At 36.4% G+C, this 286,154-nt stretch overlaps 24 protein-coding genes and 1 long non-coding RNA gene across 57 annotated transcripts in view; 11 read left to right on the top strand and 14 right to left on the bottom strand.

Annotated features, from left to right (window-relative positions):
- LOC124298242 (F-actin-monooxygenase Mical) overlaps positions 1–35,167 on the bottom strand; it is a 40,617-nt gene extending 5,450 nt beyond the window's left edge. Inside the window, exons 1-27 of one of the 10 annotated variants that reach the window (XM_046749989.1) lie at positions 34,940–35,167; positions 34,643–34,810; positions 27,336–27,688; positions 26,604–26,928; positions 24,811–25,169; positions 24,471–24,728; positions 23,915–24,114; positions 22,986–23,119; positions 22,386–22,633; positions 22,018–22,140; positions 21,002–21,235; positions 19,592–19,831; positions 18,955–19,096; positions 18,519–18,640; positions 18,248–18,451; positions 17,645–17,804; positions 17,385–17,548; positions 16,895–17,097; positions 14,570–14,739; positions 12,481–12,605; positions 4,938–8,561; positions 4,830–4,859; positions 2,595–2,748; positions 2,116–2,263; positions 1,797–1,906; positions 1,301–1,474; positions 733–909 (exon numbers count right to left, since the gene is read on the bottom strand). In XM_046749989.1, coding sequence (XP_046605945.1) covers positions 733–909; positions 1,301–1,474; positions 1,797–1,906; positions 2,116–2,263; positions 2,595–2,748; positions 4,830–4,859; positions 4,938–8,561; positions 12,481–12,605; positions 14,570–14,739; positions 16,895–17,097; positions 17,385–17,548; positions 17,645–17,804; positions 18,248–18,451; positions 18,519–18,640; positions 18,955–19,096; positions 19,592–19,831; positions 21,002–21,235; positions 22,018–22,140; positions 22,386–22,633; positions 22,986–23,119; positions 23,915–24,114; positions 24,471–24,728; positions 24,811–25,169; positions 26,604–26,928; positions 27,336–27,617 — 8,110 coding nt within the window. In that variant the 5' untranslated portion in view covers positions 27,618–27,688; positions 34,643–34,810; positions 34,940–35,167. Of the gene's footprint in view, positions 1–732; positions 910–1,300; positions 1,475–1,796; positions 1,907–2,115; positions 2,264–2,594; positions 2,749–4,829; positions 4,860–4,937; positions 8,562–12,480; positions 12,606–14,569; positions 14,740–16,894; positions 17,098–17,384; positions 17,549–17,644; positions 17,805–18,247; positions 18,452–18,518; positions 18,641–18,954; positions 19,097–19,591; positions 19,832–21,001; positions 21,236–22,017; positions 22,141–22,385; positions 22,634–22,985; positions 23,120–23,914; positions 24,115–24,470; positions 24,729–24,810; positions 25,170–26,603; positions 26,929–27,335; positions 27,689–34,196; positions 34,288–34,313; positions 34,553–34,642; positions 34,811–34,939 lie in introns of those variants that run through there. The other 9 variants (XM_046749988.1, XM_046749994.1, XM_046749996.1 and 6 more) reach the window with 9 other exon arrangements.
- Positions 35,168–36,268: 1,101 nt separating this feature from the next.
- Positions 36,269–82,961, top strand: LOC124298243 (protein phosphatase 1 regulatory subunit 12A). 6 transcript variants are annotated; one of them, XM_046750000.1, is made up of 22 exons: positions 36,269–36,671; positions 48,309–48,439; positions 50,079–50,197; positions 50,536–50,695; positions 51,796–51,940; positions 52,211–52,326; positions 52,662–52,807; positions 53,781–53,921; positions 55,072–55,154; positions 55,629–55,755; positions 55,944–56,055; positions 59,041–59,178; positions 59,578–59,742; positions 61,684–61,812; positions 63,076–63,265; positions 66,376–66,525; positions 70,527–70,713; positions 71,014–71,123; positions 71,692–71,763; positions 76,207–76,533; positions 78,796–78,891; positions 82,782–82,961. In XM_046750000.1, exons 1-21 carry the CDS (start codon positions 36,423–36,425, stop codon positions 78,889–78,891), a joined length of 3,093 nt encoding a protein of 1,030 aa, XP_046605956.1. In that variant the 5' UTR covers positions 36,269–36,422; the 3' UTR covers positions 82,782–82,961. The 6 variants fall into 6 exon arrangements, with proteins under 6 accessions (XP_046605956.1, XP_046605960.1, XP_046605959.1 ...); XM_046750004.1 differs by lacking the exon at positions 53,781–53,921; XM_046750003.1 differs by lacking the exon at positions 59,041–59,178.
- A 575-nt stretch (positions 82,962–83,536) lies between these two features.
- LOC124298246 (glutamyl-tRNA(Gln) amidotransferase subunit B, mitochondrial) lies at positions 83,537–90,427 on the bottom strand. The gene is made up of 10 exons (XM_046750007.1): positions 89,774–90,427; positions 89,371–89,518; positions 89,168–89,281; positions 88,810–88,982; positions 87,960–88,108; positions 87,653–87,888; positions 86,918–87,106; positions 86,427–86,563; positions 86,230–86,353; positions 83,537–86,127 (listed from the first exon to the last, which is right to left on the bottom strand). Exons 1-10 carry the CDS (start codon positions 89,983–89,985, stop codon positions 85,909–85,911), a joined length of 1,701 nt encoding a protein of 566 aa, XP_046605963.1. The 5' UTR covers positions 89,986–90,427; the 3' UTR covers positions 83,537–85,908.
- A 16-nt stretch (positions 90,428–90,443) lies between these two features.
- On the bottom strand, positions 90,444–92,262 carry LOC124298248 (protein lin-7 homolog C-like). Its single transcript, XM_046750009.1, has 5 exons — positions 92,004–92,262; positions 91,669–91,710; positions 91,376–91,488; positions 90,918–91,163; positions 90,444–90,790 (listed from the first exon to the last, which is right to left on the bottom strand). The coding sequence occupies exons 1-5, from the start codon at positions 92,038–92,040 to the stop codon at positions 90,626–90,628; spliced, it is 603 nt and encodes a 200-aa protein (XP_046605965.1). The 5' UTR covers positions 92,041–92,262; the 3' UTR covers positions 90,444–90,625.
- A 231-nt stretch (positions 92,263–92,493) lies between these two features.
- LOC124298247 (ataxin-3-like) lies at positions 92,494–96,650 on the top strand. The gene is made up of 5 exons (XM_046750008.1): positions 92,494–92,990; positions 93,070–93,234; positions 93,851–93,987; positions 94,216–94,370; positions 94,458–96,650. Exons 1-5 carry the CDS (start codon positions 92,967–92,969, stop codon positions 95,117–95,119), a joined length of 1,143 nt encoding a protein of 380 aa, XP_046605964.1. The 5' UTR covers positions 92,494–92,966; the 3' UTR covers positions 95,120–96,650.
- LOC124298244 (sulfhydryl oxidase 2) lies at positions 96,131–102,625 on the bottom strand. The gene is made up of 3 exons (XM_046750006.1): positions 101,626–102,625; positions 100,872–101,124; positions 96,131–98,059 (listed from the first exon to the last, which is right to left on the bottom strand). Exons 1-3 carry the CDS (start codon positions 101,930–101,932, stop codon positions 96,646–96,648), a joined length of 1,974 nt encoding a protein of 657 aa, XP_046605962.1. The 5' UTR covers positions 101,933–102,625; the 3' UTR covers positions 96,131–96,645.
- Positions 102,626–103,933: 1,308 nt separating this feature from the next.
- LOC124298100 (EGF-like repeat and discoidin I-like domain-containing protein 3) lies at positions 103,934–106,680 on the bottom strand. Its single transcript, XM_046749700.1, has 4 exons — positions 106,385–106,680; positions 104,435–104,569; positions 104,215–104,343; positions 103,934–104,060 (listed from the first exon to the last, which is right to left on the bottom strand). The coding sequence occupies exons 1-4, from the start codon at positions 106,434–106,436 to the stop codon at positions 103,996–103,998; spliced, it is 381 nt and encodes a 126-aa protein (XP_046605656.1). The 5' UTR covers positions 106,437–106,680; the 3' UTR covers positions 103,934–103,995.
- Positions 106,681–110,068: 3,388 nt separating this feature from the next.
- Positions 110,069–111,396, top strand: LOC124299219 (uncharacterized). Its single transcript, XM_046752266.1, has 3 exons — positions 110,069–110,545; positions 110,665–110,874; positions 111,334–111,396. Exons 1-3 carry the CDS (start codon positions 110,081–110,083, stop codon positions 111,394–111,396), a joined length of 738 nt encoding a protein of 245 aa, XP_046608222.1. The 5' UTR covers positions 110,069–110,080.
- Positions 111,397–111,854: 458 nt separating this feature from the next.
- Positions 111,855–115,102, top strand: LOC124299377 (suppressor APC domain-containing protein 2). 4 transcript variants are annotated; one of them, XR_006906984.1, is made up of 6 exons: positions 111,855–112,947; positions 113,010–113,156; positions 113,759–113,971; positions 114,401–114,543; positions 114,665–115,043; positions 115,076–115,102. XR_006906984.1 is itself a non-coding variant. In XM_046752578.1 (6 exons), the coding sequence occupies exons 1-6, from the start codon at positions 112,093–112,095 to the stop codon at positions 114,669–114,671; spliced, it is 1,293 nt and encodes a 430-aa protein (XP_046608534.1). In that variant the 5' UTR covers positions 111,855–112,092; the 3' UTR covers positions 114,672–115,102. The 4 variants fall into 4 exon arrangements, 3 of the variants coding, with proteins under 3 accessions (XP_046608534.1, XP_046608531.1, XP_046608532.1); XM_046752578.1 differs by having other exon boundaries at positions 111,855–112,806; positions 112,879–112,947; positions 114,665–115,102; XM_046752575.1 differs by having other exon boundaries at positions 114,665–115,102.
- A 1,163-nt stretch (positions 115,103–116,265) lies between these two features.
- On the bottom strand, positions 116,266–130,290 carry LOC124299376 (cold shock domain-containing protein E1). 3 transcript variants are annotated; one of them, XM_046752572.1, is made up of 11 exons: positions 130,181–130,290; positions 125,443–126,908; positions 124,577–124,756; positions 123,760–123,950; positions 122,997–123,207; positions 122,084–122,313; positions 121,713–121,974; positions 120,825–121,061; positions 120,412–120,614; positions 118,909–119,493; positions 116,266–118,571 (listed from the first exon to the last, which is right to left on the bottom strand). In XM_046752572.1, the coding sequence occupies exons 2-11, from the start codon at positions 125,833–125,835 to the stop codon at positions 118,403–118,405; spliced, it is 2,661 nt and encodes an 886-aa protein (XP_046608528.1). In that variant the 5' UTR covers positions 125,836–126,908; positions 130,181–130,290; the 3' UTR covers positions 116,266–118,402. The 3 variants fall into 3 exon arrangements, with proteins under 3 accessions (XP_046608528.1, XP_046608530.1, XP_046608529.1); XM_046752574.1 differs by lacking the exon at positions 130,181–130,290 and adding an exon at positions 130,058–130,154; XM_046752573.1 differs by lacking the exon at positions 130,181–130,290 and adding an exon at positions 129,976–129,995.
- A 346-nt stretch (positions 130,291–130,636) lies between these two features.
- LOC124299379 (selenoprotein K-like) lies at positions 130,637–132,862 on the top strand. The gene is made up of 4 exons (XM_046752580.1): positions 130,637–130,883; positions 130,972–131,053; positions 131,840–131,938; positions 132,506–132,862. The coding sequence occupies exons 1-4, from the start codon at positions 130,865–130,867 to the stop codon at positions 132,600–132,602; spliced, it is 297 nt and encodes a 98-aa protein (XP_046608536.1). The 5' UTR covers positions 130,637–130,864; the 3' UTR covers positions 132,603–132,862.
- Positions 132,828–134,941, bottom strand: LOC124299378 (probable palmitoyltransferase ZDHHC24). Its single transcript, XM_046752579.1, has 2 exons — positions 134,894–134,941; positions 132,828–134,704 (listed from the first exon to the last, which is right to left on the bottom strand). Exon 2 carries the CDS (start codon positions 134,415–134,417, stop codon positions 133,536–133,538), a length of 882 nt encoding a protein of 293 aa, XP_046608535.1. The 5' UTR covers positions 134,418–134,704; positions 134,894–134,941; the 3' UTR covers positions 132,828–133,535.
- Positions 134,942–135,335: 394 nt separating this feature from the next.
- Positions 135,336–137,525, bottom strand: LOC124297447 (trypsin-1-like). The gene has a single exon (XM_046748492.1). It carries the CDS (start codon positions 136,537–136,539, stop codon positions 135,541–135,543), a length of 999 nt encoding a protein of 332 aa, XP_046604448.1. The 5' UTR covers positions 136,540–137,525; the 3' UTR covers positions 135,336–135,540.
- Positions 137,526–137,623: 98 nt separating this feature from the next.
- Positions 137,624–139,567, bottom strand: LOC124297449 (hemolymph lipopolysaccharide-binding protein-like). The gene is made up of 3 exons (XM_046748496.1): positions 139,333–139,567; positions 138,281–138,362; positions 137,624–138,158 (listed from the first exon to the last, which is right to left on the bottom strand). The coding sequence occupies exons 1-3, from the start codon at positions 139,448–139,450 to the stop codon at positions 137,759–137,761; spliced, it is 600 nt and encodes a 199-aa protein (XP_046604452.1). The 5' UTR covers positions 139,451–139,567; the 3' UTR covers positions 137,624–137,758.
- A 1,114-nt stretch (positions 139,568–140,681) lies between these two features.
- On the bottom strand, positions 140,682–146,212 carry LOC124297448 (tetraspanin-33-like). Of its 3 annotated transcripts, XM_046748494.1 has the most exons (7): positions 145,824–146,212; positions 145,075–145,278; positions 144,265–144,438; positions 143,943–144,074; positions 143,080–143,406; positions 142,784–142,843; positions 140,682–142,682 (listed from the first exon to the last, which is right to left on the bottom strand). In XM_046748494.1, exons 1-5 carry the CDS (start codon positions 145,908–145,910, stop codon positions 143,170–143,172), a joined length of 834 nt encoding a protein of 277 aa, XP_046604450.1. In that variant the 5' UTR covers positions 145,911–146,212; the 3' UTR covers positions 140,682–142,682; positions 142,784–142,843; positions 143,080–143,169. The 3 variants fall into 3 exon arrangements, with proteins under 3 accessions (XP_046604450.1, XP_046604449.1, XP_046604451.1); XM_046748493.1 differs by having other exon boundaries at positions 140,682–142,843; XM_046748495.1 differs by lacking the exon at positions 142,784–142,843.
- Positions 146,213–149,725: 3,513 nt separating this feature from the next.
- Positions 149,726–154,526, top strand: LOC124297867 (protein scabrous-like). The gene is made up of 3 exons (XM_046749210.1): positions 149,726–150,037; positions 150,898–151,237; positions 152,935–154,526. Exons 1-3 carry the CDS (start codon positions 149,808–149,810, stop codon positions 154,240–154,242), a joined length of 1,878 nt encoding a protein of 625 aa, XP_046605166.1. The 5' UTR covers positions 149,726–149,807; the 3' UTR covers positions 154,243–154,526.
- Positions 154,527–154,634: 108 nt separating this feature from the next.
- Positions 154,635–157,331, bottom strand: LOC124297868 (zinc finger protein 778-like). Its single transcript, XM_046749211.1, has 3 exons — positions 157,041–157,331; positions 156,784–156,954; positions 154,635–156,253 (listed from the first exon to the last, which is right to left on the bottom strand). The coding sequence occupies exons 1-3, from the start codon at positions 157,155–157,157 to the stop codon at positions 155,186–155,188; spliced, it is 1,356 nt and encodes a 451-aa protein (XP_046605167.1). The 5' UTR covers positions 157,158–157,331; the 3' UTR covers positions 154,635–155,185.
- Positions 157,332–157,787: 456 nt separating this feature from the next.
- On the top strand, positions 157,788–161,764 carry LOC124297869 (exopolyphosphatase PRUNE1). Its single transcript, XM_046749213.1, has 6 exons — positions 157,788–158,001; positions 158,989–159,227; positions 160,053–160,318; positions 160,418–160,659; positions 161,244–161,402; positions 161,498–161,764. The coding sequence occupies exons 1-6, from the start codon at positions 157,966–157,968 to the stop codon at positions 161,672–161,674; spliced, it is 1,119 nt and encodes a 372-aa protein (XP_046605169.1). The 5' UTR covers positions 157,788–157,965; the 3' UTR covers positions 161,675–161,764.
- Positions 161,765–162,498: 734 nt separating this feature from the next.
- On the top strand, positions 162,499–175,715 carry LOC124297035 (discoidin domain-containing receptor 2-like). Of its 3 annotated transcripts, none has more exons than XM_046747616.1 (15): positions 162,499–162,731; positions 168,330–168,509; positions 168,697–168,802; positions 169,260–169,485; positions 169,591–169,738; positions 169,842–170,134; positions 170,758–170,962; positions 171,048–171,629; positions 171,810–171,955; positions 172,055–172,216; positions 172,726–172,835; positions 172,944–173,120; positions 173,197–173,289; positions 173,375–173,516; positions 173,628–175,715. In XM_046747616.1, exons 2-15 carry the CDS (start codon positions 168,431–168,433, stop codon positions 173,922–173,924), a joined length of 2,766 nt encoding a protein of 921 aa, XP_046603572.1. In that variant the 5' UTR covers positions 162,499–162,731; positions 168,330–168,430; the 3' UTR covers positions 173,925–175,715. The 3 variants fall into 3 exon arrangements, with proteins under 3 accessions (XP_046603572.1, XP_046603573.1, XP_046603574.1); XM_046747617.1 differs by having other exon boundaries at positions 162,499–162,955; XM_046747618.1 differs by lacking the exon at positions 162,499–162,731 and having other exon boundaries at positions 167,533–168,509.
- Positions 175,716–178,203: 2,488 nt separating this feature from the next.
- On the bottom strand, positions 178,204–181,694 carry LOC124297038 (ubiquinone biosynthesis protein COQ4 homolog, mitochondrial). The gene is made up of 4 exons (XM_046747621.1): positions 181,511–181,694; positions 179,696–180,039; positions 178,590–178,813; positions 178,204–178,386 (listed from the first exon to the last, which is right to left on the bottom strand). Exons 1-4 carry the CDS (start codon positions 181,533–181,535, stop codon positions 178,233–178,235), a joined length of 747 nt encoding a protein of 248 aa, XP_046603577.1. The 5' UTR covers positions 181,536–181,694; the 3' UTR covers positions 178,204–178,232.
- Positions 180,078–181,517, bottom strand: LOC124297037 (UDP-sugar transporter UST74c-like). Its single transcript, XM_046747619.1, has one exon. The coding sequence runs from the start codon at positions 181,403–181,405 to the stop codon at positions 180,404–180,406; it is 1,002 nt and encodes a 333-aa protein (XP_046603575.1). The 5' UTR covers positions 181,406–181,517; the 3' UTR covers positions 180,078–180,403.
- A 435-nt stretch (positions 181,695–182,129) lies between the features above and the next one.
- On the top strand, positions 182,130–196,492 carry LOC124297034 (inositol polyphosphate-4-phosphatase type I A). 9 transcript variants are annotated; one of them, XM_046747608.1, is made up of 19 exons: positions 182,131–182,359; positions 182,575–182,627; positions 183,739–183,921; positions 186,901–186,993; positions 189,341–189,496; positions 189,755–189,955; positions 190,046–190,200; positions 190,378–190,550; positions 190,851–190,986; positions 191,333–191,448; positions 191,532–191,618; positions 191,675–191,835; positions 191,930–192,113; positions 192,420–193,474; positions 193,608–193,873; positions 194,076–194,293; positions 194,402–194,724; positions 194,826–195,093; positions 195,297–196,492. In XM_046747608.1, the coding sequence occupies exons 3-19, from the start codon at positions 183,804–183,806 to the stop codon at positions 195,427–195,429; spliced, it is 3,843 nt and encodes a 1,280-aa protein (XP_046603564.1). In that variant the 5' UTR covers positions 182,131–182,359; positions 182,575–182,627; positions 183,739–183,803; the 3' UTR covers positions 195,430–196,492. The 9 variants fall into 9 exon arrangements, with proteins under 9 accessions (XP_046603568.1, XP_046603564.1, XP_046603565.1 ...); XM_046747612.1 differs by having other exon boundaries at positions 182,130–182,627; positions 193,620–193,873; XM_046747609.1 differs by lacking the exon at positions 182,575–182,627.
- Positions 196,493–198,644: 2,152 nt separating this feature from the next.
- Positions 198,645–200,737, top strand: LOC124297039 (L-lactate dehydrogenase A chain-like). The gene is made up of 5 exons (XM_046747622.1): positions 198,645–198,704; positions 198,788–199,206; positions 199,517–199,634; positions 199,736–199,859; positions 200,499–200,737. The coding sequence occupies exons 2-5, from the start codon at positions 199,041–199,043 to the stop codon at positions 200,661–200,663; spliced, it is 573 nt and encodes a 190-aa protein (XP_046603578.1). The 5' UTR covers positions 198,645–198,704; positions 198,788–199,040; the 3' UTR covers positions 200,664–200,737.
- A 2,090-nt stretch (positions 200,738–202,827) lies between these two features.
- LOC124297309 (uncharacterized) lies at positions 202,828–274,022 on the top strand. Of its 2 annotated transcripts, none has more exons than XM_046748210.1 (11): positions 202,828–202,934; positions 204,434–204,894; positions 236,859–236,969; positions 240,595–240,766; positions 244,710–244,839; positions 262,027–262,265; positions 267,813–267,944; positions 268,100–268,207; positions 270,179–270,439; positions 270,778–271,036; positions 272,068–274,022. In XM_046748210.1, the coding sequence occupies exons 2-11, from the start codon at positions 204,824–204,826 to the stop codon at positions 273,042–273,044; spliced, it is 2,460 nt and encodes an 819-aa protein (XP_046604166.1). In that variant the 5' UTR covers positions 202,828–202,934; positions 204,434–204,823; the 3' UTR covers positions 273,045–274,022. The 2 variants fall into 2 exon arrangements, with proteins under 2 accessions (XP_046604166.1, XP_046604165.1); XM_046748209.1 differs by having other exon boundaries at positions 272,038–274,022.
- On the bottom strand, positions 262,155–263,157 carry LOC124297310 (uncharacterized). The gene is made up of 3 exons (XR_006906573.1): positions 262,712–263,157; positions 262,470–262,607; positions 262,155–262,287 (listed from the first exon to the last, which is right to left on the bottom strand). It is a non-coding gene; the product is annotated as an uncharacterized LOC124297310 (long non-coding RNA).
- Positions 274,023–286,154: the final 12,132 nt, after the last annotated feature.

Raw genomic sequence — 286,154 nt, 5'->3', positions numbered from 1 at the left:
AAAAAAAATTAAAAAAATTAAACGAAAAATATCTACATTATTAATCTCCATATAAAAACGTGTCAGATAAAAAATTATTTCCAATCACAACTTTAGTTGGATAAAAACCTCAAACCCTTTAGTAAGTCACAACTAAAAACTAGAATGCTCATACAAACTAATGCATCAAGCACTTTGGATCGTCTGAAAGATAACATTCATACATTCGTTCAGTGCGTTTGCTACTACTACACTTCTACAGCAAGTATGGAGAGTAAGAAGATATGTCACTACTCAGCCAGGTGATTTTTTACCTTCAAACTGCCAAGATGATCCTAAAATATGGTTCTGCTAAATTAACCTCAACTGTGATGTTTAAGATCAAACTAGGTAAAATTTTTATAATGATTTTAACAATTTATGCTCATGATGGAGAGTAAAATTCATGAATGCGAAAGCATTTAGAAATATAACTCGACCTTCTCTAAGGTGATTTCTAACTATCTAGAGCCTGGTGCAGTAGCGAAAAATTTTCTTTCTTTACCGAAACGTTACTACGGTGTTCATGTGAACAGTAGAAAAATATAAGCAATACGAATTGCATTCACGTGAGAAACAGTAATGATTCTCTGTGAGAACCAACAAGAAATTCTACAATGTTAAACGAAAGCAGGTAAGCGACAAGGATAGCCAAGAGGATGAAGGTATATGAAATTGAGGCAGTAGGAGTTATCAAAGAAATATTAGTCATGCCGTTAGAGGTGACAGTGGCTGTGGCAGGTGCAGTGAGTGTTGGGCACGAGGGTCTACGCCACCTTTGTCGCTCTTCTTCCAGTAGAACAATTAGAGAATCTCTTTTCGCTACAATTTCCAGCATCTCGGTGAGAATTTCTCCTTCTTTTTTCACATCGTCGCTTGTCTTTCCTCCATCTACAAACAGGTAATCATTATTCAAGTTAGAACTGATCAATTCTGCAATTTACTTCATCATTGTAAAATTATTGCGTCCTATTTTTTCACACTCAGGAAAAACAATCCTACAAATTTATGCAAACTTCTTGAAAAAGATATCAATATTTAACATCGGTTTAAACAATTGAATGTAATAGATAAGTATTAGACTGTCAGTAGCACCCAAATGATTTTCGTGCTATTGTGATATACATATACTTTTTTCATGAGATAGAATGAGAACATTAGCTAATAAATTTTATATTGCTAGAATTTGTTCAGGAAATTCACATATTTTCGTGGATTACTGTTTGTCAAATGTTGGACACCTTTTGATGTAATTCTGGGAGAGAAATGAAGGAATACTAACCATCGTCAGCTAAGCGTTCACGCAATTCCTGTTCAAGACGTTCATGTCGATCTTCTAATTGCAATTCTTGAGCTCGTACCAGTAATTCTTTCTCGTATCTTCTTAATTCCGTTCGTTCTCTCATCAAGTCGAACCATTCACGCAATAAATCAACCTCCTCTCGATCCATACATTCTACAATATAAATATTACTATCAACCTCTACAACAGTTGATTAATTATTATAATTAGTGAATCAGCTATGAAGCAACTATATCACAATTTGAGGGAGCTATCAAATGTCAACTGTACTGATAGAATTCCTGCATGTTTTACAACGAGCCGTATCTCCTTAACAGTCTATAACTTAATTAAATCTGGACTTTCATTCTTTTAGCGATATAATATATATGTGATATAGATCTTGAATATAGAAAACCAATTAATGTTACAGATAAACAACAAATACTATGTTCATTTCTGTTGAACACGCCAATAAAGAACTTGTACACTATACCTCCTTCCCCACGTAGAGCTTTTTCTACACTGACACCTCTGCTCTCCAGTTCTCGTTGCTTTACCTCAGTTTCTTCCAATTTTCGTTGGATTTCTTGTGCCATTCGTAATCTGTAGCACAAAAATTTTTTAACAATTGACTAAATGTCCTAAATTATGATGAATAACAAACTTTGAAGCCATTGAAATTATTAGCAATATAATAAATAATTATGCGACTAATGCACTTCTTCTGTCATGTTTCATATCAACTGTGGCACATGCATGTTCAACCTTACATACGTAATTAGTCTGTATATCCATGAAGAGCAGTTACGAACCTTTTTAGTTGTGTCTGCCTGGCTTGTCTCTTAGCAGTTTTTTCCTTACGTGGCATACTGTGACATGAATCTTCAGGTAATGACACTCGATGGGTTTGCGACATCGACCGAGCCGTAGTTTTCGAGTCTTCCTCAGACAAAGTATCATCTGTTTGGAGTACACATGTATTACAATCTGATGTCGGCCAAAAGCATTTACCACTGATATAGCAATGGCTTTGAATAATAAACTGATGAACTCCGTTTCCTTTACGGTAGAAGATTTTTGCAAAATGATCACATTAATTAGAAACATACGTTAGTTGCCAAAAAATTGATGGATATAGAGAGCTATAATGATTATTTTATCCGCTATTACATACCACCAATAGAACTATATTTCACTTGGACAACGTATTTTCTGCTGTTTGTTTTTTAATGATTACATAATAGAATTTTTAATGGTGTAAATAAAATTAATAAATATTGTTAGCTCTTACTAATCGTACCTGACAACTGTGAGGTAGAGAGAGCATAATGCACTGGCGGGGGTGGAACCAATGGCGGACTTCCATCAAGAAAACTCCCCATCAACATTCCTTCGCAAACACTTTTAGGTCTGTTATCCAACTTATGAAATGATTCTTTGTCAAGCTGGAATACATTAACATCGTTTTAATTAGCGAATGAACGGAAACATTATTTTACATTGAAGTGTTAGAAAATGATACAGATTTTTAGAAATCACTCGAATGTGAATTAACATTCATGCAATAGAAAAATCTCATTACACTCAGTGTTTAAAAATGAATTTTTATATCAATCAAACCCATATCTTAATAATCTGTTTATGATTTATTTTCAATAAGCTCAATTTCTTTTAGTCTCCTGTGCAAGTATCCTGCAATTGAAAATAAATGTCTATTTCAGAAAATCTAGTCAATTTACGAAATCAGATTAGCGATGCACAATTCTGTGTTATGAAATTATTGTTGTGAAATTTATGCGGCAAAATTCAAAAGAAGAATATGAAGATCTTACATTCTTTTTTATAGATGACAATTATTAAAAAATTTTCAAGTAAGCAAAGAAAAGAGTAAAAAAACTGACTCAATATTACATCGAATGATATCAGAGATGTTTCAGCATTTGATGCGACTGGTCCAAATTTTTTACCTCAAAACACTGAAAAATTTTTCACTACATTCACTGGGATCAAATTTGCAGTGTATGACAGCAGGTTAATAATGTACAACAGTGCATTCGGTTAGCCACAGAAGTACATCGTGGTGCATTCTATACTGTCCTAAAAGCCATATGAACTTGTTCTGTATGATGTGCTGCGTACACACTACAGAAAATGTAGCGAATTAAAGTTCTCCTTTTACCGATTGTTGCAATTTCTTTAGTTGTTTTCAAGATTCGTCTTGCGGAACAATATTTGGACTTGGATAATTAAATATAACTTGCGTTTTACGTCTTAGAGTGGTATATTATCTATTTTTATAAAACTCCCGGTATGTTTTATCGCAATACAGCATGCAGATTAAGAATAATTATTGTTGCGATCATTCCGTTGGAAATGAAATGGCTCAGCATAAATGATGAATTGACAAAATATGATATGGCTTGAAATATGTGACGAATCATATGAAATACGACTGAAGTGAGACCCTGAATAATTATATTTTCATTGTAGAATAACTATCTGAAACATCTACATACACAGCTTTGACATAGTAGTTAAAATTTTACATATGAAAGATGACCAGCTCAAAAAATCAAAAATTTTCCTTTCATGTGTCACAGCTGTATAATACAATAGGAGCTGAATAACAAAATAATTTACTATCTACTTTTCATGATTTCGATCCAAGAATAGTGAATTCAACACAGCAAAGTACTTAACTGTTGGCAAATAATGTATATTAATTAGAATCCGAATACGTGGTGAAATGATTAACTGGCGCTACGGATTTGTATGACACAAAGCGAGAACAATATTACATAAATGGCTTTGAAGTTGATATTGTATTATTCTAAAATTTGTCAAATTTATGATAAGTGGCATTTTCCATCAACTGATTCGTTGCATAAAATTCTAAAACATTTTCTGTCCAATACCTTATTTTTTGTTTTTTAGAACTGTACATTTTTAAAGGTACTTGTATTACGATTCTATTTTTAATCACAAAGAAGTTAGACTCATCATAGAAAATTGGTATATGTGTAACTTAAAAATCATGCCAGTAACACAGATCGAACTAGATAATAGACTGTACACTGTTTCTGGTAAAATACAACTCGAACAGCTGATAGCGTTAGTTTCGACTTCTTTTGGAAAACATTTTGGATTATTTAATTCATTAGTGATATATGATAAACAGTTTCGTGGATAACTACTGAAAAAAAATCCAATATCTTACATAAATATAAAAAAAGTAGATGAGTAATTGATAGGATGGAATTTAAAAATAAATAACAATTAATTAAATTAATTAAATATATGAAATAGTGAATGCAACTGATCTAGATCGAGAAAGATTTATCAATGTTTATTCCAATTTGGAAAATTTTGAAGATTGTATACAGTCTGTTATCTATTGAACAACGAAGCACAAGTGTCATAATTTGCAACGAAAATCAAATCAGTACCTGGCGTTAAAATATAATATACAGGTACATGTGGACAAAGAGATTATAATACGAATGACTAGTCATTATATATTGCTTACATCTGACCCATCCGAATATGATTTATACAACTGAAACATGTAAACAACCCATAATATATCATTCAAGGTAGACAAGTATATGCTATATTGCAAGTTTGTTTCGTTTACCTTCCCTTTATCCCTAAGCTTCGAAGGAAGTCTGAACCTTGAAAATTTATCCCTCTGGTTTGGCGGTGATACTGAAGTTTCTTTTTTTTTGAAGAAATCCGATACTGCTTGAATAATACTTTTCCTTCTTTCGGGATCCTTTGATTTTTTCTTGTCTCTCTTGCTTACGATTGCATCATTTTCGCATTTAGCTTCTGAGGACTGCAACAGTTCATCCATAGACTTGGCATTTCCAGATACTTTAGTCTCAGTGTTCACCTTCTTAGTAAACACCTTCACATTGTCAGTACTTTTGCTAGTTTGCAATTTTTTCCCTGGACTTAGTGAACCAAAGCTATAATGCCGCGTTCTCACTTCAGGCATCACTTCTTCATTAGCTCCCCTGTTGTCCTCCACGGAAAGCTGTCTTCTTGGCACTTTCATTCTTAGCTGTTTTATTCTATCTTCAGGACTCAATCCTAAGTCTTCATCACTCTTGAGTCTGGCCCGAGCACGAGCATCTTGTCTTGCTTTTTCGGCAGTCCGTTTAGCTTCTTCGTGTTTGATTCTTGGTGGAGCTGTAGGAGTGACGAATTCACTACTATATACATTGCTTGTCGTCTGAGGAGCTTCTGATACTCCACTTTCTGATCTTTGGGCAACAGATTTTTCTGAATTTAGGAACTTCTGAGTAAAAGCTTCGCGACCTGTCTGCTTTTCCAGCGTTTCAAAATTCAGTTGTTCAACAGTGCTTTTCGGTGTAATACACATTACTGGTGTTTCTAAATCTAGTGCTTTTTTCGCTTCAGCAAAAGTAGTATGAACCGGGCTGTTCGTCGGAGTTGTCGTAGATGTCGGCATAAATTTCAGTGGCACAGGAGACGATTCAAGAACATTCAATGGTTTTGCAGGAGATACAATGGTACCAGGACTAAATGAGAATGTTCTGGCAGCTCTTTTCGCTTTTTTCTCAGCTGACTTCAACTTCTGAGCCTGTAATTTATCCATTAATATATCCTGTATAAGATATTTCTGCTTAGATCGTTCTCTTGTGATTTCTTCAAGTTTACGAGATGTTGCTGGTGAATTAAAACTGTTATTACCTTGAGCTTCTTGAATTTTCACCTCTTCTGCAATCATCTCCTGCGAGCGTAAATGTCCCGAACACTTTGAATTTTTTCTTCTACCTTTTCTCACATCTATAGAATCTTTTACATTGCTGAACTCTGCAATTCTGGACTGTAAACGTTTCACATATTCCAGATAATCAGGATTATTTCCATCATGCGAAGGAGAAACTTGTTTCAGCGGTTCGTTATCATTACTTTCTGTCTTCATTAAAGCTGTCGAAGGATGCGGATTTATAGGACTGGCGAGTACAGTTATGATTTCACTAGTTGTAGTATCTTCAGCAGGTTCAGCTACTAACAAACTATCGTCTTCCATTGATTGAAAAACTTCTTTCTTTACACATTCTTCAGGAGTCTCAGTCTGTTCACTCGCAGGACTGTGATAGGTTTCGAGTTTCACGTTCTTGTTAATGGTACTGTTTAATCTGTCCTTAATGTCGTTCATAGTGATGGGATTTATTTCTATGACATTTTCGTCCTTGTACTGGTCATCATCTGAACCCAATTCATGGTCATACTCTGTCTCTGCGATTGGGGCTTCAGACGAACATATGTGTGAAATTTGAATGGGAGTTGTTTCTTTGATATTCACGAATTCGATGTACCCTCTATTTTTCAATAATGTTGTATTGGTAGCATCTTGCAAACTGTCATCCAGAAAGGACTCATTATCAGTATCCATAAAATCTATATTCTCACCGTTGGCAAGAAGTTCTGAAGTTTGATTAATGGGAAGCTCAATTTCTGTGCTTTTTCTGTTACAATCAGAATCTAAATCAGTTAGATCTTCTTCTCTAGCTATTCTAGCTGAAACAGTATCGTGAGGCACACTCACATGTTTGTGTATTCTATTACTGCGTGTGGTTATGAATTCTGGATTTATGTTAAACTCAACATCACGTAAATCCTCAGAAACCAATCCTTCGCCATCTCGAGCCCATTCCGAAAATTCAGTTTCTGTAAGAGCTGCTGTTGTGATATCATTTTCCTCGGAATCGTCATGCTCACTAGATGCACCTGATCTGGCAGATGTTGGACTACTACAATTACTCAAAGTGTTTTTACCTCCATCCTTCGGATCCAAGTAACTTAAATTATTATTCAGCCCTTCATCTCTTTCAGGAATTTTTACATTTCTGAATGAATGAGTCTCAAACAATTTACTTACAAGTGGATTAACCGCTCCCCTCTCATCTGTTCGAACACATTCAATTGAATCTGGTTCAAATGATACACCAGCTTCAAGTTGCTTCTCCTTACCAGTTTCTTCATCAAGCAGTAACTCACCGCTAGTGCTATGTATTTGTAATCTGGGAGGTGACAAATTAGTTGCGGCGTGCTCCACTGCTCCAAGTAATTCTTCAAATTCCGTTCCACTGCAAGATAAAGAATCACTATCCATTTCTGAGTCGTCAGATGTCTCAGTTTCTTTACAATCTTCCTTATTGTTTTGTCTCCAATCTACATTCGGTACAATGATTGAAGTTTCATGTAATGGGCTTCGAGGTCGGCACTCAATATTTTCATATGCTGGGTCACCATCTTCAATATTTCTGTCTAATTTCTTACACAAGTTTGTCATCAAATCTTCATTGGCATGTACTATAGTTTTAGGAACCTCAGTCATGACTATTTGTTCGATTATTTTTCGATCAGGTATATTCTGAGAATCTTTGCGGACTATATTCGGGTCTGTTTTAGACTTCATGATATTTGTTTCTTTTATTAAGTCTGGCAGAGGTACTTTAGATACATCGGATGTATCTGCTGATTTATTCAATTCAATATCCGAGAGTATTTTTGGAGATTGAACAGGTGAAGCCCCTTTGAAAGGTGAATTTGTTAACACAGTAGATGGTGAAAGAGGGGAAAGCTGAATATTGCTAGATCGCAACTTATTTGTGCCTTGTAAAAATGCTTGCATTGTTGGACTGGGTTCAGGAGCTGGATTCAATAGTTTTTGGTGTTGGGATATGATGTCTGTGAAGCTTCTCAATTTTGTGTCAACATTCGACGTCGAACCTGACTTCATGACCGATCCAGTCAGCGCAGAACTGCCAAGTAAATACCGTTTCTTAAGTTCCAAAGAGAGTTTTGACGCAATACCTTCTGTAGAATGTGTGCGATTCAGGAGATAGTCACCCTTTCTGGGATTGACAAGTGGGCTAGGTGAAGCTATTTTAGGACTTGATTGGACTATGTGTGACTTGGCTTGATTTGCACCAACACCAAATTCCTTATTGGCATTAATCTTAGAGAATTCCAATTGCACACCTGTACCTTTGTTCTCTTTCAAGTTACCATTAACTGGAGATATGACGTGGCTCCTCACTTGAACTGTTATTGGTTCCACGTAGTTTCCTCTAGTTTTTCGGACAAATGCATCGTTTATAGTGATCTCTGGTATCTCGTGTTGTGTAGGAGTTGTACCATCATGCTCGAATTCAGAGTCTGTTGAAATTTCTGTTGCCGAGTTTTCATCACTCTCTTCAGCCGAGTCGTCATCTGAAGCCACCTGGAGACAATTATTTATTAATACAACATCCTCATCAAATATGGAGTTTCAAAATAGGAGAAATAGACACAGTTTAATTTGTTATGAGGTACTCTTATCATACAGGGGATCTTAGTTTCATCATTCAACGGCAGTCACTTGGTGAGTATAGAAGATTATTTAGTACATTTATTAATGGCAGAAGGCCATGGTGTAAAAGGAGTATCAAAGATCCATAAAATTTTTAACCACAAAAGATATACATGGTTTTGCAGAGGTCATGTGTATAGTAAAAAGTTTCTGCAGGTAAAAACTGCTTGCGAAACCAGATTTAAAGTTTTCGAAAAATTTCAGAAGAATCGAAAGGCATTGCAGAAACTTGGGTAACCAAAATAAATATTAGTTGTTGGTATCACAAGAAACATAGTTATTTCGTTAGGGTAAACAATTTGAAATTCATGAAACTGGATCATGTTGATTACATGGAAATTTCATAGCATTGTTATACATTGTTGGATTTGTTTAAACTATACTCCGGTAACAAAAAATAATAAACATGCAAATTTATTTGAAAGCCGTCGTGTGTGAAATCTTGGAAACACTGTCATCTAGAAAAATTTGATTTCATGTGTAAGATACTCGGCTCGAAATTCAAGAACTTTTACATGAAACGTAAATGTTTGGTATTATCATCAATTCCGCAGATACTGCAGTTGATTGATTAAAATGGGAGACACTGTAGAATTAGTATATATATACATTTCAGATCAATTTAACCACTCTCCAGTATTCGTTTTGAAGTCTTTTGAATGTATGTCACAATACTATGAAAAAAAGGGTGTATCATTTACCTTTCAAATTAGAAATTTACAAGGGTGTAATATTTTGAAATTCCTTGTCACAATATTTAAAAATTTGAAGACTAAAAATAGATGTTCCAGAGATTGATTGATTGACTGAACTGACATATCTTGCTGTACTGTACAGATATTAATAAAATATGGACTGGTGGTAATGGTTCAGTTACTATACAGTCTATAGAGACCAATAAGTATCAATGCTGGTGTGAGCAGAAGCACTACTAGTCCAAACAAACGCATACAATTAATAAATCAGTGTTAATGCATTATTAGTCTTGACAACACTCCATTCTTATAGCAAACTTTTCTTTTTACCTTATTTTATCAGCCTTTGGGTTGTCTGAAAAAGTCTCTCATCACCATCAGCCATATTTTACGTAATATACTTTATTTAAATCTTCCAAACAATGTTACTAATCGAAAATTAGATATTAAAACTCAAAATCGTAATTTACGAAAAATCACAGAAAACTTTTGTAAATACTTTTCATCATGTACATCAACTATGAGTATTCAACTTGATTCTTAAACCTCTAACACAAATTATACTACGATATTATACATTTATCTTTTTTACGGAGTTCAGAGTTTGAGGCACTTAGGGATTTGGCAGAACCACGTGGATCGGACTTATGAGTTAACGCTACAGACATTGCATCTAACGCTTTTGGACCTGGTGATGAATTTTTTGGCTGTCGTTGATCATTATTAAAGAGATTATTACAGTCAGGAAGTTGAGAATCAGACTTGTCTAATGCCATTTTTTTAAGCGAATTTGTTTCACCGATGTTAGAAGATGATCTTATGTCACTCGTAGCTGTACTCACGTCTACAATCCCCGGTGTATAGTTTTTAGCATTAGATTTCTTTCTCAGAGGTATTTCTGGCAGTACTGGGATTTGGACTATATTTTTCAAATCAACTTCACTAGAAGCAGGAGAATTTTGTGATAAACGCTTACGCTCAGGTCTCTTTGGAGTTTCAAGCAACTGGGTAGATGTATTTTTATTTATTTTTTCAGGACTGTTTGACTTCATTAATATGTGATGAACAATACTCCTTCCATCCTCAGGATCTTTTTCAATTTCCGTCACTCGGACATCACGCTGAATAATTTCTTTTTCACTTCTGTTATTGCTAGTATTTTCATTTGATTCTATGCTCTGAGGTGATGTGTTAGGGATTTTGCTTTCACTAATATTGTTGACATTTGTTGAAGTTTTATCAAGTGTTGAACTAGAGGGTATATTAATGTGGGGTTGATTTGCTTTTGTATCTAATTCTTTCCCAGTTGTCATGATTACTGCGTTCTCTAATTTGAATTCGTCATTTTTAGAGTTAGGCTTATGTAGTATGTTACGGTCAAAGCTTGTGATTGTATTGCTATTTCTAAGTTTACCTAAAGTCAAATTTTCCAGTTTTTCAACATTTGAATTCATTGTATCTACAGCTTCACGATTTTGATTTTGCTGGTCTATTTCATCAAATTGTTTGTCAATTGTATCTGAGGCCTCACACTGAACAATATTAATAGTTTCACTATCAGCATTCAATTTCGCTAAAAATTCAACCTTTGGAGAATTTATCTCTACCTCATCAGTTTCAACGTTATCTTCATGGTCTTGACTGACTGATTTCTGAAAATATTTTCTCAAATCTTTGCTATCAACCTTATCAGATAATTTTGGTGTTACTCTTAACTCAATTATTTCAATGTCTGGATGGTGAATTTCTTGCTGTAACTTGTCACTTTTTTTAGCAACATCAGATTCTGTTGATTGATTTTTTCCTAGATCGAAATACTTGTTTATTTTCAACTGGGCACATTCTCTTGATAAGGGTCGTAGCATAATATGGCTGCTGTCGTTTGATTTCTTTGGTTTTTTGAATTTAGTTAGAAATACTGTCTCATTTTCAACACTATCTATTTTGGGATCAGCTTCTTCAGGAACTGCAAGTTTTGAAGTTTCTCGACATTCTATTTTATTCTGTGGATTTTCCATCGTTGGTGTTGGTGCTGTTACTGTGACAATTGGACTTTCACTCAAAGATATTTTCAATGAATTATTTTCTTTATCAATTAGACTTTCTACATCCACACTTGTAGATTCCACATTTACTGTTTTCTCACGCAAATCATCTTCAACTTCAAAAACTTCTTTGTCACTTCGTTCAATTTCAATTATCTCTGGAATAATTTTGTTTGAATGATTATTCGCTAGCGTATCGTCAGAAGCACTTGCGAGTGAAATTATTTGTTCATCTTGTGTAGTTTTAGGTAATGAATTAACCAAATCCGACAAATTATTATAACTATCAGTATAGCTATTTACGTTTCCTACACCGTCATCTTTCATCTGAGTGACAAGAACAATATCTGGTTGCACTTCTTTCTTACTTACAAGTTGTGTTCGATCATCTTCCAATTCTTTGATTTTCAATTCACTTTGCGAGTTGGCCGTAGTGGTAGTTAAATTTAATGCTTGTTCAACATCTTCAGTTTGTGAAAATAATTTTACTTGTTTATCAAATTCAGGTGTCTCCGTCTTTACGGTTTCACGATTACATTCATCACACTCCGTATATCTAGACTGTTTATGATCTGTACTATACAAATCCTCTGAAACCGGAGTTGTATCGTTTATAACTAACTCAGCCACACTGGCAGTCAGACCTATTTCATCAGTTATTTTGCCAAACAGGTCATTGGGTTCCAACTTTATTTCACCTACTTCATTCAACAAACTCTCTGTAGATGAACCAATAATCGAATTTTTTGATAACTCGGGATGAGTTAGTAAATTCTGTGACCCATCAATATTCGCGTCAATTAAAGGATTTTCAATACTTGGCATGGCCACCTGCGCTTCTATTGCACTAACATTTGTTGATTCATTGATGTTTGATTCGTTTACTTGATCGAGTACCTCTCTACCACATAAATTTTTACTATTATCTACATTTGGCGTTAAATCTAGATTCAACTTAAGATTAACATCGGTAAATGTGTCATTATTTGAACAAAGCGGTTCTTCAGGCAAATTATCTAACAAGTTTTGAGAGAATTTAAGACGCTTCACCTCTGTATCAGAACCTGTATCAGTTTCAGATCCATGGGGTCGATCTTCCAGCCAAACTTCTTGTTTTCTTAATTTTCTGGCACGTTCGTCATCCTCATCTTCTGTGGCTGTACCGCTTTCATCATCTAAGTAACACAACAATGAAGAAGAAAAAAACTCGGTTATACTTGAATCAGCATTGAGGCATTCTCAATCTGCTGGGTACCATCTGTGTCCAGCCACCCAGTGCCACTTTATAAACTAAATTTTTGAAAGAAGAATGTAACAAAGCGCATAGCTATTACTCTGTAAAGTAGAGGACAAATAGTATGTATAGCAGGCTTGAAAGCTTAGGCTATTGTCTAAGTAATCAAAGTCTGAGAAATGCAAAGTGAATAAACATTGTGCCAAGAACGTAAGAACTACTAATATAATATATTCTGTAGTTGAAAATCTGCAGTTTGAAAAATGTAATTTTTTTATTTTTTTTATTTTTTATTTTATGCAGTATCGAAGAAAAAGCATTACAATTCAAAAACTATAATTTTTGTTCATTATCTCGATATCGTTGGCATTAATTTTCACTGTGTTTCATAAAATTGAGATATTGGTGGCGGACTTTCGTAATCATATTACCGACACTCTCATAATTTTATCGCACCAGTTTAGAGATAGAAAAGGAGAATTTAAACAAGTTTTGTGGACAGGAAAATTTGTGGGTAGCTGGACATTCAAGGTGGTCCACATTCGGATATCAGAAAATGATGATCCTCAGCGATGTGCCTGTATCAACCACAAATAAACAGTCATACACCGACAAACATGTATATTATATATATATAGATGGATCTTTTCGAACTTGACACACTTTTGGTTTTCACTGTGCCAGTATCTTTATGACGTCCAGGTACATTAATGAGCTGAGAAATCAAACTTGCACCATTTGTTTACATTTTAAAATCATCTCTGATTAACAGTGGCACTCTTATCAACTAACATAGTGAGAAAACAGTGAGCATATATTACGATGTTCGTACCTTTCATTGTCTAACTGCGTAAGTCGCGTAAATGAGAGGATACGAATAAATTTTGTATATCAAAATTTGACAGTTTCAAAGAGACATTTACTGGTGATGTTACAAAACGATTTTATCGATACCACTACAAAATCTCACGATAACTCAAGATTCGAAATAAAAACTTCTCCCATGGCTAGCTAATTTTGAAATAAAATTAATGAGCGAAAAAAAGAACACTCTAATTTTAATTTAACGTGGAAGTTATTACACTTTAACTTTTTAAAAATAGTGCAAGTACACAAACAGATTCTGTAGTTAAGAGGGACAAATGCACCTAAAATTAAATTGATAACAAAATCCAATATCCCTCACTAAAAACTTATCATTAAGTTATATTGCTTCGCAATTTTGTGGATCTGGTCATTCCACGTGACGGGAGACTCTATTAAAACTTTGAAATTCTCGACCTTTTACAATTTAGATATTACTTGGATAATCTTTCCATATATTGGGGCTGGTAAGAAAGTTGGACGAAAGTTATTGGTTAAATATATTCTTATCTTTGATTGCATGTGCGGAATTTTGCCTTATTCATCATTTTTTTTAATAAGCATGTCCGCTTTCATAAAAGTAAATATCCGATTATGTGGTTGGTACTAATATCTGTTATTAGGTCACAGAAAATGACGTTATACCAGAAATAAATTCAGAACAGCGTAATTGGTATGCAAAAATAGCAACCTAGTAACAAAAGTGTTGAGATCGATCTTTTTAGTGTAATATTGTGAAGTCGAAATTATCCATAATTCCTCTTAATTCTAACAGTCGCTGTATGCTTCAACTCAGAAAACGAAGAAGGTAGCTGATTTTCAAAGCTATCAACACTGCTAATCAATTTAACAACCGACCTCTAGTCTATTATGGTCTGGATAGGTAGATGCGGTTAACGATTCTGCAACTGGCAAGATGATACCGCGCTATGTTATAGTGCTGTATGGGTCAGGCTACGGAGCCTGAAGCATAACAGTGGCTCAAAATTTTATTTTTGTCGAGTAACAAATAGCGCCGTATATTAGACAACAAGACAGTACCTTCAGTTGTGTAATCTTCGTACTCGTTACTTCCTGAATCTGAATGCTGTCCTGAGGCATGTGGGTGAGAATAGCGTAGAGTCCATTTTTTTGCCAGTTCTAAAGTTCCTTCAGTAGTGAGTGGTTGATCTAAGGCCTCTTCGTACACCTCATTATCGTCATCAGAATCACTAAAATAAACAAAAAAAAAATTAATATACTCATATCGTTATACGAGCTGAACACTTAAGAGCATTATAGTTGCAAAATTAATAACGTAATTTTTCGACAGTTACATTATTTTGAGGGCACAACATAATCAGTCTTTCCACTAATATTATAAGCAAAAACAAATGTCGATAAAGTCTGAGTTATACAGTTGAATATACAGGAGACATATACAAACTATATTTAAATGATACTTTAGTTGCAATATTTCATCTCAAGTAACAAGCGTGTAATGTATTAGGGTAGAGTCACGATAAATAAATTCTAATCCGTTTGTGATTGCTACTCTTATAATAATGGTTTTGAAGATCTGCGCCTATCTATGCCATGCCTAGCAGCTGGAGAAGACCCTCTTCAGAAACTTTGTCAGTAGAAATACGAACATAAAAATTAATGCATAATAGGATAAAACTCATCAATGGTGTAAGCTAGAGTAGAGACTTTTCAGTACATTTTCTGCTTGAACATTTTCTTCCGTTATGCAACAGAATTTTAAAGTCTGGGCTAGTCTCTATATATAAGAACCTATAAGAACCTCTATAAAATAGTTGCACTTGTAAAACATTTGGTTACACATCTTCCGCAATTATGCCCCATTTATTTGATTCCAGGGTAGTGTTCTATACCTATTAGACGTTGATGTGAACAGTGCCACGTCAGAAGAATTGGTCAAATCGCGGATATTTTTCAAATTTTGCATACCGAAAGTCTGTAGCGGTAAGGGTTTTCCTCCTAAATAGCAATGCAGATTATTAATTTCAGATATTTTGTTAAAAAAGGTTCAACTATTTGCAATGCAAACTTAGAACGCGCATACTTTGGTAAATCATCAGTAAGTCAATACTGATGCTACATGAAGGATTTTTTTCTTCAGCTGGAAATAACGAGTTACTCTTAAAGATAAACAGCATTTTATGTCAATATTATTCAATTGTTTATTTAAAAAACTGCAAAATAAGGCACTTAATTGCAACGAAACTCTAGCTGATTTTCGATCATTAAAAATGCAAAAATAATTCATCTTTAGTTAATTATTTACTCCTTTTCACATACTCAAACGAACTATGAAAGTTATCTGAAGCTGAACGTCCTCCATTGATGCAAAAAAGTGTGTCTGATGCGCAGAAAGTAACGATCTGTTTCATATAATTGATTACTGCCTCGTGTATTGTAACGAAAGAACAATTTTTCTGTGATAGGATGCAGAGACGACTGACCTCCCTATTCGAACTTTAATTAATCATTCAAGTAACTCAAATACAAAGAGAGTTACGAAATTAATATTATATTAACGCTATATTTAAATGTATCAAAACAGCATTCCAATAGCCTGATTTAAGAAAATTAAATCCACAAATACGATAACCCAAACACAGCTAAGTAGCGTTAATCGTAGCCATATCTAGAAATAATCTCAGTACAATTTTGTACCTGTTCGTAACTGAAACTCACTTGTACATTTCTGTAATAAATAAGCAAATAAACATCATTAATATTATTTTCGAGAGGGGTAATGCAAAATTTCACTTAATTGTCCAAAGATTTTCTAAAAATGAACCGATTTTTATTATTGACGGCTCTAACATTATCATTTGAAAACTATGTCGTCTTCTGCAAATAACCAAGGGAAGAAACAGCTTTCTATCAATGATTGTAAAAGAGTTAAGAATTAAAAAAAATGGGCATGAAGTTGTTGCGGAATGAATTAACTTTGAAAACGTTTGAAATTTCACCTTAATGTTCTGCTGAAAAAATGAAGTTTTTTAAGAACTACAAGATATTAAAAAATGTAAAAAAATCTGTTACTTTGTTAATTCACCTCAAGTTCAATGATCCTGAGACATTACTTCAAATAAAACTGAAGCTTTGATTGAACATAAATGCTAAGTATTACCAAAGAGCTTTGCAGAAACTTTAAAAATTTATAAAACTGGGTAGCAAATTCTTCCATTTTCTAGCAATCACCAGCTGGTGTTACCATTATCATAGACTTCATATTTTTATTATCGCTGATAGTTTTTCATTTTTAATGGGGAGGACTGAACATGTGATGTTGGTTTCACGTTAACTGTATAGTGTAGATTGGTAAGGGTAGGTATGAATAATTAAAGTGTTTACCTTATGCAGGACATTTCATCACTGGATCCCATTTCTGCGGTAGACGCACCAAAATTGCGATCCGTCCATTCATCTTCGTCCATTTGACTCTGAGCTTCTTCCGCATCTGACAAGCCAGCCAGATTTTCAAATTCTATTCTTTCAGGTGTTTGGCCACGATCTAACAAATCAAGTCCGACTACTCCTTCTAAAGGTGTTTTAGGCTGAAACAGGAATTTAAAGAATGTTAGTTTAAACGGTCTCATCAATTTTGTACTGAAGGTGATAAAAATTGAATAGCTTTGTTGAAAATTGAGATGTCTTATATTGTTGATAATTTTAGGTTCGCGATGCTCAATTTCGCAATTGAGAGAATATATTTTGCCTAACTAATTCTGTGAACGACCGCAAATCTATATTTTTATAAATCGTACTACTTTTCTTTGACAAATAAGGTGTACCCCTTTAGGCATAGAAAGTCTAGGTTTGGTTATTGCATTTAAATACATACTTTTTCTGGTGTCTTCATAGAGGGAGAAAGATTAGGAATATTTTCCTTATCGATGAGTGATATCTTCTTCTTCTCCACTCTAGCTTTCATCGTTCCAGACAATCCGAAGTGTTGTGTACAGTAAAATCTACCACCAGCTTTTTCTCGATCAAACATGTGACTTCCTGAAAGTTTATTACATTAGAACAATAAATTATATGGAAATTTGAAATTAATAGAATGACCAATTACATTGTCGAAAAAAAGTGGCAAACGCATACCGATCCTAAGAGATGTTGAACAATATTCACAACGGAAACAGCCACGATGGAAAAATTTGCCCTCAGCACTAAGCCTTTCCATAAGATAAACTCGCTTGTTGCAAAAATGACACATCTCTGATCCTCCTTGCGCAGGTAATACTAGCGCCGCCTTAGAATTCTGTAAAAGAAATTCAATCGGCTTTAAATCTAGCCAGCAATGCCATTTTACACAGGAAACTAAGAGGCTAAAGTCAGCACATGACAATTTATTCCATATTATTTACAGTAAAACACAATTAACATCATGACTTACATATCGTTACAAGACAAACAAAAACATTACTTCACAAAAAATAATGTGTGGAAGATATAGTGTAAAGAGGGACAAACGTGATTGAAATGATCACGTTATTCGACATCTACCGGACATCGTTTTGGGTATGACGATGTGTGTCACATAACATAAAGTTTGACTAATTGTTTTGAATGTTTTTTTACCTGCTCCGATTACTAAATTATTGAATTCCAATTTTTAATAGTTCTACAGAAAATTAGATGATAAACTTCTTGCTGACTTCTAGCCCGTGTTTACCGTATGATCTACAGTGTTGTGATATTTACCGATCTTTGCACTTTTTGTTCAGCTTCTTGATTTTTATTGGAAAATTGTTCGGCCATGGCAGAGACTTTATTGTGACCAAGAACGTTACCCTCTTTAATCTTCTTGTCGATAAACTTGAGGGTATTGTCTAAATCAGCGTACTTACTATCCGAATCATTTGGGTCTCGTCCTTTTTTCTCCATCTTGATTTGTCGAGCTAAAAACTGAACGAAACATATAGACACCTGAACAGGATTTTTTAAACAGAATGAAATCAATTCACAAACAAACCTGCTCTCTGCTCCATTTTGGGACTCGTTCAACTTTTTGCTGACGAGCTCCGCGACCCATTTTATTTTCTTCAATTTTTTTCTCTATTTCCTTGACATTCCAATCACTTCTTTCTATTTTTCCTATGCATAGCAGAAAATACAGAGAAAAACTATATTGCTAATATTCAACATTTTGCGAGTGCTATTTGCCATTGAGAAACGCTCTAATTGACCAACGTGACAAGCTTAATTATCCAAAACTTGTTTTGAATGTGTTTCTCAGAGCATTCATTTCACTACAATTTTACGATTGTCGCTGTGAAACGTTGCACATATGAGAATTTATTACCGGCATTGGTCACTTTTAGTTGTTAGCTTGCAAATGATGTTAACAGACAGAAAAAATAAATTGCATCATTCTTTTCAATGTAACAAAACGAAATATAACAACTTACCAATGGCGCGTAGAAGATCTCTAGGCTTTTTCTCGGTTGGTGCCGTACCTTTCAATTTGTCTTCAATATTTTTTATTCGACCAGAAAATTCTTCGTCAGCGGCACCTCGTTGTGGTCCACCTCCAACCTTTGGATCCCTATCCTAAGAATTATAATTTTCAATAAATATTACTATGTGACAAAATGTTTATAAAAATTTCATTGTTAAACACAAATTAGCATAAAAACAATGTTAAAATGCAAAATGTACGATAATGCACGTCAAAGGTTACAGAATACATTCAGCACAACAATTCATGGATCACATATGTACATTTGTTACGAATCCAGGTTTTCTCCAACTATACTAACTTTGCGATCAAATGGTGATAAATTAGACATTTCAAACTCTAAGGTTTCACTCTGATAATGATCTTCAACATTTTTAACAAAATTAATCCGAAACTTTTTAGTCAACATACAAGTCACTTGTCAAGTCTTGTTCAGTGCCGCATATTCAATATTATATGTTAATTTTAATTATCTTCAAGCGAAAATTGCAAGAAGGTAAATGTTCAAGTCAGCTAATAATGCAAAAGGTTAAAACTCTAACAACATCAACTGTTAAAACGCTTTTTTCACACGCTCTAAGGCTTACTGGATAAAGTATTTTCTGTTCTAGCTCTTTCACCCTATCTTTGAAATCGGGCGCTGTTTGTCGATAGAGAAATATAGAATAATCTTCAAACGGTTCATCCTTGTCTCGTTTAGCATTTGCCTGCAGCATCTGCATACTTTTATAGAACTGCTGATTCGCCATTTTTCTTAGGTATTGACGTTTCATCATACGCTCACTTCGATTCTTTTCTATATCTTCGAGTCTCTTCAATCTTTCCTCCTTTTCGTTCAAATATAAAAATGTATACTTAGATTTAGATTGCAAGTGTGTGGGTACAAAAATGTCTTCAAGTACACCTATGAAACTATAGTTTAAACCGATAGCTTCAGAATGATCAGTAAGGTTGGTAAAAACTGGAATTAGAACTTGGAAAATTAAACTGCCAAATCATAGACTATTTTTTTTCAGTTTGAGAAATTATCTACATAAGATATGGATAGTTTACCGTATTGCCATATACTTTTGTATGCAGAAAACTTGAAATGTCGAAGGAGGAAAAACCTCTTTGCATAGCATAGCAAAAAATGTTATCCCTACAAACCACTTACTGGATGAAGTTGAAATTTCAGACGATTCGTCTTAGTTGCACAGTGAATAAATCTCCAAAGGGGATTTTTAATTTGAACAGTAGTTTTTGATTTTAAAATTCAAGTATTTTATAGAATTACAGAACATACACCTTAATGTTACGGTGCAGTAAATTTGTAAGATTGTTTAAAACTAAATGGAGCTTCAAATGACGAATTTTTTTTCGTATTCAATGACACATTTTTTTTTACCTTGTTTAATTTCTCAAAGTATTATTTTTAAAGTGGAGGAGCTCCGCCCCCCCTAACCCAATCGGTGGGGGTTTCGCACCCTACACCTTGTCCAGGGTCTGTAGCCCTGGTCCCACACCCACACCCTAACTTCCGCCTACCTACATCCATGTACTACTAGTATGCGTTTCTTAGATATTCTCTTTGTTTCTTTTCTGTTCAAGTTAATAATGTGGATAGAGTTTGAGTTGGAAATAAAGTCCTATATGCAACACAGGAATAAAAGTCGATTATTCCCTTGTTGCATGACGTACTATTAAAAACTGGATATTTCCCTAATTTGCCACTGTAAACTATAATTGTTACCCCTGAAGTTTAAGAATATGTTTGGTAAAGAATCAAGTATGCACGTCAATCTAGGAAATTGATCACTTAACAGAGTCTTACTGCACTTGAATAAATTATCATGTTTGTGGGTTCCGAAAAGACGCGTATAGTTTTACGCAAGTTTCAAAAATTACTGCAAAGATATGTTGCGCACACTAAATGAGAAACTATTGACCCTACATGTTGTATGTGTGTGAAGCAGCACATTGTTGATACGATTAATTAGTATATAATGTCATCTCACCGTTGTTGCACCCATTTTGTCGGTACTTCGCCGTTTTCTGGATCGGCGACTTAGTGAGTCAACTTTCTTTTCTGTTGTTGACTGTCCATACTCGTTGCCATGCCGAGAACGTGAATGTCTTGTACGAGAAGTACCATCTTGTTTAGTAATACGACCCAATAGTTGTGCTCTTTGTTCCGGAGTTAGTTGTTTCAATTGTTTTGTGAAAGTTGGCCTATCCTCGGTTTCAGGTTCCTGAAGAAAACGACGTTCACAATTTTGATTACGCTATTACAACTCACGATATTGTAAATAATGCATATATATGTGGGATCGGAAGTCTGAACTTGTTGACTAGTGCAAGTGACGGAATCATATGTGAGGTACGTAGCTAAAACAGTAGTTCAGTTACACTCTGGTCACACCTGAAAACATGTAGCTGGTAAAGGAGGGTTCAGAGTTGTATATTAGACCGTAGACTATTCGATTTGGCCGCAACGGTTATAGTAGTTTTTGTGTAATTTTATAGTTCTCAATATACTGGCGAAAATATTGGGTTCGACTCTTGATTCAGTCAAATAAACAGCAAATCCATACGGTATTTTTCGGTACAGATTTATTCTCTGTAATATAGGATGCAAATGAATCAAATTGATAGACTGTTTCTCAATTGCTATCAGTTGTTATGGTCCAATGTATATTCTAAGACAATCTTATAAATTGTGCGTGTAAGGTTCAGTTTGAAAAGGACAGAATCTCAGTCAAGAGTGCAAGTATGACACGGTGATCACGTCTTAACAAGGCTTATATTTAGACCTAACTGTATGCATATAAGAGTTTTGAATATGGGAACTCTTATTGTTAGAAAAAAAATTAACTTTTCTCACAGACCAACTAGTAACTAATATTACTAAAACTTATAGTTGCTTATCCAAAATGTCTTGCATATTTGAAGGAAATAGCAATATAAAGAAAAAAACGGACAATAACACATAAACAAAAAACAGAGGCAATTGAGAATCAGTGTATAAACTTACCAACTTTGGATGCTTAATGTGTGGAATTTCACCCCGAAATGTTTCATATATTTGAGTGAGATATGAAAACATATCTAATTTGTCAGGCACATCGCAGGAGGCAATTTCGTCCGCAGTCATTACCTGCATGAGGAAGATAATATTCATATAACATATAGCAAAAAAAGAAAAATTAATGAATCGTCACTTTTGTAAAAGGTATGTCATTTATTCAAAGAAAAATCAACAAATTTTGCAACTAAAGAGGTAGAGATCCGAAAAAAACGAGATCTAGGCAAAGGAAGACAAAATTCTTTATATTTTAGTTCTCGAAAACGGATTAAACGACTCTTGAATGTATGTACAATCTGCAATTGTTTACTACTTACCGGCGAAATGCCCAGCTCCTTTTCCAGTATATCGAATGCGAGTTGATTATTTTTTTCAACATCTTCAGATTTTAAAGAATGAAAATCTATCAGATCAGGCCTGTATCTATGAATTATTGCACAGATAGCCAAACCATCTTTGAACGACGAACTCATATCAGCTATGTGCACCGTGTTATAGAGAGCCACTTGTTTGCGCAACCAATGAAGAAGTACGTCTGGATGGACCTGAGAGTCTGTTCCAAGATCTACGTTAGAAATGTAATTTCTATTTCTTTGAGATGATAATCAAAGAGATATTAGAAAAAACGATTCACACTCAAATTGTATACTTGTTAAAATTTGGTTCATTTTAGCCACATTGTTATTGGAACTATTCATGCAGTCACTTGACATTTGTTTAAAAAGGAAAAAAAAAACCAAATATACTCAGAACACAAGAAATCTTATGCTCTGACGATCGCAGGCAGATGCGTTTCCAGTTAATTCATTAAAAAATTCATAATTCATAATCATTCATTGCGAAACTGAAATTTCATCAATGTAGGCATACTGCGTGCAGGGATATCTTTGTCTGAAGTTGAATATTATTTTCTTTACCCCTACGGCGTCGCTTTTTGGGAATATCTACAGCTGGTTGCATGGAAGGTTGTTCGATGTTATCTGGATCATCCGTATCCAAGAGGCCACGCACTTGAATCGGTGTGACCAGCCGAGGGTTCAAGTTTGGGTACCTTGAAAAACAGAAAGATTATACATTTACAAAATGTGTCATCGTTATACTGTTTAAAGAGTATGTTCACCATATTTTTTGTTCATAGACCAGTCAGAGTAACTACAGTCTCTGATTCTTACAAAATTCGAAAGCAACTTTAAGGTCTTTACTTTTAAAAGTTATATAAAATTGTAGTGTCAAAATATACTTAAAAATATCATCTTATTGTATAGTTATATCAGAAATGAATGAGTGCCTCTCCCAAACTTTTTCAGTCACCTGTTCCGTTATTTTTGAATATCTCAATTACTATTAGTTGAAGTGTTTTGTTTTCTCTTTTTTCAGAATTCTATCCACATTGACGTCAAAAGTTCCTATGGAATTAAAATCTAAAACCGGGCAGCTTGCGAAGCATGCGTTTTATGAGTTTGAAGTTAGTAGCGTTAATATAGTGACACATTATAATATTTATAACAAAAGCTTACAATTTTGCTACATCGGAATATCTTAAGGAGATTTGGGTTTGCAAAATATGGGTAGGTACATTTAGCATTATTACGATTTATTCGATTTTAGACAGTGCTCAAGTTGTGAAATAACGATTTTCACTAAAAATGCACTGTAATATCAACGTGATGAACTTTAACCTCGTATTGTTATCGTTATCTTTTCTTTACTTTGAGCAAACACATTATACTGTACAGATGTTTTAAATCAACACTAACAAGTGTTTGTATTCAATACTGCAAATAAAACATGTTCACTGCTAAGAAATGTAAACTTATGGTTATTACAAACAATGGGACTAGCAGACCTTGTGTGGGGATCCAACGTGTATGCAGCATAATCTCGATTGAGATTTTCTGGTGTCGTTTGCCCAAGAAGTCTGTAAATAGATTCCCGCTCGGCTAACACTTCCAACGGAGTCATGGTACTCCATCCTTTGATGGCCCAGCAAGCATCTAAGGAACTAAGAAATCCTCGAGCACACCCAGATCCTGTTGGCCAAAATGGCTACAAAAAACAAACAAGTAAGTTCATATTTCGATTACAGTTAAAAAACGTTGTCTATGAAAAACAATACATTTTAAGTGAACTTGAAATTAACAGCTTATATTAATTGCAAGTAATTACTAAATATGATACTAATATATATATAAGTCGAAGCAATTGCAAATTCTTAGAAATTGTTCGAGACTAGAGAATTAGATTGTACTCTTATTATTTTCATTTCATTATTGCAGATTTTGCTTGGTAAAAAAAATAGTTTGATAATAGTCAAAGTATGATTTTTCTATGTTCGCCAGACATTTATTTACATATATGTCCTTAATTGTATTTATTGGAATAATGTAGAAAAGTGAACTTACCTCCAACAAGCTGTCCCCGACCAAAATCATGAGCAATCGATGACCTTTTTGCTCCAACACTCTACTCGCATTTTCAGCAGCGTACATTGACGTGAAATCGAACATGGCTACATCTGGCTGGCCGTAATGATTAACAGCAAATTCCATATTAGTCATTTGATACTCAGTCGAAAATTCCGCAGCTTCGGTCGCATACTGCATCAATGCTTCTCGATTAACGTTCTCCATTGCAAGAAGCTTGGCAGTGTCTGCATGATCCTGTCACACAAGATGTCATAAGTGTTTAAAAATATTAATGGAGAAATTGGGGTTCAAAACTACACTTATAAAACAAATGTACCTGAAGGATGACACCTTTGTCAATAAGGCTGTGTTTTTTGGCAGTCATAACAAAATAATGGGTGTCGTCTTTGTAGTAAACAATATTTTCTAGATCAATACCCGTCACTTGATACAATTCCTTGAAAAATTTTTGATTGAAAATAAATGCAACGCCACTAATTTCTTCAACTCGTGCCTCGGCTTCAGTTTTTTTATTTATAAAATTAGCAGTTATTGCAATAGCTAGCTTTCCCCTAAATTCCTTTCTCTTGAAACCTTCTAAAGTGTTCCTTTTACCATCTGCACCCAGTAAAACGTTAAACTCATACTGAGATACTGGATGGTCGGCTGGTGAAGTCTTTGCTCTCCAACCGATTTCTGTAATCAAATACACAAATTAGAGAGTATTAAATATAAAAAGAACATATTTATTGTTTCAATCACGTATTGCGCAAGCCTGTTCAATTTTAACTGACTAAACATTCATTAAAAATTCGTAAGGTATCTAAATCAACTCATTACATACATTTTTGTTTCTACATTCGAATATTTTTATAATAATAACTCATTCTGAATGTAAGTTGTGAATTCATATCAAGTCTCACAAGTGGGAGAAAGATTTCTATTACAAAATGATATATTCATGCGCTCGCTTTTCATTCACAATGTATTAAGAATCTCCAAAAGGCCTTTAAGGGCAAGAAATTTGTGCCAAAGAAAATATATTATTGATCTGTAGGAACTATTCAAATCTAAATCTGTTGCAAACTCCATTATAGAATTTGCTCAATTGAAAAATCTGACATCAAATAGTCCTCATGGATACAAAGAAGACATTTTTGTATAGACGTTTTGGAATTTTTGGACATAAATCTACGATTCTTGTAAGTTATTTGCCGCTTTGCTGCAATTGATAAACTTTTTATATTTTGGGTTTTTTTTTTCTTTTGATGTAGAAATTACATTGGTCTTGTAGAAAAATTTTATCCCATCAAATACTTGTGGGCCAGCGTGTTTGCTACCATGAATAATTTATGCAAGCAAACTAGAAAGTAACATTCCCGCATGTGCTATTTCTAAAATTATCAAATATTTTTTCAGTAAGATTTATGAGTTTTAAAATTGGGAATAAATCGAGCCAATGTGTCCTAAGAAATATGCAACAGAAGTTGATTTTTTCAATACTAATTCATGTCAACAAGAATCTTTCCGTTCGCAGTTATTTCTGTTAAGCCCACGTGTGATGAATCATATTTGCCAGCCATATTTGGTCACTCTCCTTCAAACTGGCTCTCAAATTTTGATTCCGCGATTTGGTAGATATTTTATTGAAATATCAAGGATTCATAATATTTGGATAATCGTTCATCGAACAGAAGGAGCAAAATTTTCTTTTACTAAAACGCGCGTTGGCGCCTCACTCTAATCAGCTTGAAAATTAAATCCGTTATTTCTATCCGGAAATTCAAGGCAGCATGAAACACGGACTGAAGCCTACGTGGGAAGACACTGAGTCATTAAAATAAAAATCGCATGTAAATCTGTCCAGTAGTTTTGGAGCCTTATTAAAGCAGGCAGAGATGGAAAGATAATATAAAAAGGCTTGTAACTTTTTTTTTCAGTCATACACCAGTAAGTGAACTCTACTAGTAAATGGCCAATCTAATACAATAATTGAAGCAAATTGTGTCGATTGGTGAAAATTCTGTGACTCTTGAAGCTTTCATCCACTCATGTGTTTTACCATAGAAAAACGGTCGTCGGTTCAAATATGTATTAAAATTTTTCAATCTATCGAAAATCATTACTTACTGCTTTCCTCCTGATTCTCAGGAGGCGGCACCAATGCATCAAAGCTGACATTTTCATGGAATTCAACCCCAAGTACTAAGGCAACTTTAAGCAGAATACATTGTAGTTGTCTAATACTTATATGATCTATGGCTCCGGCACAAAATTTTCCAAAAAATTTCTTTGCGCCTAAACTGCGAAGATCTTGAATGACAAATGGCCAGAGATGAAGAACGTTATTTCTGGTTACTCGATCTCGTTTCTCCACAACAACTACTTTTGCTCCTAACAGTTGTGCCTCTATGGCTGACCGCAAGCCGCACGGGCCACCTCCAATAATCAAAACCTGTAATAAAAAAGAAAACGTTCTAATTTTATAAGATAAGAACAACGAAAAGATTGTATTAACTTATGAGGATTTCCTTTACTACTTCAGGATGTACTCGTACATAAAAACTCGTCAATATTCTAGAGGTCAACAGTCAAATACTATCGATGAGAGATGGTGGGAGTTGCCAACTGAATTTTGGAAAGAGACTTTACGTGGCTGTATTTCAGTAGTGCGAATGTAAACAAAATGATAACTGTACAATAAATTAAGCAGGTTTGTCACTAACAATGAAGTGAGATATGGTTACTATTAATGGAAACATTTGAAACATAATCCAACTTAGAAATATCATCTTAGTCAGGGATATTCACAACTAGTGCCATTGTTATTTAACAATTGTTATAAATGATTAAATAACTTACCCTTGTATTCGGACATGCCTTTCCTCTGTTGTAGCATTTGTGGCTGGCACGTTGATCGAACTTCTTCCATAAAGCCTGCGCTTTCCATGATCTTAACTTAGACTTTAACTTTGGATAGAATTGATTGAAAGTATTTGGTTTAAGTTTTAATAAATCGCAGAGATGACGAAAATGGCCAAGAATTGATTTTAAGGTAGAAGCATTACAGAATTGATCAAACACTTCACTAGCTAAAGCAACTTCAGGCGAGGCTATTTGCTTTCGACCCAATTGATGCTCCATTATCTATCCATCCAGTTTCCTTATTTCTTGAGTGGTTTATGTGAAACCTGAAGTTGCTACTTCGTCATCGCCTGTAACAAAAAAGAACCGAGTTAAAAAATATAATAAAAGGTAAAGATTATATTGCTTTGTCAAGCTTATCTACAAACATTTTAAACTGTCTGAAGCTTAACAGCACTTCAAATTGTTACATAGTACGTATCTTCCAACCAACTAAGTTCTAGAGTGAAAATAGCATGAAAAAAAACTGCAGTTGATAGAAATGTCACGGCAGGCTGAACCCTATTGGCATCTACGGCATTTATTTCCTCATTACATATGGAGCGTAAATATACGGATTGACAGTGAACGTGGTATGTTGTTCTACGCAGGTAAGATTGCAGACGATATATTTGGAGCAAGAGTAGCAACGATGCCTAGCTTTTTTTTTTAATCCAACCAACATAAATAGAGAATTTGATCTTTTTTCTTGGTGACACCAGTTACAGCTATTTACGGCTACTCAAAAGGGTAGCTCAAAATACACGTGCACCGTTCAATTATAGAATTTTCATTCTGTGTTAAGACAACAAGTATCTCATTCGAAAAGTATTTTATTTCATACATGTCACACTTTGGCAATTTTTTCTTACATTTTCACCACGAGCTCTACTCATTATATTATTTTTTTATAATGTTTTTGCCAAGTTTGGCCAGCCACAAGTCTATTCTCTTGTAAATTTATCGGAACGTATCTTCAATGTTTAAAAAAACGGGTAATATATTTTAGTTTGGTCAACGTGGAATTTCGAAACACTTTTAAATGGTAGTGAATCCTCACCCATCTCGATTTTTTTAAGCAAATTTTGTTTCTTGTAATCCTAGAGCTCTTTAGATTTTTCGAACCCAGGATTTTTCAAAAATTTCGAATAAAAAAATCACTTTACTTCTTCGTAAAATGTTTAATCGGTACCAAAATGTCGTAGATAAAAAAAAATTGTTCTCAATCAATCAGTATATGAACGTTCTTTGAAATGAAAATATTAAAATTTTTCACATGTGCTGGAAATATGGTGAACATTCGCTCGAACAAGTCGAAACCTTATATTTAAAAAAAAAAGAAAGAAATACGCCGGTATCAATTTTGATCCGATCTTTTATTCGCGATTTCGCATCGGTACACAAAAATATCACGATCACGCTAAAGGTTTACATGAAATGCATCGTATTAACATATGTTATAAATATCGAACTACCCTACTATTCTTACGATTAATATATTTCTGTAAATATTTCTTTCTATCCAAGCATTGACATGTTTCCAATTTTAAGCATCGTTTCATAAAGAATTTCTTTGCTATACTTCGTAACTACACCACACTCCCAAAGGTAATGGAAAAACTAGAATAACCCAAGTGTGGTGTGGGATATTAGTTCAGCTATTCTAGACGGAGCGTGACGTGAATTCATTAACGAAGAGATCTGCAGCGTCAGTAAGAATGAAAATATAAAAAAAAGGTAGAGTTGCGCGTGCTGATTACTAATAAAGAATTATCATCGTAGGCGAGTAAAGCCGAATGGAATATGCCGAATGAAATTTAAAATTTGAACGGTACATGTCTTCAGGAATTGTGCCATCGTGCGCAAAGAATATCGGTCAACGTATTTCCGTCACGAAGTGTTTCAATCCAACAAAGAGGGTTGCGGGACAACTTCACGTCGGTCACGGACTAGAACCTAGACTCGATGTTGTATCGATTTGCATCATGAAATTTTACAAAAAATTATCAATTCATTGCATAGACGTTGTTTTATTAATTACCCTTATATCGCAATCAGGTTATTTTATGTAGCTGATCAATTTATTCGATTGATTGGAACTAGTCCGTCAATCTAAATCTATAGTCCGGTATTGAAGAGCTACTCGGATCCAAGCGCCGAAAATAGTATTTCGCGCAATTGGCCAATTATCCAATTAGTCACGGTGCAATCTTGGATGGTCTTTTATTTCAAATCGAAACCGTTCCGTGAACAATTTGTTGACGTAAAACTACAATTAAATTCTTATACGCTTCAGATTTTGACGCATGGGAAGAAGCGATAAAATTTTTCTCCAATTATGATCAGACTGTATAATAGCAGCTGCCAAAAAATGTGCCATTGACCACTATAATCACCCTAAAATATATAGTTATCTATGCTTGTACCACACTCCCTTGTAAATAAAACAGTATTTATGCGGTCAGTTACTGTAACAACATCCCATTGGACTATGACGTCGTAGTAACGATAACAAAATAAAATTTAACATCAGTTTCAAAAGCCGTGAATAACCGTGTTAAGAAAAACTAAACATACCGTGCAACTCGTAGCGATTGCAACAAAACTTGCACGGGTATGAAAATCAAGTGTAAATGTATCCAATCGAAACACCGAGTCCGTCTATAAAATTAACCCCCGGAGTTTGTCTGTACAATTTTTGTTTTTGTGTGTTATAGATAAAGATATCAATATTCAATTGTACATAGGGTACATAAGAGTAATAAATAATTTGAAGTGGTTGTCTTGCAATTGAACGTGTGATTATTCATCCTTCGTATGCGGGGGGATTAAGCCTGTGACGCGATGCCAACTTCGCAGCATTGAATTGCTCAACACATATTATTCGTTAAACATGTTTTGCACTGTATTTTGGGCCTCACTTGTCACATCCCTTCCTCCTTTGTTCCTCTGTAATTTTTCATTCTTTATTGAGTAATTAAATTTTCATCTATAGGTGGGCAAATTTTTTGAAGATTTCAATCGGAGACCTGAATGCGGCAAAACAATTCTCAAACCTAATACATCGTACAATTTGAATAACTTTTACATCGGAGACATTTCAGACATTTCAGTCAGTTTCTTGACATGATCGAAACTCTTGTAGATATATTTCGTTTTTGATTTTCCGTTATGACGGTGCCAATTTAAGTAACGGAGCTGGATTCCCACGCTATGAAACACATCCAGGCGCGAAATTTTGCTACTCGCGTCATTCAATCGAGCCGGAAACATTCTAGATTTTTTTCATCGGAAAAGCGAGTGAACGCAACTTTTAAATGAATTTAAGCATGTATGTGCCTTAATTTAGAATTTTTTCAAGCGTATTCTAGTCGGCGTATCCTTGAAAAATCACCATGTTGAATTTAGTAACGTTATCTTAACGATTCAAGGTAAGGAAAAGCCATTACTTCGCGATTTGAGAATTATTTGAAATTCAATAAACCGTAACAAAACAAAACATAGTCAGATATAAAAATACGAAAATAGTGATTTCTTCCAATGTTTCGTAACGATGACGTTACTAACTCCAATCTCGTGAAAAATCAGTCGTTATCTGAACAATTAAAAAACAAACTAATCCATCTCAAAAGACCTTTATGTGCAATTGCAAAGTTCTTTCCTAATCCATTATGAGCTTCAAAATTTTTAAAAGATTTTTATTTGTTTTGAAGGAATTTGCAAATTCCGAAGCAGTCCAGAAATCTCGTTGATGCATTTTTTCAATTAAATATAAATCGCGCATTCTCAGCTGGGATATTCACAATATACAGATTGGCTAAAAATTCAAGAATTGAATTTAGAGTTGAACCATCGAACAGGAACTCAAGATTTCGTATTTTTGCGATACGTTCCTTCAATTTTATCTACAAAAATTCAAGAGACATGTGTAGAAAATATTTGAATATTTACAAGCAAAAGATGGAGATGAAAATCTAGAAAAACCCTTGAATTGAGGGAACGGAAAAATGAGAGAAAATAATTGGACAAATTTTATATGATCGGGGTCAGTCAGAGATTCGGTGATTTGGCATGGAATGCCCCATCGGTATACAAACATACAGAGACATGGGATGACTGTGTTTCTATAAATACGGATAAGTGTGGGCGATGAGATGCAACGCGCAAGAATTAGAGCAGTTCTCACACAACCAATCCGTTCGCCGGTGTGGGCGGCAAATAACGGATCTGAAATGTTCTCAGTTTAACAGAAGATAATCGTAAAAATGATGTACGAAAACCGTCGATTCGGCAAAGGAATTCAACGAAATATAAAAACAGATAAGATATCGAGAGCTAAGCATAACAAACATTTTCTACACATGATGAAGCTGATATAAAATAATTTATTCGAGGCGAACGATTGAATTCGTCGTCATGTTTCACACCGTATATATAATTTACGCCCTAATTCAGTCCATAACGGTTATGACAAATTGTAGAAATACGCATGTATGTATGTACAATTCATGACAGGTTTTTATGCGCAGGTTACACCGTAAGTAGAAAATCTCTAAAACTTTCCCGATTCTTCCATCTCACTCACAATCAGAGAAAAGAATTAGAGGCAACTTTTTCACGTGGCTGAAGTTAGTAACGTTAGCGCAAGAAAACATTGGGGGGAAAAATCACTATTTTGCAATTTTGTAGTGATTTTGAAGTGGCTAAATTTAGAAAATATCAATAACTTTTGCCTTGTTATAATTTATTGTATTTCAGAGATTCCTAAAATTACGAAATAACGGAATTCCCGAAATACGAATTATTATAATAAAGTTACTACCTTCAGTCTCATACTTTTTCCCCGATTCAAAACTGATCAGATTTTCAGCGAAATCGCTGAAAAATTCTTGACGAGTTCTTTAGTAAAGTAAAAAATCTATTCTCCGAAAATGGGTTGTACAATTGAGATGTAATTTGGTATGTTAGTCTGGCCCCATTTATCTTAGAACAACCGCGATTTCGAGTAAAATCAGCTCTCTCTGTGTTATTGGTAAAAATAAATTCGCCCGCGATTTTCATTTGAAAATAACGAGACCAGCGGAAAGTTCCACGAATGATTTTCTTAAGTCTGCATGGAACTAGTAGATAAAATGACCTTAAAAAATAATAATTATCACATAACTCACGACATTCTTTGAATTCGCACTAAATTCTTCACAAAGATTTTTGTTTCTTTCTACTATGCATTCGATCGATGGTTTGACAAATAATTTGTGAACAATGTGATTTCTCAGAATTACGATTGTATAAACAGGATGTCGCAATGAATAAAAAGTCTCGAATATTATCATAGTTCTTGGACTCTACCGCCATGTAAAGGATCAGGTGCACATGTTGCAAGGGAGATTGTTTTGTAACGGGTTAAACTTTATTTGATCTGTATATTATATCGTCTTGCATTGCAGCAAATATTGGGAATAATACTTCTTTGTTCATTCTCTTGTGTTCGTTTGTGATACATGTATAAAACCAATGTGGGCCTTTGTTGTAAATTAACGTACGATAAACCATTCTTGCACTTCCTATTAATATAGTTTTATTTACAGTTTTTTATAGAGGATACTACTCATAAGAATTATAAAAGTCATGTGGATCATGTGTCTTGCAATAGTAGTATAGTTGAAACAATCTTTCGATTTATTCAATGTACTTGAAGTTTGATCAATACAATAACGAGCCATGATTTCAAAATTTTGTTCTCTCAAAAAGAGGATCTTGATAGTTTTCTGAGTTGTAGATATTTTACATGGTGTTGTAAATACGATGTACTCCTACACAGTTAATTTCGTTGAGAAAAAGATTTTGAGCTATCAGACGATGGCCTACAAATACAAAATTTGCTATCTAAATCTTGTTTAGCATTGTGATTATTAAAAGAATAATTATATACAAAATAGTGATGTTAAAAAGATTCTATCTTTGATTATTCGTACAAGGAAATGTTTTTTCTACTGTTGGAAGCAATGAGGCAAACACAGATTTTCTGAAATTGCTGATAATGAAGTGAAGAGTATTTTATCAATAAACAAACATTTATTTCTACAAATCTACTTTCATTGGTCATCATTTTTGTCTTTCAAACTTGTCCGATAACATTTATTCATGTTTGAACTTTGTTAACTATAAACATTGTGATCTTCCCTACACTTTACCAACCGACGTTGGTAACAATGAAAAACCAAATGCAAACAGACTCCAATTCCAGTGATATGAAAATAACGAGTGTTGTAAAACTGAGCAAATTTTTTCACGGTTCACAGCAAAAGTCAGGACCTGTGAATCTGTACTTTGAATTATTTTCATTTTGAATTTTTAGGTGAGTAATAAATGAACTGTATTTGAATTTCTTACTCATCTACCTGTATAATTTATCATTTACTTTTAGTCACTTTGTATCTCTATCAAAGTAGATGGTATTTGCGTTGTTGCCATTATGAAGGTAAGTAAATAAACCTTATCAATCCGAACGTTATCTCTCTGTGAAAGTAAGCTACGTAACCGGATTATCACTGCTAGCAACTATCGTTTTTGTCTTGAAAAATAAATGAACAATTATACAAAATGATATGACCTGTCAATGTTTACATAAACTTACAAGCCTGTCGGAGAAAATATGACACTACGCGAATCTAGTGTTATTGGTAAATATGCATTTAAGTAATTAGTGTACACTGGTACCTGCATGCGTTCTTTGCGAATTACACAACAAAGTACAAGACACGTGATGATTCATCATCCATTAAAATTATTTCGTACTGATTGCAGGAGAGATAATACCTGTAGTCATTTATCGCACCATGTATCAGCCAATTGACAAGGTTCACGCAATCGGGGTAAGTAAAGAGTGAAAAAACGTAAGACTACCCGAAATAGCCAACTGGAACTGTCAATTACCACATAAATGTTGAAAAGAACAGCCCCCGTCGCCCACTGAGGACCTACCACCGTGATAACGGTATTTATCGTGGCGAAAATCTCCGTGTGTAAAAACATGCGGAATATTATAGGTGAATGAAATTCCTGTCAGATTAAAAATCATGTATATGACGACGCGATATTTGACGTGACAGAGCTTTCTAAACAGTTTTTTCTCCACAAAATCCAAACGTTCACCGAGGCGACGAACGAGATGAAGACCAATGAAGACTGAGGCATGCAAGGAGCAGGGCAGAGGAATAAAGAGTATATGTATCAGGTGTGTATGAATGTGTGTGTATACATACGTTTGATTAAAGCCTTTGGACTAGATCCAAGTAGCTTCAGAGCGCTATGTGAAAGGCTTCGGACCAATCAAACTCGTGGTTTGAGAAGAAAGCAGGCTGATAGTAGTCTGCTAGTTAGCTCGGAATCTGAATCGAGCAAGCCTTATGCGCTCGGATGTATCCAACGAACTACACGCGATACGTGTAAGAATGCAACCGTCGTGGGGGAACAAACGTCGGTCAAAAGCAGAGAAAAATAAAAGGAGAGTTTAAAAAAAATTATAGTAATGGACAATGTAATCGTAAATGTAAACTCACATTCCATTAAAGGGAAACGATAGTATCCGGTGTTGTAAAGTACTTAACAGGTTTCTATTTACGAACACACTACAACTCACTCCGGATCACTAATCACATAATTTCAATGACACTGTGCCGCCCGATCCACCACCCGTCTACCATTAGGTTTCTACTCGACTGAAGAGAGCAGAGACGTCCAGTGAGACGTCTACCAAAACGTCCAGCTGAAACTGAGCTCTTTAGGTGAGCTGAAGTTGGTTACTGGTGGTGTGCTGGGTTGAGTTCCCTAACCCTACACCAGAGGTACGTAATTCAACTCGCTATCTCTCTCGCACGCACTGTATTCCATCAGTTATGTTTACACCCACGGTTTAGACCAGTGGTTCACAAAGAACGTATTTCGCAATGCTGGCATGGTCATTGGGCAACTGACATACCGACGTCAATTTCTTATTCTTTTCTATCTGGCGCCTTAAATAAACCCCGTAGATACGGTAATGCAGGGTATGAACACTTGGTACTCACCTCCACTCGTTATTCGTGAGATCGGGACCAAAGCGATATCGCAACAATGGGGCAAAAGTATAGAGCATAACATTTTTTTTCGTGCCATTCTTGATTTGACAGAGGTCGTCACCACAAATACTGTATTACCAGCTACTTCCGTGATAATATAAAACTAGTTTTAAAACACTCGCTCGCTGAATCTTGTTCGGGGTCGGACGCCTAGTGTAACTAGTTTTTGTGCTTGACATAGTTGTAGGGGAGACTGGGCACGATGACTCTCAAAAACTTCCGGTTTTTGCTTCACAAGCCGTGTTCGAAAATTGACCGACAGTATTGTCAGCAATCTTTCATCTCTTTTACGCTTCCAAGTTCGTGAATAGCTCTGACTCTGTCCTAGGGAATTTTCGGTACTGACAGTCAATTTTCGAACACGGCCTTTATGAACAGCGCTGCTGCTGCGTCAATTACTAGACAAATGTTAGTAATATCTAGTAAGTTACTAAACTGCTGCTGCTTTTTGCTGCCCATGAAATCCCAGCTTTACCGAAAGCACTTGGGGACTCGAGGAGTGTGTTCGAAAATTGACTGACAGTACTGTCAGTACTGAAAATATTATAGTCCAAGTGACCTATACTGTAGATTTTCAGTACTGACAGTACCTTCAGTCAATTTCCGAACACGCCCAATATGTGTGTAAAACCACCGCACGGTAGGCAACTCAACTGACAGAAAAGAGTCACGAATGTTAAGCTAGACAAGTCTGCCGTGGATAGTTTGTGTTTTGACCACGAATTTGAGGTAGCGCGTGGGTTGTGCGGCCGAGTCATTCCGAGTCGGCCGAGCGATTCCGAGCAGTTCCAAGAATAGCCTAGCACGAGTTTAGAGGTGCCTCGGCGTCGGGCGACCGCTCCCTCCATCTACAGTGGACAGAAATCGTATGGGGGCTGGTAGCGAGCAAGTGAAGTGAGTGTGAGTCGAGAGTGTGGATCAAATAATGTCTCTAGAGACTCGATCAAGTTCGGCTCTTTTCAAGAGGGCCGAACAGTTAAAGCGTTGGGAAACGTCGGAAACAAATCGCGAACCACCCCACCCAAGGCAGATTGATCGTAAGATTAAATTCTCCGCGGACTGTGTGTATTTAGCAGCATGTGCAGCGGGCGACAAGGAGGAGGTGATTCGTTTGTTGCAGAAGGGGGCCGACATCAACACCGGGAACGTAGATGGATTGACAGCCCTCCACCAGGTAATCCGAACCCTGCTCGCCTCCCTTCTTTTCGTCTCCCGTCGCCGTTTCTCAGATTCGGTTCCTGCGGCACAGGAGAATCGTCTATTTAAACCCGGTCAGTCGAGATACTGACGGGTTGGTATATCGTCCCGAGAAAGACGTATGTGTGTCTAAGATGGCCGCGGTTTACTCCAGCTGTCTCCTTAATCGCAAACAACGGCGTTCCGCTTACGTGGATTTCCCTCAATGGAGCCAGATTTCATTCCTCCCTCGACCATCGTTCGTATAACTCAACGATTACCTCGTCCGCTCCGATACTGAGCCTGTTAAATTTAGGAATTCCTTCGAGTGGTCGCCACTGGCACGGTTCGCACACTGAATCCCCCTCCCCCCACCCACCCGCAATCCCTCACTTGCTGTTCACATGTGTGTCTCTCGGTTTGCTCCTGACGTGCGTCAAGTCGGCCGCTCCTCCGTCTCCTCCTCTTCTCTGTACATGCGCTTCTTCATTCCTATTCAATTTTTCGTTTCTGCCAGCTGCACACCTGTGAGGTGTATCGATTGTGCGTTCTGTCACCTGGCCAGTTCCATCGCTTATCGCTTGAAATCGGTGTTACACCTTCTCGTAGCTGACTGTCAACTCTCGTATTGCTAACCATGGCGTACGAAGTTTCTGAGACGATGACCCTTTCCCAGGGCTGCAAAAGCACCGAGTAACCTTACCTAAGGTGTCGACGATAGTTTTAGGCACCTGTTCTTGTCCCAATTCTTTTTTTACTTTGAAAACAGCACACGTCACATTGACTTTTTGACAATATCGCTGACAACAAGTTGAAAAACATTAAAATTCAAAACAACAACGATACAGTGTTTTTAGAAAAGATAATTATCATCTTATCGCTTAAGACGTAGTTCCTATAAGTAAGATAACCGAAATTCTCAACACAGCTAGTAAGCTGAGACGTAATGTGGCAATGAACGAAATTCATTCTTCGAAATTCTAAATGGAAATCATCAGAAGTTACTGATTCTTAATATCAAGTAATTTTCTCTTTGGAAGTCAGTGAAAATATCTGGATTCATTGGTAATCGTTCATCAGACTTCCAGTATATGGTAATCTGGTATAATTGAATTTCTTCCGTTTTAGATTTTCAGAAAAAAACTCAAATGCATCCACTGTTTCATCAGTTACTGTAATTTACTTCTATGCTGGGTGCTAGTATGCAACAACGTAGTTTGTTTCGTTAATAATTAGAATTTGAAATTGAATTTTCTTCAGTGTTATCCCATTTTACCCACCGAACGATAAGCTGAATGCATTACATCGGCTTGTGCCAGTTGGCTATGGGCATGTCAAATCACTCGAATAGTAAGGAACAGAGTAGTTTATACTGTATATATGGCTTAATGCAATATCTGATGGTATCCAGTAATTAAATTTCTACCGCAGAATATGTTCAATGTTTCTCTTCGACATTTGGTTTCATGAATTTTCTCTTTTATACGAAAGAAATTTTATCCCTGAAAGAACAGAAATGTAAATAAATATCAACGAACGCATGGCCAAGGATAAATTCTTCCTAATTTGATTTTCATGTTTTTCGTTATCCAGAACAGTTGAAGTGAAATTTTCTTTTTACCTTACTAATATTACACTAAACGTAAAAACTGAGAGATAAAAGACTCATGAACTTGAGCCAGGAATGAACTCGCTGACGTATGCAAAATTGGCCATTCATCATTTATCTTTATAGTTTGGATAATGTATTAGTCGACCTATTCATCGAGTCATTTGCGAGTCGACCTGAAAATAATATATGCCAACTACCGTATCTCGTAATAATGGTAACGAAACATTTGCTGGCGTGATAGAAATATTGATTGATATTCATGCATATAGATAAATTTGAGTTGGAGCGACTTATGTCCATGATATATACATGCACGATATCATACAGACTAAGAACAGCGAATTAGTTATTCCGTCAAACTTTGTAATGGCCAGTTGAAGAACATGCCAAATAACATAATATATTAATGATATATTGTAATTCAAAGTAAAAACATGCTTGTTTCTCTAACACAATACACTATCCATTGGAGAAGATACATTACCGAAAGTGCAAACTCCTTGTAATTGTACCAGGTCTCAACCAATACCCTTGTGGGAAGTACCTGGTAAATCGAATTGATTGTGAGATGTTAAACCGAATGATATTGAAAAGAGGTTTGTTCTTCAAACATATCTCTACGTCGCAATTCCCTCCAGTGGTACTCAGACAAATTTTACAGTTATCTGAGCATCCAGAATCGAATAAAAGGTGACTGCGCTTATGAAAGAAAAACGTACACGGAGCTGTAAAATCCAAGATATTGCACAGCGAAACAATGATATGAAAATACACTTGTCCCAACCTTGTTAAATTTCTGCTTCCTCAAGGTTAATTATTTTGGAAATTTATTTTTCTAGTTCTAATGGGCATATCAATTCACTTTCTATTGTGTCAGTTAATGGAGCTAAATATCGTCTCAGAGGAGTTAGAAATTAGGGCTCGGTATTTGGTTTCACCAATGCAGAAAACTCAGTAATGTACGCGTACACATTTTTCAAAGTTCATAAATTTCGGGGTCTTTAACTATTATCGGAGTGCCATAGTGACTGACTATTCCGTGTATTAAAGAAACTGATGCAACGCTTTTTCCTATCATTTTCATACAATATCTTGTTCTACTCTCCTGCTATTTAATCATTGTTGTTGCATGCGTTTGCTCGTTATTTTCTCATCAGATTATCGTTAAAATATATGTACGTGAAATTTTCTACGTAATTTTATTTAATCGCTGCCGACCCGCTTTTCTTCATATTAACTGAATTATCAAAACTTTAAAATCCGTAACAAGGCAATATTAGAATCACACCATTTAACTATACTGCGTTTCTTCTTGATAAGAGAATTGCTCGTTTAGCTGTCGATTATTCACGAGGCTGAGGTTAGTAACGTTAATGTAACGAAACATTGGGGGGAAAAAATTACTATTTTGCAAGTTTATGGTGACTTCGAAGTATTTAAGTTTTGAAAATATGAATACATTTTGCCTTACTATGATTTACTAAATTTCAGACATTTCTGCTACTGTGAAATAACGATTATACAAAACCTTTATCATTACAATAACGTTACTAATTTCAGCCTCATGATTATGCGTTTTTCTTTTTATTTCATGTAGTTTCTGAAAATTCTCTCAATTAGAGAAGACAAAATCTGATTGGCTTTACCAAAAATTTTTCGGGTTCCGCTTTTTCGGATAAAGATATAATATTTAGCTAATAAAACTGAGCTTTTCACTGTTGTTGAAAGCAATCTTTCAAATTATATTCTTCTAGTTTCACGATTTCACCATTAAACGGTACATTATTATTTACAATAATATCCTAGTTTAATGTTCGGTCCATAACTTTCACACTGTATAAGTTCCTGCCCTTAATGTTTTATCGCAAATTGAACCATTTAAATATCTATATTCGTCATTCACTTTCTATGGATTGTATTCTAATGCTAGGAGTCGCGTTAGTCTAATTAGGTAATTATATTGAAGTTAGTAAGGTTATAGTAATGATTCATACTGAGGAAAAACCGTTATTTGGCGATTTTTGAATTGCCTGAAATTCAGTAATGCTTAATAACACAAAACACTCTTATATTTTGAGATTTTAGTTCCCTCAAAATCATTTTAAAATGAAGAAAATAGTGATTTTTCCCTCACTGTTTCGTTACTGTAACGTTACTCACTTCAATCTCCTAATTAGATACTCGTAATTCAAATGTTTTATGACACGTTACCCTTGTCTAATAAAATTGCACCAATAATCTTGAAAATTACGGTGATTCCTCCATTTTTTCGCGTTATTAACAAGGAATAAACCAAAGTATCGTCCAACGTCCATGTCCATCAATGTGAAAACACTTGAATTCGACGAGACTGAAGTTAGCAACGTTGACGTATCGAAACGTTGAAACAAAAATCACTATTTGCACCTTTAGATTAGCTGAAGAATTTATTAGGCTGAAGTTTATAACGTTATTCTAATGATGAATCTTTAGAAAAATTCATTATTTTGTTACTTGAGTTATTCGTAAGGTGCAAAACCGTAATTTGCGTTTCAACATTTCGATACGGTAACGTTACAGCCTCGTAAGAATTTGAATTTACAAAATCAGAGTTTGTTCGTACTGTATTGACAGTTTGCTAAATTTCAAGTAATCCTAAATTTGCAAAATAACGACTTTTCCCAAAATGCATCATTACAAATAACGTTACAAACTTCAGCCTGATTAAATTCGTGATATTTCCTTTGCTATACAACGAAGTGTGCAACGGTATCCGTAACTTTCTTTCGCTCTTCATTTATCGCTGGTATAGTCATCGTTCTTTTGTTACTGTGTTCAAGAGCTATCTTGACCTGCATTTCAATGTTCTTATCACCCCAAAGATTTTTGCGGATCAACTTCTTGTTGGCAATGACAGAAAGAGAACAGGAAGAAATAATTTACGAATCCGCTGTTTTGGCACGGTCCAAATCGCAACCTCACTCACTCATCCATTGTTCGCGGTCATTATTATTCATCATCAACAAACCCCTTTCATATTTTTTCTTTTTATCTTCGACTGGCAAGTAATACTCGAACTTGAATTGCAATATGCAAACTATTTCAACGCGCTGCCAATTGGCGCAGCAACGAATATGAACCGTTTACGCTTTCCGTTCAGCGATACGGATACACGTTCAAGCACGAGTATAACTGACAGTAAAGTGTTGGTAGTGACGACCGGCAACCGGCGTAACGTTACACTAAGATTAGACAGAGAGTTTGGCCCTCTTGCGAAACATGTATTATAAAGTACACCGGAATTCGTTCCGAAAACTGCGAACAACTGACTTCAACTAATCGATATTCGCTGGATACTCATTGTTTTCCCTTTATAAAAATTCCCTTAGAAATCGTTTATTTTCACAACATTCTTTCAAAATTAACACTTTCGTGCATACATTTTTCCTTATATGCGATTCACTTGAAATTTTGCATGCATCATGGCCTTTTGGGCTCGCAGATTACGAATCTGAACTCGAAATTCGAAAATTCAAAATGGCGGATCTAATATGGCGGACAAACAAAAACAACAAGAAGAAAGATGTTTTTTCGTGTATATTAAGCATGTGTAAAAATTGGCATTTGGATTTTTGTGCTAAATTAGCAGAAAATTCTTTTTTTCCCGGAAAAGTACGAATTTCGACCATTTGTTTACATGTGCTGTTTTTGCAATAAATAAATAAAGAAAGTTTGTATTTTGTTTTTTTCGTCTTAATAATATTTCTGGTACCACGTGGAACCAAAAAACTCGAGAGTTGTCGGAAAAAAAGTAGGTTAATAAATAAAAAGCTACAAAAAAAAACCGGCCTGAATTAAAGGCTTAATAAATATTCATATAATGATGCTTTTGCGTATGCTTTTACGTATTCCTGAGTTCGTGGATCGTAACTTGAAATGTAGAAAAGTTTAATATGTCTTCATCAACAAATTTCAGGATATCGCGAGTACACATTCGTCTGTTATTATCTGTTGTTAAGATCGATTCATTTTTTCCTTCTCACTTCTTGTGCTTTTATTATACGAGCTATACATTTTTTCATCCATAATTTTGCAAAGAACAACAATTAATGAACAAGGATTTGTTACAACCTGTGATATTACCTTTATTTTCGCAATTTTCAAGTTGGCAGTAGTGAATGCAGAACGTTGCCAAGTTTCACTGCAAGTCTTCATCTAATACAATATTTCACATTCCATATTTACATTGTACTCTCTAAATTTGCACGAGGTTGAAGTTACTAGCGTTACTGCAACGCTGCATGTTTAAAAAAATCGTTATCTTGCAGCTTTAAAATTTTCTAATATTTCGTAAATCGTAATACATTTTGTAAAATTTGAGAGTGACTCTCAAGGATTTGTCTTTACAAAATATGACTACGTTTTGTTTGTTGATGTTGATTAAATTTTATACAATCTGAAAGCTGCGAAGTAACGATTTTTCCTAAACATTCATCGTTACGGTAACGTTACTAACTTCAACCTCATAGGTTGAAAAAAATTTCACTCGTCGCATTTTCCTCCCTATCAGATCGACTACTATAATAAGTAGTGGAAAGAAGTTCTCAATTAGAAATGGTATGCGCGTTTTATTTTTCATTTGAATAACGCTGATAAGTTATTGTCTTTGTCTAAGTATAATTACAAATATGTTTTTTTTTTTTTTTTTTTTATCCAAAATGAATATCAATTCAAGGTATATACAATATTGTCAGTACGAATTGGAAAAAATCTTGAGAATGCCTGACGCGATCTGTTATGCAGCTATGGATCGATGATGTTGATAATGATGATATTCAATAACGAATAATACTGCATATACAGTCATATAAAATATCGCATCAGGAATTCTTAAGATTTTCTACTAATACTACTGAAAATATACCTTGGATTCGTATAAATTGTCGATTTTTTAAATGTTTGTTAGACTTGGCAATTTTCGACGTCCTAGTAATCATCACTCTATAGAGAACATATAATGTTTACCGGTACATCGTCATTTGGTGGCGTTAAATCATAGAGAAGAAAAATTTTCAAACAATTGGGAAAGATTTGGAATGCAGATAACGAAAGCTTGTGTATTGAAAACCCGTTAGAGATAATTTTTTTCAATCTACGGTTTATTTTCACAATTTTTTACACGAACCCTCCAAAATTCTAGGGAATTTTTTTTCCCCCCATTTCGTAGACATGCATACGCGCTCCAATATTATATGCTTAAATTTGATTAATGGTATGGGATAGGAATGTTCGGTTAGTAAGAAATGCTTGTACTTTTTGTAAACGCGGTGAATCAGACGTAGGTACAAACAAAAACGTTTATACAAGTTACGTTGAAAAATAGTCGTACTCTTAATTATTATTTTTTTTTTTTTTGTTCAAGTTTCTCTTTTGGATCATAAATTTGAAATTGAATAATGGAAATTTTTATCAAAAGCATTATACGGTAAGAGGAGTAAGTTGAAAACTAGAGCCTAAAATAGTATCCTAATATAACGTAATATATATATATATATATACACATATGTATGTATAGAATAGACGCAACATGGAGCCTATGTATATAACCATTTAACTTACGCAACAGGCAGTGACGTCAGACTTCAATTTCGAATCGGTGCGTTTGTTTGTTACAAAACTTGCGCCTCACAAAATGACGCGCGAAATCAAAAGGAGGCATTATACGTATAACGGATATATACGATGAGTCTGAAGTTAGTAACGTTGAGCGTAACGAAACATTGGAGAGGAAAATAAAAAGTCGCTATTATGCAATTTTTTAGTGACTTTGAGGTGGCTAAGTTTTGAAAATATGAATTAATTTTGCTTTATTATAATTTATTGCATTCAGAATTTCCGTTAATTACGAAATAACGGGTTTTTCGAAACACGAATCATTAAAATAATCTTATTAACTTCAGCCTCATGATAAACGATCGATTCCTGTGTAATATTTTTTTTACGCGTGTAGGAAATAATTATCTAGATACTTGTAGTATTCTATAATACGTATGCTCGATTAACGTACCGTGCATGTTCAAATAAATAAATAAATAAATAAAAATCAAAACTAAAGTCGTCCAGGTTACTATTGCGATGCGTATCGTTGAAATTTGTAAGCCTGCAAAGTCAGAAAATATATAATTACGTTGAGAATATTTTTGTACCTACTCTTGTATAGTAAATATTATGCTTTGCGTAAATATATACAGGGTGTTGCGTATTAAACATATCGGTAAAATATCTGGTAAATTATGACAGCGCGGCGCTGCTATTTAGACAATTTGTTACATCGTTGTATGTATATTCAGTTTTTTGAAAATCAACGCCTTCAAAGTTGTTACGAAAATTTTGAAATAGCGTTTCTAAATACAATGTTTCGTTACTAACTTCAACATCGTACAGATATTATCCGATTAGGTACACTCGGCGTGTCTGTTGAAAAATTTTCCCGGCATTCATTTTTAAAATTGCAAGTTTTTTTTCTTCATGTTATAACGCAAAAGTTTTTAAACGTGGTTTTTCTTACCGTGAATCCAGAAGTTATTCGCCTTACAAGTGAAAAAATGAACAATTTGAGCTGGAAGAAGTCTAAATGGGATCAAAGTGACAAGATTACGCGTTTTTAATATTGTGATTCAAGTCGAGAAGTAAAGTTTATAGAAAACAATGGCAAGATTGTGAAAAGTACGGAAATTGAACCATGTTGAAGTTAGTAACGTTAACGCAACGAAACATTATGAAATAAACCGTTGTATAATTTTAGACCGAATTCCAAGGAGTTTGGCTTTTAAAAATATGAACATGTTTTCTTTGTTATGATTGACTAGCTGAATGCTGAATTTCATACAATCCTCAGGTTGTGAAGTAACGATTTTCCTAAACATGCATCGCTTAAAGTAACGTTACCAACTTCAACCTCATGAAATTAATTATTTGTTATCTTTCAAGTTGCACTTCTGATTTTGTTCTCTAGCTGAACCCTTTTCTTATGTAAATATTTCTTATGTAGTGCGTCGGAAGGAGAAAAAAAATTGTGGATAACCGGGTCAGCAAGTAATAGAATGTTAGGTACAGCAAAACCGGACCTTTTTTACATTCTGGAGCTACCAAAAGAACGTTAGCAATCTCAGGTTACACAGTGGATCCCTTATTTCCCTAAAGTACCCTTTTTTTTTTAGTCTCCTATAAGCACTCTAAAACTGAAGGTTTCCCCTAAGTATACCCTAAAGCAGTTGCCAGTTACTGTTTTTTTCATGAACCAAAATGGACTGAAAAAATCAATTTGCTGATTAACATAGGAACAAAAAAAAAATACACTGAATCTCAAAACTCTCTTATATTTCACAACAGTATAATTTTTACGGTTTAATTAAGTATCGTTATCCATGAAATACGTTCGTTCATCCCAAATTATTTTGTTCGTACGTTAATTTGGAAATATAAACATTGTTTTCAAGTATCATATTAATTTTTTCAGTCCATTTTAGCTTATTAAAAAAAAAAAACAAATTACAAAAACATCGATGATTTCAATATATATTACATTCAACATTTCAATCGTCCCCCGGCACGTGTTAATATTATCCGAAAATTTTTATATTCATAGGGAATATTTTTTTTTTTTTATCATAACATATCTTATATTTCGGGTAAAATTGATAAAATTCCAAAACGGCCAAAATAATGGACACTTTAGCTGTGGGTATCTAATTTTGCTCTATTTGGTCCGTACTATGAAAAAATATTGGAACCCTAATACCCCATCTATCTTTACAAAGCCCCTATGTTGTAAATCCTAAATCGTAAAAAAAAAATCGAAAACTAGCCTGGGAGAAGGTTACTTTTTCTCACTAGAGCGACCTGTGTTTTTTTCTGTCAACATACTTCCGTTTTTCGTCCGACTTCTAAAATGCACGCACTGATTTCGAATACATGTAACAATTACAGAGGGAAGTTACGGTTTTTTGCTATTAAGGAAAATATGCAATTTAGCATATGTCACTCGATGCGTTCATCATATGATGCACTCTGCATGAAAACCACGTTAGCGGTGGTCGTCATACGGCACTAATTGTAAGTACAGTGTTTGAACTCATGAAATATAACTGATTTCGTCACACCCATGGATTTTATATTAAAAAATACTACGTTCGAAATAAGATTTATTTCTATAGGTACGTCTTTCATGTATGCGTATGTAGGTACATTTATACAGGAAATTAATAACGATTGCTCGGGTTATAAAAATTTAAATATACCGTTCGAAAGTGTTGAAACGTCGTTCTACCGACTTTCTGACTTCCCGACTTGGGTAGTTACTAAAATTGAAGCGATAAAAGAGGAAGGACGAAAGGTATTATGCACCTACATCCATTCTATCAGCAGAGGTACTCCGTTACACAATAACTGTACCGATGCTGCATCTTTAAGGTTTTCATCGTTATAGTTTTGAACTTTTTTGATAAAAAATCATGCCCCGAATTGGTCTAGCATGCATTTGTGCACCGTAGAATCGGTGGTATAAGTAGGTAACGCAGTTGCTCGTAATGCGTTAAATTGCACGTTTCTAACGGAGAGTCTCATCTTGGAGTCGTGTATAACATAACCGCGGGAGTTGTGCTGGCATCGAGGCAAAATTTCTAAGCGGTGCAGACGTTCTTGATGAACGGAGTGTAGCCGACTGAGTAGCTCGAAGCTATTTAAGAACTACGACATTTGACCAATAGGTTAATACGAGCTGAATGTCTCTTTTGGATCGTCTTGCGTAGGATTTTGTATATTATAGACGCGAATTCAGGTATCGTTCAACTCTACGTGGCTGTACAAAGTGTTTTTACAGTTTACTATTTATGCCAAAATTCACACGGAGAATGATAATTTTTTTATCTTATAAATACCTTGACCCGTTTTTACTTTACGGATTTCATTATACATTTTACCTCACAGCTTGGGTTATGTCTTGTGTTTGTACATATATTCGTGTATTACAACATTTGTAGAATTGCTTTTTACCAAAACATTCGCGGTCCACCGATATTGTTGGTGAAAAACCATTTCTCATTTAAGGATTCAAGTAATGATGCAAAATATCATCGTAATGCTGTTTCATAAAATCATGTGCATAACGCATGTACATAAAATCGGCAATGCAAATTACTCTGGAGATATGGAAAGAAAAAAAATAATTTCCGCAGTACCACCGGGTAGTGAAAAGCGCCCTAGAAGCTCCGACTGACAAGACTGATCGGCTTTACGGAATGACCCAACATTTAGATTTAATTTTTTTTTTTAATTTTTTTTATTTTTTTGATTGTTTTCATCTATAACGTACAATTTAAAGGTGCGAAGCGGTTTGAGAGATGCGAGAACTGGCATGGTTCATTAAGTCCTTGAAAAGATCATTTGTAAGAGGTATGCAAATGACGCCGAGTATTTGTTTAACGAGTAATGGAAAGCATAGATACAAGTGAAATAATAGATGACGTTAATTATCCGGTATACATAATAGTTTTCATAGTTGGTAGTATATAAGCAATAAATACCTACCTGTAGGATCTACGCATATTACATATTCCAAATTTATCTAACACGTGTATTGCACAGTTTTATAAATGTGCGGGAAACATGGCTTGGCGGGTCAATCAATAATAATGCAGGTTTTCTTTCTGTATAAAATCGCATAGTTTTCATTCAACGAGAAATACAGAACTTGATGAAGAAATAGATAGCCAAAAAAAAAAAAAAAAACATTAAAAAAATACTTAGCGATGAAAAAAGATGAACGACAACTTATCGCGTTAGTCGAGCCACATTGCTATGGTGGTTAATTATAAAGACAAAACTCATCTAAAGATATAAATAAAAAGATTGGAATGTTCTTGTTATTATCAATGCGCTGTACAATTTTGACTATAAATTCGACTCAAATATGTTGAACAACATTGGGGTAGAACCTTATATTTTATTAAATTTTATTAAAACCGTATGAATTGTCTTTTTTAGGCCTGCATTGACGATGACTTGGATATGGTGGAGTTTTTGGTGGAGCAGGGGGCGGATATCAATCGTGGAGATAACGAAGGATGGACGCCTCTTCATGCCACCGCCTCGTGCGGATTCATATCAATTGCCAAGTACGTCTCTACGCATTTCCATCTTCCCTTAGTCCCATTTGTACTGTTGCTGCACATTAGAATGGCTTTTAACCCTTTCAGTCACAGATTTTTCAACTCAATATTATGGCCTGAATATTGTCACTCGCTGGTTTACGGAGTCGCTGATCACGAATCTGAAGTCGGAATTCGATCATTTCTAATTCCAAAATGGCGGTTCCAATATGGCGGATGCAAAATCGAAAAAACTATGATAATTCGATGATTCTGGCCGAAACTTGTTACTCGGGGGTTTTTGTAGTTATACGAAGTAACAATTATCATTTTAAGTTGTAACTAAACGTTGATAATGCTAGGATATGGAATCCTTGAGGTGGGGCGCCAAGCATCCCATTGTGACTGAAAGGGAAACCAATAACATTTGTATCATCTATCACCCGATAAATCTTGTCGCAATTTAAACACCGGCATACAATCCCAAAGTATACCTGGCCGTCAAGACTACTCGAAACTTTCGTGGTCGATTAATTAATATACAAGACATTGTTGCTGCGAAGATTTGAAGACATTATTGAATGTCGTTTACGAGAACACGCAAAGCTAGAGTTAACTTCTTATGGGTTGATGATACTTATGGTAGGTGTGCCGAAAAGTTGATCTATTATTTTCGAACAAAATTGTTAGGCTTTAATATAAAATTGCTGAGAGCATAGTATAAAATATTACGAAAGTCCGTGCAAAAACTGACTAACTTGTCGATATCCGTTTATGAAAAATAACCGAAAACAGAAATGAAAGCGACGTTTTATCGGCGACTGGAACCGGTCCCCTCTGTCCTGCAGTCGCAGAGCTTTCAAACCCCATTAAGGGCATGTGACAATTCTATCTTACCGACCGAGTCATTTTTGATATCCGAATCATCTGAAACTGATGCAAAAGATTACACCGTAAACTACGTGAAAAGAAAATCCTGGGCTTATTCGCTTACTTGTGTTTGATTGGAATTGTTACACAATATCCAATAGCTTGGAGCCACTTGATTGATTAATAATATGACTAGTACACTGTGATAATTGGAGTCCAACCAAACTAGGAGTGGATACATCGAATTATGTTTAACTAACAGATAAAATTATAATACGATTATTAAACACAATTAATTTTCAATTCGTTTCTTTCGAAATAACCTAGGAATTTTATTTAATTGTCTAGTATAACATGTATCATACAAATAAAGCCAATAAATGTAATATACATATTGGTTTTTACAACAAAGTATTTGTTCATACATAAAGTACGTTTTTGTGAACGTGACTGAGTGTTACATTAATCGTCGATACTTTTTTGAAATATCGAAAGTGTTTCCACATAGAAAGGAATTTTTAGTTTTTTTTTATCAATGTTGCTTGGTAAAAAAAGGTAAAAGACCATTTTCAAAAATTGCCTTAAGATTTATGACTGTGAAAAATGTGGAATAACTACGCAAAGGATAATGTTCCATGTAATATATCATATCCTAGAGTTACAGAGAAATCAGTGACAGTGAATGCATAGATTGTATTCGGTTTCACAGGAATCAATTAGATATGAAAATGTAATGCAATTTACCATTAGTTATCAATGAGGCATGGACATAACAAAATGTATGTGTGGCTTCTAGATACCTGATAGAACAAGGATGCAACCTAGCAGCTGTGAACAATGACGGGCAATTAGCCGTTGATATTGCAGAGAGCACCGAAATGGAAGATATGCTTTACAAGTTCATCAACGAAGCTGGTTCGTAGCACTGTCATACTTTGCTCGCCATATTCTTGTATTTAAATCAATATGCAAACCCATTACAAATAAATAGGGGGGCTTTAGATCGCAAACTTATTTTTGCACACAGTCTGTTGCCTTCATCGAGACTGGAACAATTGAGATTGTGTACACAAAAGACATTTTATACTCATCTTATTAATTTGCTAATGAATAATTATTCGATTAATCAATAAGTAGATTTTACAAAGGATGTCGAAATGAGTAAATTTCATTGCATAGTTCCACTAATGTTATGCTGGATTGCAGTGAATTTAAGTTAGTTGATTTTTGGTACATCCTTGATTGTCCTTTAGGTATAGATATTGATCAAGCTAGGAGCGAAGAGGCAAGGTTAATGATGATCGATGCCAGAGCTTGGTGTAACGGTGCCCCCGGCAAAGACGCAGTCCATCCTAGGACAGGAGCTACCGCACTTCACGTTGCTGCTGCCAAGGGATATGTGAAAGTCATGAGGTAAGATATGACAATTCGATCTCTTCTTTAAAAATTGTATAAATCAGGGTAATAGCGTTATCAGAATTTTCTCCATTTTTTCGTACAAGTGTATCATTACTGTAAGATTTTTCTACAAGATGATTGTGACTCGATACTATGTATTTGACCCTGATGATTCTTACCATATTCTTATTTAATTACATACAACCCATGTTCGTTCAAAACAAATAACTCAGGGATTTTCCTTAAAATCTAACTGGATTTAGGTTCAGTAAATAAATTGAATAAACTAGCATAAGCTGCAACCTGAGGGATCATAATACAAAAACGCTTGTATAGAGTTCAGTTCCAAATCCGTGAATTCTGAATCTTAGGAGGCCATCTTAGAATTGTACTTATATTTGACACGTTTAAGAAGGAATGTTCTGTATCATATCTACCTACGTCCGAAAAGAATGATGGAATACTATTTAAAAGAAATATGACCAATGTTTGTTTAACTTGAACGAAACGTACGAGGCAAACTTGTTTTTTTTTCTTGTCGGAACAATGAGGGAATTTGATTTCAGCTAATTTGCCGGCACCCTGCAGGGTAAGCAAACGACGATCTATGCTTATAGTTATATAGGTAATTCCTAAAATAGATTCGAGATTGCTTACGGTTCCGAATCAGTGCACCATTGTGAACTAGCTATGTATAAAATAATTGACGATGGAAAGATATTAGCTGAATTAAACTTTACTTTTTTTATTTGGAAATCTTCGTTTACGATTCTAAGTAATAAAAGATTGTACAGGGTGTTATGACATGACGGCACACACCGTTGTGTAATAATAAATTCAGTGAAAACACACACAGCATAAATGTTTAATGAAAACACGTTAGCAATTTATAAGGTTGTCTAATCTTTGACAACGGCAACAGAGAAATAGGGTTTCTTTTTATTTTAGTAAAGTCATGTTGCATGATTGGCTGATGGCGACGCGTTTATCATTCCAGCATCGACACAAGAAATAATGGCTTTATTGTATAGTCTTTCACATAAAAATTTGCTAACACGCCATATTCCGGTCAGTTCGCACCATATGCACCCCTATAAGTGTTTTATATTTTCTAGCATCCTTTTACAAGCATCCTGTGATGTGAATGCGCAAGATCTTGATGGATGGACTCCCCTGCATGGTGCAGCGCACTGGGGTCAATTAGAAGCTTGTAAAATGCTTGTTGAAAAATTCTGTGATATGGATATAAAGAATCATTCTGTGAGTATGATAAACTTTGCTCATTCTTATAACAATTGTGCCATCGTATTAATGATATTATATTAGCAGCTCTATTCCTAGCAAACATTGATAATAATTCTTTCTTTTTCTCACATAGTTCTGTGTATTCAACTAACTGTGCGTAACTCATTCACACATCCTATGTGATGGTATCAGAATTACAAAGAAAATTCTCGCACGACTTTTGCGTGACACAAATAGAGCACATGTAAATAGCAATTTTGAATACTTTTACTATTTGTTTATCAGGGACAAACTGCATTCGATGTTGCGGATCCAGATATATTGAACGATTTAGAGGAATTGAAACAGAAACAAAAAACACTGATGAAGGATCACCAAGGAAAGTCGTCTTCAATGAAACGGTAAGTTTTGTTATTTTCTATCTGATTCCCTTCCAAGATCTTGATATTTGATTAAAAGGAATAAAAAACAATCGTTTGTAAAATATCTGATTTCAATCAGTCGTAATCAAGTTGTAATAGTGCTGTAGTAGTTTACACTGTTACAACCTTGGATAACGTGGTTTTGTACACCTGATAAGTCGATGTCTTTTTTTTTGGCATGACAGCAAGTAAAACGAGTAATATCACTCTAACAACCTGACATACAGATTAATATAGGATTAAGCTGTGTTACTGTGGCCAATATCTCAAAAACCCTAACATCAATCTCACACGTATAACTTGATAATCTGCAGAGAATTCACGAATGATGAAAATCCAGTGGTCACTCAAGAAGGCTCGGATATCTTTGACAGAAAAACTCCAGCCAAGGTACTGAGAGTTGAAGTAAAAATTCAATCCGACAAAGAAGATTCTGGTTCCACTACAAACAGTGACGTTGGTGAGTTGATATCTTACATTATATTTATTTTTAGAAATGCCTCGTTAATTCGATTGTTGACAACCGTATTTTACTGACTGCAAAAGTCTAAGGTGAAATTAATATTAGAAGCAAAACCGATTAAACTTATATAATTTTTAATAACTCAAAATTGGCAGAAAGCTTACATCCTATACATGGTATGCCTGGACGTATGATTCTATTATCTAGCTTCAAAGCCGTTTAGGCAACATTCGTTTGACGTAGCCCTTTGTAAGGCACTTACATCTAAAACATTACGTAGTTGATGCCTATTAATGCTTCAAACTTTGGAAAAATGGTAGAAATAGCGATGATAACTCAATTCCATTTAGTGTATCACCTCTATTCCGACAGTTGGAGTGCATGTCTCGTATACACCTTTTTATCACTATTGAAGCAAGTACTATAGCCAGCAACGGCGTATCGGTTTGTTTGAAAGTCATATGCCTTGATTGCAACCAGTCTCCGAGAGACCATTTTTCGAAAATTTATTACTCTCAAACAATTATTGGATATTGTACTGTGATTTTTGCCGCTATCCGCAACAAAAGTACATCAATCACTTTGCTTTCAATAGAGATCATAATTGTGATAATTGTAGAGATGTCTTTCCCCTAGACATTGTGTACATTCAGATACAGGCATTTAATATCTATCATGCAAAGGAACATTACCTCATCAAACTTTTTATTGATTGCGTATCTTAGCTGAACTTACTGAATTTTGGAGATTATTCCAATAGGAAGAAGATGGGGAAATTTTCAGATCAACTTCTTCGTTTCCACTATAATTTTGTTAGTGCTTAACACAATTTTAACCCTCCCAATTTCACTGTATGATATTTCTTTGTTAATTGGAAAATACCTTTAGAAATTTTCCTCAAATTTAAAGTTATAGAAGTTAGCTTTTTAAAAGTAATTTCAATTCCTTTTTAAAATTGCTGCGAGGATAGAAGGTCAAGTCGAAACGGACATGGAAGCGAGTGATGGTGAAGGTGATTCTGAGACTAGCTCTCAAACTCACTCTTCCACCAATTCTGACCACTCTAATAAATCCAACCAATCCGACCACTCTGCATGTTTGACAGATGACGGTGAGTCCCTTGGTCACTGTGAAACCAATCTGTAACTGGATCAGATCATATTATGAATCTTATTAAACATGTGCATGTTGTAAATAGTTAATTCAAGTTTTTTGACAAAATTGATATTTATGTATATTGTTCACGTATTTCAGTTGTTAATAAAAATTCACCAGGCACTACTATTACCGTCATCACAGACAGTTAAGAGTTACTAAAACTTTACAGTTCTCAAACAGTTCTATTACTACAGTGACAAATCGATATTTGTTTATCATTGTCTTCAAAACTTGCTGAATATGACTCTGCGTTAAAAAAAAAAATGAATCTCTTATTTCTCTTGCCTTTACTGACAATGAGTAAGGTTTTCAAATTTCCCATTATCAATTGCGAGTTGGTAATGATCAGCATACTTTTGAAATTTTCCAATATTACATGTTTCATTATTTGCCTCATAATGACTTTTACTCGTACAATTTTACAGGCTCATTAATTCTTTACTGAGTATTGGCGATGTGTTATAAAATATCACACTACTTATTCACTGTAAACTCGAGACTATTTCGCGCCTACAGTCTTCACCTGATCAATCTCTCAACCGTTAGTTAATGCTCAATTCGCTATCCGACTAGCCGCTATTACTGTAAGAACTGGAGATGTGAAAGTGGACCAACACCAGCGAGAATTTGTAGATTTTCCAACAGCAAACACTATTATTTTTCAATGACGCACTGTTTATTGCTAATTGAATAATTTACTATTTATTACCTACCTATGATTATAAATTAAATGGAACGTGCTGTGGTAACACGGAATATCTTTCTGCACTGGAAAAGCATGGCGTGGATCACGTAATAATTGTTACCAGTCAATCGTGACGGAAACTGAGAGCTTGAAGTACAATAAAATGGAACAGCGTACTGCTTATTGATAGTAAAGAATGATCGGCCTCTGTACAGTCTTTCAGTCTTTATATTGTAAATAAGTTTATCAGAAGTTACTAATTGCAAAACTTTTATTGCAATATAATCATCATTTTACCGTGTTTCACAGTGATTGTATGTGTCGCATGATGAACGTGGTTGTACGTAATCCCTCGAATACATTTGTACTTACCTTTGATTCAGGCTTGATAATCTGTAATGTTGAAAAATATTTACAGAGAAGAAGAACAGAGTGAACAGGGATGAAACTGCAGCAGTGCTTCCCTCATCACCAACGGAAACCAATAAAGTTCCTATTCAGGTGAGATTATTTATGTTGTCAAATCGCCTTATTAGGGGTAATTTGATTAACAAAATTGACTACGTGTTCAATTAATTTTAAAAGCTTTGACAGTGGATACTGTACGTCTAGTGATTCGCAACAGTTTGAATCAATCGATGTTTTATGTGATAAAAAGGAAGAAAGTAAAATGAATTAATCGAAGGAAAAAATTCGTGGTAGTAATTTAAAAAATTCACTCATAAAGAATAACAATGACAATATAGCGTTAAAAAGATAACTATGAAGTGGGGCCCAGTTGAAACATCATCTTTTACCAATGAAACTACTCTGTATAAAATAACTAAAGAATCTTTTCAATATATTTGCTCCTGATCAAGAAAATTCCTAATAACATCTTGGTCTAAGGATATGCAGATTATTATAAAAAAATGTCGTATACATGACTGATCAACTGCTTTCAAAGGTGACTGAAAAATTAATTTTTTATTCCAGGCTCCAATATTGCCACCTAAACAACAGACTGATAATAATGAAGATGGAGCCATCCCGTCCTGGCGACGCTCTGGCTCCTTTAGAAGTAGAAATCAAGAATCTGAGACGGCAAATTCCATACCTACCAGTAAGTTATTCGAGAATATTTTTAAGAAGCGCTTCATAAATTTCCCGTAACTTAGTCATCAGTCACGTGCGTCAGCTGGAAAGTGAATTTTGTATAAAGATATTATTTACTGTTTAAATGTTTATTTTGTGCGCGGGATATCAACTGTAAACGTTAATATCAACGGACTTTGATGTTTACATCTACAGGGATGGAGGAGAAAGAAAAACCGTCTACCAAGTCACCCAGTTCACCGAACAAAATAACCCCAGATTCAGAGGTAGTACTTAGAAGAACACACAGCTTTGAAACTGATGAAAAGTGAGTAAAAGCTTTCACATCTGCTTTGATATTTTTTCAGGTCACTCTAGCTGTAGTATTATGCAAATTTAAAAGTTTTTCAACATTCACGGGTTTCTCGGGCTTTGAAATAAAGTACCTAAAGATGTGCATCAGAAATTGTATCAGACTTTAAAATTCAAGCGCCCATGAAATGAGGAATCAAGACACTTGACTTTTTTAATTATACTTCAGTGTTGAGAAATTATTTTTATTGAGTTGATGTACCATACCTATTTTCAAAAATCTTTATTACTACAATAATTGATTATTAATCTATTCGTATGACCTTAACGGGTTTCCGAAACAAAAATATGTGGCATTCTGACTGATAAATGTACTATCGACATCATCTGATGTTTCATATCGATAATACATTGTTTCGTACAACGAACAGAACATTTACTTGGAAATCGAAAGAGATTATATGTTTTTGTGTTCTAACAGTTGTTACTCCCGCATCTTAACATGATGTTTGCAACTAACATAAAAGTTCTGCATTTGAGACAAATAATTTAACTTCAGTGGTGTAAAACTATAGTTTGCTTTAATTGTTCAATAAGTTTCTGCTAGTGCAACTACCTACCATTGCTGCAATGGTATATCGAGAAATCATGTGAAAACTAAACATCCCATCCACCTGTGAGCAGGTAACTGAAATGACAATCGATTAGCAAGTTTAGTACCATGGGTGGATGTTAAAAATGGCAGTAATCCAGCTGTCGCTTATCAGGATTTATTAAAAAGTTTTGGAATAATATCAAGAGATTAACTATATTAAGTGGACGAAAGAAAGTAGGCGGTGAAAAATGTCCTGCTTTTAAAAATAGCTTCTAGTCATGACTGTAGTACCGATTTAGAATTGGATTGATTTGCAAATTTTCAAATTTTCGACGATGCTGGGTTCTTTTATAAGTTTGTCCTTTACGGAGCCCAGAACTTAGTTAGCCAATGTTGAATCAATACAATAACCAATGCTCATTGTTATTTTATCTAAAAATCCTATGTTTCTCACCACCGACGTCTTTTAATTCACTTTAAGATGGCTGCACAACTTAACTGCAGTTCAAAACGTTTTTTGCTAATTGCAAGTGTGACAGCCAACATCATCGATATTGCTAGCATCCATTGGTAGCATTCACCTTACTGATGGACTGTCATTTAAATTGCGCATTTGTAGCTGACTCCGATGTTTTGTTTCCATATTATCTCTCGGTATTTATGAAACTGGTGATATTGATTCATCATAACACAAAGTGGAAAATGCCAAATACTGGCAATTTGTCAAATTGATGTACAGTTATGATTAACTGAATCCAGTCCCAGCTGAACCAGCATCATTCTTTACAACCTCTTCCATATTTCTACGTTTTTTTTTGTGTCTATCGGTTCCACCACATTTGATTTTTTCACTTATTTCCGAAGTTCTGTGCCCGTATTTTAAAATCTTACACCGTTTTCTTCATTCCTAAGTTTCACCTCCTCCACATTACGTGACCTGTTCCCTCTTTGCATAACTGGCAAAATTTAGGAATAGCGACAAAAAGTGTTATTTTTTTTTTCATATTCTCCCTGTTCTATTAAATGAAAGTATACATTATGTTATTACCAGTGTGAATGATAGAAAACTCGTTAAACATTTTATAATATGCCCTGAAATTTTGGTCAGAGGAAAGAATTAGTTAATTATTTTTATCATCTTCCTTAGTCTTTTGTATTTGTTATCGAGACTTTCATGCATGGCAAGTTAGCAACCTCATAAAAAATACTGCTGAATTTCTTCTCACTTTTTTACCCTAGAAGTTAATTAGGAATATTAAATTCAAACCTGTCAATAAGTCTCATCTGTGGTTCGAATTATTGGTTTCTGTAATTCAATTACTGTAGAGTTAACATATGTATATGTAACTTTACATCGAATATTTAAAAGTAATTTCAATTATAGTAACAAATCACAGGTATGCACATTATGCACGCAGTGCCGTATATAATTTATTTTTTCTTGGTCCTTGAAAGTTAGTTTTTTTTTTCGCCATGCTTCACTATGATTAGATAAAATAGAAAAAAGGTAGATCATCACCAGCAAAAATTTCAGTTAATACCAGATTTCTAAAAATCGCGAAGTAAATGAGAATTTTGTTACTCAGATTGAATGTTTGCCCCCAAATTTATTCCCAAGATATTTTGCAATGATAAATACTCATATTCATATTAGGTTTATCTGATTATTGTTTCGATTTTGGTCTAGACGTATAAGTTTGATATGTAGAGTCTAGCTGGATTGAGATGACAAAATTGTTCAACAATCTTTTTGATCAACAGTTGGAACAGAATATTTTTCATCAACAGAAAAAAAAGTAATAAATATTCTAAACTAGAAGCTTGATGAATAAAACTCAAGTTAGTTTTCTTTATGTCTGTAAATATGTAGAGTATGTTAGATAAGGAAGGGCATAAAAATAAGAATTTTTTAATTTTACTGTGATGAAAAAACAAAAATAGCGTGCCCATCGGTACTTGAATACTTTTACAAAAATCTAATGTTTAGCTACTGTAAATATATCATGTTGATTGAAAATATTCTTCTCCAATTGTTGGTCAAAGAGCTTTCACTGGATCATTTTCACATGCTCAAACGGCCCACCCTTTGAGATTCTAAATTAAATTTACACATTCAGATAGTCTAAAATAAGTATGCAATGCTCGATGGATTAACCATACTTGATGGGTACATTTGGTGAAAAAGTCTTTTGTTTTTCAATTCAATTAAACTTTCACACGAAGTCGAAGGAAATTTGACGATGTTATTCAAAGTTACTTTAATTCGTGTGAATTCATAAAGCTGCCGAAAGTCTCCTAAAGTCAGGTGTGCGTTTCATGAAGAATGGTCAACCCTTCGGCAGCGCTTTATGTATGTTAAAATGCAAATAGTATAGAGGTGTGCATGGTGTGGCGCATGTTGTGCAGGTTCTATAAGCAGTATAAGGCACTGCAAGCTCGCATCAAGGCATCTTCTTGCCCCAGTCTCCATCGTTGCAATCCAGCTTCTCCTACTCACACCAATACTACGACTGCTCGTTCTGCGTCTCTACGCGAGACTCACAGGTATATGCGCTTGCTCTAATTTTTCTTCCTTCTTATTTCTAATATTTTTGTTTAATAAGTTAACTTTGCAGATTTAAAAAAAAAATTTTCCCATATAACACGTGCTAAGTTTACGATGGTCTGTAATTTATTGAAATATTGCTTGCGTGTTTGCCGTGTTGACTCATTTATTTTAACATGATTCGCTTTTTATCTTAACCATTGATGTTTTGTATTGACTAATTTTTAATGCTTTGATTATACGTGAAATTTTGTTCAATTTTGAACTGAGCAATTATTAATACGAGTGATAGAATTTATTCTATTCATTGTTCCATGTATCACAGTCAAACCTATAGTACTGAAATCTTGGTTTAAATAAATTTTGAAGCAAAATCTTTATTTTCTGCTACGTCTTAGGCGGAAAGAAGTGAAACTGAACTTGGAACTGACCAGGGTGCAAACTGGATCTATGCCATCTCCTACGTCTCTACCTAACACAGCTACTACGCCGGTAACTAATACCATGTCCGCTGCAACGGGAACCATCACAACAAGTCCGGCTCCAGCCAACCAAATTCGTAGGTGTGTATTGTTTTTGTTTTCTCATGTTAATTGTAAAGATTTTCTTTAATCATCCAACTTTATGTATGCGTTCCATTACGCAATACCAATACCGAGCCTGAAAATACGTGTTTGATCCTACCACTGTATGAGAAAAACATGTGGTAAAACATGCACTGAATTGGTGTGATTATTTTGAGATAGTCGCAATGTAAATACAAGGAGTCCAAGAACGATCGGAGATACTCGTGGCAGTATACACACGCATTGGTAGATGCCCCCGTTAAAGATTGTGCGAGGAACAGCATCATTTAAAATTTGTCCGAGGCTTTGTACAGACCTGGATAAATTGGAACACCGAGAAAAGTCAAGGAGTTACTGAAACATTTGTGAAAAGCGTTGTAAATTTAATTTAAATCTGGAATTCACTATTTAGTAATTATGGTATTGGTATTCCTAGATATTTACCTAGTGTTATTATCGTAGTACATAATATGCAAGCATTCGGTATTCTACAAGTTTTTGATCTAAAATTTTTCCAATTATCGAATCGAATCGTTTGTCATGAATTTTATCATTTTGAAGATTGAGATTTCATAACATATATGATGAAAATTTCATTTTTGCATCTGTAATAGAAAGTATTTCTGATGAGTTTTTTTTAGCAAGTATAAAAAAGTACAAACAACTGAATCGATTTTGATAACTTATAATAGAAACTGTGTATATCTGACTTTGAAAGCAGAAACCATGTGATACCTATTCTGATGCACAGAAGTACTTGGTGAAATCGATTTCAAATCAGACAGGCACGTTTTATTCTCAGTTATTGAATCAATTTCTTATCTTCTATTTAAAGGAAATAAGAGTGCTCGCATCAAACTGATTCGCGAAGAAAAAAAAAAAAAACTTGACAGTCCTATGAAGTTTCTCTTTGTAAAGCTGTGAGTGCTAGTTACAAAGAGAAGCGTCGAAATTTTGTTTTTTAAATCGTTTATTTCTTTTATTATGCTCTAAACTTCAATCGAAAACATTTATAATCCCAATAGTTTCACAATATCACCTGAATTCAGCTGGTAGATGCAAGCGTGTAGTAGAACGGTATGATCTAGTCTGTAGGTCAGGAATTACCAATGGATAAAAATTCAGATGTGCTGATATTTGATTCCTGGAGGAGGTGCATTTGATTTGGTTAAACATTGAGCCTGTATTACCTAGGTTGAAAGTTGAGCCTTTCATTCTGTATTGATACTCAATCGTACTATGGAGCATATTGAGAAATAGTCACAAGGGCTTATTTTTGTACCTTGAAACAATAAGGTTTGTTTAACAAAAAACAAAAAAAAACAAAAAGAAAACTCTCACTCTGAAAATATACCAGACGAGTTGTTGAAATTTATATCAATTAATCATTATCCTATCTTTGATATTATATATTCCATTATGGAGGACATTGATTCACGTAAACGTATAATTGGATCGAAAACGTGAGAGCAATTGTTTGAAGGAGCCTAGGATGTTTATGCATAGATTCGACTTACAGCAAGTCTTTCACTTATATACCAGACGCGTATAGAAGTAGTTCTTTATTTTCCTAAGCATTTCGGAATTTTGGAATCACTGCTGAAATTTATTCTGTAGATTCTTTCTTTTTGCTCCCAGCAATAACCAAGTCGCTCATTCATAACTGCACATTTTTTTTTTTTTTTTGGAAAGCCTTCAATTTATCGGAACATTAATAATATCCGATGATCTGTTGAACTCTGCGACTTTTTGGAACTCTCAATTAATTCTTTGCTGTCGGATGTTGATAGCTGTGCGTAACCTAGGTAAAAGGCTCATGTACGATAATAAATATATTTGTTTTATGGGCTAGGCGCATCAGATGTGTCTATTGGTAACCCCTTTTTGAGACTATAGTCTGTATTGTTTGATGTAATGTTGTTTGGTATCACGGGGTAGCAATCATCCAGTGGACACTGCCCCATCGGGTATATCTACTCCAAATTCAACCACAGCGACTCCAGTTACTCCAACTACTCCTGGAGGAAGCAAGCTTAGTCCTGGAAATATCTTCAAGAATTTCTTCAAGTGCGTAGTAACGACTTGATTCGGAGCTCTTTTGAAATGCGTGGTTTTTTTGTTCATTATACATTCGAGTGTAAAATGCATGATTCTGTAATGCTCTATTTTACTTGTTTCAGTTTCAACGGTTTTACTTAAATACCATTTTGTATTGTACACATTAAAATTAAGTTTGTTGTGTTTTTTTTCATTGAATCAGAAGCAGTTCATCTTGCTTTAGCTGGTTTGCAACAAAAAAAAATTGTTATTTATATTGATTTCCAGTGCAATTGTCTGTTTTTTTGAGCCAAGTGAGTGGTGTTTTCAATGCAAATTGATGAAGATGGGACGATGACAGTCTTCTAAAGAACTATTATTACACGCTGTTCTACTGCCCATGTATATATGATAATGCTTGGTAATACCCAAAATTGTACACCGATTGTACACCCTTCACACAACTTCTGATACTAGATCACCCGCTCCTTACTCTCTCGCTTGTGCTTTTGATATTGTCTTCCACTTTAGTCCAGTGGACAGAGGTTCTTTCCCAAACATAAAGCTAGACTAACTTTTTTTTTCAATAAATAACAGGCACTTGAGTGTTCTATAGCGATAGATTTCGGAAAATCGTGTATAATAATGATTCTTGCAACGCATCTTGTTAACAGTGGATCCTAGAACAAAAGCAGCACCAATTTGAAAGTTGAACAGATTCCCTGTAATCCCTTTTTATTTAAAATTGTCGTACGAATCATAGATTCGTAGATGCAGCTTCCAAAAGTAGGCATCTTTATCTTAATTTAGCTATTATTGATGACTCAATATTATCACTTTAAGTTTGCATAATTTTTAATTGCTTGATATTTTTTTAGTGTAGTGAACTGCCCAATGATTTTAGATGTTTTGCAAATAAGTATGCCATTTAGTTGAAACTTATGACTTATAGCATCGTTGTGGACATATTTTGAAATTTGATTTGTGACTTGAAAATTGCTCAAATTTCATGTTATTTATTACATATATATGGACCAAAACATACAGAATATATGGAATTAAATAGCGTGCCCAATTTTCCCTGAATTATTATTCCTTATTTTATCGTTTTGTACTCTCACTAATTTTGTACATTTTCATATCAGAATTAATTTTTCTTTCAGTGCTCGATATATAATACATATAAGTGTAATAATTTATTTATTCTTTATATAATAAAATAAGATTCTAAAATGTTTCTCAATTCCAAACGCAGCCGCAACACTTTATTGAATTATTCGATTCCTTGTGCAGATCCTTTGTGCCACCAGTTCGCGATGAGGAGAGTGAAACACAAAGAAAAGCGCATGCTAAGAGGGTACGAGAAACGAGGCGTTCCACTCAGGGGGTGACATTAGATGAGATAAAGAGTGCGGAGCAGCTGGTAAAGAAAAAACAGCAGCAAAACAGTGAATCACCCGCTGTAACAGCACCCTCAACACAGGTAGAATTTCCTCTTTTTCACATCACTAACAAATGTATTAAACACTCAATGAATTTTATTCCTTCTTTTAAAACGTATCTCTCGAACGAAACAATCGCCGAGTCTTCGGAAGATGAGTTTCACGATGCACTTAGTAATTTGGATATCAGTGAGACGCAATTCTCAGATATTGGCGAGTTGTCACAAAAAAACTGTGCCCACGTAACACGCAAAGCTGAGCTCTGTAATTGCAATAAATTGCATCCAAAATGGAATTACAAGTCAATTGTTAGGCGCAAATTCAATTCACCGGAGAATATTGATGACATTCTGAAAAGGCAGAATTGGAACTATAACATATCAGCTTTTTCACATAAATCAAATTCATTAGGGAAAATCGATGATAGTTCAAAGAAACAGTACGAGGAAAAACAATTAATTCAAACGGAAGCTAAGATAGGTGAAGAAATTTTAGGGAACGGAAATCGTTGTGTGATCGTCAATAAAATGATCGGGTTATTCGTAGCTCTTGCTATACCCCATGTGGTCTTTCAATCAAATCGAATATAATTAAATTAGGCTGTGATGATATAATTTGAGGGTATAAAGAAGGTGATGAATCGACTGAATAATATGATGATTAATAAATTTAAACGTAGAACTACTTTGTGCTATCTCTATTGGAAAAATCAAATTTCTGTACGTATAAATTGTGATTAAAATAAAGTTTTGCACAATTTAATTGAAGATTAGTTTACATTTTCGGAAAGAGGCTAGAAGAGAAGGTGTAAAGGATGAGCAACGATTTGTCTTCCATTTGTATAAATTTTGGAACATTTATTTTTACTTGGCGTAATACGAGTCTTGCCGCTTCTCAAATTATTATTCCTCTTTACTGGTAAAATAATAAATTAATTATTTCAACTGCATCATTCCAGATCAGTATTATTTCCATTTGATGATGATTACTGTTAGTAACACAGTTCAAAAGAAGTATAATTAATCATGTTGTACTGAGAAAAATTTATATGGTAATTCTAAGTTCTGAAAATGATTTTGTATGAAAGTGAATCTAAGAAGTATAATTCATGTATTTCATGAGTATATAAAAACAGTAAATATAGAAAAACCTTGATATGTCTGTAGTTTTTATTCGATAGCCAATTGACCTTGTAGATCATTCCTTTATTTTTCTTTGATAATTGAATTACATATCCTTAACTTCACCGAATAAACTGAAATTTGGCAGAAATATAGTGACTGGATAGGAAAACCAAGTGGTGACTGGAAAACATGCGCCATAGTATTGTTGAGGAAAAATTGGGGTTGCAGGTTTATTCAGTTTCCACGATGTTCAAATTCGTACATTCAACCTGATGGAACAAAAGGCAATCATTGTTCTGTAACTTCAGAATTACCGACTTTATAAGAATTGCGGTTGAAAGGTACAATACAAAGAATTTTTAACATTGTCTTAGCGCTGAAATAAATTATAGTAACAATAAACACTCTTCCATTTAGCAAACTAAAGATGAGTTGTCCCATCTTGCAGGTAAAATTCACCCTGCAGGCAAGAGCTATATTCGGTACTCTGATTGTTAGGCAAACTTTATTATTGTAACATCCATCTATTGTTTATTGCTTAGAGAACTGAGTTGAACTTCAAACTGCGATTTCTTCGTAACGGTCAAGAGGCGCACGTATGCCACTGTCCACCTGTTCCTTTCATTCAAGTACTAAATGACTGCCAAGTTTCAGTGAAATCGATGACATTGAAATTATATGCTCCCCACGTATGCCTCGATGTAATTCATTAAAAGTCATCAACGCGTTTCATATACTGTTTCTAATAACGTTTAAGATGACCTATAATCGGATATTAGCGTTACATCGTATTACATTATCGCATTACAAAACACTGTTATCTGTATGCCTCTAACTGTTCAAAATATATTGACTTCTTTTTGAGGAAATAATCCCTGAAACGGCGTTTTAAAATCAGCAGATTATTGCCATGCTAGGTCAAGACATATATCTGACGTGTTGCCGTAAGCTCAAAAACGTCGACTTCGCACAAAATAATTCTATACAATAGCAATTGCATTTTTGCCTATGTTCTAGACAACTAACTTGTCAAAACTTCTCTACACTGATTTTCTCGCTAAACTTGAACCTATCAATAAACTAAAATCATATTTCTTAGACTTGCTGCAATCCATACGCTCGATCATATTATTCTTCCAGTATAGTGTTACAGGCAAAACCTTCATCTTTGGTGCTTATTGGAACTCTGAATTGAAATTCTTCAGCTTCTAAAAAATAAAGCTTTGAGAAATTTTCATGCTGGAACTTTACATTCACACGTATCACATTTTTAACTATTTGTATATACATATAAATCTCATAATTTCACAATTTAATGTTAATATTATCACAATACAGTTTGGCTTTTAGATAAAAATAGATGAGGTAATCATTGAAAGTTGGCAGATTTCAGCTGAAATCTTTCAGACTTCACTCCTTATTAGACACTATAACTCGCGTTTGTACATAGCCATTTTTCGCAGTTTCTTTTAACCGCTACTAATGATCTCGTTATTAGTTCACAAACATATTCAGTGTTCTATTACTCTGTACAAAATTCTTATTTTATCTCATCTAACTTTGATGAACCATGTTTAATTTTGTTTTAACCCACATGCAACAAATTTTAGAGTATCTGGTTGATTTTAGAATTATTTCGTGTTCAAAAAATTGGAAAAGTTTAATCCGGCAGTACATGATTACGCACCGCAACGATAATATTGCTATAAATACGAAATAACTAGCAACAGATGTCGATTCTACGTATCAATCCACGGAAGCATATGTTTATGTAACCTGAATTGTAATAGTTGCATACTGAATGTTTTGATTGAAAATATAACCAATAGCCTTTTGTCTGCCTCTGTGAAAATAAGTTTTTCCTCTGCATATCATCAAATACATTAAAATTAATATTTGAAGACAATCGCTTGATTACAATTGTTTCGCTATCGGGGACCCAGCGGTACTTAATACAAATCCGATCCAAACTAAATAAATAAAATTATCAATCATAATTCACATATTTTTTTGGTGAAAATACTCAGCCTCCAGCTTCTGTGAGCAACTCAACCTCAATCACAGCTACGATAACAACAGCTACTCCCACCACAGTATCTGCAAACAAGCCCTTCGAGGAAACCAATTTGCCTGAGAGACGGCCCTCTTGGAGGCTCAGGGTAGATAATGGAAGCAAGGTGTGTGACTCAGATATTGTCCAAGTAGAATCGGTTGTACATTGCCGCCAGCGGAGCAATTTGTGTTCATGGGTATTTCATATTCTTGGCTGGAATTACAATTGAGTATTACTGCTACATATTTTGAAACATTTTATCTTCTTTTTTTTTTTCGTGCATTGTATGCATATTCTACTTGGAATTTATACATATCTACATTGTAGTTAGATTGAAAATTATGTAATGCTTATCGTAATGTTTATTGTATCGTTAATCCTATAATCGTGATTGGACATTACGACCACATTTCACAATCGACGGTAGTTTACATTAATGGCAGTGAAAAATTCTAAAAATATCTTTCCAATGTGAAAAATGTTATGTGAACAATTTTTTCTGCTGGTTCCACAATTTCGTAAGAGACAAAAAAATGGTTGGTACGTATAAAACGAAGTACATGCTGATGTTTGAAGTAAATGCCATCAACTCCTAAAGTTTATTTACCCACGTTTTTTTTTTTTTATAACAGAAGGCAACTTATGTACCAAGAAAGAATTTATTCAATTTAGCAAAATAATGATTTTGAGCATATTTATATAAGTACCATTGTGTTTTTCGTGAGGTACTAAAATTTTATATACACATTGACGATGATTCAATTAATTTGTAAGTCGCTTGTACGTTTTACCTAGTTGACAAAGTTGAAAAGTGACCATCTGTTGTGAGCCTAGATGCCATGCTGTCGAGAAAAAAAATGTCTAACCAAAAATTTACTTACTCTCTTGAAGTACCAGCATTTACTTTGTTTGATACATACCAGCCATCGTGTTGTTTCATTAGATTTGGTTCGAGAAAATTCAGAATTTGTTCGAAGTTGCAAAAAACTTAATAAGGGGTGAATAACTTTTTGAAGAAACAATTTCAAAACAACCTCGGGTAGTTTTAGAGTTCGGACAATGATGTAAAAAAATTTAGATCAAAACTTGAGAACGATAGGATTGCATGGTACTCGAGTTGTGCGCAGTATTTAATACTGAATGGCCATACAAACAGTGTTAGAGTCTATTAATGAACGTCGAATATTCAAGGTTTGTCAAATCTTTGCAACGGTTTACAGTTATTAGTTAGAATATGTGCCTACTAAATGTAGAAAAATCTCTTTTTTTTCTAAACGTGAATTTGTACTTTTCATCTATTATGTGAAAATTATACTAAGTCAAACGTGATTTTTTTTTTATCAATCGAGCCACTTTTGAAAATGTAACCACCAATTTAACGTTCAATTTATTGCGTTCTATTCTATTCTTTGAGAAAACTACACGCTAATTTTTCAAACTTTTATTAGTTGATTGGTAGCCTGATAAATATATAATATAATTTCACATAACCATGGATCATTTTCACTGTTCGCTATCTTATTTTTCTTCTTTTTCTTTTTAATGATTTTCTTGGTAATATTTTTTCGCACTATCAAACCCTTCAAACACGAAAATAATATCAACGGTCTTTTTTTATACAAGTCGAATAACTTTCACTTTGATCATCAAACTATCGAGAATTCAGCTCAACAGAATCATGCAGCTGTTAGAAATGTTAAGGAACAAATAGCAAATGTTTAGCTTCAAAAAACGCATGAGAAACTTTTGGATTATGCATTCATTGGCGGTTAGTCTGTTACGATTATAGATAATTTTCTGATATATTCGAACGATACTTTCAAATATGACAATAATAGAAAGTGCTAACGTTTCAAATTATAAACCTTATTTCAGTTAAGCATTAATAAGACGTCTTCTCATGTGATTTTTTATTCTTGCTTTTTTTCCTTGAACCAGTTATTTAGAAACAAAACATAAGCTATCAATATTTTTACAATATTCGATATACAAAATTCAATTTTTGGAAACGGCTAAAAATTTTTCTGTAAGCCAACAATATAATAAGTATGATAACGCCTAACGTCTGATCTGTCTAGAATGTGAATGAATGTTACGCTGTCTTGATACAAACACTCAATTCTAGAGAAATTTACAAATGATAATCCTGATAATTTTGAGATATGTAAGTTGGAATTTGTTGATTGATTACTTCTTGGTGGAAATTACAATTTTTTTTTTTAAATTTTCCGTCAACAAGCTGTGATTCACACAACAAATTGGAAAGAAGGATGGAATTTCACATGAGCAGGATATTTTATGAGTGTCCAACTGTGAGTGAAGCTCGACACTTATTTTGAGACAGAGTATTGTTTACTTATTTTTAATTTTTTTATGGTAATAACTTTTTCACACACTATGTATTGGCGTAAATATCACACTAACATCATTGTTAATTAATATTATAAAAAAAAAAGATAGCGGATATCTAGTCTATAAAATCATTCGTGTGTTTCTTGATAAGTTTGATGTTCAATTTGCACGTGCAAGAAATTTGATGATAATAATTTTGTATTAATTCTTCCTTTTGGTAAAGTTAATAAGATGATTATTTTTTGATCAAAAATAGATTCAGGGTATGCATGTATCATTAATTGGGTTTTCCATGAGAAAAGGAGACGGAAATTATTATTATTTTTATGAAAACAATGTTTTACATGTTTAAATTGTTATTAAAAATTATGAAGAGTAGCAGTAAAGTCGAGAAAGCTGAAATGCGTTTCTTAATGGGCGTCATTCTTGTGTCATTATTTAGTATTCCAGCATGACAAGGTACCAATATCTAGGTTTCGTAGTTAAGAATAATAGTGCGATGTTAGATTGAGTAGACTGAATAAGGACATTAGTAGAATGACGCTTTAAATAGACCTTTTATATCTTTTAAAATGACTACATTTTATTTAAATGTGACTTTGTCATCTTATGTATTTTTTTAATTGTTATGTGTAAACTTATTTATCAATCGATGAAAGCATAGATAAATTCGTGGTAAACCCAATTACACTTACGCACGTTTAACATTATCACAAAAAAAATTAGTATTATGTTTTAATTCAGTCCAGGCATGCATCGACCATAAGACTTACCCTCTATTTCTTAACTGTGCACTTTAGAAAACTTATTTTTTGACAAGCATCCAGTCCAGTCGTCAAGGTATACTAGACAATATGTGATATAATAAGCATGTGATGTAAATTATGTTTTGATACACTTTTGTACCTGTACCAGATGCTTGGAAAAAAGGCTAAAATGTTTGAAGATGCATGATCTCATTGTTTTAACAAATAATTTATCTAAGTTAGCTTGATGTTGGAAAATGCAACCACCCAGTCGCTGTTATTAATTATTACATCCTAGGTAAGCGTAGTAAAATTCTTGTTATTTAAAAAAAAAGTAATTAACTGTATTTTAATTATAATTCATACCTTCTATTTGGTTATTTGCAATGTTTGAAATGTATTATTAAACTATGGTATTGAATGTTTCTTTAACTTACGTTTTGGAATACCCTAATTACAACTGTATCGCATAAGCTGTTATCTTCGATTTTTTCTCCTACAATTTCATATAGAACTTCCGTTAACATCAGCCTCAGAATGTATTATTTAGCATTATCTGCTCAAATTAACATTCATTAATAATAACTCTTGAATTTTCCCTGTATCTAAATCAATTTTAACTTTACTTATGTTTTTTGAAAACGATCAACTTTTTTTTTTTTTTTTTATGTGCTCGCGAAAATAATGATGAGTATTCACCCTAATTGCATTAAATAATATATTACGATTTTTATTTTTTTATTTGAATATGTTACTATTCTACACTTTATCTATTCGATACTATTCTATACACGCATACACGTTTTGTTTATTGGATGGTTTATATTGTTCAATTGATTTTATTTGTATATTTTATAATTATTTTAGGTATATTAAAGATTATCCTCCAAAACATGGAATTATTTTATTTGACCTGTAATAATAATTATTATTATATTAATCACAATACCGAAGCGGCATGCAATATTTTAGTTGTTGAAGTCGCTGCTAATTCTTAATTCGCTTATATTCGAATTTATTTCCTCAGTTCCAGCTGGAAGATGCAAATAATAGAACGTCAACTGATACTACGACCGCATATATCAGAAGGCCATCCGGTGGAGCTGGTGTCCCTAGACCTAGTTCGGCGCCGGTGGAAACCATAGCAGCCAGTACTACCGATACGACAATCACTTTACCCTTAAGAAGACCTCTTAAGCCTCCGGAAGATAAAGGTGCGTTGAAAAATGATCACGATGGTTGATCAAAATTGTAAAAATAAAGTGATTAATTATTTTTGCAAACGAACTTTTCCATTATATTTTCATAACAAAATTTATATATCTTTGGATGCAAATAAGTTGGTTAAACTTTTGTAAGAATACTCGCCTTTATTGCATTTCATATTCATTCGGTAGCATAATATATTCTGAGTTACGTCGTTTCATCATCTTATTTCAAATATAAATTTTCCCCTTATTGGTGCATGCCGTCAAAAAATAACGTGATTATACTTCTAAATTTTATTTTCACAGAACAAGACAAGGAAAATGATAGTAGAAACGCGCAAGCGACACAAGCCGTAATACAAAGGAGACGGCGGCCTAAGAGAAGATCTACCGGAGTCGTCCATGTGGATATGGATGTTAGTATTCATTTTTCTTAAGATATTACCTCATTGTTTCTAGTATAAGACGAACCCCAGTTCTGCGACAGTATTTCAGGATCTTTTTCTTAGTTACCCGCACATCAAACGAAGATGATTTTGGCAGGTTCTGTCAATGACAAAAAACCCTTAATTCTCTAGATAAATTCATAATTTTTTCACGTTCAACCTGTTTATCGAACTTGACTATGCAATTGTAGTTACGTCATGTGGGGGTTCTTAATTTTTTCAGTTAATGATGTTGTATAACTCAAGGTTTTTATATTTTTAACGCCAATGCAACTATCCTTAGGTAAATATTTATTTTGGGACAAGTCCAGAGTGATCTGGCAGATTTCTGTTAGCTGTTCGTAAATCACTGCTGCTCGTATTTGACGTCAGAGTAAACATACTATTTATAATGATCCGCGTGACTACACGGATTAGGAATAGCGACAATTTTATTATAATATTATTTCCTTACATTTAACCATCATTAGTAAAATAACAGTTTTAAACGTTTCTAATTTTCATTCCTTCGCAATTATTATTTTTTTTTTCTTTATAGGAAATTGATCCGGATCGACAGGACACATCAGCCAGTGGAGATTACGAAGATTCCAAGGTCAACCACAATGAGGTAAGCTGTGTAGTCGCACATATTTTCAACTGTGAATATATTCTCTTGTAACAAAATACAAAAGCTTATTGTAATCACGAATCACATCATATGTGTCACGTAATTTTTCACGTTTCGCACAATAATAGCCTCTTGGACATCAATTGCGTCGATAACTTTGCAATGGTAGTCGGGAAGTGAAACTTTTCTGCCAAAAGAATGTTTCTAATAATGCAAAATTCATCGTGCTATTGATCATAACAAAGTGCCGTAAGATTGACCTGACCAAAACCATGAGCCTCTCAAAATTGGTTCAACTTCAAAACTATTGGTCATGCAAAAAAGAAGAAATCCTAAATCATGGTATGCAAGACACATAACTTCTGGTTAGAGCCGCCAAAGTTGTAACAAAAATGGTATCGATTCATTTCAATCAATCTACAATTGAATGGGTTACGCGCATTTTTTAATGTTCAATCAAATAGTTTTATTCCATCAGTTCTCTTTCGATTGCAATACGATTCAAAAGTATCAATACAACTTTCGATTAAACTTGCATGACACTATTTTTTTATAAAGGGGTGTCAACTTCCCAAAATTTCTTAACGGTCAGCGCAATGAATAATCTAATCTACTTTATTGAAAAAAAATTTTTGTTTACTTAAGCCGAAATTAATAGATTTGTCTTCGACCATAATATTATGTTGATTAAGTCCTCCGATCTTCCATGTCGTGTAATAAGATCGAGTAGCTGAAAGCATGAACAAAAAACATATTGTTATAAATACCTCTAGAAAACAGATGAATCTTATTGAATCGGGCAGTATTTGTCAGTGCTTTTAACAGTGAAACTACATCTAAGTGTTATTGTTAAATACAAAGAAACTGTTAAAATGTTTGCATATGTGGTCTTGCTTCTGAAAATACGTAAATATGTTTAGATCATTCCATGCCAACTCCACAAACATTTGACCCTGACCCTCTGGGATTTAGTTCGTAAGTTTTTTTATTCTTTTACTCAGGTTAAAAGGCATCTCCGATTTTTTTTCTCTTCGTTCCAAGATATTTTCTTTTGAATAGAGAACAGTTTAGGCTCACTCTTTGTAATTGCTTATTCGCAAGCACTTTAGTATCTGAGACAGAATTTTTAAAAGCTATACAGTAATTAAGAACTGGCCTTTTTCACGCAGTCAGGTGTAAAATAGTCTAGTTTAAAAATGTGGGCACCAAAGTATTTTAGCAACTCCATAAAGATAGTGCATTGTTTTCAAATTTTTTAAAATTTCGCCGGTGTGGCTAAATCGACAAAGCGTGGCAACAAAGAAAGAAAACAGTCGTTTAAAAATGCCTATACACAATTATCGGATCTTGTGTGTTGAAACAAAATAAATGACAAATAACGGCTGATGCAGAAAATAACAATAAAATTTCGGGGAAGTCTTTTAATCTGACGATCGGTACAGTGTAGAAAAAGTCTAGAATTAAATCTGAGAGGGTCAGGGTCAAATTGTTTTGGATTTGGCATGGCATGTCCCATATACAGTGTCGTTGATGAAAGTATCTCAGTATGTATGTGTATTAGTTGATGCCACAAAAACCTCGGGAGATTCACACTGCGTTACAGATTTGTGATATTTTTGGGCCAACCTCTCGGAAGATTAACCTGATTCTTGCATGCTTGGGTAAAAATAACGTGAGAACTACACATGCAAGAGAAACATCATATTAAGGACATGCCTGATCATTTTTTCCGTTTACTATGACTTCCTGAATGTTATTGTGTCAAAGTTGATACAGTTCTATTGACATAAAATAAATGAAACTTATATAGTATTTTACTATCGAAACTATCGTCAAAACGTTCTGGAATATGGGGAAAAGTTTGCTAGTACTGCAAGTGTAGACGTTTTAATGGTGAATAATTTTTTCAAGTTGTTTATAATACTTTCTAAGATATTTAATTTGCAGAGAGATTAATTTTCAAATATTTCTTGTACGGGTTTTATTAATGTTTAACTTCCTTCGATGCCAATTTGCCTTTTATATTCATCAATCATTTTAATAAATAACAAAATTTTGTACAATCACACATTTCTCATTTCTGTAACAATAGTAGGATGATAAAATATTGAATAAACATATTCAGAAAAGTGAAGAAAACATCTTGTAGATTAAAAAAAAATGATTTCGTTATTACTGATGCAATTGCATCCAGCTCTACATTGCAGTTTGCCTTGTTTTGTATTAGCTACCTTTGAAGTTGTGTGTTTTTCTGTTCGATCGTTCAAACCTATCGGTCTCCAATATGCATTCAGGATAGCTTGCAAATTGTAACAGTAAAGTTAAAACGTGCAGATGCTGAAAACATTACCTTACATGAATGTCAAAAAATTGAATAACTTTAGGAACTACTTGATGACATGGTTGAAGAATTAGTAGCGAAGTTACTTTCATCGTTAAAATATATATTGAAGCTGCAAACAAATTACAAAATTGTTTAAAGTCAAATCGCAACTATAAAAATTAATTTTTCACTTTAATCTTCTACTTCCTCTATATCCTTTCATAATCTAGATCTTGGCCAAAAGATTTTAAAAAGTGGATATCGAAAGGTAATTCTATAAATAGCCAAAGTATTGCAGAACTCTATGTGTCTATAATAAACTCTCAAATATTGTGAGAAAAGATTATATACTAATTTTAATTCATCCGCCATTATTACTATTTTTATCTTCTGTATTCTTGAATTGAAACGAAATCGACCCTGATGCGGAAAATGCTCAGAATAGGCACTATGCGTTAATTTGTGAAGGTTATTAAGTTAAATTAATATCTGTTTTCATGCACCATGAAAACGTGCGTCTCAGAATTTTCATGGTCTACGCCTAAAAATAATCCTGTGACATTTCAAGCATGATGCTCCTTTGACATTTACTATGAATGTATACTAATGTTGAAAAGCTACGTAGATATATTATTCAAGTTGCCGTATCGTAAATATTTTGAAACTGTTTTCAACCGAAGGTAAAAAATATAGTTGAAAATTTTTCATTATATTTATAATCTTGAATTTCCAACAACGCGGTTTAAAGGCTTATGACTATTTTAACACTTACATGGACTCATCTGTGTATGCCTTGCAGTGGCTGGCAGTTAATTTGTGTGCGTTCTACGTATGTTCCATAAATAGAAACCAGAGCCAAAGCAATGTAGCGACGACCAACCGGCTGATGACTAGTGTTGCCTGCTAGTCGATGCCAGTCAAACGTTTGCTGTCACAGTAATAATTGCCTTACTTTGTCAGTAGTTGAAGAATTTTTTTTTCTGAGGGAAAAAGTCAAATTTTTTTCCAGCAATTTAACATACATGTATTCATGGAGGCGATGATTTTTTTCACAAGTGCACATTGGATAAAGTACATATCGTGGGTTGGAGTTTAGAAGAATTTGTGAAAACTTTTATCTACGCCTAAGTTCAGAATTAAAATGTCTTCGTATAGAAAACGAACTCAATCGAAACCTACAACAGCAGCAGGTTTGAGGGCCCAAGCATCTGCTAATGGAAATTCAATTTTTGGGAATCGCCAGACCAGTCTGGCAGGATTATTTGGTTCAAAGAACAATAGTTACTCTACACTACTAGGCATTAACACGCCAAAATCGTACAGCACACCATCTTTTTTGAATAAAACAAGCAAGAACAATACGCCGAATTCATTTTTTAAAAATTCATATTCGGATTCGACGAATAATCTGAATTATTCAAATCCTTACACAACTTATGGTGGAACATCGTCTGGGTACGGTGGCCTTACGGTACCGTCGCACTCTACAGTTCACTCGTTGAATCTTGCTACACCTATTTCGACTTATAACTACCCCCAAGCTCGATGGTCCGTACATAGAGCTAGTAGTTTCAACCAAGGAAAGTCTAGACCAAACTCGAATTCAAATTTTGGGTCAAGAAGTTCTAGTCTGCAGAGCTTGGCTGCTTCCGAAGGTTACATTGTAAGAATTTAATATTGAAAACAAATCATATAGATTACGGTAAAGAGTAGATCACTTGTTTGATGAGTATACTCTGATAAAAGAAATGGTTGGTTTTCAAATAATTTTTAACTGCACAACTGTTTCGCAACCCTTCAAAGTAAATTCAGGTGAAAAATCACAGTGAGAAAAATTTTGAATTTTTTCCAATTATGCATACATAGCAAAAAAAGGTTTTGGAAGGTACTAGCCTCACATCTATCTGTTGGCATTCTAATTTTTATCTGATCATACTATGGAATATTCATAAAACGTTCTAATGGAACGATGTCATTACAAAAACTTAGAAACTACCAATTTTAATAACATTCCTTTTCTAAGGTGTATGTATGTACCATTCTATAATTTAATTGGTGGTGTCAATATAAATAACGTACTTGTTTTACCCCTCTGACTCATTGATTAATATTATTTACAGAGTGGAAATGAACGCTCTGGTCGTTCTAGTAGACTTGGCTCGGTATCCTCGGTTTCATCTGACACACAAAATCCACCGCCCACCCGAACCAGAACTACAACTTCTGAAAACGGTGAACTTGATTATAAGAAACTGTATGAAGAATCGCAAGCCGAAAATGAAAGGTTAAAGGACAAACTACGACGCTCTGATGAACAATTAAAAGAAGCCAAAAGTTTATTGGATAAGGCACAAACTGCCCAAACTAAAAACTCTCTCTCCGAAGCTGAAAAGCGTGAGAGGCGAGCTATGGAGCGAAAACTTTCGGAAATGGAAGAGGAACTGAAGGTAAATTTCATATTTACAGTATTGAGTCTAATATCTTATTTAACTTTTTATTTAGCTTAAAAAATGATATACGATGTAACGAGTTTTTGGTGAAAAATTTTTACTAGTGCGCGGAAGCAATTCGTTTTTGATTTTGGCATTAGCATGGAACTAGATTCAGGAGCTTCAAAGTTTTTTTCATGAACAAAATACACGCCCGGATTAAGGAATGCTACTGTATTCTTACAACTCGGTCTGTGATTTTTTTTTTAAGCAAAATAATGTGTTCAAATTTTTGCAGTGGTTAAACTAGGCATGTCGTCTTTTGGTTGAAATTGAAATAAGTGAAGGAAAAATCGGGGAGTTTCATGTGATTCTGGTTATGAAATAGCCATTACATATTTAAATTAAAATCTTTTCTCAGCTTCGTCTCGATTACGTATCGTACTTCACTTCGATATTGAAGGTCAATAAAATCAAGTAAAAACCGCTTCGGCAACTAAGTTTAGTCCTCTAGGACTTTTTATTTGTATGTATTGTGTTTTTCATTTCTATAAATGAAATTCCTTATTTTCGTAAATCATATTAGTAAACATCTAAATATGTCCACGAATGGAAATATTTTATTATGAAATGTCAAAGTGCGAGACTAGAGAATTATTAAATCAGGTTCTGTTGAAATCATTTTTACATGAGTTACTGATCTTGATGAACACGGCCGTATTCATAAACAAAAGAAATCATTGGTCTATACTTTTGGACAGACCAAAAAAAATAATACCATGTTACCTTGTTGCGTTATAACAGCTAACATGGTACGAAGCAATGTGTTCAGCTCTCTAAAAACTTGTTTCAACTACAACGAAGAGAAAAGAAGAACCTTTTTTAGAAAAAAGTATCGACATTTTCTTTAAGTAACAACTGGTATTATCGAATAAACTACCTTGCTACTAAACATTGATCCAGTACATGGATAACATGAGCAAAGCCATGTTAATAAATCCATCCATAAGTTATAGTATAATTAAGTGCTCTTCAGTCGCTCATTTAACTGTCTAATCAAAGTTTATGTACTTGATTTTATTATTCGGAAATTTCATTTTGACATTGTCCTGCTAAGGCAGCGTCATTGTAGCAAAGCTCTTTCTGCAAATAACGAAAGAACTACTTTTTTTTTTGCGACCTTTGTACCACTTTTGAATTTTACTTACAGTATTTTCTGATCTTACATTTTCGTGAAATCAACATTTTAAATCATCACGTCTTGTAGAAAAAGTAATTCGTATGGTCAACAAGTATTGTGCTGCAGGAAAATGTTTAATAAGTTTTCATTTTATTTGAAAATTACAGTTTCTTTTTTATTCACATTTGCTCCTTGAATTATTTTCATACATGTGGAAGATTGTTGTCAGATAAGACCATTCAATAAATTTTTGTAGTTTTATTATAAACGTGAACTGTATCAAATTTGCGATGGTTTGTACATACTGGAAATTTTTCATACTAACTCGTGATATTTATTTTTGCCTCAAAATTATCAAAAATATCGCCGAGCGACACGTAAAATACTTTCGCATTAAGATTTTCGCTCGGGTAATTTCACTTGAGGTGGATCAGTCAGTTTTCGAATTTCGATGTGTTTAATACTAACCTATAGTTATTGCGGAACATGATTTTTCGACCAAATGGCTGTCATTTTTAATTTTTTTGAATCGCCCTAATGTCGTTTCCATGCCTTTAGAATGCGTTGTATTTCTCGTGTAGAGTTTTTTTTTTTAACTCCAGCTTTATGAAATGAAGCACACTTTCCTTTATTATTTATGCAGCTGAATAAAATAATTAGTCAGTTGCACGTTGAAATTTTTTATTTTTATCCTGTTTTTGATTATTGTGGATGAGTGCGGCAGAAAAATCCTAGTTTTTTAATATAGAACTATACAGTTTCCCAAAACTTATTGTTGGGCTTCGACGCATTGCTTCTTTCTTTAATTTACCACCTTTTGACGCATCTTATTCTCATCTATTCTTAATATCCATACGTGTATGCTTAATTTTCATTCTCAAAAGAGATACTCTAGTTCCTATAATTTTCTCTGGTATAAGACATCCGAAGGTCTAAACATGCTTCGATTTGTCGAGTAATGGTGATAATAACAATAATAATAACAGCAATAGAAACAACACACACTAAAAATACAATTAATTCTAATTTCTTTATATCATGGTTTGGTTTTGGGGCCTGGACAAACGGAGAATTTGGGCTAACCATTTCACTGTTTACAGCAATTACAAAAGCTCAAAGCTGAAAATGAGAGATTGAAAGCCGAAAATCGGGCACTTACCCGCGTCGTATCCAAACTCACCAATACTACTAAATAGGTAAAGGATATAATGACAGCCTCTGCGTTAACATTATACACATACACATGACATTTATCATATTTATTTATTTCATTTGACATTTTATCGTTGATAAATTTTCAACTTAAAACAAAAGCGCTGCATTTGCTTACCTTAGCTCCAAGCTTTATAATCATTTGGTAAATTTTTCATTTCATTTAATTCGTAATATTGCTAACGCTATATACTTGAATGTAATCTCTACCTTGAAACAAAGTATTCCAATTATTCAAGAGAGAGAATTTCATTTCATTGTACACAGAAAATCACATTTCTTACTTCTATCTACAATGTTGTAAATCGATCCCAATTGTTCACTCTATCTTCATTTTAATTCTGTTAAATATTCAATCTCTACGTTAAGGAGTCTCTTGAACGCTTCTCTAACTTTGAAGAAGATCTTAAACTGTTTTGCCTCGATACTTATGGGAACAGCTTTCAAGTTATGAGGGAGGTCATTGAAATTAGAAAACTTCACAAAATGGAAAAAGTTTTTACAAAAGGAATGAAAAATAATTTAATTTGCTCAAATATGTACGAATTTTCCATAATTCAAGTTTGGACATGCTTTTGCTTCTTCGGATGCTTTTGGTAGATGAATCTTTCAAAATTATGTTAAACTTATTGGAAACTGAGACTAAACTTAGGATCTGACATTTTAAAATATTAGATCATCAGAACTTGTGAAATTTGAGTATTTTATATTATATTATGTTGAGCTGTAAAGTTAAGCCATAAATATCGTTTACTTCAAGGATTATGAAGTGTTAATTCTTGCGCTGCATCAAGAGAAAATTTTTAATGCTATAAACCACTCGTTAGATCCGCTTGAAATTCCACGTACTTATTCTCAGATTCCTAATTGACAAAGCTAAGAAATTAATTTTGAATTCAATCAATACACCTTCATTTGAAGAATCAAATCTTTGACATAACTACAGAAAAAACATTAATTGTTCAGTAAATTTGAACGCTTATGGAAATTACCCGAAGCTTCCAATTCGGTATCACTTTTTTTGAAATTGCGGTTACTATGCATCTATGATGAATTATGCAATAAATTAAGTTCATCCAGTAAGTTTTCATACAAACAATTTTCTGTCAATGCAGCCAAAAATACTTTATACTCAAAAGTAATAGATAATTTATGGATAATCTGTTGATGTTGCTTTATAATATAGACCATTCGAATCCCAAAACCCTGAATCACACCCTGAACAATAGTCTAGGATTTGGATATGTCAGTTTCCAATAATCTTAAGAGAAAAAAAATGGAATTTTCCAAAACAGAGAAACGTGTCAACCTCTTAACATGCATTTTCTAGTTAGCGTTGCTATTTCTCAAAATTTAATTCCACATTAATTTCATATCCGACGTCGGCGATTTTTTTTGCCATCTAGTTATAACTAAATCAATTTTATAACTGAGTTAGTTATCAAGATGCGATTGTTCCCAAATATTTCATAAACTGTAATCAGTGTTATCTTGAATTAAGATTTTGTTGTCTCTTTGCAAGTATTATGGATTTATTCAGATTTGAAGTAAGAAGTGTTTTAAAAATGAAAAACCAAACTTATTGTGCTTCCAATCACGGTTACCCTGTCTCTAGTTTAGAATTTGAAACATCATTCCACGTAAATCAATTGCACGCATGATTCTGCTCGCTGTTGTGTTTTTGCTTTGATCAGTTGCTGGTGCATTAACTATATGTCAAACCTTTCTGTTTTGTCGACAAATACAGCAAACCAGAAATCCCCCCAATTCCTCTTCTGAATGATAAAACCGCCTGAAAGTTTGGATATTGATGAGATTTACAATCATGCTTGTGTAGTAACTAAGAGAAATTTAGAAAGATACCTGTTAATACAATTGTTTCAGTTGAGGGAATAAACCACTGTGATGACCAAAAATATTATATTTTGATGAATTTCTTCAAATATATGCACATTTTTTCCTGCTAATAATTAACAGGATTAATTTGCAAAGGAATTTCTGAAATATCGGACTTTCATTACTTCATTTGTTTATTAGCTTTTGCAAGGACTATTTACTTTTTTCAGAGATTATGTATCAGTGAACCTTTGGCGATTCGCTTTTTCCCGTAAGACTACCATGTATATATATTTTATAACTTACATACAAGTGAATTTCACGAAATAAATTCTTAGGTCACCGAAATCTACTCGTATTTGCATTTATGTATACACATGTGTTGGTGAAAAAATGCAACGAAATTCACCTATGGGTCACTATTTAAATATGGGTTTTACAACGATTATAATCATTTGTAGAGGTATGCACAGTGCGATATGAACAATCTATCAGTAGGAGGGTGAAGTGAACGTATCACAAACTCGGGTGCTTACTTCAGAAACAATATTTTGTTCACAATTAGCTATAAAATTCCCAGCTGCAAAAAAACATGATCGTGCAAACCGTATTGATTTGTGGGTGCTTAACTGCTAATAGAATAATAAGATAATCGAATACTGTTGATTTCATAATCAAAGAAACTAATATCCAGTACTATATTCTGGCCAGTTTATCTTTCGATAATTATTGTCACACGATGAGGATTTTATTATATACTTTACATACATTCTTTCAGTTTAAAATAATAACAATTTAATTTTGAATATGCCTTTTGAACTCATCGAATTCAACGTTATAAAATAATGTACTCAGCTCAAACATTTGAATTTCTCCTTACTGTTGTGAGAGTTTCACTAATTATTCAATGTTGTTTTGAAAGTGCTTCAGTGAAAAGAGGAAAGATAGACAGTTTAACATATAATAGATATCTATATAACGTTTTATCAAGAATATCACATTTAATAGCTGTAGAATTACAAAGAAACGTGAGAATTGCAACACTTTGAATTAAAGTTTACAAAAAATTCCTACGCCCAAGCTGCGTAAATCTCTGGAAACCAAATGATACTCTACTATCGCTAAGATTCATTAAATCACCATTCGCGTTAAGCTTCACATGTAATAATGTGGTGTCTTGAGAAATGAAAATTTTTATTTACAGAGTTTCGTATGTAATTAGCAGATGATTTAAATAGTCGATTTCAATCAGTATCATATCTACCACTGTCAATCTTGTATTTGCCAGAATCACATTCCTATTGTATTATATGGAAAATATCGAAAAATTGATAGGCGCAGAAATGAACTCATCGGAGATGCTACGTCAATTCTTTCATCATAAAAAAAAAAAAACAGGATTGCAATAGTTACCAAGTTGTTGAAATTAATAATGCGAAAAATGCTGTAGCAAAAGTGCATGAATCTTAGTTATTTGTCGGAATGATTGATTCTATTTATATCTTACATATCATTTTTGATTTTCTCAGGTCCTAATTAGTAGGCAAAGGCTCTGAGTAATAGATTCTCAAAAATTTGCACATACAACATTATAAGATAATTGTCAGTTAACTAGTTAGTTACAATATTACATTATTATTTTCAAAAAAAATTACAAATCTACAGAGCAAGCATTATTAATTCACTGTATATTAACTACTAACCGTTGACTGAAAATATATAAAGATGTACTTACTGACTCGTTTGATAAGATTGTAATACAAATTGCGTCAATAATTGCACTTGTTGAAAACTCTCCATACAGGGAGCATGATGGTTGGTCGTACTCTTACCTATATCTTCAGCCAATGTATTAACTATAATTTTCCTGCAAGTTGATTATTTATCTCAAATACACTGCTAGTATATTCTGATATTTGTTAAATAATCATTTAATATTCGCAGTGTTCATGTTGTGTTTTTCAATTTCCTACGTATATCGTGGCCGTGGTTTATATAAATAATAAAGCATATTAATGTTTTCTTCAACGATTTTCAGATGATGGAGTACATGAAATGTGAAAATCAGAGGCTAAAAGACGAAAACGGTGCCTTGATTAGGGTGATCAGTAAGCTGTCCAAGTGAATTCACACACAAAAAAAAAAACCCATAACTTTTTAATATCTAAGTAGCATTATTATACAATTAATAATTACTTCAAGTATACAGCATTATTATGATCTATTATATTGTAATATTAAATACGGATTGATGTTTGTGTTAGTAACTTAATTTATTCAAACAAAATCAGCTAAGTTCGTGGCTTCGGCGGACTTTGACAGAAAAAAAATAACGCTATTTTTTTTTGTTCCTCCGACTGTGAATATTTAAATTAACAGACCCCACGTTCTTTATAAGGTTCAAACTTTTAAGTAAATATCCTACAATAAAGTATATCGACGATGTATTTTTACCAATCTATCTAAACAAGTATTGTAGTTGAATGAAATCGTACAACTGAAATTCATATTTTTCGAATTATTCATATGCGGGATCTTGATTAATCCAATGTTTTTTCCTTGGGAACCATATTTTTTAATATTCCTAAACTTTTCGAACCAATCACTTTCACACATGCAATATGATGTTCAATGTCGTAATAGAGGTACGTGTATATTGCATAAACATTACTGATATATTCTTACAATCCGTATTAAACAAAATATACCGTGCAGGAACTTGTCCATTTTATCAATATTTTGATATTACGTAGTATCTACATCTACTGCCAGTGCACCTTTTTGCTCGTTATATACAAACTTCTGCTGTGTGTTAGGAACATACAATTTTATACAGAAAATGGCTAATCTCAGGCCAATAGTGTGAAGATTTGTTTCGCTAGATTAAGAAAAACTTGATTTTGTGGATGACTTTTTATTGGGTATTTCAAGTATTAAATGAGAATTAACTTCTGTACGAAACCTTTCATAATCGATACAGAATAAAGGAAATGATACTTGACTTGGTAGTTCATCAACATGAGATTCTAATATTACAAATCATAATATTCATTATTTAAAATTACACCTTTCATCGATTTTCATGCAAACTAATGCTAAAAATATATACAGATACTTAGATTCATTTTGATATCATGAAATTTCACGGTAGCTCATCAATTATATCAATATGAACAAGAACCAGACAAGTAACAGAAAACCAATGAAAATTTCTATGCTACTTCTCACGCACGGACTTATAATAATTTATTAGTAGATCTAGAAGTTTTGAGTATGACGATTAACAATCTACGGTTGATATTGGGTCAGTAGTGTGAACCTGACAAAGAAAACTCTATGCGTAGGAGAGAGAACGACTTCAGGTTACTAAAAACGTGTGCGGCGGAACAAGTCAGGGATTGCAACATAAACACAAGAGCAAACTCTATTTTGCCAATGACGTGGCACCAGCTTTTTCCTGCTTGTAAATTGTCAGCCATCCGCTGAAATTTTCGCTCTATCTCACCCATACGGTTTTATATGTCAGGTTCGCATGAATTGGTCCAGTATATCTATCTCTAGTGACATTATTGTAAACAATTGTAAAAATTGAACGAGTGTAGTTGTTTCTAACAAGGTTTGTTATATAATAACGTATTGTAGTATAACCGATTAGGAATTACTAGTTAAAAGTCCAATTACGTCATTGTACTGTATTATAGTAATTAATATGTGCTTATTGTACTATATTGTTTTAAAGTATTCGGGCCGAGTTGTATGCTAGGTTCCTTGTAAATTCGAAGCAGCATAACTTGAGTCCATAACTGTATAGCCTTTATAAAAAAAAATAATAACAGAGTTTACTGTATGCAGATATATCATTTGTCAAAATTTCACAATTTTCAATGACAATTATATATAAATGCTTCGGATATGCGACGCTTGCGTAAATCAGTATACATGGTTTATTTAAAAAAAAAGTAAATGCTGTTTCCAACTAGCACAGTGATTAGTGTTTATTTAATGGTAATGCGAACATCTACATATTTATTTATTTGATTGCAGGTAATTGCACTTGATCTTAATACACAGATACTGGTAAATACTATTCTTGATTAAGTGAACAAATCAAACGTCTCACCAGAGCAAAGCTTATGATTAAATCTTGACAGTGGTTGAACCAACTGAAATCAAATGCAATCCAATTCCCAATGATGATGACTAGTAACTCATGTTTAAAAAAAAAAAGTAACAGGCACGGCAATCGCAGGATTCGAAATGAAATCCTTTTTGTCATATTATGATTATTTGATTAACCTGCGATTTGTTGTGTATTGTTGTGCTTATTCAGAAGTACTTTCAGGACTGTTGTGATTTAATGAAAATGATTATCTGCTTACAATTTACCAAATCTTGTGTAATTTTAGCACACAGCTCCCAGACATGTTTTGTGGAAATATGGACAGACAATCCTGTCCCACCCATCTGTACATATTTTGTTTCGTTTTACTACTTCAACTATTAAAACTACACACGAACGTTTTGCGAGCAACAATATAACTATGCAGGGAGACTGAATTTTCTAGTCTCCAAAATTACCACAATGTACCACAAACATATATTTATTTCCTACATGATTTTGTACTTCTAATGAATAATGCAATTAAAATTTCAACATGTCTTTTATATTTCCGATGTTTCTAACGTGAACACTACTTAAATATATTGCAATAGAAATCAATATTGCTTCCATATTTGTCTTCTAATTCTCCAAATTATTCCTCACGGATACTGTTTCTTAGTCGAGGAATTTAATAGGATAAAATGTTCGATATATTCTTGCTTGTTCAATAGAGCATTAAAAAAGAACAGTTTAAAATTTTTGAACGGCTGCTCCTCTTAAAATTCAGTGTTTCCCAAAAGGACTATCTACAAATATAAGGCCTAAGGTCAAGAAACGAAGGTCGCTCTCTCAATTCACATGTCTCCCCGTGTATTTCTCATTTAGATAACATGTGAAAACTACATTCTCATGTTCAGTCACTCTCTCTCGTTTTTGATTAAAATAAATCAATGAATAAATTCTTACGACTTTTCCTGCATAGCAGAGTAATTATTTTATTTGAAACGTTGTTTAAGAAGATGTAAAATTCAGTAACGACAAGAAAAATTCAACTAACAATGTCTCATTCATCTAACAGTTTTTTCAATATATTTACAACAGTGGCCATATCAGCACGATTTTTAGTTTCCTGGGCTACAGCACCCACCAGAGCTCTGAAAACTTTTGTCTTTCCAGCTTTATACTTTTTTACAACATCAGCTCGCTGCAGCAGTATATTTTTGCATATTTGAGTTAATTGATGTTCATCTGTGATCTGAGTCCAATTATTTTTCTCAACAATCTACAAATAAAAAACATATATTAAAGAAAAGTAAAATCTTACATACATATCCACCCATGTACACAATCTGTCTATGTATGGCTACACTGAAACGAAATTTACTTGTTTGGGAGTCATCGACGATTCAGTTATGTACTCTTCCAGTACGTTTTCGGCAGTAGTTAAATTGATTGTTTTGTTTTGTAGCATGTCCACCAATTCACCAATATGTTGCGCATTCAAAATACTAGAAGATAAATTAGTTGATGAAAGAATTTATTATTATTTCATGTAGTAATAGTTTTACCGTGCTTCCATACCAAGTATCCAGTTCTAATGCTTTTCTGTTGACCACCGTTAGCAACTGGTTGATCAATATGTTTGATACAAGCTTGGGTTTTCGTTTACTGTCTTCTTTGACAACAGCTTCGAAGATATTCAGCAAATTGTTTTCATTCTGAAAAAGTTTCATATTTGCATCAATGTATTCACGGATAAATAATTCATAAGGTTTCCACCAAAAGGGGTTGAGAAGCTATTAGTTGACGACAACGATGACCACTAGCATTGCCTTTGTATCCTAGGGATTCTCTTTTACTTTATATCGCATAACAGCAATTGAAATGTAAATGAATTTGGTTCAGTGTGGCAATATCTTTAACCATTCACTGGCCGTGTGCTTTTTTGTACACATCGCTGTCCAATATATACGAATTCGATCATAATTAAACTAAAATTCAAGGAACAGAAATCGTTTACTTTTGAATATTTGGTGGAATAATTGGAATTTTCTTTAATAATACAAACTCACAGTAAGTATAATGGCGGCAGTTGAGTCGAGTCCAAAATTATTTTTAAGATTGTATCGTGTTTCCTCTGGAAGCTCGGGAAGGCTTTCTTGCAGAAGTGGAACATCAACCAATCCATACTTATTTTTTATTTCTTTAGTGACGTGTACGTGCAATGGCGGAAGATTTGGTTCTGGCATAAAACGATAATCCTGTAATGTAACTTAAATTTTTTTTTACATGAATTTATAAAGAATCTTATTCTATCCTTCAGAACTGCACCACACAAATGTGATCTGATATAGCATGCCTATAAGTAAACTAGAAATTCAAATTAAACTTTCTAGTTGAAGGCACCGTAAAGATTTTAAGGTTTATGTACAGAAATTAATATGAATTTAACCTTGTATGAGGAAAGTACTCTGATTGAAAAGTCACCAGAGAACGTCAAAAATACAATAAAGGTAAAGTGCCACCAATACTGCGATTATTATACTACAAACCAGGAGCTGTGTTTACAATTCGTAATGTATAAAGGTCTTTGAAAGTAGCTTATTAACAATAGCGTCACATATGAATGGAATTCTGACAGTCTGTTTGCAACAGTAAACGCAGATTTTGTAAAAAGTTGAAAGACTTCTCAGTAAAAAACGGAATCGCTATGTCACTTAAATGTGAAAAGATTCTCAACCGCTATAATAGAATTGCGCAACACACTCTTACAGAAATACCATATTTTCGAAGTATGCATTCTATACCTGCTTTTCTTCTTTATCTCGCATTGGAACTGTTTTGCGAATTTCCGTGTCCCATGACCTTGTTTCATTAATAATTGTACCACCATTCTCAATTTCTTTAATCTGTCTGTCAATTTCAAACTTTACAGCAGCTGCCACTGACCTAATACTTCCAATGTTCTTGACTTCTGTTCGCGTGCCCAATTTTTCCCCTGGTCGATTCACAGAGATATTGGCGTCAACTCGAAGGGCACCCTCTGAATTCAGATCATTATGCGTAATGGCCATACTTCTTTGTTGTTAATCTTTTTTTTTCATACCACTTTACCTTCCATTTTACAGGAGCACGTCCCCAATCTTTTCAGAATGAGTACGATCTCTTTGACTAGCGCAGCAGCCTCTTCGCCATCTGATAAGTCCGGCTCGAATACCAATTCCATCAGTGGTATCCCTGCTCGATTAAGATCGACCAAACTTCTGTTATTGTTGATCATAAAATAAAAATTCAATCCGTAAGTGTCTGTTAATATCTTTCAAGTTGATAATGGTCTGAGACAAAGTAAAGAATTTAAGTATTTGACCCAAAAGTGTAAGGCATAATCGAAATTAAAGCTAAACTTCAGAAGGTAACGATTTCGAGTTCTCAAGTTTTGTTTAAGCCAGGGCAAATATAACAAGGACATTCAAGACTTCACGTAGGTATAGATTTTTATAATTTTTACAGAAATTTCACACACATGAAAATTAGAAATGTACTCTGCAGTGCTTTGTGTAAGACACAAATTGATCTGAAACAGCTTAAACTCGTGCGCTTCACGAAATGGGATCAATATATAAGAATGGCTAGCACTTGGTTTCCAAACTCTTCATACATGGTATAGTGAGAAAGCGAAAATTGCAGATAAATCGGTGAAGACATACATAATTAATACTTGACAATACTTTTGGCATAAGCAGGAAACAATTTTTCTCCACATTTGTATAGATGAGTTAGGAGGTTTGTTTTACCTATATTAAAATGATGTACAATCAGAACGCATTACGAGAATATTTATATAAGTCAGTGATTGTTTTACTTCAGCAACAGGTCTACCAGCGAACAAAATATCCACAATAATTAAGAGTAATTTAATTGTAGCAACAGTTACAGCAAATAGGTATTGAATCTCTGACAGCACCTTTTTGCTATTAAATCATGTAAGCTTTTGCCACTGTCTTGTTCCAGTTGCAGCTGCTTGATTTTAGAAACTTTGCTATAGGGTCGTGGATGAATACCCGGTGTATATACTTGGAAATTAAGTTCTCCATCTATAGCCAAGGCTTGGCGTTGCTGAGTTATTTGATATCCTGCCTGTAAATATTATCATTTAGCCTCAAGCAATTTAACACTACCTGTCTAGAAGATTAATTCGTCGTGACAATATGCCCAACCACAGCTCATACAGTAATTGCATCAAATTTAAAAATGAAGTTCGCCATATTCAAACAGTGGGTTTTATAAAGTTCAAAATTTGAATTACTTTCTAGTCAACTTACTGGCAAATCTGCATAGAAATAATGTTTTCTATCAAACAATGATACTTCGTTTACTTTGCAGGATAGCGCCAGAGCAGTTAGTATTCCTGCTTCGACGCATCTTTTATTCAGTACCTAAAAATCATAATATCAAATTCATAAAACAATTCACCTGCAAAAAGCAGATGCAGTACGAAACTTTACTCATCAGTGATTATCCTTACAGGTAGTGTACCCGGTGTAGCACAATCAAAGAATGAAACGTTACTGTTTATCGGGGAACCATACATGGTGCTTGAACCAGAAAATAACTTTGAATTCGATTGAATTTGGGCGTGAATTTCGAGTCCAACGACACTGCGCCATTTTTTCCTAAAACATTTATTGGCATCAAGGAGTATTTCGAAACGAGCTAATGGAAATTTTTCAAAACGTTCCTGATGTGTTCATTGTCACCATAGAAAATTGATTTTTTTTCACATGGATACTACACTTTTATGGAGGTATTTGTTAATCCTTATGAAATCGATTTTGTACCACTTTAAAGTAAGTTTCAAAAATGACACGCATGTCCCCCAATTAAGTAGAAAGAATTAAAATAATTTTATAAATCTTGCTTGTTGTTACTTTGTTTCAGCTCGAGACTTGGCTTCTGTGCCAAAACAATGTTTCAACATCCGGAGATAAGGCTTGTTTTCGCGCCATCGTTTGATGCAAGGGTTAATTTTCCAACAGTTCGTGTAATTCATTGGATATTTCAAATAAATTTTCACTATTTTTACAGGCTCTCCGTCGCTCGCGTTGGCTGTGTCGTATGTATTGTACGTACATACACGCATACATAACCTCGCTCCACAATCAGGTGTGATACGGATTGTCACAGCTGACCACCACTAAATTCTATCTAGATAGACCTATATATTGAACACGTGCGCTTCGTGCAGCGCTAATATACGTTGTTCGCAGCGACCCTAGACGCGTGCAATCGATTCCACTCGCAAAATTACGTCGACGTATATCAGAGTTAAGATCTTTTCGCGTGTTTAGAAGCATAATATTTTTATATCCGAGAATTAATTCAATGGACCCTGTTCAGACTAATCGAACCCTAGGGAAGCCAAACAAGACATGTAGGACATCGTAGAATCAATGACTGAGGATAAACGGATGAATTTTTTCGTTGCTTGAATGTCACTTCTGAGATTTGGATACTATGGGAAATTATAAAAGCTTAGTAATGATGCGTGTAATATTGCTTAAGACAATTACAAAGTGCTTGGTTTTTCAAGACGAGAATGTTCTTACGAGAGATGGTCATACAGAAGTTATTTCTAGGTGATGAATTACAAGATAATTAAGCCAGATATTAATTTGTCGCTTAAAACTATAATAATTAATATAAGTAACATTACATTGTATCTATATCAGTTATTCATAAATTCTATATATATATGTAGTGATAAAAATAATCATTGCAGTCTACTGCACACGTTGACGTCTACGTGCAGTTTGGTGCGCATGTTTATCAAACCGCAATTCCATTTCCTCCAAAAGACGAGGAGTATAGCGAACAACTAACTTCACCGAGTTTTGGGCTTGTTTCAGCGATTCCACAGCTGTCTCATGATTTTCGCCTTCAATACACTAGAGGAAATGAGAAAAATACAATTATTTACACTATCCTGTATCATCGTATAAATTCTTGAATGGCAACGTTCGAGTATGATTAAATCTTAATATTTCATCAATGTAAAAATTTCACATTACGTACCACGCCATTAACAGACAGTAACTGGTCACCACGTTTCAAACCACCATGTCTGTCGGCCACACCTCCTGGAATAATTCGAGATATATATACAGGTGAATTTTGCTCTTTTCCTCCCATCACATTGAATCCAAGACCCTCCTCTGTTTTCGGTAATTCAACAACTCGCGGATGGGCATGTCCTTCACTTGCCGCAAAAGCAGCCACAGTCGCCTTGGCTGTGGCGGAAGCACGCACATCTTGAGAACCCTGTACCAAAAATTCCACATACACTTATATTAGAGTGGTTTTAAACAGGATAGTTCTAATAAACTCAAAGTCTCAAAAACTCATGAATGGTGTATGCCAGGCACCAATTAAAGTATATGTTACGAATCGTTTGGATGTTCTCCAAAACTTTGGCATCAGAGAAAAATTGATTATTTTATGAAAAAGGTATAATTGCTTGTACTTAGTATTACCTGAATATCAACAGTCTCATACACGTGTTCATAGACTTCTCTTACTGCATTGAGAAAGTCGCTTTGTAGTACCTTCTGCAGAGCTGCTAACTTTGTAGCCGGTACTTCACCACCTAAAATAAGTCAGCATCAATCAAATATTCAAGATAAACTTAATTGCAATATAAATACATTACTCGATGATGTTATCTATCAAAACTTTATACAAACCATTTTAATTTGTAATAATCTAACAAATATTTGTTTCGGTAAGGATGTAGGTAATTTAAAAAAAATTTCAATCATCAACTTACTTTTCTGTAGTTTGTCGAGGAGTTCGATCGATCTTTTGACATCTATAAAAACACAAATAAACATAAGCGAGTACCAGAATGAAAAAATAGTAAATGTCCATTCTAGTAACTAATAATTAGATGAGACTACAGACATACAGACAATTGAATGAATTGAAGTACCAAATTATACATTTCTTATTCTGCAATTACTTATTCAATGAATTTAGTTACATGATCAATCTAATTACTAATCACACCCAGAAGCGTATCTACGAATTGAAAACTATCCGGCGTTTGCACGACGAACTGACAGTACTCCAAACTGAGTAAACAAGAGCAATAAGTTAACTTACCCCTGGCTAATGTGAGAGGTTCCCCAATCGTTGCCATGGCTGTTAAGCGAGAGTACAAATATTTCTAATATGATAATTACTATCTTTGTTCTCCGCAATGATCACTCAGTATTTTTTTCTCAACTTTCACCAACAATGTTCTCGCTCCATCAATAACTCTGCTGGGAGTATTCCAAATTCCACAACAATAATTATCGAACACTGTCCCGATTCTGACAATTATGACGCCTTTGACGAGAGCCGATAGGTGGAGCTCCGAGTCAAATCGCGTTATTGTTGGGCTTAGGATCATACAGTGTCGAAGAAATTATTAATTCTAAAAACTCTATAATTCTTAATGCTTTAATTAAATTTATCGACTCTTTAAAAATTAATTTATAATATAATAATATATCTTATGTTAAAATAACCTATAAAATGTTCAAATAATTTACAGTATAAAATGTTCAAATAATTGTAATTTAATCATAATATGAAATAATACAAAACTGTAATATCAAGTGTAAAAATGGTTGTATGGGCTAGTACCCAAACAGAGAGGTGATTCCACATACAGCGCCATTCGTTGCAACTCATTGCGAGCGCGTTCCGAAATCAGCTATCAGCGCCAAAAACCACTCATCAAAAGCGAGTAAATTTGGGAGTCTATTGGGCCTTTTCCATCGGCTAAGACTGTGATTGGCTATTTGTCCTGACTTGACATAGGCATGGAGGAAGGACACTACAAGCTTGAACATTACCATCTTCTCTTTGCATCCACCGCGTTTGAAAAGTGTACATTCCACACAAACGTATGTGCATACATGGATATTAATGTATGACGTTTGATTGCTTGACTTGAAATATATTATTTTACTTTTCCACCGCCTGATATCGCGTGTTATTATCTATTATCCGAGGTCTCATTTTTCGTTTTTTTCACTCGAATCTTATTTCGCTTTTTTGTAAAACCCTGACTTCACAATGGAGAGCATATTTCACGAGAAGGTAATGTAGTTATCCAACCACAGTACTATAATGCTCACTAAAATTTTCATGTCCATTTTGGTTCAAATTTATTTCTTAGCAAGAAGGATACCTTTGTGCGCAGCATTGTCTCAATGCTCTTCTGCAGGGTCCATACTTCAACGCTGTAGATCTTGCAAATTTGGCATGTCAGATGGACGAGGAGGAACGCCTCAGAATGGCTGAATCAGGCATCGACAGCGAGGAGTATCAGTTGTTTCTGGAGGTAACCGTTTGTCTTACTCTTATTATGGCATACACAATCTTTTTTTTCTCTCACTCTACCATCGTGTATGTATATTGCTTCGTGCCTATTCTGTGCGGATCATTAATCAATTGAAATTCCCCATGTTAATAGTATTTTCAATTAGTCAATTCAATGGACATTAGATACATCTCGGACTTATTAGCTGTTTTATTAATAGCATTACGACAACAAGCTACAGAGGATTCTCATATTACTATTGATTTTAAGGGATGGTAACCTTAGACTATAGAAAGTTAGTATTATCTTTTTACTGACGCGACAGAACTGTCAGTATTTATTGAGCTAGAAATAAAACTTACTCAAAGAAGCATTCTGTACTATGAAATGTAGCTGGAAATGGCTGTAAATGAAAATAGTATTACCTTGTTGTTGGCTATCCTTGCTTTGTGCATGTTGTCTGGAACCAGTTGAAAACACTATTGAGTTCAATCTCACAATCCAGATGTTGTATTACAATTTATTGCTTCTATATGAAGCAGTGAAATTCCACTCCACTTTGCAAGCTCTATTGTAAAATTAAAAGCTGATGTTTTTTCATCATTTTAAGCTAATTCAATGGATACCTTTGTTATAGCAACCATCGGGAAACATGGATGACAGTGGGTATTTTTCGGTGCAAGTCATAAGCAGTGCTCTTAAAGTGTGGGGTCTTGAATTAATTCCTTATAACAGCACTGAAGCAACAGCCCTAATGGCCCAGAACGATCCTTCGTAGGTTATTATTTATCATTTTTTGTTCCCATCGAAAGTACTGTGATTAACACTCATCTTGATCATCCTTATTTAAACTTAAGTGCCTCAGCACTGCTGCAGATCACGTCAAATCTAACTCTCACTGACCAAATGCAAACTGTATTAACGAAAATAATTCAATCATCGGGAACAAGCATTTATTAACTTGACAATATACCTACCAGGATTAATAATTGACTTTTTTAGAGACATGAATGCATATATTTGTAACTACAAGGGCCACTGGTTTACTATCAGAAAACTTGGAAAACAATGGTTCAACTTAAATTCAATGTTGAGCGGACCACAACTTATATCGAACACATATTTGGCTATGTACCTAGCACAGCTGATGCAGGAGGGTATGTTGATAATTTCATTTTATATTATTCGATAAATAATCATCATTTTCAATCTTCATTGATCATTTTACCATATATTCCTCACAGGTTACTCAATTTTCATTGTTATCGGTTCTTTACCTGAATGTGTGGCAGAGGATGTAATTACGAAAAATCCAATAACAGCAACACCGAGAGTAAAAGCGAGATCAAATGATTGTGTAGGAACTAGTGGTATGGGGTATCGTTTAGGTTCCAAAGAAGAGGAAGATGCTAAAATTTTGAAAACTGCTTTAGCCTTAGGAGAAGTTAAAGTTCCAAATTCATGCGTGCGTCTAGCTTCAACATCATCAATAGCAACAGCAGTCAGTAGAATGAGCCAAAAAAATCATTCAGATATTGCATCAGAAACTGGAAAACCAAGAGAAAGAATAATACCAATCAGAATTGAGGGACGCGATCAACCTACTGTAGAAGAGGAGGATGATGCTGACTTACAAAAAGCATTAAAGTTGAGTTTACAGGATGCTAATGTAGGTGTTGACGAATCTTCGAATCTTAGATTGGATCCAAGTAATGATAAGGCAGACAAATATTTACCCAATTCCAATGAGGATACGGATGAAGACGAGGATTTGAGAAGGGCCTTGCAATTGAGTCTAGAATGTATGACCACACCATCTACTCCTGATCCTGATGATTTACGCTGGCGTCGATTGGCCTTCTTAGGAATACACAACAGCGATTCTACTCAGAAGTTGAATACGTAACAATAATTCTGTGAATTGTTATTTTTTTTTGCTTTTTTTTTTTATTAAATCTGTTATCGATTGAAATTCAATATGTAAAGTATAATTATCTAATGAACCAAGTGGAGTGATCTTGTCACTTTTTATAACTAATGAACTAATAAAACTAATAAAGTTTACTACATTATAATTTAATCGCGTTTTTTCATTTATTTATTCTAGGTTTGTTAACAATTCTAACTCAAACACGTTTATTGTAATAATGAATAATTCTGAACAGACGTTTAAGACCGAGCCTTGTGCGGACAATAATGCCAGAAGATGATTCATGCAATTAGTTGGATTCTGTAATACATCTTCTGGCATTAATGCTGCGTGAAAAAAAAACTTTGTATCCAGCGTTATATGCAGCATTATGCTATTTGCGGAATTTTCGTGTCAGTGATGCATAGGCATTGATGATATTCATAATGAGTGACATTTCGTGGTTGGTCTGTTGGTAAATACTGAGTATAGCGAGCTCTGAGATAGTACCTTTACATCCCAGTAATATTTATAAAAGCTTAGTGCACACTGCTCTCTCAGTGCGTTGCATACACATAAGTGATATTAAATCATATGTCAGGTATTCACACTGTATAAACTTAATATGGACCATGAGCGATTAACCAATTATATGATGGATTTACAAGAGAAACCCCCTACCTAATTCTGACCATACCACAGAATGAAATCACGGAACAGAATGGTGGAAAGTAACTCGAATCCTCGTCTCGCTCATCTCTTTGACAATTACTTACGACGTTCACTCCGTTCCATCTGCAGAATTGATGTGAGATTTAAATAATTAAATATCAGAACTACACCTGTAATTACATCGATGATTTGTAACATTGAGCCGCACCACCATCGATTCAATAGATGTGTTGACTGACTGTTGAGCTAGTTAGGCGAATCCCAGAAAGTAATACTATCGAACCTGTATTTCGTTTCGTTTTACTTTTCTCTAATTGGTACGGAACAAATCGAAAGTTCGTAATGACTAGTTTGTATTTCATTGCAGCGATATTTACATTCATGAGGTATGTAAGTATGGGAGGTTCTATTTACACTGTTAACGAGTTTAAATAGCTACAATTTATTTTAATTCCGTTTCGTAATTCCATTCAAATTTGCCACATGCAAGAATTCAACTATTGCATAGATTTATTCAACAAAGTATCTATTTAGATGCATTTTTTATGTACAAGACCTTTACAGTTTATCCATTCAATACAGGGCTAAAGTTATGTTCACTGATCTATTGAAATTACAACGGATTTTCGTTTCACCACTCTTATTATTAGGACACTATTTTTTTTTTTGGCAACTAATGTTTTTCATTCTGGATTTATTTTAGATTTGATTATACTCCCTATATTGTAGCGCTGCGCCAACAGTGAACAGACAAACTGAATATACATGATTTCTTCCAGATTTAATGGTAAACTTTATAATGTGATGCAATGTTTCTTTGATAAATCAAATCGCATAAGCGACAAACAAAGTTATACTTTGCCAAAAAGATCATGTATATATGTTTTCTTCCTGTAAGTCCTTTTCATCGCAAACTTTATACAAACAAGGACGAGTATCGTTGCAGACGTTACATACAGGACCACACAGATGCTTATGTCAAATATTGTAAAATCCCATCCCAATTTTCGTTGACCACTATACTTATCTGAAGCAAATCGTTCTTGTCTAATTTTGAGGTGAACGATACTGTTATTCTCGTTTAGTTTTCCACTTGAATTATAGTAACTTATTTCTGAAGAGCTGTACTTGCGATATAAGTAACGTAATATTTCTGCTTCGTTCCAACTCTCGTTATTGTATTTGCAAGTCGAACATTGCTCTTTGGACGGATATTGTACTTTTTTATGCATAGGATCTTCAGTTTTATCACCAGCCAGTCTTTTGTTCACAAGATTGTGCGATTTCCACAGCCACAAAATACTTTCGTTTAAAGTACGTACTTCAGACATTTTATTTTCACCAGCCATTTTGACGAAATGTTCGGAACAATCAGCACATCCAAAAAAGTTTTTGATATATCCAAGCATAGCTTGTAAAACTTCTTGTGGTTTATATTCTAGATTGTTTTTATTACGGATTGCAGAGTTTACGGTGAGCATATGGAACATTGTCCAAAGTCCACATGGGTACCCACGAAAACTACTAACACTCCCCTTGCATCCAATCCATCCCTGTGGCCCAGAGTATATGGGGGATATTTCTTCTTCAGTCGATTTAACAATTTGTCTGAATTCTTTCCCTGTCAGTCTTTCTCGCTGATCAACAAGTTCTCTTAATCTATCTAAAAATAAAATACCATTGCGTCCAAATGGAAAGTACTTTGCCAGTACATTCAAGTAAGCTTTCAGCGCCTGAATCTTGTCCCCCTCTATAACTTTAACCATTGGAATTTCGTGGTCAATCGAATATCTCAATGCTGTCTCTAAATCTAACTGAAAAAGGAGATCTCCGAGTGCTCTGACTTCCTCCTGTTCTTTTTCGTCTCTCCTTTCTTTCATTATGTCCAACACATTTGGTATTTCAACCTTCATCCACTCGCTGGGATGTTTATTAGTATTATCAGGTATATCTACCGTTATTCCTTTCAACACTAAAAATTCCTTAATAGCTTTTCTTATTCCTTCTCTTGTTGGGTACCTCACATTTATAAGTTGCTGCGAACTGTTACGGCCTAGTGCAATTAGAGTAGGAAATTTATTTACTGAAAGCATTATGCTAAGTGGCTCATTCTCAGAGGTCACACCACGAACTTGTATACTGCTGATGTTGTGTAAGTCTAAGGTCACCTCAGTGGCTAGGAATGAATCCACCGTTTCAAATATTAAAAAGTTATATTTTACACTGGCAGGTAAATCTTTCCACAAATTCTTCGTATCCCCACTTCTGTAACATGCAATCAGATGACACATAATTTTTCTGGCTTCATTAAACTTCTGCCTCTAAAATTGTAGATAATTAAAACTAGTAATTAGAACAAGCAGTACTCGAAATTGTCTTGAAATTTAAAAAGGGCTCCTTATGAAAAATTACTACCGCCGTATACTGGAATAGTGGAATTCAACACCAATAGTGTTCCCGGTACGGCTGAAGTATATACTAGTGAAATAATACTTGAAAATAATGATATTTATATAAAATAGTACCTGAAGAATATTTTAATTCATTAATACATTGTGATTAATTATTACAAAGGATATATGAACTCCTTCATCTTGGTGCACTGTATTTGTAGTATCATTACTGCATTGTTTTTGGGAGAAGTATCAATCAATACTGATGCTTTCAATATATTATGCAGATTGTGCGCGATTAACTTTTATCATTTATTGTAATAGCTCTGTTAGAACAGTTGGTTGTAGTCAATTAAAGAAACTCCAAACCCATGCATTATACAAAAGCAAACAGTATTATTGAAATCCGACACAATTCGATACTTTCTAACCCATTCTCATGTTCCCATTCATGCCGTATAATCTGTCGTTACCTTTCTCATTCTATTTCTACTTTTTCTTTCTTTCCATATCACTGAGTGGAGAAGAATAATACCAAGAAGAAGAGGCTACCAGTTGGTCCCATTATCATCATCATCAAAGATTGAAGTGAGGGTGGGAGGACAACATGTACTTTAGAACTAGAGTAGAATTTACACATATTACAGTTGATGTTAAGATAGATGCTGCGTGTAAAACAAAAATTGTATACAAAATTATATAACCTAAGAAGACAATGAGACCTATCGGCAAGGGTGGATGCAAATAATCAATTCAAAAGTTAAGTGTTCAGAATTGATTAATTGGCTCAACAAACAGGAAAATTGATTGGGTTGTAGAGATCAGTCTAAAAAGAACTTTCAACTATTCCTATGTATTTCACAACTAACTAAGGGTTCAGCTTATCCATTTACAAGTTACCCAAAGAATTACATTTTTCAAATAATTAAGGAATAACTTGACTGGTTTTACGAAAAATCTAATCAATTCTAACTTAGGGAGAACAGTATGGATTGAGATGAAAATAATAAAAATCCGTTGTTTTGTTCTTGGGAAGTAGGACGAAAAATTGATAACACACATACATTCACACATACACCTAGAGATTGAGATCCAGTAAGATTCCAAATTTTTGAGTTGATCATAATAACTTCATATCTATTTTGAATATAAAGAAGATCTAGTTCGGCGCCAATCTCTGAAAATGGCGGTAAAAGATCAACGGAAAACAGAAGAGAAGGAGATCACAATATACCAGTAAATCAAGAAACTATTACCGAAATCAGAGAAAATCATGGACTGTATAGGGATTCATTAAAAGGACTAAAAAGCATTTGATAATCTAAAGAAATTGAATCTCAAATATGATAACACAACAATATGTTTAGTACATAAAACCATTGCACATGAAAATGTGATCAGAAAAATAAAGTACAAAAGGAAAATAGTATCTGGATACAGTATAGATATCGTAGAACATTCACGAAATAAAGAACTGTCCATAATAAGTTGAACAGAGAAGGTGAAGATTGTGAAAAAGGAAAAATTTATTGTGAAGCCATTTAACATACAGTTAAGTCAACACAAAACTGTGTAGATATTATGAGATTAGTAATTAGTGTGAGTAACATCAGTAGTAGACAAGACATCAAGGTTATAATTCAGTGTGAAAAAAATTTTGTTTACTAACAAGGAATTCCTAAGAGTTAAAATCGTAACAACAAAAGAATACTTGCAAACATATAGAAAAGTAGAAACGAATAGTGGATCTTTAAAAATCGGCTAAGAAACCTATTCGAAAAAAAAAAGTAGTAAATGGTGAAAAAAGCTAAAAAAGCTAAATCAATCAATCGATCAATCTCTCTCTCCTACGCTCACCTGTCGATCACTCATCTTCAACCTCCTAACATAGCCGCTCATAGTTGATACTATCCAAGTCAAGAGTGTTGAATTATTACTGTGCTGAACTCCATTAATCCACTCATGAATGCCACAACTCCACACTATCAGAGACCAGTAATAATTTTTCATAGCCAGAAGTGGTGAACATGTGCACTTGAGAAATTTAAATGTCATTACTTCAAGCCCGCAATAGGTTTTCCAAATCGTGCATTAGGTTGACGAATGATAATTCAACTGTTAGATGTCACAAATTTTGAATTCAAGTCTTGAATAATATAATTCAATATACGATTCAGGGAATTAAGGAAATTAACTATGGCCTTGAAACGGCTGAGAAAAACCTCGTTGTAGTATATATCAGCAATAACCATCAGAGAGGGCTCACTAAAGTAAACTAAATTTGCAAAAAATAGCCAGTCTAGAAAATTTCTTGGATGTCTATAATTGTAATCCTACAGAAGGAATGAAAAGCACACTCCAATAATCATATATTTTGAAGGGGTTAGATGTAAGAGAATTTTTTTTCTCATATTTTGAGAGTCGGTGCTAGAGACAATTCTTAATAACCTTACGATCAAGCTCAATTAACTGAAACTTCAGTTTTGTGCAAAATCGGCATTGCAATATGCATATAAGTAATTGATTTGAAAAATTATTACTGAATAGTGATCTGTTTTCCAGTCATTTGTTGATGTGTAACCTCTTCATACTATACAGGGTGTGGTAAATTATATGATACAGACTTAAATATGATACTTTTAGCAGGTTGCCTTTAGCAATCCCTAACCATTGTACATACATACCGGTAAGGAGTTATATTCGGCCAAGAATAACCGCGACCTTCTTGCTGTTCCTTTTCAAGGCGGTCAATCAAGTTATGTCTTACGGCATCCATGTCGTTTCCTTTCTCAATTTCTATACCGAGTTGACCTGGTTTAGCGTCAACATGAAAATATTTGAGCATTGGATAATGCATTATTTCATATTCTCGACAAATCGGGTTGTTATCATCATTTGCGCAGTCAATTGCAGCTACCACAACAACATCTTTCCAGTCTGAAAGAAAAAAATCAAAGAAGGGATTTAGTGAAATGTTGTTGATGGCTGGAAAAATTTTTTTCGTATTCATGCAAAAAGCAGTCTTGCAGTACAATCAATTTATAATTTTATGGCGCTAACGCAGATTTCGAAGGAACTGATGTATCTGGAGCAAACGATTGAGTCGAGTACGCATCTACGGATCAAAGATGAATTCACACTAAATTCCAAGTTCCTAACTAATTTATCATAAAAACAGTCATCGAAAGAATGACTTTTCATTTTTATTCTTGTTTTAGGTCTGCTCTACAGAATTTCTGGATTAATGTTTGTAGTATCTAAATGGTGAACAAAGTATGTGCGAGAAATATTTTCTGTTCAAAAATGTAACAACAGATAAATTCTGGTCACTAAATGGACAAAAACAGTAACGCCTTGCAAGTTCAGGATCATCCAGGACACGCTAGTTCCTCCAGAGTAACCTTCTTTAAGGTATATGCAGGACCTATCGATACTTACGTCCGATGTCTTGAGCAAGAGCCTTCCAAGTATCTGCAAATCGAAGACAAAATCCGCACCAGCTGTTGTAAAATTCCACGAACCAGCCTGTCTTGCTTTCGTAAATACTGGGTTTAAAATTAGTTGCGTTTAAAATGTATATTCCATCGTTGCTGCTGTATAATCCTTGACCGGTTAATAAACTGTCGTAATTATCGTTTTTTCCGGCTACAGCCGCACTTGCATCTTGCACCAAAACTGTCACGTGTAGAACAAGCGTTTGGAACACTAGCGTGGCAATATAATACCGCATCACATTGAAATTCATGATGAACCGTTGTTCTTCTGATGAATGTAAATTTTATGAATGAACATTTCAAGAGGGGAGCCAACAAAAAAAAATGTTTAAGAGTTTGAGCGGAATGCTAATCACGCACTACGTAATGAGGAACTGTCAAAGCAGCAGACGACTCATTGAGAATTACGTGTTTCCGAAACCGAACTGCTAGTGCCAAACCAATATGCTATAGTATACTTGACGCCTATTGACGGCAGTTCTTTACAATCAGATGTCATCTGTCTACCAAAGTATTTTTTCAGCATAATTAGAAAATTACTCCACTGTTATCTCGTAGCCATATAGCAGGAAAGGAAGTCGACCACCGTCGTAAATTTATGCGTCAGTGTCGTGAACCAACATCACCACTATGTCAAATCCACTGAAAGTGTTGTATCACGGTGGGAGTCGGTGCAGGCACAGATGTAGGTAAACAGTTCGGCACACTCATGCATAAACTACGTCTCCATCGCACCTTAAAATTCAGGATTTAGATTTTCAAGTTAGATTGTATTCGTGTATGTCTGTATCACTGGAACGTATGTCTGTGTAACACCGCTGCTGTTGGTCAACCTTTTTCGTAAGCTTAGATCGCTTACATTTATCCGTATGATGTGCCTAGCATCATCCTAGCATAGACAATGCTGGTGGTACTCTACTAGGCGTGGATTTTCACGGGTGTCAACTTGACGCGACGGAAAATTAACGCGGCAGCGCCAAGCCGTCGGCGGCAAAACGACGCTCATGAAAATGGGTACCGAAGCAATTGTAAAATGACGCTAGTCTCTACAACTACGTGACATACGTGAACTACGTCGTTCAGTCAGTGGTTCTCAGTTGCGTTTTTATGCTAAGAATTTGATAATCTGCAATTGTTGATTGCAAGTGTGTACAAACGGAAAAAATAAAGTAGCGAGAAGAAAATCGTATAGAACGCAGGCAGTTTTTTGAGATAAGAAATTATTCTAATTTGTTCTCACTATTCCATAAACGTGCACTCATGGATAATTATTTTCATGCGTTTACTACCGCATAGCCCATAATAAAAATGTTGCGGTGTGTCCAGAGCCTTTCTTCTAAACAATGAATGATAATGAGTGAGAGTTGTATTCGAGTGCGAATTATATTATTTTCTTTATTACCTCGAACAGCTACTTACATGGAGCTTAGAGACAAGCTTCATGGAATACGCTGCGAGCATCATATCAGGAGTTATAGGGCCCAAAAACAACATATTCCTTCGATTAATTTCTGTGCTGCTGGTCTCTCCTTCGTAATTTTTCTGCTGTTGGGCCTACGCTCTTTTTGGTGCGGTTTTTTCGTTCCTAGGGGTTTAATTGGTCTAGAAAGAATCATACGAATCAATTGCAAAACAGAAGATTTTTCATAATCAGAGTGATCACGTTCATGGGCTCCTTCTGCCGCTGCGGCGTGCTACTGCCGCGTCAAATTACCGTCGCATCAATTCGACGCCCGTGAAAATTCACCCTGAAGCTGCACGATATTTCTTAGGGTTGGCTCTCTTGAATAGGATATGGTTGCTCGATTAGTAATGTATCGAACCCACTATCATATTAGATTAGTACGCGATCTGTATTACCGGCATGACTAACGAACCTACCTATAGTGACAATCTAATTTCATCTGAGGTTCGATCTCATGAGCTTGAAAGATAGAAAGAAAGCGGGTTTATAAACGAAAATCCCAGCGACGTCTTCGCTCACCGACGAACACTCCAAATTAGAAAACAACAGAGATGCAAAGCAACTAATATGTCTACTACGTATATTTATTTATACTAAATCTTACCACCAAATAATACATGTGATACCAGAGTAACTCAGCTTACTAATCAATTGACGAATGAGATTCCAGTCAAAGCATTCGAGAGTCAAAAAACGGAACTTCAGTAAATCAGTAGACGACACTGGTAGACGAATGCTCGACAATGTATGTGAGATATCAAGATTCAATTGATCACCAACATTTTGATTGGATTCCTAATAATATTTATTCATTGAATATACACACAGGTAAGTAGTAATAGAAAGAAATTAAATCACAACACACTCGTACGGGAAAGGTCCGCGGGTGAGCAAGTTTTGTGGACCCGGGCAAGCTAGAAAACATACAGAATCCTTTTAATTTTGGGATTCACATAGCATCATCTAATATAAGTTGGTCTTAGTGTAATTTTGTTCCATTGGGGTTACACAGAGTAACTGGAATAGTGAACGTGGTTACTCATTTCTATTATCACTTCATATACTAACCCTTGTCACATAGAGCACCAAAGAATCCGGTGCCTTCACACTGACATTTAAAGCCAGGGTGTTGTGATATTTGAAGGCACGAACCTCCGTGTTTGCAAGGTCTTCGATAACATTTATCATTTCGGCGGCCTGAAACAAATTGTTAACCCCGATTAATAATCACGATCTAAATGAATGGGCCAACATATTTTGAAATAACAATATTTTGAAAAGTTTTCACCTCGTAACGCAAGTCTGCAGTCCTCAGCATTGTTGTACCTATATTCGGCTTTGCAACCGTACCCACAGCTACATTGTGCATTCACAATTCGACATCCTTGATGCATTTGGTCCAATTCACAAGCGAGTGATATTCCTTTAAATGTAATTTTTTCTCGTGATTTGCATGTTATGTAAAATATCAACATATTGGTTTATCTATCTCAAGTATTGCTGAGCGTTGGATTCCATAGAAAATTGTAGAGATGAGAAAGAAAAAAAAAATATTGTAATGAAGTAGTTAATAAAATTTGAAATCTAGACAAATGTAAGTAGTTATGCTTTTCGAAGGTGAAATTTTGAATATCAAGGGAGTCTATACCATACATCTTTACCATCATGTTAAAATTTTTCCTGAATTCAATCAGAAGGAAGTAAGCCTCTGAAATCGATAATATATTGTTTACTTTACTACGAGATATGTCACATTACCTCTAACGGGATTTGATGGATTAATTTATTGTAGCCGGATAAAAAAAAATTCGGGGTATGAAAAAAAAAATGCCAGAAATTTTACGTTACAATAAGTTGAAATAGAAAGTTAAAATCTATTTGTAATTAAAGAGACAAGTAGCTGGTCTGTACCGTCACTTCGATCATTTTTCAATATTTCGGGGATCGCGCCGTTCTGTTATATAATGTCAAGTTCACGGTGTTGTGGCGAAAATAAGTTTGGTTTACGCCTTCCTGGCTAAAAGCAATTCAGTGTTTCTCTTACGAAATTTTAACTTTGAAATTGCGGATACACCTTCCTGGCCGTATAATACTCCATGTTTTTGGATTCCATCTCTTACTCTTCGGTTCTAAGCCCTCGATATTTTTCCTCTGATAATTACAACAATTTCCATACTTTGCGTTAAAAGCGTCGCAACGATTTCATAAAACTACTTATCGCGTTGTAACTCGAGACCATCCTCACGTTTATCGTGGAACTGTTATCCGCTTGCATAATTTTGATATGCTCAAAAAGCCGCGAAACTAATATATCTAATAATACATCTTATGCCCACAGTACCTATTGTATGGTATATATATATATATATATATACATATATATATATATAAGGGTATAATTTATGTTGTATCATAAACTAAGTACTGAATAAATTACATGACTTTTATTGTACAAGATGCAGGCCTGATTTACCTATTCCTTCGATTATTTGTTCACGTTACCGATGTATAATATTTATTTCAAAACTGTAATTGTGTAAAATTGTAGTAATGAATCTTCGAGAATGATATTATACAATTATGAATTATATTAGTAAAAATATAGGGACGGAGTTGAAGTTCCGAAAGCACCTAATTGCGAATAATTTGGTGGTGAAACTTGAAGTGAAGAAAGCAAACTTTTACGAAACTACAAAGTTTTAAACCGCTGGAAACTCGACGGCTCAAAGTTCCGAAATACAAGATTCTGAAAATTCAAGTTCCGATAATTCAAAGTTGCGAAAAATAAAGTTTCGATAGAGTAAAATTCCAAAAATAAAAATATAGTCGCCCAGCGTAGTTTACTTATCAAGTGGGTGAAAAATAATTCCGAACGTAAAAATATCGAAAATCCAAAAGAAAGAAAGACCAAAGTGGTGAAATTGCACCAAGCCATAAATTCGCAAAACTGAAAATCTTCGATCATTCAGAATTTCGATGTTTTTGATTTTCAAAGTTTCTCATTTTCGCACTTCCGGAACTTTGACTTGTCGGAGTTATAGCCTTTTGGCATTTTGTCCTTTCGGAACTTTGCACTTTCAGAACTTTGAGCGTCAGGTTTTCGGTTTATTCGAAACTTCATTTCTTTTACTTCAAACTCAGATACCAAAAAAATTCGGAATTTGGTGCTTCCCGAACATTTAAAATTCGGAATTTCAACCCCGCCCCAAAATATATTCATATATTATCACTTATGTACCTATGACAAGAACTAGAACGATGAGAGCGAATACTTTATAGATTTTCATCATGTTCGCAACGGTGGGTGAAAGATGCAATGAATATACAAATCCTTCGACGGGCCCTATTTCTGGTACTGTTATAAAGTTAATCACAACACAAAGGCCAAAGGCCGACACCCGAGCCAGTCTCTTGAAAGTCTGGACTGGAACTGACGGCAGCAAAACGAAGTATAAACCACCACGACTGTCGCATACGGGGTCGTAAACAGTCAAGCACTTGTCAGGCTCCTCTGCTGAGGCCAGTGAAGTCTGTATATATACTGCTTGTGAGTGGAGGAAAGATAAATTTATAGCGACCGACTATAATCTGTACCGAAGCTGAGAAGCCGTTGCACTTGCGACCCCACTGGCGTGGCATTTCCCTCTTGTCGTTCACTGCCCACGCAGAGCTAAACTTTATCAGTGGCTCGTCAGTTATATTTCTATGCATGTGTAATACCATACGTTCAACGTGCAGAGAAATAAGGATAGAATTTCAAACCGCCATCGCATTGAGGTCAACCCTTTTGCTAAATCCTATTTATTCAGGGGAACATCTGCAGAACATATGCGTAGGTATCGTAGTTTGCGAATGCCCAACCATTCGTACTTTGTCAGCTGCAGACTTGACCGAGCTTTTTTGTTAAATGCAATGTACCATAAGCATCACGAGAATAATATACCACAGTATAGCGTACTGTATGATAAAACCATTCTCCACCAATTCAATCACTTTTTACCCCACAGATATGACCGAAGAATCTGTAAATTTTGCAGCAATGTACAAAGCAATGTACGTAACTGTTCAAGAAACGAACATTTTTCAATCAATTCTACGAGGACGTTTGAAACACAGAAAAAACTTCGCCGTAAGTTGTTGAAAACTGGTTTATATATATTTTTTTTTCCTTAAGTTACACGTTTACTGGAAAAAACTAAAACATTTTCTAAAGGTTGGATCGAAAAATCTGAAATAATTCACGAAAAGTCTCTCCAGCTAGTGCGGCGAACTGACTAAATTTCATAAAATTGTACGTCGGGTGGTAGAAGAAAAGGCCTGTCAACGAACGCCCGCAGAATGTTTCATACAGATATAATGAATTATACGTATATATCTTTGTTTACCACACACATCTCGTATATGGAATACCATTAGAGTACAGATCACACAGTTAACTATTTGTGAGCGTATAAAGGAATTGATAATGTATGTATGATAATTGTAATCTGTATACGAAGAATAAATTGGCGTAATTTAACTATCTAAAAGTGATGCGAATTTCTGAGTTCGAACCCGACGCGTTCGTGCCTTTTGTATAGTTTTCTATTACACATAATAAAATTATTTGCGTATAATTTAATAATTCTTCAATACAGCTTCATAATCTATAATAAACTTATCTTTAAATTATATTCAGAATTTTTGGTTAAAGTTTCTCATGCTCATAATTCGGTTTCTCATCTCCAGTTCAACGTGCTACAGCTGTATTACGATTACCGGAAATTGCGTGAGATGTACTTTAAATGTGCTTGAGGGTATGTAAAATAATGTTGAAAATTTGTAAGCGCGTTACAAATGAAAAAATTATGGTCTGAAAAACAAAATAAAAAAATAGGATGAGAATCGTGTCGAAATTAACTGCGCTGATCCGATATGCAGATACATATATAGCAGAATACATGTATATATGTATAGTCTCATCGATCAAAGTTAATATAATGTGATCAAATTATTTATCAAAGATTTCAAATTAGATGCTTGATAGATAATCTCGACTCTGCTGCGCAAATTTCCTAATGCAAATTCACTCGTCGGCATTTATATGAATGCAAATCTGTAGAGAGCTTTGAGAACGAATATTTTTGCAGAGAAAGTGCAGATAGTTTGCATCTATCAAAGCATTTTATCTAGTGTAAGACTAAGCAGATATGTAGTGTGGTTTCTTGCAGATGCTAGTGGTGAAGTGTTTTACAGGATTTTGTCAAATCAGTATACCGTGGTACAGTAAAAATAATAATCAATAAGAGCTGTTCTGCGACAGGAACTGATGGCCCTGATGCTTTTTAACGTCAACTAGCGATAAGTATTTTTCCATATGTCACTCAATCTTCTATATCACATGTATTTATGTACATAAAGGCGACAAAAGTGACTTTCTTGCGCCGCATCGCTTTAATACGAACCGGATGAACACTTGAGTTTCCTACACGCTTGCAAACATCATCACGCCATTGTACAGGCTGATTCCGTTGAACCAGCAAAAAGTGGTTCGGTATTTCAAGTATTTAAGTTGTAGAAAGTAGCTTGTTGCTATGTGCCGCATGTGTTTTGTATTTTTATTAGCCCGAGTGAATTCTAAAAAAGATGTTTACGCCATCAGGCGTCCCCTTTAAAAAGATTAAGGAAATTTTATCTCATATGTACACTCTTTTGATTTGATTCGCTTTGAGAATTATCGCGATACTAATTATAGAGATACCAAATGAAACTGACGAGATTTATTTTAAACTATAGTTTGAAAAATTATAACATGTTTGATATTCCAGTCGCGACTTACTTGTAAAGATTTAATTCTCACTCGTTACTTTATTTTAATGCAAATTATATACTTTTATCGTACGGTTTTTCAAAGACCTACTAAAGCAACGCTGAAACTCCGCAACACACTATAAATTTAATATTGACTTAAAAGACGCAGAGAATCGAGTAAACCAATATTTGCATTCAATTGAAAATATAAGTATTCATCCAGTACACGTACCTTATACACACAGTAATCGAAAAAATTGAGTTAGTCGTCGAAGAATGACTGTACCGTAATATACCATATATATAAGTATAAACTCATTCCTAACGTTTTCGAAAAACCGATTTTTTCCGCAATAGATTTTGAAGAATTGTACACGGTCTTGAGTTCATCAAATTCAGCGCCATCATAAAATTATATCTATACGGCCAAGTCTTAATCTGATTGTGAGTAAAATTAAATTTCAAGCAAAATTATATTCATATATTATAACTGTCAAATGAGTTAAAGTTAACTCTACAGTTCGGAGTCTGAAGCCGAAGTGGAACAAATTTGCACCGTATCACTATTGCTTAAAATTCTGATAACACTTGACATTTCATTAGAAAAAAAGATCTGTGCCGCGTTCGGAGTTCAATGGGGCATTCCATTTCATAGTTTATACAAACGGCATAATGAATGTTTTAAGAAGATTGCAGTAGTATTAGTTTCTCAATATTTCACGTTCTATATGAATAAATGTTTTATCGAGTACAAAGGGGGCCGTTGTACTTAGGTATGTAATAACGAGGAATAGTCAGGGTAAGGTGAAATACTGAGTAAATGGGACTGGGTGCAGAGCCTATAAATAAAGCGCGAAAATATTAAAGTGGAGTATTTTTGAAATATAATGATATACTAGCTGTGTATGTGTAGGTCGGATGTTTACTGTGTAGCTGGTTTTTGTTCTCGTGCGTTCGCTTACTCGTTGTCAGTATTTTACCAGATGATACGAGATTAATGATATACCTCACGCCCTCACTGCACCGCGCAAAAACTACGGAGCGTTGGTCTTGGAAGTCGAAATTCACCAGGTAAAGGACCTGGAGCGCAGAACTACGGAGCGCTGTTCCTGGAGATCGAAATTCAACAGGTAAAGGATCTGGAATGCAGGAACTACGGAGCACTGGTCCTGGAGGTGAAAATTCAACAGATAAAGGACCTGAAGCACAGGAACTACAGAGCGCTGTTCCTGGAAGTCGAAATTCATCAGGTAAAGGACCTGGAGCGCAGGAACTACGGAGCGCTTGTCCTGGAGATCAAAATTCAACAGGTAAAGGATCTGGAATGCAGGAACTACGGAGCGTTGGTCTTGGAAGTCGAAATTCACCAGGTAAAGGACCTGGAGCGCAGAACTACGGACCGCTGTTCCTGGAGATCAAAATTCAACAGGTAAAGGATCTGGAATGCAGGAACTACGGAGCACTGGTCCTGGAGGTGAAAATTCAACAGATAAAGGACCTGAAGCACAGGAACTACAGAGCGCTGTTCCTGGAAGTCGAAATTCATCAGGTAAAGGACCTGGAGCGCAGGAACTACGGAGCGCTTGTCCTGGAGATCAAAATTCAACAGGTAAAGGATGTGGAATGCAGAAACTACGGAGCGTTGGTCTTGGAAGTCGAAATTCACCAGGTAAAGGACCTGGAGCGCAGAACTACGGAGCGCTGTTCCTGGAGATCAAAATTCAAAAGGTAAAGGATCTGGAATGCAGGAACTACGGAGCACTGGTCCTGGAGGTGAAAATTCACCAGATAAAGGACCTGAAGCACAGGAACTACAGAGCGCTGTTCCTGGAAGTCGAAATTCATCAGGTAAAGGACCTGGAGCGCAGGAACTACGGAGCGCTTGTCCTGGAAGTCGAGTTTCACCAGGTAGCGGACCTGGAGCGCAGGATCCAGAAGGTAAAGAGCCTGGTACTCGAAATCTGCAGAGCGCGATTCTCATACGTCCTCTCTACTGCGCGGTTGTTTCCGGACTGAGGAATTCGGTTAGCTGATTTTCGTCGTCGACGATTACTATAGATCGATGACGTCAAAGAAAAAAAATTTTAGGTGACGTCAGTTTCTGAACATCCGACATCCAAAATTTGGTATCGAACTTTAATACTATGTATGATGATATGATGTGTGATGTATGATGATGTATGATATGATTTTGATGGTAAAATGTACTGCGACATAACTCTGTATATATGTATATCACCAGCCGGCTAAGTATCTCCTTAGAATATATATTTGTCATTTCTGGAGCTGTTTGACTCAATATCTAATGTAAGATTCTGAGGATCTGTTAGGATCCACCGATTCTAACCATCCCGAAAATAGAGTCGGTATTGCAGAATACTGTAATTTCTTTTCTAGTGTCACTGTCTACTAACCAATATTGGAGCGCCACACGTCCAGCGGACAACTTGTGAAGCATAACCGACAGGATATAAGGGATCTTGGTTACGCGGCCCGCACCCACATCCAGAGTTTCGCGACATATAACGACCGTGATCAGAGTTCATATGGTTGACAGTCTTTAAATATCTTCGGTCAACGCCCTAGGTGAGGTACATAGCCACCTGTAGTAAGCTACAGGAGTTCCGGGACTTATCTGTATAAACGCCACAGTCTTTAAATATGCTCATTGTCAGTCAAAGACCGAAGATATAATACAAACATTTATTCGAAATAACACCTTATATTTTCGTGTTGTGTTTAATCAGTTCGTTTATTATTCTAACCTTTAATTGCAAGTTCAATTCATGTATTCTTCGCGTTCTCTAACGTGGCGTGTTGTTCGCAGTTTAAACGTCAAAGAAAACTCGTGCAACGTTGGGCTTACAACCCAAATATAAATTATAATAGATTGCTAACAACAGAACTTTAAATGGTATAATACTACTGACCTTTTTCAAAATAGCTAACATCTTTACTTCCTGGATTAATCGTTTGTTCATCTATTCTACTACTGATAGAAACTAATAAACAAAAATAAATTAATTCTACTGTCGCTTCCTACACACCAACTCTTTCTTGGCTAGTGACTACCATGAAGTAGAAGAGGGTATCACCTGTACATTTAGTGCCGATAATAGTCTTATTAAGTACAATTCTTTACAATATTGCCCAACCATGGCTCAAATACAGTCTGCAAACCTAGACGGGTTGCCAAAAGGCTTTGTCTCTGCAATGAGAACCTTATTTGACATAATGGACGATGAGCGTAGTGGTTTTGTTAAATTTGCTGATATTCAAGAGAGGTGGCAAGACGACGGTACGCAGGGCTTGCCCAAAGGGGTATTAGAAAGCCTGAAGAAAGTTACACCAGTCAATGGTCTTCTATCTTTTGAACGGTTTTGCACTGGCCTTAAAATTTGTTTGCTACAAATTAAATCTGAAGCAGAAGCTAACAAGTTAGAAGTACCACAAAACAGACCACCATCCGCTCCTGTCTTAATTGTCGATGGGCAAAACAAAGTACCTTGGACTTCTCCAAACACAGCCACAATTCATCCCAATAATGCGATCGCCCAGCAGCGAACCCTTAGTATGCCACAACTTCTGGGAGGTCGTAAAGAAAGTAATGTTGCACTGGAAGCTGTTGATAACAGAAATGTACCGGAACCAAAAATAACAAAGCCATATGGACCACCAAAACCTCCAAGAACCGGAGCTGGATTAGAAGGAAGAGCCTCGTTGGGTGTGAATTTTGAAAGAAACATTGACAAATCTGAGATTCGAACTGCATTGCAAAATTGGCAGATGGGTTTGATGATGGGGGACGAAAAGTCACTTGAAAAGAGACAAGTCAGTGCAATGAATTATCAAGCGGATCCGAGAAGTCTTGTAAGAACAGCGCGAGTTTTGGGTGATGGGAAAGCTGTAGATACACAAAATAATCAGATCAATGTTCAACAGAAAAAATCATTGGGGCGGCGCCGTGAGCCTAGACGACATACGTTGCAGAACGGTATTGATTATAATATGGTAAATCCCTTTCTCCTTTCCAATGTATATCAAACAATGCTACAATCAGGTGAATTTTGCAGATGAAACGGATGAAACAGATCGAACAAGAAAAAGATGTGCTGCTGCAGGGTCTGACTGCTGTTGACAAAACTCGTGAATGGTACCTCAAACAGATTTCTGCAACTCAAGAAAAAATTAAACACGTGGGTCGCGTGGGTTCACATGTGGTAAGGAGATTAAAAATTCTCCACATCGTTATTAATTGCATACAGGTCCCTCCACTGTGTCTTTTTTGATGTCCAGGTCGTGCACTTTATGGTTTTTTTCTCCAGGTCATCCACTTTATGGTTTTTCCTGTCCAGGTCATCTGCTGCATGGTTTTCAACATTTAAGTAATTTACATCATGGTTCCTTCTCTGCTTCGTAGTATTTGACCGCTTGGAGTGCGAAAAACATCAAGCAGCTGACTCAGAATTCAAAAACTATGACATGGATGACTAGGTTACTGTAAATTTGAGAAACGAAAATCCGACTTCAAAAACTCTAAATTGGACAACCTAATTATCTTAAACTGTGAAGCAGATAGCCTGAGGAATATTAACTATGAATTGTCCAACTATATATTGCTTAAATCTGCCTTATTTTTTTTCTGTACGTTTCAAATTCCTGGATGGTCCCCTTTTTTCTCCATGATTTCCACCCTGATTTTCTGGATAGTTCTAGAGAATTGTCAGTAAAACTAGTGCTTCTCGTATTACAAAGTGTGAAAAATATATTTTTTTCGACATCTGTTATGGCATGTAATTTTTTGTCATTTTAAAAATATCAGGAACAATGGACTGAAGCTCAGCAGGAAAGGTTGGAACTGCAACGAGCAAGAGTACTCGAAGTTAACCGGCATCTCGCGGCATTAATAAGTAGCTGGGAACGTGGTGGCTTACCACTACATATGAATTTGGCTGTTATCAGCCATCCTACTACGGCGCAATTGCATCAAGATATAGTATCCCGACTTAAACAACAAAACCACAGATTAACGGAGGTATTGTTTCTTGTATTTTTTTGTACTTCATATTTTGGTATTAGTTATTGTTACAGTGGTGAAGTCAGCTGCAGGTTTTAACTGTCAAGCGTAAAAACCCAACAAGAAACACGCTCTGTCTGATTTAATTTAATCTTTTTATTTTTTTTTCTTTAATGCTGAACCACTCTTTGATAAATAATCATTCGAAGCTCTGAACATTGTGTCACACACTTAGCAGCTGAAATCTGAAGCTAACCAGCATTTTATTATAGTTTGTATTTATGGTAGTTTTTTTATGTAAGCAGGGAGTCCTGAAAGCTGGAAATTAAAAAATTCAAACCAAAATAAAATGCCGGCTCTTAAATATAAAAAATTTTTTTATAGTTGTATTTAAAAATTATTCGAGATGGATTATAGGAGACATCTAATTGAAGTCCTAATTTTCAGGAAGTCAATAAGAAAAGTCAACGTATCGCCATATTAGAACAAGAAAAAGACAATTTAATGCGTGAAGTTTATAATCGGCAGTCGGGAATGAGTCAACCTCGAAGATCGACTATGATCCATGAGCCACACGATCAGACATTCATGTAAGGTACTAAAAGATATTTATTTATATTGTGCAAAAATGTATATGAATATATTTCTAATTGGTTAAAATTACTCAACCCTTACAAATTCACTTAGCCAACTCTGATTTATTTATTCCAGCATTTAGTGACTACTTTCACGATCTGATTTCCTGAACCAAGCACTTATCATTTCAAAAAGATAATATTCCGTCCAGAAAAGGAAACTTCCTGAGCCGAAGCCAATTTTCATATTATAAAGATACATGGGGTATTTATTGTAATAAGTCTATTTGTACAATAGATTAAAAAGTCGATAAGGTTGATAATTATTACTGATTCACAGGTACGGTGATTTACCTTTGTAAAACACTAATTTATGACTGTGAAAATTGTTGTAAAATTAATAGTTTTGCAACAATATCTATTGAGTAATTTATAAATAAAAGTTTTTTAGCATAGTTTCATTTAATTAGTTATTATAACGAGACTTTCATTATTTCTAATCTTATTGATAGAACGTAATTATTTTTGTAACATTTATATACTACAGAAATGTACATAAACGGTAGTACACACAGTTCGAGTATGTTTCCACGACTTCATTGAGATCAACTATATTCAATACGTTATTATTTCAACTTCCTTTGCGTAATAATTCTTAACATTCAGGATGTGAATAGCTTCGCGTTAGTTTAAAAAAAAAAATGTATGGCAAAATTTAAAATTTTGGTTACATTTTCTTTAGCCACGGTATAAAAATGATGCAAATATTCAAGATGCTTATCAGTACCGGTCATTTAAAATTTTAGTATCTTATGAAGCGTTTTTAAAATGCATTCTTATGACACATGTACAAGTTGCGTAAATAAACATCCTTAATTCCAGAGAGAATATAGAAACAAAAATGATAAGGGAATATGCTAATAAAGTATATATTTCAACGCGAAACACAACTTTTTGCATGTAGTTTGATTATAGCGTGCGTCGCCAACATTAGTTTGTACGTTTTCGGATTTACGATAATTCAAAAATCAACGCTGGGTACGAAAATTTTAGCACGACCAATGTTCGAAATTAAAAATTATGTTGCATTGATCGCGTTATTCGCGCAAATAGTATCCACATAATTTTAATTTAAAAACTGAAATTGATTATGAAGAAATTACTTTAACTCTTACCTAATTCTGCGATTTCCAACAGCTCGAACCAGACGTTTTGCCCCTCTTTCCCAAAAACAAGCTGGAAATACTTGAAGTGGTGCGTAAGTCCATTTTTGCTGTAGAGCAGGTTTGATTTCTTCACGTGTTTACGTCTCTAATAAAAAATAAAATGTTGAAATTCCTCCTACAATTTTAAACACCCAGGTCGAAATGCATATACGCGAACGTCACGAATTGAGACATCTTCCTTATGCCTTAAGCCTATGGGAAATTTGGAAGAACGAGGATACGGATAAATAGCCTTTCATTGTGCTTGTTTCGCTCTTTTTCACAAGTCCTACAACACATAGAAGCACAACACTCAAGATATGCTTGATTGACTTTTACCAAACTTTTACTTGGTGGTCTACAAGCTTCACCTAAATTTTAATTCTGCTTTGTATTTGACTTAAACACTATTTGCTACACTCATTGAATATCACATTGCTATCATAAAATACTAATTACTCCACTTTACTATTGAAAGCTTTTGAAGCTTGAGAGAATGTGGATATGATGAATAACTATACGCATACAAGTATTCGTCAAATAAAATACTATGAAGTACGAAATATTTCGTTGATGCTTCATATGTTTATTTTTCACCAATAGTTTTACAGTATGTATGCATATGATGTGTTGGATCTATGGGCCTTAGGACAAGCGCTTAATTTGTATCGTGCTTGTGTATGTATTACATGATTATGTTATTCTTTCGTCTATTTCTAAGTAGTGCCACGTCTATATCGTTCACAGTCGTAATGGCAAACTTATAAAATGTGAATGATTAAATTTCTTTTATAGACGATTAATAATTTCATCATATTTTCACTGCATGTATAATACTAATTTGATTTGACAACACGAGACTGCATCAGGAACTTGAGAATTTATCTTCGTACATAGGTGTGTGTGTATACATATGTATATACATTCATACATACACACATACACATGTATACATTAGAATGAAACGAAAAAATGGGATTATCGAAATCAATTTTCTCTATACACCGAGAAGTTGTATTCTGAATTTTGGAAACCCGCCCAAAAGAATTTTTTTCTATGGGACTGCATCTTTCTGTTCCCAAGGGACCACTATACTTCAATTATATGGATAATAAACATTCATGACCAAAGAGTGGCATTTAATATAAACCCAACATTCTTTCAGGTGGGTGTTTAGAGTTAGAGAGTACAACTTTTCAATGTATAGGGAAGACTGATATCGAAAAGGAATTTTTTTTTGTTCCGCTCTAATCTATCTATACGTTTCTTTTGGGTTTTGTATGTACAAGAAGTCTGGTACCAAGTTACGCGAGACTTTGATATTCACTGTTTGATATAGCAATTTTGTGCATAGCTCAAACTGTTTGAAAATTATTGTACCAAGTACAATAATTCGGACTTGGTACAAAATAGTTTGTACCCTTTGTGCTTTGTATAAAAATTGCTGTACAATCCGCGAAATTGACGATTTCAAGCTTGGTACGTGAATCATGTATATATATTTATTCATACATATGTAATATATATAATATGTCAAATAAATATATACACTTGAACGAGCGCATGCGCGTGTCAACACCAACACAGCACTCATGTATACACGTAAATATGCATGAATTGTGTGTACGTATTGTGTATAAAATATATTATCTACGACAAACGATTGGCCAGATTTAACTTATATTTTCTTGGTTCTTATTATTTTTTTTTTCGGTTTGTATTGTACAAATTCGTAAACATTTCATTAATTGATTTCGCGATACAGTAATTTATATAATGGAGACGCACATTTGTGCATCTTTATCGCTTTCATCATTTCGATTATCTTCATCATTATGATCATCATGCACTTAAATAGATAATCCATTAGCTCAGTCATGCAATTTTCTCATTTAAGACATGGTGAACCATTTCGATCATACACATACACAGCATGTGTGTGATTGTACTATAATATGCCTAGTCTCAGTGAGTGTATATCTCTGGGTAGCACAAATAGTCCAAACAAATCGATATAAATAAAAGTTGTATCAACATGTAAGTATATTTTTACAAAGTCAAACAGGAAACGTTGATTTTAGAACATGGCAATCTATGCCAGGCCCAGCTGGATGATTATCATACAGCCAAACACCGGGTCCTATTCATTTTGCAACCCAATTTAAATAAACTTTTTTAACTTACAAACTCTAATTTTTTTTTCAGACTTATCTGACTGCATCAAATTGAAATAGTTATCAGATGCAACATTTGCGATAACTATGGGTTTTACATTGTGTACAAAAAAAATAAAAAGAAGAAAGAAAAAAAGACGAACGAAAAACATTGCGGAACAAGTTTTTTTATACTTGCAAAACAGTAGAAAACAAATCAGCATAAAAATTGTAGCTACAGAAGCAAAGTTTATTTCAAATCATGGATTGGACTAACTGCCCCCTTTTTTACCTTTATGGAGATAAAATGACTCGTTGTTTCTGATAATTTTAACGTCCGAATTGCCGATTATTATTATTACGATAGTTATTATTAATAATGTTATTATTGTTAATTGTTATTTTCGATTTGGTTACCTTTACGTTCATAATAATAATCTCGGCATTCAAGTGCATGAACTAAAAATATTTAATGTAGGTACAATTTGGATAAATAATCATTGGTAGGGTACAAGATTATTCTTGAATAGCACCAGGAATGTGGGGAGGTCTCTCCTGGCCAAATCCTCGAGTACCATCCGGGCCTCGTGGTTGTCTAACAACTGTTAATTTTGGGCCTGTATCTTCTAATGAAATAGTACGCAGACGGCTTATCAGCCGTTCAGGCCGCTGTTGGACTACGTCACTGTAAATTACAAGAATTCAATCAATGATTGCTATTATATATTATTAAATTTATTATTTATGATTCCATTACATTTCTACAAATCACACACAACAATAAATATTTAGACCAGAGCCCATGTAATGTTAGTACCAAGAACATAGTTGACTTCGAAAATTTGAAGTGAAACTGGTTAAAAAATGATCATTTTTCATATCTATCCTGAAAGTTCAGCATATTTTTAAAGAGTTTTTTTTCTGTAATCTCAGATTTAGAAAACTGCAATCTACCAATGAAATATACGGAAAACTACATTATTTGTGTTATTTAAGAAATTTTTGTTGTCATATTTAATTACCTTAAACGGGTCACGTTGCATGCCGATGATTTTCCTGTACGCTGATTTGTTACCAAAACAAATTCAACCTGGTCACCAGGTTGAAGAGTAGCGTGATCCCTAACTTCGCTCATGTGGAAAAATAATTTTTTTCCCTCATCAACTTCGTATGCAAGAAATCCAAATGGACCTTTAACTGCATCAACTGTTGCTCTTCGTTTTTTGCGTACAGCTACAATATTACAAGCATGCCCTGCTGCATCTACCTGTAATTGAACTGGATCACCGGACTGTAACAGTTCACGTTTATTCACAAGACCCATGATTCCAAATTCATATTCTGGTGTCTCTTCGTCTTCAGTAGTAGGATTTATTTTGATTAGTCCAGCATATTCAACTTGGTCAGGATTAGCGCTTCTCAGAGGTCGTACAACTGTACCATCTAGTACTTCCCCAGTACATACAGGCCTAGGGATTGTTCCGCGAGGTACTAATCGTACAAATTCTGCAGCTGCACAACCACCTGTACCTCGGCCGTTTCCAGTGCCAATAGTACACTCAACGTCAGCTCCCAACTCCAAAGTGTTAGCTTCACCGTCAAAATTACTGGACATAAATTCAAGATTTTACTTCGATGATAAGATTTGATAATATTTACGATAAGTTTAGTATATAATCTAAAAAAAAATTCTCCTATTGTCTGATTTAGCACTAAAGCTGTTGGTATGGTAATGGTACATAGGTAAATATTGGGAACCATTGTGAGAACAGCGTGACGAGTTTTATATAGACAGTAGAAGGTAAGGGCACAAAGAAAATGACAGTGTTCTATAATAAACCAATTCTATACCATCAAACGAATTGGTAATTGTAGAGAGCTAAATTTATATTTCCTGGACATCAGATCTGTTCAGTAAATTTAACCGATACTCGCAATCTTAACATATATTCAGTTTTAAATATATCTAAGTGCAAAGGGACAACGACTTAGGAACCACTCGATAGGCTGAAGATTGATAATGCTCATCTCAACATCAAATTAAAACATACGGGAGCTATTTCAGTTCAAACAATAAGTCATTTCAATTTTTTATTCTTTTTTCCTTTTTTTTTCGACATTTGAGTGAAATATTTATTAGAAATACTTTGGCAGAGTTGTCAAAATTAATATTTTGAACTTTCATTACTGACTTTTGGAAAAAAGAAAAAAAAGTCTAAATCTAGAAAAATGGAACACATGTATACATATATATTCTCTACTAGCGTTTTCACTATGTTGGATATAGGAAAGAAATGCAATTTCTACCTACTTACGTCGTCTGACATCTATAATAAAATTTATGATCGTGTCTACAATATATTGGAAAGAAAATATCTCAACACTGCACGCGAATTTCGTAAATGAAATTTAATATTGTGTTTTTGCTAGATAAATACAAGCCATACAAAAAATATAATCAGCACTTCAAAGTGTATATAATTTTGCAAGCCATTGGCAAAGTATGTCATTTTAATTTGTTTTACCTGAAGTGAAAAAATATTTCCCTTTCGTGATTCACAGTCTCAATGAAGCCAAATCCATCCTTGAGGGCAGCAATAAAGCCTTGGATGATTGAGCCATTTGATTTCTTATTTCCATTCTGAGTTTTTTCGTTCGAATTGGTTAATGATATGTCTACGGCGACAAGTTCTTTATTTCGCTTCACTTGGCAAATGTTGAATGTGACCTGGAATAGAAATTTTCTGGGATAATTTCAATTTTAAAGTACTCACGGTTCGAAAATTTTCAAGAAAATTTAAAATGAATAAATTTATTGACTGGGATTGACGACGTATCAGAACGAAATTAGAGAAACAGAACCACACATAGGACAATTGAAGAAAAACATAATTTTTTTTATAAAAGTAAAGGTATCAAGTTAACGAAATTTTCTGACCTTGTCACCAAGCCTTGGAATACTTTTTGGGTCACAGTCTTTTGTGAAAAAGATGATATTCTTTTGTTGGCCATCTTTTAAATAACCAATAAGGCCAGGTTCAATGCCATTAATATCCTGAACTATACTACCTGGTACAGTTGTTTCTATAACACTTTCAAATTGAACACTACCTGATGGCAGATGTGTCAATCTAATTGCGCTTTGTCGAGAATTGGAGAATGATGATGAGGGATCCTAAATAAGAAACATCAAAATTTATATATCAATAAAGTTAAAATTCCTGGCTCCATCAGGTTGATATCAAAATGTCTGCAAATTTATTGGAGTTTTTTGTGGAATAATCCCGAACTGTATTTATGGTTAGTCCAGCTTTGAAAATGATCAAAATTGAAAATATGAGAGAATCATTGATGATCAACGTATGCCAACAAGTTAGGTCAACACTGAGACGCACAGTTAACGATATCTCTTACGTGTTGAACTTCTCAAATTTCTTTGTGAATTTTTGAAAATGTATACTGAAACTTTCAGCATTTACTATTGAATATAGATTCAATTGTAATCCGTACATTAAAAAAAAAAGTAAATATTCTGTATAAGTTCTCTATAAGTCTAACAACGTGTGAATGTTTAAATTCATCATATCTGTGACTTGTAAAGAAAAAAAGTCTGCCAATGTCAAGTCTCTGTACAGCAGCAAATGTTAATCAGAGAAAACAGATATCATATCTCTTTCGTAAATATTCTAAAAAATTAAAGTTATTAGACGTTACTGTTAATCTCTCACCAATTGTATACTTTAGGTTTAAATGAAAACTTGGCAGCCTTTTATTCTTTTAGATATGTCGGTCGGTTAGACAGAATTTATAAATATAAAATTTATACTTGTATAACTGTGAATTCGACTTCATCATTCACACTGATTTCTCTATCTACATCCAGAACTTCATTGAAATGGAAGAAAAGTTTTGCGTCTCGGTCAACGCAACGTATAAATCCAAAACCCTCTTTTAGTGCAGCAATGATGCCTTGCTCACGGCGTTCTCCTGACACAGAAAAAGATTCAGGGAGTAAAGAGATTTCTGTGGCTCTTTTCAGTTGGTCTCTAGTATCAGTTGCAATGCGAAACTGAACCCAATCACCATGCCTAAAAAGAAAATTAGATTATTTTTAAGAAAACGACAATTTCAATACTCAATCTACATAAGAATAAACCTCAAGATTATTTGCTTATCATTTCATATATCACATTTCACCTCAATGTAAAATCGCCCTTCTGATCCTTATCCCCGAATGGCACTTCGACTTCAGAATGGTCCGGTGCTCTATATCTGATTCGACCAGGCAATGGATCGTTTTGATGACGTGCAGCTGTACCTCGCTCCAAAGGTTTCAATACTTGTCCTTTTACAACTTCATTACCAACTTCTTCAAAGACAATAGATCCTGGTGGTAATTTAGTAATATTGCATGCGACTTCTTTGCCCTAAAAAAATTGATAAGGACACAAATACACTTTTTGATAAAATTACAAAATTCTCCATTTACGACTGATTGAACTCTAAATTTCTGATCGTGAAACTTGGGAGTTTTAGTAAATGCAAAATGCGGTTTTATTGTTATTGACAAGTTGAATAGTTCACTAAACTGCTTCATGGACAATGTTCGAATCGCTGAAAGAGTATGGTTATTTCGGTAGAACTATCTAATGCTGTGTGAACCACAAGGTACATGCCCTAACTAGACTTTCCTACATTAAAGAGATGTAACATTATTTTCACGAGTAACCTCTTGCAAGGGGATTTTGTAAACCTCTGCCATCTCAATAAATATTTACATACATTAGCATTATATTCATCATTGTAACAAATGAAGAGAATATAAGCTCTGCAGTCCTCAGCTTAAATTCACTTGATACATTTTTACCATAAATGAACAGCCAGTTGTACTCAATTTTTTAGAAACATGTTCAATCCATTACAGAAAACTTAATTTTTTCAGTTAAAATGTACTGGCGGGGGTCGCGCAACCACCACACTGCTTAAAACTTTGTTATGTCAAAATTGATAAAGAATATTTTCTCATTAATTCTGCATCTTTCATATTAAGTGACACCATATGTACTGATTTATTTTTCAGCTTGAATTTAGTTGTAATAAATGAACTTACATTTCGCGTTTGTATGATGAATTCTACATCATCTCCCAGCCTTAACTCATCTTTCATTGATTTGGCCTCACTAAAGTGGAAGAAAATCTCTTTGACAACGTCGGCTCGTTCAATGAAGCCAAAACTTTCTTTCATTGAACAAACTACTCCGCGGTAACGGACAGGATGGGCTGGATTTTCAAGTCTGACATGACAAGCACCCAAGTTACCTCTGAAATATGTAAAAACTCTCGTACTTAATACCATTACAGGTAAATTGTTAGTGCACTTAGGTAGCTATTATTGTTTGTGATTAAATTGAATCATTAAAATGGTATTATAATTTAGATTAGGTTCAAAGTGAATTCTATAAGTTGAAGTTGACAAAGAACTATTCAAACTATAGATTAAATACTAAAGAAGGCAATAAAAACAATAAAAATCAAACAGAACTTAAGGTGTTAGTTTCTGAGTCTTGAAACTCTGAAAGCAGTTCCCCATCTTCTCGCAAGGGCGGAGGTAGATACCTTTCTTAAATGAGAAACAAACCCAACAGTCAAGAATTCACAAAAAATTTTAAAGATCTGTTAAGAAGCTCGCACTTTTTATGACCATTAAGCATTTGAGATTTCACAATTCTAAGAACGAAAAATTACTTCACGACCACCACGCAACTTTATATTTTATTTTAGATTCTGTGAAAATTGATTGTGAAAATAACTGCAAGTTTATAAACATCTGTAAGTCAGTAAACGGTGTACATAAAATCACAACCAACACTAACCGTTGATTAGTAGCAATTTGAAAAGACACTTTGTCACCCGCACGCAGAGTGACGTTTCCTTCTACATCATCTTTGGTATAAGGCAGGAAGAAACACTCGCCACGATTTTCATAGCTAATTCGTCCTTGTGAATCGCCACTACTGTGTAGCTCTGTTGTTACATTGCCAGTAACCCTCTCTTCACTCAGTACCTGCAATACATGATTTTTTTCGGCATTTTAAAATATTCATCAATTCATTTCATGTCAAATTGTTTGATACTATATTGCGTTATCACTCAGTCTATTTCTTCACAAACAGTGACAACTCGATGTGAATCTACCTCAAGGATTGAGAGGACTTTTAGAATTTACGTTACTTATTCTATTGAGATTTGAGCTTGTACTGTAAGCCTGTATGTTATATCTGTGAAACTTATTGTTAGTTTTGGTTCGCTCTCAGTCCAGGCACATTTTAAACATCATTCCATTATCTTCATTTACTTTTGGAAATTAACGTGCGTGAGTATGTTATCCTATTGCAGAAATGAGTTGCCACAAAAGAGCTGATTGAAATTGTATCTTCATAAAAGAAAATTTTTCGTAGCTTTGACCATACTTGTAAATTTGGTTTCTAGAAGTTATCATAATTTCAATCTACCTCCGTAGCCATTTCTCCCTACAACAGATTAGCAAAACCACGCACACAAGTCATCAACAGCAATTGAAGATTATAAAAATGCATTCAAAATATTCTTTATTGGAACAATTGAACAGACTTGAAGCAAACTGCTACAGTAGGTTTTAAAGTGACTCATGCTAATAATTGTGTTATTTACCACTTCCGGAGCAATCTTGCTCACGGTGCTAGCAATAGGTTTTCCTGTTCGTCGATCATATGTCATTTCAAATTCAACTGGATCTCCAATTTTCAGATGCTCTATATTACCACTGAATTGGCTAAAATGAAAAAACAGTCTGGCTTGCCGCTCACAGCACTGTATAAATCCGTAAGAATGCTGTGCATCACATGGAAAAAACAAAGTTAACATAAGTTAATTAGTATATAGTAAAATGAAGTTAGATGATGTTTCAACTAATGTCAAAATTACACCAGTTCTACCAGCGTTTAGACACATTCTCTTAAGGATGTATCAGATTTTCGACCCAGTGGAAAAATTAATTGAAAAAGAAATGGTGAAATCACATTTCACTCATGAATAACTATGAAAAGATCATAACCTTAGACAATGTTTTTAGTACAACAATCGTATTGTTTGTAAAATTTCGATGAATCTGCACTTATTTCCATGAGAAATGGATACTGCAACTATCAATAATATTGAATATTGAATAATGTGAATGTATTTTTTAATAAAGCAATGATAAAATAGCTTAAAAATTGTTTCCATGTTAAGAAAACGTTGTTTTAGTCGAATTCAAGTTGTATAATTTTAGTCACTTTCTGAACTTTCGACAGGCCATTTTTCGGTTTTGATACCTTCGTGTTTAAAATATGTGTTTGATACATGCGTACTCAGCAAGGACCAATGCAATTATCACACCAATGGAAGAAAAGCTGATGTATGAGATAAACTACACTGAAGGCAAGCATCAAATAATTTCACAACAGTTTCAAGCTTTACTAAATCGGACACCGTAATACATTCGTAACAGTACGACGAGGCTGATCATGATGACTCACCAATAATTTTTCGATTATTCCAGTCTCACGGGTGCCTTGGTTGTTGGACTGATCTTGGTAAGACGAATTATTGGTCGCAGGTTCTCCTGTGTAACCAATACCTCCTTCCATACCAGTGAACGTGCCAATTGGAAATCTAGTTGTGCCGTTACGTGGTGATGTCTGCGAACTAGGGTAATTTACATAACTTGACGAATTTTTTCCACAGCTAGGAGGTGAACCCATGAAGTGATCTCCGCTGTAACCGGTACCATTGCGGTATCCGCCGCCTGATTGGTGTGGCGCTCCTACAACCTTAGGACTTGGGATGGTCATGGATTTGTAGTCAAGTATTGCTGGGTCGGAGTTCATTATTGGCGGCTGGAACGTTTTCCACTGAGGATTATTGGACATTATTTGAAATTTTCAACGTTTTTATGTTTTTTTTTTGTTCTCTTCTTACGTTAATTTTAAATATCTCCGTCAATCGATTATAGGTAATTTATTATTTGACTTTGAATTATTTTATTTAATTTTTTTTAATCTTCTTTTGAATTTTTTTGTTTTCGTTTTTATTTTATTTATTTTTTTTGTCGTTTTTTTTTTTCTTTTTAAATTGTGTTTTTTGTCTTCGCTTCTGCTCCTTTGCAATATATATACTTATATTTAGAACTTTTAGTCTTTTCAATTATTTAAGTGTTAACATAGATATCACAGAATGGTTCTTGGTACCTTATATATTTGTTTACTATTACAACGTTACAAGAACTTAACAAAGAGGGAGAAAGGCGTTTTTTTTTTTTTTTTTTCCTTTTGTTTGGAAACGCTGCTGAAATGCAGATTCTCTTGTGACCGGCAACTAGGGAGGAAGGTGACACGGGTATCTTGTTAATTGTGGTAGATTGTTTAACGAGAACTACCACGGCTGTTCTTATTCTTAGCAAACTTGGCACTCTCAAATTGTGGATAATTCTTTTGTCCCATTAACAGATCAAATTAGCACAATCCCAGCCAAGGCAGCAATCACAATCGCAGGGTCACCACTACGCAGAGTACCTAGCTCCTTTTCATTAAGCGGGTTGCATACACAGTTTACAAACGAACAATACGGTTAGCATGAGTATTTCGAATGATTAATATGTGTACAAAATATTTTAACACATCATATCATACGAACAATACTTTCCACGAATCTTTGCATTAATAATATCATAACAACTGTTTGATAATTACTAAATTTAGCTTGTTCGAGAATAACTGTGTTTTTCTTAAACATCAGTCATCCTTTATAAAAGGAATAAATCAAAAACATTGGAGATTTAAAGGATAAATGTTGGCTTGAAAATCCTCAGATGTCTTCAATGCGTGCTGAGTGTGGTTGTGTCGTTCCAATAATTCTAGAGTATCGTTTTCTTCTTCAGCTTTTAAATGTGGAATTTACAGTGAGCGTTGATTTCAAAAATATCCTAAACTAACAATTACACAATCTGGAACAAAAAAAAAGAATACAATCATGAATCAACTACACCAATATTATCTAATCTTAAGAATACTACATCAAAGATACTTTGGATAGTAGTTGAAGTAGATATTGAACTGGAGTATTGTTATTTTCAAATATTTTTAGACCAAGAGGAGTTTGTTTATAACAGTTTTCATTCGCTGTGATAGTTTTTCTTTTAGCAAAATCATTAAAATAAATTTTGGAATTGCTGGAATTGTTTTTTTTTTTCCTAACAAAACAAAAGTTCACCAATATTCTTAAAACTAACGATTTTTTTTGCTTTAATGCTTCATCATCGTCTTAAAACACGCCACTATAGGTAGGATATCTCTGGAAATTCAAGCGCAATAATCTAGATCAGAAAATAGAAATGAACTGAATGAACGGAAAACACGATGATTAGCGGCGATATGTTTTCAGAAAGCATTAATGTAGAAATGTGTGTACTGTTTTAGCTTGTTGACAGTGTCAGTTCTCATGTTGGGTAAAATTTTTTGTCTGTTTTGATGGAACACTGAATTCCTACCATTTTAGCATATGCGACACACGGTATAATAATTCACACGTAGTGTCTGTCAAAATCATGTGCATGTGGGATTTGTGCATAAAGTCAAAAATTTATGTTTAGATAATACAGTGTTGAAAATTGTCATATGATTCACGTTGCTGATAAAATAGAAAAAACAGTACTTGATGCATAATCAAAATTTAGAAGTATTTTGAGTATTTCAGACTGACTTAAAAAAATGAGTGGTTCTGAATAAATGTGCTCAAATTACAACGTATTGCTAGTTACACAGAGTGATGTGATTTGAGCTGTTCTGTAATTGACATGGTGAAAAGAATTTATGCAAATCTTTAGAACACGAGTAGATAAAATTAACGTTTACGTACACTGAATTAAACGTTTTTATAATGGACCATGCCTATGATGAATCTGAGCACGAAAAATTGGATAAAAGTCAGAAATAAAACAGTAAATCGAAAAACAGTTTTGAAATCTTAGTATTGCCTGAAATTCAGTAAATTGTAATAAAGCAAGCTAAACTCATATTTTGCAAACTCAGCCTCTTAAAAGTAATTCTGAGGTTGCAAAAAAATGATTTAGAGAGAATAATGTTTCATTATGTTGACTTTACAAACTTCATCAATTATTGTTTGTCTAACTTTCCAGAAATGGGATTACAGGGTTGCCCCTGCTTTTCTGTTACACAATTTTCTAATATTTCTAGTAACTCAGTGCTTGAAGTTTTTCAATTTTCTAAGTACAGCGTCGGTTATGGGGGTGTAGGGTATGATATTTCTAAGAATTTGCATACCTCCACTAAAGAACTTGAGGTAGATTTATATCGCTTTGAACTGAGCCTCTCGCAATAGGGCCATCAAAAATCTGTAAGGGCTATGCTGTTTTCTTCCAACAATTTACTTTTATTGCCGGCCGTATTGCGAGAGTATCTGGCAAAACTGTGGCTACGCTATGTTCAACTGGAATAGTGGGAAATCCTGCTGAGGGAAGTGGCCCTATTGCGAGAGGCACTATCGAGAGAGTCGGTTATACGCTATTCCTTTTCTACACATAATAAAGAGATATTGTTGCCAAAAAGTGATTGATTGTTACAATTTGATATGGTAAATTTGTGTAGAGGAGGGGCTGAAAAACATTAATTTATGATTCTTGTTGCCAAAATTTTAAGGAATAATTTTGCCCGTTCATTAAAATTTTAAACATTGCTGACAAAAAACAGAGTTAATCAAGAGTAATCAAAAAACTGAGATTTTTTTGTGTTCAGTAATTGCAGGTTAATTAGACAACATTTATAGGAAATAAGTAAGTTCTATCAGCTTATTATATCGACTGGATCTTAAACGTGAAATATCTTTACTCATTCGATATGGCAAACATTTGAAGATAAAAACTTAAATTTCCAGATTTTCGTGAACAGAAATCTCTGATTTTTTGGCAATAATTTACATTATCGTCGACGAATATGATGAGTGAATCTTACAAATTATACCAGTAGTAACCTGAATTTCGAATCTAGGTAAACAAACGTACTTAAGTGACTGATTAAGCAATGGGAATGGTCATCGTCTAATATGAGTTGCATGAAGTGTTCTAAGTTTTTGTAAATTTAATTCAATCTTTGCCGAGATGTCTTGATACATGAGCGCCATCAAAGACCACTTCAAACAGGTTTGCATCGAAATTTCACATATATATAAGTGAATGCAAATATTCAACTTAGCCTATTTTGCTTGCTCCAATGACATTTTAAACACAAGTAATATAAAAAAGAACCTGGAAATGCAATTTGCTCTTGAATTCAACTTGAAATAAAGTATTGAAGGAACTCTCAATAGATTGAAAGCGAATGTAGGTTGGCATACTGTGCTACTTAGAACAGTATGAGCATCGTCATCGTTTGAATCTTAGACAACATCAGTGACAGATGGTATTATCTTTGAAGCAGATGATACATTTATTTAACAACTGTGAAAAGTGTATTGTTTCACCAATTCTCTTTCTGTCAAATGTAAAATGACTCAATCTATATTACCAAACATTACTCATTATCAGAAATTATTTAATTTGTTATACATTCGAGCCAATGAAATAGTAGCAACAACATTGCGAAATATTTGGTAGATTACAAGAGCTTGTCGTGAATGCAATGTTTGCGAGTTATTTGGTAATGGATATGCGGGCTACGCAACTGACGTGAACTGGTAGTGATTAGAAAAAAATGTAAGTAAATAGGATACGTTACTTTTGGAGTACTTATTGGACATGCAGATCATTTGACTCATTTGATAAACTGCAACGTGCTTATCAAGCACAAAACGCTATAGTAACTGTATTAGTTTTAGTAGCTGTATAAGAAATTGGAGCAAGCAGTGTCAACCTGGCCACAGAAACGGTGTATGATTGACCTCACACGAAAGTACGTTAGTAAAATGTCCATGATGGAACGGCAGTTAGTCAGTCAGAACAATCCAATTTAGATACGCGTATGTTGATTTATAGTCGAAAGTTTCACAAAATATTGTACCGATGTATGTGTTGTGTGTGCTTCATTGTGGAGTATTTAGATTTTTTCTAACTACATTCCGTTAATTGGTATATCATATTACTTGATTTGTATTGAGACTCGCCGCAGCGTTACTGAAGAGTACTAAAAGTTGTAAAATAAAACATTGTAAACCAGATTTAAAGTAACGAAGACACATAATCTTAAATTTTTTTACAAAACTCACCACGACACAGCACAGCACTGACGACATGCCGCCATGTTGAATGTCAACATTTAGCATTCACATACAAAACAAGAGCAACTGCGGAGAGATTCGGAACCACAGCCTTCTTGAGATACATCGATTATCCAGGACCCGAAGAGTATGGGATAGAGTGGATGCCAGGACCCTTGAAGTGTATGATTACTGGTGAAGTCTACGTAGACATTTATGGACAAATTGATTAATTAGATTTAATATTTTACGGCTACTTATTCTCAATGTTAGATGGCCGTGAGCCAAAACTTTCAAGAGCTGAAACTCTGATTTAAAAAAAATAAATGAATAAGGCATTGTAGTTTACCTCATTGTAAAGTTGAATTCACAAATAATAGTGTTACCTTTGTTGGAGTACGCCGATTATTTATTTCACGTTTCAATCAAATTTGAATTTGAATTTTATGACTTTTTAAAGCCTTAACTCGCAGTCACCAGCGAGACGCTGTGGATACCAAACATGACGGATCCGTTTTGCTAGTGATTTTACTACATGCATCGAGTAAACCATGGAGTAACTCCCGCGTGGCATCATCCCATTATTTCTACATACGAGAGGTCACCAATAGTGGCAAATGACAGCAAGTGACGGAAAGACGTCGCTGAGAAAGTGATAACTGACAAGTGTTCGCGAACCTCCAAGAGTGCGACATGGCTTACGTTTCTCAAGGTAAACGATATATTGACAATTATCGAAAATAAATATTAAAATGTAAAAAACCCAAATATAACGTAAAAAATTTTATACCAATTCTCAGATGGATCTGTGCTCCAGACTGAACCCTGGCCGCGTAGACTGGTTTCATTTTTTTTGGGAATTTTCTACATGTTTTTCATGTTGTAAGTAATAATAACATTAAGCATGCTAAAAGCCCCCCTTTTTGAATAGAAAAAACACATCTAACCACTGCAAAGGGATAATAGGTAGGCCCACTTTTGGAACGTTTGTGACATGATTATTAACAGGCCCGAGGAAATTGTTTCAGGTTAATTCGTCATTCTGATCCAACGGTAAACTTTTGATTGAAAAATAGAATTTGTTATAAATTACAAGTGTATAACTTCCCTTGACAATATTTTGATCCAGCCAATTGCTCGAGGTTATGTTCTGCAGCTGGAACATGCTTTAATTTTGTTTATCAATCAAGAATTGCCCTATACCATTTATTACCAGCATGCAAACAAAAGTTTATGTAGTACAGAACTCTTATTCATATTTTTATCACACACCTGCTATTAAAAACAGGTGTGCAAATAAATAAATAATTGCATCATAAGAATCGCTGTCAAACCTGTTACATTCTTCAGAGGTATTGAAGAAAGCAAAATCCATTGACAGAATTTTGTGACCTCATACTTAGATTCACAATCCGATCACTGCCGATATAAATTAACAATTAAAGACAATTAGGTACGTCCATCTCAAAATTTTGAATGTGATATAAATAGAAGAAGCTATTTCAATATATTTGGTTGCATACTTTCATTCCTTGAATGGTCACAAACTTTTAAACCGACCAACAATGGATTCCTGTGGTACTATAGTTGGTTACTGATATAAACTTATGTTATTAATTCTGAATGATACGAGTATAATTTCTTATGATAGAATTTATATATTTATAGTTTCAAGTCATTCGTCAGCCCTGTTTTAAACGCTGTTGGAACATCTGAGGATTCATACAATCAGGGCACATACAGAAGGGACTACAGGCCTGGCTCAGGGTACATTACAGTATTTATTTAGCTTAAGACTTTCTATCGTTATTAAATTATGCTATGTACAGTATGCCTCAGTAAAATGAAATGGATGATGCAATTCAAAGTTAAGAAAAAAGAATTATACTTTTTGTAAGTTATGTATGTATTCATGGCATGTTCGTACACTGTAGTCGTGGTACTTTAACATCACTACTTCATGCACAAAAGTGTGTTATTAATCACTTTTATTGCAATGAATATTACTCTTATTACACTAGTTTTATAAAATTTAAGATGATCGATTGTATCAGTTGACTGTGATCTAGTGATTGGCTTGTTTTTTTTTGTTGGCCATGTTTATACTGCATTGATCTGATACAGAACAGGATTAGACAATCAATGTAGGCAAAGCAGAGAATTTATTTTAGAATCTTCCACGTGATTGGTGAACTAGAACTCAATGCAGACAAAAATGACTATTTATTGTCACTCATTATCTGAATTAACAGAATTACACATTCATTTCGAACAAGATATGCATCAGAATTAATTTGTGCTAAGAGCAAGTTTGAGATTTTTTTTTGTATTTAGTCCACCACGTCCACCTTCACGCAGACTTGGGAGACCAAATACAGGATCATCCAACATTTACACTCCGGGACCATGTGGTGGATGCGGTTGTGGATAAAATTGAGAGCTGAATTTCAACCATTCTTTTCAAGGCATTCACATTTCAAATCACTAAGTCAAATTAAAATCACATGATATGAAATGAGATGGTTGTAAGCTATCCGATGGAAGTAACTGAACTTGTTAAATTTCCTAAATCATATGAAAAATTTAAATACTAATATATTATGAATTATGAAACTAAATGAACACAGTATATTACAGGGAAAAATTTTTTTGTAAATAGAAAAAAAATTTCAAATACATCATTAACCAGAATGTGCTGTGTAATCAAAAGTACCCTGAGAATTCCCGTTTCCAGAACGATGTTTTCCATACTTATAAAATTTACTCCACTTTCACTGAATGATTATATAGTCTTCCTAAGTTATGTTTGACGATACCGTTTCCAAAACCAAAAACATAAGACATATACTTTTAAATGATGAAACCTTATAATAATTATATATTAAGAAAAAAACAATTCGTGACTCCAGTGATTATAATTCACTAACTAGTGTTAAGGAATAAAATTTGTTCATTGCAAAAACTGAATGGAATATTGATAATATTTAAGTTTTTAAATTTCTATGTTTGTGTGTGTTCCCCTGCAAGGCACAGCATTTTTCTAAAATGTGCAAAAAGTTGTTTCTGGTTTTTGTGTGTACTGAATGAGATTAATGTCGTGGAAGAATTTGAATGAAAGTATTGCACAGAGTAGCAAAATTTATCTCATAAGCAGAAATGCAATTTCAACACCTATATTTCTAACTATAATTTGCAGGGAATGTGTTTCTTAAGATAAATCATTAACATACATCAATTTATAGTTTTCGTTCAATAAACAATGACCAGATGATATAGTTTTTCAATATCTTTTACAAATAATAATAATTTGTTCTTGAGGTTGTGAAACATTTAAGAACAGAATCACTGCCATGACAAAACAATTTTATCTAGTTTTTTCACTGTTTTGTTTCCACGACGATGCCGTGTCCCAGATGATACCATCATGAGGGAGTATAGACTCAACGTAAGGATTGAATAAGGCAAAATACCACTTATGGCCAAAGACTTCAAGAATGTTTTGTTTAAACCCTAAGTTGTAAGAATAGTCTTTTTTGTTCTTCTCGTTGCAAACCAGTCCTTGAAAAATGAGATGAAAGTGGTAGACGCATAAAACACCCGTGAATAACATTCCGACGACCGATACAATGTATAATAGCAAATAAAATTGTTCGATAGATCCGTCGAAGCCGAAGACAAATATCGCGAGTGGAAATACAACCTTTATAATTGACAAAGGAAATTCAAATTGTATTTTACTCCAAATGAAAAAATTATTGAATATAAATGCATATGCAGTTGCGGCGAATAGATAAAAAATGAACATCAGAAAATATCTATGGTTGTAATGGCCCACGCAACAGCCGGTGAATATACAGTGATGATCACGTTTCAGAATGCAGGTATCACATGTAGGGCAATGCCAGGAACGAGGCGGTGAAAGTGCCTCGCAAGAACTGCATAATCTCCAACCGTCTCGGGCTGTAGCTGCATTAACTGGTACTATTTTTCTCCTTGTACTTGTGTCGCAGAGTACAGTAAATGTAAAGTTACCCACTATATTTAACATCATATAATTTCCCATGAAAAAATGAATGAAATACGTAAGCGTTCCAAACTCGTAGAGGTCCGGTAAAACGATCCAAAGTTCAAACCAATAGATCAGAGGCACTATTACTAAAATAAATGTCATTGAACCAAAATCACTCAGGCTTCTGGGCCATATTTTTTTCCGTATAATCAGTGTCTCATTATGGGATACACGCATTGTAAATAAGGTTAATTTACGAATAACGTAAACAATTCACGTGTAAACAATCGCTCGAAATGTCTCGTCGACGCGTTTTAGCCGGCGTTAATGATTGGTTACAAGTCAGTAGTCACTACTGCCTACGGTGGACGGAGTATGTTATAAACACATTTACACGTGGTGTGAATGGTGCAGGACGTCGTTGACATACGTGGCCTACTACACTTCTATAGCCACACCTACTTTTGCAGGGCAGGTATCGGATTTTCGTCCGTACGAGGCGCTCATTCAGTGATTGCGAACAGCTGAAATAAAATTGACCGGGACGTAAGAATGACCGTATAATCCCGAAAATGAGACGCAGTGTCAGACCTCGTTCGTAACATCGAAGAAAGGCGAGGTTCGCGATTTTTCCCTTACTTTCCATTCACTCTTACGCATAGTCTGTTCGAGCACAATCAGTGAGCACAAGTCGTTGGAGAATTCTAACTTACGCCTGACGCTCCGGGAATCGGCAATTCGACTGCATAGTCCGGTTCGCGTTCTACTAGACTTCGCTAAAGTATGAAGTCTATATTTGGCACATTGACCGCATGCAGCTTGGCAGTACTGAGTGGTGCTGATTGGTCTAAACTAGTTTACTGACAGATTGAGATTGCTGTCGGGCAGAGTTCTGATTTGTCACGAATGGTTTGTGCCTATAAGAAAATGCCCCGATAATCTTCTGTGGCGGTTATGTTTTTTACTTTCTAACATAAAACGGAGCTGCGAATCTCGAAATTCGTTTGAAGTAACTAAAAAAATCTGATTACAAATTCCTTCTACGAAAATTTCGTAAACAATCCCTAACTCATACAGTCACGCCATTTCTACTAGCTATTTACTAGAGAGATATTTATTAATCTACGTATAATAGTCATCAACGATACTAAGAAGTTGATTCGACGCTTTTAAAATGTATTTTGAGGGATGGACGGAAATTGTGTTTAATACAGTATCGGAATTTTTCCATGTATTTATTTTGTTGAACAAAGTAAACCCATCATCGCGTGTAAGTGTGAAAAATTTCAAAAGCCTACTCAAATTTCCATTTGTTTCCGAACAGTCGATGCCGTCTTGACAATTAGCCCGGGAATATGCCTCAATCACCGATGATTAAAGTGTTGCTAGATTCTGGAGCTACCGGAAACCCTGCTGTATTAACGCTAGGGTCAACAAGAGAAAATAGCCATGGTAGATAGTCAACGATACTGGTGTGCATCGTCGAACTCCCAGGTACACATCCTGCTTTGAACGTTACGGGACTGTCGTATATTGCAGCAGTGTTTATCGCTGCTAGATTCCCGTTAATAAGGACAGGTCCTCCAGAATCCCCGCCACAAGCACTTTGTGGAGCTGACCCTACGCCCCGGGCGCACAATATTCTGTTCGGTATATTTTCAATGTTACAATTCGGGTTACCTCTGCAACGATTCGAACCAGCCTTGTGCTCGGCATTGCACACGTCCCAGGGCACAAGGACCGACTGTCCGCGAAAAAGAGTTTGGGGATATGCGTTGTATCCTATCTTTCCCCAGCCTACGATGGTGGCCGGGGTACCAGGAGGGTAACGGGTGCCTGGTGGCGTAAGTGTGATCGCTTTAAGTCCACCGCTGACCATGTCTTCCACGGTTCTTATAAGAGCGACGTCGAAGGCGTGCCGTCTCGGGTCATACTGGGGGTGGATCACACATTGTGCAGCGTGTATCGGCGGTGGCTGACCACGCTGCGAATTCGAAGGGTATATTTCTATCGCCTGACATCTAGCCCTGACTATACAGTGACACGCAGTGACGATCCAGTAGTTGCTTATTATGCTGCCACCGCAGAGTATTCCGTTCGCGTTGAGTCTCACGAAAAATGGAAAATCTGCGGGATTGGCTTGCTGTCCATTTATGATGCGCCTGCCAGAATCGTTGTCACTGTACGGCGATGCGAGCACGGTTGACCTTGAGCTTCCATGGAGAAGAAGTAGTAACGGAACGCACGTCAGAATAGCGGAAAAAGTATTGAGCTTCATGATGATCGTGGGTCCGCAGCACTTTGTTTTCGATCCAGACTTACTCCCTGATTCATATACCGTGTGCAATCCACTTATCATTCAATCGTCGCAACTGTGTTGAGAAAATTACTTTCAGGTTCATTCGAATTTCATTACACTTGTTGTTCATAAGCTGCGCGATTCAATGGTGCCATTGCGAATTCGTCACACGTGATAAGCGTCAAGCCTCGATAGATCGATTATAGCCTGTTCAAATGAAAATTTACCGCAGGAGTACTTTATACACTTGTCTCGAAAACAGTGTGATCTGAAATGTTTCTGATGAATTTGTTCAACTGCAATAAAAAAATTCTCATTCACTAATGTGGTTCAATCTTAAGAAGGGAATCCAGTGAAATGTCAATAATATCGAGTTTTTTGTTTTTTAAATAACTTTTCGCAGATGATTGCATTTTTTTTCAGGACACATACTACCGTGATCTAAATTTTGTTCGAAGGAATATTTGATCACATCTTTTTTAGTCATTTTAAAAACGAAAAACTCGATATTATCAAAATTTCACCGGAATTCCCCGTTAACTCTTTCTACTTTATTTTATCCATTACTTTCGAATCATGACCACGTGATTTAGACTTGCAACCTTATCTGCTATAGCCCACAACCATTCTTAAATATATGCGTTTTAATATTTCAGATTGGCCAAATTCGCTGCGTGTATATCTGTATTATTTACGGCATGAAAATGTAGCGTTGTCATCTTGAACTGATATTTTTCGCGATGATGTGAATACGGTTCTTTAATAATTCGTGTTTTCATTCCCAATTCATCAGTTTCGAGTGGTTGCAAGGTTTTTCATTCTGGTGATTATTTAATACCGCTTGAAGCGGAGAAATCTGTGTGTGATCATCTAAACTAAATCGATACTTGCCGTTGAATTAAAAATAATCATCTTTCATCCATCATTAAAGCGATCATGCTTCATCAATAATAAACAATCAAAGAATTATATGAACTGAAAAATTGTGAACAGACTGCGATATACAATTAATTGGTAAAAACTATGTACTAAAATAGACGGCTGAGCAAAAATCCTCTGAAAGTTTCGGAACAACGTAAGATTGAACTTGAAACTCTTTTCAGCAGAACAGGTCTGCTGCTGCTGTAAAAAATAATAATAATAATTTATCATAGATATAAAGATTTATTCTATATATATATTTGTCTGAAAGACGGTTCTATTATTTAATATTCTACGTTATTTATCAACGACATACTATCTGCCAATAAAAATCGATCACTCTTGTTAGATGTCTTCATCAGTAGATTGGTAACTCGCATATAAAACCAAACTGTGTACCGCAATTGATATCGTTAAGTCCGCCACTTTTGTGCAATGATCCGCAATTTTCGGCACCACCCGCATTATCTGGTTGTCCATCTGCCCACTCGCCGAAACCAGCTTTCGCCAACGTCTGACCGTGAATGGTCACATATTGGCCTTCCCGATAAAGATCGTGAAATCCAATACTGGCAAAATCCGGATGAGGTGATCCAGTGATTGGAGATGATTTTTTGAACAACTCAGTGACTACTTTCGCTTCGGCTATGGAGTTGAGAATGGCCAAGTGACCACCCTCCTCTTCGCAAGTCATTCGTGCATCGTTCCAAGGAACAGCTCGCGTGTGAACTTTGTAACCGCCAATATTCGGCGTGTACCTGCGTACGTAAAATATTCAGAAAACTGGACGGGAGTTCCATAAAATTTGTCACGCGGAGTGCACTAGTGTACAGTTAGAAGAAATATATATTCTGATCAACTATTGATAGTGAAGGCTTACGTGTAATCGTCTCTTTTGGCGAACGGTTGATTCCACTGCGGGTAGGCCGGTCTCGGCATATAACGTGAATCGCAACCGCAACCTATACATAGGAAATATATACCTCTATGCATAACTACTAAGGAAAACCTGTGGATGATTACCGCGAGAGTTTAGATTAGAAAAAAAAAATATATAATACGAATTACAAACAATTGATTATAACAAATACACTACTTGAAATGATAACGAAAAATAATAATAATATTCTACTACAATAACTACATATAATATATGTTATGATTACAAGATCAACCTCATACCATATCTGTTTTTAATTCTGGAACACAAATCTTTTCTTTGAAAAAAAAAAAATAATCTAGATATAATCTTAGTAAACAATTAAGAGTTGAACATTTTCCGGTAAAATCGAACGTTCAAATTAAATGGGATGCATAAAATTGTCATGCCCATCTTCTGATACATTTGAGATCTTTCAATCGCTGTAATTCCGAGATCCTTGCGCGATTCTTTTTTAAACTGAGATGATGGTTTATTTCGATATAAGCACACGTTACAAAAAGGATCAGGCAATGTTTCGTGTTTATCATTTGAATATAAAGTCCTGAAAGTTTCAGATTTTTTGATCGAGCCGTTTGCTAGATTGTCGCCAGACTTGGTCGGGACAAATAGAGACAAAAGCTGACCGATAATTTTACAACGAGTTATTGGACATTGAAGGCACAAAAGCACAAAGTTTCGTTGAAGTTAGGAAGTAATTTTCGATCGAAACCAATACTTTTCTTGTATCATCACAGACGGTAAAAATTACAAAAGTAATTGGGTCGGATTGTGAATTCTTATAATAGAAGATTGTGCATCAAGGAGCTAAAGTAGGTCATTTTATGCCAAGCGTAAGTTTACGAAGTACAGTGCGAACCGAAGACGAATATTGCAAATACGCGTGGTGAGACTGTCGCACGATGCCTTACGATAACAAAAGTATGGCTCGCAAATGAATTTATTTAACATGTAAGTAAATGATTACCCTTTCTTTCACTGGAAACACTTACCGAATGATGGTTGATAAAACCAGTTTATCGCAGAATGAGCGGCTGGATGCTGTGCCGTTGTCAGTGTGGCATAGAACAATATTTGAATCACGCTGAAGATAATTGCCATGGCTGACATTTATTGTAAGATATACCGAAAGCTTTACTAGTTTCGGCGTCTCATGTATTCCGCACAAAGTTAACTGTGGCCTGTTCTGTTTCGATGCCTCGGGATACTCAGAAACCAGTGACGTGTGTTTCATTCTATCTCATCATATTATTATCGCAAGGAAATGACTAATAACAATACCGCAATGTTTATTTATAACTGAAAATACTTTAGTTGTTCACTATTTCAGACCGTGAAACATTCAATACAATGTCTCACTCAATGAGAGACTAATCTCATTTGTGCGCATGAAATGTTTCATTTGAATTCCAAGTTTTATTTATGTATGATAGAGTTATTTTCTATTTTTGTACAATCATGTATAAAATTTACGCAATCTTCAAGCAGGACATCGGTGCAACTTTTCGATGATATAATCGATGTTATTCTTATCTGGACGTGACAGAGAAATTTTGCCACGATATTCGTACCAAACACCGCGAAACCTGAACATACTTTTCCATTACGATCAAGTTGTAATTGTAAAACATTATACATATATCGCATGCGAATATTGATGCGAAATTTACTTCCAAGTCTGAATAAAGACAGATTCAAGTGTTTTTCCATATATTTTGTATGTATTCAATATTGTCAGTCACAAAATCCGTATAATAATTATAATAATAATTTGAATAAAAATTTAAAAACAGAAAATCTGAATAAAGACAGATTCAAGTGTTTATCCATATATTTTAGTATATTCAATATTGTAAGTCACCGAATCCGTATAATTAAAATAATAATTTGCACAATGAAAATTTAAAACAAGCCTGAATAAACACATATATGCAAGCATAATTCCATATATTTTAGATTATTCAATATTGTAGGTCACAGAACCCGTATAATAACTAAAATAGTAATTTGAACGGTAAAAAAATTGTTAAAAAAGCTTGAATAAACACAGATACAAGTGTTTTTCCATATATTTTAGTGTATTCAATATTTTAAGTCACAGAATCCGTATAATAATTAAAATAATAATTTGAACAACAGAAAACATAAAAAAAGCCTGAATAAAAACATATGCAAGTATTTTTCCATGTATTTTAGTATACTCAGTATATGGCAATTCTGTATGTCACAGAATTTGAATAATAATTGACAATCTTTTTAATTATTGTAATTTATTTATGAAGGTGACAAAGAGCTATGACACTAATGTGGACTTAGACCTAGATAAAGAACTACACATCTATCAATTGATAGTTTCCTCTTTAATTTATAAAAATTTTTAAATACAAGTAGTAAGTATACAAAATCAAATTTTTTTTATGCTTATTGTCAGATCTTAGTAAAAAAAAAAAAAAAAACTTAAAACCTCAAAACGCTCGAAATTTTTAATTCGCTAATAAATCTGTTTTGGCACTAGACTTTCCTTGATGCCGATTTAACAGTAGGTATGTTTAAGAAAGTTTAATTCATATTATAAAATCTCTTATGCCATTTGGACTATCGGCAGCGATTATTTGTGCATATAAACTGCATGTAACACATACAGTTTTACAATTGAAGAGTATATATAATATATTCTGTTGTCAGATAGGTAATCAAAGTCAATTCGATACTAAACGTCATAATAAATAATTATCATTATATGGGTGATGTTTGTAGTGCAGACAAATCTACATATACATCATGGACTCTACACCTAGAATAGGTGTTGTAATGCAATGTTGTAATCAAATTCTTTACCAATGAGGTGACGCACAGGCATATCCCAGGTCTCCACTATAGTGGTACTTCGCGATAGTTTACCCATTGTGACTTGGCAATCCATAGAAATTACAAATGAACACGAAGTTACAACTTGTGCAGTCAAAAAATAGTCTGGCGATTATTCAGCATGTATGCGTGATGATGGATGATAGAAACTATGATTAGAAAGAGATTCACAGCTGTAAAGGAAGAATATTCACCAACTATTGCTGGGTATGCACTATTATAGATAGACTATCCGATGCGGGTTATACTTCGTCCTCTATTTCTTCTCACACTATGATGAGGAACTACTATTTTGAATATTCAGGCTGCATGTGCCGAAGAGACGTGCTACGTTGCGGAATAAATAAGAACGTAGTATTATATTTGAATCCGTTAAGTTACCTTTTCCTTCAAAAACACTGATTCTAAAGTATTTATTAGATGTTTTTATAAAATGTTTTACCATCAATCGGATAAAACAAAGTATCTGGGTAAAATGAAATATTACGAATGAACTCCGTGAATAGTATAGTTAGTTTTCAATTTTAGTGATTTGCAGTAAGAAAGTGATGATATGAAGCAGTCTCTAAATACAAATATACCCCTTCAATATTCATAGAAAAACATATCAATGGTAAAAAAAGGAATCACAAAATACAGTCAAGAAATAACATTCACTCGATAGTATAGATGATATTGGTTACCCTAGTAGCTTTGGGATAAAGGGCAGCTATTATTGTAGCAAATCATAGTAATTCATGCTTTCGTTTGTTAGCAAGCTATTCAGACAAAGAGATTCAAACTCTGCACGAGCATCATAGATGCGAGTTTCCCACTGTTGCTCGTTTTTTGAGCTCTAATCTTTGAACATATTTGTTTCCCGTTAAAAGTACAGTGTTTCAATTAACCAGGTATAAAGAAGCAACTTTGATTTTCATTTTTCGTCAAGCCATGGGGGCAAATTCTTTCGATTACCTATTAATTACATTATTTGTTATTTTTATACGTTCTTATTATTTGATTCAGGCTGCCAATCTCCCTAAGCTATATCAAGTTACAGATCTATCATTGAAACACCACACTTGTTTACTGAAATATGAACGGCTATCAATGGCTGTCAATGTAACGTTTGATGAGAGTCTTGTTTTTAATAATCATGTTTGATATTTGCAAAACCAACTTGGCAGATGGAAAGAATCTCACACTTTACGGAGGACTAATATGAAATAATATGTATTTCAAAGAAACCACTTTCTCACAACTTGAATTACAATATGTAATGAGAAAGATTATTTGTGTGCAATAGACACCATTCTTTTTTTCATCGAATAGCATTATATTCCGCTGTCATTCACCAACCGAAAATACAGTTAGTTATTTTTTTTTCAAACTCGCACCCCCTGCTCAAATATTTGAGGCATCTGTTTCAGCCATAACAGTGTTTTATACTACCTAATTAGAGTGTTTTTGTGACATATGTGACGTAGCCTGAAAACTGTAAAAAAGGAAACAGATAAACAAACAAAGATAAATATTATACCCAAAATGCTAATACTAGATTATTAAAAGCGGTTTTCAGTTTACGAGATAACTTACTTTGTAATAATAAAGAAAAATTAAAACAATAATCTCGGTAGACGCATTCCACTTTACCATCTAAGTAAAAAACAAAAAAAGATAAATGAATTAAGTTCGTTTAAAAATAAAAGGAAAATGACAACGTATCATGAATACCTATATAATTCAAGACACGAATTTAATTAGCTTTTGCCCAGGTGTAAATGAAAATAACTTCTAAAATAAAGAACTAATCTGATGAGGGAAAGAATGCAAAGGACATAAAGTGAGATGGCAAACACAACAAGTAGAGCCATTCGAGCATTTACACTGACTTCGGTTTCTTGGCTTCTGGATTGACAGCTGGCCACCTGCCTGCCGTTCGAAGAGGTGATTTGGTAGCGGTAGGTGGCCTGAGGTCAGGCTCAGGAGTGCCAACGTGACTTTTGCAATTCGATCTGGCCTTCCAAAGTTTTTGCCAGATAAATTACAAATAACTGACTGAGCGCTATGCCCAAAGCTATACCAGCTATAGCGTACAAGTTACGTTCTGCCCAACTCCGTACTCTCTCTATACAGCCATTAGTCCATACTTTCTTGCTCGCTTCTGGAAGTGTCAAGTTTTGTGCCTTGTAACCGCACATAATGTTTACCAATCCACTCTGAAATTTAAACCATTATTCAATAGTTACTGAGTTAAAGTACAGGTTAGTATTAGAAATTTTTAGGTGAGTTCCCACATCTTGTCGGAAAGTGAGCTGAAGTAGAACAACTCGAATCAGATTTATTTCTGGCTCTAAAATCGTCACTTCTGCACGATGTGCAAAATTGCATTGAAGATTGAAAATTTCTCATACGTAGTAAACAACGGCAGTGTTTCTACGTATGTAGCTAGGCACGTGGGTTTAACGATTTTCATTACTGCCCCCTCAATCGTCAACCCTCAACATGGATTATCGTAAATAAATATCACACAGAATAGTAGGGATTTATTATGAACGTAGTTCAATCAATATTGTCTGAAATTCAGTAAATTTTAACAAAGCAAAACGCACTCACATTTTGCAAACTGAGTAAACAATTTTTTTTCATTGTTCTGTTACTTCGACGTTATTAATTGAAGAAATCTGACCTATTCAAAAGTGATTATATTGTTGTACTTTTTCTAGGTAGCTTAAGACTGATAAAATTGACTTACAGAAATGTTGGTAGCATTCATACAACATGAAAATGGTACTCCACAGTTCTCAACACTCGGACTAGAACAGTTGAAGTACTCATTCTTTCCCCAATCCCGATAGCCCTCACCACTCAGGCCGCAACATTTAAACTGTAAGGCAAGGTGTAAAGATGAGATGTCGTCGTTCAAGCGATAGCTATATTACATTCGTAATTTAGTGAACGCTGAAAAGCTTTGATTAATTTTACAACATTTACATAGTTAGAGATAAATAATTATTTAGAAGTTACCAGCAAACATTCGCTTGGTAAAATTTGCATATGAAAAAATATTTTCTTACCTCTTTTTGTCCAAAATCTATGAAGTTTTGCAGATCAGGGTCTTCACGGTAAGTTTGGATAATTTTATCAGTGAGTGAATCTTCTAACAACGACTGCAAGGTATGTGGGAATACAAAGCCTACGATTGCAACTCCCATCTCCAGTAAAAAGAAGACCAATAGACACAGCGAGTACTAGACGAAAATTAATTATTATTTAGCAACACTATTTTTGTTTTCAACTTAATTTTTTGCCAAAAGTAATAATAGAAAGAATATCCAATGTTAGTCATCAATTGTAAAAGTAGGACACATTCTTCACAATTAGTAGTGACATAGCGCCAATATTCCATGAGTAAAAATTCAGAAATCATGGGTAATTTACTAGGTGAAATATCATCATTCTTACATATTGAAAGGGATTTAAGCGCGAGTGACGCTATGGAGTGTCATGGTATGAACTGTGAACTAAAAGTGGGGCCAACTTTTGTTATCACTGAGCGTAGGCCTTAAGTCATCTCCCGATAATTACTTTTCGCTTTAGAACTAATTCATTACAACAAAATTAACATTTTCTCAACTGTTTGTAAATGTATACGCAACATATAATACAAATTTTTAATGATTAAATGATAAGCAGGGGTTCCTCTGCTTACGAATTCAGATAATTTTTCAAAAATTAACATTGAGATTTTTGTGACCACATCAAGGTGTACAAAAATAGCGAAAATCATTTGCAAGGGCATATTGCGTGTGCAAAGTTCAGAATATCAGTTAAATGACAACCATGGAAAAACGTAATTTTAATGTAGTATTATGATATATACTAACAAATTTAAGCAGGCAGGTATTTTCACGAAGCGCTCCAACGCAGCCTGCAAAGCTGACAACAAAGACAACTCCGCCGGCAATCACCATAACCAGTGAAATATTCAAAACGACATCATACACATTTTCCACTCTCACAGAACCAGTCGCCTGCCATTTGTCCACAAACGCGTAAAGGCCAACGCCTATCAGCAAACCGCCAAATAGCTGGATAAGATTAAAAGTTACACCGCTCATTAGATATGATTATTTAATGCTAAGTGTTGATTAACAAAGGATGACTAATGGGCAAGATATTTTTTATTTCACTAGACAAAATCCAAAAAAATATCTGAAAGGTGTCAAAAACAGAATGTCAAAAATGTTGTTTTGAAGAAATGGGAAGTATAAAAACCAATTTTTAGTCAACTAAATGAGAGAAAACTTTGTTGGCAAAATTCTGCTTACAGTACACCGTAGAAACATTTTTGTAGAGTTTTAGTATAACTGCCTTCGAACCGATCATATGATGGTGCGTAAATATGTGTAAAAATAACAAGATTGGGGGTTGTCAGTTTGGTCAGAAATTCAATATTAAAAAAAATATCGATTTTCTGGTCATAAAGGGTGGGATAAAATTTTATACTAAATCTAAATTGTTAAATTTTAATATTCTCTTGCAAAGTTCTTAGAATTACTTGTATATACGTAGGAATGGTGAACTAGTGAATACTCGTACGGGAGTAAAGATTTAAAAAAAAAACAATACATACCCAAAATACGAAGTTCAGCAGGAAAATCATGTATTTCACGCACGAACTTACGTACGTGAAATTATTTGTACGTCGACGATTATTCATCGTGAGTTAAAAATTGTCTGGGAAATGATCTTGCTTTGTTTCTTCCTAGAAACCCGATGATATGTCCGTCAAACACCCCACCTTAAAGCACATACACTCACAATTTATGAATACTAAACATCTTCGAGTTCTACCTTCACAGCTATTCGTGCCGATGATTGCAATACCGCTTTATTCATTAAACAAAACTGTAAATAATTCCTGATCTAACCACAATACGGAATGAACAAGTATCAGCGGATGTATTTTTGACAGCTAGATCGTCCTGCACCATTGTGGTCCATATCCACAGTTCCTTGATTAACGCCTGAAACCAAACAGATTACTCTAGAGTTCTGTCGTCCTTAGATTCTGGACACTGATTTCTACATAGAGTTTTCTGGCAGTAGTAACATGTAAAATCCATCAGGTAGCGTATAACTTCCCTGAATTTGATTCCAGCGGGAAGGTATGTGTGAGCTAGGCGTCCCTATTGAAAATGATTACAGCCTATGATTATATCTTTAATTAAATCACATAAAAAAAAAACGCGAATCATCAGATATAATAGACAAAAAATAATATGGTCAACTGTATATGATTTTTTATCTAGTGCATTTGCTAATTCATGATTTTGTAATTTATTACATGATTTTTTATAAATTTTTTCAAATTCGCAAGATAAATCGTGTAATAAATTACATGTTGATTTCGGTCACAACATCTTGAGATTTATTAGATAAACATTTATGGCTAGAAATCATGCAGAAAACGCTCTCGAAACTTAAGAATTTGCATTGAAATTTTGTATACTTTAGCACGTTTCAATACGATTTTCTGTATTAATCCATCCTAATCTACATGTATGTATATAATTTTAGCCAAAGAAGGTGTTCTTATTTAACTTTGCTTATACGTAGTTCAAAGCGTCTATTTCGAATGATTCCGAATGTGATCAAAAAATAGTCGAATCTTATGCCTTCCATGATTGTGAATAATAACAAATATGCTGGAAGGAATAAAAAAATTTGTGGTTCAGAGCGTCGGATTCGTGCACACTTGAGGACCTTTAAGGAACGCTATCTCATCATACCGCACCTGGCAAGCGGCAGCCAGAAGCTGAACATTCCTAATTTTTGCCTCACAGAAAAATAAAAGTGTCACCGTATCCCTTTTGCTATACCACCAAAGGGAAAGGTTTAGTTCACATAACGTAACTTCATCATAATTTATTTAAGAAAAGCGGATGAGCTACAGCGTTCGTACAAAGTCAGAGGTTTCTTTTTTTTTTTATACACGGGTTTTCGCCCGTAGATAATTGAATTAATAAGTATTATCCCTCCTTGTTAAAAAATTAAAAATATAATGGTACAATGTACATTCTATATATGGTATTATCAGATTTATTATTGGCGCTGCATTAGACTAAAACTTTTAAGTATTGTACCATAAGGGTGCAAGCCACCGTCATTTTTCGCGTGATGCTGCCTAGAAGAGCATAAGATCTTATTAAATAAAATTTTTATTATTTTATCTGGTATTCTCCATTTTTACGATTCCACTTGAGCCAGAAGATCATCACGTAAAAAAAAGGCTTTGTAATGATGAAAAAATCATTCTCGCAATAGGATTAGGCTGTGTATAACAGATAGGTTGATAGGTAAAAAAAATGTGTTTGATCCTAGAGGCGTAACTCCCTGAGATGCATCAAATATAAAGGTTACAAAAAATTTTCTGACTGAATTAACATAAGGAATAACTCAATTATTTGCAATAATGCTTATTGGTGCTAACTTATAATCATCACTATTAACTTTCAATCTACTACCAAAAATTATTGCTTGTGCCTTAGAAGCATTTAATTTGGAACAATTAAGTTCACGCCAATTGACAAATTCATTATTCAACATATCGACATGTTGGTTTACTTTTAATGGATAACAAGATAAATATACAATCAAATCGTCTGCATAGAATATAATGACGTATTTTTACGATATCAAAGTTTGTGGCAGCAAATCAACCGTGTATGAATATCGTAAACCGCAAGTTGAAATTTTGTTTTTAATTATTTCGAATTTGAATACATTACGTATCTCGCTTGAATCTTATTCAAAAGGCTTTAATAAGGTTCTACCTTCGGTTCGAATGCGATTTGAGCAAAAAGATTTTGCCATGGGTGTTGCCAGGAATTGTAAAAATGCGCTTGAAAATTGCAATACCATAGATCAGTGAAGATCGAGTAAACCAGCGGCTGTTACGGTGAAAATACCTCAAATCTAACAGCGTGAAAGTTATTGTTTTCTTACAGGGTATGTTTTTCACGGAACAGCCGGGGTTCGAACATCTGCCGCACAGACAGATGAAAAGATTTCTACCCAAACTTTGTAGCCGAGGGGCGCCGGCGGTCCGGTTAGTCGAATCATTATTTACCCGTTGCCTCAGCTCAGCTCGCATCGCTGGACGGGATGATTTCGACTCGCATGCCGGCCGGTGCGGGTAGATGGTCCTCCTGGCTGCAGCCTGAAGCTGACTGCGAGTGCCGGCCCTAACTATACCCTGTGGTGCAGGGAAATACTACGGAGGGGGCGAGGGTGGTTGCCGGGGGCCGTTCGACGCGTGGCGCGCGCGTGCGCTCGTCTTTACTTATTGCAGAGGCTACGTGCCAAAGCTACCAAAAGCTAGGACTACGTAGAGAATACACTTAGGAGGGCTAACTTTGATTGGGCAGCTGGAAGGCCAGAATAAGTAATGTCTACGTGTACACAAACGTATTTCAATCAATTATAAAACTCTGTGAACATTGGTTGTAGGTTCCAAAGAGCTAATCGTTTTTCGTACAAAGACGGCCACAGCTGCAACCATATAACGAAGAGAATCTATTCAGGGGGGCTTATTTTCATGGGGCAGCAAATATATTTGAATTAATTGAGAAAAATCTGTAAACATGGATCATGGAAAGATTTATTCTGAAGACGCGAATTATTTATTACAGTAATACCTCGAAGGGCGGGAATCAACTCATCTAAATTTAATTTGAATTCAGATTTACACGAATGAAGAATCGTATTGAAGTTAGTCACGTTGGTGCTACGATTCATGATATAAGGAAAAACCGTTACTTCGCTATTTTCGAATTGTCTGAAGTTCAGTAGACAGTAACAAAACAAAAGACACTGATGTTTCGCATTCTTAGTTCCTTAAAAATTATTGAGAAATTAAGAAAGTAGAGATATTTTCCCCAATGGTCCGTTACGATAACGTTACTAACTTCAACCTCGTGAATGAGGGCACTTGTTCGATTTTGATCGAGGAGAAAATCAGTCACGAGTAAGGTGCTTTACTCGTTAACCTGATTGAAAATAAAACGGTATATCTGAAGAGTGAACTTTCAACTAATGGTAAGAAAAATAAGTTGGGTATCTATTCATTCGTAGGTGAATAAATTCTTTATTTGGAGTTAATTGTCCTCGGTAAGTGGTTCAATCAAGTACGAGCATATCCGTTGTACATTTCGGTATACCTGCAATCTGTGGCGGCGATGGCAGGCCGCAGGAGTTAGGGATCGAGATAAAACAGGTCTGTGATGCGGAATGGGGTTCTTAGCGAGGTGGGGATGATACTTTGGTACGGAGGATACCGGGACGCCCGGTGTTGTGGAACACCTGCTCCGTGGAGCTCCACGGAGCCGTAACGGCGCGGGCCCTTTGTCCAGCCGCTAATATAAGCTCTCCCTCGGCTATAGCGGTGTCAGTATGCCCATGGCGTTCAGGGTTTCAATTTACCATCCATTCGAATGAGAATATACGAAACACAGCTCGTACTTGATGAAATAATTGTATCGCGGTCGTAAACATTCGCCAATCAGAAATACCTGCAGAGTTCGCGAAAATTGTTGTATCATCACATTTTAACGGTATGTGGAGAACAACGGAGTGGTTGGTTCTAGTTTTAGTGCTGATGTTTGTAACAATTGGCAAAACAGCTAGTGAAGATCTTACGATGACGGTTAAGTTTTTGCAAGAACAAGTGGAGGCGCTTTTAAGTCATCGGCAAGAAGAGTATAATGCTTTGGAAAGTAGCCTGAAGCGTGCCATTGAGAAAAACACGGAATTGATTGTGCTGAAAAATGAAGTAAAACAGTTGAGGTATGTATAAAATAATTACTACAAGTAGGAGCTTAATTTAAGGTCAAACGTCGGGCTGTAAAATTATTCGAAACTACAGTGTACGTCCGACTGAATGCTTGTAAGTTGGTTCATCACTGTTGATGAATTTATCTGACCCTACAGAAACCGGTAGCACATTAGCTTGAACTAAAAGTTGAGCAATACCAGTATTGATGATTTTTCACTATTATTTATCGGATAAAGTTAATCACATTTTAGATTCAAAAATATGATATTAGAATTGTTTTTCTCAAAAACTCAGCTATTTTATCTTTCGCGCGAACATCTCGCGTGCCATTAATCAAAATGTAGGACGGGGGTTGGCTTTTAGATGACGTATTTAAACAATTCCATTACCCCCAACCACTGGAAACGGTTTTCGATAAGACATTGGGAAACAAATTCTGGAGGGTTGTCAATTTTTACATGATGTATTGTATATATCTACGAAGATGATGAGAAGTGACATCGCATTCTTGTGCATCGATCATAATTAGTCAGCCGCTTAATTTAGCAATAACGATTATATGCCGAGTATATGGATGTATAACATTTATGAATTGGATTCACAAATTGATGTTCATTTTGCCGCTTCTACTTGCTGACTTTGACAAATTCATTCAGAGCGTCGATTGTGATCGAGTTATAACCATTGCACTAGATAATACACGCCGTACAAAAATATTTAAGAGGAGACAAAATGTTTATGATACATATTTTTACAAAGTATGTTTTATACTTTTTTTCATTGAATTCACCACTTTTACGCTACCTTTCCAATTAATCTTACAAAAGGAGTACATCGTAATACATGAAATACATAATGAACGTTTCCGCAGGAAGGAAGTGACGCTACTTCGCGGTGGAAGTGGCAACGAAGCGAAGAACGAAAAGTTAAGGGTGCGCTGGTTGGGGAGCGCTGTTACTGAATTACAAGCCGAAGTTGCTGAAGTACTTCGAACGAGAAATGCTAGCGAGGAACTTGCCGAGCGTTCCAGGATGCGTAGCGAATTGACTCTTCTTCGTGGTGACGTAGCCGAAGTCGGTCGCGGGATCCGAAGCCTCGGAGTAAGGATCACGCGTATCGAGGCGACCCTGGGTACGATGCGGGTGGATATCGGGACGGTCAAAGAACGATCCACTCAGATTTCGCGATCGTGCGCCGAAGTCGTTAGTCAGGTAAACCTATAATCTTATAACAAATCGATGCATCCTATAATTTTCAACACATCAGAAGCTGGAAGGATGCGTAAAAAGGATATTTTTATGCTCGTTAGAATCCCTCATTCCGTTTTGGGGATATCTTGAAAAATCACAGATATGACGCATACGAATAATAATTTTTACAATCAACAATGTGTAATTAGATGATTTTATAATTGAAAACTATAAAATTCAGTTACTGTATCGAGCAGTGTAATCTTTAAATCTTTACTTAGAAGTCAGCGAGCATTATTATATACGATCCGATCCACTTGAAAGTTGTACAGAATTGAATCCTTGCGATCCGCAACGCGACAAGTTGTTCTTCTAATTTCGTTTGACTCCCCCCCCCCCCCCCCCGTGGGCGGCTGTGACCAACTCATGTTATTTGCCAGAGTACAGAGGCCGTATTTACATGAGGGCAGAGTACACCTGCCGGGCAGCAGGCACTGGCAGCCGGCCCGTTCGATTCTTTCTTTTGTATTTTTCGTTTTGGCGGGTAGCAGCTGCCGCAACATGGTTCCCCTTTTCTCCCTGCCCTACGTTCCATTCCGATGCTCGACCTGCCCATACCCCCGTTGCACCTTTCCAACTTGCAGGAACGATGCGTGGTACGAACGCATTCCCTCCTCCTGCCCCTCGGTCCGGCTCACTCTCAACTGCACCTGGCGTGTAGCCAGCCGTATCCCATCGCTCGTCATCTGCTTAATTTACTTGCGTCGAAGCACACAGCTATGGGGTAAAACCTTTGGCGATTGCTTATCTAGTTACTTCGGCTTGCGAGGAACTCTTCGGCCCCTATTTTACACCGATGATATACCTAACAAAAAATCTGTAGGCGCTAGCGGTGTCGCGGAATCAAAACCAACATTGCACTTTTATGCCTGCGATCATTACTGCGCTATATACTGACTCCATTACTTTCACTAATTATCGTGCGTGTACTGCACTTTTCCAGAGGTACAGGTAAACTCTTGCATTCACTCTGGTAAAATTTTCTCTCAGAATTTGCAAAACTCATTGACAGCATTTCAGACAAATTTTTCGGAAATAATCATGTTCGTTTTGCGGAAATTTAATTAACAGACTTTAAGCAGTATTTTCTCTCTGAAACATGCTCCGGTTTTCTCTGAAGAAATATTTGAAAGTCTTGAAACATTATTAGTTAAAATCTGATTAGTATACTTTGGTGTTTTTTCAATAATTTCAAAAACTATCAATTTGTGGAAATTTGTGGTGTCTTCATGAAATCCTGTAACAATCTTGGTTAATATTTTATTAATACGTAGGCAGGGTGTTTTACTAAAAAACCAACTCATTTCTTAAAATCGGTCCCAGCAAAGTTTAACAAAATATCAAGCGTCAGACGCGAATTTCTCGCTTACCTACGGGATATGCCATATGCCATATGGTGAATAGTGGGATGCCAAGTGGGTTATACCTCCACTCCACAGACGGATCGAGCATTTGACTTCCCGGTAATTTCACGGTGTATCCCCTCACTCGAGCCACCCTGCACTCCGAATTTAATTGGGTTCACTCTAGACCCACGTCCTCGGAAATGCCAATAATGATTGTGCCTATGTATAGACAAATAATTATGACCATCCGTCAATAACGTGTTTTTGAATCGTCAGTATGTTCTAATAAATATTTATTTTTTTACGTTGCAGATGTCAAGTGTCCAGATTGAAATGAAATCCTTGAAATGCCGACCTGAGATATCCATGCACTACAAGGATAACCCATCTCTTCAGCACAATAATATTTACAACGAGATCAGAAGACAACACATCAATCACCACACGCGACACAGCCTTTTACGAGCGTCATCGAATCGTTACATAGAAGAGCGATTGATGAATCTTGAGCGTAAGATTTCAATGGTCTCTCGGAAACGCGGACTCGTTGAGAAACGTGTTATATACGAAAATCAAGATTATGTAACAAAGCGTTTAACTGCTTTAGAAACCGTTCAGCACAGTTTTTCAAAACAGCTGTTTAACATATCGCGAGAAGTAACGGCTGTCTCTAAGGTACGGGAATCGATGGTGGAACTGTTCGAATCTATCCAAGCAATCGAAGACAAAGTTGATACGAATCAACCGGACATGAAACGTGAAATCGCACGATTGGACGTCAACGCGGCGAGGAAAGCAGCAGAACTTTCTCTTACGCGTGAGGAACTCGGAAATTTACGTCGAATGGTGCAAGCTCTGAGCGTAAGTGCTTCTAAACTCCAAGAGAAGAGCGACCAGCAACAGGAAATGATTGGGAACATCAACATCACTTTGGCGACTCTGGATTTGACTCAGTCTTTGGATACGGCGACCAACATCACTCACGAATTAGAGCACGTTGAAGACCAATACAGACTGATAGTCGATGCTCTTCCTGGAAACTGCAACGACAGAGATGGACTTACTCTTTTTGCACCAGGTCCAGGTGCGCCGTTGCTCGCGTCTTGTAATAAAGGATGGTTAGTCGTAGCACGACGAATCGACGGAATGGTCGAATTCGATAGATCTTGGAACGATTACGCAGCAGGATTCGGATCGCCGGTCAATGAATTCTGGGTGGGAAATGAAGCGCTGCACCGACTGACAAGAGATAACTGCACACGATTGAGGATTGACCTCGTTGACATCTATGGCGGGCACTGGAGGGCGGAATACGAATCGTTCAGGGTTGACTCCGATGAGGCCAACTACAAGCTCCATGTTTCAGGCTACTCAGGAAATGCTACAGACGCATTGTCCTACCAGAATGGAATGGCTTTTAGTGCGAAGGACCGCGACTTGGATATAAGCTCAACGGACTGCGCTGCCAATTATCACGGCGGTTGGTGGTTCAGTCATTGTCAGCACGCTAATCTCAATGGTAGATATTCTCTAGGACTCACGTGGTTTCAGTCACCCACTAACGAGTGGATGGCTGTTGCATCCTCGGAAATGTCCATACAACGTAAACAAGAATGTTGATACGTCAAGATACTCGGAGGCTGTTTTCGGCACGGAAAAAAATACGAAGTCATTCATATTGAACCATGTCAGGGTTTAATTAATATTACTACTGCATCTAATCGTAGCAAAAGACACTGCAATCGATACAACACAAAACACGTTTTTTTTCAATACTTTAGTAGTAGGAGTTTACTGGATTCAATCAGTCAGCAAATGATGATTCTCACCGCGCTCGAGAGATTGTTTGCTTTGAGTAATTATTGCGACACATCGTGCCTAAAGAATTTTTTCACTACCACTAATAAGTACTCTAAATTGGCATTCTCTATATTTATAGTTTCATCAAATGCCATTTGATTGTATCCCAATGCTTTACCAAAGAGATGAATATAGTAAAATAACGATGTATATAAATTTTATATATTATAATTTAGGGATGTTACATATATTAACTATCAGTTATATCTATCATGAGTATTAGACACATTATATTGGACATGGTACAGATCATGCTCTTCATTTATATTACAAATTGTACGAAATGCTAATTACACTTTTGCGTATTCACTGAATTATAAAGATGGATTTGAAAAAATTAATTCAAAAATTACTCTATTATGCAGAATTTATGTGAATAGTACAAATATCTGTTTATAAATTATAATCTTAAGTTCAACCAATAAAATAAAGACTTTTAATTTATTTACTCGTACTGATATTCAATTACAATCATGTTCAAGTGCGAAGTTTGATAGGAATGAATGGTTGTTTCGATCATTCGTTTCAGTATTAACGACAAATGACATAGCGAGAGAGATATTTGTAAGACTTGCAAGTATAGTTAAACCATTAACGAATATAAAATTCCACCTCATTAATGGTTGATGCTAAATTACTAAATATCACAATTACTCAACTTAAGCAACACAAACTTTTAATTACGTTAAAATGAGATATGTGGCTATAATTTTGAAGAATCAATAAATCCAACAGAATGCTTAGTTTTGCACTTTCTTTCGTGAACGAACAAACTTCCCGAATTTCCATATGCAGAGCCGCACATCTTACAGATGAACGGTTTTTCTCCCGTATGAATGAAAGTGTGCTCTTTGAGATACTTATGGCGCCTAAACGATTTGCCACAAGTATCGCAGTGATAATTAGCTTCACCCGTGTGCGACCTTAAATGGTACTTCAATCCATTCGCCGAAGCAAAAGCAGCACTACATATGTGACAAATGAAATGTTTGTCACCTGTATGAGTTCGCTCGTGTCTTTTTTTGTAGCTGGGAATGGTGAAGCTTTTACTACAGAATTTACATTTGTAAGGTTTATTACCAGCGTGTGATTTCAAGTGAAATCGTAGTCCGGATTTGGAAGCAAAAGTTCGGCTGCACATATCACATAAATATTGTTTATCTGTGTTTATTAAAGGACCCTTACCATGTACCCTTAAATGAAAGTTTAGTTTTACTCGTTCTTTGAACGGCATACCACACACTTCGCATTTAAAATCCATAGCATCATTATGCTTTTTCATATGTTCACTTAATTTTTCACTATTATTGAACGTTTTATTGCAGACATTACACGTCACGATTTCGCTTTTCAAATGTGCCTCAGTATGCTTTAGTAATGCTTTCTTAGAAACGTAAACTTTTTGACACAAATTACAGTCAAATTTTTCCTTTTCTTTTGGCTGTTTCACACTCTTGCCCGTCAAGACTTTATCAGCATGGATTCGAACACGTCGCGTTTTAACTTTTGTATTATCCTTGCGCAAATTACAGTCCTCAACTTCTAGACTATTGCTTGAACGTATTCCATTCGCGACGCAGCCGAATTTTTTGCTATCTTCATCATCATCATCATCATTATCATCATCAGTAGCGATATCGCTGTATATCATCTCCAGTGAAACAGGCGTTACGTTTACCTTACATATTTCCTTTTGATGTATGTCAAAGAAAGAATTTGTCGAAAGCGATGGGTTACCTTCAATATTATCATCCGTCTGAATGCCGATATCCTATAAGTGAGTGTTGATTGGTGAAGGAAGAAACATCTAATAATATAATGTTGATACATGCAGTGGACCTAGGCAGAATGTTTATGCGAGGCGAAGGGAATACCTTGTATGTATTTTCTTTAAACGATATCAAGAAAACCAAATTCACGCACATTTGTCAAGATTTGTTCACTTCGTGAAGAATTGAGAAATATCCGAAGGATTTGAAAAGAGTGCATTGAATGTTAATGCCACAGGAATTGACCTATTTGAATTACATTACAATTTGATACACTCAACTCGTTATATGGCATATCTCGATAGTGAGAAAATTAAGAAGTCCAATATGTTTAATTCTTAGAATCCAATATTATGCTATGGCAGATATTTTAGGGGAATAAAAATATTCACTGTAAAATGTTTACGAAGAATTGTTGTAAAGATTGGTATATTTTGCGGAAATAATTTCAAACAGATGATATTCAAAATTATGCAAATAATTGTATAATTGCAGAAAGTTCTCAGACGTTATATCACAAACATATTCTTACCTTAAGTGCTTCGAAAATTGAATGAGACGTTTGCTTGGGCGAGAAAATTTTGTAATATTCCCTTAGTTTTAGATCAGAATGTTCGCACTGCGTTTTAAACTCATCAATAGATGTCAATTTATCTTTACAACAATTACATATCATTTTAGGCAATGCATCATTCTCCGTTATCTGGAATTAATAAGTAAGTTTGATCATTTATTGCTATGATAGCCTGGTCCTTAATGAACATTGCTACATTATTTGAATTTACTGACCTCTATAGAACAATAATTTTGAATTTGTAATTGTAGCTCCGATGTGCATTTGCTCGCATAAAATATTGGAATCAAATTGGGCTCATCGCAAAGGCATAACCTACACACCATATCCATTCCGATAATCAAGTCAGTGATAAGTGAATATCAACGATGAAATATCAAGCATGACTTATTATTTGTTGGAACTGACAATGTTTAACATGCATCATGTCAATACTGACTAAGGGATATTCAATTGTTGTACATCTTGATCTACCGTGACTTGACCACTGAGACTGTGTGTTTGTACTTGGAACATTTGAACGATTGACCAATCATCATGGTGAAACGTGGTTTAACAGCAGAAATCCCCTAGGTGGTTGAAGTTTGATGTTTGATACCGCGCATGCGTCGAGCGCTTGGTGTAAAATATAAATATGATGTATAAAACGGATCACCAATTCGATTTTATGCAACAAAATCATCAAAAGTAAAAAAATGGCGAAACAACTGTTTATTCCCTACATTTTCTGGAAGTTTTCATTAGCTGGCAGCCGTGAGAGCGAGAACGACCTCATTTTAGAGAGAGATAGATGCGTTGGCTTGTGAACGTGATTTCATCGGTGTATTCCGTTAGATCCGACCAATGAAATCACAGATTTGTGTTAGATACTGATGTAAACGAAAGCGCCAGAATTTCTTTCACACCTCTGATATTTTCACCATATCCATATTTTCACCACGTCAATTGCCAACATGGATTACTGGCCGTGTTTAAATCCTCTTATCAAGCACAGAATTTCGAACCAGCTGGCTTATTATTCCTTCAAATCTATCGTTATAATTAGTTTCACCCAACCGTATCAACTCCGTACAGTCTTCATGTTGTAAACAGTCCATGGTAAAATTTCTAACCTATATCACGGCGTTGCCTTTGTAAATCATGGATTCCTTTCTGGAGGCATCAAAAGCTTGTTTGGTAATTACATTTAATTGTTGGTCAACATGTGTTTCGAACTAAAATCTTCGCAATAATTAGTGACATCAGTTTTTATATTCAGTCAAAAGAATACAAAATAATTTCTGTGAATATTAGCTCTCTTCATTTTGGCTATTAGCAGTCGGTTATGGGCGGAATTCGATAACTGCTGGAAGCAGAAACGTCACCAAACTATTATGTCATTTAAGTAAACAATTGCAGAAGTATTGACATTTATAGTAAATGAATACTGCAGACAAGTGATAATTTTTTCTACAGGAATGTGTCGTGCACTTCTAATATTCATGCGCGAGATAAATCATGTTCAAATTTCATCAAATAGTCATCACAATTACAATTGCGACTATTTTCCCTGAATGTAAAAATGCATTCTCAACAGGAAATTCGCATAAAATATTTCTACAACGTTGCTGAATATTCGTGGATATATTTTTAGAACTTTACTATGAATATTCCAGAAAATATTTCAACGAAACTTTCATAGAAATATTTCTGGAAAAATGTTCACACCGTTATTAGTACCACTGTAAATTTAATTTAATTTCTTTGCATTGTGAATTCGCCGCTGATTCAAATAATATTTATTTTCTCATCGAAATACGATGAAACGAGTATTTTTTCGAGTTCAAGATACTTGACTAGCAGCACTATGATCTCAATTGAAACTTTTTTCAAATAAATAATTTTTCCGATTAATTGCATTTACTATTATTCAACAAATCTCTTTTTATTGCGGGATAATCTATGACGCAACATTCTATGAAGTCATATTTCTGTACTGCCGCAGTCGGCACTTGACCCAATCCCGGTTTATTGTTTTCAGATGAAGTTTATACGCTAGATAGATAAGTAAGTGCTGAAAAGCCAATGTGATTTCTCGATGGGAAATATAAACTTTAATCTCGAGATAACGTTACATTAAGAATAAAATTTCTGATTCTTTTGTTTAAACTTTTACGGTCGCAGGATAATCTAGTTCGGTATAAAATTGTCCGGGTAGTATTGGGTAATCCAACATGTGATTTGGATTCAGCAGTGTGTGCACTTGTCTATGCATTCCATCGCTACAACGATGTTAAAGACAAAGGTGAAGATATTGCTGTAATACCTTTGCTCAATATTCCGGAAAAAGAATTTCGTTTGAAAACTGAAGTTCTGTACCATTTTGAAAAACACAGCATACCACTGGAGCTGTTGACTTTCAGGTCAGTTTTGGAATAGGGGAACCCATATTGCGATAGCGTAAGATTGTACATTCTTCTTTCAAACGAATCACTTTTCATACCGTATGTTTACACTCTTTTAATAAACTGCCGTACCAAATTGAACCCTGATGTGTATCACGAATATAAATGATTCGGTATTGGGGCCTAGAATAAATTGATTTGTTTATATTTATCAATGTGCGGCCAAGAATACATTTGAAAATGCTTTGTATAGCAAAAATGAACGTGACATATCTGTTATACTTGTGGTATAGCATGTATTTTTAAATCTTATTAAAAAGATGTGCTTGAAATTAAGGGTAAAAAGTAAATTATCATTCATATGTTTCTTTTATCCCACGGAAGAAATGTTCGGTTTATTTTACACCCTTGTACTAAACTCGATTTCGACCCTCCGCAATTATCGAGAAATTCAGCGTTGAGGGGGCGTTACACTAGGAGGGTGTACATATGCTGCTACAGTCACTTACTACTGATATTTGGAACTGCTGATGTTTCATAACTTTCGATCAGCCTTGCAAGAATCTATAACTTTCAATCCAACAATATTAAAATTTAACACAAGAATTGAATTTGCAAAGCTTTAAGGCAAAAAGTTCGAAAAGATATGAATACGGATACGTCTGTTTCGCGCATCTAGGTATTAAATCGAGTTTAAATGTCTGTTGATATTGTCTCGTGGTTCACGAATTGAATTCATTGGAATCAAAATTGTAGAATTTGCGTTATCACATGCGTTCTCCTTAAATATACGGTATATACCGAAATATATTCACGCATACAGTTTTCGCCATCTTGTTGCAGAGATCAGTTGAGTCTTGAGGATCTTAGCAGTGAAAAGAAATTAGAAATTATTTTGGTAGACCACCATACTCTCTCTGAGGAAAGTCGAGGCCTTGCTAATTCGGTTGTAGAGGTTATTGATCACAGACCACAAGACCCAGCATGGTTATGGCCGCAGAAAGAGATTAAGATAAAAATAGTTGGCAGCTGTTCAACTTTGATTGCCAAGATTCTGATTGATAAAAAATCGAAAATTCTGGATCCTCGTATCTGCAGTTTCCTGCGAGGTAATTCCAACACACTTGTACCTACTCTTGCGTGATAGGTTTTAAAATGTACAAATACAGCTCAAAGTTGCCAGTAAATAATTGCCTCATTTACAACAGGGCCAATCTTGGTTGACACAGTCAACTTTTCTGTCGAAGCTAACAGAGCCACTCCTGACGATGTTGAAGTTATTAAGAAACTTGAGGAGATTGGGTTCATTACTTCCGACAGAGAGATGGAATACAAAGAACTCCTTTTCGCTAAAACAGACATCAGTAGGTTGACCCCCGGGGAGTTGTTGATCAGGGATCTGAAGGTTGCTAATGGTATACCGATTTCAGGCCTTCCAATCTTGGTAGAGGTATAAAAATCATTGTTTTATCAACCCGACACAATTTTTAGTAAACGATCAGTTCTGGAACCGTTTTATATTCTCCCTAGTTTTATTTCGACCGATTGTTCCAGCTAATGCAAGACTAAAAAATTCCAAATCTCTGAAGTCCTTTTATACCTCTTATTTTGATTACGAAGCAGTGATTTATTTCGGTTCAATCTTTTGTGAGTTCGTAATTGATGAGGCAGTTTTCAAAGCTGTAAACCCTGCTTTTGAAAACTCTTTTGAATCAAGATTTCCGAAATTCAACTTGCGGAAGAATAGACTTGAGATAACTGTATTTTGAAAAATACATTCTGATGGACTTTGTGCAGTAGAGTGAAATAAAAAAAAATATACAATTTGAATTGAACATCTTCATTGAAAAGCTTGCAACGTTCTCTATAATTTAATTAAAGACCGCATTATAGGACTCTCAAAATTCGGGATGTTGTATAATTCTTGAAGAGTATAACGCGACGGCTAAATATCAAAAAAAATTGTTACTCACTGATAAATAATTGAAGTCTACATGCACAAAGCTGCACGCTGTAACAGGATGATAATTTCAGAGTTTTGTGAAACTGGACGGTGCCTTTGAAGCACTCACTGAATTTACAACGAAATATAGCTGTTCCGTGACCGTTGTGATGGGTTTAGATCTGAAAAATGACACAGTAACGAGAGATATTGCTATATTTTCGCCGACTAATAACAAACTACGAAGTACAGTAAGTGATTCTGCGACGAATTTGGGACCAGACTCATTTGATTCTAGTTTTATGTCCATCCGATAATTTCATGGTGAAAATTTATCCGTTTACAGATTATAGAATCGTTGAAATCTAACACAGAACCCTCGCTGAATTTAATGGAAGAACAGATGATTTCAACACGTAATAAATACGACCTTGTTTTATTCAAACAGGGCAATGTAAAAGCGTCGAGGAAACAAATACTCCCGATCATCAGAAGCATATCTATAAATTGTAATTCTTTCTAATTAACTCCCGCGAATAACAAATATTTTCAATTTTCCAATGCATTATCACATGTAATATTACAGTTATTAATAAAAGTTTTATTCAAGTAATATCCATAATGCGCATTACACCTCTTTCAATGTTCAATACGATACGCGTAATGGGTAATGAAACATTTTCCATGTTTTTAGAATGTTATTTTATTTTACCGGACAAGACGTACGACATGCCTGAAAATTTGATTGAAACAAAGGTAGTAAACTTCGCTGCAGCGTCGGTTCGCGTAATTAAATTATCTCCGGACCACGTTTGCCATTGCATTTAACTCGGAAGAATCCCGCACTGAAATAGGATGCATAAAAGACGTAAAAAAAAAGAAGCAAGAAAAATTCAAATTTCCCCCGAGACCTCACGTGGCCGTCATGTTCTTCGGTTTTACATTTCCATCTCCGTTGTAAAGTATATTTAGACGTAAACGAGTCCGGAAAAATCGCTTATATATCATTTGTCGTTGTTATACTACGCGAAATGAAAAAAAATTGCCTCTCCCTGTATTTACAATTAGCGTAAGAGCTTGCTGAGTGATTACATTAGCTTGAAGGATGTCTGGGGAGACGCGTTGCTGAATTAAGAGTAAAAACATGAGACAAAGGGGCAAAGAAACGGGCGGAAATATAGAATAATCCTACTCTGGTGTGCAGGTGGTTGTCTACGGGGTACGCAGACGTATGTGAATGGACGTTATTGCAGGATGAGCCATACCCAGGGTGGGATGGAAACGCGTCTGCGCTCCGGAGTCACCACCGACGCTGCGGCACACTTGCAGGGTGGGAATGTGGTGGGATGGATGCTGGGTCCAGGCCCCCGTTCGTATCAGTGTACATCGGAAACAACCCCTCCGAATAACATATCCTTCACGTCACAACGTCGTATCATACCGTAGCCAGTTGTAAAATTTTTCAAATCCGAAAAGTGAAAAATCATTCATAACTTACCCGTTCAACGAAGAAATCACGGACGCGATTACCACGCACACTTTATACGGATAGACGGTTAACGCACACGTGTATTCTATAGGTATGCACATTTCAATATACAATATCGATAATACCATTTCCAAGGTCTGCGAGTCAAGATCAGACAACGAACGTGAGCTCTGATCGATGTGATACTTTACACGCAAGGTAATACGTTTGACGTTACGTATAGATTATAGGGATTTGGAGACCCCGTTAATTAGACAAGAAAATCAGTGATCAGTGAATTAAGATTCAAGAGGCATTCGATATTCCCTCTTTACGGTGAGTCAACCAACAAAGAGATTATGTTACTTCGAATTTGGTTTAACGCTGTTATATTGGGTTCAAAGAGTACTTGCATTTGAAAGTTTCTGTACATATTCACACGATTTTGCTACGGTAAGTACGTAATTTTGATTTCGGTTGTCTGTATCATCGCGTTTGTAAGAATAATACGGTAATTGTTAATGATTTTAATGGGCAACGTAAAACATTTTTAAACAATTTTATCTCCGGTGTCTTGATCACTGTTAAAAGCATACCAATTTTTACGATGATATATTATTATCTGGATTTTGAAAACCGTGCAAACGAAACAGCGATGTGAAAATGTAGAAAGACGCACATTGTGACGAGTTTAGTAAACAATTATCACATTTTAAAACACAAATATCGTACAGTATCAGCCGTAACTGAATAAATGATACAATTTGCCTGTCACCTCGTTAAATCGACCAAGTGTAAACGAATATTGCACGCCAAGTTGCATTACTGCAGGAAGAAATAAGCGAGAGGTGAGAAAACATCTTTGAAGCTCTCAACGCCCTAAGGAAATTGTAGATCTCCGTCGGTAGGAAATATGCCTTTAGCGAGGCCGAATATCATTTTACCCCCTCGGCGAACGAACGGTGACCGAATTATACGTACCTTGTGTGTAGGTGGTGTACGTTATCCGCTGGAGAATGAAATTCCAAAACGTCGGAAAAGTCGAATTAATCATCCGTGCTTGAGATTAAAATTTCACCATCCGTGTATCAAGACGCGTATAATTCGTACGCGTATCTATTTATCTAGAATCGCGTAACTTTCGCCTCCACATTTACAGCTATTGTGCAGAGGGTAGCAATATTGACTCGGGCGTTGACATTTCACCATCGGCAAATGTTAAACGTCCACCCTACCTACCTAATATTTCGTGCCACGTGTCGTGCAGCGAACAGCCCTCCCTAATTCCGACGCTGTAACACCACAAAAGCTCAATAGGTATCCACTATTGATGGGATTACAACCGAGCAGAATGTTAGAAATTAACTTTACGGAGCATGGTCAGAGGACAAGGATTCCGTCCCACTGAAATTGAACTTAACAATAAGTTACAATTAGATTTCACGGTGTAGTTAAGAGTTTTTTCTACACTGTATTTTAACTGTAATTATTGCATTAGAAGCTTATACCAAAGTCCGACCGAAACGTCACAGAAATAAAAATTTTCGACTCCACCACGAGAATAAGACTGAGATCGAAAAGATTTCTCACTACACTGAAATTACACTGAATTCTAAATACGTACTTATAACTGAAATCACACTTGAAATATACTGAAATTAAATAATATGGATATATTTTGTTAAAGAAAAGAATAAAAAAAACCATAAACTTATCAGTGATATTCTGGTGATGGCAGAATGGATTTTTCGAATGTAATTTTGGTTTAAGACCGTAGTGGAAAAATTTTACAATTACACCGAAGAATTGATTGGAGTTTGAGTGATTATTTGGAATATAACTGTAACATCGCTGATTTTGGGATCTAGTGAAAAAACTCTCTAATAACACGTTGGGACCGAATCCGCCAGGGAGTGGTCATTTCCGACGGTGTTAATAGTCGTATCCTTACAAAGGATATAAGATTCACGATACCAAAAAATCGTCTGAATTTTCAAAATATTTTTGAAAAGGATTAGATCAAAATGACTGCCATTCGTGCAGCTAGGTAGATTTTTTTTTTTAATTTATCCCGTCATTGCCAATGTAGTATTACAATTTTGGTTTTGTCAAGTCGTGAGTTTTTTTGAATTGAAATGGGTGATTTTTTTACAAGAGGTAAAATTTTGACATTCCCGATGCCAATAATCGCTAATGTGCAGGGTACATGTTTCGAATTTGGGCGCGATCAATGTGTTGGGCGTAAATCATTTAATTGGCTAGCCATTTCCCTAGTGCAGAAGCCTCTGCGTGGAGGCCAACAAAGACCTGCCAAAAGGGTCGGCGGCGCAGGATTTGCGAATACACACCTCTACCTTTTGGCGATGAAAAATCACAGGTTTCATCACGCGCCATCATTCTCCATCACGACTTTCCTCTTGGCTTGCTTGTCGTAATACCCAGGCAAGCATATTTTCCACCGAAGTACGTCGGGGGATCTCTTTACGCGAACTCCATTTTAATTCAATTTTGTAGAATTTTCAACTTTTGTGCCTCAGAAATACGCGATATTAATAGCAAAATTTTACGGACCGGCACCGAAATACACGTGTGTTATTTGCGTAATAAAATCTAAAATTTGGAGGGTTAGACAATGAAATTGAAGTAGTTATAAAATCCTGAATTTGCGATACAAGCTGAGTCACAGGTTCCTAAAAAATTTTATTCCCATTCCCGGTGAACGTAACATTGTATTATAATTGTAAATTACATCGTTCGTCCATCGTACAAGATTAAATCGGTTGAAAATTTGACACTTCCATAAAATGTTAACGATCAAAATTCGTTCGCTCTCGCATTTTCGTGAAAAAGAATACGGATAGAGGTGTAACGGATTCAATTATCATCGAGAAAAATGGCACGCAAATCGAGTAATTTATTCCGTATAATTCAATTCCGACAATAAGCTGTTACGTCATCAGAATGTCAGGATGAAAAAAACGATACGTATCTAATATCAAGTTATTTGAAAAGGACCTTTGAATTGATGGGGCATACCGTGTACGGTAAATATCATCAACCCTGCAACACTCCATTCCCTCTATCACGCTGAATATGCAGATTTTGAGCGAGCCGAAATTAACTTCGTTAGGACAGATTGCCCGTGAATAATTTCATCGCCTATTCAACGGCATGATAACTTTGTTGGCATATGCCTATTGTTCTCGTTTAAGACGTCGCGATGGCGGAATATAGGTGTATATATATATATATATATATGATACACGATTCTACGCGGTGTCTTCTCAAAGATCGTTACTTCACTCATCCCTCTCTCTCTCTCTCTTTCCGACTGCTCCGCTGTCTCCGTCGGAGAGTATTTCTTTCTCTCTGTAAACTGACAAAGGGGCTATGGGCACCAAAAAACAAACACCTGAAACGTTGAGAGAGGCACGTGTCGCCCGACGTGCGGTGGAATTTATGCGGAAACGCGCGGTACGTGCCGTGTGACGTTTTAGGACGAGCATCGTGACGACGCAAAAATTCATCCCCTCCAATCGCGCTGCGACTCGCCGTTGCCGTTTCGCGGTGGGTTAAAAAGTGCGAAATTGCTTTTACGAAATCTCGTTTACTACTGAGGCTTTGCGTTAATAGAATTTCTTACAGTTTTCCCACCCTTGCTTGTTTTCCATGAGAATTCTTTCCCCGGGAAAACTTCTCTTCTTTTAATATGCCACATCCATCCCCCGCCCCCCCCCCCCCCCCCCCGCCTGCACCGGTTGTTCTTTCGCAGCTCTACTGTATAATATAATCCAACCTATGAAACACACGGTCTGCACACGTACGCGAATCCTATACTTTCGCATTAATACTTTGTTAAGTGATCCGGTTGTTGTCGTTATTTAATTTCCGATGATACATCGAAAACAAATTTTTTTCTTTTCGCCATATTATGCACACGCAGTAATGTCAGATTTGTTGTAAGCACACGATGAATATTAAACTTTCTACCAACGGACGTTATTACAAATTTTTCCATCATTATTCCAAAAATCGTAACGAATAAAGTTCTGTCAACTTTGGTATATAATGATGAAAATTTGGTATGAAAACTTTGGTATATATAATCTTGATCAGGACGTTTACTAATGTGTAATCAAAAATAGAAAAAAAAAAAAAAAAAAATTATCAAATAAAAATAAAAATCGCGATACGCGCTGCTTTCGCGCTGCTTTTCCCAGTGATATATTGAATTAGTAGAAATGAAGCAAGAGAGAAATGAAAAAAAAAAATAAAAGAAAAAACATTTCACCGACGCCACTCGGCTCGATTGAAACCCCGAGGTAACTTCGCTTACCTATAATACGTTATAGGCATTATATATGGTCATGAGGGAAAAAATCCACAGCATAGTCATACGAGGTATATCGACGTGTGTTCCTGCAGGTGTCGTTTGCCACATTAGACCTGAAAGAAGCATTCGAGAGGTTAAGGGTGCAGACGAATGGCGTAAAGTGAAGTAGAGAGAGCATAAAAGGGGTGGATGATGAGGAGAAGGGGGATGGGAGGGGCGGGGGGTGGAGGTAGGGGTTGAAGGGGTGTGCGAAAGCAGGGGGCGGATAAACCAACTGCCAACATCGAATGCCAGCCGACATTGCGGACATTGTGGACATTGCGGAAACCGTGCAGACACCCGGTACATGGCGTATTGATCGTTGTCCTTTACTTGTTGCGCAGGCACACTAGCGGCTCCGCTTTGCTACCGTTGGGACTGCAAAAGCTCCCACACTTGCGCATGGTTCTATTTCTATATATGGACCGATGTAATTAAGATTTGGAGCCAAACAAGAGGACCATGGTAGGGACCATGGAACCCCATTAAGCGCTGCTACGATACCGCCGTGTCTCCTGACAAATTTAACTCACCGTCCGATCTCGGCGTTTAACACTTTTCGTACAATGATAAAGAAATTTAGGAAGCTCAATTTTTTTTATTTCACTCCTGATAGCCGAAATTATCGCGTGTACTCAAGTCTCGAAGACTAAATCGATTTTCCGATTCCTTTTACTCGTTATACTTGCCGTGCGTATCATTCCGCAATTCGTTTGTCGAACAATCAAATCAATAATCATTTCGTTATCTTTATGGAAAACTAGCAAAATACTGGAATCATAGACGAGTGAATGTAATTGGTAGGGTGTTTTCTGAAGATGATGTCCGCTGATTGAATTGATTATCCGTGACTCGTGAAACTGTATAAGTTATTCTGTCGATTGGCTTGGAATTGGAGATTGGATTGATATTCCAGGGTAAACCAGGAAAACCAGGAAAACCGGGAATAGTCAGGGAATGGACCGTAGGGAAAAATGTAATTTAAAAGAAAAAAAAAGTCGTTTTCAAACTTTAGATATGCTTTGTAACTTCAGTTGAGCCAAATTTTGGAAATGGTATTGTTTAATTTCTAATTATTTGTGTGAAACGAAGCGATGCTACGTGTTTTTTAAATCCAAGTTTATACATTCAAGGTGCACAACTTCTGGAGCCTTTGGCCATAAAAGTTGTCCAATATTACTCAAGTTTTGTGGAAAAACGTCAGGGAATTCGGAATATTTTTACGGGAAAAGTCAGGGAATTTTATTTAATTTAGCAAAATTGTCGCCACCCTGTATCCGTTATTCTTAAGGTATTTGCGATGCATAACTGATCCGAACATTGTTAATTCTGTTTCAGAGTAAAATGTAACGTGTAAAAATGTGACCAACATATACAGATTATCATGAACTTTACAAGGCATTCCAATAATGCTGCAGTAGGATATCGCTTTACATATCATGGAAGCCGTAGGTATATTCATAAAAGTACTCATTGTCGTGGCTTGTTACACGGATGAGCCAATTAAATATGTTTTTGGTGAGTATAATTACAATTGTTGCCTAATTGACGAGGAAAGGTTAAACTGTGTAAATAAAAAATATATACGACTTGATTAATATCTTATAGACAAAACATCTGACACATGTCTTGATAACTAATTGCTCTTTTTCTCGGTTTGTTACTGCCGGTCTAACTGCGATATTGAATCAAGGTATGATTTCAGCGCAATGTATCATTCCACTCGGCATGGAAGAGGGAAAGATTCCAGACAACGCGATTACCGCCTCCTCCAGTTACGAAATGAAATCCGTTGGCCCCCAAAATGCTAGGTTCGTAATTCGAGGAATCCTGATATTCCACCGGAATGCCGTAAATTAGTTTCACTCTTACACGTGTATTCAGAACTGTAACATAAGCAATGTCACGTATTTGGAATTAATTTGAACGTACAGCCGTTTGTCTATTTTTGATGGGACGATTGAAGACTGGTAGATATACGAGTACATCATCGCATGAATAATTTGATACGCTTAACGTGATGCATTGAAAACACGACTGTCCATCAATTGATTGATTAATATTGAATTTAATAAGTGGCAGCGGAAATTTATAGGCCAATTTTAAAAACTCAAAATACTAGAAACTTTACATTTTTTTCTATCGCTATGGCTTTTTGTAATTTTCCGTGTATTTTTGATGCTTTTTGAGTGAAAAAAAATCAAAGTGTGATCATTTAACTAATTGATGGTCAATGTAAAAGAAGATATACGATTGCTATTCCTGCAGAATACGCCAGGAGAAAAATGGTGGAGCTTGGTGTCCGAAAGCCCAAATTAGCAGTGACATTAGAGAATACTTGGAGGTGGATCTTACGAATAATCACCTTATCACATGGACTGAAACCCAGGGTAGATTTGGCAATGGTCAAGGGCAAGAATACGCGGAAACGTTTTTTCTGGAATATTGGCGTGACCTGAAATGGTACCAATACAAAACCATGAAAGGAGACAAGGTGGGTCAATCGTTAAACCAAAAATGTCAATTACATCACCTACCACTTTTCGTCACTATTCATTATTATTATACCCTTCGAATTCGCCGCGGTAATCGTTGATAGGTACTCCGTGGAAACAGCAACACGTATCTGGTAGAGAAGCAAAAATTGGATTTGCCGTTCGTTGCCAGCAGAGTTCGATTCGTTCCGTACAGTCAACATCCGCGAACGGTTTGCATGCGAGTTGAAATTTACGGATGTGTTTGGGAACGTAAGTATTCAAATAGATCTGGACAGCCAGAGATCCTCCTCTTTCGATGTCGTAAATATGATCCGGTCGCTGATGAGGAACGAATTTCGATATCTTTTCCCAGAACAAATCACTAAATATTCGGCCCCGAAAGGGGAGACTTTTGGACCCAATGGCTGCAATGTCGAAGACTCATCTTACGACGGTATTAAAAATGGTAATCGTATGGTCGATGGACTCGGACAACTGACCGATGGTGTATACGGAGAAGAGCCGAGCACCATAGCCAGCAGTTTCACAAATTGGGTTGGCTGGAGCAATTTGAACCCAGTGGAGCTGACCTTCGAGTTTTACGAAGTACGAGGATTTGAAAACTGTACCATCCACGTGGCGCATATACCGTCCCGAAATATCGAGGTATTGCTCAATGAGGACATGACTTTTATTCTCATTAACCCTTTCAAGCATACATTTTTCCTTGCAGTCAAATTTCTTGAAACTGGATATATATAACAGTTTTTGAAGTCGCTGATATAAAAAATGAGGCCATATCTGAGAAGTTTTTAAAGTTCAATTTTTATATTCTTAGTCCGCCGTATTGGATCCGCCATCTTGAATTTTGAAATTCTGACGTCAGATTCGCTTTCATCGACCCCTAACACCCCCAAATAACAAACTTCAAGGGAATTGGATCAATTTTCATGTTTTGAGTCCGCTATAATGAATCCGCCATCAGAAATTTCGAAATTTTTACATGGGTTTCGTTTTTAACGACCCCGAAAATCCAAGATTATCGAGTTCCATTTTGCTGGTCCCCATAATCTTCCCACAATTTTAAAACATCAATATTGACATCCTGGAACTCCAATTATGTAGAAAAAAAAAAAATGTCAGCGATATCTGACAAATTGTATATAAATCTTGAATAACAGATTCAAACAAGGTGTCTCATATATATGAGACGCTGTGCCGCAAAGGGTTAATGATTAACTTGCGTCGTACCTTTTTTTCTATCCAACAATTCAACTGAAACGTTACAGGTCTTCTCCACTGCGTACGTTTGGTTTTCATTCGATGGCAAGCAATATCATCAAAGTTCGGAAAAGCTTGAGGTCAACGAAGATGTAAAATCGACTACCAGGAGCGTATCGATATCATTACAATCCAGGATAGGACGTTTCGTTAAAATTGAACTTGTTCCAAAAGCTAAATGGCTCCTCGTGAGCGAAGTCACGTTCGATTCTGGTAAGAGGGTAAAAACTTTACGTTTCAAACTCATTCGTAATGGTGTTTCAAAGCGTGAGTCATCGGAAATCGGTTGTGTTCGCAGTACCGGCATCGCGGAATCTATCGGACGAATCGTTGGAACAATTTTATCGGGCGTGTCACAAGGATAATGAAACCGAACTGAGCGATACCGAAGACTCGCATTCGAGCTACAACAAGACAATTTTTGAATTGAACACCAATTTGACACCCGACGCGTTTCCGGTCAGCAATTCTCAGACCTACATAGGACTTGTCAGCGGTGTTCTGACGGTAACTGCGCTTCTGCTGACTTGCACGATTTTTTTGATGAAGCAAAGGGGACGCAACAAAGTCGCACTGCTGCAGAAGCACACGGCCTTGTTGTGCAGATCACCGACACACGGAATAACGATCAATATGAAAGACATTAAAATGCCCCCACCTGTGATCATCAACGGCTTATCCCAGTCGAAATTATCTCTGAAAAGTAAAATACTATCGGTTGACAGTCACAGTCTTCGCAACGACGATACTCTTGGTAGCGAATACGAGAAATGTAGCGTCTACGAAAGGACTTACAAACTTTATTCGAAGGAGAACCTCGGCTACGAACCTCACACTCACAAAAGCGATCGAGTGTCCAGTTGTAAGAGTGAATATTCGGGTACGTTAAACCTTTTAATTAGTAATAATAAAAAAAAAAAAAAGAAAAGAAGGAAATGTAATCAAGTACTGTCGATAAATCGAGTATGTAGAATATGTTTTCAACATCATGCGAATCTAAAACAAAACATATTTTTCACACGTGAACTTTTGTTTGATGATCTAATCTTACCGTGTACAGATTTTACAAGCGACAGTTGCTGTGACGATAAAATTGTCGATCGTTTGGTCCTTACCCCGTTTCCAATAAAAAGACTTTGCCATACTTCGTCTAGAACTAATCACCAAATTTACGAAGGTTACTACGCGGCAACGGATATTTTGACGGTAAAAAATATTCATTATTTAAACTTCGTTAGGCTGGCATGGTTTAAATACCTTTTATTATTAAAATAATAATACTTTCGTTGGTAAAACTGATTTCAGATCAATAATAGAGAACGACAAAGTTGTTCGAATTTGTTCACATCCCTACAAATTGAGGATGCCATACATCCGTCGCACGTTTCTGACTCTTGTAACCTCCACCATGTTTCAAGACATAGACTAAAAATCCTGGACAAACTGGGGGAGGGGAATTTCGGACTGGTAAGATATCGTGGTATAGATTTTCGGAAAAACTTACCACCTTTCCCGAATTTTTGAATCATGACTGAATTTTCTAATTATTCTCGGTTGATAAAGAAGTTGTTTATTATTTTATGCAAATTATCTTCACTCAATTACAATAATTTCAAAACGTATGTGGTAATCGATTTTAGACTCATTATAAAATCTATAAAAAATTTTTATACCGGAGTTAGCATAAACCACGAATTACGGATGTATTTTACAACTAGGATATAATTTATCACAAATTGTAACTGACCGGTGCCCGACATTGCTGGTAAGGCTATCGATTATATCAATTTGCCTGAAAGCTCGCTACTAATTAAAGGAATAGCAAGAAACACCGATGCCATGTATACCTACAGATATTATATACTCCCATGAAAAACTTTCATCACTGTATTTGTCGCTTAACCATTCCGTGTACTTTTTTCCCACCAGTCTTCCGATTCACTCAACAAACTTAAAAGTAATTAATACTCTTCCAGGTTCATTTGTGCGAAGCTAAAGGTATTCACAGTCCAGATTCAAACACGATACGCAATAAACAGGTTGTGATAGTGCGATCCCTTTGGCGCGGAGTTACAGATTCATTGAGGTATTTAATTATGTTTGTATTTAATTTTCTTTATTTTAAATTTAACGAACTAGCTAAGGCTTGAGTAATTTTATGCAACACATTGTCACGAAAATTTTTATTTCGCAGAAAACACTTTATGAACGACATGTACTCACTGGCAAAAATTCGAGATGTAAATATAGCTCGAGTAATAGCTCTTGTCGAGGAAGAACCATTCGGAGCAGTTTTTGAGTACGGCGAGCTCGGGGATATTCCTAGTTTTATCAGAACTCATGAAAAGTCAAGTGACGACATGCCGTTAAGGTAAGACGCCACTCGTGTAATGGTCTGATCTTATTTGCGGAGCGTATATTAAGCCAAGTTTATTATCGAATTTCAGTTACGGATGTTTACTGAATTTCGTAACTCAGATTGCCTCAGGAATGAAATACTTGGAAAGCTTGAACATTCCGCACCGTGATTTGGCTGCAAGGTAATTTCATTTTGGTGTTTCGTAGAACGAATCCATTCCCCTTTCAGAAATAAGTATTCTCCTAGAACATTTACAAATTTTATAGGAATTGTGTCGTAAGCAAGAATATGACCATAAAAGTATCAGATCATGCAATGTATTGTAGCAAGTATGATCAGGAGTATTACATAGACGACTGTTACGCGAGAGTTCCACTTCGTTGGATGGCGTGGGAGGCAATTTTACTGGTACGCACAATCTTGTGGAAAATTATCGTACCAATAAGCACGTCTTGTATCTACATTTCGACATATAATAATATATTGTAAAAGAGAATTGTGTACATTTTTCTTATCCAGAGAAAGCAAACTTGTAGATCCGATGTTTGGTCCTATGCAATTACGGTTTGGGAAATTCTGATGAACTGTGCGGAAGTACCTTATGCTGATTTAACGTCTGAGCAAGTGTTGGAAAACTTTAGCAGATGGTACCATTGTGGACCAACGGATAAGAATCAGCCTCGTATTCTTCCACAACCAGTTCCATGCTCAAGAGATTTGTATCACATGATGACTAAGTGTTGGAGTAAACGTGCAGATGACAGGCCAACCTTTGAAGAAATCTACCTATTTCTGAAGCGATTGAGCTTCGATTGAAATGTTGTTTACACTGCAGCGTGGACCAAATCAATTACAATCAGCTTAAGCATCCGCCACTATCACGTCTTGGATGCTTTAGCCACTAACTCATGCTCAACTAGATTATATATCTTGACCTTCTAAATATATCATTACTATTAAGATATCCGTATATTGTGTGAGGATTTTTATATTAAATGTCGAAATTACTCGGTCGACTTGGTCAAAATTGAAAACATTTTACTATATAACATAATCAAGATTCAAGCTGATTATAAGTGTAAGTTTGGTATAGAGGAATAAGATCACTTGGAGCAATTGATCACTATTGGTCAATTACGATTGTTATAATTAACGTAGTTATAGGGATGTTTCAGGGGGAAATATTTCGCCGGTTATTTTTTCCTTTCCGTTTTGAAAGTCTGTTGTCTAGTCAAAACTTCAAGTTTTAACATTCTGGGTTTCAGTTAAAATATCTAATTGTCAGAGATAAGATGAATCACCCTTCTTTCCTCCATCTTATACGTACAACTTTGTTACTGCTGTAAAGCGTTAGAACATTCAAGATCTCATTGAACAAACATTTTTTTTTCCGTATAATTTGAAAATGAATCGTATTTGGAAATTTACACGCAATCAAAATTAAATCACTTGATTTTTATAAGGTTTTCTAAGCAATAGTTATTTGAATGCAAAATTTCTTTTTTGCTCTTGCTTTACAGTCAATGTTAATTCAACAGATTCTTCAAAAATACCTTGGTAACGATCCAAACAGAAGGCGAGATATTTAGCCTATATGAAATCGTCATTTTTGTAATGCTATGTTTTGAATGTTCTTTGTTAAGTTTTCCTTACAAAGTCACGTATGATAAAAAAAAAAAATGTATCTTCACTGAACAAATCGGCATTTATTTGAAAATAAACGGCTCGATTTTCCCGTAGCTTGCGTCATTTTCGATCAGGAAGCATCGTGTTGTAAAAATGACGAGTTTAAGCAATGGAAGATAAGTACCTAGAGTAAGATTTTTTTTAATTCTCTAATTGTTACGTGAACTCAATCACTCAAGAAAGTAGTAAAACTCGTTTTTCGTCCCGGGAATTCGTGATTGTATCTGTTTTTTTATATAATACCCAGGCAACACACTTGTCGAGATCTGAGAAGTAGAAAGTTAAGGATGTGTTGACCGAAGAATCAGTAAAATAATGTTTTCGCAGCTCAATCCTCGGACATCCTAGTTTTTTATGAAAGGAAAAAGTTGAACATTATTCACTAGTTATAGAAATTGTCACTAGTTCAATTTAGTTTATATGTTTTCGGTACCAGCTGTGAAGGGCACTACATGTATACATATATTGGCGAAACCTAAAATATAGATGTAAATTCCATGTACAGGATTCTTTGTAAAACATCAACAGAATCTGACAGAATTGCTTACATAAGTGTCCATATGACTATTCAAAACTCGAGGGATGTCTGAATACGAAACACTAAAACTGGTAAACAACTAAATATTTTCTGTGACATTAATTAATAGTCGCAATCATACAGGCCATTCCTTTATTTGCCCGCCACTAATTTCACGGACACAATATTCGGTTTCTAGGATTCAGTTTTATTGATGGTCAAATTATATTTCAGTTAATTACTCTTGACATCAATTTTCTAAGAATTATTGTGCAATATTTTCATTTAAGAAATAATTTATGTAGTAACAATTTGAAAAATGTATCATCTTTTCTAAAGATTTAGGACGCAAAATTTTACCCTCGAGAAAAGAAAAAAAAAACACCATCTATGGTTCACTCTGTCTCTAACATTTCTACTGACATTATGGGATATGTACATAATAATATAATCAACAAAAATCATAATACTAAACTCTTTAAAAATGCTGCTCTTGTAGATTCACTGCGGAAAATGGGTTTCGTCACAAGGCAAAAAATCATCGATTTCACTAACAACACGTGTCATTGAAATAACCACAGCCGGAAAGTATTACAGTTATGATAACCATATTTTTATACTCTAGTATCATAAATATGGTCAAGTTAATCATATATATGCTAAAGTTAACCATATTTCTTCTCAGTAGCTATATTGGCCATACGTATAGCCAAACCAATGATTTTTTGTCCGTGCAACAATGTAGTACTATTTGGAAAATCAAACATATGTACATACATACTCAAGCAGACAGAATTAATGATGCAAAAATTGCTATTATTTGTCAAATTTTCGTCAAGTTGTTTCAATCATGTTCGACTGAATCCTAAAGAAGATTTAAAAAAAAAAGATAAGATCTTACGATGAGATCTCGCATATAAGGTTTTAAACGAAACTTATATACATACATATATGTAATGCGAGGTCTTATATCAGAACTCAATTACACATTTCAACATTCTATTGAGATGACATCTGATATGTATTTAGATACGACTAGATATGAGAATTCGGGTGTGCGAATCATGTGAAAATTTCATATTAAATTTCATGTACCTTAAATTTACAGTAGGATAATGCCTCTTCTATGTGTATCAAGTGAAGTGTTCGCTGTCACAATGACCGTTATGTATAATATTTTCTATGAAACTCGTGAAATTTATAGATCTCATATGGCTGTGCACTTTACAGTGAAATTGCATATGAATTCTTGTGAAAGATCTCACGTAAGATCGTATACGTCAGATATCACGTGAAAATTTTCAATAGGGTAGGTTGATTCCCTCCTTTTATCCCGAAAAGTTATCGTTAACATCGCGCTTGTATTTATTAATCGTTATTCACCATTTGTTCTTTCCTGTATCCATGTTCAAAATCAATCCAAGGGTGTGTACCTGGGGGTAATTTAATAACTTCATCCTCCGTGGTTCGTGACAAATGTGATGAATCTCGTATTCATTCATCGGCAATTAGTTTTGAATGTTTATCAGTTTTGTCACGGAAAATCAGTATTACATATCAGAGATGGAACACTCAATGCATTTTTTTCCAGACAAAAACTTTGCCTACTTGCTTAATTGGAAATAATTCGATAAATTTCCCATTATTCGAATAATCTTTTAGCAAAAGTTTAACAAAAATGCAATTTCTGAGGGACTATCGACGTGCAGACTTGAAAAAGAACCGTGAGGTATGACCGATCTGCCTCGTGTAGATTTGTTCAGTTTTGCCCTGCAAAGTGGTCTGGAAGACGGTGTTGAAGTTACTTGCATGAATTCCTATTGAAACTTCATAATAAAATATAGCTACAATTGTAATCCAACTTTGTAATATGAATGATATTCAATTAAAAATTATATTCTTCATATTTCCAGTGTTATAATCAATAAAAACTGTTATACTGTGCAATCGGACCATTTACTGCTGATTACTGTATAATAATTATTGTAAATTAATTCATCCAAACAGGCCAAAAAATAATGATCATCGTCTAAAGTACAATCGTGTCTGAACGACGCGTTTTCATTTCAATAATCGTATTTCGGTCGATTGTTTTTGTAAAATAGCATTAACAAATATTGGCGATTAACGTTGCGATCGTTGGACCGACGACTGATACGTTGTGCTCTGATACAATAAAGTCATTGCGATTGGTAACTCGAAGTGATTTAATTGAGCTCAATCAATTTTCGAATCATGTAAACATTGAAAATACGTTACACTGATCTAAGGAACGAATGCAGTGTGTGATTAATTGTAACGTTCCAATTGTGTTGCACTGCTGATCACCTATGTGAAGGGTGCAGAGTTTGGCCAAATATCAGCGGTTTCTCTATTTCTCGAGTCGTCGACCGATCCGTTCCGTTGCTCGCTCCAAACTGACCGTCAGGTTTGAGAAATTGTTAGGATTCAAATTTTGGGACAGAGGACGTTGCAGTTTCGAATTGGAGATCTTGATCCTATTTCAATGCGTAGGTAGGATTAGGGATTTGAGAGGAACTGTGAACACAGATGTCATACAATTGATGAATTGAACGTCAGGAGTATGTGAATACGGATTTTCGTTATACATATTAAAATTGATCATGAACAGGTGTTTTGGATTGTTTCTGGTGGCATTTCAAATAGATATGGTGATAATATTTGAAAATAAGTAAGATAAAAATATAACTGTTCGGTGGCACCCATAAGATTGCTGTATTACCTTCATTTTATTGAAAAAAAAGGAACGCTTATACATACTGAAATGACTGTTGATCGGCACATGAAACAATATGGTATGTAAAAAAACGCGTAAGATATAATGTGAGATAATTCGCATTCGCATTCGGACATTAAAAGATGTGCATTACATACGTTATCAATTCTCATATTTATTGAATTCAGATGACGAGTGGAACAATATTCATCTCCTTGTAAAACTCTGTAAGAGGCTGCTCCCAACGTTCCTCAAAATAAACACCAAGCAGAAATTGAGATTGTGAGCCTGTTCTCAACGCCCAAGGCAGATAATGGTCAGTGTACATTTTCCTTGACCTAAAATCACACAAATGGTTATTGTTAAATTTCATGAACGGTTTATGCCACTACTTTCAAGCCACTAATTATTTGTTACTAAAATTGTTCAGAATTAGGCGATCGATGATTGCAAAAGAATGAATTATTCTGTAGCATTTTCTTGATGGCGCTTATTGTGATTCATGGAAAACTGAAATCGTAAGGTCTAGTATGTTCTTTACTTCGGACGGAGACGCATCGCTCCAAATATTGCTCCTGATGTGCACATCGGAAGACGTGTTTGCACAGCTTCTACCCATTTCACAGCAACTTCGCCAAGCATAGTAGTTGGCATTGACAATGCTGTGTGATAAATGTCGTGCACCTCTCGATACCTTTGCATCACATATGCAAGTTCAATATCATCAACAAATTTTACAGCCATCCTGGAATCTGGAGTCACTTCCTATACGAATAAATCCTGTAATCACTTTGGTTCTTATTTATCATTTGTTTCAGAGTATCATAAGTTTTCAAATTTATGCTGGTAATGAACAATTACTTAAGTGTAGAATTAATGTAGTCATTATAGCAGTCTATGAATTAATTAGGAACCAATATACAGGCCTAGCTAAGCAATATAATGCAAGTCTCCACTAAGTAAAATAAAGTACGAATTGCACTGCTGCTCTGCTAATTTATGTCATTGAGAAAAACTGTAATTGCGTGTAAAGGTAATTTCAACTCTTTGAAAATATGGAAAGTCCTAGGACAGCTGTACATTTAGTTTCCAACGGTGTCAAGCCAGAGTGGCGTGTGATAAATGTCTTCGCTGCCATGCTTATTTCAGACTTGGCGACATCAGGGTAGGGGGAGGAATCGACTGTACTCGAGTATACAAGACAAGACTACACTATTCTACACAAATTGTCAAAGATATTGTAACAGGTTGCAGGGCGGGTAGCAATCATGCCTATGGATGTCACGGATGCATATTCTAATTTAAAATTGTGATGGAAAGTTAGCTCGTAATACAGAATAATAATAACAATATCTGCATTTATCAATAGGATTTGTATTGAAATCGTTTTATCAGAAAAACATTTTTTCCAGAAAGTGTTATTCTTGACTTTCTTCGTTTTAATGGACGATTTGTGTTACAATCTACTGTTCAGGGCAAAAAAAAAATTGATTTTCAACAACGAATAGCATTTACTTACACATGCCTGGATGATTATGTTTCAAAAATTACGGCAATGTGGGTGACTATAGAAAAAAAAAAGATATGTGACGAAGTAACTTGCTACCATCCCTGCAGTGCAAAGTATTTTGATATAGTATCTCTTACGTTAGTTTCCAAAAAATTATAGTACGACTTTCCAAGGGTTCCATTAGGCAAACGCTTGAGCAATGCAAGATCAATGGTAGATGAATTTATGCGAGGTCTTTGATCTAGAATGCGTCTGCCTTCTGTGGAAGACTGCATCTGTTGTAGGCAATGAACGAGTGCACTCTGTCCTGTTGTCTCGCCAAGGCAAGCTATCATGTCAGCACGATAAGGGTTCGCCAAAGATATGGCTGCAGCACCTGCCGATAGTACCATGCGTTGCAGAAATGATAACTGCACATGGTTCCTCGTGAAATCCTCTGCAAAGGCACCGCTCATCGACAGCCCTCGTACTGCTGATCTGTCTGCAACCCATCGAGGAAAATAATCTTGTGGTGTTGAATTTGGTGAATTGAAATTTATTGTTTTACAATAAAGTTTTATACATGTGAAATAGAAATAATTAACATAACCATGATGATGATAATAATAATAATAATAATACAGCACAATTTTACAATTATCCTAATAAAATAATTTGGCCTAAATTATGAGCCACTGTACTATGGCACAAATTGTCCTGGTAACAGTGACTGTCCTTTGGTAGATTATCAATTATATGTATATTTTACAAATTACAATTAATAAGAATTTCACTGGCAATGACTTGACAGATGTATAATTACCGGTCAGAATACGTCGCATTTTAGTTCTAACATTGGGCAATAGTTACACAATTTGGGTTTTACCTTCTTCAACAGTTCGTAAAGAAGTATATTTGACTTCCGTTGGTTCTTGCCTCCTGAACGTAACCCACGTATAAATTAAACTACCAACTACACTTAAATTTAGTCCAACAAAGTTGAGCCAAGAGAATATATAGTCACCGCCAATAATCATACCAAGATAAGTGACGGATATATTTTTAAGACAGCCAATAATTGTTGTTGTTAGTGCGGAGTTGTGGAGCGTGCATAAAATAACGCTGTACGATAATATAAATCCCATCACACAGGACGACATAAAGTGTATCAAAAATATCGTGTTAGTCCAATATTGGAATTCCATAACATGCTTAATATCGCCTGACCATGAAGCGATTGCTGATGCAGGTAGAACCATGAACAAAGAATTGTAGTACATGAGGCCATATTTTCCAAGTTCTTTGGATTCAAGTTTTTTTTTCATACAAACTCCGTTTGCAGCGGTAAAAAAGTCATTGAGCAATATGAAGATGTATCCCTCAAGATTGAACGCAAGGTCATTTGAAGCAGCCAATATTGCGCCGAGGACCATCGTATATACACTGATTTGGACAGAAGCTCGTGGTTTTACTCCCAGTATGTAATATTCAGCAATCATTGTCATGAGAATACTGAAACGTCTTAAGGCGGTGAACATAGGAAGACTCAATTGCTTAGTTCCGCCTAATCCAAATATCATATTTCCTATGAAGATTATTGGCAGTGGCCAAATCTTCTTGAACGTTGAAACTTCTAGGTCGGGAAAATCAACGTAGCGCAATTTCTTTGCGATGTACAGGACAATTATAGTGGTCAACATTTGTCCGATACCCAGTACTTGGAACGATGGAAAACTGTAGGATGTTAGCACCGTCTTGTTAACTATAGTTATCATTAACGAAGCTATACCGTAGAAAAATGCTGAACCTATCCGCAGGAATACGGTGTTGTGCTGGTTCGAAATCATTGTACTCACAAATCCTGCCATTTAATTGCTGGTTTCTATCAACTTGGTTAACGTGGTTAAAGTCATAACGCGTTTATTTATATTACAAATTGATATAATATTCTAATATACAGAATATCAACGTACATTGAGATAATCGCAACAAATCCATAGTTGACACGTTTGTTGCTTGATTCGAGTGCCACGCGTACGTTCCGGCTACTTAAAAATTTTCGTAACGTAACTTGTTACATGTCTGCTCGACAGTCAACAAGACACTAAAGTACTAAACAGCTGTACACATAACCCAATTCACGATCAGAGTAGCCAAGCGCTCACTATAAATGCAAATAATACAATAGTGTGCGTGCGTGGTAGAAATATACTACTACACGGCCAATTATGGTGAATTCTTTTTGTTGGTTGGCAAAAGTGGAGTCTGAATTGGCAAATCGCGCCCATGCTTTTAGGGACCATCCTCGTAAATTTCATGTTCTGTATTTAGCAACGTTTTCTGATACAATATAGATTTTGGAACTACTCTTCGAGGTGCCATATTTAACATCGCGTAATGCAAAGCATATTTACCTCTTCAAACTGTCCTAGGGAGTTTTTAGCGGTGCCGGCTAATTTCGGAACGCACCCCAATCCGCAAGCGAAAAAATCACGTGACCCGTTCACACAAACACTGCTATGTGGCAACGTCGCCGACTGACGAATGAGATCTCACTGTTTGGAAGATTCAATGCGAGTTCTACCTACGTATGTATTCATGGTTGAAGTGGAAAGATGTGTGGCTGTGTGGTGACATACATACGGACGTATATATGAACTATGAGTCTACGAACGTCATCCGCAATGTTAGGGCGGCTAGGAGTGGACCACGAGTAGAACTTTTGACACTGTTTATTCGCTGATCCCTGAGATCAGTCGCCAGAAGTGAATTTTCTTGGTTTGAAGAAAAAAAATCTTAGCTCCGGATAATGAAATAAACCGGTAATCAGCTGTGTTATTGAATTTGCGTAGGTATAGGAAATAAAAAAAAACTCGACACGAATCCGCGAGCTCAAGTAACTTTACGATTCTTTTTCAATATTCCTCATACAAATATTACCCGTTTCGAGAAGTTGTGATGAAACTATGACATAGTTGTCAAATAATGAATCGTATATATTTTGATCCTTCTTCTTCTTCTGCTTAAATAAATGAAGTGTCTGCAAGAGTCTGCCTCTCGAAGAATCTCATATACATCACTTGAACCCAAGTACGTGATTACACTTTTGTACATTATTTTAATATTTTTATCAATTAAATAAGTCGAATAAGGAGTTCCACGTATCAGGATGAAATTCTGATGACTTCTTACAACTTTAGAGCATCTTTCATGCAATATTCTTCATTTGTTAATCTGATAAAACTGTACAACGGAATAACAGTGCTTACTGATTACATAGGTATAAGCATAAGATGAGTAAAGGTATTTGACTCGTGTATTATATTATTGCTTATTTATCGCGGATTTAAGATAAGATCTTCCATGTGTCTTGCATTGCCCGAATTCATTCTGCTGATATCAGTGATCCTCTCTTATTTAAAATTCAATAAAACAAGTTATCAACCTCATTGCGCAATGATCATAATTCACAATATAATTTCATAAACATCGTGGTTTTGTTGACACCATGATGATTTTGGGATTAATTGCACTGAAAAGACAGACTTATTGGGTGATCATTTCCAAAACTTATTTTACCTGTGGATCAATACCTGTGGAGATTCTCATGCATTAATGATTGTTTGTATCTTAAGATTGACATTTGTGTATACGCATCAAGGTGAGGTATCGATAACAGTTCTCAGTCATTTTCTGCTTGTATAACGATAAAGAATGTCATTTTGCACCCGAGTAATCTGTTCCGAGACATTTATCTAACTTTTTAAAACAGATTTTGCTGTACCTGTTCTCTGGTGTTTGAAGTATCTCTGTGTAGTTTGGAAGAAATATGAAAATATATACCATTAATAATAATAAATATGTAGCCAAATGAGGCTTTCCCACTTTCAGACATACTGTGAGTAATAAGGGGTGAACTTTGCTGAATAGGAAATGGGATGGTCTAGATTATGTTTGTTATGATCTGTGAGTGATACATTTCAAAGTAACGCATGCCAGATGAATGGTAGATGACGAATATTCGTATTACGAAAATGTTTATCACGTCAATCGCATCAATTGACGTGTGTACGATTCTTCGGAATATGGTGGCATGGGAATGGCCAGAGCGTTGGATATTGGTACCTGAGACAGAGTGTACAAATTGCAAATAACGAATTATCTCACATCAAATTATTTTATAGAAATATTTTCATTCCAGTGAACTTGAGATCACGCGTTGCTGGTGAAGATCGATGAGAATGTTGTAATACAGGACAAAGAAACATGCGTTTTAATAAACAGGAATTGATGACATTGGCAACACAGCCGTCGCAAAAATTTGATAAGGAAGGAATTTTATACATACGGGAACGGCAAGAAGGTTTCTTTCGAAGAACAGAGAGTGAGTTGTTGTATAGCTGATCGGATATATTTAAAAAACAGATGCTATGCGAATTAATGTTTTCTCTCTTTTTTTTTGTTTTTTTTCTACATCATTTATCAGGCTAATAGATACTTATGCATGGACGTTCTAACTGTACTGTAAATGTTTGAAATTTTGAAAATAAAATTTAATAATTAATGTTTCATTTGTTGTTCGATTCAAGGACATGAGTATGCCGATAGAAATAATTACTTAGTTACCTTACATTGACATTTAACTATTTAATTTCGCAGGCATGCTGAAGACGTGTCCTTTGTATTTTTTCAAATTTAAGCTGATGTAAAAGTTACTTCGTTCGGTACTAATGATATGTTTCTCGTTCAAATCTAGAAGGACTTGTAATTCAATCTATAAACATACATATGGGACAGTTCAAGCGAAAATAGACAAAGTTCGGCATTGACCCTCCTCGTCGTATGGGTTGCTGATTTTTTTCACCAGATGGTTATTTTGTATGGCTCGGCAAATCAAGAATTCGGCAACATATTCAGTGAGTGTTGCGACAGAACCTTGTACACGATCGTTTGGACTGTCTCATGTGTACATTACAGTTAACTTTATAAATATCGTTACAAATGCAGTGACAATCACAATTTTTAAACAATTGTATCAATCGAGTGCTATCGTTCATGAGCATCATATTCTTAAGGAGCATTGCAAGATGCCGTGTCAAGAATTTTCCTTGTAAATTTTTCTGCCTATCTCTGCAAGACATCATTTTGTGAATCGTGATTCGTTAAATAAAAATTGCAGGGAATTGTTATTCTGTAAAACTTTTCTCAGATTATATACGTGCGTGATCTGCTGATCACGTTTCTTGGTGGTGAACTATGCTTAATGGAGTCTATTGAAAATTCATTGATTTAAATAAATTTATGAAACTGGACCAAGAGTAAAAGGTCAAGTATTGAAAGATGTAGTTGCATCAAATAAATAATTTTTGCTATAGATCTATGTACTACCCGTAACATGTGTTTGAAAAGCTATTTCCGAATGATTAGACTTTACATAATGAAATTTTATCATACAGCTTCAAAATAGTTTGAATGAAAAATATATTAATACTATGTTGAAGCTTGCATGAACATTAAGCAAAGTTCAGAAGGAATGTGTACTTTGTAAAGAAAAGCCTGCAGATAAATCTTAGGAGTTCTGATAGTTACAACAGCACATAGATCAATAATAATGAGAAAAGGTTACCCTAGTTATTTAAAAGTTTTTAAACAAATTGGAGTTTCAATTTGAAGACGTATTTCAAATCCTTTAAGTGTAAACCTGTATTCGTAGTGCTGAGTGATCCAACAGTTGAAGTTTCGCCCTCAAATTATGTAGATAGACCAGGTTGAAATTAGTATAATATTAACGTTATGATGTATAAAAAAAATTACTGTTTTGCAACTCCACAATGACTTTCAAGGACTTGTATTTGATCAATATAAGCGTCTTCCACTTTATTATCTGTCTTCATTGTAACTGTACAAGACTTTAGTGTATAATTTCATGTTTGAATTCATTTTCCCCAGTATTAAAAAAAAAAATAGTCAAGTTCTGAAAAAATAATTTAAACATTGTTACAAGAATGATAGAAAATTTTTGCCAACTTTTTTCGTAAAAGCATAATAAATCCGCGTCTCAAAAAATGAGAGGGTAGCCAGAAAAAAAAACATCGAGCAAGTTAGAAATGTTGGAGAAAAAATAAAATCTAGAAATAAATCAAGGTGTACAAAAATGTAAAGATCGTCATTAAAAAAATTTGATGAAAGAACCGAAAAAATTTTTTATTGGTAATCTACGACTCCGAAAAATTCTCTGCAATTTTACATCAACGTTTGTAAAGAATTACAGAAAAAATATTCACCATAATGAAATTATTGAAGTGCACATTGATTCCTATTTTAGATTATTCCGAAACAAGTCCTAAGAGAATTTTTTAAATAGATAACGTCGTCACGTTTTCATTAAATATGTGCAATAAAAACGATTTATTGGAAGTATGTTTGAAACAAATAAAAATAGAACATTTACACTATTTCCTACTTGTGTATTGAAATGCATAACTCACACAAGCTAATCATCAATATGCGCGTGTGCATTCTCCGTGAGCTTAGCCACAGTTTTTCAAGACCTGTTGACATTTCTGATAATTATCCAGATTTTACTATTGCTTGAGAATATATTCGGTAATTGAAAAAAAAAAAAAAAAAAATTCAATCCACCCTTACCGAAGCCAAATTTCTTTTTAATATCTGTGATCTAAAAAGATATAAGTCACACCTAAAATTGTATCTGCAAAAAAGTCTACTTTTATTATCAATTTTTAAATTGAAGAAAATTTAATCTTAGTCCACGTAGAATCCCTTATGTATGTGCTTGTCGATATCGCCTGTGGCTTAGCTAAGGAACTTGGGTCCCTAAATCTCAAGTGATTTGATTTTTGAGTTTGTGTGAGTATGCAACTAAGGTGTAAAAAGAATAGATGATCCAAACAGCGCTGACATCGTGTGCACATTTTGACTTATTTCACCAAACAACCACCAAATGTTTCGGGCGAATGAGACAATGTGAAAAATAATCGCTGTTTGAAATTGCACGTATGAGACCTAGATCTGGCAGGTCATTGAAAAATCGAATATTTTATGAAAATTCTTCTGCTGTAAGAGGCGACATGCATTAGTTTACCCCAGAAAGTGAATACATTATACGTAGAATTAATTACAGGATAATTAATAGACTAGATATCATTGTAAGTTTCATATTTCATGTTATTTTTTCCTTTTCTTTCAACTTATAATCAATTGAAATATAACTCATTGTACTAACTCTAAAAAAAAATTAATGAACATTCAATCTAGTTACCCAAGGACATGTTTACTCTATTCTTTCTTTTAAAAAGAGGTGCATGGTTAATCATTACCTGTACCTCCATACAATTTCCAGGTACAGGTAAAAAACTTGAGAGCAAAAGACAAAAAGGAAAAACACATAAGACTCTACGAGACCTCAGTTGTGTAACAGCCAGCACGAGTAAAGGTACCATCGAGTGGATTTTACACTTAGACCTTTCAAATTCCTAATCCAACTTCCTGCGATTAACACAACTCTCGACTGATCTCATATTTAACACGTTCCAATATTTCGATAATAATCCATTATCCTTGATAGTTCATTTCACATTACAAACTTTGTAGTTGAAGCTGAATTTCAATTCGCCTGAAATTGAAAATAACAACTCGTTAACTTGAAGAATGGAAGTTTAAATATATTGTTGGAAAAAAATACTGTTTCCGTACTAAAGTATTTTAATATCAAGTTGCCAGAATTATTAAAATAAATGTTTAAAATTTTATCCCGTGTAAACCATTTAATAAAAACCATAATTTCAATTTTTCTGCATCGAAGAAATATCAAGAACATGTAAACTCAAGTTCGTCGCAGATCAAAATTTTGACTACAGCATTTAATGGTAGAAAAATATTATCATTTAAAATTTCATAAACAGATTTATACAGCAAAATTTTAAATGAAGTGATATTTCAACAACTATTTTCAGTCATCAGGACTTTAGGCATCATTTTTTAATATATGAATGTGAAATGAACTTTTGTTATTACTTATGCACATAACATTCCACTGAATAATATTACAGCTTTATTTTCATTTTCACAAATTGTGCGTTTTGTATCACTTCAACTTTCATACTTTTAATGAAATAAGACGAAATTTTAGTTCTTCATAATTTTGTGAGGTGAAAATATTTCGAAATTTTTGTTGACAGAAGTTCTCGTCTCATGATGCTTAATTGCATTATACTCAGATATTGGAGAATAAGATATTGTGGAAAGGATATTCCGTTGATTTGATCAAGGGAGCTTGAATCATACCGTAACTGATTAATTAAATATCACATAATGAAAGCAATTCAAATAATTCGCTAATCTTTGTACGCGCTAGCATATTTTATCATCTGCATGTATGTGAGCTTTGTACTTGAGCTGCCTGGTTTGTAAATTATGCATGCTGAAATTAGCGACGTAGCGCATGTAGATTGAAAAAAATCAATGTACTCGAAAACTGTGCAACTTGTTATTCATTTGTAATCCTCTTACTGCTGAATACAAGTAACGATTCCATATTCTTCGTAGTAGAATGAGAAATTCAAAACTTAAACTACAGTAAAATATCTAAAACTTGGCCCTAGTCAATGTATATTTCATAATTTGAATTAAGAACTGCAAGTTTCGTAACTTTATCAAAATGACTTCTGGGTACCATTATTGTATAATTTGGCTATACTGTTATTTGTAACATACCACATACCAAATAGGGTGGCCATAAATCTTGAAAGCACGGCACAATATGCAAGAAGCAGTGGACCGACATCTTTGGAGTACTTATAATTAATCCTTTAAAAAGCTTAAGATGTCCTAATTTTATATTACGCTGTTAGATTTGCTTTCAATTCTTTAACGTATTTGAAACCAGATCTTGAAAAACCTGGATAATGATGGAATTTCAGTTTTTATGGCTATCGAGAAAAAAAATATAATTCACGAACATTCCAGATGAAAAATAACTACTGTACTGTTGGCGTAATGGGGTACCAGCATTTAACTTTGAGAGTATTTCCGCCACTATTGGAGTACTTCATTAATGGAATGCTGCACTATCGGAGTATGCACTAGTGGAGTAATACTTTGACAAAATGGAAAATATATACGAAATGAAGCCTACTGATTATTTATCTACTCTATTTATACATTTCTTTAATGTGTAGAATTTGCGTTATTAGAATGTGTAATAATGAATTCTAATAATGTATATTGTTGAAATCAACAGTAGCGACTTACTACTCCGATGGCCTTCACCACTCCACTAGTGAATTCCAATACTTTGTCACCACAGTAGAGCCTTGATAGTTTAAATTGTTGAAGGGTAATCTTGCCAGTATAGTTCAAGCACTGTTCATAGTAAGGCTTCTTTGAAATACACAGTAACCTTCTGCGCGGATATGCTAGTGGGTGGTAAGACGCCTTACTCGATACTCTGTTGGTCGACAAGTCAGCGTGCCAAGGAGTTTTTCATATATTGGAGTCAACGCCAACATAGTTTTATTGTAACTTGCTAATACTCACACTATTGCAGACCAGTTCTTTACCAAGTCAATAGTTTAGTATTACACATCCGGGGTACAGTAGTCATTTTTCTTAAGGGATACCAAAACAAAAAATGATTCACACGAATGTTGAACTGCACATGATGATTATTGGCAAAGTATTGGTACTTATCACAGAGAAAAAAAACAATGCAAAACGTTTTCAACATAATAAAGAAATAACTAATGTAATAATTCATTCTATTTCATACTTTTTTTCAACAGCAAGTCTAGAGCGGTGGTGCAGGTTGCGAGGAAATTTGTTGTTTTATTTTAAATCAAGAGAACAATGGTCAGAGCCTCTTGGAGTTATTATACTCGAACAATGCAATGTCCGTGTCGATCCACCAACACATCAAATTCCCTATGGATTCAGCATAGGTAAGTTATGGCTGGTGGTGTTTGTCCAACTCCAGAGTATCATTGTCGGATAAAGAGTAATCATTTATGTTAAGTCCAACCATATCAGATATATTTAGTCATGTAAAAAAGTGACCTTCTCGATACTTTTTTTGCTTGCATACTTTTACTAGCTGATTTTTACAATTAGTAAAACTTCTATGAAAAGAATAATTCTTCTGTTAAGTATTTTTAGATGCAGCAAAATTTCTTCATGTCTTGTACTCTGTTTATGTCTAGTTTTCGATGGTGGCTTATTCCAACAGCTGGGTGCAAATTCTTCAGAAGACAGAGATAGCTGGCTGCAGGCACTCCAGTTGGCTAGTTATGAATGCATGCGTAGTCAGTTACTGGCACTACGACAACGGATAGAGGCTTGTAGCGGTCATAAACATGGAACCGACATTCAAATGATGCGTCTTCAACAGGGAATTACCACAGGTGAGTTAATAGTTTTAAAAAATCATAAATTCAATGCGTCTTCCGTAAGTGTCTATGCCATATAATTAATCGTATTTATACTTACAACAGATCCAGCTGAAATACCAATCTGTGAAGTATCACTTGCATGTGACAATCTGTTATGTGATGGCCATGGCCGTCCCCCAAATCCTGTATTAGAAATTGATATTCTTGCTCATCGATCAAATACATGGATTAAATACGCCAGAACTGAAGTAGTCGAGGTAAACATGGAGATACTTGAATCAACAACACTCTACCCTTTATATCTTGATTGTAATTAAACCCTTCTTCCTTATAAATGGGCTTCGTATCATTCACCACCAGAAATTATTTGCTCATCTTTTGCCCAATTATTCAGTAATGGCTAGTCTATATTGGATACGGTTCTGTGTTTACAGAGGAGCAGCAATCCTGGATTTCTGACAACTGTAAGCTTTCGTACAAGCGATGGTTTAACTTCGGAGACGAAAGTAAGGATTACTGCATATGACGTTAGGGAGAGAGTTAGTCAGACTGCTACGCCAATAGGATCTGCAGTGGTTATATTCAATGCCATACAAGATACACCACGGCAAGTCACTCAATTATTTACCTTTAATTCTTTATTTGTTCAGTTTGAATACTCATTTGACGTTAAAATGATGTAGGCATATTTTTATATCGAATAAAATGCTAATATTTTCTGGCACTGTCAAAGGAAACATGAGGTATTTGTATCTTAACGAGATCATTACGAACAATTCATAAAAATATTGATAAATTTTGCAAAAATAATAGCGAAAGCTACTCTGTTATTCATATCGTATTTATTCATACAGTTCTCAAGGTTTCAATTAGTTCAACTCTACATGATTTTTTTTTCTGTCGACAGACTAAGAATACCATTGAAGTCTGCCAAAGCCACAACAGTAGGTTTTTTAACCATTAATGTGTGGAACTTGGAGGCAGAAGACAAAGGCAATAGCACAGAAAGTACTCCTTGTAGAAACATACCGGCTAATAATCAGGTAACAGTGATATTTGTGACTGAATTATCAATATCGAAATATGCAAACCGTGATTTTCAAAACGCACTAAGTGAAATATCAATGATAATCGTAGTGAATCTGAAAAAAGGTTCACTTCCAGTTCAGCAACAAATAGTAACGGAAAAACATTTCAATGCATACGAAGTTGTCTAAGATTTAATTTTAAAGTACGTAATCTAAGCAAAATTAATGGCTTGACTGGATCATGTATGACAATTATAAATTTCAATGTTAAAAGTCACAAAGGCCTCCCTCTGTTGATTCTCTGAAAATATTTAAGATAAACCGCTTCATGCATTTTAAAAACTTTCATTCCCATTCGTAGATATTTTCTCATAGAAGGTCACAGTCTTTGCCTCCAAGATTAGGAACGAAAATGAAGCTTCCACATCAAGGTCAACTTAAATTGTTATTTGCGAATCCCCATGTCCAAACATACAGGTCAGTATTTGCTGCATCCATTGTATATGAAGTTATGAAGTCGTCAAGCCATGTAAAATTTACTAATGTTTGTTACTATACAGGTTCCATTCTGGTCTAGGAGGTGACATATGTGTTCATGAGATAATGGCCGAGAGTAAATTGTGTTTTCAATTTCCGCAGCAGCTACTGTAAGTATGCTAAACAAGTCAATTTGAAAGTGGTACAAATTTAAATACCATCTTAGTGAAATTTGGATACAAGAAGAAAAAGAGCTTCTGCAAGAGGTAGCAGGAATGGGTGAACTTCGCGAGCCCTGGCACACAAAGCAGATAGAGCTTCTCGATCGACATCTGCATCTTTTACATCTCTATTCGCAAGCTAAACAAAATTTGACCGCTTTTAAGGGTATGTGGTTAATTATTCACGTTGTGATATTCTTCAATCAAAAGATAAAAGTTTCTTCACTGACCAAAACCTGTAAATTATGATTACATCGTAGGGATTCATTTCAAACAGTCGACGCGAAAGAATGATAGGACCCTAGAATTTGCTCCCTTAAACCTTCATTTGCAAAGGATGTGGGTCCATAACGACACACTAAATAAATGTGGTTTCTATGATTTCATCAGTGTAGGAGCCTTTACAGCACATGCTCACAAGAGTAAAAATGGTGGACTTATTAGGTGAAGTATTAAGATAATCGTACTATGTGTGGCCATTTGAACTGGAATTGAAAATTTCTTGATTTGCTCTTCAACCATCGTTTTTTGTCATAAAGAGGCAGATAAGAAAAATGTAGCCGAACCAGAAAATTGATGAAAAAAGTTTTCTTAGGGTTAGTCGAATCCTTTAAATTGAAATTGAATTCTTATCCGAAAATTCTCCAACGTTATTTGATACTCAAGTTTCCAGCTTTTATGGTCACTTTGTTTTGTCGAGTATGCACTGTTTGCATTGTGCTCTTAATAATTGCTGATAACTAACTGTAGATTGGTACAAGATCTCAAAGAATCACCGACACGCTGCAATCAGTTATATCAAGGGCCATCGAAAATAACTATGGCGCACGATGCAATTCAAGCCATAAAACAATTGCGTCGTGATGTAGTTGAAGCAATGCGTTCTCTCATGAAACTTGCTAAGGAGAAGCAAACTAGTGGCATGTTACCCATTTGTGAAGATATGATATCAAAAACTAGGATATTACTTAGCTTGTGGGATCCTGGATTGGTTGAAGAAGCGTTAACGTTTCTAGAAGAGTACAAAGTTGCTGCAACTGTTCAAGAACCCATAAATAACGATGATACATTGACGCTGGATTTAAGAACTCACCAGTCTCTTTCTCCGTTCAAACGGATTACCCAACAGCTTAATTTTGATCTGAAAAGTCCTGATTTTGACGAGTTTGTAACACCTGATACACCTGAGTGTGTAAAGGATATTTGGACGAAAGAAAGTTCAAAAATGAAATACAGTAATCTTTCCTCTTATAAGGAAATCAATGAAAACGGGCAGGTCGTATCAGCAGAGAACTTTGTAATATTTCCAGACGTTGAAGATCAATCAAACGATGCGGAATCTAATCAAAATGGGAATAGTGCTGATAATAGCAATGAAGAGGATGACAGAGGCGGGTTCAAAGGAGATTTGGATTTGAGCAAACGTTTTTTAGATACACAAAAAATGTGCAACTCTCCATCAGCAAATTATTACAAGCCTACTGACGAGCCTGAACCATGGGATCTTACGCAACTTAATATTGAAGCCAGCGTCATGTGTTTAGTTTCTAAAGTTAAATTCCTCTGTGGCAGATGCAGTAGTCCTGCTGTTCGTTTACGTAGTAAAAATGGTTTAGGCAGGTCCCAAAGTCTGAAAGGGTATGCTCCGAATAATTGTCATTCTCCTGCTGTGGTCACCATTCAACCAAAAAATGGCACAAAAAATGATGAGTCGAGCAAACTATTAGACAATACCAATGTGTCGAAACAAGACACGAATTCGTCTCTGGAAAAATCGGCACCGGCTCTTACTAAGGCTAAAGAAGGTAAGATACTTAGGATAATTTATGACATAGTAACATGGGACTGACAGACAATAATTGTTCATTATATCTGTTATTTGAGCTCGTAATGCGTCAGGGTTGACTGATATTTATTGTAATGCATCTTCTAATAAAGTCTGTCAAGCAGTAGACACAATGACAAAAGTCATTAAAAGCAATTCAGGCCAAAGAAATAAGTTTACCGAGGGTCTGGACTTCGCATCAATAGTTGATTGGACCAGCGAGCTTAGGCCCAGTATGAAGAAATTACGACAAGCCATGGATGGACTTCTGAAGACTGCTAGGCTTACACATTCGGTATTTCGAGTTCAGGAAGATGCTAAGGCTGCCCAAAGAGCTTGTAATGTTCGATACAGGAGGGATGTGTGCTTCAGTCAAGCGGTAAACGTCTTTTGTAAACTGTAGAGGTTCGCTAGTGCTAGATTACTTTATAAAGTCTGAAAAAAAATGACCAGAAGTATTGAAAAGTTGTCGCTGTATCATGTTTTGAGCATTCTGTTTTGGATGAATAAGTGGAAAACATGATCCTATTTTATATACGTTTTACTCTATTGATTAAGCTCAATGCCATTTCACTTTTCAGTTGACAGCATTGGTAACCGGTTTAATGGCCAAACTATGGTGCCAGCGGCCTGATCCTATGTTTCTCTTGATTCTTACAACTCTTGGACCAATCATATCATTTGAAGCTCTTCTCAGCTACTATGGAGATGAAATTGATATGTGGGGTGACATGACTGTTGCGGTCGAAGATTTGCATACTGTCGCCTTTACGTTGTCTAGATGTGGTGTTCATGATAGGTATATGTATAAAATATTTAAAACTGATCGGATATTCTGGTCAGCAGCGTCAAATACAGATTGAATAATTCCTGAAACGTACATGGCATCATTTATTTGTCACTACAGAATAGAGGGAAAATCTATGTGTGCTGCTCAGTTGCCATTGCCACGGGTAGTTGGCTCACGAACAGCATTGACAGTAATGCTTCCAGTACCAGATGCTATCTATTCTCTACTCCCGCTTGTGCCATCTTTGAGACAAACTATTTCATTTAATGTAACGCCAGTATTTTTCAACGTTGGCATAAATGAGATGGCTACGTTGGCTGAGAGCCTTGGGACGACAAGACCTCAAAAGAAGAGCAATATCGACAACTTTGACAGACTAAATGAATATTACTTAAGATTCAAAAAACTTAACTTGCCTACGGAACCTTCTTCCAGCAGAAGTAAGTTAAAAAAAATAGGGATTAATTTGTTATTGCTGATCCCACCAGACTATGGGTAAGCTTGTACCAGTTAAAAAACTTGCAATGTTTAACATTTTCAGTCGGTACCCGTTCACCTTTAAATCAAACATTGGCAGATATGGTTAATCATTTGAAAACATGTGTACAGACCAAGGTAAATAAAAATGTTGATGTCCTTCAACTCTCATCACATATCTGTCGGCGTATGAGAGGGTTAAGATTTACCAGCTGTAAAAGCGCCAAAGATCGTACCGGTATGTCAATAACTCTTGAACAAGTCAATGTACTAGCCGCAGAATATCATCTTGCTGAGCACGAATTTAACAGAGCACTGGATTGTATGCGAAGGTAACAAACTGATGGCTTTTTCTTTCATCATTTACAAAATTTGTATAGATTTGTGTTATTGTCCATGAAAATCCTTTGATATTACTGTAAATTTAAACACATTTTTATATTGACAATTATGATACTTTGCAAAAGAAAATTCACAATGAAAAGATGTGATTCTTATTTTTTTCCAATTTATTGGAATATTATTTTCATTATAGCGAAGGATGTCGCAGAGAAAATACGTGGAAGAACACAGGTGTACGAAAATATGCATTTAATAGTCTCCAGATATTAACTCTTCCCAAATTGTACCGGCCACCTACCGGTACGTATGGATCAGCACAAACGTAATTCACCCTATCTACCTGAAATTATATTCCAGTATCTAGTTGTACAAAATATACCCCAAAACTGAGTGCACGTTACTGAAAGTGACACATTACAATGTTCAGTCTTAACATCCTCTATCGTCGAGGTTACCAATGAACAGAATGCATGTGTCAATATAAATATAGTACTATTAAACTACTTAATTATGAAAATTATTGCGTATCAGAGTATAATGATAGTGGCACAAACCTTACGAGGATATTCATACATCGATGGTATGAGAGTGATACAAAAATTCCAATCTAATCAATACCATTATATTCTTGTTTATTCGTGCAGTAGACTAAGTCATATAGAATAATTTCTAGCTGCTGTTCTAAAATGTACATACTATGATAAAGTGCACGATAAATGGATTGCTAGGCAATGACAATGGTATAGAACTTATCCGTACATAAAATTCTTTGTTTCTATGTATACAAAAAATTACCAAATAGCAATTTCAACTGCAGACTCATTCCTTATTGTGAAAATATGACGTATACGTACTTGTCGGTTGATCACGGGAAATACCAGGCATTTTATTATGCGTTCCATTTATACAGTTATACTGTCAACATACTAAAATCGCATTGTGGGCATGTCACATGATGTTTTAAACATTGAGCGTATGACAACCGACTCTGTGGTATTATCGATAGTTTCCGATTCAATAAATCCTGATGGTAGTTTTATTTCTTGGTCGAAAAAGGAATAGAAAAATTATTCTCGAAGTGGATTCGTAGTAAATAATAGTTGACGATGATGTACTTCAATACTACCCTATTGAATTAAATTAGAAGCGTTGGCCGTTGTTACTATTTTAGTTAATCTCAATAATCTGTACAGTCCAGTTACTGATCGACGGAATTCAATATTGTATTTTATAATTCACTAACAACAAGCTGCATTGTCATATACCGTACACTTTTGACAAAGCTTGACCTTAATTAAAAAAGGGTTTCAGTTTCTACTAATTTATTAATGCTCACATTGTCATAACCAACATCGAATTCCATACATACGAAAAAAACCACAATTAAAACAAAAAAAATAAAAAATTAAAATTCTATGTATTACAAGATTATGTTAAAATGAAGTATTAAAATTATATTTTATTCATAGATATATGACGGTAAAAAAATATTGTTTACAAATAAATTATTAATATAGTTAAATAATTGTATGATCTTTATATCCGATATACTTTAATCTGGGGAGAAAACAAAAACTCGAAAAAGTCTTTTCATGGCTAAAAATGTGTATTCATTTGAATCTATAGAGTCCTTAATTATGATGTATGTAATTAATCAATTCTGACTTACTGACTGTCCAAACAAGCGTCTTCACTAGTCATATACTTGCCGATAACGACAGTTGTAGATAACACGTTACAAAGTCCTTGTAGATGTAAGATCTTTCTTTTGAAGGAACTTAACGTTAGTATTGTTAAGTAACGAAAAAATTATACTAAAATCACCATTTGCCAATTTTCTAGTGACTTTGAAGAAGTTGTGCTTCGAAATTACATGTTAGAATGAATGCATTTCTTGAATTTCTTGGGGTTTAATTAGTCTAAAAGTTTTTAGCTCTAAAATCGCAGAAAACAGAAAGATAAATCCTTGGGATTTGGCTTCAAAAATCGCCAAGAAATACTAGACTTAATTTTTGGATAAGCCGTAATGACATGTCGATTTGAAATACAGTCGCTCAAAAGTTACAGCCGAAACACAGGGAAATTTTTTGATACTTACCTAGCTGTTGAGCCAGCTCTAATATTTTGACTGCGTTTCTTGAGTCTTGGCATGAAAATGTAACTCTTCAGATTCACCATAACGAATTATTCTCGCGAGACAACTGCTTAGGTCTTAATTGTTTATTTCCATACAAATAGAAACTGCATTTTCTGGCCCCCAAACATCTTACTTTATCTAGAAAACCAAATAAGGAATGAAAATAATTTAAATAAAAAATATGTATTTACACATTAATCCGGGCCCTGGTAATTACGTTCCCTTCGCATAAAGTCTAGTAACGCAGTAACCAAGGATTCGCTTGACAATTGCCGTTCAGGTGAATGGCGGTCCCGCTAGAAATGTCATTCGTGTATACGCATGATATATAAAATTTCATTTGCAATGCGACGGGTGATTGCGGGCGTATATATTTACCAATTCGCAAGTGAATCGTTATCAGCGTAATGCTGAGACACCTTGTTCTGCGAGTGGTTAAAGCGCCTAGCCAGCCGCGAAGATGTCTCGTGACAGCGCGTCGGTTATGTGCGCGCAATCCGCCGTTGATTAGAGATGCATTCGCTTCACCCAACGCCGTTAATAACCCCGAGAAGATCATCACACCTGGAAACTACAGACTGACGAACTGCGGGTTGGTAGACAGTAGATTTTCTCAATTTATACCGCCAATTGTCACTGGCCATCGAGTCATTAAAAAATTTTATCACTTTCAAATATTATAGATCGTCTTGCCACTCTGTAGGGTTTCTTTCTTATTTTGTGTTAACGCTACTTTCATACATTTTTTCACAGACCTCCTCCTTGTCTCCGCGACGAATTGCTCTGCAATGTATCGGAACCGATCAGAGACAGCTCGAATAAGGTGACTGTTGTTGGAGCCGGAATGTGCGGCATAGCCGCGATCAATGCGATACTTTGTCAGGTATTTTCCAAGTTTTTACGAGAATAGTTTACTCGTGTGACATTAGTAGAAACCTGAATCTCGAAGTGTTCATTAAGGGGATCGGTATACGGATTGGGGTAGTTCTTTCTAAATCAGGGGAGAATCTAGCAACAGAAACTATCCGGGCTTCAAAGACACGTTACAGAGTGAAGAGGGTGAAGGAATTCCTTCGATTCGATACATGTACCTAAGTAGTTTTATTTTACAGTATTCGAATGGTGCTTCACTAGCGATTTTTCGTACATTCCTTCAATATAAAGCATGTTTTGAGAACTTTCATTCCATTTCGTCCGATACCGATTCGAAACTCAATTTCTGAAGCTTCCGAGCTTTAATTTCTCTCGGATTTTTGAAATACCATGATATTCAGTCTAAATTTCAATCTAGAGAACGCTGAGACTAAAAATAATTTCCGTTAATTTCACACCTGCTCTTGGGTTAGAAAATTACCGGCCATGTAGCGATCGTCGATGCTTTCCCAAAGAGGATGGAGGGTGAAGCCCTCGACCTTCAGCATGGTGCAACCTTCATGGGCGATCCTAGGATCGAGTATGACACTGGTAACTCGGCAAAGCCGTGATCCGACGACAGATTATGATCACGGTTGCGGATCCTTCTTAAACCGAGTTTAATCCGTCCGTAGATTTTTGCGCGTCAAGCAACTCGAAGGTTGTCATCTTGACGGCTGGAGCGCGTCAGTTGGAAGACGAGAGTCGGCTGGACCTCTTGCAGCGAAACGTTGAAATTTTCAAAAATATAATACCGCCGCTTGTCCAGTATAGCCCGGATGCAATATTCCTGGTAGTGACAAACCCAGGTGAAAAAATCGAACCCGGTAGAAAATTCGTGCAGCCTAAAGTGGTAATTTGAAATCTGTTTCAACCGAAGTCGACATCATGACCTGGGTTACCTGGAAACTGAGCAACCTTCCGGTTCACAAAGTCATAGGGACTGGGACCCAGATTGACTCCTCGCGGTTTCAGTTCCTCATCTCAGAACGCCTCGGTATCAGTCCCAGCTCAATTGCTGCCTGGATCATTGGTGAACACGGAGATTCTCAGGGTAAGGTGGTAGCACGTGTTGAGAAAAAAACTAAAAACTTCTAAATCATCAGCAATGAAATCAGATCCTAGTCGCAATATCAGAATCTAATAATCAAATGAATATCATTGTCTTTCAATGGTGTATCCAAGTTCAAGTTTGTCAAGAAATATCTGATATTTGACGTGTTAAAACGAAACACGCTACCTAGCTGTTTTTTTTTTTACTGTGTTTTGGTTGTCAACCTCAGTAATCACACGCAATTTTCACGTCGACAAGTCGTCGTATTTCTTTTTCTCCTTTTGCCTCTCTTCATTTTCCTTACGTATAGTTCCTCTGTGGTCTGGTGTTAACGTGGCTGGTGTTCAGCTGCGCGACATTGTGCCTAATATTGGTTTGGCAACTGACTACGAGAAGTGGAATGAGGTCCACCAGGAAGTGATCCGAGCGTGAGTGATTCACTCTGATCACAGTTAATTTTCGGCTCTATGAACTTCTCTGTACTTGTTTTATTCCATATCTTGTCAATTTCAAATTCTACTTTTGATAGAGGAATGACTTTGAGGTGCCTCAAGGGTTACACAAACACGGCAATCGGTCTCTGCGTCGCTGGAATCGTTGATTCTATCCTGCGAAATGTGAATGATGTTAAATCGATTTCGACGTTGGTTCAGGTGAGTTGACACGTATGATGAAAATCAGAATTCATATCTTAAGGGAACCAGTACGTCGTGGAAACTGATTATTATACGATGCAAATATAAACTTTTTTTACATTACTATCAATTCTGACAGTTTTTAAAATTTCATGGTTGATGTTTGCTGTTTAAACATGAAGACCCACATTTTACGTCATTGATTCATGGGCAGTAGATGGGGCTCGCACATAGATCTGTTTTTCAGAAAAACCAGTTGCTTGTCGGAAGCACCTTGTTGCGATTATACCATTAGTCAAATTTGACTTCATAAAGCACTGTTCTCTTTAGAAAATATTCCGCTTGCACTTTAAATGTAACGAGAAATGCGATAGTTTTGCTGAAAAATGAATCTATGTACTGACGTATATTATATTGCCCATGAATTGATTATGTAAAACGTGGTTCGTTGTTCAAAAAATAAAAATCAACTACGACTTCTTTAAAATTACTAAAACTTATGATACTAACAAAAAAAAAAAAAGTGATTTTCGCATCCTGTAGATAATGGCTTCCTTAATTAGAACCTCATTGCCGGCTAATGGGAAGGTGAAATGAAATTCCAGACTTTCAAACTGCTTTTTCAATGTTAGGATTGTTTTTTTGATTCTCTTGCAGGGCCATCACAACATCTGTGATGAAATATTCTTATCCCTTCCTGTCGCGCTAGGCGAGGGTGGAATCACGAAAATTATTCGAATGCGGATGACTGAGTTTGAGAAAAAGCAACTCATGCTTTCTGCCGAGACTATAGCCAAAGCACAAAAGGATGTAAAAGTCTGAATGTTTTAGAACGTCTGAGTGTTCAAATGACTAAGCTCAAGGCGTTCTTATGTTGTTTGCCGTTTTTGTTTTCTTGTGAAAAAATAAATCAACCGTTTGGTTACATGAAACTAGACACGTCTCATTGAAAACAACATTTATTGAAGGTTTTTGATCAAGCGTGTGAAATGAAGTAGATTCTACAAAGTTTATGCAGCGTATCCCGATCAAAAAAGAAATCTAATCTATCTAATAAATTTTGCTAGGTCGAATTGGATGTAACATTTAGAAAGCAAAGCAAGTCGAATGATGTTTTTACGGACAAATTGGGTGCAGAAACTGAAACACATGTCAGTTTGCTTGTTAGATGAGCAAATTTTGTCGATTTCTGGTTTCTGGTTTCGAGATGTATCGAATAAATCTGTTTATCTAAACGAACTTCCAAAAATGTTTCTACTTTTCTTCAATCTATGAGGATGTGTTCAAGTCAGCTCTCAGGTCTCGTTTTACTTTATATCCTACCCGTCAAGGGGAGTTTCTTTTATATTTGCTCGTTGAAATAGTTAATCTCACGTTGCGCCGTGAAATGGATGCTATAGGCAATTTGATGACACAAATGGCGATGCGGTTGCAGTTGTTCTGGCGCCGAATTCGCAATGGAGACGTCAACATCGCCATTAAACGTTCGTACTTAATTCTAAATTGGTCAAGTTATGTAGCTTTATATGGCCGTAGTTATTTTCTACTTAGTTTCAACGACATGTGTCGTAAGTATCTTGATTATGTCTTCTTTCGTACGAGTGAAATCATCGCAATTTTATGTTTTTCTCTGTGTTTCAATCTTCAATTGTGACACAGTTTAATTCACGTTGAGCCGTTAAAAGTTGGCGGTATAAAATTGCATGGGAAAAGCAAAATTCAATCGTACTATTAGTTATCAGAATAAAATACACACCCGTGATTTCTTACGTTTGACGCGCTTTGTCAAGCTTGGCTTACATAACCACACTTTCACGTGGCTCTATGATCTTGCACAAAATATGTTGGTAATTAATATTTCTTTTTGAATTGACAATTCTAACCTACTTACAGTTGGTTTTAACTTACGATACAAGGTTATTTATACTATAGTTAGACATTCGGATGAAGGGTCGTTATTTTCTACATAAAGGGGGGTCTACATAATGCGGATTTAACCTTCGTATTAGTCGAAAATAGATTAGGGTATTAGCGTATCAAGATTTCTAGGAAGTCGTCGCTTACTAAACGTCTTTGGTCAAAAGAAAACGGGAAGCAGGGTTTCCCAAAGTTTTCATCCCAACGATCGTCCATTCCGTGCTGCATAAATCGGTAAGTCAAAGAAAATGCATGGGAACCTTTATAATATAAGTGTGTAATTGTCATTGGGACTTTGCACACTTAGATGAGCTATGCGATTGCGAAAATCGTTTCACGTGACACTACGAATAGTTTCTACATCCTATTTTTTGTTTTCATAAATTTTTCCAATTTTTTTTTTAACTTATTCTCTCAAAATCCCGTTGATTCATGTCCCCTTACGAAATTACATGTTTCCAAAGTCACGATCAATGAAATTTGACCAATGTTATTAAAAGATACGAGAGTTTCTGATATTCGCAAAGTTTACGTAGATAAAGAGGACAACAAAAAAAAAGTCATTTCGAAGGTATTCATAAATCGAATTTTTATTGAACGGAGAAAATTGCAAAAAGGATAATCACATCGGTTATTTTCAGTGAAACTTGCCGTTCAACGCCGAAAGATATGTAACTAGAGTAATTTTCAATATAAATGCAACACAGAATGTAGTTTCGGTTGCCGACTTGCTGGCGTTGATCGGTAAGTTTCACGGAAAACTCCCAGTAAAGAAAACCGCTAACACCTGTTTCCGATCCGCGCGTATTTACTTGAGAGTCTGCTCTTTCGGTAATTAATTTTACTATATTATTTTGATCACATCAGCTGCGGGCGAACGAAAAAAGAGGAACGGACACGCTGACACACTCGAGGATTATTTATTACGAGAAAACCGGGAGTAGAATGGAGCTCGGATAGGAATACCGCTTGAGGCTAGGCCACGGCAAGGTGAACGGAGGATGCAGGCAACGAGCAAAACTTTTCGCGCCCACCGTCGCGTCGCTCAGCGTCGCTCAGCGTCGCGTCGACCGGCGTCGTTGCAATCGCAAGAATGATCGCGACGGCGCACTTCGGGCTTACTCGGTTCTCGCCTACCTTTAAACAAGCACTAGCGGTGCGCAGCCGATCTGCCAGGTACGTACTAAACCGGCAAACAGCCCCCCCCCCCCCCCCAACTCCGGGGGAAAAGTTTGGGTGAAAATATCACGTCGTATGATGTGAAAGAATCGCGAAAACTTGGAACTGAGGACAAAGGCTTGGAGGTAAGAGAAAAGAGTATTTTCGAGTTGGCAGGGAAAACAATCGACGATTAAAATCTACTCACAATCAGTCAGTGTTACGAAAAGATTGGCGACAAGTGAGGGGGGAAAAAACTAAATACTTAGTCACGTGTTGATTTTAAGTTGATCGATAGTTCGATGTTAACAGTTCCGGAGTCCAATTCTTCTTGCAAATTTGTTTTTGTTTGTAAAATAAACTCAATAGTTACTAATTAGCGAATGTATTGTAGATTCTTGTTTCGATTGAAATTTAAATGTGTTGACTTATAATTTGGATGAGAATGATTTTCTCAAGTCATGCAACAGAAGGTATACTTCCGAGTGAATTGAAACCCCAAGTTTTAAAATCAGAGGGAAAATCGGCATGTAATTTTATGACAAACAAGTCGTTTTAATAAGAAATTGTAATTCAATCACTTTTTATTTAAAATCGAGTTGTATTCGGAGACAAATATTATCACATTAAAATTCAATCTCTGCTTTCTGAGTTCGTTCATAGATTGATAAATTTATTTTCTATATCTATCGTTAGTTGTTATTAGTGTTGAATATAAATCATTCTTTGTACGTGCTTGTATTTCGACGAGGTAAAATAGTTGATTAAAGATGTTAGAATTCGGAGGATTGAGAAATGTTTCATTCATTTCCATCGAAGGAGTTGATCGTTGCGGCACACTACGTGTGATAATTAAAAAAAAATAAACAATCGAGATAAACTTGTGAAGAAAGAACATAAATTATTAATCGATCTAAGTCGATCGTTATTTCACACTTTCTTCGTCATTGAAATGCATATTGTTGCAACAGGAAGATTGGTGACATAATAATAACGAGAATTGCTGCACCGAGAGAAGTTAAAAACCAAAAATGAATTTTGTACCGTAATTTTTGATATTTTGATGCCATGTTCAGGTGTTGGCGCAACAATAATCACACTTAATCGTTACTTGTGTCGAATATTCTCCTAATTCGAACCGTTACATTTTAACGAGTGGGGTTAAAAATATAGAAGGATCAAAAAATCGACCGGTCACAATATCGCATTTTTAAAGAAGCGAAAACTTGTTTTATTGAATTTAAAAATTTTCAATGTCGAAGTGTAATGTAATGTAATGTAATGTAAAAGAATAGAAAGGTCAGAACATAGAATGTCAAACTGTAGAATAGATTTTCACATTTTCAAATTCTACCTGCAACAATTACGCGTCTATGAAAATTCGACATTCCAATCCTTCTAACGATCGGTAACATGACTAGTTTTTTACCCCTGCTAGCGTCAACGCCACCAGTTTCACCAGAATCCCTCATCTCACCAATAAGACGACTGAAATATTTCCTCACTCCGTTTTTCAGGCCTTCCTGCCCGTCGAAGGGGGCGAGTTTCACGCGGCTCGTACCTGGGCCAAGCGAAGCGAAGGTGGGGTTCGGGCCCGTTCACGTTGTTCTCGTCGGTCTCGTCCGTCAGGTAAGTCCAGTCGACAGAGACCCGGTGGTTAGAACGGTTGGCTTCGAGCGTCGTTGATCGCGATCGAGAATTTCGTTGACCAGAAGATCACATCTCCATGGGCCGTAAGCGTCGTGCCGAGTGTCAATCCCCATGGTAAAGGCGCCGCGACGCCCACCATTCGTCAGGACGCGCACCTCCACCGTTTGTGCGCGTGTGTGTTTCACATCACCGCGTCAGCTGGTCGGTCCTGAAGATAGTTACAAAATACCGAACCACCTCGGGGCCCAGACGAGGAAATGACGGTATCGTACGCCAGCGAGGTGCCGAACGGCTCGAGTTTCGGCTGCTTCTGGAGGATACTTTGCAAGTGAGTTGTTTTATTTTCGTTATTTTCAATTTCGAACTCTTACGAGCTGCTTTCCTTTTTTTTTTTTGATTTTATCTCTTATGGAATTACCATGTCACCCGACCCGGTTTCGCTTTTCTCGTCGTGGGTTATCACGATTCGGGTTGTCGAGCTGATACTTGGCCACGTCGCCACTATTCGGCACCTGTCACTTCTCCCTCTGCATGCCTGAAGACCTTCGTAAAACTTATTCACCGAATAACGGATACCCTCTGTAAATCCGGGCCAAATTCGTACGTCCGATTACGAAAATTTATACACACTGTGCGAGAGGGGCTGATGTTCCCGCAACTAGTTGTTCTCTCATCCCCAAGATCGGTACTGTTCGTAAAGCACGTGAAATAATGAGGTCAGGTCCAATTTTCTTGCTTCGATTTTCCCACCAAAATGTAGGCTAACCCCCTTTACTCAGAGTTTATAATACGGTACACAAGAGTGTTCGTTTTAGGTTTGACACATGCTCAGCTGATTGTGAGTTCCGAGGCTTCTCTCCGTCCGCGTCAGAGAGAAGGTCTCACACGAAAGAATATTACCCATCCATATCTCGTAAATAAAGACTCGAGCAACGAGAAATAACAAAATATTATGGATCGGTATCGCGCAGTTTGAGCGAGGATCGTACGTACGTACGATCGTTATTATCACCGTTATTATTATTATTATTATTATTATTATTATTATACACGCGCATATGCATGCCATATAACGTATTGTATGAGGTAAGGCTGCTGCTGTTTGGAGCCGCGGGAGCGGCTGGATCGTGGTTGTTTAGAAAGTGTACGTATAGTTCGGTCTGGCATTTATCTTGTTATACGTTTCGAACTACCTGCTGTTTGTGGCTGAACGCTCATTGCAGCCTACCGCGCGGACTCCGGTCGTTATACCTTTCGGCGAGGCAACTACGTATCAATCGTAGCTTACACGCCGACACATTCACGGACCGAAAGAGATCCATTGGAAATTGCGCGCGCGTGCGATTTCGTCGTATGCGCGAATCGGCGATATCGGTGCTCCGACTCGGAACCCGCCGGTTCGTCGCCGTAGCTGAAACACACAAGCAAATTCGCAGACGAGTGGGTCACGAAAATCGGCAATTTTGCAGAGCGCGATTTACGGTATTAATCGAATATATATATATATATATATATATATATATATATATATATACTTGTGTATATATATTTTGTTTTTTTTAAAAAAATTTTTTATTTGTACGCCTTTTTTTTTTGCATAATAGCCAACAAAAAAACTGCGTTGAAAGTGATTTCCGCGATGGTGAATTTTGAGGAGTAGCCCGCGTAATTTGAGCCCATATCGCGCTACGCAAGTAGGTTAACATATGACGTTACTGACGCCAGGCAAGCGACACAAGTTACGAAGTTAAATAATGGGAGCGAGTATGCGAAGAGTTGGGGAATGTTAATAATTTGACGTTTGTTTTACCCGTGATATTTGTTTATTCAAGTTTTGTCATGCACTGCGGAGAAAAATCTTGTTAGTTATACGTGATGGACATTTTTCTCCACAAGCAATTATACGAGTATCGTTACGATTATGGTTTAAATATTTTTTGAATGACAGATGAAATTTTTGCAAGTAATTATTTACTATGATCGTAATTTTCAATGCTATATTTATTCAGATAATAGATCTGTTCGTTTAGTTTGATGTATTTATTCAGTTGTTTAAGGCAGTGAAAACAATTTATTCTCCTACCAAGTTGAAATTAACGCAATGTTTACAAGAAACTGTACTAACACGTACCTAACAGATTTTCTGGTTATGGCTTCAAAACTCATTTTCATTTTGTGCATAAAACTGCATGTTTTTTGGTTATTGTCAAATGTGAAAATAGTTAACGACTGTACGGTAATAGCCATAATTAAAATTTTGTACTTAGTATACATGTTTACTAATTATTCAAATTACACTGAAAAAATGTAGGTATTATAAACAATCAAACAGCAAAAAAAAAAAAAAACAATCGGAATGAACCCTTTACCAAACTTTTACTTTACTCGTTCGACAAAATTACTTTACCTGAAGAGAATAAAATAAATTTTACGAATCAAGAAAATCTTGAGGCGAACTAATGACACTGAAAATCCAAGTCGACGGAATTGAATACAAGTAATAATTTAAACGTGGCTAATATCATGTTATAAATTAATTATCGTGCTTAAGAATGACCTCAGTTCCGAGTTGCTTTCGCGTAATATGCTTACTTAAGATAATCGACTTCACATCCGTTAATCGGGATTAAATTGAATTCTCAAACGTAGGTACGGTCGTAAAAATCAAGCTGCTCGGAATTATCGCGTTTCCTCGTGATTTCGAGTGTATAATTGCAGGTATACAAGGTGTCTTGTTTTTTCATACTACGGATACGTACGGCTGGTAGCCGAGGCTGTTGTGATTCTCTTATTACAGGTATACCCTGGGCAGTTTTTAACCTCGACCTGAACCGCGGGGTAGGCAATGATCTTAACGCAATAATACCGACTCGCCGTAATTGTCCGGTTACCGCCTTGATACCCGCCTGCTCCTCGAGGTCGTCTAATTGTTGTAATACGTATCCTCCAGGAACGCGTTGGACTTCGAATGAATCAAATTCCAACTGCATCCCGATGCCGAAAGAACATTGGATACAACTAACTGGAGCATTTTAACTATCAATTCTATTATTCAAAATTGGACATGACTGCAGATAAAAACGAGGTTCGACCTCGTAACGTTAGAGTAACGTAATATTTTTACAAAACGCTATTTCACTCACTTACACCATTGTCAGAAGTATGGCATAATTTTTCAGCCTCTTTTCCCGTGCACCAGATTTAAAGCAGTAAAGTATCGTTTCTCATCGATGCTATTAACGGGTTCACTAAAGCAGCAACTCAACTTAGCAAAATTCTCTTTTTCAATGTGTATTGAACAAAAGGATTCAACTCGACTCGTACGTGAACCTCTTTATATGAGCCGCAATTTTGATACTTCCTAGAATTTTTTAGTGATCTTAGGACATTTTTGGAACACAATCGCAAATTCACTGCATTATACGTTCGACAATATTTCATCCATCGTGTATTATTTGGTATCCTTAACGTTTGCGATGGTTACGGCAATATGGCGTCGGATTTGAGAAACAGCTGATCGCTTTTTAGACGTGATACTCTACAAGTATCAAAGCGCAGAAAAAATAGCGAAAGCTTTTTGGATTCTCATTTCGTGCATCGACACGAAATCAACGTAGAGTATACGTAAAGTATGCGACAAAAACAAACGGGAGTTTGAATCAACCACCGTTTGGGGTTAATGCGGTAAATTTGTATTGCCACAACAACATGGCGTCCTTTAAAGTCAAGGATCTAACTACGTACGTTTGTAAGTATAAAAAATAGAAGCAAACGAACCTCCTGTAAGAAACTAACAAAGCGAGATACTCGATAAAAGGCTTTTTCATCCAAGCAAACGAATTCAGTGTAAATCCGTTCGTAATTCGATTTCCGAATAATCCAACATCCGTAACGGTGATCGCGTTCAGTCGAGTTTGGTGTAGTTTAATTAACGTTTAGATATTATAAAATTTCCTCACATGTCGCATGTAATCCACATCTGCACGTTATTCTACCAACTTGCTATACCGTATATCGTTGCCTGTATTTATAACTGTGGCAGTCACGCTCCATTAAAGGCGGCATAATATACGTACGGCATACGGCAACTTCTCTCTCTCTCTCTCTCTCTCTCTCTCTCTCTCTCTCTTAGCGGACACTGTCCCATGGCGATAAAATTCTATTCTATTCTATTCTCTCTCTCTCTCTCTCTCTCTGCGGTATGGTGCCGTTTTTTTTCTTTTCGGATCACGGGCCATCGTCTAGACTCTAGACTCTCTTGTAGACTTTGGCAGCTCCTTCGTGGCAGACCGTTACATAAGACGGTAGGTTAGCTGTTTGCCATTGAAAACCTCGGGAACCGGACGGTTTAAGTATAATCCTCAAGAGAGACTCGCTTTGATGGCAATCGGTGAATACTTAATTAGCCACCGAGCGTGCAGGTGCCTCGTTGTAGATTTGCCCGTTCCTCGAATATCGTTCTGAGATTATAAATATCATCGTTTCACCGGTTTTACATCATGTTTATAATACTTTTAACCGCACTTCGTTGCAAATTTTACCGTACCCTGAACGATATCGTTTTTTTTTTTTTTTTTTTTTTTATATTCATCGCGGCAGCAAGTATTTATCTTATCAAACTGATCGCCTTTGTATGATCAGTGACAAAATGAGTTTGTATTCGGAAAATTTTTGTTTCATTTTTTTTTTTTAAACCCTTATATATTCCGAACGTTTTATGCGCGCTGCAAGTTATTCCGATCGCAAAAGACTGTTTTTTATTAGGTTTAAAAAAAAAAAAATTGAAAAATTTGTATTGAAAATTTGACAAATTGAAAAGATGTAGTTTTATAACCTCGTTTTAATCGATTTGAAGAATTCAAGACCCTAAAATATTGGAAGCTAAAATAGCTTCCAGTAATCCAAGAATTTCCATCGATCTTGCCAATATTTTTCGTCACTTGGTCAGATTGACGTTCTCGTGAAGTGTTAATGAAATTTGACTTATTCCGAAGCCGTGATTTCGATTGGTATGTAGATTTTTGCGAAAGTTATAACCCTGCATAACATGCGATTGTATCATGAAACAAGTTATAGAAGGTCATCGTCTACAGTCGTTTGAAGTTTTTCTAAAAGAAACAAAAAATGAAATAACCCGTACTTCCCTATGTTTTTTTTCAACAATCTTACAGCATATCTGCCCGATAATCAGAATTCACTCGGCATTTGAAACAAAATGATCGGCAAAACTGCGGAACAGTTATTAATGGTGTGGAAATTAGCGCTGAACGCGTATGCAAATTACTCACTTCAATGATCGAGACGACGTGACACCGAAAACAAGTTTCATACGCACGTGGTCGTCTAGTTCCACTGTTCAACATTCGCCTTTTCGACTGTCTCCTCTTCCTCGATCTCAAAACGGCAAATTAACGAATAAATGAGATCGAATCGCTTCCACTTACGTAATTACACGATTCTCGTGTCAAGAATATCTCATACACACCTGTATTGAAAATTTTTTATACAATGCGCATAATACACATTCCAAGATTTCACGGATCTAGCTCGATCGCACAGTTTCATTTATAAGCATGAATCGAAGTTTGCAGGTATAGGCAGAAAGAAAAGACCGTTTAAAAAAAAAAAAAAAAAAAAAACCAAGAAAAAATGAAAAGATCTCCAGCAACGTTAATATCGCTAATAACGCATATCGGTGTAAACACGTCGAGGACAATTAAATCGTCACACTTCTCTGCACTCATTCCGAAAAATCAACGTGCCTGAATCATCGGCATGACTCGTGTGTCGGTTATAATTATGCGGCAAAGGCGGTTCTTAATCCGCGACGCGTTTCAGGGTCTGTGCGATAAGTCGAGCATGAATCGAATAAGGCAAATACGCGAATTGATTTACCTGCTTATACGTGAAAATTTATCAAAGAGGGGGAAGATATTCCGGATCTTCGGAGATAAGCCTTGACGCTCTCACTTCGTTTACACACTTGTTGCATCGGCTCCGGATGAAGGAAGTTGGATCCAGCTATTTTATGCGCGGAAGGGAAAGACGCGGGGCTCTATAAATACGACCTGCTAGCCAAGAATAGAAAATCTCTGCCTCGTTTCTAACTGTCCCGATAACGTTATGCTCGTACACGTATATAATATATACATGTATACATATGTACATATGCATGTAGGTATATGGTGCACAAGGAAAGTGCTGAAACCGGACCAACTCGCCGGTTTGCTACCGGTCGCAATCTCGCGTACATCTGCCTCCTCTTCCCATGAAACGTATTGCATATTCATCACGTATGTTTTACGGCCTTTTACGGCTTGAAATCTCTTGGAAAAAAAGAGGCTTACGTGGCTTTTTCAACGGCTCTCAGCCACTTTGCGCGAATATTAAATCTGTATTTTTCTACGCGTTATAACGTGGAAATTGAACGGACGGACGTGGTTTTTTTAAATCGGTCGTAAAAACAGTATGGGGGAGCTTCTCTGTGAAGAAAGTTAAGGATCGATCGATCATTTTATGCGGAAGGATCGCAGTTCAGCTGAAACTTCGCCTTTTTCTATCACATTTTTTCAATCACTGCGTCAGTGAAACCTCGAACACTACAATCATGTATAATTTTTCAAGAGTATAAATCAATGATATGTCAGCAGTTGTTTTAGTTATCTTGTATAAAATCGTGCAAACAAATTAATATCGTTTTTTCTCGTGTTCGCAATAATCTCCATTTTATCTTCGAATATATAACGAGCAAAAAATTCACCACGTATTACAGATTGTATAATAATAGACTGGTCTTTAAAAAGGTCATTTTTGAATTTCAGATTCAGAATTTTGCTCTAGATCGCAATGAGAAAGAATAGTAACGGATACTAGAGTTTTCATTTTCCACCTAGAACTATATTTTTCGATTGTGGTAAAAAATGAAAATTGTTAAGGAACGAGCGGTAACCGGAACTAAAAATTTCTCTCAGTGTAGTGCAACAATGCACACGAAGAAAAGGTAAATTACTCGATCGCGAACTGCAACTGCAATTCTGCAACGTCGAGCGTGAGTGAAATACGTCTCGTTATATATCTACGCCTATGACGCGGCTGTTGCAACTCGGTATTGCTCACCACTTTGTCATGGCACACTTGGATCGTGGGCGGTCAAGTACATCGATCCGAGTCTTCGGTGTGCCGCTAATCGTACAAGTTCCTCGGGCCACCTAGAAACTCTCGATGACCCACTCAGTTGGACAAAATTCTTCTACCGCATTTTTTCTGCAACTTTCCTTTTGCTATTCACAAGTTTTTTCATCGCACGTAACAACGAATATAATACGGATGTCCAATCGCAATTGCGACGCGAAAAAATTTTACAGCATCATGTGCACGGTCTGCAAAAAGAGAAATTATAATTGTTTGCATCGTTCGTATTGAAAATTCGACCGTCGATCATTTTCCAATGCAATTTTACTATTTCGCTAATCTTCGCTAAATGTAACCAAGAAATTTTCAGATTTTATGAGGAGTAAAAATTCCGCAAAATTTCCTTTTTGAAATATTATTGTACGTTTATTAATATTCGTAGAGTTGCTTATTTAATTATTTGGGGAAATTTTACCTAGAAGAATTTTCTCCCGTCACCGTTTGAAATGTTTAAAATATTTTTCAAAAATTTTACGTAGATCGAATCGATGAATTATTTATAATATATTCATCATATTCTTTCGAGCATAAGTACAAAGCACAGAACCGAGCGTAATTTCCTTCGTTACGAGTATGTAACGTTTAGATAGAATGATCATCGCTCCGACGGTTCATCGTAATTGTAAATTGTAGTTTGTTTAACCTGCGCTCCGTGCAGCAACGCGCGATCCTTATCGGATGTACCACGCGTGTTTTATACTTCGACTTACAAGCGATAGCGAAAACTGAGACGCAACGTTTTACGATCATTTTATGACGGCCGCTCTTTGTCAACTGCACGGCAAACCGAGTGGGTGAAATTTATTATTATTTTATTTAACTCCTCTTTTCCTTTGCGACTGGCTGTCATGTCATACATCGCACGGATAAGAGTATATTTCGATGATTGTATAAATCATCGTTTTTGCTATGAAAAATTTCTTACTTTCACAGGTCTTAACCCACGCTTCATTTAATTTTGACCTTCTAGTATTATGTATAATTTCCAACATCTTTGAGATATTTATAATCAATCATATTTCACGAAGAAATATTCTCACAAAACGCGCAAAGTACTTATTTGGATAAAATGTACGAGAGGAAGTGTTTCTGTTTTATTAATTGTTTTCAACGCTGATTATCGGTAAAATTATCATTTTCTTCTTGTACAAATTGGTTATCATACGTGTGTAAAGAATAATGCGAAAATCTGTATTGTAATTTTGAAATTGAAAAAATTGGCTTTGATATATCATATTTACAGAAGCGACGCGTTATTATTTGTTGTCCGAACAAATGTTTGGAAAATTAATGTCTATAAAATAATAACCGCATGACAACCGAGTGTATATTGAAAATAATGTGACGTTTATGGATGTAGAATTCTTCGTGTCCTCGAGAGGATATTTAAGAAAATTACATTCGCATTGAATTAAAATTTTGATGAATAACCGTTTCATTTCTCAAGTTCATATATATCTTGCATTATCTTCGTTTTAACACTCTTTTCACCACAACAGACAGACTGCATAATACAAGACGGAGTAAACACGATCCTCATTATACAGCAGGAGACAAATACGAGCCTTTTTCGATGAACCCCGATTCAACGTCAAGACAATCGGACTTGGCCTATTTAATTGTCTTTTGTATTCGAGAATGGCGAGTCATTCGAAAACTATTTTCAATATTTTATTATTCACAGGCAAAACCTGAATCCGGAAAGTTATTATATTTTTCAACGGTATAACAGACACAATTTGTGTTTATATTTTTTTGCAACCCTCTCTCACTTTTACGTTTCACGAATCCTTGGATAAAAATGGCAGGAATGAATATTCGCTTTTGTCGATATCAACGTATCGTTAGATTCGATGTTTTACTTTCCCCAAGGCTCGGAGTTAAGACTCTTAAAAATTAATTCGTTAGCCTCGAAAATTTTCGAAGGGTAAACGGGGATTCGCCGTCAATTATAAATGCGCCACGTCTCATCGTCGGCTCGTTTGACATTACAGCCTGTCGAAAATAAATTAAGCGTACAATTATCAGTTCGCACACACTCGCTCGGATAGGAAGTTGCGAATTATTCCGTGACCGATACACCTGTTCTCTAATTTTATTATTTCCTATTTTTATCGCTATTTGCTCTCGTCTCTCATTGTCAAGGATCAAGGATCAAGGAGAGTCAAGGTGGCCGGCGTTTTTCTACGCTATATCGAAAATAAAAGTACAACGGTAGTTCACCGATGTTTAACGGACTTGCTCGTTGAGCAGAGCTTTCAATCGGAACGGTGTCGAAGCCGGATTTATCGAAACTGCGTGAAATCCGATAACTTTCTTCGTATTTATCGACGGTAAAATTGCTCGCGGAAAATTGCAACGGCGTAGAAAAACGCTAGTTCAACGCTTCTACCAGTTTCGTTAATTTTCAAAAATCGAGATCCTTAATACGCTCGATTTTCACTTAGCACTCGTGATACGAAATTCGTGAAATATTTTGGATCGGAATTTTTTCAATTTTTTGCCGGATAAACCGAAAACACTGTAGTTTTATCTACGAGTAACAATCATACCTCTCAACAATACTGGCTATCCTGCGAAGCGTAACCGCGTTTTTTGTTATGCAACGATCATTCGCTTCTTCGTAATGACCTTGTTCCTCAAGAGAGCTGAAGTTATTTTTCACGAATCAGTGAACGGGTGGAAACACGTATCGCTATTGAAAGTCGTCGACGAAGAATTGATAAGAAATCGTGCACACGGATCTTTGAGAGTGACAATTAAACAAAGTGAGGAGGAAAAATTGTCGAAGAATTATAGCGATGTTTTCAATAATTCGACTGCTTCCCAATGCTCAGCAATCAAGATACCGATACACTTTCATTTTGTAATCATTGTCGACGGTGGTTTTCTTGATTCAATCATGTTTGCCGGATGAACTCCGTTTAAAACTTTTGCCCAAGTTAAATATTAATTTTCGTTTTGTGTAACGATACCATAACTTTGATACTCGACATGCGTATCTTAGTTTGCAGTTGATGCAAATCAAAGAAAAGGAACTTGATCGAAATTGAAGAACTTCGTTCAACCCAAGATTCGGAGGATTGGTACGTGCAAAAATTTACGAAATGCAACACCAATCTGAAATTGAACCTGTTAATTATTTGCGTAGATTTTTATTGAGGAAAAAAAGAAACAATGCAGCGATTCGGTGATCAAGGTTTAGAAAGAGATCCTGCGCATACCTCCACCCCTTGGGCGCGAAGTTTGCCTGGTTAGAATTCTTACATGTATACCTATCTACATTTCGGCCGATTGCACCTTGAGAATCGGAACGTTGATGCGTATAATTTTGCAAAGGTGAGGGACGTCCCGGCCTTCCGATTTGTATGCGGAGACAGTTTTAGGAAATGTCCTGAAGCACGCCTACCAGTCTCCGAAGGCGATCATCGCGCAACATCTGCCCTTCCATTTCTATTACGTATCGGTAGTTTATTCTTCACGAGGTTCGTGCAGACACACTTGCAAAATTCGAAATGAGCGATCGAGCGATTGAAAGACCGAATGTAAAACAGCATGGATCATCGCTTTGTTATAATTTCCATCCAACCTACACGCGGACCAATTCGTTTCCAATTATACGTTACATCGCATCACATATACTTTCTAACCACGGTATAATGCAAAGAGAAATATCAGGTACATTGCAAGAAGCTGAGTTATATTATTCGCGGACTCGGCCTTGCTCGAGCAAAATGCCGCGCTCCTCGCCGGCAGGATCAAGGATCAATCGTAATTAAACTGGACCTATATCAAACGGAATATTCCGAAAGTATTACGGGCCATTTTACAGATTCGATTCTGTTTTTATTTTGGCTCCTGGGCAGGAGTGCGAATTTTTTGCGCCCGGGGAGCTTGTGCGCTCTCAGCTTTGATTATATGGGCATAATTATGTGCATGCGTAGGCAGAGCTGTTATTAGCATGCTCGATGTAAGGTATGCGCGTGCTTAGAGAGAGAAAACTTAGGAGAGAGAGAGAGAGAGAGAGACGGAGAGAGAGTGAGTGAGAATGAAAAAGAGGCGCGCACGTCGCCTTGCGCATGTCGCGCGGCGTGTAAACGCGGGAATTACGAATGATCCGAGACACAATTCTCGCACATCTGCGACACGCTGCAAGGCTGATCACAACTGTGTCACTGTCAATTAAACTCATCAGTATGTGCACCGCTCGCCTAAACTCTAATCATTATTCCGCGTTAATGATTCGTTATTTTCAGTCCTCGAGGCTGTTCGCAGGTATCGTATACTATACATATATATATATCTATATGTACGAGTATACGCGACAGGCTAGAAACGCGATTTATCGTTTTGGCAATATCACTGTTCGGTATCACGCTAGTAAATTGAGAATAAAAAATTATCTCCCGTGTTGACAATCTTTCTACCAAATTAATTACGCGTCCTCAAACCTTAGAGTTAAAATTTGTTGTATTTCTCATTCGCGCCAGCTACAAATGTAATGTTGAATCATAAATTTCAAAATCTTAACACCGTGGTTGATTTCACTAAACATGGCCAATGAATTTCATGGCAATGGTAATTAATTAGTGAAAAGTATTACAAGTTCACTTGATGATACAAATTGCTCTTGCGTTCAATTCTTTGTCGAATCAGATGACATTTTTTTAATCGTATCTGCTCGCCATATTTGGTCAAAAAAGCCAACAAGCCCTTTCCCTGCAAAAATGAAATGTACAAACTTTTATAATACACTCAAAGAAATTTGTTTACCAAATTGCAGAGTATTTATTTTAGCTTAGAATCGACATTTCGTTTACAATGACGGCACAAAATTTTGCATACTGCGATTGTTCACCACCGAGAATTATCAAACTAAGAGATTCTCTTCAGTTAGATAAACTTCATTAAAAAACTAAAAAATCGATAGATTTTACAAATTTTTCCATACAATTAAATCGTGTCATCGACAAGCGCAACGCAGTTATAAGTTTAGAAAAATTCTTGTATCACACCAATGCAGATGTTCTCCGAAACAGAACGGCAAAATATGTATAAACATCCTACGCTCTAATCGTCTGCGAAAAGATTTCCCGTGACGGACATCCTGCGCAGAATGCTCTTCGAAATTGGTCGTATTTTCCTGAAACCGATATCCCGAAGCGGCCAAGTATGACGTCGCGACGCGAGACGCACGCGTGTTTGTTTCGCCCCTCCGCCCCGCACGAGGCATTCTTATTGTAATTAACGTGCCGTAGTTGATTGATGGGAACACCCGGAGCAGAGTTAGGTATTATGTAAACACAGGAAATTACGTTTTGATGCGCATCTCGTTTCGTAATACCCGATCGTGCACCGTTCGCCTCAACCTTTCGGATGCTTGCAAGCCGACTTTGGAGCTTCGGCACTTCGATCCGGTGCTGTGCGATCAATCGAATAATCGAAGATTTCGATAAATCGTCTTTTCAATTAATCGATTAACCGACGGTTTCGATTCACGTACCGATTGACCCGCAGAATTGTTATTGGGCAGGTTCGATTAATCGATTAATCGAAAAAATGATTTATCGAAGCTATCGATTAATCGATTAATCTAAAAAATTATTTATCGAAGCTATCGATTATTCGATTAATCGAAAAAATTATTCATCGAAGCTATCGATTAATCGATTAATATTGTAGCAATACTACGAGGATATCTGCATAGATGGAATTTACTGTCCACTAATCAGCTATAGTGCAATGATGCAGCCGCTGCAGGATTCGATCGGTGTCTTTTGCCTCTCAGAGGCCGAAGGTTAACTTGTTGCCCCTCTTGCCTCCCCCGCTAAAAACGCCTCCTTGGCTTGGCTGTGAGCTGCTAACTTTCATTCACTCGGTTCGTGTTGATATTAGTTATTCCATCGATGATTCCCGGACCAGCTGATTCCGTAACCTCCACAATGTCGTACCGTGTTCATTGTTTGTTGTATACTCTAAAAAATGTCGCCATAAAATTCGTCTGCACGGGCTACTGTAAAGCAATTTTTTTCGTCCATTTGGAAATTTGGTATCACATAGTGTTGGAATGTCATCGTCATCGAATCAAATTGACATCGTGTAGTGTCTGGTTGACACCAAATTATAGTCTATAGAAGTGAATACCGAAATGTTTCTTACAGTCTACTGAGACTACCAATTTTGGCAAATGGTCTTAACGCTTGTAAAAATTAATCTCGAGTTTATTGATCATCGGTAATCGATCACGACTCAGTGTAGAGATTACCACATCTCTTGTATATCCTTCGGGGAAATAATTCGACAATTATAGTCAACAGATTGTAGTTATTGAGCTTTGTTCTGACATTGGTAAACCGTTTGGATTTCCAACTCTTTGACTCTCTTCAAATCAATGCCCGACAAAATTTCAGCATATAAAAGTTGTAAAATGTTTCTGGAAACGGAGTAAGGGAAAAGATGTGACAGTTTATACTTGATGTCTGGACTTTGCGATGCTCAACTTGAGATCAGGTTTCGTATAACGTCATGCGAGAGTTACTTAATTTACGTCCTTTTCAACACCTGCTGGAATGTCTGTGTTCATAACTCTCAATGAATGTCTCCGGTATATCATGCATTATACCGATTGTGAATCTCTCATCAGTCTATAAAAAAACACCCACGGATTTCGGCGAGCCGTATTAAATTCATTTGGACTACCGATCAATTCGCGATGAGAGGAGACAACCGAACTGGGAAAAACAAACCTTTTATACACATGTTTGTTAAATAGACACATACAAATGCTACAATAACCGCGTCACATCTTAAGAAGAGTATAAGAGAATGGCCAGTTGGGCAGTGACTCTCTGCCGTTCTTTATCACGTGAATATTATACGACAATGGGCTCGAGATGTCGAATCGTTCTGTTACGCTCTTTTTTTTGCAATTAGTACCAACGCGGTATTTGTACGGTAAATATGCTTTTCCGATTGAAGAACTCCTCGATAATGTTGCGACGATGGCGGATGTGTAACAAGTTAGCCTGATATTGACCCTGATCATAACAGTTCGAACGGAACTCGTTTGTGAAAGAATAGTCAGACTATGACAGTGTAAATGAACATTAGTGATCGGAAAAAAAGGCCGATCGGTCAAACTGTTCACAGGTATAGACGAATTTTTGCAACTAGTTGAGACTTAACCGAGGTCTCTAGATCAGGCGGCATGGATCAGACTAATTATTCTTCTTCTTTTTCTTTCGGTTGGCTATCTCCAAGTTTGGAATATGCCAACACGAATTAGCTGAGCGTTTGGTGCTAACTTTTTCTGGTACCATACTGTAGTGGACATTGACTGATATAGTAAAACGCGGGATTAGAACCCACAACTTTCATTTCTTTCTCTCTCTTTTCTCATCTTCTGCGTCATCTTTCTGAAGCTGTAATCTTCAAGTTCTTGTAGATATTTTTTATAGGAATGTCTTCGTGCAACATATCTGAAACATACGAATAACTAATTGGATGTGTCGTTTTTTGTCTTATGTTATTATACACATTCACGTTACGTCATGGCAATCAATTTTTACGCAATGATGTGGCAAGAAATTTATCTGCTTTGCGTCATAAACAAATCTGTATTGTTTATCACATAATACCTTCGTATCATTCCTCTGTTTTCATCGATGTTCCTTGAATACTTTCGTTACCGTTTTCCATGGTTGGAAACAAGGAACCGAAGACATGGCAAGCGCACATTTTGCCAACAGGTTGAGGCCTTTTTTCTGCTGGTACAACTGGATACCCATTTTCAGGTTCAATTCTTGTTCAGCACGTTGCATTTGGTCTTTTCATCTTTGGACTGAAGAAAAGAAAATGCCAACGATGCACTTTTGGGTGTGTTCAAAACTTTGTTCTCGTGTGATTGAGAAGAATCCTAGATAATCTCCGCCTAGTCAGAGGTCAGGAAATGTTACCGTACACAATTTTCAACTGCTTGTTCCGAATCCAGAGGTAAAAGCGGTACACACAATATGTAAGCAGAAACGGCATGTATAAGATATTGATTAGGACTTCTCCGTGTAAAAACGATGATGATGTCCAGGCAGAATTTAGGCGCAATGACGTCAACAAAACCATCTCTTTCATTTACTGCTTCGTAGACGTACGTTATATACACCGCAATTTTATGTCTTGGTATTTAGGCACACATAACTCTGAGCGTGCCTCGGTTCCGATAGCACCTACTTACTTTGACGAGTTATTGACGTCGAAGCGTCGATAGTATCGAAAAGAGCTCATACGCCAATCATCTGTGCATGTACCTACCTATGTCAAAAAGTGATTGACTTTGATCGAGCCATAATTGCAAAGGTCAATACCTTGTAGATGATGTACTTTGGACTAAATATCAATTGAAGCAACCTTCACCTTGGTTTGATTATAACGGAAGGGTCAATACCTGGTTTATGATGTACAGTAATCTTCATTAACGCCTTGGGCTTCCGGCTAGCTTGTTTGCGGTCCGAAACAAAATGCGAGTTCGATTCTGTACGAATCATGTGACAATGATTGGCGATGTAGCCGACGTGAGAGATTGGGAGCCATTGTCACGTTATTGGTATAGAATCGAACTCGCATTTTGTTTCGGACCGCAAACAAGTTAGCCGCAAACCCAAGGCATTAATGAACATTACTGTACTTTGGAGTAAATATCAATTCAGGCAACCTTCACCTTGGTTTTGTTTTAATGAAACATTGAATTTGTTCACCGAAAATGAAATGACATATTCTCGGATTCTGGATTCTAAACTGCCGGTTTTACGAAGACTTTTACGTTGTTGTTTTGAAAATATGCATTTCTTCATTCTCCAGTCCTGATTCTCAAGATATGGTCAAGAAACAAGTTTCACATAGGTATGCATAACAACATTGCGTATTTCTTACGGATTCTAAATTTCAAATCCAAATATAGCAGGGAACCAAATTTCAAATTGAAGCTAAAAAGTGAGGTCACATCGAGTTCCACGTGAGTCATTCGCTTCTCGCAAAGAAAAAATTGCAGAGTATTACTCGTTTACACCAGTATATTCGAAGTACCGATCTCTTATATAATAGGAAGATCGCATCCGTGCCTCGTTGCTAAAAATAGAAGACCGCAGGTAATGGAGACGGCGGACTTTTGCGCTGCAGGACGAAGACTCGCGTCCTTTTAGAGCTTGTACTCTGTGTTTGCACGTACCAGACTGGATTCTAGAATCTAGCATCAGTCTGACTGGCTGCCCGTGGATGACCGAGGGCCGACTTAGAGGCATAACGGATCTTGCGACCCGTAGAAGGCTGACACTGCATCCGAGTGCTCCACTGAACCCTTAGCAAAGTTGCCACAGCCATCTAGGGCCTCCATTTTTCGTTTGCCATCCGCGGCTGATTGACAGTGTCGACTAGTTGTTTATTTTGCCCATCGTCAGTTCTGCATCGAATTACTGTAAAACTTACGACTCGATAATTGGGGTAGTTGTGTGGTATCAGGTTACTTTTTTGCGGGAGTCATTATACCGGAATGTCGTTCTTTGTCAGACTTAATTGTTGTAACCAATTACCTTGTATCGATAGAAATTTATTAGATTCAAAATTCGAACACTTGTGCAGATTTCTGTCTAGGTTCACAGTTTCAAAACATGTTTAAATGTGTGTTTATTGTTTTTTCGGTAACGGGCCCGATAGGGACTCCTAATTCTAGGCAAATCAGGGTACGAGTCTACTTTGATTGTGAGCAGCTTCGCTGCTCTTTTGTTAGTGTCGACTCGTGCCTTGATTTGCCTATAATTAGGGGGCCCCTATGTAATGCATCGTGGAAATAACCCGGTATAATGGAGGCAGGAGGCACAGCTTGTGCAGCATCTGCGAAAAATCAGTTCTATCATCGAATCACTTACAGAAACATACTCTGCATAAAATAATATAAGTGGGACTTTCTGATACTCAATTATTGAGAAAGAAAGAAAAACACTTCACTGCATTCATCAAAGGTTGTAAAATATTTTTGTATCATTCGGATTCCGTTATATCAAATGATGGGAATACTTATGGATCATCCTTGGATCAGGATTACGATCTTTGACGATTGATGTTTGCGTATATAATTGAGCACATTATACCTATGTATATATCTGTATGTTGGGTGTGATGTACTCTGAAGTAACAGGTTTTGTTTCAGAGAAAGCATCGTAGTCGTGACTTTTTTTTTATTACGAATTGTAAACTCAAAATCCCACTGATATTTCGTCAAAGCATTTATATCCACTGACGTACACGAATTCTTAGTACAGAAAAAGTTTCATTTTGTTTCGTCAGAATTGTCCGTCTGGTCAGATAAAAAATGAATAATTAATTCCTAACTAAAAGTGACTGAGAAGGTATTTAAAACTACGGTGAGAATTGACTTATCAAGGACTTCCGAGAACTTTTCGCAACTTTTTGGCTTTTTTGTTACACACAATATATCTAAACCCATTGCAGGTCTTTTTGCAACCAATGTTTGAATTGTCTATACAATTTCAGCCCCGTTAAAATTGCCAATTATTTATTTGAATAGCGGATGCTAATGCGTCAAGTGGATATGAAAATGTAAAAAAAAAAAAGAAAGCTTTTTGAAGCCTTCGAATGGAGAACAATTATCTACGCTGCTTTGATGATTCCTTGTCGCAAATTAGCCCTTATTTGTCACATTGTGTCGAATGCACGATTTTTTTTTCAAATACTCTGCATAAATGTACCGGTTTTTTCTCCCTCTCACTTTCGTTCTTTTTCAAATTTTTTCTTCTTCTTTTACCCTTCACATCGGCAAACGAAGCCTGCATTTCGGAGGCTGTCTAATTTTCGAAAGTATATTTTTTGCGTCCCCTTTCACTTCGCATATACATGTTATAAGCCTAATAATGTTCCTTTATTGTTCACTGAAAATGTCGGAGAGCCACGTCGGCGGTTAGCACCCGAATAATTATCAGCTTGCAGACGCAGGTTCAAGAATCGTCATGAACTTGGTATGAAATTACAAATTTGACGCACGAGAAATTCCGATTAATTCATTTAGTAATGATTAACGAACTTTCTTTGCTACTCGCCTGCAGTTATTATAGCACGAATTCTTGTTGACCAAGAAAACTGAAATCTGAATAATTCGTCGAATCGATTGAACAACAACTGAATCCAACCACATAAAATTCATTTCGTCAATTAAGTTCGCGCAATGTGTTCGTCATGTATGTTATACTGAAAATCGATGTTATCTGTCGTTACTGTTAAATGTGTATCGGCCTAGTTTTCAACTAACATGTTTTCATTCTTGATTGCCGACTTCTACGGCTTGACGACAGGTTATAGGTATACAATTTTTTTTTTTTATAACAAGCGGGAAGTTCCAGAATATCAGCGGTATAACAAAAACATGCACCGCTTCTGTTATACCTGCGTTATTTGATCTATAACTTGGAATTAAAATCTGAATATATATAGAGTGAATTGCTTGTTAAAATTCAACCCGGTTTAATGGAAAATGAAAAAATTGACTCAAAATGATTCAATTTGAGTAAAGAAACATTTTTGGATGATTTTGAGATGTTTTGGACATGTTTCAGAAATGTTTGTCTTCCAAAATTTTGCTTTTTCTCGCAACGTGAGAATAATTTTTTCAAAATAAATCATGGAAATCGATTTGTCAGAAAATTTTACCCCTATTTCATATACTCAACAATTATTTAATACGCAGTATATCTCGAATAAATCGTAAAAAACGATAATCAAGATTGTACACTACAGCGTCCGATCCAGTGAGTTGGTTCAATACGCATGCGCTAAAATCCGAGAGCAGTTGTTTGTCAGGATGGCCAACCGTCACAAGTTTACACGACAATTCACCGCGATTTATGTAACCCCAAAAAATTCATAATTTTTGCGATTACGTTTAAAACAGTTGGTCATCCTGACAAGCAGCCTCTTTCGGATTGTAGCGCGTGCGCATTGAATTCTAGCAGACAATGGAGTGACGCAGTCGATAAGAATCGACTATGCGTATAAATACTTAAATTTAATAAACGTTCTTGGATAATCCCGTGACGATGGATTAAATAGAAATCAAGAAATAGGTCTGCCATTTCTGATGAATAAAAAAAAAAAGACCAAAAAAAAAAAAGAAAAAAAACTAATCCAAACCGGACAAGTCAGAGAAAATAAGAAGGCCCACTTTGAGAGTGAGACGGAGGCTGTAACTTCTGGACGGTCACCGAGTAACGGTGTGCCGGTCAAGGATTATCAAGGCCTCGCTCCCCCCTTTTTTGCCTCTCTCTTTCTCCCCCCTCCTGCCTTTTCTCTCTCTCTCTCTCTCGCTTTGCATGACGATAATATCTGCGATATACATAGCGGGTTAAGCATGGTGTTTTAATTGTTTTATCACCGTATAACGTGTCTGCAAGCTGTGCGGATTATGAAATAGCGCGAATAGTACGAGTGACACAAACATGCTTTCAACACTTAATTCTTCAACATTATGCTGTCGGCATTTTTACGTTTGGTTTCACCCTTGTTTTTTTTTTTTCGTTCGGAAAAATCAACTTTTATGCAATATATATATATATATATATATGTACGACGGTCTCGTTAAGAAATTGTAACTGCATTTACAAGACAATATGTTTACAATACCGCTCGCATGTGATTAGAAGTCGGAATAGATCGAACTTATATGAATGAAAGAAAACAAAAACGAAGTTGGCAAAAAAAGAAAATAAAGAAAAAAGAAATAAAAAATGAGAAAGGTCCGACACATAAAAGCAAAGGAACGTGCCGCACCGTTGACTCAACATCGAGTAGCTACATATATGTACGTACAGCGATTAGATGCGATAAATTGCATGCGACATAACGCTCGTTGCATGAATGATAAACATCTGTTTGCGTTCAGGTATTACGGCGCGTGGCACCAGCATCTGGCTGCCAAGCTTTCTCACAATCCGAGTCGTCCATTCATTTCACCGCAACTGACTTCGGCCCCACTTCGATTCGCTTCGTTCATCATTTCTTCCGTAAGCTTTGATATCCAGTCGTTTTTTCCATCCAGGAGTGAATATTTTGGATAGAGTATTTTTTTGTCACGAATTTTCATAAATATTTGTTATTACGTGAGGTCAAAGAGCTGGCAGTATTTCAAAGTTTTTATTGCCATATCATTCGTCTTTGGAAAATGTCTTTATTTTGCAGAGTTTAGTCTCCAGTTTTGATAAAACAATTTTTTTGGAAATCATTTTACCGAGAAATCCAAACGCCGATTTTGATTGCGACGTTGTTTAAACCTAGTACCAATTTGTTGTTACAAATGAATGTAACTGCTTGTGAAAAATGACGTTTGTGTATAACTTTTGTTCGGTATAATTTATCGTAGATTCTTTTTTTCATCTCCGTTTCTTAACCGATCGTTATTATTCCGCACGACGCAGGTTATAGACGTCGGGATTTCCATTTGTCGGCATAATTTGTTAAGCTGGTTTTTGCCAATTTCGCTGTGTAAAATTTCAGCTGTGCTAAAAATGTACCAAGAAATCCTTGACCTTTCGAAACAAGGAAACAGAATTTTAGTAGCCGTATATTGTACAGCTGTTTTTTAATCAACCTGAAACACAATAATTTATTACTCTTCGGAAACGCATGATGGATAAATAAATATATAAATAAATATACACGATCGAATCGTACATCGATATATGTATAATCCATTGCGCGAGTCTAATTTTTATTTCACGACATTTTCGAGCACCGAGATTACAATTATGTTATTAATACTGTACAGAGTCTTGATTTTCTTATCGAGAAAAAAAAAATCGAAGTATGATCGTATTTACGTAAGAAATCACCTTGAAATTCTTCTCCAGGAATTAATTGCAATTCAATAAATTGTCGAAGTTTTCCGCATGTTGGAGGAATTATTTGCAGTGAATAATTTGCAGCGTTTCCTTGTAATCTACATATACTATTAGCATTTTAATAAAACTGAAAAATACCTCTGAATTTAACTGTTTTCACCGCTTTCAAATCAACCTGCATAATACTGGAAAATCTAAGATTTTTATAAAAGATACTTTACGGAATTCTGCGTACTCCACTAATTTTCTCGAGAGAAAATTTTCACCGAAATACTTTTAATGTACGTAAAAAAATATTCGTTATCTTTCTGTCGTTGCAGGTTTTTGTTTAAAATTCGAGTACATCCAACTTGTATTTTTTTTTAATACGACAAAACCGTGTTTTCAACCAGAGAAAGGAAAGGCTCTACCGATTTTGATTTTGTAGATACATACGCACCTATACATTGGTACAAGTGAATTATTTACTTTTGCAAGTTTGCACAGTTTTTTTTTTTTCTTTTTTAATCAAGTACAAAAGCAGGGATCTTAAAAAAGAGCTTGAAAGTTGCCCCAAGCTTTGCCTGTACCTCGGATTTATCGAACGAGGTGGTAAATCAGGTATTCCCCAAGTTTACAGGGCCCAGCAGGCCCCGCTGATACAGATAAGGGGGCCTCACGTCTGTCGTAACAACGCAACGTCGAACAATCAGGCCAATGACTTAGAATTCTGCGCAAGCGATCGAGTCGGTTGGTTTATCGAATGTGCCACAGGACAAATCCTTCAGGGGTGCGTCGGCCTGCTTCGTTTCGCTTCGAGATATCGGTTTCAACACAGCTTGTTCATTCGACGAAACTTGTTCCACATTCGCATAAAATAATAATAGACACGTGGACGTAATTTTTTACGGAGCGAATCGATCGGGTCGAAATTTAATACAATTTCGCTAATTTCATTGCGAAATAGTTGAATTTAATACCGAGAATTAATGAAAGATTTTTTTGAAAATTCAAGATAATTAAACGCTGAAATTTTAAGCGAGAACTTGGACATCGATTTTTCCTTATAAATCGCTTTGAATTTGTTAAAAGTTTGGCAGATTCGCTCGTTTTAATACAACGATGACCTTTTAGTGTTTTGGGAAAATTACTTTTCGCCAAATTGCTGGAAACGATTTTTTTTTTTCATTGATTGTAAATTTAATATTGCCGTTGTTTCAAAAATTCAAATCAATCATATCAGTGAAATCTGTGAAAATTATGTATTTGCCGATTCGAATGTGATATTACGAAAAAAATTTCTTAGTGCTATTGTCGAGAATAATAGACTTTTCCAGAAAATAAGCTATTGTGGAATACAATCGAACGAATTATCCCATTTTTTTTGGTCAACCATTTCAAAGTGATTTGAAATGAAAATTAACTCAAATTCCCATTTTTATTGATCGAAGGAGAAAAGTACCTAATTGCAGAAGAGGTAATTTTCAAAATTGTTGAATGGCCCAATTCAACTGTCAAAGAATGTTGACACGTCTTTACAGAATTGTAATAAAATTTGCCAAAAAGTGACCCACGTTTCGCGCACTGTAACGCAAAATTACAAATGAATAAATAAAAAGTACCGGCAAAGAACCTTGCACGAATTCAATTTGTATTTAGGATTGCGTTGTAAGATTTGAACGGGACTCTGCGGCCTTAGCATCCTTAATTTTGACGCCTATAGGTGTGTGTGTATATATATATAAAATATATAATATATATGTTCAGGTGCATTGAATATACAGATGTCTGAGAGAGAATCTCGTTTGTCAACGATTTTATGAAAAATGTAAATAATGCAACGACGCGGGATGAGTAATGGAATATTATACGTGATTCAGAGCTGCGTGGAGAAAAAAAGGCCCTGCGCCAAGGCCCATTCGAGGTCTGCACCTGTCCATCAAGTTTGTCGACAATTACGTGAATAATTATTCATATAACTGCGGTAAGTTTTGTCTCGAGTTGCAGAAAAGACGGACTTTTTAACAGTCCGCCGAAAGGAAAATTTTCGCAGAAAATTTCATACCGACAAAAAGGTGGCTCGAATTTTGCGAAAAACGAGTGCTCTCCGTCTCGTTGACGAGAGATAAACAGGTAAAAGACAATGAAACAGTGGGAAGAAACGATTGATTTATCGGTTGAGTAATCTGCAAGGTGGTCGCGATTTTTTGTTTTCAATTTGTTCGACTTCCGCCATTTTGGCATTGAAAAAATACGCAGCGGGAAAACGTGCAGCAAATAAAATTTACGGGATTTTCACGTCTCTGAACTACGAAAACAAAGCGACATTATTTTGTTGAGTTCTAAAAAACTCTGTTTCAGAAATATTTCTACAGAAATATTGCGGGGTGTTGTGCAAATTTTCTTTTTTTTTTTGTTCATTCAATTGCAACTTCGAACGTGCGAACAATCGGACTTTGGACGAACAAAGAGTGATACAAAATGATGACTCGTTGTGCGGGAAAAAAGTGAGAATTTATTTGCAACGATGTTTGAACGGTCAGATTCGCAATAATTGCAAATACGTAATAGCGGAAATTATTTTTACGGTAAGTCTGTTGCAATGAAGCAGACTTATTGCGTTTGTGAAAAATAATTATGATATCGAATTCAGCCGTCGTGGAATAAAATCGAACGATTCTGTTAGAGATAGTTAGAAAACAATTTTAAACCATCGATGTCCAAGTTCTTGTTTTTTTGCAATTTTAGTGTTTTCCTCAGTATATGTTCGACTGTAAAGTACAATCGAATTGACAAAAAAAAAAATATTTAATTCGACTCACGAACCTGCAACTTCTCAAAGTAAACGATTCAGTCATCTTTCTGCCAACTGCGTGTACATAAATTGTTATTATTGAGGATGTAGGGTTTTTCATACAAACCACTCCCGATTCCTTGACGTCACGGCTCCGTTTACGGTTACAGTGCCACTTGGGCATTTCCACCGGTTTGGACTGCTACTATAAATAACCTCACGTAATGCATTATAATTTGTATTTTCCTTGTTTTTTTGCTTGATTCTTCTTTATGATTCATTTTTATTGAATTTTATTTTCTAGGCTTGCATTTTTGGGCTTCTCTTATTTCAAAATTTCCTTTTTTGTATTCTTGGACTTGTTTTAGACGGGAAAATTTCAGCTGTCCAATATTGCCGCGGACATTAATAAAGTCTAACAACAACAATAAAAACAATATCGATAATAATCATACAGATTAGTAATTGTTTTAGCTTATTTCTATTTATACAATTGACAAACCTGGAATATCGGGAGTGTTCGAAATTATAAACAAATTAAAGTGACTATAATCGAAAAACACAGTAAGATTGTATTTCAAATTTAGGATCACAGTACAATGAATAATGCGATGTATAAATTTCGTGCAGATTCTTCATTAAAGCGCTAAATATTTCGCATCTTTCAAGAACAGAATCAGTTATAACGTGTCATGATTTAAAAATGGCGTTAAAATATCTCGATATGTAACGAAAGAATCAATTTTCGTTGAAGAAGTTTCCTTCAGTGTTTCACGGAATAGAAAGTAATCGTGAAACGGGTGTCGCCTTAAATTTTTCGATGAATGATCATCGATTTCAATTTCAGCCGGTTTTTAATGACTTTACGCATGCATGATCTAAAAAATAACCAATCAAAGTACACCGACAGTGTTTTTTCAGAAATACTTTCAAGTGACAAACATCGAAATGAATCCGAACACGCGCAGGTTGAACTTTGGAAAGTTCTTCGAACGTGTTGAAAAATCGATTTCGACTACAGATAGTGCAGACGATTAACATTCGGATCCAAAGAGATCCGCGAGGATCTTTTGTACGCTAAATCCCTGCAACTACCGAACTCTCAAGCATCCCGTGTGATTAATTGCGCAGGTGAAGTTGTTCGCGATTGGACTGACGAGAAGTGAACAAAAGAATTCATTTAACTCGATTTCAATTATTCAAATATTCCGCTCCATAACGGTGCTATAAACTGCCCAAGGTCACCGGTCGGCAGGTAATGGTGATATCGCACGAAACTTTTAAACGTATGGTGACAATGCCTCCCATGACCCACTAACATACAAAACACTTCGACGCCCGCGAAATTATCCGTAGCGCAACGTTGATGTGCGAAAAACTTTTTTTTTTCCCTCATATTGCGGGTTACTTTTTGCACGGATATGTGTAATTTTCCTAGCGAATTTGGGTAATATTTTTAGGATGTAAAATAAAACTCTACTGCGATGTGTTACTTGCTGTTATTATTCATTTCGAATACTCGTACATTGAGAAAAAATTTCATTTGTTACAGTAACTAGAAAAATTGAGTAAAACTGTTTGAATATCGTTGGAATTGCGAAAAACGAGGTACGCCTAAACATTTCGCGCTATCGTTGATCCTTTTTTGATTATTGCAACGCAAAATCAGTTTCTGAGGTTTACTCTACTTTTTTAGTTAAACAAAGCTTTAACGTCAATTTATCGTTGCACAAGCGTTAAATTTTCGCAACGGTTGCAAGAAAATATAGCAACAGCGATCGTAATGAGAAAGAATAGCAACGGATACTCGACTTTCCGGTAACAGCTATAAAACTAATTTTCATTTTCTACCTAGAACTATATTTTTCGATTGTGGTAAAAAAACGAAAATAGTTAAGGACTGAGCGGTAACCAGAACTTCAAATTTCTCTCAGTGTACTATATTTTCTCCCAACTATTACGTTAATTAATTCACTGAGCCTTAAACAAACTAATAAATGTTTAGTCAAATAAAGAAACAGATTCAATGTTGCTACAATGGGAGATAATCACGCTTAACAGCTGCTCGTACATCACGTTTTACGATGTTAAAACCGTCATTTCAACGGTATCAATTTTTCCAGAATCTTCTAGCAACTGTAACAATAATATAATGAAATATTTCACAGCGCAGAGGTTCGATTATGTTACACCGTCGCTCGGCTTGAGGTGACATATTAATTGCGTGAGCTCTATATCGCTGAGGACGCATTTTCCCGGGACAAGGCCGAGGCCTCGATTTTACCAACGGGAATTTTTTACGCATTTTTTACGACAGATATCAAATCCCGATAACGTCGAAAATTTCAACTGTGCATTATTCATAATTTTTCAAAGATGCAACGTCATTGAAAATTCATAAGTTGTACGCGTTGAGAAGCTTATCGTGTAATAAAGAAAAAACAAATGAATAAATAAAACGAAAGCCTGTAAACTGTAAAGTCACGACAAATAGTTGCCTGTGAACAATATTTATTTAAACATTATCCGTAATTTCCTATAAGTAACGACAGCTGTGGTATCTTTGTGTCTAAGTATAGGTTTAGTTCCTAGTTAGTTCCCTAGATATAAGTTGGCTAACCTTTTAGGTACACAAAGCGAAGAACGCACTCTCTGCCTATCTGCGTGTTGTGATACACGCGTTAATTAACCCTTTCATGCGATTAACTTGACATTTTGCGTGCACGGGCTTTTGGGGTCGCTGATTATCCGAAGCTGAACTCCAAAATCAAAAATCCAAAATGGCATGTCCAAACGAAGAAAATAAGTAAATAAATGAACAAGAAAAACTTTTCATAAGTGTGCATTAAGTTTTATGGTTTTTTTTTTCGTGGAAAAGTACGAATTTTGTTGCTATTTTTGCCGTAAATAAATAAACAAATTTACATATTCTTCTTGGTCTTAGAAATATTTCAGGGCTGTTACCGAAAAAAGTAGTCTAATAAGTATAAGACCTAGAAAAAAAAAATAAAGAGTTTCTGATACCCCAAAACATCTAGCTCTAAACATCGCTCTCAAATAATATTGTAACAGCAAAATGAAATTTCTCTCAGCGTTTCGTTGTGCAGTTTCTTGTGTGAGAAAAAAACACAGGAAAATTGAATAGATTAGAAATAATACGTAAATCGCTGATGCCGTGCGCCTATTTCACGTATACATCCCAACTGTAACTACTCGATGCATTTGTATAGGTAGGCTTGCTCTATGCAACGAATATAAATCACTGGAGCGAAGCTTCGTTTAGCAAACTAATGTAACGATCCGTATAATCGACTGCAGCGGTGATACTCGTTAGCGATTTTGCAAGCAGCACCTTGCCGATCGAGCCTTGAATGAAATTGCACTGTGGTATTATATTTTCTCTCACCTTTATACTCGGAATCAGTGTCCACCTCGTCGATGCTCGTTCGATTGTAAAATTTGCTCGGACTTCGTTTCAATATGGAATCCGAATGCCGATTGACGGGAAATTATCGTAAATTGATTCATTGCCGATTCAACGAGGCGCCGGGATCTTAAATCCTGCAATTTCATTTCTGCTAAAAATTTGCATGTCACAAAGTTTTTGAGATGTTAAAAACTGTATACGCAAAATGAATACCAGCTATCGTTAATGATTATTTTAATAATATAAGTGAATTATTTATAGTTATAAATACGGAAGTTAGAAAAAGATTTCTTACCGTCTTACCTGAAGAGTAACGAACTGAGATTTTAACCAATTACCGGAATCGTAAGGAAGTCAAGAATGTTTGAGGGTGTCGTTAGCAAATGGTCGTCATATTGCCTGCGAGCAAGCGAATGGTGATGCGGAATTGTTGTCGGCGAAAAAATTACGACGAAGATTAGTGACGATTGTCGGGTCAAGTTAGCTCTTTAATTCACAGTCAATTTGAGCTTGCAAGTTATTTAGTTGACGGTTGTAAAGGATGGCAATGAATTCTAAGAAAAACGGTCACATCGTTGTGTGCTTTTGGCTTTGAGAAGAGCCGCCTTATCCGCAAATGATTTTACGGTCAATGCACATGCGTTGAGTCATTTTGAAAAGTGGAAGGAATATTAAACAATCTTTGAACTAAGATTTTGGAATTCTCGGTGTTTCAAAATTTGCGTTACACCTGCAGCTTTCGTGATTTTCAGAAATTATCTGGTAGATATTCGATGTTACGTCTGTCGATTAATCGTCAATGCACGCGTGGAAATTTTTATGAGTAATTTCTGAAAGATCAAATATGAAAATCACAAAACTTAGCAAACTGACGAATCGGTTGATGAAAAATTTTTCATACTGTTTGAAGAAGTTGTTCGTCGTGTTGTCAAATTTTTTACTTGCTCTGCGACTTTTATACTTCCAGATGATTGATAAAAAATAAGCTAGATCCAATAAAAAAAAAGACAGAAGGCGCTTCAAGGACGAAATGAGAGGTGAAAAGATTGCTTCGTTAAAAAAATTAACGATTCGTCAGCTGGTCGAAGTTTGAAAGATCCAAGCAATGATTCATTTTTAGAAAAAAAATTCGTCTATTTTGCAAGTTTAAAAATGGATTTGGGAAAGATAATTATATCTTGGAAATTCGACTCGTTGGAAATCAATTTGAAGTTTGAAAAATTGTGATTTTTTTCAGTGCTTCGCTTCAAGCTTGGATATAAAAATATTCGTGACGAATTCGTTAGCTTCTGTTTTGTAATAATATCTACGAAATGTTGCGTGATTTCTACTCGAACGAAATTCTCGGTATAATATATATATTTTTTATTGCAATGGATTATTACAAGGTGTACCTAACGCGATGATTCCAGTTACTCGACGTCGAGAGTCTTTCGCTGTACGCGGTTGAATCTTACAGCTACCGATGTCTCGTACTTTTGAAACGGTTTCTAAGATTCGTCACGCCCGACCCGCCATATTCTAACAGATCTATCATTCCGCTTGGTCATCCAATAACGCAACGAGATTTCATCCCAAGTGATCACGTGCATATATGTCTTCAAAGACTGAAATACGAAAGCTGGTATAAGCGTTGAAAATGACAAAACACTGCAGTGCCAAGAGTTGTGCGGGTGAAAATTTTATTTTCTCATTTTTTACTCCAGGTTACGTTTTTTACAAGTGTATCGATCGAAATAAATCGATTATTGGATCAAAGTCGGTCTGATCCGATGAATCGACTAAAAGCTTTTTTGGCCCAAATAAGGCGTAGCGATTGAGTGAAATTGTTATCCCGTTTTGGTGCATCATTTTCTACAGTGTATTCTATCGCGCTTATCATTCGTTGGAAAATTTCGTTCGTTTATACGGCTTACGAATCAAGCTATAATGAAAAGTATCGGTTGAAAAGCGGTAAAAACAAGATTTATTCGTACGTTCGTATTCTCATTGTTTTATCACGATCGGTTTGACGTACACGAGACATATCTAGATACATTGTATCAGTAAACTGTACAATGGTTGATTACGGCGTTATGCTCGACCTCCTGCTGCATCGACGCCTTTTGTTCCGTTTATATGCCTCAAGTGCAGTATCGGTGTTTAAAAATTATTCCGAAGTTCCGAACGTTCGTTCGAACGAGAATTTAACCAGTCGATAAATCGAATTTCAAATTTATTTTCTCTTTTAAAATTATTTTCACTAAATTTTCGCAGCAAATTTTATCGTATCTTTGGATTTTTATACATCTGGAATTAAGCTGTCGTTATATAGACAGTGAAAAAGTATCGCAAAATAGTTAGCCTGTTTTAGAAGTTCAAAGCTTTTGTATCTTGTGTTTAAAACTCGATATGCAAAAAATATTTATTCCAAGTATCACTTGCAAGCTCTACGTACAAAAAATAATCTCAAAACCATTAAAAGAGATTTCGGAAAATCGAAACGATATCGAGGTTTAAATTTCCTGGATTTAATTAATTAAATTTCACACGTCAGGATAGTTTCGAAATTTTTTTTTTCGAGTCAAAAACAATTTCGATACTTTGGTTTGTGGGTCAGATTACATGTACGCACGATAATTGAGCGGACGTATAAATTATTACACATCCGCGAAGTATTTTCGAGAAGATCAACTTCTTGGGACGAATTAAGGCTTCACCTTGACCCGGAGTCCCCGCAACTTTTCCCGAAAGGATTGCGACTCTTCTCAATGTGCAGCGTATAAGCGACGAAGGTGTTCAATTGAAAGTGAATAACAGCTAGCGGGATAAGGTCTCTCGCATCTTCGGAATCTCAGGTTGGGTTGGACTTATCCTCCGAGTCCCGTTTGAAGACCGGCACATCCGGTCTGCGATCGGCTCTCTCTCTGTGCACGGAAAAGAAAAGCAACGAAAAAACCAAAAAAAAAAAAATAAATTTATGCGGTAGAGTGATTCAAGTAAAAAAATATCGACTTTCTTTCTTCTTCAAAGTCACACGTTTAAAGTTATAATTTTAGCCCTTAATGGTAATATTTAGTGGTTCCTGAAGGTAATTTTTCATTTTCCATTCAATCAACACGCCGAAATCATTTTAGTTATTTTTGAATTTTTCAGCTCAGTAACGAGGTAATGTACATAAATGTCCGATACACATTTTTGTAGGGAATTCGATGGTCTACAGAAAACGTCTCTTGTAATTTTTTGACAACTCAACTATTGCAAAAGTTATTCAAGGTTAAAGTTGAAATTATGTAGAAATTTGATTTTCGTCGATATTAACAGCGAAAATATTGCGGGTCAATTTATACTTTCCAAAGGATTTCGTGAGCAAATTTATTTTTTAATCGTTACAAGTAATAATGTTTAATAAATTTAATTCCACTTTGAAAGGCACCTTTTTCTCGGCGAAACGTAAATTTGCTTCAGTTAAAAATCAATCAAATGACATGATTTTTTAGCGGTTGAAATATATCACGAAAAAAAACCCACAATATTTTATAACAAGACTGGTATTTTCTAGTAAATTACTCTCACTCGATTCTTTCCGGTTCGCCATTCGGCCCCTTCGTCTTTAAATTTTCTCTCAAATTCTATCAGACGCGAGGCTGCCATCGACGAACTGCAGCGTGGTTCCGGTCTTTGCACACGTGGTTCAATTCACCGGATGTCCGTTGGGTCTCGATGCTCACACACGTGTTAAATTTACACGTACACTTTGCTGTCTCGTTCATTCTCGCATGGGATGCGCGATTATTCCACCGGCTTCCGACACCGTGCACCATTTTCGCAACTCGGTTGTGTATCGCACTTGAATTAAAAGTGAGAAAAGCAGAAAGAAATGATAAAAAAATCTCTAGCCTTGCGATTCGAGTCAAGATTTCTCTTTTTCTCGTAACTTTTGTGATCAGGATGACGGGGAGCGTCGATTCTTATAATAATTTACGGAGAAAACTTTCATCCGACGCGAATAACTTGGCTAAATATTTGCACATGTTTCGTTAACGCGTTTCAAACATTCGCAGAATCTGCTTTGTCACTATTTATAACTTTTTATTATGTAAAACCGTACGCAAGGAATTGGCTTTAATGCAACTGAACATCTTCTCTCCAGATTTTATCATTCTCATCTCCAGCTCCGTCTTAAAAACATGAGTAAACAAAGCATCGATCTTCCAATGAAGACGTTGATAAAGTGCCATTGCAATTATCGAAACATTGAGTCATTATAATTTAAAAAAATTCTAACTTCACTTATTTTAAATTAAATTCTGTACCGGTTTATCGAATACCCGAAACGTTGATACGAGCAAATGCGACACATACACGTGTATGTGTCTGATTGGTCTTTGCAGAGTTAGCTGGAAGGCAGGTTGCACCTTGGTCCGGGAAATTGATGGTCATTGATCTGGTTCAGTCGAGCGTATCGGCATTTGAAAACTGTTTAGAACCAGCGAAAGAAGAAAGGTCATGCCCGCTTGGCATCGTACAATTATTCTCTTGGCACACAGCCTTTAAGAATCCGTTAACGGCACCGCTCTTTGCATCACCTGAACCTGCGCCCAGGTTACCCGGCCATTATTCCTAGGCATAGACGAGCGTGATTTCCGTGAAACTTCGCGGAGGATAAAACAAGCAATAACGAATTATCAAATTCTACAATTTTCATCAACGCAGGCCTGCATTGACGGTTGATTATTATGCTGTAAACAAGCGTAACAATCCGTTGAGTAGCTGAGGCATGCACTTTATACGCGTTTGCGTAACGCGGATGTCGATGTTGTTAATTTTTCAAACAGTTTTTTTAACGATACCTGTTTTACTCAATTTTTCTCACCGCACGCAGAGTTTGTTTAATTGCGTTGATTCTCGCTGTACGCAATTCAGCGTTTTTTTCATTTGACACGTGCGCGAATGAGGTAAGAAAGTGATGAAAATAACCAGTGAAAATTGATGACAAATTTTTTTTTTTTTATCCTCTGTTCCAGGTGGCGAGGATCGGTGTACAAATTGATATGGCGGGAGCTAATAGCTTATCTCATCGTTTACTACATCATCAATTTCACGTATCGATACGCTCTTAACGAAGACCAGCAAAAGTAAGTATCATGTATACATAAGCTATGAAATTAACACCTATATATTTAGCGAGATCCGTTACGCGCTGCTACTGAGAACCAATGAAACGTTCTTTGCAACGACCATTATACACCGGTAAAATTTTTATATTTTTGGAACGGTATTTTATTATTGTCAAATCAATTTATAAATCATCTCGGAATTTCGATTTGAACCTAAGGGATGGTTGACTTCCCGACAATCGTTTGGTCTTCCTGTTGTCGTTTATATCGTAATTCTAGCTGTATCGTGACTGCAATCCGATCACAGCCCAACGAATGCTTGGCTCGAATTTGTTCTCAGTTCAATTTACGACCAGGAAAAACCTGTCGACATGTAGGGAAATATCATATTTGCAATTAAATTTACGTGAAACGTTTTATCGTGAATAACGTTGAGCGAATAATTGCGATATACTTTGCTTCCTGCTTACCGTTGGATCGGAAATTGATAAATCCTGGAAAAAAGGACATAGAACAGAAACGAAGTGGAGGTTTCACAAGGTACAAGAGAAGAGAGTGCACTCCTTGGAAACACCGATGAAGGAACGGGAATCGGAGATTAATAAACAAAAACGAGCAAAGAACGATGTACCCGAATTTTTAAAAATAGACTTGAGGCGTTCCTTAAAGGGTGATGGAACGGTCGACTCGATAATTACTTTCTGCGTCGAGAAGCTCCGCTGGTTCGGAAGAGGGAGAAAAAAAAAAATTAAAAAAACTTGGTTGGCAAGCGAGCAGAAGAGAAATAAAATTTAAAAGACGCAACCCGTTATTTATCTCGGCGTAAATTGGAGAAAGGGATAAAGAAAAAAGTAAATCGGATTCAAGTTAACAGGCTCTTTTTAGACCCAGACGTTGCGGTTCAGAGGGAACGGATGGATCAGGCGTTTTAAAGTTGCATCAGAAGTACGAAGATGTGGACAGAAAAAAAAAAAATTAAACGAGAACGAAGAAAACGAATCTCGTTTTTAATCTTCGTCACTAAAATTAGAACTTTTTTTATTTCACTCCCTTCACGCATCTTATATCTATTTGGGAACGTGTTCGTATCATCTCGGTGAAAGGTCCGTGAACGTCCCAACAACTTGCAATCTGGTAGATCCTCTCCTTACGCCGTCTGTTAATTAGCGGTAAAACATTCCTACGTCGATTCTACATTGCGGAAGATTGATTTTAAGTAATAATGAGAAGTAAATGAGACTTGAAAATGATGGATTTGGGAGAATATATGACCATATTCAATAAAGGATTTCACAAATTTTTCTCACGTGAGTCGAGTCGCAAATTAGATGAAAAATCACACTCGTACAATTGCAAAATGATTTATACTTCGGACAGGGTATCGATTCAACGATCACTACTTCTCAGAATAGCCAAAAATGAGACAATTCGAACCACTTGTATCTAATTATTCCGATCCTCAGACAAATGTCTCTGTAATGATGATTACGTGAAAATGTTCGGACGTCACGATGAGTTATCGTAACGCGTGTCCACAGAGTTCAATGATTCTTGGTAAACTGTCGTTTTTTCAAACAGCGCTGCAATATTTTCTCGAACGGATCGGCGATCATGTTATACGGGCATTCGATGGCGTGGATACGAAGCGTTAGTGAAAGTGGCAAAGCGAGTCGAAAATTCGCTCTCTTTCCGCGAACGAATCGGCAGCATTGAAACAACATTCGCAACCGAAAGAGCATAACAATATTCTAGGCCCTGTTTCAGGCACGGAGACTAACGTTGCCTGCAGTAATTTAGGGTGGTCCTTATTTGGGGGTGGGACAAATTTTCATTCGGACGCCCCCCCAGATCTGTTTTAAATCATTAAAAAAAAAAAGAAAATCTGCGTGAAAGATGACGTAGAGGCTTTCAACTTTACACAGATTGTTTTTAAATGATTTGAAAAAAATCTGAGGGATATCCCAATAAAAAATTTGTCCGACCCCCAAATGAGGACCACCTATTAGGACGCTATAGTATATTTATACAACTTGCTTATAACATCGAGTCCGATGAATCAAGCGTAGGAAATACATGCTCGGATGATGCAGGCGAGACGGATCATCGCGAATAATATCAGCAGAGGCGTTTCGCAAAATGGACATGACCACACGGACCACCTTTGCTAACTGACTGCGGAACCTCCGAGGGATTTAAATTCTTGGGAAATAATAAAGCCGCGAACCTTAGTTTGCTCTCATCGTCAGCTCTGCACTTATTGTCAGCTCTTGACAGAAGTTCCGTCGAGCTAACGGATCGCCTCTCCGGCAAGGAACTATTGACGCATCTCGTACCGAGCTGAACTAATATTGTTCTAACTGTAAGCAGGATGCGTCTTTACGTAGAATCGAACGTATTCAAGATTCCAGTTAATGTGCAGCTGCAGGCTAAGGTACCCAACGGCTTAAACACGCAGACGCGATTTGTTGAAGCTTGGAATATCGTCTCGTACGCAAGGTCGTCGAGAATGTTTTATCAGTTTTGACTAACTCTTATTTGATAGGTAAACCAAGCGGACTGGGTTTTTTTCTCTCTTTCTGTTCTATCACTGGAAGAACGTTATGTCCGTTCCAGATTCCGACTTCACTAATTAGCCGCGATTGGAAGGGGATATTTATTACCCCTGATTACTCACTGCTCGAGCTTGATGGAACTGTAAAAGGCATTAAAGTGTGCAACAAGTCGTATTTTTTTCAAGCTGATTTGTTTTTTTAATCCATATGGAGTTTGACGGTTCGAACGGAGATTTTTAAAACGGGACTGTCCGTGGTTCGAAGAAATGTTGATTGTTAGCTTTTTCCAGAACCTGGATTTCGTCAAAGAAAAGGTTCTTTACCCAACGAAGTTCCATTTTACTCGTCGTGGCGTCATCGCAAGGAATTCTGTTTTTCAATTTTATTTACAAATTTCCGTAAACTGCCTGACACGCGTCATTCCAGTTAATCGGAGCACCATTACGGATGCAGTATCATTGTTTAGCTATTCAGTTAGAATTATCGGTATCGGATCGGCTTCGTAACTTTCAAATCAAGCTGTAACGACTGCATTTTAAACGTAACATCGCATCGGAAGAACGAGAAGTAATAAAGAAATGCCGAGAAGTGCAATTTCACTCACCGTCTCTGAGACGATGGTCATTCCGAGTTGATCCGACGTGCACGACGTGCAGGGTCGAGGTTCTCCGATATTGGTTTCAACCGCACGAAGTGACACTCGTCAATTTTCTCGTTGACGACGCGAAAAGCTTTATGGCGTGAGCAAAGTTTATTGGACTGCAAGCGCGTGGCGTGTGTTGGAAGGAAAAGGGAACCCGTTTCAAATGTGCCGCGTTGCCTCGACCTTGCTCCACTTAAACCAGTGCAGTAGCGAAAGAATCCGAAGCTGAACAAAGACCGTGTGTTGAACGTAACGCTTCTGCGTTATATAATTAACGGAGAAGATTCTCGTGGCACGTTATAAGACTAGCTGATCATTGTACTGCGGCGATCGTAAAAAATTTTATATCATACCTCGAGATTTGAGGATAGAATCTTCTTCCGAGTCCGATCTAATCGAGCTTTTGCCCATCGCCCCGTAATTATTGGAACAATGCTTTTGTCAACAGGATATTCGAAAGGATACGACACTACTTTGGAAATTCAAGCGAATCCATCCCAATGTCCTTCGTCCTGGGCTTTTACGTGAGTCTGGTCGTGAAGAGGTGGTGGGAGCAGTACAAACTTTTACCCTGGCCAGACAACCTGGCGCTTTTCATCAGCGCTGCTATTCCAGGAAACGTGAGTACACGCCATTTTCTTTTAAACACTGACAATCGTCATTGTTCTTCGCATCGGTTTTCCACTTTTCTCACCTCACCGTTTCCCCGACTGGCACACTCGTCGAAAGCTATCGAAATCGGAAGCCCTCCATCTGCGATTGGACGTAAAAAAAAACGAAGGAACAACATTTAACGAACATGCTTGCTTTCCTCTCGTTTCACTTGTCTCAAAGTTCGAAAATGGTGAAAAGTTTAAAGCCAAAGGTGCGGGTACTTGCGATCACTCCGTGATTCCACATCTCCCGAGTTACGTACAGATGTGTAGAATCTATGCCAAGGTGGAATTTCTGTCTTATAGATGAAAGAGCGGTGTGATGCTTTGTTGTGTGGTGATGGGCGTCAGAATCAATGGCAGTGGATCCATTCGTTAGGCGTGGCACTTAGACACGCGTAAACGTGACGTCACTTGCCGCTTCTGGCACTTGACACTTGTCACCTGGGTTAACGACATCGAAAGGTGTCATGGCGATTTAACAGCTGTTCCAACGAAATGTGCAACACGGTTCGAAACCCCCGCATATCGCTCGATTTTAGATACAACATAGTCAAGACCTGGACGAGACTTCGGGTTTTCATTCCGCAACAGCTGTTTTCGAACCGGTTTCTGTTTTGGTCCCCACTCAATGGTCCCAACTATATAAACGAGAGTTGGCGTAATGGTAGAGTTCGATTATTTAATGCCATTACCAACGCGTCCACATTTACTTTTCCTCCTTGCTTACTTAATGCCTGATATAATTTACCCGTCAAGTTAATTGGACTGGCGATTGAATTCGCAGAAGCGACTCGTACTCATTATACTCCGATTTTTCATTCATCGTTTATTTCTGCGGTTTTGCTGCAGGCACGAATTCCCGGAGGAACTTGCTTAGACTAGATATGTTCGAATCTTGTTTAGATGAACCCTGAGAGTGGTTGCAGGCTGCCGCAAGAGATCAGTGACGAGTTCTTCAATAATTGCGTGAATTCACATCGATATTGATGAATGGACGTCGAAGGCATTCCTTTCGTTGGTAATTGATTCTGATCACTCGATATACGGGATGTCGACTCCCATCTCACTCGTACCCGTATCTCCAAGGCGAGAATTTTCACATGCAAGTCCAAAGAGAATTCACTTAACGATCACCGCGGTGTGATAAACGAACGCCTGGTCAGTAATTTGTGGATCAGATCATCGGAGAAGAAAGGCTGTTTCGTGAACAATGCGGCCGTCTTTTGTTGTAGAAAGTGACAGGATTCACGGAGTAATTGGAAGTAACCTTTTTGCAAGAGAAACAGTTATTTTAGATTACTAAAAGCGCAATGACGAATTATAACGCGTATATATCTAACGAGGAAGGTAACCCAGATCGATCTCTGCGATTTCATTTCTTTTTTAATATGTTACAGTAGACTAAAAACTAAGCGACACGTCTTTTCTTTTTATCCGCCATTAAGCACTTTAAGGGGGTGAAACCACCATCCAAAGTGAGGCATGTCAAGAGTCGATTTAGCAGTTCCCACAAGAACGTAATACTTTTCCACCAATCCATCTGGAAAAGTTTTTTCACAACGAGAAATGAAATATGTAATTTTTTCAATTAAAAAAAGAAAAGAAAAAAGAAATCTACCAAACTATAAGTAAAAATGTAACACGCATCTCGACACGCAGAATACCAAAATCGAACGTTGAACGCGGTTGTGACGCAACAGTAACGGGATAGTCAGACTGTATAAAACTTCATCGTCATCGTTGTAATCATCACTTTTTTTTCTCCTCTATCTACACGACAGTTTTCCTAATTTTATTTTCTTTCGATTATACCCACGTGCTAGTTATTAATATTCAATAAAGCGATTGTCTCCTTAATTACCTCATCTACAAACGACGTATATCCATTATCCTGTTGCACAATATTGTGCACCACAACTAGACGACTGTTAAACATTGTGCTCAATAACTATGTAATATCCCTGAATCCACGCCGTGCGCAGGTGGTTAATTTCTTGCACTAGTGATAAAATTTTTTTCGCTCTTTCGAGCCGTTAGCCTCGATTATATCTACAACAACTACGTCACAGAGGCGTCGTGATGCGCGAATCGACGCCGCTACTTGTATCTTGCCGAATAGAACGCGTCGGCGTAGGGAAAGTCCTGCAAGAGTCGCGACCAGGAAACGTGATTCGAATCAGACCCGCTGCCACGAAATTAGTCTTGACACGCGACCAGTTCATTTTACTTTGCGCACTTCATCTGCCACGTGGTTGGAGCTCGCCCGACTCGCCAATTTTTCTTTTTTCTTTCCTTTTTTATTCCCTTTTTACATCACTTTTACTCAATTTTTTGCCACAGTATAAACCTGAAACTCGATCGCGTTTCAACTCTTCTTATAATTCAAGGCATGAATTTTAGACACGGACAGTAACAATGTTACTGACTGTGGGAATCTTGTTTTTTGAAAAATGAATGTATTCGTCAGAAAATTTGATCATTTTATTCGAATTTTGTACGTAACAACTGATTTTTAAATATTTTCTACTCAAGTTTTCACTTTTATCAAAACTGTTCCGTGATTTTCATATGCTTGATATTTTTGCCATCAGGTTTTATATCATGAAAATTTTTGGGAGAAAATAAATGATGCATTATATTTGCTCTGCGAATCTAGTCGATTAATTCCGACCGAGCGCGTAAGCCGGAAAGTGAACTTACACATAAATCAATCTTTCACTTTCTGGCTTTTTTCCAGTTAGAATCCAGCTGAAAGAGAAATCGATATAAACCCGAGCTGTTCGAGCATTTGCGTTTCTACGAGTGTAATTTTAAAATCGGTGAGACAATGGCGAGAAAGGTGTTGATTACAGCGGTGCAGGGTTCAACATTCCGGTTGGAGGTCGTGAACCAAAGTCGATAAAGGTTCGTCCTGTCTTTTCAACTCGGAAAGCTGCGGAATCGAAAACAGGATTATAAACCTCGCGAAAGTATCCGTTTATTTTTATTTTCAATTTTTTAAAAACAATTTTCTTCCATCTTGGCTGAACAAGAAACAAGCGATAAAAAGTTAGTCATAAATACGTGTCCGAAAATGTCTGCAATAAATTCAACTCAGGATAAGAGATCTCTGCTCAGATCCGTTCATGGATACCAAGCAAGATTCACAGACTGCTTTGATATCAATTTTTATTCGTCTTTTGCCCCTTTTACATACCTGCTCAAAGCTTTAACGTTTCACCCAGAATTTCGACGTACTCATGAGTCTAATTGCGGTGATTATGAATCGGAGATTTGATTTTGTGTCGAAATCAGGATCTTAGGTGTTCACTCTGGTCTAACGATAAAGGAAGAAATGGGATTTCAAAGCACAAGTGAAATTGTCCAAAGACATGAATTATAGACTTTCTAATCCAGCAACGGACGACCTTGGTTACGTCCAAAGCCACTCTTGAACGCTGGACAAGACGCTTCTATGGATGGTGTTATTTTTTGGAGAGTGTAGATAGAATGAATTATACACAGGAGAAACGACGAAAGAGATATAATAACGAGCGTGTCGAGTTTGCCCTGCAGCTTGAGAGACGTTGGGTTGCGTAAAAGTGAGTGTGTTGTTCATCGGTGGGCAGTAAGAGTTCACCGATCCGGCGAGAACTGGAAATGGTCGCCGGTCGTTACGTAAGAGAAATGTGCAGCTTCCTTATCCAAATGAGTTAACGAAGTTGGAGGTCAATGCCGCCGAATGATCGCCGACTGGTCTCGAGTTTTCTTCTTCTTCGACGAAATCGCAACTCCCAAGGGCTTGGAGTTTGCGACGAGTGGCAACACGCCGTCCCTCTTCCAAATTCCATCCATCTTCGACCAAAACAGCATGATTGATCTCGTTTACCACGATCGTTATCGTTACTTCTCTTTACCGATGTTTCAGGATGAAAGGGGTCGGCTGATGCGTCGGAACATCGTCAGGTACGCGGTGCTCGCCTACGTCATCACGCTGCAACGAATCTCCTTGAGGGTTAAACGTCGCTTCCCAACGTTACAGCACATCGTAGATGTCGGTCAGTGAGTTGAGAATATCTAACACTTACCCGTAAATCGGTTTCCCCGAAATGGAGCCAGCTTGTCTCGGTTGCTGTAAGGTAAGTGTACCAGTTATTGACACGTTTAGACCCAATTACCGACCCTTTTAATTTTCAAAATTAAAACTGACCGCACAAATTGTGAATTTCTCGACGACTAAAATCAATTTCTAGAGGATTAGACGGTACAAATTTATTTTTTGGTAATTTTGGAACTAAAGATTAAACAGATACAACCAAAAAAAGTTAATAATTGGGACAGGGTCAATGAATGGTACACTTACCTTAACGATTATTTAGCTCGAACGGTTAACGGATCAGTTTCCACGAAAGGTAAACGAGCGAAATTTTTCTATAAGTATTTCGTCTTGTTTGATCTATCAAATATCGATCTCTGATTTTTTGACACACGATCCAAGGTGATCAGGGGAACGGTAAAGGTAAAAAGTATCACAAGATGACCGTGACGTCAGTTTACGTCCGGTTCGAACTCACGGACGAAGGAAAATTCTACTGCAGCATTCTCTTTTCCTCCCTCACAGCTTTATGCTTCCTTGACTGAATAGTTAACAAGTATACTAATAATATCGCGATTCTGTGTCGGAGTATAGCGTACAGTGAATTGATGATTCAACGTCACCTTGCTAAAGGCTTTCCAACGAGCTGTTGCGCATTTTCATATACAACAGACTCTCTGTATGCTAATGGATAAATGGAGCTGTTCATATTTCTTTATTGAAAAATTGATTTGCACTACACGTGTACAACATCGCAACACTTCGTCTTGTGTGATTTTTGTCGTAGAGGATAAAAAGAGCACCACCTTAAATTAACCATTTCAAATGGTCCAACACTTGTTGACCGTCCTTTGCGTGGTTTGTGAAAAATTCACGTGACATCGAAAAGTAGACCGTGTTTTGTGATCACCCTTATCCACTTTCGCGATCGTTTAAATGATTTTTACAACGATCGTTAATGTCGGAGCAATATTGTGTCATATTGGTACATTGGTGATGTTAAAGTATGCATTCACCGTGAACAAAAGGGGGTTGACTCACCTCCGATAACTGAATTTCGATAAAGTTGGGAAAGTATAAGATGACAAGGTCGAATCAAGGCTGTGAGTCCGATAGGCGGAGAGAGCGGTTTTAGACGGATGAAAAAGGATCGCACTGAGCGAGTGTTGCAACGTTGTTAGCGCGAGGCACGATTCAGTAGCAAAGCACGGTCTCCCGATAATTGCAGTTAGGCATCGTGGTTTCAGGTTATGGCAGCCTCAATGGCATTGAGGGTATGCATAGCGACTCGCGGAATGGCGTCGATTGCATTGTATCACGCGGTGAAACGTGACTTTGAGGAAAGTTCAGAAATACTGGTTCACCGTCTGCAGATGGACTGCGGACAGTGGATCATGTTTGTGCAGCGAAGTGTTCGTTGTGCGGGTCCAGTTGTCGTAAGAAAAAACAATAAAACAAAAGCAAAAACAAATAAAAAATAAAAAAAAAAGAAAAAAAAACAAACTTGTAGGTATACGAACAATTCGTTTGTAATGGCAGGAAGCGAAGTGTCGCGGAATGAGTCAACCTCGGAAAGATCACGTGCTTTTGCTACACGTTGTTTTATGCGACAATTTGAAATTCAATATACTTCGGTTACTGGGATCGATAGATGATTTAACGCCAATTAATCTGGTTGTCATTAACCACGAATGTCGAGCAACGCGTCAACTGGCGCGTGAACAAATCAATAAAACATGCTTTAGGCACGCAAAAAGTTTGCAGGTATGTTGGTAACAGAAGACGATGCGTTCGATGATTGTGCAACTGCGTGGCATGCTTAGGGAATGGAGCATATGGCTGCGTGCCTTCTTGACTAGTTCGAATATTTCAAATATTAGAACGGAGAAACATTTATTCGTTTCTTCGTCTAGCATCGTGAAACGATTTTATTGGCATGGAAATTTTACAACTTCGTCGAGTAAAACTCAATAACCCACCATGTTGAGATGTGTTCATATCTCGCTTCGGACTTGTGTAAGACACTAGAAAAACTTGTAGTTTTCTCATTTCTCAAAAAATTGACGAAAAATACGTGAGCGAAGTGAAAGAGGATTGCGAGGAAACAATGTTGAACAAAAAAACCCTATTGGTAAATATATTTCAATGATATTATCCGTGCGAAAAATATTTAAAATACCAAGCAAATGAGTTTTGTGGAAAATAACTTTCGGTAAAAGAAGAGAATAACAAGCTGGCTGTGCGAAAACGACCGGTATTCGAACACCTGCGGAAATTTCGCAGATCGTAGGAACTGAAATTTGATCGAAGATAAAAACTTTGTACAAATCATTGCCTTTGTTTTTATAAAACCATTATTAAGGGAGTGCTTTAGTCGATTTCGACGTTGTATCTCTAAATATCGAAGTCCACGTATCTCAAACGCGAAAAATGTCTTAACAGCCCCATTCTATACGCAATTCTGAACAAAAACACTCCAGTGCATTTTCATTTGCCCCAGAAATAAAGAAATGACACGGATTCTACGAAATGGGAACAGTAAATTCGTAGAATTCATGCCACTTCTTCATTTCTGCGTCAAATGAAAATGGATTTGAGTGTTTTTGTTCAGAATTGCGCATAGAATGGGGCTATTGGACACTTTTCGCGTTTGCGATACGTGGACTTAGATATTTGGATATATATACACGTCAACGTCGAAATCAACCAAAGCATCTGTGATAAATCCGAAATGAGATTCAATAAGCTTAAACTTTCGTTCGTTTGAGGAGTTCGTGGGTTTCCCACGTAACTCATCAACTCATCCATCAAACGAACGTCGACATGTTCGCGACAGGCCGAGTCTTGGCAAAAGTTTATTGTTTTCACGAAGCGATTCCCGTTTATCAAAAGTTCCGCGATTCGTTATTCGCGATCTGCGATCGAGCTGCATGACAATGTACGCCGGTTCAGCCGGGTGATAGGAACGTGCGTATAGATACGAAGTCGAATCGACGCTCAGAATGCGAAGCACCTTTATACGCGACCAGCTTATAGGCTATCGACACTGCGCCTGAGTAGAAAGTAAAAAATGTCAGTAAATAGTGCGCACAGAAATAGACCGTCTCAATTGCATGCGAGCAGAGCTGTCCGACGTGAAGAGTAATTTTCTCCTACCCCAGTCATTTCAACTGGCGCCCCTCGACGTCGAGGAAACGCCCGAGGATCTCGAACGGTTTACTGGGCGTCGCTCGCTTCGCGACGCTTCGGCGCCGGCGCCGTGGCGTCTTTTCGTCCTATTCGTCCTTTTTCGCGGGCAGCGCGTGCGCCGATTTATGTGTAGCTCTGCGCACACTCGAGGGTGCGAACAACCTGCCGATGCGATAAATTCAACGACGATGAGCCGGTAACGAGCTCTTACACTACCAATCAACGAAATTATTCCACTGCACGTCGAGATTCATTTTTTGAGGAGATCGAGACCGCGGCAAGGTTCCACTTTTATCAGGAGTTGTTGTTTTAGAAATTATGGAAGGTGAAATCGGATCGAGATAATTGTGTGATCTTCTGATAGAAAAGAATAAGATCATTTTCAAGATTCGTTATTAAAAATTGAAAACAATGAAATCCGTATTTTACGCCTATGACTGTTCGATTCTGCACTTGGACTTTTCTCAGACTCTGAAACTCAATACGCACTGGCGATCAGATTTGTTTCGGAATTTTTTTTCTTCTAGATCTAAGAAGACGCCCGAAAGAAAATAAAAACTAATTTTTGATATTGTTTGGTAAAGGTTCGAATTTGTCATTGTTTTTTGGCTGAATCATTAATTCCGAAAATTATCCTGAGGCTCAAGGAATTGAGAGATCGTCGTAAAAAAGAATCAGACCAATATCTATCCGATTGTATCTCGAAATATTGCATCAAAGTGCCAGAAGATCTAAGTTTTTTGGAATATGGATCTGAAATCAATCCGTTAATCAGAGAAGGAATTAAAAATTTTATAAAATTTGAAACAATCTAATTTCCACGAAGCACTGTTTTAATGAATATCTTATATTCTGGAACGTTGGGCGGATAGTTTTTGTTTTGTCAATTGTTTAAATATCCTTTGATTTCCATCACGAATTTTTTATAAGGAATAAAAACAACACGCTAAACATTATTCGGGTTACTTTTATAATTTCTCTGGGATTTTTCATTAACATCCACATTTCTTTTTATTCCCCTGCAATATTTCACGTCTACTTATAACGACTTAGAAACCGGTTTCATCCTGCGGTTGGTTCAGCGTACAAATAAATTCAGCGAGAAATGGCGAAAACATTTCGGCGAAAGCTTGAAGACGTTGGACGAAATCATAATATGCACATTTCCTGCGACCCGCAGTCCAATGACCATTCATAAATTCTCTTTTCGCAGGCCTTTCGAAGTTACCAAAAAGCTTAATTACTCGCTTGTTACACAAAGAATTAATGGCGCCGCTTATATTTATCAGAAGTATCACGTCCCCTGGACTAGAGCCGGGATGAAAGCGTGTTACGCTATGTAGAATATCTATCGCGGATTTTTTTTTTTTAGCCATGTGGCGCCAGGAACGTGCAAGTAACGAGACTCTTGTAGGATCTGTCCGACGATGAGGCTGTAAATAGAAATAATGGAAATTGCTGAGGGCTGTTAAGCCCCACTTTTCGGTTCTCGTGAGGCGAAAAAATGCTAACTACCATATATCAGGTTTATTGCTCCTTTTGTATTCTCGTGCTGCGGATAAAATATACGATACGTTGAATAAAATCGTAAGCTGAGACAAAAATTTCGACACTTGTCTTCTCTTCTCTCATATTGCGAGCTACACTTTCAAATTGTATGCGAAAATAAATGATCTTCAAGATTTGACGAGTCCGTTTTAATATCTTTGAGCGAATTGAATATTTTCAAAAATCTATCAGTCAGACGAATCTTCCCTCATCAGGAATTTTGACCCCCCGTACGATAAATGTAACTAACAAAATTTTTCTCTCCCATCATCGTGAATTGCTACAACGATTTCAGAAGAGAATCTCGCGATCATATTCAAAGTCATTAAAATTTCACCTGTCACTTTCTTTTTCGAGTAATTAAGGGCAACTGGAGGAATGTTTTTTATAAGAGGCGTCGTTTTCATTGAGACGCGATAAAATATCGCACGCATACCGTCGTCTTTGTAAATAAATTATAGGAAAGTTTGAAAAAAATCAACCATCAAGCACCATGGGTACGATGATGGCCTTGACTCAATTACTTGCCCACGCGATCTGCTCGAGTCTTGTTAAAAAAATTTCCCCAGGAATAATCAACCTACAGGTGTAGGTTATTCGATATTATTTGGTTGTTTTAGGAACGACGCTGATTATACCGGTGCATGAAAATTCTCGACGTATCTGGAATATCCTGAATTATAAACATACGTGATACCATATGGAGAAATGTTAATTAGCGCAAAGTTGTACAGTATTTAACTTGCACCGAAGCGGATGCCATTGCGTGTTGTAGGCTATATTAAGATGAAATTGTTCCTGAGTTTCTCTTTGATTATTCGAAATAGTTGGCCTGAGGAGCCGGTATCGCGGGTGCCTCCTCCTTGCAAGAAAGTAATTACCGAGGATCTATTTTCAGCTCGTCTCTTTCCATCTCGCGTGATCGAAGAGCGTTGAACAGTTAGATCGGCTCACGGATGGCGCCCGATCAGATTCTGGGTCACATATTTCGGTTCATTTTTCAACGCAAGCCATATAACTCGGGCCAAAAAAGGAGCATCGTCGTTTTAACTCCTGCCAAGAGAGTCGATCCGGGGGCCCGGATTTTTCCCCGTTGTAAAAAAAAAAAGAAACAAAAAATGAAAGAAAGGAAAAAAATCACGCCTTGGCTGCAGGTCTTCGATTAAATTATATCGTGTTTACAGCCGGGCAAATATTTGCTCGAAACTTCGAGGCGTTTCGTACCTGATCGAGAACCGTAATGCCAAATTAAGATTTTCGTACACTTGGCCATTTCTCTGACATTAGAATTTGACTATCGAATGCGAAAGTCGCCCGTCTATCGGTATCGGCACATGTGCCGGCGATCCATTTAATTGGTAATTTTCAAACGTCTCGATGCAGTAATTCGGGGCTTTTAAGTATGCCCAACGAGGCACCAAACGATTAGCCCAACAGTTGAGAGCTTCGCCTACAATGTTGTACGTACACTCGGCGACATTGATAAACAGAACATGTTTTGGCTCGGGGATTAGAATAACGTTAAGTAAGAGTATATAAGTGGGCGGCACTTACGCGCGTTAGTTGGTCAAAATTTAAAACAAATACAAGGCTGATTTTTTTTTTTTACTTTGCACAAGAATTCGCCCCCTTCCTAAAAAAAAAAAAAAAAAAAAACAATCAATTTTTACAAATGCGCGATCACGAATTTATGAGCCGAAATCGATTTGTCGCAAATATATGAATAAATGTTTTGTCAACCTTGCGTCGACTGTGAAAACACGTGCTTTTGGTACGCAGCTTGTAACATTATATATGCAGAAAGTCTGCGACACAATACTTGCGGAGCGTCTAGGGGTCAGGTTTTGAATACGTCGCGACAAACGCTTAAAACTTGTGTGCCTAATTATCCATTGGCTCGTTTGATCTGCTGCATACGTTGGAAAATATAGGTGTAATTTTGTCGAACGAATACCGAGCACAAAGTCACCGTATAAGCGCCGGTTTTCATCTTCAACATCTGCAATGGTTTCTTTTTCTTTTCTTTTATCCTCTGTTGTTTGTCAAGTCGGTACAGCTGGCTTCCGGAATTTTCCTACACCGTGTTTCTCCGGTATTCAGGTGTGAAAAGACCGACTTCGAGTCGTTGTGGGTGGAAGGTGGAAGCGACATCGCAGCCAAGGTCCTGAGTGTCCACATTAGAAATTGGCTTGCCGGCCTCGGTACTGATTAAGAAACATATCACCCGCGTAATTAGAAGCGGCCGATTTAAAATCGCTCGGTGCGTTTGGATGGCGGTGATGCGCGTTGGGTACAAATTGCTGGACACAGGTTCGCCACTCTGTTCACAAAGGAGAAAATAGCTGGCAAATTCCATCGCCGATTTGATCGGGTATCCATATATTTTTACCCTTTCATAGTTTCACTGCACGGAAAGTCAAGTCTCAAGATTTGCCTTTGGTAAATCACAAAAGAAACCGAGTAAACGGTGTTCCGGTAATGTAGGTAACGATACTGGACAGTATAGGACGAAAAAGGTGCAGTTGTGTCGATGCATCATCGTTGCGACTGGGAATTAAAATGAGTTTAGAATTAGAATAAAAACTGGATCGACGTTCTAATATATTGTAACAAAGGGCAATCTAGGAATTGCGTCTAAAGGAATGAATGGATTATTCGTGCATTCGTAACGAGCAAACGTCGAGTCGAAGAAGTCTCACAGTAAAGAAAAATGTGTGAAAAAGTGGATGTATTTGGAATCGAAGTGCTCCTGTTAAAGTGTTTGGAGTATTCGTTTGTAGTCAAATGATTAAACATTTGATGACTGAGTATTATGTATTATGGCGGCATAAGAGGTGTGAACATCACTTTGTTACAACATTATTCCCGATCATTTCAAGAGGTTCGTCCAGTGCTTGAATGCACCTGCGGGATAACCTTGCTGCCGTTCCAATTGCCCAATCTTATAATCAAACGCGGTGGATGATGTGGGAAGATGTGTGTTTCCAAATGTCCAAAAGTGTTGCTTTAATCTCGTTGACACGATGAGAAATCCCATGGTGAAGAGTCCAAAAAACTCGAGTCCGGTAGACTCGTGCAGTGAGACGACAATGGAACGGCGTGACATAAATCATCTTCTTGGGCTCGGCATCTTGCCCCGCCTCGTGCTTCGTGTCTAATAAAGGATTTGGGCGCGGCGTGACAGCGTCTGGAATATAACGTGAACGACTGTGTGTGGTTCGAAGAATTTCGGTTCCGAACCGCACAGTGGATGCAAATTTTTTCCACCGACCCCTCGCGACCTCGAAAAGTTTTACGCAAATAACCGCGTTTCGGCGAAATATACACGAATGCTTCGATTGAATGTAATTATATCCGTAGTACGGGCTGGATCAGCATCACTCTTCGTCTCGAGGTCGACCGTTGTTCCAAACCAGAATCTGCACAGCGCACAATTTTATTACGCTATGCGTAAATACTTGGCTGTTGCGGAAGTCGATTGGTTCAATAGCTTTCTCATTTAGCATCCTCGAAGGTGACGCTTGGAAATGGACGTCTTCCAACCTGCAGACCCGTAAAGATTACATCGTACTATGAACCAGATTTCATGTCTTGTAATTCCTACCAAAAGATGATTCGACGCTGATAGTATCGGTACACTTTTGGATGTGCCCTTCAGCTCGGAATTCGACAATGCGTCTGCAGTGTGTGTTTCAAGTTGGATCACACGATTCATTCAACACAAGTTATGAAAGTTCCGATACTCGTAAGTGATACCTTTGCGTCTTGGTCCAGTCGTAAATCAGAGGCGAAGGTTACGTGTATTCGTGAATTTAGCCACAGGCAACCATATCGCATGATCTTGTCCCGACGATTAAAATCACAATAATTTATTCCCATTCGAACAATGATGGAACGACTGTATAATTTAGTTCAGTCTCTTCGTCACTTCGTTCTATATACTCAAGGTAATAGCTTCAGTGCAGGAATGCCACCTAACATGAAAGGTGTTCCTAATCCATTTCATGGTGCGGAACATCAGAAGACCAATTTCTTGCCCGCACTGCAGGCTGTTTTCCTGCAACATGGAAGGTGTTTCCAATCCATTTCACGGTCTGGAACATCGGAAGACCCATTTCATGTTTCGCTCTTTGGAATTAACTTGTAATTCGGTGTATCATACCTACCAGAAATACATATCGCGTCGTACCAGCGTACTCTGTTCGGACATTCGCATCACGTCACGTCGAGTAAGACTTGGACTCGAGTTTTTCTAGCCTGTCGATGATCGGCCTTGCCGAGGGGGACCGTAGCACCGATTTTACATTTCCAGCGGTTCGGGCACTTCTCAGGATTTCATCTCCCTGCTCGGTCCCGTGGCTCAGAGAACGCGTTCATCGCCCTGCATCGTTCTTCCCCTGCCCACCCGAAGGCGGACCGAAGGACTGGTTCTCTTCGAAATGCTTTTCGATGTGCTACACCGGGATCGTGGTGAGTTTATTTTTAACTCCACGACGACCTTGCCACGCGGGCAAGGATCCCTCCGTCTATTGACCCAGGATCCCCACGGTGGTAAACCGGACCGAAGATAACACGCCTCTGTATACAACGATTATACACCTCTGTGTGTGCAGGCGCACGAGTCTTATACGTGCCTCCAGCCCATCTTCCTTACTCGCCTCTCCGCTCCAGGTAAACACGTCTCATTCTGGAGGAGATGATGGAAGGCGGTTTTTATGGTACAGTAATAATTCAGCGTGTGAAGGCTGCCTACACGCGATGCTGCGGGGTTTCATCGATAATGCATTCTTCGTATTTCGAATTTTTAAGTTTTACCGTCTCCTTCGTTCGCTGGAATTTCATTCCTACCGACGGTTCGTTCATTTTTGATCGTTGGTTGGCAATTGACAGAAGTACTGCGGGTTATTCTTGAGAGCAAATATCATCGATGCTCTGCACAATTCGATAATTGGTTATCACTATGTACAGGATTGTAAGAATTTATCCAATGTTTACTCTTAGCTGTGCACTAAATTAATTTCTTATGGTGTCAGTCTATCCTAGCTTCGAAATTTTTATTCCCTTTTTTGAACCGAGAAGCATATGATCGAAGATTTGATTGGCTTTTGGGAATGTTACCGAAGACTTTATGTTTGAAATTATCGTTTTCATACCTTGTTTTATGTAATTGGGAATCGGCTATGAACAACACGTAGGTATTCAAATTATTTAATATGCAAGGATGATCGTAGCGATGACGATGAAGAAAATAAATCAAACACGTACGTTGAACGGAATCGAGAAATTCATGACGCCTCCGTTGATTTGGCGTGAATGAAAGCTCGTTGGCCTCAGATACGTGTGTATGCGCATTGTCAGATGTTGAAACTAGGAGCTAATTGCAAGTTCAAATTGCATTAAGCAATACAATGCACGGACGTTCTAATAGACTCGGAGACAAGCGGTGTCAGTAATCTTCAACCTCTGTCCGTCTCTCTCGTTTCCCTGTGCATCACGACGCTTCTTTAACAATTAGCGAACGAATGTATCGGCAGCTCCTTTCTTCCGCATTTACGTAGCTGTACTCACGGAAGAAACGTCAACCTGTGCAAAATGAACATTTTACCGTGCGTTAAATAATAACGACAAACAAATCGGCATGCGTGTACAATCGTGACCGATAAACTCTGCCGTAATAAAGATTCCAAGTATAAGATTACAACGCGTTATTTATTCCTTGACAAACATGTGACGCTTTGCGCACAGCTTACGAGGCATTTATCACGTGATAAGTAAATTGCACAACTGTGCGCACAGTTCGAGAGCCCTTAAAATTGCCCGTTTGAGTTTCTGGTTTCAATGATGTGACTGAATTTCGCTGAACGAAATTTGAAATCTGAACCTCGGAAACAGTATCGTTAATATTTTCAGACCGTTTTTGATTAAAATTTTGGTCGGGTCCTCCCTTAATAACAGCAGCCGATTAGAACAATCGAAAAGCAATTTTCACACGAATTACGAGACGTGTTAAAATTTAAAAGCGAGGAATAACTGATAATGAGTCTGAACGTGTCGCGATTATTATACTGGCATGCGGACCACTGAGAAATACCGAATAAACAGACAGAAGAAACTCCGCGAAAGAAGAGAAAGAAGAAACGAGAAGAAAAATAAAAAATAAAAATGAAAATTCTCCAAGAGACGCGTAGACGCGATGCCTCGGCGCCGATCTCCCGGTGATCGCCTCCTACTGATCTCGATCCGGAGCCACTTGAAGCCTGAACGTGAAAAGAAACCAGTCAGGAATTTTTCACAGAGTCGAGGTGGTGCAGGTGACAAGAAGCTACTCGGAGAAGGATAAGAATCACGCTTTGTTAGGATACCAAGCGCAAATCTTGGCAGGGACATGAATACCGGGGTCAAAATGATTCTTCACCGCAAAATCCATACGAAAATGATGAAAAATAATCTGATTTGATTGAAGATAAATTATGAAATATTGTAAAATCGTTCGTTCATTATTTTTCCAAACATTCAACCTCTTTCACTGAAAGACGTGAGTTTTTTTCATCGCGCGGTATCTCCATATTTTATTTTCTCAAATATCCGTATCTTGAGAGTTACTGACAATGAGTCAATTTTCAGCTCACCATGTTGAAAATTCAATGAGTTGTTTTCTGAATTTCTTTTTCATATTCAAAATTTCCTGCTGCTAAAAACAATTAACTTGCCTTGAAATGTCATATTTAAAGAGTGTGACAGAATTTTTTCAAGTTATTTCAAACATCATCTCGGTTTCTACGCAATGCACTCGATGCAGTCTTCGTTACTTGCGATTCACACCCTAGAGGCGTAAAAATTCGTCATTTGTTTTGAGAGGTGAGATCGCAGAATGTCGTTGAGAATGATTCAGAGCAAGGTTGAGGAAGAGAAGGTACAACTGCAGGCTTTTAGCTCGTAGATCGTAGATTTCTTCCTCCGGTTTCTGAACGACTTCCTGAATGTCGTTGCCGACAAGCGCCGGCGCCACCCAGTCGTTTTCATTTTGTCCAGTTATTTATAGGTGCGGTGTATAAAAGATGGGCTTATAATTGCCGAGTAATCAAAGAACCACGAGTTGTAAAGGTACCGGAGCTCCAAGAGTACCCACCGTTGCTGCTAATTGGAAAATACTTGTGGTATCGGGACTCGGTGCTGGTTGGCTTGGACTGTCATGACTTCGCACAGTCTATGACCTGAGACCACAGTCATGCGCCATAGGCTTGATATTGACATTGAAATTGCAGGTTTGAAGTGACTTAAAAGTTTTTCATTGTTATTTCGAAACGACGAGAATGTTTTTCCATTCTTACTTTCAAGTTACACGTACAATACGCATACATTACACACGGTTGACCTTGACCGAAAGGCAATTCAGCTAAACATTTACAGCTTGCGAACAAATATACGTACGCATCTCTTCGCGTTGAAGACATAAATTACTCTCCTCTGACTCAGTGTGTATATATATATATGCATTATTAATGACACGTTCATATCCGCCATTAAACAAACCTCCGAAGATGATGAAACACGGCATGTATGCGTATGGACATGCCAAATATCGTTGCATGGAATTCAACGTTCCGTGCGGTTTCCTTTTTTCATTTTTCAGAGCGTGACTTGTTACGGTTGTAACAATATTTTTCAAAACAACACTATTGTACAGTTCAACAGCGCGCACCGTTTTTTCTTTCTTTTTTAATTTTTCTTCCCTCGCGGGCTCTCCGATTGACGTAGATACGCGAAAGAGCTTTTACCCGTTGCTCATCGGTCCGATAATGACAAGCGTAAAAGTTTATCTCGACGAACGTCAGCCTTTTGTCTCGGACATTATTCCGAGACACGTACCTTGCATTGATTTATGCCAGTGTAAGAATACCTCCGGAATTTTTTCGCAAACGCTTCGGTGTCTGAACTCTACGTGAGGTGTCAATAACACCAAGCGCAAACTGTGCTACTACTCCGTTACTCGTCCAGGTCTTCTCTACTACGATTTATCGCTGTTTCTCTAACGGAAGAAGATGCGAATACGTAGCTATCAGTAGACTTCGACTTACGATCGTCTGGTCCAACAGTCTACCATCGCAACTCTTCGGACTTCCGGTCATAAAACATGAGCTTTGAACGTATATTCTTACGTTTGTTTTTAGCACTGTTTGATCATCAATGATGAAGTAAATTCGTAAGGAACATTGGGAACCAGAGTGGGTCATTAACGAGTACAAAACGTTTCGCAATGCGGTTGATCGGCTAGAATATGATTGAAATTTACGAATGCTCGGCACACTCGAAGGGCTTGGCTAAGGTTGCAATCGAGGGGAAATCCTTCGACGATCGGGCACGAAAAGCAGTCAACCTCACACGACACTGTAATTCACATGTATTTCTCTATCTCGCCGCGTATGATCGATTGTGTAATTATTCTTTATTTGGGACAAGTTACATATCACTGGCTCACATCGGTGCGAAACGAAACTTCGTTGCGATATTACCGCAGCTTAATTTGCGTCGGTCATACTTGGTGTCCCTAATTTTTATACACAAGCTCAAAAATATATGCCATATCGTTTCGTCGTACGAGAAATTTGATATTTCTACCAAACGTTGCGATTCTAGAAACTAATTAATAATTGCACAAGCAGAAACTTGACATTTGCGCTGCGCGTTATTTCCAACAGCTTCGTGTGTGTGTGTGTGTGTGTGTCTGTGGGTAAAACGATGACAGGTATAAAAATTTTTTTCTCAAGTCATTACCCTACCATTAAAGTTGTTGCAAAATCAATTCTCCGTTCGCATTGTACGTTATTTTTGCTCGGTGGTAAAAAAACGAAGACGGGGTCGAGTGCTTGTCTACGTATACATACTATATTACACGTGATTTGCATTGACGCAGATTTGTCCATATATGCTCCATGCGTAGGTAATACACCGTTTGCATCATATCATCTCGAGGTGATTTCATTCGTCTCTAATTCTCTGATCGCGTCCTGAGCAACAATTTAGAGCTACGAAAATTTGGATTTTTTAAAGCTGCGACGGAATAATTTCATGATCTCGAGTGACTTGGATATGGAGGCTGTGCTTTCCTGTCGCGGATATTATCACAGATAGTTGTGTCCGAGTGCAGTTTCCGAGTATTTCAGGTTCTCGGTAATGCCTCGCAAGAAGAATTCACATTTTAAGCCTGGGGTTTTTCCCCCTTCCACTTCCTCCCCCCTGACCGTCTTCTTTGCAAAGAAATTTTCAATAGATTTCCAAGACTCGTTCGTTACACCGTCATGGTCAACGGTACAGAGACGAGAGTCTTGTACCCTTGCGCCTTTATCCGCCGGTCAAACCTGTACCTGACTAACGATAAACTTTGTCACTGGACTCAAGCCGAAGGTCTTGTCGGGTAGAAGAAAGTCGGCATTAACCAACGGGGAGGAACTATTTCTACGTCGTTTTTCAACCGGCAAATTCTACCGCGCTTAGTCGAATTCCGATCAGTGATCCCGGAGTGATCGGTAGCGATAAATTAAAACTGATCGAGGTGGACTGCGATCTGATCAGATTATATTATCCTCTCGCTTTTTCGATGGGGAAAAAGTTTGGCAGTCGATTTTCAGCGTGAAAAAATTCCCACAAACTTTTGATTAGAGTTTAAAAACGAAGAGGAGAATTCAAAAATTTTTTTCGGGCTAAAACTGGCACTTACAGTATTTTTTGATTCTACATTTCAAATATCGAATACCACATTCTTGGACGATCTACGTTAAACGAAAGAAAATTTTCAAGGATTTACTCGGCAGAAATTGTCGCGTGTCTGTCAAAAGATTGCCAATCGATGTATTGCGGATAAACGAAACTGCGGAAATGTCTTTCCTTGACTCCGTTGACCGTTGCATGATATTTATATACCGTTACGAAAAGTTTATACAACGTTTAGTTGGCAATCGAATGTTTGCACAGTCTCACTTTCTACAAGCTAATTTTATCATAGTGTCGGCGTAGAAAAATTTCAATCAGACTAATTAACCGGAGCATCTTGTTATGGTGATTTTCTACCGCTGCCAGAACGGCGTGTCACCATCGTTTCCAATTCCATAAGAAGACAGATGTAAATGCTTGATCTAGTTTCTTGCAGAGTTGGCGCACGATTCGTTGCTACACGCGCGAAGAGAACTCCGACCACGTTTTATTCCGATCGGGAGAATTGCGACAAGCCGCGTTATCGGTGAACATATAAGAAACAAGAAACGCGATGGGGGAAAATCTTCGAAAAAAGAAACAGTAACTGTTATACATGCCTTGGCAAGAAATTTGAATCGTGTGTAACAAACTTTGTACCAAGGAATGAGAATAATAAGTAAGTGACATTGTTAGTGTTGTAAATTTTTATTCGCAATAGAATTCTCTATGGGAGATATTTATAAATTCATAAACATTGGCTCGTATTCTACTTCGCCGTTCGCTTCGTCGGTTTTTACTTTCTCGATTTTTCGCAACCAATTTTCATGGTTCGGAACGCTTTTTATTGTGATATGAAAAACGTAGCGTTGCGCAAATGTTCTAATGTTCAAATCGAATATTCTTAAGAGTTCGCGTTCGAAATTGCAGAATTTATAAAACTCCCTCACGATGTAACGTCGTGGTTATTACTAATTCCCATTTATGCACATAATGGATTCACCAAACGAGTTTGCGATTATAAGTGTCTATGCAAAGAAGCAACAAGCAACAAGCCTACGAGTGTTTTTCCTACAAATGTACAGTCGTTTTTTCTTCTTGTTATTTTTCAATCAGTTCCAGTCTGCTAGCAACGCGACGAACATTGCCAAGACGCATTCACGACTGATAAATAAACACTTGCTAAGAGATTTTGGCAAATTGGTAATGGCTCACTATACATAGTGGAAAAATTACACAAGACGTGTCGTGGCGCCAAAATATATGAAAAATATTCCAGATCTGTAATATCTTCGTTTGGCATATCTGTGAATGAATATGCGATACTCCACGAGACATATCAGCCGGTGTAACGAGTTCCAGGAGCTAATTAGTCTAGAAATTGATTAAGGAACGACGGAGTGGCGAAACAAAATAAAGCTCCTGGAAATTGGGAAATTTCGACAGAAAATAATCTCCAATAAAATTCTTTATTTTACATTTTACACGCGGCAGAGTTTCAAGCCAAAGTTCGACGGTTGGGTTATGCAGATTTTTCAGTTCTTCATTATCTCCGATCCTCGAGTCTCTCAAGCTGTTTGATAAACGTCAAATGTAGTCACCGACGGTGCGATTGTTTTACAGCGAATAAAGAAACGTGGTAATTGCGAGGAATGAAGCTGTTGTATCAGAGTGACAATAAAGTGGGTATAATTACAGAAACGATCGAGGTACATCGCGGTTCGTTCTCCACACCTGAATAACAACGTCGCGTGCAGTCGTAGACCGAAGCAGCAATGCTGCTGCAAGTACAAATCGGCATCGGCACGATGCTCCAACATGTGGATAGTTTAGGATACCCACATAACACGGTGTGCTGGAGCTTTTCGTTTTTTTAGAATTGGATAGAAATCAAGAGTAATTTATGCGCAACGAGGAAACCGTCGCAGTGCCGCATGTAATGTATGAAGTTAGCATAAATTCAGTAACTTTCTAAAAGAGGCCCAGAAAGGCTCCTCCACGTGTTAGACGTGAACTCTGACAGACTTAACCGCCTAGACAACGAATAACTTGTCTCTACGATGATGAGCCAGTTGCGATGACTATATTTTACTTGGAACACTCAGCGTGTCTACTGCAAATCAAAACACCATATGGTCGTCTTCGGAAGAACATCCTCGTGTCGAAATCAAAGTTCATTCCATGATCTATCGATTGTTAAATTCTACAGTAACGAGCCAAGTCTAAAAGAACTGGAATATTGGACAGCGCTTCGACTGTTATTGTACTATCGGTATTCCGAAAGCGATACTAAGTCGGTGAAAATTTTCTCAGTCTGTCTTCTTTTCGCTTCAGAAGTAACCGAAAACCAGAGAGTTCACGACTGGGTTGAGTTTAAACGAAAAAATTAGCAGTCAGTAGTTTATAACACTTGTTATTAAAAGTTCTGATCCTTCGTAATGGAGTTGTCGTCCACCTTGTCTCAAATATTATGCATAACAGGTTTAAAACGCATGCACCATGTCCTCAATTTGTCTTAAATTTGATCCATAGTAATCGATCGTCTTCACTTGATACGGTATGAATGACAGTAGATGATGAAACGGTAAATACTTTCTTTGCAATATTCGATATTATCAAGTCAATCAAATCATGTCTGACAATGATCCCTGCAACCTCTTCATATAAATACGTGATCATGTTCCGCCCCGCATTAAACATATTTTCTCCAATTGTGTTCCAGGTCTGATGATGGAATCGGAGAAAAAGATATTCGAAATGATGAACAAAAAGGCAGCGATGTCCAAGTACTGGATGCCCCTCGTCTGGGCGACCAATATCATCAACAGGGCCCGGAAAGAGGCTCTTATTACCAGCGACCAGGTCGTCCAAACTCTCCTTGTCGAGCTTAGCGACATTCGTAAGCGACTGGGAGCCCTAATCGGTTACGACACAGTCTGCGTGCCGCTGGTTTACACTCAGGTGAGATTCCTCCTCTGTTTAGCTGGTCAGAGTGGATTAATAACATTGCATCAGAAACTTGTAAATGGAAAATCAATTTTTCACAATAGTTGCATCACAGGCACGAGGCACGTAAATCGTGCCAGCTCTTCGATTAGCAAAAAAAATGAAAAGAAAAAACCTGCTTTAGTGATGAGGTGAAATATAGGAACGGCTTGTATCCACCTTAATTGCACAACTTCACGTCGGTGAGGGCAAGGTGCGTAGTTTGCATAGCTGTGAGGCGGTTCTGCACTTGGAAATCTATACGCCGTTACGTCACCCGTGGCACGTATTTAAATGCTGATAAGAAGCCTCTCGCGTCTTTGGGAGAAACAAAAATATTGAGAAAATACGGCGAGTATGAATTTGGAGAAGACGTTTTAGCCAACGAATAACAGCTTAGGTTTGCTTTTGGGAGAACTTACGCGGAAGCGGTTGCCAGCAATTAAGTCTGCATTCGGTATCGTTGAAAAGCTTTTTGTAATCAGTTCCACGTCAACGCTTCTCTTTCAATCCTCCGAATATATGTCCGTTCCTACTTCGCTCGTGTCGTGCCTTCTAAAATACCGATTCAATTGGAGATACTCCAAAACTTTACCGATCCATTGATACCCATACGATGAAAGTGATGAATGATCGGAAGACTTCTCGTCGAGCTGTGAATATCCGCACATCAACGTGTGGAGATAATATTAATGATTCCTGAGATTCGTAGTAATGGGTGTGTACCAAAAAAATTCTTCAATGCCAATGGATTAACAATGTCAATTGAAATACCGATGAAAGCTGTTAGAAACCGGATGAGGAGGTAGAGGTTCCCAACGATAAATGCCGATCATGTCCGATCAATTTTGTCCTGACTTTATTCTTCGAAATACGGCGAATATAACTCTTGGACGATATGGTTTCTTACATGTAAACGGCATCCTCGTGTCACCTTCTACAAATGCGCAGTACCTAGTACCTAGTATATAAATTAAGCGTTGTATCTACGTAGGAACACGAGTTTCAGCCGAAGACTCTGAGGTCCCGGAAACATATATTTTGCATTTATAATTACCTGCACCGTAACACAATGCGCATTACGCAATCTAATTGCTCATCAAGCGGACTCGCCTTGTATTACAGAAATCTTTTAATTAACCGGAGTTCTGCCGTTGTTTTCTCACTCCAGCTTCCACAAAATCGGTGTTTCGCATTCGTTCAGCTGTCTTCAAGTTCTAGTCAAGGCGAAATAGATCCGAATTAAAAGTATTAGGAAAAAAGAAATTCTACTCATCGACGGCATATGGGGAACTTTTATGAAATACTTTCCTTTTTCTTGATTCGTTGATCCAACTCCATTTCCGACATACGAGGCCATAATTCGATGTAGAATTTTCCGCTCTACGCAATGGTCAAGTAGTTCATCATCTACCGATAGAAGTTTTTCAGGAAAACGTAAGAAAAAAAAACATCAAATTTGCTGTTTTCATAAAACACTAGCTATGCAGCTCAAAAAAGGACTTCAGATTTCAGTTCCTGAGGGTCGAAAATCCGTGTAAACAAAAAGGCAGCCACATCCCTAATATTTTTAATTCCGACCTATTTTTACCGGATTATTCGGCCTTCCTTTCCGCACTCACAACGGTCCTCCAGTCCTTTCCGTCTATTCCCGAATCGTCGAATTTCTTTACCGCCATTCGCCGCCTCATGGCAAATTTACAAAGTGTTTACACGCGCTTGTAGCGACATGCTGACCGCGTACGCGACCCGCTTGTCGAGTCCATAGTCCGGGGTCTTGGATCCACCCGCAGGAAGTCACGCGCACCTCCTAGAGGCGCGTGATCGTGTCGCCCTGGTAAATGCCGCGGCTTTCTTACGACGCCTTAGAGGCTTCGGTCAAACCCTACGGGAGTCTCCGAACATGATGCCAAGGATTCCGCGCGGTCCTCAAGTTCGTTGGCTCGATGTCAAAGTCGGTCGTAAAAATAGCAAAAGGACGGATCGCGGGAAGGAGAGAGAAAAACGGGAGTTGGATGAAGAAAGCAAAGGGAACTTGTATGCACTGCTCGACTCCTTGACATTTTTGAGAAAATTCTGATCTTATTGTTAGAGTGTTGAAATAGTTCAATAGCATTTATCGTGAACCTTCCACGCTGTCAGAAAGATCTAACTAAACATAACGTCCCAGCAGGTTCATCTTATATTTGTGGTAATTTTCGCATTCTTATATTAGAGAATATGACACAAATTTTTTCATTTTTAACATTTAAGATGTCATGTCAACATTTGATTTCTAGTTTCTACTTAATAATACGTTAAAAAATGGTTTAATCGACCCAAAAATTTTAGTCGACTTGCTGGGACATTTTTTTTCAACCGTGTACTGATCGAGACTGGCTTCGTTTACTTCGTACACCTTTGTAACCCTTATAATTCAGTCGCTTTTCAAATAAACATCCCTATAACGATTCGCTGTAATACTTCTGCCGGTTCGTTGGCGAAAAACGACCTTCGATATTTGTCGGGGTATTAATGCGATCGAGAAGGAATCGCGAAGGTCTTTCTCTCAATCTAAGGCTATGATACGTGACGTGTTGAATTAATGATAATTTTATCGCGGCTGGACTGAAACGTGGTCGTTACGCTATATATAGAAAGCTCTACACTGCAAATGTATTCGCCAATTTAACGAACGTTTATGCAACGTCGATTATGATACAGGAAGTGCGTCTATATGGAAATATTGAAACACTTTAGATGAAAAGAAGCGAATCGCTGGTTGTACAGTTGAACCAAAAATCAGCCGAGGAAATTATCTGGTTTGCTAATCCGGCCACATCTCGATTGGACAAGCGATATTCGATCGGCTCAAGAATAAACGGTTCTAAAAATTTCACTTCATCAAACTCTGAAAACAATTTGTAATTGGCTTCGACCACTTCTATGATCGACCAACCGTGGTCTATTCCACAAGTCGATCGTGGCGAAACTCATTTCGTACTATCGAGTCGCGAACTCTCTGCTAACAATTGATTTTTTGCCACATCGATGATGACGACGATCATGACGATCAAGGATATGTCCAAGATGAGGCTTCTGATTGAATTGATTCACACATGTGCCCGATAAATCTATTGTCCGGCGTGTGAGAGGTTCCGTTTTACCAACCATCGATCCGACGATATCGCATCTGTCCAAACTGGCCTCTTCCAATAAATCACTTCGATCCAACCGTAGGTCGATCTAAACTTCGCAACGCGACTTAGAAGGCACCACTAGCTGTACGTGTCTATGGCTTCCCGAACTCCAAATATAGAGTTCAAACGGCTAATTGACTTCGTAGCGTTACCATTGTAGAAGTTGCGTTGATAATAATCGCGCTGGGAATGATTTGAACTTGAAGTTCAGGGCAGTTCAATCACACGTCTGTATAGCTTTTTGCGTCACGATGGTTGAACGTCATGGATTTGACTAATTTTAGGCGAATAAACCGAGGCGAGAAGACGGAGCGAGCTTCTTCGACACGGGGAAAATAGGAGAAAGGAAAAAGAGGAATGACACGTCAGTTTTACCGTCTTCTTGGAAGGCTGGAGTGTTTCGCGTTCAGGAAGCTTCGATACTTCCGCCATCCTTGAGCCTTGAGCCTTGCCGAGAACATCTTACGTTAATGACCGAACCTCGTCGTATCTTATGCATGCAAACTTTAAACACTCGATAAATTAATGTGAAAATTAGCTACGTCCTCGTGAGTTAAATATAGCAATTGTTATGAGTATCTACTTACAATGAAAACTGCGGCACTTCCATGTAAGATTTGAATCAAGTGACGTCTTTGCGGTGAAAACAAATCGATTCCATTATGTACTGTTAAATTCCAAAGCGAGCTCATTGCTACTTGGAAACTTTGACTTCTTAAAATTCTTATAAGCATTGACAAAAAATCAATTCTGCAAACAGTGTAGCAAGATGAAGAACTACTCCACAAACCTATAAATTTTCAGAAATCATTTTCTTCGGTTACTTATACGCGTTGTTTCAAACATCCACTTCATAGGACTTTCGCTTTTGGAGATGGCAGTTAAAAATTTGACACTACAATACATTACTGTCAACCCCATGACTACCTTATTTTGCATCCGACTTTGAAATCGGTGAAAATCAGAGTGCCGAGTGCACAAACGATTCGTAAAGATTCTCATTTGCGAATCGCGGTTTAATTTTACGCTACCGTAAAAAGGAGCATTACCAAGGACTCGAAACATCCTTCTCCTAACTAAGCATGCTTACTCGTCCAATGAATGGTCTTAACGGGAGCACAGCGATTTCCTGTTAAGATTCGATTCAATGTTCGACGTATGATTATAAGGTGGTAACAATCTACCGGTTTCTGGTGCCCTTGGGCACCGCCTCGATACTCTCGGGTCCTTGATACACGTGATTAAAGTTATACGGAACCATATGTCGAACAGTTATCCGCCCGACGGGCAAGTCAGGTGATCTCTAAGCTCCCGAATAACATTTGGGTCTCGGCAAGTGTAACATTTTTTACGCACGCTTCGAGTTCCGAATGGAATATTCTGATCAGAAATACCGTGACTCTAAAGCTCATCAGAAATCCGATCGAGACGCAATTCGTAAACCCTGAGGCATCCAACCAAAGCTGGAAGTTTCCTCGCCATTTTTTAATATTACAATTAAGGACGCTTTGTTTTTTTCTTATCGTTTCTCGGAACGATTACAGTGTACGTTCAATGGATAATTGGCTGATTGAGCCGAGCAAATGACTATACACAATGCTTGTGTAAAGATTCCGTAAAGATCAATCAATCGCGGCGAATTTATCGAACAAATATTCGTTCGATCGGTAAACACGAGCCGAATGATTAGAAGTTATAGACGCAGTTTGTCTTCGCGTGCAATAAATATACTATTTACGATGGTCGTAAAAGGTCAAGGGAATTCTTTCAATGCCTTCACGCTTTAACCGGAAGGCCTTTGACCTCGCGTGGTCAAACTCTATTTGAATTTAATTATTCACGATCACATGGTACTCTATATATTGATCTTCACATGCTATATTATAATACGCGCAAAGGTCTCATGGACGAAACCAGAAGTCAATTAATGTCCGATTGTCCGTGTCGGTCAATATACTTCGCAGTCCATTTAACCTCCGCAATTGTCGTCCACTTGCAGATTTAATTTTCGATTTAGAAATATATCATCTAAAGCATATGCGATAAAAAAAAATAAACACACGTCGCCTAAATCTGTTGGGCAAAATTTTTTTTTACAAATAAGAGTTGCTTAAATTTTTTACTTACTTTGACCGAAACTTGATGTAGCAAGTTGCTTTTCGATTTGGGTGTTGAATCTTACTGGTAAAATGGAAAAATTGTTCTTCTCCCTCTGTCGGTAGAGTGTTTTTTCTTTCTAATGGGTCTTTAAAATTTTTATATTAAAAACGATGCAACAGACTTATCCATAGTTATTTTTTACCGTGGTTACGATTAATAATGACTAAATTTTTTTCACTTACAGGTGGTTACTCTATCGCTGTACGCGTACTTTTTTGCGGCGCTTCTGGGTCGTCAGTTTATACCAAGAGCCGAAGGAAGCGGTGGAAAATACGAAGAGCCTGACATGTACTTTCCGTTCTTCACCGCGCTGCAGGTATAACCGTATAGATTGTTTATATTCTTTGTTCGCAAAATTGATACTGCAGCTGTTTTAAAAATTCAGTAAACATGTGTTAAAAAGAAAGAAAGAAAGAAAAAAAGACTGTTCTACGTATTTGAAAAAATAACAATTAAAAACCAAATTCACAGTTCTGCTTCTACGTGGGATGGCTTAAAGTTGCCGAAGTCCTGATAAATCCTTTTGGCGAGGACGATGACGACATCGAGCTGAACTGGCTGATAGATCGACACATAAAGGTATAATTCACTTTATTTGTTTCGTTCTGATACAGCATGAGGGGAAAATATCAGTTAGAACCGAGACGTACGTTGATAGAATCCAAGTACCGATGCATCGTGTATACGCTCCTTTTCCACACGTAAAAAACCAGGCAAGCGGATTCAATAACCGGAAGTGCCAATGGCTATTTCTTAAATGGCAATTGGTAATTGGCGAGCATAGTTCGATCGCTTCCTCGGCGTAGGAGAATTAACGATTCATTTCGACCGTCTTACACGTTATGCGTCGCAATTTGTATTACAATACTCGTTGCGAAAAATGTATGGGTGTAATTGTAAGGCTATGTAGAAGGTGCATGATTACGATGTTTTACGTCTACACGAGCGAATTACAGGCACAATTTGCAACTAAACACGCGACGAGGATAAAACACACTTGTACTTACGTACCTACATACCTACATCGTGTATGCATACATCTTATTATAATTAATGGCCGAAAGATCAGGCGATCATCGGTGTTCACGTGTGTAATAGACAATCGGTAAATAATTATGCTGATTCTACTTATAAACATTGCTTTCCCCCCCCATATCGTCAAGTTATTTTTTTTTTTCCTCCTCTTCGGCTTATTCTCGCGCGTTTAATCTTTCATACGTGTATTGTACGGGTAGAAAGGAAACGCAGAATCACGATTGTGTCCTTCACTTCCGGTGACCTTGACAGCGATCTTTCATCTCGGTATCTCACGTGCAAACACGTTAAAGCCTGTATGGCGAACACACGATCGCATGGCATTAGCAGGAGCCAATATTTTCGAAGCATAAATAAGCCGACGTTGAAGCGTGGAATTATAATATGCGAATGAAGAAGGAATTTTAACAATATGTTAAACATCGAAGAGATCGGGTATAATGAAGGAGCTTTTTCTATCCGTGTAATACTTTGCGGAATTACGTTCAAAAACTCGGTCACTGTGATGTCATCTATATCGTTGACTCCTGCGTTAAGAGTAAATAAATTTAACGGATACAATTATGTAACAGAATACAGACACTGGTTTCATAATTTATCGACTCGTACAAGCTTAGCATCTTCGTTTCGCACGTGACTGAATTTATTTCTCATATCCCCTCTTAAACTAATTAGCATTGTAATCGACAAAAAAACACAAAAACTAGCGAAATCAGGATTTCCTTCATATCAGGCTTAACGATTCACCACGTGATATGTCATAAAGGAAGAAAAGGAACAGATTTTACAAGAACGTGCTGTTCTCTCTATCATTACAACTCTATTTGTATGCTAATTTCTACTAGTGGCGCTGATACAGAGATTCAGCGTCAAATTGCTAACTCTTTCAGGACCAAGAAATAAATTTTTTATGCTTATGAAATAGTAAAGGAACAAAAATTTATTCACACAATCAGAGGCTTTGCTGAAAGTCCCGTTGAGTCGATATTAGAATCGGGAAACCTGAGCCTTTTTCGAACATTGTTTCACTTTGTTAGCTTGTTATCATGTTTAACTAATAAAATTAATCACAATATTGTTTATCACACCGTTCGTGTCAGTTTCAAAATAACATTTGCCTGCATTTGTGTTCTTCAATCGGTCGAAAGCTGCGATGCTTAGTTGATCGGAACAGTTTAGCTAAACGGTAAATTTTTTTTTAATGTTAAAAATTTCACGAACCGCGAGTCTTAGACGCAACTGTATCGAATATCATTCGTCACCAGAGATTAATTGTAACGAGAAAAAAAAAAATCATTGTTGAAAACCTGAAAAACCTGGCAACATGAGGGTATTTAAAAGGGGTCATCAATATATAGTGTTAATAAGTTGAACATTTCAGGTTTCAGTAACTTACTAGAACTGATAAAACGTTAGGGAGAACTAGGTTTTAGGTCCTGGTATTTTTTCCCGAAAATTTGTGGTCACCCTGTTTCATGATCGACCTGCTAATGGCAACACCTGTTTTTTTCCCAGGCGGGGTACATGATAGTGGACGAGATGCACGAAGAGCATCCGGAGCTTTTGAAGGACCAGTATTGGGACGACGTAGTGCCGAAGGACCTGCCATACACAGTGGCGAGCGAGCAGTACAGGAGAGAGGAGCCGAAGGGTTCGGCGGAGCTTTACAAAATTAAGGAGAGCGACGCCCTTTACGCGAACGTGCTCCTGGGTACGGACGACCACAACCATAGTCAGCACCGCAAAAGCGCACAGGACGAGGTCTTCGCCGACTACGTGAGTACAGAATTCGTGTATCCAGGTGCGAGCGAGATATCGGACAAGGCCCGAGACTAGATGACCAAGTTTCTTAAATCTGACTGAAATGTAGAGAATTATTCGAATTTGCTCGATCAAAGTTCAAGGATAACGACATTCTTCGTTCGACTCCCACCAACGGCCGAGTTTCATTTTTAACAGACCAGCGATCAACTCGTTGTTCAATCTGATCAAAACCCATTTCCGAGTCCTCTTATTGCGACACGTTCAATGTAATTTAATGTTTCTTGATTGATACGCTGTCACCGTTTCATCAACTTCACTTTCTGAACCTGATCGTTTTCTCATCGACACAGGAAAGCGTTGACACGCCGCTCGTCGAGAGGAGAAAAAATTGGCTTCAGCGTCAAATAACGAGGATGGGCTCCGTGAGAAGCTCTTCGACGACCTACAGCAGTGGAGGTGGTTTCTTTTCCCGTAACAGGCACAACAGCGTTTACAGTAGTCCAGAGGCTGGCGGCCTCCCGCAGGCCACCAACCCTAACCAGAAGATGTCCTTGTACGACCGTTTTGTGGGCCAGAAAAGTGTTCGGAGTCAGCGTATGGGACGTCAAGGTAAATCCACTTCTCCTTAACACGGTCGAGACTTCGGCGATGAATCTTCTCTTCTTACAAGGAAGGTATCCCAGGTCGATATCTCCGATCTGATTTCTTTTGTAATATGTTATAGCAGACTAAAAACTAAGTGATACGTATTTTTCTTTATCTACCATTAAATGGCATGTCAAGGGGCGGTTTTGCAGTTTTTGTTTTTGTTTTTTTTTTCATAGAGAAAATTACATTTTTCATTTCTCGTTATGAGAAAACTTTTTCGGTTGGATTGGTTAAAAAGTATTATGTTCTTGTGGGTGAAACTACCAAATCGCCCCTTTACATGCCCTACTTTGAAGGGTGGTTTCCCTCCCTGAAACTGTTTAATGGTGGATGAAAAAAATAGATGTTGCTTAGTTTTTAGTCTACTATAACATATCGCAAAAGAAATCAAATCGGAAGGATCGACCTGGGATACTTTCCTGGTCAGTGTTCTGTCAGTTCCGACTTTGGAGTTGGGGCTTTTGTTTTGTCGGCAGAAGTATAACTTGGAGGTGTATGATTTTTTATGTCATCCATGTAAGAGATGCTGCAACAAAATTTCGGAATTCTGTATAAATAATGAAAAAAAAAAAAATTTAACTTGACGTTCCTAATTCGAACATCCGAGTGACCTGAACGCGTGTACCGACTTCAAAACATTTCGAACGACTTCATTTGAGGATGCGCAATTGAACATGATTTCGAATTTATTCATACATGGCTATATGAAATACCTGAAATCTAAAAATTCAATAATGCACAATTGAATTCAATTGATGGTTTCTCGGATTTCTCCGATTCGTAGTATCCTTCAAACCACGATTCTGTTTGATACTAAAAAAGCTTATAATCCAAAGTCTTCCGTCCACAATTGGAAAAAAAAAAATAAAATTAACAAACCCCACTTTTTTCAAAACCGAATAAAACGCGTTAGAAAAAGAAATGAAGAAAAAGAAAACACGCGGAATAATTTGCAATTTCAGGAACGCTGACGAAATTGAACTCGATTCCAGTTTCTCTGAAAAACCGTCCGCGTATCCCGACGCCAGACGTGACGAAGGAAGTGGTGGACAGAGAGCAGCGTCTCGCGCTGTCGGCGAGCAACGCGGCCAACATCGGTGCCGGAGTCGTGGGAGTGATGCACCAGCTTCCGGCTAACGGTCACTACCCAGCGGACCTTCCGGTGGTCCAGGTGGTGTTGTCGCCGATCCAGGAATCGGAGGGTAGCCCGAAGGGCGCGGGCGGGAAGCCGGGAACGGCTGCGCTGGCGCAGGCGGTCCTTTCGCCGACGTTGACGAGCGCCGGTCTTGTGACGCCGGTCGCCCTGACGCCGGTGACGGTGAGTCAGCTGACGCAGCTGGGTTTCGTCACAACGACGTCGTCGCCGACGCTCCGTGTTGCGCAGCAGCCGGGAGGCGTGCAGGCAACTTTAACGGAGGTGAACTCGAGCGAAGAAGAATCGGGGAGCAGCAGGAACGGCAGCATCGCTGGTCGCGAGGATCGGTCGACGCCTCTGATCGGTGAGCGGCGCTGCAGTCCGACGGCGAGTCACGGAAGTTCTCCGGCTTTCGACTGCTTTACCGACCGATCGCCGATTCTAATGAGTCCGGACAAACTGAGCGGTTATATCGTCACCGACGTCGTCGACGGACGCGGCAGACGATCGGCTTCGCTTCCCGGTCCCCCTGTACCCCAGCCGAGGGAGGATCGTAGCATGTCGCTGCCCCATTCGCCCGGCATGCGTCATCACCTTTACGCCACTCAGGTTAGCCCCGTTGCCGCCGATCGGCTACTTCCGGTTCAGACGGAGATACGCCATCGCGCCGGAAGCTTCAGCAGGGATCCACCGAAACCGCCCCCGGAATTGCCGAGGAAAATTAGCACCGCTTCGAACCCCAACAACTCGTCGAGCTCTAATGGTAATAATTCTTCAAACCAGACCGGTAATGCTCAGGTTCCCGGCAGCAAGAGAGGCGAGGTCTACGTTTGATATGCATATTATAACCAAGTGTGTTACGAGGACCGTTCAGTCTGTAATTTAGATGATAAGTTATTAAATTATTGACAGTCTTTTTGTAATTATTATTATCATTGATTTTGTTGTTATTAATATTATTATTATTATTTGAGGGACGAATCTCTTAGCGTTAGATTATGCGACGGACGGAGGAATTTATACATTTAATATCGATCACGCTCGAGCTCTGTGTAAATATCGAAATCCTAATTTATATATTATGTGTAATACGTTGTATAACGCGCGATCGGCATGAACTGCTTTATGTGTTGTTTTTTATTTTCATTTTTTTTTCTTTCGATTCGTCCCAAATCAATTAGACGGCTATACCTTTTGACGATGGACAGTATTGTCGCAATGTGGGAAGTACGTTCATATAGGTATATATATATGTATATGTAACAATCATATGTATATGGATTATAACGTGCAGCGCGTGCAACGACGTCATGATATTATTATGTGATATGAATTTTATAGTTATATTATACACATATATGTATATGTATATGTATACAATGTTGATTATACATACAAAATAATAATGATTGCGTTTCAAAACGTCATTAACGCGAAACGAAAATTATTTTTCTTTGTACATTGCACTATTACATACATGCATATTATTATACATATAGGAATAAACGAGATATTATATATGTATAAATTATTTATAGTTTTATATGTCATATAATATTGTCATTGCATATGTGGAACGGATATATCGCGCTCAAGAACGCGAGCTTATTAAATAACTCTCGCGAATCAAATCGACTGGTATATAATGTATATTGTAAGTATATGGAGATGCATGAAATGTAATTCACGGCTACACGTGCAGTCGATTTGCAGCGTTTGATACTTTGATTGTAAATATTTTCTAAGAACGGTATCAAACGTCAAACAAAAAAAAAAAAAAGACAAAGTATATAGTTTCTCGACATTTTGCCATATGTATATGTATATGTTTATTGTATACCTGCTCAAAGTATACGAAAGAAATAACGAAATCTGAGACGAGATCGATATTGACGATTTTGAAATCAGTATATTTGAAAGGAAATTGTTCATCGATGCCTACCGATTTGAGAGGGATTCATGCTAATTATATTCCAGCTATGTATGATAAACTTGTATTCGATCCTAATTTTCAACTGATAATGAAACTCGAAAAATTCAAAATCAATATCTCGGTTTATAATATTGTAGGTATGCGTCAAACGAATTATTAATAAAGTATACAATTTATAATGCAAATATTCAGGATGAATATGGACCTAGCCTGATATGTAATAGAAAATAACATTGAATTTGTTTCCTGTTCTGATTATGATTTATATGCAATTATATATTTGTATATGTAATTAAATACAATTACTACCGTTATTATTATTATTATTATTACCATTACTATTACTATTATCATTATCGTTATTGCACAATTATGTATATACATATGTACGGATATGCGAACGTGTTTTTACTCGACAAGTATATACTATATAGGTATATTATATACGATTATAAGCGCCGATAGTTCGATATTGATTACGTCATACCATGCAGTATAGACACAATTATTAAGTTTCAAATCGTTACAAATATAGTGATTGCAATATGTTGTATATAGAGTTTAAGGTATATACATATATACATAAGGAGGACATAGATGAATTTAATTATTATTACTATCATTATTACAATTCTGTCAAATCAATGATCACGGGAATTGACGGTGACCGATTATTATAGAAGCCCGTTTAATTTCTACATATAATTTTCACAAAAAGAAATAGAGAAAAAAACAAACAATAGACGAAAAAAAAGTGAAATATTATATTTGAAATGTCTTGATGGAAAAAAAAAGTAAGAACTTTCCCTGCTTGAAAAAGTGACCGATAAATAAATGAATTGTACATAGGTATAAAATGCCCAAGGAGAAAGGAAAAGGAGTGCGACTGCTTTGCCTGTATCCTGGGTTTTGTGTAAACAATAATTATCGTTAAGATAGACATACCGATTATCTAATTGTTGTTAATATCCAAGGAAACATATCCGCTAGAGGCTTACTGTAAGTTTACATATGTATGTGCACATATGCATGCTTGCATGTACATACATATTATAAGCGAAGGAGTCTCTAATTTAAGTTATGTGTTTAACCGATACCCTACTCGCGTAATGACTGGGTACTTGTACATATTATATAGATACATTTTTCATACGACATGTAGTATGAGAATAAATTAGTAAAGCCTATATAATATAATGATTCGACGGTGCGTTGCGGGATACGCACGTAACGAGCAATCTTCATTTATGACTAAGATGTTATTTTTGTTACTATTACTATTACTTTTATTATTATTATTATTATTATTATTATTAATTTTTGGTCTTGTTCTTTAGTCCAATCTACGTTTCAACATAAATGAAGTGCTGCTCACCCTCGAATTGTAACGAAGATTAATAGATTATTATCGTTATACCGTATTATATGATTAGTAAATAAAATAAATAAATGATGTATTTGTGAGAGATTCTTGAATCAAAGTTTGTTACTTATTATGCCCATGATTATGCGTGATATGTAATGAACGACAAATATTATTCCAGGAATAATACTAGAAATTGTTTACGTTATACCCAGCTATAGATTACATACCTATACCTGTATTTGAATAAATATTTGAAAAATACTCTACGTTTATTTTTACCCAATTTCACATTGTTGACGAGACGCGTGCACTTCAATTTTCATCTGTATAATTATCCCTGTCAGCCTTTTCATTCGTTACTTTATTAATTAGACTAAATGGAACGAAATGATTACGATCAGTTACTCGATTCGTTTATGATACAAGACAGTTAGTTACCTGTAAGAGTGAGGTGAATGAAAGGTGCGTAGTAGACGAAGTAAGTGATTGTAAACACGAGATCACCTCTGCCGTGAACCAAGCGTCGCGTCGCGTTTGGCTTGAAGTTAGAAACAGATGAGCTGACGGTATCGAGTCAGTATTGTTTCGAACAGCAGGCAAGCAAGTTGTAAGTGATATAAAGTGATATAGGATAGTGATGTGTTTATGCGTAAATTCGCGTACAGTGTCGTATTGTGAGAGTGATCTTCTTAATTGAATTAACCAGTCTTTCGGTATGGAATGAGAGCGAGTTTATGCGAGATACGAGATTCGCAGCCTGGCCTCCTGGGGACTCGATGATTGACACTCTGGGAAACTGGTATGATACAGCTTAATTAATATATTTGAATACGCAGTAAACACGGACAAAGTTACTTCGCCCTTATTGCAATGACCAGAGTTACTGGCGAGACTTATTTCCCATATAATAACTTTAGTAACGTTAGTAACGTTAACGAAACGAAACATGAGGGGACAAATGTATCATTGTGCAATTTTACGATCACTCTCAAGGTATTGGCTTCAAAAAAGGTGAGGATCGCTTGTTTTTTTTTTTTTTTTATGGTTTACTAAATCTTAGACAATTCTAAAGGTGTGAAGTAACGATGTATTTCTGAAGATGCATCGTTGCAGGAACTTTAAGGTCTGTCGATCACGCACATCATACTCATTACTCGACACTACCGAAGCTAGCTTTATGAGAACTTTTATACTCACTAACTTTAGCGAATTGAAAGTTGTATCGACGAGAGAAAACATTTTTCGTACATTTTTCGTGTTACATTTATTTTGAATGAATGAAAATCAGGGGACTAATGTGGAAATAATACTAACATCTTTTCGAATAATATACTTGATTATTAAATCATATTTTCCGGAATAATTATTGATTCTCTTCAACTCTGGTCGAGCTCATTGTGAATTTAATTCATACATATTCATATCCAAGAGAGATTATAGTTTTGTGCTGAAAAGTACTTTTCGAAGCGATTTTTTGATTATCAATATGCTGTTGTTCTGCCATGCGATTTTGTTTTTGCACAACGGATTCCCGATTTATGGTACAATTACAGGAGAAGATGTTCAAACCAAATGAAAATATTGTAGTGAAAATATGGAAGTAAGGAAATCTTTTCATACAAGAATTATTATTTGAAATAAGAAATAGTTGTTGACTAACGTCACTCGCTGTTTTATCAACGAAGTAACGATTCCCATAAAAACTATGCAGATAGCGCTGCAGGTCATTTTTCCATTCCCCCAAACTTTGTTATCGACGGATCAAAACCGGCGATCGTCGAACTTCGCTAGTCAAGCTTACAAAATGCGTAGGCGTCATTTATTCCTTACGAAATTCATTTAAAAAAAAAAAATAACTAAACACAACCAGTAGATGTCGGTTTTTTTCCGTGAGGGAAGGCTCACAAAATCCTTACGGCTGTTATGTTTGTAAACAATTATTCAACGTGAAGGCATAACAAATTTAATACCAGGAATCTATTAAGACTATAAATAAATATATAGATCATGATCTAAAATATATAGTTTCTCGATCCTATTGTAGTAAGTTCTTTGGTGGTTTTTTTGTGACTTTTTTTTCAACAACATCCACGTGGCTTCAAGACTAACATTTTTGTCGCAGTATAAGAATCAGTTCATCAAGTATTCGAATAATTTTCAATTTCAATTGATTTGATAAAATTTATTTTTCACATAGAAAATTCACTAATTAAATTAAATTCCTACGTAGTCTTGCACGTCTATAAGAACATGCCATTAAGTTTTCAAAAAATTGAGAAAAGCTATTATAAATCCACATTCCGAGTATCTAAATTCGTCGAAATTTCTGATAGTTTCCGAGAAGAATTTTATCCAGCGAATGCATAAATCAAACGCATATTTAGTGGCTCAATACCAACAACTTATTCTCGAACGATTCATTTTAATAACGCCGGCACGAAAAAATGTCAGGTAATTAGGCTCACCTGTCGTACTCCGTGGAAGGATTAAGGCGTCTGGATTCGGATTTATTAAGATCCGAACCGTTCGGGGTCCTGGTTCAGCGGTCCGAGCTACAGAATGAAGCCCGCAGGCCACGCCCAGGCCTTTTTTTTAACCGAGGTAGGATGTCTGTCGCCACCCCGTCGGACACCTCTTAATTCCTGAAATTATCGGTGCTAGACCCTTGTTGCGAGATAAGTTTGATCCCTCGGTCAAACAAATAGGCAGACATCATCCATGGAGCGTTTTATCTCGAATATGTATGAGCCAGATGTTAATATTAACCGTACTGATACCGATCTCACCCGATCTAACGATCTAGCCACACAACGACGACAACGATCCGCCCCGAAAACTTCGTAATTCGATATCGACTACGATAGTTGAAACAGAGCAGTCCGGTGTACCTTAAATTAAAATTTCGTGTGTTCTTTTTCTGAACCAGCAGTCAGCAGAGCTTTTCTGTACAAGGCACGACTGTGGAATAATATATTTTTTCAATGCCAGTTATCAATATTGCAGTAGTTAAAAAATTCTTACACACTTTTTCTCTAATGTTTCTTTAACAGTCATTCCATATGAAATAGTATGCATCGTTTGCAAAATCCTTCCGATAACAGATCATGCAAATTTATATTTTCAAGTGATAAATAATCAAAGAAAATTGTCGTATTGGCGCGAAATTTAGATACAGTATTTCTTAAATGGCAAAACACTCGTATTTTTGTATAATGCGAAAGTGCAGGTTACAAGCTTGAAAAGTTCCGCGCATCGTTCTTCATTGAACATTAAATTTCCTTCGAGAATTTCTCTCATTTTTATAATCCATTATATATCTTTTAAAATTTCAATTATATTCAAAGAATCTTTATATCAAATGAATTGAAAGTTATTCTCAGCGTAATAACAAAATGATACACGGTATCTATTAGCTGGACGTTTAAAATAAAGCTTGCATTAAATAACAGAAGCTGGTATTATACTCATGTTATAAAGCGTGTTTCGAAAGTGGTGGTGAAATGGATTAAAATATTGTAACGGTCCCTCCCCCTCCCCCCCCCTGAATTCGGGTACTTGAAAATTATTGAGATCGAACGTCACAAATAACCACTTAGTAGAATTTGATAAAAATTTCAGGGTAAATGAAAGCTGTGCACAGTCGAAAGTAGTAATGTCTGGTAGAAAAAAAAAATAAAAAAAAAAAAACTGACTACTTTCAGTACCCTCAATAACGGCTGCAATTATAATTGACAGTTCGATATTTCGAATTGCAGCGTGCGAAGACTCAAAGAGCTATCGTGAGGCAGTGAAATGCTGCGGTTTCCATTCTTATCCCATATATATATATATATATGAACGAAGCAAATCCCACCCGCTGCTTCGGTTCGACGCAGTTTCACTTTCGATCGTTACTGTAGATCATGTGGATGAAATTATCCGTGGATTTAAAAAAGGAGGGAGGAGGGGAGGGGGAGAGATACGCGCGAATTAGACGAGCGATCTTCGTCGTGCGCAACGCGCAGCCGCTGACGCTGATGCGCGTGATTCTGCGCAATGCGCCGCGACGCGGCTTATGATTGATTGCGCGGGGAAATTGACGGCTCGATTATTCCTGGCTGCCGCTGAAACGGGCGCTTATCAGTAACAGCATGCCTTTGCACTCAACGTCCCCCTACTACGTCATCGCTTATAGGTATATGTACACGATGTGCGGAGTCTCGTCATCGGTCAGCAGAAAGACGGGCCGCCTCACGCTTCGACTCGTATATATATGGGTATAAATCCGAGTTCTCGTTCTTATCCCGCTTCTTGCAACTTCGATTTCTTCGATCCGAGGCTTCGAGAAAGGTGATGGAAACACGTGCTTTGATCACTTGTGTTTTGCGCTGAGTCTCCTGTTTAACCCTTCGAGTACACATTGGGTCCGTCGGATCCTGCCTTCAAGTTTTGATTTTACCACTATATTACCCGATTTTTTTCAAATTCTTAATTAAAATATAAAATATTTTTTCAGGCATTTATTTCGATGATTTAATATTTTTGAAGAGTTGGTTTGAACTACCGGGATTGATTCTACAATATTTGAGAAAAATCTGAGAATTTTTTTGAGTTGATGGAACCAGTTGTTCTAAAATGGTAGATCGTGTCAAAAAGCACAGGGTCTCACAGACCCGGAATGTACTCGGTGATCGAAGAAATACGAATGTAGTCGAAGGGATAATGCTGCACACAAACAAAACATGGCACTCGAAATTCTAAATATATAAGCGAGTCGTGGTATGTCATTACTGAAAATTTATCGACGTTAGGCGGATGTAAAAAACCATAATCCGTAATCTTGACTCGAAGTAAAAATACACGTGTGCGTTCGATACGTATAATATTTGAAGGTTGCAAGCATTATCAATTACGTTGGTTCCCTTATTTATCGGTTGAATATTTTAACAAGACATACCAGCACAAATCGTGCACACTCTCTAAGCTCCGATTATTATAGCCACAGACGCGGAGAGGTGTCTCCTAGAAAGTTGCACGGTGCTCTGCACACTTTGAGTTCTGACCTTACCTAACAGCGAGGTAAGGCGAACATGCACACATGCAATATACACATGCACACATGCATGCATACGACTCATACCGTGGCTAATGCAGATCGTGTAGATCCGTATTCCGGACGAACGGGATATGTGTGTTTTGAACACGTTATATCAGCAGACGGAGATTCGGTAGCACCGCGGTTTCAAAGGATTCTGCAGTCGATTACCCGGACTGTTTGTTAACTTGCGTAAGGTATGAATTATATCAAGAGCTGTGCTGCTGATGTTGCGGTAGCCGAAGAGGGGGGCGGATTAACTGAACCGTGACTGTCGATGAGGAGTTCCGACGTGTCGTGGGCTGCTCGGAAGGTTAGACCGTGGGTTCGACGCTCTTCGAACCAGTCCGAGGCAGCCTTAGGAGGTTCGTAAGGTACTACGTTGTGGTTTGTGGGCGTGGGAATCGCGGAAACTGCAGCGCGGTAATTCAGCTACGAGGAGTTACGCGTTCCGCCGATAAGCTAGAGCTCTGTAGAGAAACTTGATTTGACTTAGGTTTGGCAGAAAATTCTAATCGCATCGGGTATCGTTACAACACACCGTACGGTTTACGTATCGTTTGAATCGCGAGAAAATTTGGTAGAAGTCGATAAGTGGTCGATATTGTGTTTTCTGCTTATCGCAACATTGTAAATCCGCTTGTTCAGTTTACTGTGTATTTTTTTTTTTTTTTTAACCAAACAAGACTTTTACGTCAATTTTTCGCTGTACCAACATCAAATTATCACAATAGTTTTACGAGAAAATACAGTATGAGAGAAAATAATGAGAAAGATAGTAAACACATACTCCGTAAAATTTTCTGATCACAGCTACAGAGCTGAATAGAGAAATTTCTCTAGATTGGACTTCCGTAAATCCGCGCGTGCGAAGGAGGACGAGAGAATGTCAAGGCCTTTTCCTGCGGGCAATCTGTGTTCGGTTGATAATGAATTAGGCATAAGTTTGGTTCATCGTTTACTAACGCATATCACGGGCCCTCGTATCGCTCTCTTCGAGATCTCAGAGCTTAGTTTCGATAAAATCTTGACCCCTTGAGACTGCTTGGGTGGCCCAAGACTCCTTCGGTAACATCGTTGACGATTCCCTTCCTTCGGTGAAGGTCTTTCCTTCAGACCTGCACGCGTGTATTCACGTATGCACTATTTCACGTCCCACGCATCGTCAAGTTTCTATTTTCAGCTCACTTCACTGCACGCTCTGCGATGATGACGTTCAAAGAATGGATGTTCACATGTTATATCTGAAGACTGGTAGGAAGCCCAATTCGATGCATCGATTAATCCGTTATAGGGAAAAAAAATTATGACATCTTTTGATTTCGTTGCCAGACATTTTACAACGATGAACATTACTGTCTGTTCGCATGAGTTATTGAGTCAGGATTCTTAATAATCGAATCTTTTTTGTAATTTCATTTTCGTAACGTGTATATGTATATTCAAATATATACACAGAAAATTTCATGTCGATCGGACAAATATTCTCAAAGTTACGCGCACATTTGGAAAGACGCCTCAGAGCGTTTGAAAGAGCTTCTGAAACTTTGAACGCGTTTTTGTCAAAACTATGTTTTCAAAGTCGGTGAGCAAGATTTGTCGGAAACGACTGAATCAAACAGTCTCAAATTTTTGCTCGAACTTTATGAATATATTTTTCAGTCCTTGATCGAAGGTTCGTCTCGCCGATAAATATTTCCTATTTGATAAACAAACTAAGGCAAAAATGTTTATGGAAAATCGAATTTCAGTGAGAAGCCACCGATTTGTTAAAAGTTAATATTTTCCTTACGCATTCGATTAAATGCCAGATAATACCTTATATCGAATAAATCTTTTTTGTTTTTTAATTTCCGATGATTCAGTCCAGAAATATCTTGCTCACCGCAAGACGCCTTTATTTAGAGGTGCTCCCGGAGATCGGCAATAGCAGTTTTAAAAATCATTATTTTTACGAATAAAAAATATCAGAATAAAGTTTAATGTTACCCCAATACGTGTCTAAATTTTTACATTCATAAATTGAAACGTCTACTCATGAAAAATCATTGAAAAATTCCTTTATTTCGGCCTACTGACTAGGTGCAGCCCCTTAGTAAAAAAATGATGTCCTGCCATTTCTGGCTCAACACTTAAGTGCAATAATAATTTTCTTAGGGCAGTGTAATAAGCTGGTGGTAGAGTAATGAAATATAATGCCTCCCCCCTCCCCCCCCCCCCCCCCGAGAGTGCGGGACACCCCGTTTTAGAAAGTACGTCTCGAGTTGAAGAATCGGTATGGAAATACTGCAGCAGCGCGGTGTAAGGAGTCACGTTATTTTACGTTTCTCATGGAATTGGAAACAGCGAACCCCCAGGGAATACCTGAGTGATTTAAGTCGGATCTATGTACATAAGTAATCATGTATGTCTATATATATATATATATATATATATATATATATATATATATAGGCAAATCGAAAGTCGGTTCAATAATTTTTATCACACTGTAAGGATAGATACGGAGAGACCTGCATGTTTCGATCACCCGCATATAACGATCGATGCAAAGTTCACAATCCGTAAAAGTTACACACACAAAGTAACGAGTCAGAGTTCGCTGTAGCAACGCTTCATTTTCGAGCGACGGATCTGTTTCTTTAGAAAAGGAGACAAAAAAAAAATAAAAATCATATCGTTGAACAAATTGGCAGCACCATTGTTATTATATGAGGAGCCTATACACGTACAGATGCGTCGATTCCAGTTTTTCATTCAATATTTACGATTTGTCGTTAGTTGCTAAGGTTTACCGAGCATGCACGCTACACGGTGAAAAAGACAATGCTGATCAGGATCGTCCTTGAACGTTCCTGTGCTGCGTGAGAGCAACTTCGAGGCTGGATCGAAGGAGCAGATAAGAATGACCGGCGGCGATGATAGATAATGAAATGAAAAATAGATGAATACGTATAGAAAATTTGATCGAGAATCCTACTGACGTTAAACAAACAGTAGGTATTATCTAAATCACTCGGTGTCCACGATTATTATTATTACATCACTTATCACCGCAAAAAACAATCCGGACATTGTGCGTTTTGACTGAGCTCAAAAATTTGCTTCCCATTTGAAATTTCAAACAGATATGTTTCGTATATTATTTAAAAACAATTTTAGTATACACGATCGGCTTGACGAGAATCGATTATACATCTAATTATTCCTGCGACGATCAGTTTACTTTGATCCAGGTTTCTCTGTCATCGTTAACGAGAAAGTTAAAGAGATAATAACCCGAAAATATTGTGATAGCTTGAGTAATTAAGGGAGACATTTGAATGTTTGAATTTTGTATCACAGTTATCGGTTCTTGAGAGCTAAAGAACGTAACAACATGAGATTTAGATGCACGTGAACTTTCGTTTTCTTGGCTAATGTTTTTGTTTCTTTTTTCTTACGGATCAAATATCGAAATTGTCCAAATTCAGATTTTATACACGATCATGTGGAAGGGTGAAAATTCCGGAAGGATCGAATTTCCGAACAATGAAAACTACTTCGATTAAAAAGATTCATCCCTGAAGTTTGGTAAAATCATAAAATTACAAAATCATCCATACTTTAATTATTTATAAAACCAGCAGCTGGTTTTGCATGCATTTTGGAATTGAATTTCACGCTTAATTTCAATACCGTGTTTCTCAACTCCTTACAACCGCATCATACGATATCATCCGACGTATCCGCGTCTCATATTTGACTTCCTCTATTTTCCTCCGAGTTAAAACAGTCTCTAGTCCGTCTCTCGTAATAATTCCTTCTAAAAAAAAATCCACGGGATTTAATTCTAAAGACGGTTAAGCGAGACTGACAAGTTGTTACCTAAACTGCCCTCGTTAGTTGGCTCTATAATTAACAAGGCTAAAGGAAGCCGTGCAGCAGAGACTTTTATTTTGAAAAGAAGGGAGACCCGCATCGCCTGCTTCCTTCTCACCCCAGTGAGCAGCCCTCGTCTCTGACGTAACCTACTGACTACGTAATCTCCATCCGTCGTCGATACGGTTACAAAGTATACTGCCAGAGGTAATTGTAGGCATACGATTTTTCCATTTCGAAGCGGTAAAGAGGCGGCTTAGACGAGGAGGCCCGACTACGTCCAGGAGAAGTGGATGACTCTCACTGTCCGAATCTGCTTCCTGCTGGATGGTTGGTGCCTTTCTCCGTAGGCGAGGTCGATTCGTTTCTTTTTATCCACTCGGTTGAGCAGAGACCAGAGTTCACAGCATTCAGCGTAGCTGATAGTCACACACTGTGACGTACGTTTATTCCTGTTTATACGAGAGGCTAGGCTAGGAAGACTATCGCTGAAAGTATAATAAATCCACAAAGGGAAGGAAGCCTGTCTCTTTGCGGGGACATCATCGCCATTTAAGTCTACGATTGGATCGCAAGGAAAAAAATATACGAACGTTGACTAAACAAGGAAGGTTATCCCAGATCGGTATTTCCGATTTCATTTTTTTTTTTTATATGTTACAGTAGACCGTAAAATAATTGATACGTATTTTTATTTTTTTTTTGAACTGTCAGCAAACACTTTGAGGGGGTGGAACCACCATCCAAAGCAAGGCGTGTGAAGAGGGTTAAAGGTGTACAATCCTCATGATTGTTTTCAGTTTTTTCGCCGACTGTCGAGAGAAATGTTTAAAATTAAACTGCAGGCTGCTTTTGAACAGAAAAACATACGTGTCTTAAGAAAATTTTACGGAAAATTGAGACAGTGGAGAAATTAACGAGCAAATATTCATGCAAGTGGAAAGAATGGAATATTCAAGATCTTTAATTAAAGTTTCAAGGAACCATATTGGTTCCAAGGAAGTTTACACTTTTTTAGAATTCACACAGCCAGGTAAAACAGAAGTTTGATATCGAGGTGTTTTTTTGTGTATTGCTCTGTATTCGGGGCTTCACTTTTCGGAATTAATATTCAATGGCTGTAGATTAATGAATTCTGGTTATATGAATGAAGAAAATCTTACCGATAAATCATTCGATTACTAGCTAAGAAATACATTGATTGAATCGCAAGTTCAGGAGTAAAATGAAACTACAATATCGAAATGTATTTAAAAAAAAAAAAAAAAAACAATTAGAAAAAAAACTCTATCGAATTTCCAAATGCATATAATATAAAGTTGTTACACAGTTTAATTTCTTACGCATGTATAAGTAATTAAGGAGTCAGTGAGGAAATCATACCAAGTGTCAATAATTGTTTTAAACAAATCGACGTCAGCTTGGTGCCTTTGAAAATTTTGAATCCACGGTATGATTGGTCGATTTCATTCTCTACATACGCGATCGACGTTTGCTAAAATTGCGAAATGAAATATTTGCGATGGAAATAGTCTCGAGGCATACATCCGGCAAAATAGTGAAACGACACTCGAACTACTCGGCGATCTGACGCAATCTCGAATCTGCGCTCGGAGACAATCGGACAGCTGTGTTATAAGTGCCTGATAATGGGAGTGGCCATTGTTGCTGATTGTTGTCGTCGTCGCTATTAGTACGAAATGGAAGCAG

This window comes from Neodiprion virginianus, chromosome 2, assembly GCF_021901495.1.
Source record: "Neodiprion virginianus isolate iyNeoVirg1 chromosome 2, iyNeoVirg1.1, whole genome shotgun sequence".
In the NCBI taxonomy this organism is placed as follows: Eukaryota; Metazoa; Arthropoda; class Insecta; order Hymenoptera; family Diprionidae; genus Neodiprion; species Neodiprion virginianus.
This window is presented reverse-complemented; position numbering and strand designations above follow the sequence as displayed.

What these genes read in the sequence shown, in the direction of transcription:
- LOC124297034 (XM_046747609.1), top strand. Translation starts at nt 183,804, where the DNA reads ATGCGTTTTAATAAACAGGAATTGATGACATTGGCAACACAGCCGTCG. An exon ending in TTTCTTTCGAAGAACAGAGA is followed by an intron (nt 183,922 to 186,900) that starts GTGAGTTGTTGT and finishes TACAATTTCCAG; the next exon opens with GTACAGGTAAAAAACTTGAG. An exon ending in AAATTTGACCGCTTTTAAGG is followed by an intron (nt 191,836 to 191,929) that starts GTATGTGGTTAA and finishes ATTACATCGTAG; the next exon opens with GGATTCATTTCAAACAGTCG.
- LOC124297447 (XM_046748492.1), bottom strand. Translation starts at nt 136,539, where the DNA reads ATGATAAGTGGATTGCACACGGTATATGAATCAGGGAGTAAGTCTGGA.
- LOC124297038 (XM_046747621.1), bottom strand. Translation starts at nt 181,535, where the DNA reads ATGGATTTGTTGCGATTATCTCAAT. An exon ending in ATAATTTTTTGGAAACTAAC is followed by an intron (nt 178,814 to 179,695) that starts GTAAGAGATACT and finishes TTATTCGTATAG; the next exon opens with GAAGTGACTCCAGATTCCAG. An exon ending in GCGATGCGTCTCCGTCCGAA is followed by an intron (nt 178,387 to 178,589) that starts GTAAAGAACATA and finishes GTGTGATTTTAG; the next exon opens with GTCAAGGAAAATGTACACTG.
- LOC124297868 (XM_046749211.1), bottom strand. Translation starts at nt 157,157, where the DNA reads ATGGATATGGTGTGTAGGTTATGCCTTTGCGATGAGCCCAATTTGATT. An exon ending in AAAATTATTGTTCTATAGAG is followed by an intron (nt 156,955 to 157,040) that starts GTCAGTAAATTC and finishes TATTAATTCCAG; the next exon opens with ATAACGGAGAATGATGCATT. An exon ending in CAATTTTCGAAGCACTTAAG is followed by an intron (nt 156,254 to 156,783) that starts GTAAGAATATGT and finishes ACTCACTTATAG; the next exon opens with GATATCGGCATTCAGACGGA.
- LOC124298246 (XM_046750007.1), bottom strand. Translation starts at nt 89,985, where the DNA reads ATGCGTGTATGTACGTACAATACATACGACACAGCCAACGCGAGCGAC. An exon ending in CATGATTTAATAGCAAAAAG is followed by an intron (nt 88,109 to 88,809) that starts GTGCTGTCAGAG and finishes CAACAATAACAG; the next exon opens with AAGTTTGGTCGATCTTAATC. An exon ending in CGTCGATGACTCCCAAACAA is followed by an intron (nt 86,128 to 86,229) that starts GTAAATTTCGTT and finishes TTTTATTTGTAG; the next exon opens with ATTGTTGAGAAAAATAATTG.
- LOC124298243 (XM_046750000.1), top strand. Translation starts at nt 36,423, where the DNA reads ATGTCTCTAGAGACTCGATCAAGTTCGGCTCTTTTCAAGAGGGCCGAA. An exon ending in AGCTTTGAAACTGATGAAAA is followed by an intron (nt 56,056 to 59,040) that starts GTGAGTAAAAGC and finishes CATGTTGTGCAG; the next exon opens with GTTCTATAAGCAGTATAAGG. An exon ending in TCTCTACGCGAGACTCACAG is followed by an intron (nt 59,179 to 59,577) that starts GTATATGCGCTT and finishes GCTACGTCTTAG; the next exon opens with GCGGAAAGAAGTGAAACTGA.
- LOC124299376 (XM_046752572.1), bottom strand. Translation starts at nt 125,835, where the DNA reads ATGTCCAATAATCCTCAGTGGAAAACGTTCCAGCCGCCAATAATGAAC. An exon ending in GAATAATCGAAAAATTATTG is followed by an intron (nt 124,757 to 125,442) that starts GTGAGTCATCAT and finishes TGTGATGCACAG; the next exon opens with CATTCTTACGGATTTATACA. An exon ending in TCATCATACAAACGCGAAAT is followed by an intron (nt 122,314 to 122,996) that starts GTAAGTTCATTT and finishes CAATTTTTTTAG; the next exon opens with GGCAAAGAAGTCGCATGCAA.
- LOC124297309 (XM_046748209.1), top strand. Translation starts at nt 204,824, where the DNA reads ATGACGGTATCGTACGCCAGCGAGGTGCCGAACGGCTCGAGTTTCGGC. An exon ending in TTCTGGAGGATACTTTGCAA is followed by an intron (nt 204,895 to 236,858) that starts GTGAGTTGTTTT and finishes CCTCTGTTCCAG; the next exon opens with GTGGCGAGGATCGGTGTACA. An exon ending in ACAGCACATCGTAGATGTCG is followed by an intron (nt 244,840 to 262,026) that starts GTCAGTGAGTTG and finishes ATTGTGTTCCAG; the next exon opens with GTCTGATGATGGAATCGGAG.
- LOC124297448 (XM_046748493.1), bottom strand. Translation starts at nt 145,910, where the DNA reads ATGAATAATCGTCGACGTACAAATAATTTCACGTACGTAAGTTCGTGC. An exon ending in TGCTGAACTTCGTATTTTGG is followed by an intron (nt 145,279 to 145,823) that starts GTATGTATTGTT and finishes AATCTTATCCAG; the next exon opens with CTATTTGGCGGTTTGCTGAT. An exon ending in TGAATGCTACCAACATTTCT is followed by an intron (nt 143,407 to 143,942) that starts GTAAGTCAATTT and finishes TTTAAATTTCAG; the next exon opens with AGTGGATTGGTAAACATTAT.
- LOC124297867 (XM_046749210.1), top strand. Translation starts at nt 149,808, where the DNA reads ATGTGGAGAACAACGGAGTGGTTGGTTCTAGTTTTAGTGCTGATGTTT. An exon ending in AATGAAGTAAAACAGTTGAG is followed by an intron (nt 150,038 to 150,897) that starts GTATGTATAAAA and finishes ACGTTTCCGCAG; the next exon opens with GAAGGAAGTGACGCTACTTC. An exon ending in GCGCCGAAGTCGTTAGTCAG is followed by an intron (nt 151,238 to 152,934) that starts GTAAACCTATAA and finishes TTTACGTTGCAG; the next exon opens with ATGTCAAGTGTCCAGATTGA.
- LOC124297035 (XM_046747616.1), top strand. Translation starts at nt 168,431, where the DNA reads ATGGAAGCCGTAGGTATATTCATAAAAGTACTCATTGTCGTGGCTTGT. An exon ending in GCCAATTAAATATGTTTTTG is followed by an intron (nt 168,510 to 168,696) that starts GTGAGTATAATT and finishes GTATGATTTCAG; the next exon opens with CGCAATGTATCATTCCACTC. An exon ending in GTTGGCCCCCAAAATGCTAG is followed by an intron (nt 168,803 to 169,259) that starts GTTCGTAATTCG and finishes CTATTCCTGCAG; the next exon opens with AATACGCCAGGAGAAAAATG.
- LOC124297869 (XM_046749213.1), top strand. Translation starts at nt 157,966, where the DNA reads ATGGATTCCTTTCTGGAGGCATCAAAAGCTTGTTTG. An exon ending in AGGCATCAAAAGCTTGTTTG is followed by an intron (nt 158,002 to 158,988) that starts GTAATTACATTT and finishes TTACGGTCGCAG; the next exon opens with GATAATCTAGTTCGGTATAA. An exon ending in GCCTTCCAATCTTGGTAGAG is followed by an intron (nt 160,660 to 161,243) that starts GTATAAAAATCA and finishes TGATAATTTCAG; the next exon opens with AGTTTTGTGAAACTGGACGG.
- LOC124297039 (XM_046747622.1), top strand. Translation starts at nt 199,041, where the DNA reads ATGACCTGGGTTACCTGGAAACTGAGCAACCTTCCGGTTCACAAAGTC. An exon ending in CACCAGGAAGTGATCCGAGC is followed by an intron (nt 199,635 to 199,735) that starts GTGAGTGATTCA and finishes TACTTTTGATAG; the next exon opens with AGGAATGACTTTGAGGTGCC. An exon ending in CGATTTCGACGTTGGTTCAG is followed by an intron (nt 199,860 to 200,498) that starts GTGAGTTGACAC and finishes ATTCTCTTGCAG; the next exon opens with GGCCATCACAACATCTGTGA.
- LOC124299219 (XM_046752266.1), top strand. Translation starts at nt 110,081, where the DNA reads ATGCAGGAACTACGGAGCACTGGTCCTGGAGGTGAAAATTCAACAGAT. An exon ending in TGGAGATCAAAATTCAACAG is followed by an intron (nt 110,546 to 110,664) that starts GTAAAGGATGTG and finishes AAAATTCAAAAG; the next exon opens with GTAAAGGATCTGGAATGCAG. An exon ending in TGGAGCGCAGGATCCAGAAG is followed by an intron (nt 110,875 to 111,333) that starts GTAAAGAGCCTG and finishes TTTCTTTTCTAG; the next exon opens with TGTCACTGTCTACTAACCAA.
- LOC124298248 (XM_046750009.1), bottom strand. Translation starts at nt 92,040, where the DNA reads ATGGCAACGATTGGGGAACCTCTCACATTAGCCAGGG. An exon ending in CCTCGACAAACTACAGAAAA is followed by an intron (nt 91,489 to 91,668) that starts GTAAGTTGATGA and finishes GACTTATTTTAG; the next exon opens with GTGGTGAAGTACCGGCTACA. An exon ending in ATGAGACTGTTGATATTCAG is followed by an intron (nt 91,164 to 91,375) that starts GTAATACTAAGT and finishes TTTTTGGTACAG; the next exon opens with GGTTCTCAAGATGTGCGTGC.
- LOC124299377 (XM_046752575.1), top strand. Translation starts at nt 112,093, where the DNA reads ATGGCTCAAATACAGTCTGCAAACCTAGACGGGTTGCCAAAAGGCTTT. An exon ending in ACGGTATTGATTATAATATG is followed by an intron (nt 112,948 to 113,009) that starts GTAAATCCCTTT and finishes TGAATTTTGCAG; the next exon opens with ATGAAACGGATGAAACAGAT. An exon ending in GTCGCGTGGGTTCACATGTG is followed by an intron (nt 113,157 to 113,758) that starts GTAAGGAGATTA and finishes TAAAAATATCAG; the next exon opens with GAACAATGGACTGAAGCTCA.
- LOC124298247 (XM_046750008.1), top strand. Translation starts at nt 92,967, where the DNA reads ATGGAGAGCATATTTCACGAGAAG. An exon ending in AGAGCATATTTCACGAGAAG is followed by an intron (nt 92,991 to 93,069) that starts GTAATGTAGTTA and finishes TTTATTTCTTAG; the next exon opens with CAAGAAGGATACCTTTGTGC. An exon ending in ATGGCCCAGAACGATCCTTC is followed by an intron (nt 93,988 to 94,215) that starts GTAGGTTATTAT and finishes TGACTTTTTTAG; the next exon opens with AGACATGAATGCATATATTT.
- LOC124298100 (XM_046749700.1), bottom strand. Translation starts at nt 106,436, where the DNA reads ATGATGAAAATCTATAAAGTATTCGCTCTCATCGTTCTAGTTCTTGTC. An exon ending in CGTTCTAGTTCTTGTCATAG is followed by an intron (nt 104,570 to 106,384) that starts GTACATAAGTGA and finishes TTACATTTAAAG; the next exon opens with GAATATCACTCGCTTGTGAA. An exon ending in CTGCAGACTTGCGTTACGAG is followed by an intron (nt 104,344 to 104,434) that starts GTGAAAACTTTT and finishes AATTTGTTTCAG; the next exon opens with GCCGCCGAAATGATAAATGT.
- LOC124299379 (XM_046752580.1), top strand. An exon ending in TTCTACATGTTTTTCATGTT is followed by an intron (nt 131,054 to 131,839) that starts GTAAGTAATAAT and finishes ATATATTTATAG; the next exon opens with TTTCAAGTCATTCGTCAGCC. An exon ending in GACTACAGGCCTGGCTCAGG is followed by an intron (nt 131,939 to 132,505) that starts GTACATTACAGT and finishes TTTTGTATTTAG; the next exon opens with TCCACCACGTCCACCTTCAC.
- LOC124298244 (XM_046750006.1), bottom strand. Translation starts at nt 101,932, where the DNA reads ATGAATTTCAATGTGATGCGGTATTATATTGCCACGCTAGTGTTCCAA. An exon ending in TCTTGCTCAAGACATCGGAC is followed by an intron (nt 101,125 to 101,625) that starts GTAAGTATCGAT and finishes TTTTTCTTTCAG; the next exon opens with ACTGGAAAGATGTTGTTGTG. An exon ending in CCGAATATAACTCCTTACCG is followed by an intron (nt 98,060 to 100,871) that starts GTATGTATGTAC and finishes TGCATGTTACAG; the next exon opens with AAGTGGGGATACGAAGAATT.
- LOC124299378 (XM_046752579.1), bottom strand. Translation starts at nt 134,417, where the DNA reads ATGCGTGTATCCCATAATGAGACACTGATTATACGGAAAAAAATATGG.
- LOC124297449 (XM_046748496.1), bottom strand. Translation starts at nt 139,450, where the DNA reads ATGTCAGCCATGGCAATTATCTTCAGCGTGATTCAAATATTGTTCTAT. An exon ending in GTTTTATCAACCATCATTCG is followed by an intron (nt 138,363 to 139,332) that starts GTAAGTGTTTCC and finishes TCCTATGTATAG; the next exon opens with GTTGCGGTTGCGATTCACGT. An exon ending in GCCAAAAGAGACGATTACAC is followed by an intron (nt 138,159 to 138,280) that starts GTAAGCCTTCAC and finishes TTACGTACGCAG; the next exon opens with GTACACGCCGAATATTGGCG.
- LOC124297037 (XM_046747619.1), bottom strand. Translation starts at nt 181,405, where the DNA reads ATGGCAGGATTTGTGAGTACAATGATTTCGAACCAGCACAACACCGTA.